General features: G+C 38.3%; 1 protein-coding gene and 1 long non-coding RNA gene across 4 annotated transcripts; one reads left to right on the plus strand and one right to left on the minus strand.

The window, feature by feature from the left end:
• Positions 1–77,655: 77,655 nt before the first annotated feature.
• On the minus strand, positions 77,656–90,786 carry LOC146395059 (uncharacterized). The gene is made up of 2 exons (XR_014834092.1): positions 90,122–90,786; positions 77,656–79,960 (listed from the first exon to the last, which is right to left on the minus strand). It is a non-coding gene; the product is annotated as an uncharacterized LOC146395059 (long non-coding RNA).
• SKAP2 (src kinase associated phosphoprotein 2) lies at positions 90,123–243,158 on the plus strand. Of its 3 annotated transcripts, none has more exons than XM_021078832.2 (13): positions 90,123–90,627; positions 100,242–100,347; positions 100,970–100,995; positions 107,850–107,954; positions 175,679–175,756; positions 176,707–176,790; positions 189,897–190,021; positions 190,892–190,955; positions 191,308–191,445; positions 222,230–222,307; positions 227,756–227,868; positions 240,296–240,397; positions 240,829–243,158. In XM_021078832.2, exons 1-12 carry the CDS (start codon positions 90,480–90,482, stop codon positions 240,386–240,388), a joined length of 1,158 nt encoding a protein of 385 aa, XP_020934491.2. In that variant the 5' UTR covers positions 90,123–90,479; the 3' UTR covers positions 240,389–240,397; positions 240,829–243,158. The 3 variants fall into 3 exon arrangements, with proteins under 3 accessions (XP_020934491.2, XP_084861788.1, XP_020934492.1); XM_085005662.1 differs by having other exon boundaries at positions 90,575–90,802; positions 100,970–101,050; positions 107,795–107,954; XM_021078833.2 differs by having other exon boundaries at positions 90,575–90,802.
• The last annotated feature ends 9,226 nt before the right edge of the window (positions 243,159–252,384 follow it).

Below are 252,384 nucleotides of genomic sequence, written 5' to 3' on the forward strand. Positions count from 1 at the left end.
CTATGAGCTAGACACCTGCTGTGTATTTTAGTTTATCTTATGCCAACCTCCATTAGTTAAGTATCATTCTATCCATTTTACAGATAAGGAAGCTGAAATTTGGAAGTTACCAAATGTCTAAATTACCAAAACCATACAAAACTAACTCATGACTGAGATTCATACCTTAACAATGGGCCCAAAGCCCATGTTCTCACCAGCAGAAACAAAGGTGGCAAAAGGGCTCAAAAGAGAGAAGGATAGAAAAATGAATACGGAGTTCCCGTTGTGGCTCAGTGGAAACGAATCTGACCAGTATCCATGAGGACTCAGGTTTGATCCCTGGTCTCACTCAGTGGGTTAAGGATCCAGTGTTGCTGTGAGCTGTGGATTGGGTCGCAGACGTGGCTCGGATCTGACGTTGCTGTGGCTGTGGTATAGGCTGGCAGTTACAGCTCCGATTCCACCCTTAGTCTGGGAACCTCCATATGCTGCAGGTGCGGCCCTAAAGAGCAAATAAATAAATAAATAAATAAATAAATAAGGAGGAAAGAGCAGTATTTCTTGTCTTCTCGGCTTGTGTTGTGCATCTCCACTTGCAGAATTTTCAATCTTTTCTTTCCTTCCTGTCAGTTGTCAGAAACGTCCCTTTCAGTCACCCAAGAATCCTCACCAATTTGCCTTGTGTCTTCTGTACTGGTTCAGGCTGGAATTTACCTTTGCCAGCATCCCCACATCCTTCTGTGAGCGTGCTGCCTCGGAGGGCTGTGCACATGTCTGCAAGAGAATTCCCCCAGGAAGAGCTGGGGCATGCGTCCAAGCGCAGGAACACACATTCCTGCTGTTTGCACAGCTGTATTTGTTGCTCTTAGTACGAGAGAAGGGAGGCTCAAAAGACTCTTGGTTTTAGAAAACTTGTCATGGTCGAGCTAGAAGAAATTAAAGAAAGGTCCAGAGGTTCCCATTGCTTTTTCTAGAGGCCAAGATTCTTTTCTTTTTGAATTCTCTCTTGTCAGTGACAAAGCATTATAGCAACTCCTACATAAATGTTACCATTTATTTTTGAGACTTGCCTGAAGGAAGTTTCTCCCTAAAGAAATTATTTTTCTCTCTTTCTAAAAAATATTTAAGTTCCCTTTCTAAATGGAGTGTTTGTGACTTTCCCTTGACCAGAACTAGGTCATTGTATTCAGTGACCGCATGGCTCACCAATGCTGAATCCTCTTCCTTCTGCCCCCCTCAACAACTCTGGGTCTGTTTTTCAATTTAAAGCAACTGTTCATGGAAACCCTGCCATGAAGGAAAATATTGTGAGTCAGTCCTCTTTGGGCCAAGTCCAGCCCTCAGATAACAGTCAGTGGTACTTGTATAAGAAGTAATTTGTCCCATGATGGTAGTAAATCTGCTATTTGTATGTTATAAACATCAATGGCTAAATGTATTCCAAGGTCTTGCTTTAAATTAGTTGAATGGATTTCCCTTGCATCCATGACTAATTTAGTGACTATTAATAGAACTATTTTTACCTAGACCGTAGTTACTTGTGAGTAAGCTTTACTTAAAAACTGAACTAGGGAAGAGATATTTATTCGTAGTAAACGCAGAGCCTCCTCAGTATTTCCTCATGCTGCTTGAGCATTTATGCCTTTTGATGCTGAGGTGGTGCTACCTTACTCTAGGTAACTCAAGGAACAGGCTGAGTGATTAATGTTGAAAACATTAGATTATTTAGTAAAGGGATATTAATATTTTGATGACCAGAAAATTGTTGGTGTCGTCATGAAATGTTACTGCAAAGGTTCTTTTGTGGCAGGTGACCTATTTATGTGCTGTCTCTGAACTAAATGGAGCCCAGATCGGAGTCTGTGATGTAGAAACCACATTAAAAATTATATTTGGACGAAAAGTCCCTTCTCCTTTCTAAAGGAATTACAGTTTTGATCCAATCAATGCTGAACAATATTACCTTTCCTTCCCAGCTATGGTGTGTCTAGAAATGGTTTGTGACAGAAAGTCTTTTTATAGCTTTGCTTTCAACATGCATTTACGTTTTAATGATGCATTCTCCGCCAGTAAAAATGCAGTTGTAGCACACAGAAAATCAACACATTTTAAGCTTTCCGAGTATATTTAAACTGTCAACAGTGGGCTGTCTGACATACAGCATTACGCTGCTTCCGCCTTTAATGGCCAGGTTGTTTTCTAAAGAAGTCTAATGACACAAGGCTCCTCCATCCTTTGGACCACGTGAACTAAGAATGACCTGGGTGGATGGGGATGCCCTGGTCATCCGTCACTGATAGCCACCTCGCTCTGGAGCTGGTGGCTGAGGGCGCTGTGTACTGAGTGTATGGCAGTTTGCTGAGGAGATGATAACCATCAGTGGTGCCTTTGTGATGGGCTCGATTTCTTATTGTGTATTCCCGAGCCAGGGGACCCTTGGGCAGGAAGTAACCTGGCTTTAAAAGTGCACTTCTAGGTCAAAAGGGGACGTCAGTCGTCCTTCGTTATTCTCCTAGGTCACCCTTTAGCCATTATAACTAAAATACAAAAAAGAACTTCTCGTTAAGTTTTTACTCTCAAAAATGTTAAAACATACAGGAATTTTTACCTTCTTCTTCGATTCACTAATAGTTACTTTTGCCTTATTGCCTATATCTATTTATCTATATGAACCATTTCAAATAGTTTCAGATGTCATGATGTATTTAGTTCAACCCTAAATACGTTAGCAAATACTTTCTAAAAGTAAAGAAATGCCTACCTATCCGCAATATCATTATTACACCTAAGAAAATTAACAATAAAACCCAAATATCATCTGATAACCTATCCATATTCAAGTTTCCACTTGTTCTTCAAGTGCCTATAGTATTTTTTTCAAACTAGGACCCGTTCATGGTTGATATATTACATTTGATTGTTAAGTCTCTTAAGTCAGAAGAACTTTTTAATGTTCAAAATCTAGCAAAAGTGAAGAAAGAAATACCAATCTGGGATTCTACTATAGACAGTGAAAATGTTTTGTTCACACATACTCTACCACCTAAAGTCTAAAGCAATTTAGATTCTACCTGATGAAATTCCCACCAGATTTAAATGTTGGAGTAAGACCAGTGTTATCATTCTTTAAGGAGAGAATTATTTTCCTTTTTGAAACAAGCCTCCTTTTTTAAAATGTGCATGTGGAGTTCCTGTCATGGCTCAGTGGTAACAAAACCAACTAGTATCCAGGATGCGGGTTCCATCCCTGGCCTCGCTCAATTGGTTAAGGATCGGGTGTTGCCGTGAACTGTGGTGTAGATCACAGACTTGGCTTCGATCCTGTGTTGCTGTGGCTGTGGTGTAGGCCGGCAACTGTGGCTCTCATTTGACCCCTAGCCTGGGAACTTCCATATGCCGCAGGTGTGGCCCTAAAAAGACAAAAAAAAAAAAAAAAAAAAAAAGGCATGGCGACAAGATGTTAAACTCTTTAAAGACTGCCTTACATAGATTTTTAAAATTTTATTTTGATGAGTAGAAATTGTATATATTTAAGGTATACAACACTGTGACATGATTAACATAATCAAACTAACATGTGTGACTCCTAGAGTTAAATTTTTGTGTGTGGCGAGAAGACTTGAGATCTACTCCTTTAGCAAATTTCAAGTATATAATACATTATTATTAGCTGTAGTCACCATGCCGTACCTTAGATCTCCAGACTTTATTCATCTTAGAACTGATGTAGGGATTTATGAACAGTCAGGGAAAACTGAATGACCACATTATGAATGTGGTGAAAAATCGTAGTTCTGAGTGGCAGACCATCTCAAAAGTAGTATTTAGTGGGAGTCCCCATCGTGGCTTAGTGGTAGTGAACCTGGCTAGTATCCAAAAGGATGAAGGTTTGATTCCCTGGCTTCACTCAGTGGGTTAAAGATCCCGCGTTGCTGTGGCTGTGGTATAGGCCAGCGGCTGCAGCTCTGATCGACTCCTAGCCTGGGAACTTCCATATGCCACAGGCACAGCCCTAAAAAAGAGCCAAAAAAAAAATAGTGTTTAGTTCTAAAGGTTGATACATAGTTTATTCAGTGTGTTTTGGTTTTAAGTATAGTGGCAGCAGGCTGGCTTGGATTAATATAGGCAGCAAGTGATAACAAGTATAGTGGAATTAGAACATGTGGTAATAAACACAAATGTGATGAAATATATTTTCTATGTATGGGAACAACTTTTGTTTTCATCTGTGGTCTTCCTGTGGTTTCATGAAGATGTCTTAGTAGATAACAACTCTCTATTGTCTTATGTATTATTACAAAGAGCCCAGTGCAGTGCTGTGCGTTTACATAGTGGGCACTCTGTAAATGTTAATTGTTGCTATACGAGCTTGCTTTCACCTTTTGATGGGCTCTCTAGATCACTAAATAAGGCAATAGATTTTACAAATTATATCATGTATAAAAGAAAACACCACTAACACAGGACGATAATATAATTTTTCAATGGTTACTGTAACCCGCATTGGAATTTGAAAATGTTTCCACTTATTACTTTATTTGGCATATGTTTGTTAAGAATTTTTGGAGTTCCTGCTCTGGCATAATGGTATTGGCAGTGTTTATGGAACCCTGGGATGCAGGTTCAACCCCTGGCCCAGCACAGTGGGTTAAGGATCTGGCTTGCTGTAGCTGTAGGTCACAGCTGCACCTTGGATTTGATCCCTGGCCTGGGAACTCCATATGCCATGGGACTGCCAAAAAAAGAAAAAAAGAATTTTTAATATGCCAAGCACTGTGTAGAGGCATTATATTAAAAAAGCAACCTTTTTATTATGGAAAAACTCGAATATACACCAAGGTAGAGAGGATAGTATAATGGATCCCTAAGTAGCCCTCATTCAGTTTCACTAAATTATAACATTTGGCCAATCTTGTTTCATTTATCCTTCCTATTTTGGAAGGAGTAGTGATGGATTATTTTGAAGCAAGTCCCAGATATCATGACATTCATATATAAATACTTCTTAACGAATTAAACTATGAAGGTTTATGAGTTCCCATTATGGCTCAGCAGTTAAGAACTTGACATAGTCTCTGTGAGGATGTGGGTTCAATCTCTGGCCTTGCTCAGTGGGTTAAGGATCCGGTGTTGCTGCAAGCTGTGGATTGGGTCGCAGACGTGGCTCAGGTCCATCGTTGCTGTGGCTGTGGTGCATGCCTGTAGCTGTAGTTCTGATTTGACCCCTAGCCCCGGAACTTCCACATACTGCAGGTGCTGCCCTAAAAAGAAAAAAAAAACACACTTTGAAGGTTTATGAAGATTATGAACTTTGGATTTCTGAAACATTTTAACTAGAGATAGATTAGCAACTTAAAAAAAGTCAAATCCTATAGTTAGTATTTTACCATTGACCAGTATTCATTTAATAAAAATATTTGTTCCACAGCAAAGTTGAACAGTTTGAAAAAGCATTATATGTTTATCTGAGGTATGAAATGATGAAATGTTAATAATAAGCATTTTCATAGAACTTGGGTCACAAAATAATCATCAACGTATTGATTTAAATAATGTAGGTTATGGTTTTTATGAAGGTGTTTGTGTGTCTGAAGAGAGCATTAAACTTAAGATACACATACACACATACACAATGGGGAAACACACTGTGTTTTAATCGCACACTGTTCTCTGTCAATTCCTATACAATTTGTCACTTTATGACGAACTTATGATCTAGAAAAAAAATCGAGTGGTTTGATCGGAGGCAATTAGAAAAAGTCAAAGAAGCAAAGGCTCAAGCAAGGTTTGGCTCAGTTTGGTGACTTTTAAGGGTAAAGGCAGAAGAGGAGGGCCCTGTTTGCTCATTGTCTGATGTGCTTTCATTGTGTCCTGGGTTAGGCCCCTGGATGGGTCCCTGCTTTTGTCATACGCTTGCATACAAAGCCTCTCTCTGAGTTTGCACTGCTCCTTGAATTCTAGTCCCTCATTTTACAATAGAATCTTATAATATAGAATCCGGCAGAACAGGACCTGAGAAAAGATCTGGTCCAACCAACTCCCTTATTTTAGAGAAAGAATGCTGAGGCCCAAGTTTCAGTGACTTACAAACCTGCAGAATGAGGACTGCCACCCAGGTTTATTTTTTTTAAAAAATATCTATATTTTTTCATTTTTTAAAATTTTAAGTGAGATTTATTATTTTTTTGTTTATTTTGCTTTTTAGGGCCGCACCCACGGCATATGGAGGTTCTCAGGCTAGGGGTTGAATTGGAGCTGCAGCTGCCGGCCTGGACCACAGCCACAGCAACGCAAGATCTGAGCCATGTCTTCGACCTACACCACAGCTCATGGCAACGCCAGATCCTTAACCCACTGAGCGAGGCCAGGGATCAAACCTGCAACCTCATGGCTACTAGTCAGGTTCCTTTCTGCTACACCACGGTAGGAACTCCAATCCAGGTTTCTTGATTATTAAGCTAGTGGTTTTCTGCCTCACCATGTGTCCTCTCCATGTGGTTTCATATTCAGAAGTAGTTTGGTCCTAAGGTAAATGAGACAACCCTCTGTGTCCTCAAATATGTAGATTTTTAAAAATAGCACTTCAGGAGTGCCTGTAGGGGCTCAGGGGAAACAAATCCCACTAGCAATCTGCCTCACTCAGTGAGCTAGTGAGCTGTGGTGTAGGTTGCAGACATGGCTCAGATCCTACGTTGCTGTGGCTTTGGTGTAGGCTGGCGGTAACAGCTCAAATTCATCCCCTAGCCTGGGAACCTCCATATGCCACGGGTACAGCCCTAAAAAGCAATAATAAAGTAAAATAAAATAAAACAAAACAAACAAAATAGCACCTCAAAATGAGTGGAATGAACATTTTCCACGGTCTAATGTGAGGGGCAGAACACTTCCTCATTTCAAGTGAGATGCAGTTCCCTTGTAGTAGTGATGTCTTTACTTTGTAAATGTGCATATAGTTTCACACTTTTTAGACAGCCTGACTTCACTCGAAAGATAGTTACTTACTTTTCTGTTTGTACAACCTGCACTCTTGTGCAACAGTGACAATTGCACGAACCAAACAATTCATAGGTGAATTTAGCTAATCAAAATAATGGGACATGCACACACACACACAGAGACGCAGACACACACAGACAGACACAAACACATAATGTGCTTATGTGTATAACGGATTCACTTTTTTGTACAGCAGGAATTATCACAATATTGTAAATCACCTGTACTTCAATAAATGAAAAAATAAAAGTAATGCAGAAATACAGACACACACACACACGCAGAGTAAGCTCTATAATGGAAGTGCTACCTACCAATAATTTTGTTTCCCTGGGAGTCAGGGAAGGCAGTGTCATGAACCTGACATTTGACAATTCGAGTTGAGTCTTGACATATATATCTTGCCAGGGATATGTGGGGAAGCGTGTTGCAGGGAGAGGAAGCAGCATGTGCAAAGGCATGATGGTGTATTTTGTTCAGAAAAGAGGGAATCCCTTGATCCTAAGGAGCTCAGGTGGTTTGGAGTGCTCTAGGATTTGGGGGCTGTTCTGGGTTAAGCAGTGCAAGGCGGCCATTAAGACTTCTCTTCCTCCCCACAGCATTCTTCTCTGCACTCTCATTTGATTCTCTCAGCGAGCAGGTGGGGGTCCTGGAGTTATTACTAACTTTCCTCATGACATCCCTTAAACCCAGTGTCAGGTAGATTCTATTCACATCCATCTTCACTGTCTAATCCCTTTGTTCTCAGTCTGTTGCAGTGGTTTTCATGTTTCATGCGTAGGGCATAGAAGTAATCTAAATAGAATTTTCTTAATTACTAAGAATTCTCAAGAAATATATCCAATAATATTATTAGAGTTCCTAGTATTCTTACCTTATGGTGTAGTGGTTAAGAGCATTGAAATCAGACTTTGGTTTGAAACCTGCTATGTTACTTGATTTATGATCTTGTTTAGGAAACTTATTTAAGATCTGTGAATGTGCTTTTTTCGAGTAAAACATTCAGTTTCGTGACTGGCATATTGTAAAGTGCCCCGGCCCCTTTCAGAAAATAGATTTTCTGGACTATTCTGATGGGGTCCAAGTGAGATACTGAAGAAAGAGAAAAGCTGCTCGATATGGTATTTGCTTGTACTTATGCTGTTCTGTGAATGTTTCCTGAAGACATTTTCTTATATCTTTTCTGATTTCAGCTGACCTGTGAGCAGTTCAAGGCTAGAGGCTGGTTTTTCTTGCTTGTTTTTCTCTCCCTATAGCAGTTAGGACTGACTGTACAAATGAGTAAGCCATATAAATGATTTTGATTAGTTGATGTCCTGGATTTCTCGGAGCATCCTGGATGTGACTCTGACCTTTCTTCTCCCTCTGGAGCCATCCTGGTACAGATTTAATTCCAGGGCAGCAGGTGCCTTAGAATTCAACCTTGTGTAAGTCCTGAGGCCTTGGAATATGACATCGGATATTTGTGGGCATGTGCGTGTGTGGTATATATACATATACGCATGTCTGTACACACATACATACACATACATACTATCTGACACTTAGAATTTCCTGTGTATGTAAAATTAATACAGCATGGGCGTTAGGTTAGGGAGAAAATGCTGAAAGGTTTGCCTAAGCCGTGGATACAGGGCTTTGTACCAGTTAAAATGACAGTGATTTTTTCTGTTCTGTAAGGTAACTCAAAACTTTCATATTTATGTTTCTTACTCTAATATTAAGTACCCACATAAAACATTTTCTCAAACAATCCCCTTTATTTCTATAGGGCTTTGAAATTTACAGATCTCTTAAATATCCCATTAGCTGGATATTCCATTGACTCCTCAAAACTGACCTATAAGGTAGGCAGAATAAGTGTTAACATTGAATATCATTATTCCCATGTCACACATGAAAACTGAGAGCTATTAAGGAACCATCCTGCTCAGAGTCATGCAACTAATAAATGGCTCATCCAGGACTCAGCTTAGCTCTTCTGATTCCTATATCAGTGCACGTCCTACTACTATCCCTGATTATAGCAAAAACGTTTTTAAAAACTCCAATATTTAGGGAGAGATTATATTACTCCAATTAATTCTCCTGCTTTCACACCAGAAGTATAATTGTATATCTCCTCTGTATGATAACCTTTAGATTAAATTTAGTCTTTACTGTGAAATACTTAATGCGCCAAGAAATATTATAAGAATGGAGCATAGCTATCCATCAAATCCATTGCCTACAAAGCAATACCTTCAGTATGTATTAAATCTATTATCCAGATAGATTAGTATCCATACTATCTTCTTAACTAACATCTGTCTCTCACACTTCACTGAAATTACCAGTGAAACTATGACTAATAAAATTGGTTTAGAACCAAAATTCAATAAAAGCAAAGTTAATTACGTGTTTGTAAGAGAATAAGCATACAGTTAGATCAATATGCAAATTGTGACCTTCAGTGGTCTTTTCTGTCTTCTTTTAAGCCCTAAGTCTTGTAAAGATTAATTTACTACCTAGAACTTCATTTTATGAAGCCACTAGGACTTAGATTACTAGATTTCTAATTGTTTAAATATCAATGATAAGTATGTATTATCTGTGTCTCAATCTCTGTATCTCTGTGGGGGAGCCTTGGTCTAATACAGACATAGTACATGAGACATATAAATATGTTTAGCTTCATGTTAACAAAAGAACAGACCGACTTAGAAATTTAAGTTCACGTAAGCATTTTTGAGGCACCGTTGTTTGACACCATGGTTGCGCAATGGGAAGTTAAATAAGACATTTTCTGGCCCTCCAAGAGTTTACAGTCTGGAGTTCTCTTGTGGCTCAGCAGGCTAAGAATCTGGTGTCACTACAGCAACTCAGGTCACTGCTGTGGTGCAGGTTTGATACCTGGCCTGGGAACTTCCATATTTTACAGGTGCGGCCAAAAAAAAAAAAAGAGTTTACAGTCTGGTGGAAGCGAGAGTCATATTCACAAATAACTAAAACGTAACTTGGTGTTTGTTAGATTAAAATGGAGACATAAACAAAAGCAGTAGAATGGAAAACACGTGGGGAGATTTATTCTACGCTGGGAAGGCTTTATTGAGGAGATGGCATTTGCTTAGCTCTTGTGTCGCATTTTCATTGGAGGAAGTAGGAAGACAAGACTGAGTGGAAGAAATAACAAGAGCAAAGGCACAGAGCACACAATGCAAGCAAATCTGGGGGACAGTGAGTAGGATCCTGCCTCAGACTATCCAAAGACATGGGGGAACAATGTCTGGTCCAGCACCTTCACATCCTGACTTTGGGCTAGTTTGTAAAAGATTGATAGATGGATCCCTGAAAGTCATTCTTAGGTTGGGAACAGCTGGTAATAGCTTCCTTGTACCTGAAAATGACCACAAACCACATAAATATCTTACTGAGCCCGCACTAAATGTACCACAACTTAACTTCCCCTTGGATTTCAAAATGTTTGTGGCCTCTCTGATTCCTCCGTTTGAGAGACAGTGGGATGGGCAGAAAGTCAGAGTGGAAAGATACAGTGGTCTTACCTTACTGAGGATAAGTTACTTGTTTTTGCAATTTTTGCAGAAACGTATGACATTATAATCATATTGCTAGAAGCTTAAGCGTTACTAGTTTTATGGTAAATTAACTTGCCCACGACCCTGTTGCTAACTTCCTTTCTGTAAATCCATAAAGTGCTTTTTCCAGAAGTGCTCCTTAAACATCTGCTAATAGGTTAGAGCAGATTTCCCAAATGTTCCTGAAGCTCTTAACTTGCAAACAAAAGCATCTGAGCCTAGAGGTGATAGGCAGGAATAAAGCAGGCAGTGAACTCTCAGCTCTCTGCACTCAAACTGCTAAAATGTTCAGTTTGAACCAGAATAGAGAACTACTTATTTATATTCTTATTGAGAGGGAATTACAGAAGAGAAAAAAGGGAACTTCTTTCTGCTAGTTCTATTGCATTTTGTTTGTTACTAGGTGGTCTGAAAAGTTCAGATGGTTTAATTCCAAGATAATTTGAAATTCTTTTTCTTGGCTCCCTTCCTCAGCTTTGTTTTCTCCATTATTTTCTTTTCAAACAAAGCAAAACTTCCATTTTTTTAGGTTAAGATTCTAAAGTCATTCTTCTTTCAATGCCAATTATATAATATGGAATAAAGGACTTTTGTCTTTAAGGCTGTCAACTAACTGAGACTCTTTGTGTTGTGGAGAAGTGTTGCATTTTGAAAGAAACAAATTATTTGGTGTACTTCCTGCTCACTGGCCAAGACAGACTTGTCACTAGTGTCCATTTAGGCTGTGTTGGCTTGCAGTGTCATTCTACACGCTTCTGTCTGTGGCCATCAAGTGATGTATGCTGAGTGATCTGGGGCAATTACACTGAAAAGAAATGAAAATGAACTTATTAATTCCGCAGATATTTAGTGAGCTCCCATTTGAGGTAAGTGCTGTGATTAGTTTCTAGAAATATAAATATGGAGAAGACACAGTCCTTGCCACCCTCTGCGTTCAAGAAACTCAGAAATGAATAATCAGACAAACACAGAATGATAGGATAAATCCTACTGAGGAGAAGAGTGCAAAGTGTGTGATAACTCTCCTTGCCTGGTAGCAACAGGGAAGGCTGGTCTGGTGAAGCTCATCAAAGCTGGATCTGCAAGAGTCCATGGCAGTTTGCAAAAAACAGTGCATAAGGCCTTCTGGGTATAAGGAATAACATGTGCTGAGACCCAGTTTTTTGAAACATGCCCCAGAAAGTGAGAAATGTACTATGACAGGGGCATGTGTTGCGTTTGGGATGAGTGGCTGGAGATACAACAGGGATGTTAGATAGAGGCCAATCATGACTAAGAAGGTTTGATTTTATCTGTGTGAAATAATACAGTGTGAAAGGCAGAGACAATATAAACTTGAGGATGATTTTTAAAAATTTATTTGCAGATGCCTCGTTAAGTTCTGATCCACAAAACTCAAATTTGGTAATTTACACAATGTAACTTTTCATGATGCTTTTGGATTAAAGTAAATCATTTTACTGCATGTTTTCAGATTATCTGCGATTATGAGAGAGGGAAACGTTAACTCTAGGCTTTGTAGACATTAGATACAAAACACATCATTGTCTTATTTTCCTTTCAGTTGGGAAAGAATTCTAAATTTGGATTGTTACAGTAACAAGGAGAGAACTAAAGTATTTGAAAAAGTAGTAAGATATTTTTTAAGGCAAAAACCTCACCCTCCTGAGAACCTGAATATACTCAGGTTCTATATTAGATCAGGGGCCATTTATTCATGGATATAGCGAAATTTTACTTAAGCTTAGAAAAGTAAAGGGTGATTAAACCATAGGCAAATACTTATAGAGAACAAAATGAATAAAAAACATTAAAGTAGCTTTTACTAAGTACTGTACATCGTTATTAATATCAGTAAGTGGGAAGGGGACCAACAGCCCTTCTTACTCATGAAAACTCTGGAGGTTGTAAAACAAACAAGTTGATTTTCTCTTATTAAGAGGTGAAAAAATGAAGAGGTGAACAAACTTTTACACAGAATCTCACATTATTCTAAGCCTAGTAAAATAAACTTAAAAAGAATCATAGCTGTCTTTATCATCAGTCCTTTTAGGCCTAAAAATATTTGTCTAAATAGTATTCACCGAGTGCTTATTCTTGGGTGTACTTTGTGCTGGGGGGGGGTTTCCTGAAAGTATACTCAAATGAAGAATTAATAATAGCGTTAAGACTCTAGGAAGCAAGTCCCAAGATGATCCATGCTCCTGTGCCAAAGAAGGGGGCAGACACAGGTGATGGGATCCACAAGATGATCCCCAAATGTTAATGTTACATCAATGACATATTTTACATAAACATAAATGATATCATAAAGTGTATGTCATTCTGTAATTTGTTTTTTGACTCAGCATTATGTCTTAAAGATCTTTTGATTTTAGTGCATAAAAAAACTCTATGGCATTCTAAAATTCCTTAGTACTTCCTGGTTTGTATATACCATGGTCTGTTTAGCTATCCTCTTATGCTAGTTGGCATTTAAATCAATTCTAATAAGGGAAGAGGACTTAAAAAGTTCTGGAGAGTCCAGATGGTTGAAGGAATTTTTATTTTATTTATTTAGTCTTTTGTCTTTTTAGGGTGGCCCCTGTGGCATATGGAGGTTCCCGGGCTAGGGGTTGAATCGGAGCTGTAGCCACCGGCCTATGCCACAGCCACAGCAATGCAGGATCCGAGCTGCATCTGCAACCTACACCACAGCTCATGGCAACACTGGATCCTTAATGCACTGAGCGAGGCCAGGGATTGAACCCATGTCTTCATGGATACTGGCAGGCTTCGTTGACCACTGAGCCATGACAGGAACTCCCCTGTTGTGTGGTTATTTTAGATTGAACTTTCTAATTTATCTCCTTATTCCAAAAAAAAAAAAAATTAAAAGGTAGTTCTTGTTTTTTATAAACTTTAGTTTTCAACATAAATTTCATCTCTGATAGTTTTCATTCAGAAAAATTTGGACTCTAAAATATTTTATCTATTTAGTATAAGTCTATATATAATAGCATACTAAGAAAAGAACACTACTGACACTCTAAATGCTAATTGATAGAGTTGCAATCAAATATTTTGGGTCAGTGTCTTTTCATACCGTATTTTTGAAGTCATCTATTTTCTTGTGAGGTAAAGATATAAAGAAACTTAAAGCAGTCATTTCAGACAAATTAAGCACATATAAATGTGTCTGGGCTTGTCTGAGATTTTTCAGAAAAAAAGCTGTAGGTCTGTTTTAATCCTTGTCAAAAAGGTATCCTTTAATCCTGACTTCACTTTAATAAATTGAGATTAGCTAATAACATTTGGACTATTTGTCCCAACCTAAGAGAAAATGATTGGTCTCTATAAATGTGATTTTATTTTATTTTTTAGGGCCACACTCATGGCATATGGAAGTTCCCAGGCTAGGGCTTGAATCGGAGCTACAGCTCCCCCGCCACAGCCACAGCCACAGGAACCCAGGATCCAAGCTGCACCTGCGACCTACACCACAGCTCACGGCAACGCCAGATTCCTGATCGAACCTGTGTCTTCATGGATAGTGGTCGGAGTCATTTCCACTGCGCCACAACAGGAACTCCTGTAAATGTGATTTTAGAACATGCCACTTAAAATTTGTCTTCAAAGCATTTCTAAAAACTCACTCCTATTTACACAATAAATATTTATGTATTTGAGGTGGAAATTTAGCAGAAAACATTTCAAATTAATTACTTAAGAAAACAATCTCCTCTGTTCTTTGCTGTTTTAAGAGCTGCTTTGGAAATGCCCAAGAGTCAGCACACAGTGATAGAATATCCTACACATGGCTGAAGGTCAAGGCATAGTAATTCTGACAGTTTGCTCCAGAGCTTTGCCTCCAAACATGCTCTTTAAAAACTGGTGTCACCTTCCATAATAAGAGCAGATTGTGAAAGACCTTTGATACTTAAAAAATATCCCTTCCAGTGTATGATTGTGGGAGCTTGCGAGAAATGTGTTTATAACTTTCACATTTCTTAGCCGCATAGATTTCATTCTTTTCCTTCTCATTGCGTGTTTATAGATGAAATAAAGAGGCAGGTAGAAAGGAGGGTACATGCAATAACTAACCTAAATGAGAAATACATGGTCATTGAAATCTAAAAGGCAGGGAGGGTTCGATCTTTGGGCTCACCTATAATTTGTGCACCATAAATGTAGAAGGAGGTCAGCAGGGACTTTTTAATGACAGTGCTGTCTATAACAGTATCATCAAGCAAGACATTGGCATAAATCATTGGCACTTTGCAAAGTGTCACTTCTGTCAACCTTCTAGTGATGTGATCTTTAGTCTTTCAAATCCATAGACTGGCATTTGGATCAGCTAAGCATCTTACATCCTGTCTTGCATATTAAAGCTGTTTTAGCCAATATTGAAATGCTGAAGTCATGCTTGTTCTAAAATATTTGTAAGCAACTGACCTAATAACCAAGCTTTACTCTTGGTAAAGCTTGCAGAGTTTCCTGTTAGCAAATGAAGTTGTTATTCACTTTGGGAAGTTCCCCAGGAAAAAAAAAAAAAGATAATGTAGCAGTGATTTTTATATCGCTTCAAAAGACTTGTATCAATAACGCTTTTATTTTAAGTTCAAAGACAACTTTGCTTTTGGTTTAAGTTTGATCTACAAAATAAACTGCTTGTTAAAGTGACTGATATGCAGTTGGAGGAATTTCATAAGAACAGTAATAACAGCATTGATAAACATAATAAATTATCCTTGCCTAGATGAAATAAAATGAATCCATATCTGTATATAATAAGATGGAAAATCTGTATGCTTTACTTCAATTTAATTTGAACGAGTGCTTGTACTCAGCAGGATTGCTATTTGCATCTATAGAGCTCAAGTCTTTGAGAACTTGCATTGGTGTTTAGTGATTCTGAAATTAAACTGAAGAGCATCTTGAGAAGCATAAAGCCGATTCATACCTCCTTATTAAGTTTTCATCATAATTTTCTCCCTAAACTTTATGTTCTAAGTGCACTGTTTTGAGAAGACTAAATTTGAGGCACTAGAGCTCAGTTGTACTATGTGGGCATTATGGTTTGGGTTGCAGTACTGCAGTTAATTTCATTTAAAGCTCTTTCAGACACAGATATTTGTCATCATAGGAAGAGACCTTTGGAGGTGTAAACAATGCTAGCCTCTCAAAGGTTAAGTTTTTACCACCACTACCACGTCTCCCCCTCACCCCCTGGTATGGCACCTTAGGAATCGTAATAGCCTTTAAAATCTGTGCTGTGAATTTACAGTGTCCCAGTATCCTTGGAACAATCAAATTTCCCTTTGTCCAGCTCCCTATCATCCCAAGGAGAGTAGAGAAGGCTCCTGTGTGAAACCTTTAAGGTGGCTGCAGACAAGAGCAGTTTCAACCCCAAATTAAGGAGCCTCTAGGAGTTCCCGTCGTGGCGCAGTGGTTAACGAATCCGACTAGGAACCATGAGGTTGCGGGTTCGGTCCCTGCCCTTGCTCAGTGGGTTAGGGATCTGGCGTTGCCGTGAGCTGTGGTGTAGGTCGCAGACGCGGCTCGGATCCTGCGTTGCTGTGGCTCTGGCGTAGGCTGGTGGCTACGGCTCCGAATAGACCCCTAGCCTGGGAAACTCCATATGCCACAGGAGCAGCCCAAGAAATGGCAAAAAGACAAAAAAAAAAGCCTCTAAACTTCTCCTGGACTCTCAGAGTATCACTGAGACAGCCAGAATCCAGTTGATCTGGTAACACAAGACATGAGAATGAGAAGCTAAGCATTCCCTGGGGTCCATTCAAGTTCTAGGGCACTTTCGGTTATGGAAATACCCCTTAAGATGCTGCAAGACTCCTAGAAAGACAAGACATAGTCTCAAAATTTGCTAAATACTCCTTTTTTTTTTTTTTTTTTCTACCTGCTTATTTGTGGCATCTTCCCTTTTGAGCCTTGGCTGCCTGCCTCCCAAGTGACTGAACACTGGTAGAAACTACAAAGTACCGGCTCCTCTATTTGAAATTTTCGTTTGTTTTTAGAATGTGTGAAACTTTCACTTTGTTCAGAGCAAATCCTGGCCTTAAAGGAAACAATCGAACCACTCTTTCCCAAAGCGAAGTTTGGCAGAAGAATAGTTTCATTGGACAAGGTACTGTATATACTCCCCATTTTAATTTCAACTCTGCCAATGACCTTGTGCATAATTAAAAGGGAAAAAAGATTAAAAAAAAAAAACACAGAAAATGGTGATACAAATAAAACAGATGCTGTCTTTCCCCAGCCCTGTGACTGAGATCTCATAAAACAGCTCTATTTCAACCTTCCAGTTATAAAACAGGAATGATCATCCATGTTTACTATAGTAGGTGCTTATAAAAAAAGATTTTTTAAATTCCAAGTTAAAAAAACCTCAACAACCTGTTGTTTTTGCCCAGACCTAATTGTGCATCAAACTAGAAATAGTAGAAACTATTTTAGAAACTAGAAATAGCCTCTCTAAAGACAGGGTTTATTGTGCAGAGCTGACCGCCTCAGACTCATCCCCACCCTTTCCTGGCTTGGCCTGTGTTCCAGGAGGGCGGACGTCTGTAGGCTTCGTTTCCCTGCTTCCGAGTAGAAGCCGGAGACTAAAGGGCAGGAGGAGGGAAGACGCCGTCAGGTTTCTCTCTTCCCTCTGCCTCGGGCCCGCGACTCTTTTCAGCTGTGGTTCTAGCTTCTGCGGGGTGACCCCGCTCCCCAGGCTCCAACAGCTGCCTCCTCTCTTGGTCTTCTAGGTTAGGGAGCAGTCATGCTTTGCTCATCTCGGGCTGCCTCACTGTCTCCAGTTTGCATTTTAGCTCTTCTGCACTTGCGTTACCCATTCCGTCTGTTTCAAATACTCCTGTTGGCTTACTGACCTGCTCAAAGTCTGATTAATTCGCATATCTGCAATAGTCATTGATAATTTTACCCTGTCCCTCGCCAAGAGAGGACAAGGAAAGAGACAAGAGGAAGGAAGGAAGAAGCGGGGGAGAGTGGGGGCTTTCAGGCTATTTCTGCTGCTTCATAGCCCTTTCCTCTTGCCGCCTCCCTCTGCCTCTCCTTAAAACCATGGTGTGGCCTGTTGATGAGCAGAGTCCTCTCAGGACAGAGACGGGGACTGAGATATAAGCAGGCTGGGGGTGGGCGTGGAGTGGGGAGGAGTGCAAAAAGCACTTAGCGGAGGGTCCCAGGTAACCCCGGTTGTTCTACAAGGGGGACCCCTATGATTTCCAACCAGATTCAGGCTCCTCCCCGATGGCCCCTTATTTCCATCTTCTTTTCTTTTCTATCCCATTGCCCACTCACCCCTCCAAACTCCTTAGTACCTCCGCTGCATTTTAAAAATAAAGTTTTAATTTCAGAATAATTTTGATAAATAGTTCTGTATAAATAGTACAGAATTGCCGTATGCCCCACAGGTAGCTACCCTGTTATTAGCATCTTACATTAGTTTGGTACACTTGTCACAAATAATGAATGGGTATTCGTAGATTTTTTTAACATACTTTATGCAGATTTCCTTAGTATTTCCATAATATCCTTTTGCCCTCCAGGATCCCATCTAGGAGAGCATGTTGCATTTAGTCATGTCTCCTCCTCAGACTCCTCTGGGCTGTGACAGTTTCTCAGACTTTGTTTTTGATGATCTAATAGTTCTGAGGCGTGCTAGAGAGGTATTTGTAGCCTGTCCCTCAGCTGGGATTAGTCCTTGATGCTTTTCTCTTGCTTAGACTGGGGTTTGTGTTTTGGAAAGGAAGACCGCAGAGGAAGAGTGCCGTTTTCATCACATCACACAAGCTAGCAACACGACTTACCAGTGTGGCTTACAGCCCTCATCACCCGGCTGGTTTCTGTCCTACGGACTTACTCTCTTTATCCCCCTTTCCATACTGTATTCCCTGCGCGGAAGTCATTATGGGACAGCCCACACACAAGGAGTGGGGAGTTATCCTTCTCCGAGGATATTTCAATAAAGTACTGGGATTTTTTTTTTTTTTTTTTTTTTTTTTGCTTTTTAGGGCTGCACCTAGCCATATAGAAGTTCCTAGGCTAGGGGTTGAATTGGAGCCGCAGCTGCTGGCCTACACCATTGTCATAGCAACGCCAGATCTGAACTTCGTCCTTGACCTCCACCTCAGCTCACAGCAACCCTGGGTCCTTAACCAACTGAATGAGGCCAGAGATCAAATCCATATCCTCACAGATCCTAGTTGGGTTCTTAATCTGCTGAGTCCCAACGGGGACTCTGGGAATTCTTTTAATCATGAAATCTATTTTATTTATTTATTTATATATATGAAGAATAACTCATGGATATTTATCTGATGGGGGGGCTATAATTCAATGGTACTTTATTTATTTTGTTGCTTAAATTGTTCTAGCTTTGGCTGTTGGCTCTCTGACCTACCCAGTCATTATAGGTTTTGTTCCTTTTCTCGGAGAGTAGTATGAGAAACCAAAATCTGGGCTCTTGGTGTGCTCCTTGCAACGTCGATGCCCCTGCTCCCCTTAATTCCATCCATGAGCATAGATAAACAGTCATTCTTCAACGCAAGGCTCCAAGTTCCTTTTGCTCTCTTTATTCCTGAAGATAATTTGCATGACAATAAAATTCAGATCTAGGTTGGGTCATTTGGGGAAACATCATAGATTAGAAAATTAGGTAAAACGACCTCGAAAAATCACATCCAGTGCCAAGGTTTTATGATATCTAATTCTAATGGCTTGATGTAAGATGACATTCCATTTATTTTCCATGTTACCCGGAGTTAGTGAGTTGGGCATGTGCATGGGGACATGGAGTATGCTAGTCTGGTTGGAGTAGAGAATTTTATAACCAAGTGTGGAAAGATATGGTTGGAAAAAAGATTGGGACTGTATATATAGGGGGCCTGACTTTGAGTACAAGGCTACATCCATAGAGCACTGGTAGCCATTTTATTTAAGAAACCAGGTTTGTATGTCCATTGTTTTGTAATAGACATAAAAGAGAAATTATTCAGTGCTGGGTTGGCCATGCAGGGGCAGGGAAATATTAATGATTTGCCTTGCCGGTTGTTGACTCTACTAGGGGTTGTGGATGGGGGTGCCAGCTCCCTTCCTGCTCCTTAGTCACTGCTTATTAATCATTTCTCTTTATTGCCTAGTGGACACAGATATTCACGTAAATTATAAGAGCATTTTAAATACACTGTATGAAATTAAGTCTAAAGTGGACTGTACAGACTCATTCTCCTTCATAACATTCTCTTCCTATTAGATTTCAAGCAGTGCTAGGAAGCCCTAGAGGAAGTAGGAAAATGGTATATATAACCCAATTGTCTCACTGGATGATTGTATGTGTACATATAATCTTATTGTCTGAGGCTAGAAGATTATAGGAGAGTGAGAACAATTTTGAAGCCTTGGGCAGGAAATATTAATAGGTCTTTGTCTTTAAACTGACATAATAAATATTGTCTCCCTTGGCTTCTCCTTCTGAGTTTGTGTTATGTAGTAATTCCCCCCTCCCCTTGTACCCTGAACTTTGACATTTTCATATACATTCTTTTTCTTTTCGCACATTTATTTTTTTCCCCTTTGTGATTCATCCTTCTGTATCTGAGTTTGGGTTAGGTGGTTAACCTATTTAATAGTGTAATCACTCTCTGAAAGGACAATAATTCATTTAGAGGCAGTTTACCTTGCCCCAGACCTCCACTGAATTGATAACCTTGAAGAGAGAGCTCTAATCCTCACTTTAAAAATTCTTTAATATTTTACGACCCTCTCTCCTCTTCTTTTTCCTAGCTTGTACTTAACAATTTTCATCTAAGCCTTAATATGGATATTTGTATTGACCATCTTCAAAGTGAGAGTTGTTCAGATAACAGTGAGTCATTATTTTCACTAAGAAGACAAAGTCTTAGGGTTTTTTTGCCACTCTATAATTCTTGATTATTCAGATAAGGTTATTTAGCTGTTTCTCTCAGAATCATTTAGAGGACAAAACATTTTAACAAGGCTAGTCTCATTTATCACATGCTTTTAGCACTTCACAATGGGGTTTAATAAAACAAAACAAAACGCTTCCTTCAGCCTGTATTGTATCTCACATAAAAACAAATCAGATTAAAACCAAGGGAGAGAACCAATGCCCCGGAGGCAAACCGGAGCACAAGGACTATGCTTCCAGGATTGTAGGGAAGTAGAGGTGTCTTCTGAGAGAAGAAAAAAGGATTTTGGGAGAAAGAGAACGAGGGATGGTTGTTTCTTCCTGCCCTTGCTGGAAAAAGTCACAAGGTTTTAAAAAATGAGAGAGTAAGGTCAAAGGTTTTGTGGGGTGCAAAGGGGTAAAGGGAGAAGGAAAAAGTCAAGTCCATCAAGCCAGTGACTACCTTAGCCTGTGTCAGGTCAGGAGAAAAGTGGGGCTCCCAGGGAGATAGCACCCGTTATTTGCTGTGTGTATTAATAAAGGTGCATCTTTTCTGCAGTTTGTATTTGGTAATTATTTTATGCTGTTTTATTTGATAATTTTATTTAATTTTGTTCGATAATCCCCTCCTTTTTACAGACAGGGAATACGGGCCATCTAACCTTTTCCAGGTCAGTTAGTGGGGGAAAAAGGTAAAAAAATAGACAGTTTCTTAGCGTTGCCTGCCGTGGCTGGACTTCTCTTCAGCTGACGGCTTCTTTTTGTGCTTTTCGTTGCCGTATCTACTAGCTCAGCAAACTCTTAGGAAGATGGCCTTTTAAGTGGGTGTATGGTATGAAATCCATAGAAAGGACTGCACATTTTCATCACGTCCCACCTTCCTAAACATCACAGTGGAAGTCTCTGCCAAAAGCTAGTGGGAAGGAAGGAGCCACGCCGACCCCGTCCGGCTGGCCTTGGGCAATGCTGACAGGACACATCAGCCACTCAGCACTTTTCCAAGGAGCAGCTAGTGCCCGGCTATTCAACTTTAACCCGGGAAAAGGAGGTCAACTTAGGAAAGAAAAGCACCTCAGAGCTTGTGCTGGTCGTCTGTGCGGATGGTTGTCTTCGGAGATTTCCTGCTGCTCACTGTCAGCACCCTCTTTGGGTGCAGGGACGCAAGTGCTTATCTGACAAAGAATGCGTTCTAGGTAGATTCATCATTATAAGCTAAGGGACAGAATATAGTTTTAATCTCAGAGTATTGGAAGAAATCATAAAAATTAACATTGCTGAGCATTTACTAAGTAAATGCTTATTTATTTATTTTTGTCTTTTTAGGGCCGCACCTGCGGCACATGGAAGTTCCCAGGCTAGGGGTGGAATCAGCTGCAGCTGCTGACCTGTGCCACAGTCACAGCAGCGTGGGATCTGAGCCACATCTGTGACCTACACATGGCTCATGGCAATGCCAGATCTGTAACCCACTGAGCAAGGCCGGGGATCACATCTGAGACCTCATGGATACTAATTGGGTTGTTCACCTCTGCGCCACCACGGGAACTCCAGAAAATGCTTAAGTTGTACTTATTTAAAATTACACCCTGTTGCGGGTCTATACTCTGCAATAATTGTAGTACATTATAAACATTCTGTTTCTGATCTGAATTTCATTTAAGCTCAAGTATGCCTTGTTTTGCTGCGTAGTGCCTTTTATCCCATTGTTTATTACCGTGAATTATGAGGATAGAAAATGCCTATGCCGGTCTCTGCCCCTTGCAGACTCAGAACCATGTTATGTGTGGTCGAGGGGGCTTTAGAGTCACACATGTGGGAGGGTCCAGCGCACCTCCAGAGCCTCAGCATCAGGACACAACTGCTAGTCTAATGTGGTAGCCGAATAATTGTCCCCATGTACGTCCAGTGCCTTCAGCCTGGGAACCTATGGCTGTACTTCCTTATACGACAAAAGGGACTTTGTAAATGGGATTAAAAGGATTTTGAGATGGGGAGATTATCATGGGCTATCCGTGTGGGCCCAGGGTGATCACAGGAGAGAGAGAAGCAGACGTTGGAGTGGTGCGCTTTGAAGAGGGACGAAGGGGCTACAAGCCATGGCATATAGGTGCCACTGGAAGCTGATAAATCAAGGAAACCTCCCTCAGAGCCTCTGGAAGGAACTGCGGACACTTGGCTTTAGCCCAGTGAGACTGACTTTCAGTTTAAGATATCCAGACTTGGAGTTCCCACTGTGGCTCAGAGGAAATGAATCTGATTCGTATCCATGAAGACGCAGGTTCGATCCCTGCCCTCGCTCAGTGGGTTAAGAATCCAGCATTGCCGTGAGCTGTAGTGTAGGTTGCAGATGCGTCTTGGATTCCAGGTTGCTGTGGCTGTGGTGTAGGCTGGTAGCTGCAGCTCCGATTCAACTCCTAGCCTGGGAACTTGCATATGCCATGGGTGGGGCCCTAAAAACAAACAAAAAAAAACCCAAAACAACCAAAAACCAAAAAACCTCCAGACCTATAAGAGAAGAAATTTGTGTTGTTGTAAGCCACTAAAGTTGTAAAAATTTGTTATAGGAAACGAATATAGTTAGTTTATGAGTTAAGCCTCGTGAGACAACAGTTGTGCAGAGCAGTTGTGCACACAGTGCAAAGCACAGGACATCCCGGTTCTGCGTTCTCAAGCTTAGATGCTGCTGAGCAGCACCCCTGCATGGGACCGCTTGTCCCGGCTCCCCTCAACCCCTGCAGTGCCTCCTCCCCACAGATGCGCACACACGGCGAAGCACACCCAGACTCTCTCTTCGTGAGTGGTCGGTCTTCATTCTCGGAACAAGAACCATTTTACATTTTTTTCAAGGGAGGTCTTAGGAAGACAAAATATCTTTCATTTACCCTCAATGGCTCTTAGAGCCAACTTTGTCTTCACTGGGGTGTGCTGAGAGGGAGCGGGGATACCGAGGGTGACCAGAAAGGAAGATCTAGGAGTTTTGTCCTTTGTTATCTTAGGATGGAAGAGTCATCCATCTGCTCCCCTTTCGGTGCATTTTTATCCGTGAAACTTCAGAGTGCGGGATGTTTGATCCTGTTCGGCATCTTAGCAGTCAGGAGCTGTGTGAAAGGCTGTGGCAAACGCCAGGTTCATCAGAGAAGAATCCCAAGCCTTATGGTGCAGCAAGGGTGATGATCTCAGTTAGAAGCAGCCTCTCAATGAATACATAAAATCATCGAGGAAAAGGAATCTTTGTGGAATATCAGCTACCAACCTTTCAAGGAGCATTTAATTACTAACATCAGCTCTAACAGGCAGTTACGAAATAGAATGGTCTGATCATGAAAGTATTTTGGGGACTAAGAGTAGCTCTCTATCAGCCATGGATTTTCAAAGAATATAATAAAGTTCAGTTAAGGCTGAAGCTAAATTGCATACAATTAATTCAAATTCCTGCGACTCAGATCTTATACAGCATTATGTTCTGCAGCTAAAATATCGCAGAGCTGTTGAGGTGCAGAGAAAAGGGTCTTTACGTTTCTGTCCCCCTCCCCCACCACCAGAAGCAAATTTAATGCCTTAGAAGCTCTGAAGAATCCAAACGGGTGAACAATATTTTCTTATCATCACTGTTATAAATTTAAATCAATGGAGTCGCCTTTCCTGAGAAGAGTATATGTGGGCTATAGTAAATTCCCAGAGGCAAGAGCAATTGAAGTAATATTATTAGCCTTTTCAGAGGCTGAGTCTAACTTCTCCCCTTCTCTCCATCCCCCTCTGTGGGTTAAAATAGTGATGCTGAGCTAAGGAAACACGCTTGTAAGTTCTCGATACCATCTTCCTTTGAAATTGCAGTTTGAGAAGACTAATAATATTCACACTGCTTTTAAGAAATATTCTGTGCCTATAGATACTCAATTACAACTGCTGTATTTAGGCCAACTCACTTCACTGGGGTTGCATTCCTGGAAGTGTTCTCCTTCTCCTGACTGGCATTTCCAGGAATAATGTTACAGCCCTGGCCAATCAGAGAAAAACCAACGGAAATGGTAAAAGTATTTCTACTCATTGCAGTAAACAGTTGAGGAAAACATAAGGAAAGCAAGTGACAAATGTTCGCACAGAAAGTGAGCAGTTAAGTGAGTTCCTTTTGCATAGTTATTCCTCCTAAAAGCACAATTTAGTATCATTCAGTCACCAATCATTTAGTCTTGGAGTGTTGGAAACTGAAAATCTGTAGGCATGAAATTGCAGATTCAGTCTCTTCAGGGAAATGTTAGAATAAGCAGTAGCCCTTATATACAGGAAATATTAGCTAGTAAACTAGGCAAAATTCTCTGTCACTTTTTATTACCTCCTAAATGAAAGTAAATATTTCTGAGCATTCTATCCTAATTGAGACAAAACACCACTTGCATTTTTAAAAACCGCCTTTATGCTTTTCTTCTTTGGTAGTATTAATTTCTTAATTAATTTGATTTGGAGATAAAAAATGGTAGAGCCATCATTATTTTTGGATATTTTAAGGCAGAAGATGGTCAGTTTCCATGAATATCCTGCCAATTTTGAAGGCTGTGTGTTCAGAGAATGGCATCCTTCCTGGGGTATAGACCATACATGAATGCTAACATTAGACCTGTGAAAATGCCGAATATTCTCGAGAGGTGTTCCTGTAACAGTCCTCTATAGTAATTCTCATCTTTTATCATCTGAATGAGGTTTTAAAAAAATAGTTACTTAGAACATTAGTCAATGTGAATTTTGATTCTTTTTGTAAATGACATTCAATTGTATTTTAGAGAAAAACAATACTAATTTATAACATTAATAAACACATACACTATATAATATATTTCAAGTTATGATCTCAAATGCTGAAATAATAGATCTCTTTATTGAGTTGGTTTAGCATTGTCTTTTCAGATGGGATCATTGGTAAATAAGTCATTCTCTGGTAAGATGGGCAGATTTTAAAATGTGATTTATATCTCTGTCTTTCAGCTCATTGGTAATTTTAGGAATAAATATACAGTAGTCTAATTTTACATACTATTTTTCAGCAGTTTTGGGATGATCAGTAACAGCTGTTTCTCTGGGGACTTGATTGATTTAAAATAATGTACCTAAAATACCAGCTTTCCCATGTAGTTTGCCTCAGTTATGAGCCTGCAGGCAGGCTCTACATCCATCTTTCAGAGAGAAGACAAACTGATGTTTTTATATACCCTTTTAGCTTTGACTAACAATGAGACTTATATTTTAAGTGAGCTGATGAGAAAAAATATTGTTCATGTTCACTGTTGAGTTTTAAGAAAACTTAAAATTAACGTCATGTTTTTCCCTCTGTTAAAACAAACCTCTGAGATTTCACCTTCAGGGTTTGACAGTTAACAATTAACAAGAGTTTGAAGAATGCTCTTACCACCATTACCCCAGGAGAACTTTGTAAGCTTTCCATGTAAGTGCAAACAAAAATTTTTAGGCTTTTGATCTTGGGATTTGATGAAATCTCCAAATCTCCAGAGCAAATTTAAGGATTACAGGCTTTAACAAGCACACATATGGACGCATGACAAATTAACGATAAATATCTAATATTGATCCCAAGCAGGAATATGATGGATTTATTTCTTATGACGACTTTCTAGTCTGAGTCACTAAAAAAATAAATGTCACTGGGGTGGGTGGGAGTGGGAGGAAGATGGTGAAAGTCTGTCTATTGGCTGTATTCATATTCATTTATATGCGAAAGAAAGAACACAGCTCTCTCAAAGGCTTTGTGGACTTTAATCCTTTTTCTTCCTTCCTTTCTCTTTTTTCAAGCTTGTTCTAAGCAGAGTGAAATTCAATTCTGATCAGACCTGGGTCACCAGGGAGTTGATATCCCAAAGGTCTTTTTGTTTCCCTTGTGTCAAGATCTGAGTGAGCTGGTATTTAGCTGTGGGAGCATCGGAAGCATCTTGCTTAGCAGGACAATGACGAGGGCTTGTGGAATTACCATAGCTTCGCATGGTAATTGTCATTCTGAGAGGTGATCTATGCATTCTCTCTCCCACTTGGTAGCACTGGTAGCAAGTTGACCTGGTCATTCCAGGTTCAAGTGTCATTGATTGGCTGATGATGGACAAGGCAAGACATGAATCTACTTGACATTTCACTCAGCAAGCATCTTAGATGCATGATCTAAATCAGTCTTTCTTTTTCTGTTGCTTTGCTCACAGTTTAGCAACAGTAGCATGCTGGGACATATCACCTTGTTTGCAGCTGGTAGCGACTCTAGGAAGAAAAAAGGTCTCCCACAATCTTATGTAGACATTTCACATTCCACAACCATTAGAGAAGTTGATTGAATCATGGCAGGTACTAAAATGATCAGAAAAGGATGCAGTTGTCTGTAAAGAAGAAGAACTGAAAATGAACTCTCTCCTGTTTCTTTTATTAACTAAAGGATATTGCTGGATAAATAACAAGGTCCTATGTGTAGCACAGGGTGCTATATCCAGTTTCCTGGGATAGACCATGATAGAAAAGAATATTAAAAAAGAATGTGTCCATATGTATAAGTGAGTCACTTTGCTGTATAGCAGAAATGACACAACATTGTAAATCAGCTATACTTCAATAAAAATAAAGTTTGAAAAAAAAAAAGATACACTGTCCAGCAGCTCTTGCCCTTTTCCCTCTGCCATGAAAATGAGATGACCCAGGTCTTGTACCAGATAGAAGCCTTTGGCTCAACCTAGGCCTTGGAATCACCAGGGCAAAGCCACAGCAAATCTATAGGTCACATAAAAAGTGAGCATGGAACACTCTTTCTTCTTTTAAGTCCTGAGATTTTTTTAGAGTTGTTTTTTTTCAGTCACTGAATAATATAGTAAAAGCTAACTAATATACTTACCAAAAGTAAAATATTTAAAATGTTTAAGTAAACTTCCTTTGTAATCTTCAGTAGTCATTCATTCATAAATTTCATTGAGTACCTTCTGCGTTCCAGGTCCTGGAAATATAATACATCACGAGACTTCTCGTATGGAAGCTTTCAGTGTGGGAGAGACGAGCGATAAGGGAAAAAAGCACACAATTGAAATAACTATGGCTGTAATAATTTCATGAAGGGGATAAGCAGAGTGCTATGAAATAATACCTATAAAGGATGGTAATGATAGGTGTCTTTAGGAAGGTGACTCCTAAACAAAGGCCCGAGAATGAGAAGCTAGCCATCGGAGGAGTTCTAGGTCAGGGAACCACAAATGCAAAGGCTCTGTGTCGTTCGTCAACTTCCACCTCGACTAGTGTCTGAAAGATAATAATCCTAGTCCAAGAGACGATATGCTCTAAGTCACTTCGGGAGCTAGACCTGAGTTTAATCTGTCAGGAAAGCATAGGATTGCACTGCCTTCCTTAACAGAGCAGAATCTTAAAAGCATCTTCACGTGGGGCGATAGCATGCTAGGCAAAGGAACGTAAAAGCCATCACGGTGGCAAGTGCACAAACCAGAGTGGAGAGTAGTTTTCCCTTCTGTCTTAGAGCAGTAGTACCCCAACCCTGCTAGCCATTCCCTAGTCAGTCAGACATTTCTTGTCCTCTCAAGAGTACTCTGGAGCACACTTCTCAGAGTTCAAAATTGTATCAATGAAAAGAACTTGTGAGTGTCAGCTCCCCAGAGGTCCCTTGCCAGGGTGGCCCTACGCTTTTATGGTTGCCTTCTACTTGGTCCGAGAGCTATGGACCCCCACTGCACTGGTGTTCTGCTGGATGTTAATAATTTAACCATGCCACACAAATGCTTCCAGTGAAATCCTGTTCACCCTGCATCTGGACCAAAGCTGGAGAGCTGCCTGCATGTCTAACCTGATTTCAGAATTACAGCTTTCTCTTACGTTAACTGAGTCATGGATCCGTGGGGACACTGAGGAGTCTCGAAGCCATCTCTTCAGGCAGAGATCCACCGTAAAAGCAATTAAGTTCATTTCAATTCAGATGACTTCTCCCAAGGCTACCCCCACCCTTTTCTCTCCCCCAAGGCAAAGGGTGCAGGGAAACAATTCCAGACTGGTGTCTTTAAACTCTAAATTCTGCATTTCTGTGATTCCTAACTCAACAAGTACATTTAAGAATCACAACTCAAAGATGGGTTGGGAAGACAGCCAATTCTTTGCCTATTGCACCTGGTCCCTTAAAAGATAATTTATATGTGGGGCAAAGGAGGCATCGGGAGTGTTTTCTCTAAAAGGAGAAAAATGCTTTTATCTTTTACAGGCATTATCTATAGACAGCAGCAGACAATTTATATGTATAATTCCCCAATTTGATGTAGTAGTTAAACTGTTTTATCTCGCCTTTGCAGTGATAGAAAACACACTCCCGTAGAGCTCACAGGTAACAGCGGCATCAAGCAGAGATGGAATATAGACAGATAAAATTGCATCATGCTCTCATGACGGTGATTTGAGAAGCAATTGCTCCATTTCATTTAGAACAGGGAGAGTGCCTGCCGTCCTTCTAGAGAAAGCCATTCTAGTCTGATGAGGCTGCAGGTAAACCCCTCTAACCATTCTGATTTTTCTTTTTTCTTTTTTTTTTTCCTTTTTGTCTTTTCAGGGCCAAACCCTCAGCATACGGAAGTTCTCAATCTGGGAGTCAAATCGGAGCTACAGCTGCCAGCCTACACCACAGCCACAGCAATACAGTTATCTGAGCCTCGTCTGTGACCTGCACCACAGCTAAGGGCAACACTGAATCTTTAACCCACCGTGTGAGGCCGGGGATTGAACCGGTATCCTCATGGGTACTAGTTGCTGAGCCATGATGGGAATTCCCCATTCTGATTTTTCAAAGTTACTTTCTAAATGAATTCATGGCACAATTTTAAAATACAAGTAGTATCAAACTAAACAGCATTTTCCCCCTTTTAGAAGAGAGTAGTTTGTAAGCCATTTCCCTGGATAAAATGCTAGTTGCTGCAAACTGATCCTTTGGACAAAGTGTTAAAAGTGACTATCAAGGTAGCTGTGTTAGGGAATAAAACTGCAAATTAAGCCAGCTTTAAATCGGTTGTCAGGTATCCACATAAATGCTCAAAAGCCCTATATACAATTCATACAAAATCTAGGACATTAAAAAATGTGTGCCAGGTTTGAGTGACTTTGATACTATGAAAAGAATTTGCGTTTGTTGAGTGTCTAATTACTAGCAATATTTTCATCACTTTATTTATTTATAATAATAACATTAATGTGTCATTTTACATTTGTTTATATTTTTAGCTAGAACCTAGAAGTACTTAGTACATGCCCTTCTTTGGAAAACCTATTTAATAAGATAGCTTATTCTTACATTAACTATCTTACCATAATATCTTTCATAATACAAACATCCTTCCATTAGATCTTTTAAGTAGTTTTATGTGATCAAGTAAAGTGGTTAGTATTTAGATAAGTTCTTCTCAGTAATAATGATCTAAACAGAGTAGAACAGCATAAAGGAAGTTCGAGCTCTTTAAAGATATATCATTTTAAAGGAATCCCTTCATGTTTCCTTACCAACCCTATGTTTTTACTCAAATAAACCATTTTTTTTTTTCTTTCGGCTGCCCCTGTGGCATATAGATGGGCCCAGGCTAGGGATGAAATCAGAGCTGGAGCTGCCACCTTCACCATCGCTGCCTCAGCACTGGATCATCCTTAACTCACTGCTGGGGCCAGGAACAACCGTGGCCTCTACGGAGACAAGCCAGGTCCTTACCCTAATGTGCCACAGTGGGAACTCCCTCAAGGAAACTGTTTGTTTGTTTTCCCTTTGTCCATGCCTGTGGCATGTGAAATTTTCCTGGGCCAGATATCGAACCTGTGCCACAGCAGTGACTTGGGCCACTGCAGTGACAATGCCAGATCCTCAACCCTCTGTGCCATAAGAAAACTCCATCAAGAAAACCATTTTAACCTTGCTGGCTGTTTCTCTTGGTATTACCTCCATGTCACTAAATATTCTTATGCTGATACTTTTTGACTTTTAATTTTTAGGTGCTATCAATTGACATCTTCTTGTGGAAAATAAGAATTTATCTTTCACCCTTCCTGCCACCGGTATTCTCATTCCTGCCTGGTACCTTTCTACTTTCCCCATTTTCCTCCTGTAATTACATTGTCGTTTTGTTTAATGCGGGGCTTACATTATCATGTCTATGTAAATGCTATCCACAGCTGAACCATGTCGTAAACTCTAATAATTTTTCTTCCCATACTATTATTTAAATTTTTTAAAAAGAGTGCTCGTTTATCAATGATTTAGTTTTTTTGTGCTCATAAATCAATTTATCCCGTAATCTTCCCCAAGTTGTGCAAATTTCCTTTTGGTACATTTAAGCACTTCAGCAATTTTACTAATTTTATTTTATTTTTTGATGATCTTCTAATGGCCTTCTAAGTTGTTCTAGTTTGGGCCATTTGCTGTCTGCACTTACTGTTTAGCTATCATTCCATTGTGTTTCTTAACCATCCTCCAGGGCAAATCAACTTTTTTTTTGTAAAGGGCCAGATAATAAATATTTTGGGTTTTTTGAGTTGGATGGCCTTGGGCACATTTACTTTGTCATCATAGTACAAAAACGAACATAACAATACACAAATGAGTGTGACTGTGTTCTAATAACACTTTATGGACAGTAAATTTGAATTTCATATAATCTTCGTGTGTCATAAAATATTCCTTTGATTTTTAAAAACACTTAAAAATGTAAAAACCAATTTTGGCTCATGGGCCACATAAAAACAAGTGTCACAATGGATTCAGCCCATGGGCTATACTTTGCTGACACCTGTTTCTGGAAATTCTCTTTGCTTGTCATTCGTTTTGGGTCTTCTGGTTTCCTGCATTTCATTTTTTTTTTTTTTTTCTATTTCACATTCTTATTTTGATAGATCATATTTTCCAACAGCTTCCTGAAAAATTTTGAGAACTTGAATTACTGAAATCTATTATTCACCTGCACATTTAATTGTCTACAATGTAAAAATTTGAAGGCATTTCTTCATTGTCTGCTAGCTTGCATTATTGTTACTGAGAAGTCTATCATTCCAATTCTTTTTTTTTTTTTTTTTGGTCTTTTTTAGGGCCACTCTCGCAGCATATGGAGGTTCCCAGACTAAGGGTCAAATTGGAGCTATAGCTACTGCCCTATACCACAGCCACAGCAATGCTGGATCCTGTGTCTGCAGCCTACACCACAGCTCATAGCAAAGCCAGATCCTTAAGCCACAGACTGAGCAAGGCCAGGGATGGAACCTGCATCCTTATGGAAACTAGTCGGGTTCATCAACCACTGAGCCATGACAGGAATGCCTATCATTCCAATTCTTAACCTTGTGTATACATATTTTTTTAAAAATCTGAAATCTTTAAAAAATTTTTTCTTTGTGCTAGGGTTCTGGAATCTCATGATACTTTTAACTAAAGGTATGGGTCTATTTTTTAGCCATTGTGCTAGGTAGTTCATGGATCTTTTCATTCTGGAAATTCATGTTTTCCAATGCTGAGAAGTTTCTTTATTTATCCCTTCAATGATTTCCTCCAATCTCTTTTTGGAACTCCTGTGAACAGATTTTGAACTTCCTAAAATAGTGCTCTTCCACTTTTCATCTTTTCTCACTTGAAAAAAATCCATTTGTCTTGTTTCTCTCCTTTCTTGGCGAAGATATCAACTCCTTCATGGATTTTTCAATTTTTAATTCCTGAGATCTCTTTCGTATTCTAATTTTTTTAAAAAAGAACATTCTCTTCTTCTTACCTGTGTGTAATAACTTCTCATATCTGTCTGAGGTTGGATAAGAGAAGATGCCTTGTTTGTATTTGGGAAGTTTTCTTCTCTATGCATAGTCTATTTCTTCCAACTTGCATTTTTCTCCTGATTTGTTTTGATAGTTGACTTTCGTGTTAGAGAGTTTTTTCGTGTCTTGGCTGTCCTTTGTTTATTAAGAATAGTGAGCATCATAAAGGCGGTTGGAAGCTCTGAGCATGTGAGCAGCGGTTGTTGACTTTGAGGTTTATTGTCCCTTGATCTCTGTGGGCTGTTTGTAGAACGCCCAGCGTCACAATCTTTAGGTCTGTCATCGTGGGCTGGTCATACTCTCCCCAAAAGAAACATACAGTTCCTTCTTAGAAGATACCAATTTGGCCGTCAAGTTCTGGGTATCGAATAGGAGAAGAGGGCTGGGGGTTTTAAAGTTCAGAATGTAAACTTTAACTTAATCTCCCTATTTTTAGGATGATACTTGTATCTCACTTGTGCCCGGATCCTTGCGGTCCAGGGTCCCTCTATTTTACCCTCTCCAGGGAATAAATCTTCTGTCTTCTGCTGAGACTGGGGAGTAGAAAGTGTCCACTTGCACGGAATTGAGGAAGGAATGAATTTATGTTCACCCTTCACTTCCGCAGCAGCTGTGATGTCAATTCCTAGGCCTTTGGGGGCTTCTTAGGAGCAATTAGGTTGCTTCTTAGCTAGCCTCCTGTCAGTTTAAGCTTCCACAGAGTTTCAGCATGTTTATCTGCTTTCTATCTTCCAAAATTTTGTAACTGCACCCTTTCTCTCATTGCTGCTCTCCTTGTAGGTTTGCTTGAAAACTCTCTACCTTCATCGGTAGGTTTGGGGGAGGAAGCGGAGAAAATGAAAGTGTTCAATTTGTCATTTCAAACTGGACCAATTTTATGTGAGAATTTATCCCCTTTTGAAAATATATTAACTTCTTTACGTATTTTAGTCAGATATCATTTGGTTTATAAAATATATCTCCATGTGAGGCCCAGGGTGTGAAGAACGAGGTTAATTCTCCAGGGAGTAGTAACTGGTTGCATATATTTCTGACAGGTACCTAGAGTTATGTCCTAATTTTGATGTATTTTAAATGTGCGATAGTGAAAATCTCCAGGAGTTGTTCTAAAGTGTATTGTGTGCTTTGCTGATATAAAGATAGTCTCCATTTATTAGTGCTAGGTTTAGCTGGTTTGACAAAAACCCTCAAATAATGGTGGCTTAAATAATACGCAAATGGTGTTTCTTTGTTATATGCATGAAGTTCAGAGGCAAGAAGGCCAGAGTTTATTAGGAGGCCCAAGAGCAACAAGCAACAGGAACCCAGATCCTTGAATATTGTTGTTCCTTCATCCTCAATATACGGCTTCCTCCTAAAGGTCCTAGACCTTGAACACCAGTCAGCATGTTCTCATTTTAGCCTACAGGTAGAAGGGCACACACCCTCTCTTTAGGGATATGTTCCAGAAATTACACGCATAACTTCTACTTATATCCCATTGGCCAGAAATTAGTCATATGGCTGTGTTTATTTGCAGGGGAGTCTGGAAAATGTTACCCTTATTATAGATAGCCCAGTAAAAAAGGTCCTGGATAGTAGGTCTGGAGACAAGGTGCTACCCTTGGTGCTTTAATTAATTCTGTTCTCTTAGGCAAGTACCTTATCTCTTCATGCTTTGTTTCTTTATCACTATGTTGAGGATAGTGAATGCAAAGATAGGTGTGTCCCAGGAGGTAGGTCCATATTCACAGGCTTACTCTGCAGATTCAAGATCCGTGGCATCCAGCTGAATTTAAGAACATGGGCTAAATTCTCAATATTTTAAAACACAACTTCTTGTTTTAACTTCGCTTATAAGTAGATGTATAATCTTGGAAAAGTTCTTTAACTATTCTTGATCTCACTTTGCTAATTCTTGAAATGGGTTGTTTATCTAGACTTACAGTTCTTTTCTTTTGTCTTTTTGTCTTTTTAGGGCCACACCCGAGACATATGGAGGTTCCCAGGCTGGGGGTCTAATCAGAGTTGTAGCTGCCGGCCTACACCAGAGCCATAGCAATGTCAGATCTGAGCTGAATCTGAGACCTACACCACAGCTCACGACAACGGTGGATCCTTAACCCATTGAGCGAGGCCCGGGGTTGAACCTGCAACTTCATGGTTCCTAGTCAGATTCCTATCCACTGCGCCATGACGGGAACTCCTAGACTTACAGTTCTTAAACTGAGGTGCCTTGGGTTCTGCAGTAAACTCATAGGAGAATTGCAGAATGTCTTAAATTTTTAAGGGAAGTACAGAGATACCCGACATCTTGCAGATAACAGGCAAATGTTAGCTTGAGATCGTTCACACATTAGCTCGTGCTACATTTCTTTCGATGTCATATCTTTGTAAAGCTGGGGTTTTGTACATTGTCATCATAAAAACCAAGTACTATGTGAAAAATCAGTGTAGAACAGGTAAGGAGGGGGTGGTGTCCAGTTCGATTCTAAGGTTTGAGATGTGCAGTGCTGAACAGGTACACACATCTTATTAGGAAGTAACTGTGCTTCAGAATTAAATAAGGATGTGATTTTCTTTTCATTTGTGTATGTAACAAAACAACTGCTAAGTTTCTAGGAAATAAATACTTATTAAGTGTTTGAGCCTAACCGCTTAACAAATGGGGCTGTTATCTTAGGAGAGTACATGCCCTAAAGATTTCCCTTCTCATTTTCAAGCTTTTAAAACACAACTTCCAATTAGGTTACTGGCCCTTAAGAATATCTACCTCTTGCTGCAGGAGCTGCCTTTCTGGGTCATGGGATAGACTCTCAGCCAAAAGGCTGAGCAGAGGTTTGTTTCTGGCAAGCTAAACTGGAATTCAACTTTAGGAGGAACAATGTTATGAATATTTTATGTAATTTAACCAATCCAATTTTTAGCATTTTTCAAATGTACAAGAATATATTTGTAATTTTGACATTCTGTAGATAAAACACCCAAGTGACTGACGAAAATCTTTTCTTGGAAATACTAGGTAAACAGACTCATTGCATCATCAGAGGCTTTCTTACAGCACCTTCCCCCAACTCTACTAACTTTATAAAAGTGGCCAAATCCCTAGAGCAAACAACCAATGAAAACTCTGGGAAAATCAAACAAGCTTTAAAGTGCAGATATGCTGACTGATTAGGAAAAGGAAATTTTGTTTATGTCAAGAAAGCTTTGAATGGTTTCATGAGAATATTAGCAATAATGAGTTGCGAAGTTGCCGCAAGTTCAAAAAGCATTCCTTTGAACTGGTTTCTCAGTCATGCAGGAACTCATCCTGAATATAGAAACTGCTCTCTTGTATACAGCTCTTCAATCAAAGAAGAAAAAAGGAAATTAGGTGTCCTTTTTCAGATTATCCAAATAATGTCCAGCAGATTTGGGTAGTAAACCCTCAGAAGACACTAATGCTGGGCATATGCTTTCAGCGTGACTGTCTTGCTGTTTTGATCCTAGGTTGGAATTTTGGATGTTATAAATGAAGCATCTTTTTTCAGCTGAATCAGTGTGGCAAAGATTAATTTTAATTAGACACTAATAGGATTCAGAAGATGTTTCTCACTTACAACTATTTTAGTTTTTCCTAAGATGTCTGTGTTTTTCTGATGCTTAGAGTAAACCTGGTGTTTTCTTATACCAAAGAAAATGACATGAACGTTTAGTGGATATATCTGCAGATACCTCACTATATGGATGACATGTTTATGTACTCTATATTGAAAAGATAATTTTTTAAGGGGAAATATGTTACAGTGGAAATACAAAGACTAAATTTAGAAGATCAGTTCTTTATGGTCTATTCTGCTATACACTAGCTGTGATCTTTGTCAAGTTATTTAACTTCTCTATGTCTTAGTTTTCTCATCCCAAAAGCATTAAAAACGGGCTGCATATAGTACATATCCCATCGACCAGGTCTCAAAATTTCATGTTCCTAGTACTCAGGGATTCAATATGAAGCCAGATATTCGTATATTTGACTTCTGGGTGTGTACTTTTCTTCTTAATTTATTCTTCTAGAAATTTCTAGCTTAGATTTAGAATGGGATCTGAAGTACTTCCATTTACATAAAGGCCATAACAGACGTGATGGGGTCGAAGAAGGTGAAATGTGTGACTGGGGTAGCAGTCTTTGTGGATCCATCCCCCGTACTGTTTTGCCATGCTCACTCGTCTGACTTTTAATTACAAGATGGAGTTTTTAGAATTGCAGAAGAAACTGTTTGCTCAGCCATCTGCATGGGTAAATGTTCTTGATGCTGTTACCCCTGCCTTACAACCCCCTCCCCCTGTGTTCCTAGATGCCAGTCAATACCGACCTTAGTAATAACCTCACGTCCTTGGCAATTTCGAAAGATGTAAGAATTAATGTTTGGGGAGAAAATCAGTAGATTCCAAAAAGCTGAAAAATCTCCAGACTTCTTACAAGCTGGAACCAGTTGCACAGAGTTATAGTTCCTTGAAAAAGAGAATAAGGGGTGAGAGCTACCATAATCTTGGGATACTGCAGAGCCCGGAGACATATGGGTCTCGGTATCTAACAAAGCAATAAACGTGCATAAGGAAAGAGTTACAAATCTCACCCCAGCATGCCTTACATTAAAGGAAAACACAGAGATGCCTGCTGAAACGAAAAAGTAAATGTTTAAGAAAAGCTCATTCTCTGCAAATATTATGAGTTGGATTCTGCTAGGATCAGTAAAAACTTGGATTATACATCCCAGGAGCCCCAAACGTGAAAGCTTTAGTGATTTTGGGATTAATCAAGATCACACCATCAAATGTACAATCTTTTTTCTGTGTATGTTTTTTCAGTGATTTGCCTTCTTGGCTCACCCACTGGGCTTTGCCTGTTTTTCCTCATTCTCCACGGCGTCTGTAGACAGTGCTGTCACTGACAGCAGGCCGAGTAAATCATCAATTGCATGCTGATGAGCTGGTTTGCCTTCTTTCGCCAGATTAAATCAGGACAGCCTTCAAGTCTGGAAAAGGAGAGGATGGTCTGAGCCATTACTTCTGACCTGTCCTTTCTTCTCTTTCATCTGGGGCTTTTCCACAACCGCACTCTCTTCTGCTACATCCTCAGTTGAGGATACTTCCTTTCCTTCGTTTTTTTTTTCTGCCAGGAACATAACTGTTTCATTGCCCTGACAATTTGTGTTCTTGCTGTTGGACTGATTTTACTTTGGGTTCCTTTTAATTAATAAGTATGCAATTTTACGAAGGTGTTAAGGGTGTTCAAAAGTAAAAGTAAAAAGTCTATTCATTGACATTCTGAACCAATATTTACAAACTCAATTTTCATTTAAGATAGTAATAAGGAAAAAAGAAAACCTAGAATTGCTTCAAGTTGTTTCGAGAAACATATTCCAGAACCTTTGATATGTTAATATGTAACATCTCCAAGAGAAGATTGTAAACTGCATTTTCTGAACTTGTTAAATGATGAATTCTTGTTTCCAGAGATTTTCAATGGAGTGTTTCTAAGAACGCATTCTTAGAACTGTTGTCATATTCCATTTTCCTGCAATTTATTTTATAATTCAGCTTTGTGTGTATTTTGGTAACATTATAATTTCAAAGAACCACAGACTTTGTAACAGTGATCTTTTGTGATCTTTATGTCAATGATCTTTCTGGGGAAAATTTGGCCTGAGAGCAGATATGGATTTATTGTAACTTCTATATGTTAAAAAATTTTAAGATCCTAGGAATCTTTAAATATCTATTTAGACGGCAAATCATCTTGCTTCAGTTTTATTTTCATGTTGTCTTCAAGAAAAAGTGTGGAAAGCGGAATGGCTAGAGTTTATTTTTTTCCCTAATATTATGTATTTACTATTTTAAGTGCAATAGGAAGAAGTAACTGAAGCCATGGATACAAATACTGCATTTTACCTGCCAATATGCGTCTCTGATTTGTCAATATTTCAGGACATTGCTCTGGGGACTCAGCATATCACATTAGCATACAATGAAGCCTCCTTTCTCTTCCAAAATGTGTTCTGTATCATGACTATGCCCCAGTCAAGGCCCCCATCATCAACTTTAAACCCACAAGGTCACTTGGTCATCTTGTGATTACAACAGCAGCTTTACTGCTTGTAATTGTCCTACAGCTGTGGCAGGTCAATGGAAAAATGTTCTTTAAACACCATAAGCATCTGATTGTGCAATACCTAAATGAGTGTCATTGATTATTCACACTGCTGGCTGGTCAAAGCTGGGGAAGTAATTAGGGCTTTTTGTGTGGATTATCCACTGAGAAAAGGTCAAATAACTACAAACAGTGCCAGCAGAGAGGAGCCACCAAGGACGACAGCGTCCGTGATCAGTTAAGAAATGCTAAAGCAAGGCTTAATAATGATGTGCTTCTGCCAGTTTCTACAGAATGTGATCATTCTGTCATAGAAATCCGATGAAGCATGAATGATGGCTACTTTTTCCCGGGAAGCTCTGCGTAGGTCCCTGATGCCCATCAAACAGGTTTGTCAGGGACGTAGAGAGAAGAATTTAAAAAGTAGGGCTTTTTTTCCCCGTTCTCTTTTCTTTAAATCAAGAATAAAGACTTCAGCTAGCAACCATTCTTTTTATGTCCCCTTTTGTGGCCTAACAGCAATGTTGTTTTTCATGTTTTTGATAAAATGTCTCATCAAATGGTCTGTATTATGAGGACTTGAAACCATTCATTTGCTGATTTAAATGAGGCTCCCTTTGAGCCACAATTCTGTTTATAGTAATATAATGCTGAAGACATGTTTCAGTTTGCTGAAGAGTCTTTCATATTTTCCAAACTTAAGATATTTCTTCTAAACCTACTTAGTTGTTCTTGGGACTCGCCTCCATCCTCAATGATACTTGACATTCTAAGGTTAAATTTTCATTGTTTTAGTTTAACTTACTGGTTTCTGTTAAACTGGAGATAGTCTCAGAAAGTCAGCAATTTAGCCATTTTTTTTTAACTTAGTATAAATAAAGCCACCTGAAAGTCAGGTTTGAGAAGGCATTATGGAAAGTAAAGTAAGTGGTTGAAGGTACCCCGCACAAAACATTCTTGGGTTACTTTCTAACTCTGCTTAGAATTGTGTTAATATAGAGGGAAAAATACTGAGTAGAAATTAAGAACAGCAACTTTGCGAGAGTTCAAATTCTGGTTTTACCACTTACTCGTGTAGTATTGGGGAAATCATTTAAACATTCTGAGCCTTAGCAGGGAGTTTTAAAGAAGACAGTGTATTATCAAGAAGTCAGTGAACTAGCAGGTAGGAGATAAGCTACTAGAAGAAAAACAGGGACTCTGAAACCACCTTATCCTTGTAGAATGCAGATCTGCCAGAGTCTTCTAGGAATTAGCTGTGACCAATGATCACACAGTGGCCTGTGTGGATGGCCTTTGGGTCAACATCTTGGATTCAGCATTGGTTTCTCTGGTTTTCCCTGCCTGTCTTTACCCCACTTTTAAGTCTGAGCTCCCAGAATCTATGAGACTGAGGTCATATTTGATTCTGGCTTAAGGAGGATCTACTTTTGATTTTTTAAATTTTGTTGAAGTATAGTTGATTTACAATGCTGTGTTTAATCTCTGCTGTGCCGCAAAGTGACTTAGTTATATAGATATATTTCTTCTTTTATATTCTTTTCTTCTATGGTTTATCACAGGATATTGGATATAGTTCCTGTACTGTACTTGTTGTTTTATCTTGTTGTTTCTTTATCCTGTATATAAGGAGGATCTATTTTCTAAAACCAGACAGAAGAACCTTCAAAACCTAATGGTGGAATTTCAAGCAGTGAAACGAACCAAAAGTAAGATATTTTGGAGCAGGCACCCTTAACCTAATTCCCTAGTTGACTACCCTCTTTTCTACTGTTTATCCTTGTCCCAGGCTAGAAAGTCTCCTGAGGTTACAGAAAGAAGAATTTTAATGAGAATGAAATGAGAAAATATATTGTGAAGTGCCTGCACAGTGCCTGGCATGCACAACGGCTCAGCAGCAGATATATACATGCCAGAAGCCTAGGAGAGGCACAAAACACTTACTTTTAAAAGAATATATTTCAGTTGAACTATTATTTTAAAAATTCTGCAAGTTCTGAATAATAGAGATGTGAGTATTGTCTGCTATTCTGTTTTAATTCCCTCCCATTGATCATTTAAATAAGGGATTATCTTGTTTTCCCCTTTCAGACTGAGGATTAGTTGTTGAAAAGCACAGATGGAGTATATCATAGTGGCTCTGAAAGTTAGAATATGCAAAGAACATTGCAATGACATTTGCATTTTGTAAGAAAGGAATTTTTACTGTTCAGCAATAAGAGGAAGAAAATGGAAGTGATATGGCTTAAATGGTAAGAAAGTAAAAACTCATAATTCAGATTGCCCTTGTCTTTAAGAATGTATTACAGGTCAAGTGAAAAAAAAAAATTTTGTTTTTTTTGTTTTAGTTCATAGACAAGATGAAAAAGTTTTATTTTTTTTTAAATTTTTTTTTGTTTTGCCTTTTGTATTTTTAGGGCCTTACCCATGGCATATGGAGGTTCCCAGGCTAGGGGTCTAATCAGAGCTATAGCTGCCAGCCTACGCCAGAGCCACAGCTATGCCAGATCTGAGCCACGTCAGTGACCTATACCACAGCTCATGGCAACACCAGATCCTTAACCCACCGAGCAAGGCCAGGGATGGAACCTGTAACCTCATTGTTCCTAGTCGGATTTGTTTTTCCCCTATGGGGAAAGAACTCCTGTGTCTTTGTTTTTGTTTTTTTGGTTTTTTTTTTTAAAGTTTTATATTTCCATTTGCATTACTATAATTTATGAGGAGAGTGCTTCCTAGACAGAGTCAAGGCAGAGGCAGCAGTTCTGGGAGCAGGCAGAATTTGTCTCCAGTGGGTATTTGATTTTCTGCTGCCTTTGTGTCTGTTATTTTTTCTGTTGGTTGATGGAGCAGATGAGTGCCTGGGAGCAGCAGTGACAGAGTGCTTGAGGAGTGGGAAGACTTTTGAGGGGGGAAGCAGGAGACCCAAGCAGATGACCCAGCTTCATCTCATAGTAGTCTTCTAGCACTAAAAACTTTATAAAGGGAGGTTTTTGTTTTTAGTTTTGATTTTTTGGCCACACCTGTGGCATATGGAAGTTCCCAGGCCAGGGGTCAAACCCGCACCACAGCAGTAACCAGAGCCACAGCAGTGACAAAGCCAGGTCCTTAACCTTCTGGGCCACCAGGGAACTCAATGGTTTTTTTTGAATTAATGTAACTGCTTTGTTGAGATAAAATTCACATATCATGAAATTCGTCCTTTTAAAAGGTACAGTTAGTGGTGGTCAATATATTTACAGAGTTGTGCAACACTCATCACTATCTAGTTTTAGTACATTTCCATACCCCCCAAATGAACTTTGTACCCATTAGTAGTCATTCGCCATTCCTCCTCCCTCCAGCCCCTGACAACCGATGTTTTCAGCCTCTGTGGATTTGCCTATTCTAGGCATTACATGTGAATGGAATCATAAAAGCTCTGCTTGTTTATGCCTGACATTTTTCATTTAGCATGATCTTTTAGAATTCATCCATGTTGCAGTATAATGTATCAGTACTTTATTTCTTTTTCCCCCCAATTTTTTTTTTTTGTGGTAAAATACACATAAAATTTGCTATCTTAACCATTTTATTCGATGAGATCAGGCATGTTCAGGGTGGTATGGCTGTAGAACACCTTAACCATTTTAAACTATGCACTTCAGTGATATTAAGTATTCCTATGGGTGTGCATCCATTGCCATCACCCATCTCCAGAATTCTTCATCCTCCAAGCTGAAACTTTATACCCATTGACCTGTAACTCCTGTGTCTCTTACATGCAGCATAGAATGAAATCATGTTTGTTTTGTTTTTTAATCTATTCTGCCAGTCTCTGTCTCTTGATTAAAGAGTGTAATCCTTTTACATTTAAAGTCATTCCTAATACAGAGGGATTTTCTGTCATTTTGCTATTTGTTTTTTATAAGCCTTATAGCTTTTTTAGCCTTCATTTTCTGTATTACTATCTTCTTTTGTGTTTAGTTGATTTTTTTTGATAGTGAAATGCTTAAATTACTTTCTAATTTCCATTTATGTATATTCTTTAGCTGTTTTCTCTATGGTTACCACGGAGTGTACATTAATATCCTAAATTTATAACACTCTAATTAGAATTTATAGCAGCTTAACTTCAATAACACAAAACTCTGCTTCCTTAACGTGTTCAACCCCACCTCTTTTGATTGTCGATGTCATAAAATACATCTTTATACACCATGTGACAAGAACCATAAACTAATATTTTTCTAATGCATTAGTCTCCTACATTACGTAGAAAAGAAAATGTGGAGTTACGTAGCATTTCTTGCAGAGGAGGTCTAGTGGTAACACACTCCCTCGGTCTCTGTGTATCCGAGAATGTCCTAATTTCTTCCTCACTTTTGAAGGATAATTTTGCAAATATAGGATTCTTGGTTCCATTTTCTTTTTTCATTTAGCACTTTGAATATATTAGCCCACTCCCTTCTGGCCTCCAGAGTTCCTGATGAGAAATCTTTTTGAGGATCCCTTGTATGTGATGAGTTGCTTCTCATGCTGCCTTTAAAATACCCTCTTTGTCTTTCAGTGGACTGATCCTAATCTGTCTCAGTGTGCGTCTTTTTTTTTTTTTTGCTTATAACCTCTGAGGTATATGGACGTTCCAAGACTAGGGGTTGAATCAGAGCTGTAGCTGACAGCCTGCACCACAACCACAGCAACGCAGGATCTGAGCCACGTCTGAAATCTACACCACAGCTCACAGCAATACCAGATCCTTAACCCACTGAGCGAGGCCAGGGATCGAACCTGAAACCTCATGGTTCCTAGTTGGATTTGTTTCCGCTGTGCCATGATGGGAACTCCTCAGTGTGGGTCTTTTTGAGTTCATTCTAAGGTTTGTTGAGTTTCTTGGATGCTTATATTCATGAATTTCATCAAATTTTGGAAGTCGTGAGCTATTATTTCTCTGCCTCTTTCTCTTTCTGTCTCTTTTCCTTCTTGGAGTCCCACAGTATGTATATTGCTCTGGTTGATGTTCCATAGGTCCTTAGGTTCTGTTCACTTTTCTTCGATTTTTTTTCCTTCTGTTACTTAGATGTTTATAATTCCCATCATCCTATCTTCAAGTTCCCTAATTCTTCTCCTTGCTCAAATCTGCCTTTGAATTCCTCTAGTGAATTTTTCATTTCAGTTATTGTTCTCTTTAGCTTTAAAATTTCTTTTGGTTTCTTTTTGGGTTCTCTCATCTTTATTAATATTTACATTTTGTTTATATATTGTTTTCTTGATTTTTAGCCGTATCTTTTAGTTCTTTGAGCATCTTTAAGACAGTTGTTTTGCTTTAAAATATTTGTCTAGTAGATCCATTGTATTTTTTTCAGGGACAGTTTCTGTTAGTTTATTTTTTCCTCTGAATGGGCCATACTTTCATGTTTCTTTGTATACCTCGTGATTTTTAATTGAAAACTGAACATTTAAACCTAATAATGTGAAGACTCTGGACATCAGATTCTCCTCCATTCCTATTCTAGACATTTCATATGAAATGTTTAATTAAAAAAAAATTGTTGTAGTCTGTCTGTGGATCAGCCTGAGGAGTAAATTTAAAGTCTTTTCAGTTCCTGGAGTTCCCGTCGTGGCGCAGTGGTTAACGAATCCGACTAGGAACCATGAGGTTGCGGGTTCGGTCCCTGCCCTTGCTCAGTGGGTTAACGATCCGGTGTTGCCGTGAGCTGTGGTGTGGGTTGCAGATGCGGCTTGGATCCCGCGTTGCTGTGGCTCTGGCATATGCCGCGTGGCTATGGCTCCGATTCAACCCCTAGCCTGGGAATCTCCATATGCCACGGGAGCAGCCCAAGAAATAGCAAAAAGACAAAAAAAAAAAAAAAAAAGTCTTTTCAGTTCCTTTCTGAGCTTGCGCCTTTCTCTGGGCTTGCATGGTGACTTCCTAGTTTCACCTATATATGCAGTTGCTTCTGAATGTCCTGCTCTTCAAGGTTTGGTTCCCAAAAAGGGAAAAAGAAGAAAACGGAGGGAAACAGGCACTGGCTTTTAAAATCCACCCTCCTTACCCAAAGGAAGTCACTTTATCCAGAGGGGGAGGGCTTATAACAATGGGAGGAACTGCCAAACCATTATCCAAAGTGGTTGCAGCATTTTACACTCCCATCAACAGGGTTTGATGGTTCCAGTTTCTCTACTTCCCCATCAACACTTGTTACTTTCTGTCTTCGTTGTTGTTGTTATAACCATTCTAGTGGGTATGAAGTGTTAGCTCATTGAGGTCCTGATTTGTGTTTCCTCGAGAGCCAATGGTGTGATCATCTTTTCATGCGGGTTACTTCTTGGCCATTTGGAGAAATAAAAGGACATGGTATATTTTTAGTGGTCTTCTATTTTTGGGGCCTTCTACCCTTTTGTGATATAATTATCTCTCCAGAGTCTCATTTATCAAGGTGTGGTTTAGGCAGGAAAGACGGTAGAAACAGGAGGCCAGTGGTGAGCAAGTGTCTAAAAGTCCATACTGTATCACTTAACGAAGTAAGGAAACTATATATCTGGACCTAGCTGGATGTTAGTACCCAAGGAGCCTGATCTCGTTGTCAGGGCACAAGGGCAGAACTCTCTAGTTAGGGACAGTTCTCAGAGTCATTCATTAATTCAAGAAATATTCATTTAGCTGTTGCTGTGAACCAACCAGAATATGTTTTATGTGCTAAGGATAGCTCAATAAAACATCAGTTAAGTTCTTTATATTATTTATGTCCTAATGGAAGGTCAATCCAGGTTAGACTAGAAATTCGGTCTGCAGGCATAAGAGATTAACCAAGGCTGGGCAATGCAATAGCTCAAGAGTTTACGGCACCTCTTGTTCCAACATGGAATTTAGACATCGTGTCAGAAAACTGCAGCAGAGGCTTGATCACAGTGGAGAATTCCCACACTGGGCTAAAGGAGCAGAGGGCCACGTGCAGGCATGGGAATTCTTACTTTGCTGTAGGGAGCAAGACCAATTCCACAACCCAGCAGCTTAGGGAATGGACTTCTTGCTACTGGGTCATGACTGGTTCAGAAGTGAAAGAGTGGTGCCAAGTAGATAGAAGGAGGTCATTTGAGCCTGTAACAGGGCTAGACTTGGAGGGAAAAGAAAATGGGCCCTAAAAAATAAGACACACAAAATAGGACACCTTTCTACGAAAAGGAGGATTCCCTCCCTCAAAGTCTCTGTAGCACTTTTTATGGGGCAATATAGCTGGTGTGGCAGAGCTGATACTTGAGGGAGAGAATTTACGTGAAAGCACCCTGGAATATTGTGGAACAGCATCCATATGTAGGGTATTAGAGTAATACTGATAACTATTGCTTGTAGCTACTGATGTCTGAGAGGGCATCAGGTTAGAGTGGTGGCTGATGATACAGAGAAGAGACTATAGACACAGAAGTGGCTCATCTCACTTCTGTTCAAGAAACCCAAATAGTTACAAAATTTCAGCATACTTTAGGTACCACAGATGTGGTTCTGTCAAAATGATGGAGTGGTATCCCTTTATGTCTCTTCTCAGGGTTGCAGAAGGAGACATGCGAAGAAATAGATAAGAGACTATTTGGTTTTTACCTTTTTGCTTAACTCGTCTTTTCAACTTTTAAACTAGGTGGTTGCAAAATTCTTATTACAGGACATGATTGTTTCCTTTCTGGAGTAACAGAAACTGGTTTCTTCCGGTTGGTTATTAAAATCTTTGTTCAAATGAGGCCAAGTAAGAAAAATGCTTGGGCCTCATCTCTCAAATGGTTCAGGCAGAATTAAGAATGCTGTAAAATTGGGTTGTGGTGATCCTTGTACAACTATAAATATGATACAATTCAGTGAGTTAAAAAAAAAAAAAGAAAGAAAGAAGCAGGAGTTGCCGTTGTGGCTCAGCAGGTTAAGAATCTTACTAGTATCCATGAGGATGCAGGTTTGATCCCTGCCCTCACTCAGTGGGTTAAGGATCTGGCATTGCCACAAGCTGTGGCATAGTTTGCAGATGTGCCTTGGGTCTGGCATTGCTGTGGCTGTGGCATAGGCCGGCAACTGAAGCTCTGATTCAACCCCTAGGCTGGGAACTTCAATACAGCTGCTGTGGCTTTAACCACCACAGCAACGTTTAGAACCAAAAAAAAAAAAAAGGGTGGACGGGTGGAGGCTTTCTCCTGTGAAGTCCCATCTTTTTGTACAGGAGAAGAGTGGATTTATTACACTGTGTCTCATTGACGAGGATTGGATCACGTGTCCACTTTTGGGCCAATCCCTGAAGAAGGGGAAGGAGATTGCTATGACTGACTTGGACAATTTCATCTCATTCCTTGTGGCTGAGGTAGAGGCCTAACATTTCTGAAATCCAGGGATCTCTGCCAACAACCTGAACACAAGTAGTAGTTTTGTTGCCAGAGAAGATATAGCTGTAGCTTAAACAAGGCTCGGGACCTGGCCCGTGCGGCAATGGATTCAAAGTGGCTGCACATCCAGAGAGGTGACAGGGGGACTCCTAGAAACTCAATGCAACAAGATCCACAGAATTTTGCCGCATTCAACGAGAAGGGTGTCCCTGGCCAATCTCTTGCTCTGTTGTGTTCATGGTAGAATCCTGTGTGGTTCTTTTCCTTCTCACTCTCAATTAGAGAGGAAAGATTCTTCAGCCAGTACGCACTCCACTGCCTTGGGTGGTCTCTCACCCCTTTTTCATTCTCTCTCTCTGCTGTCACAGCTTCACAAGCACCTAAGGAAATGTGCCAGGCATGTGCTGAGCACTTTATATTCGTTATCTCATTGCATCCTCCTAAAAGCCCCTTGAAGTAGGTACTGTTAGTATCATCCTTATTTGTAGTTGAGAAATTATGTGTTGCCCTTCCTAGCCCAGAGCCACAAATATCCAGAAACTGTGGACTGCTGCAATTCCACGGTAAGGATCTAGCAGGCTATCGTTTCATTCTTCCATTTCTGAGAAACTTGATTTCTGTGTCTGTCATTTTTATGTTATTTCTCACAGTGTCCCAGAAAAGGCTACTCTGTAAATGTAAACTGACCAGAGTCATGCAACTAGTAAATGGCAAGGCTGAGTTTTGACTCCAGACTCTGTGCTCTGAAGAAATGGGATTATCTATCTAATGTCTCCAAACAGAAGGTAAAATGGAGATTGAGGGGGCTCAGCTAAATATCTGCTCATGGCGTTAATCTTTATCGACGACACACACACACACACACACACACACACACACACACACACACACACACACACACACAATTATCTATATAATCCTTATAGACCACACACACACACACACACATATATTTAACAATATGTCTGAAGACATAGTGCCCCAATTTAACACTAATAGAAGAGTCTTCATATTCTGAGGCATTCTTGGGGGGCAGCTGCCTGGGGGACAAGCTTATTCTTGTGATGTCTTCCCAAAATAGCACATTAGTTCTCCAAGAAATGTTGATATGAGTGAGCATTCCTTTTCTAAATACAGGTATCCCCTGCTGTTGCAAAGTTTGCTTTATGCCACTTCACTTTTATGAAAGACCTACAATTGCACTGTTTTTCCTAATCTAAAGAAATCCAACAGGATTTTTGCTTTAACAAGCAAGGCAAAAAGCACAAATAGCGTTCAGCATGTTTTGGAGTGAGCCATTCCAGAGGCAGTGCCCACCCTGAGCAGTGAGAGTGGCCTTGCCAAGCTTCTTCCTGGGGAGCTACATCTCAGCATCAAGCTGCTCTAGCTTTGAACTGTGTCTGTGAGCATCTGTGCTTGATCTTCATTTATTTTGTGCCTTTGTTAGCAAGATGTATCTTGAAGTAATGGGTTCTTCACTTTACACTCTTTCGGCTTAGGAAAGGTTTCATGGGAACACTCTGTTTTTGGATAGTGGGAGAATCCTGTATCTCCTTTATCTGAAGCCCTTAAACTTATCAGTACAGTGCCTCTAGAGAAGAGTGAAGACCTAGGAATCTCACATTAGATAGAAAACTCTGCCTCTTACAAGTGGCATAAAGTGAAACACACCTATGTGAATGTTACTTTTGCTCTCATTTTGTTTCTTGAATATTTTTGTTGAAGCTGAAAAGCTTTTTCTGAAGCGTAAGTGACCTTGACAAAAACTGGCTTTACTCTGCAGATGTTTTAAAGTTATAGCGGTCAGAGGACATACCTGATTAATATTTTTTTCACACCCAATTTTCTGCTGTTTATTTTAAATTGCATAACATGCTTGTATTAGCTTGTATTGGCTCCAGCTGCCAGTGGAGCATTCTGTATTATTGTTGTTTTTAATGGCAGACTTCATGCAAAAGTAATTCACGGCATGGTTTGAGCCAAGTTACTACACTGAATGAAAACTGAAAGGACTGTTGTTTATTTAAGATTGAACTGAGGGGGAAAAAGATTGAATTGAGGGAAGACTCGAGGGCACTGCCCTTCCAGTGCCAAGCAAGGAGCCAATCTAAACACTCTGTCATCATCGCAGGTAAACATCATTTAATGAGTGCTTCTGTTATACATGAAGGGTATAGAAGAATTCTTTTTTCCTTTTCCTTTTCTTCATAGACTCTAAAAGCATAGGAGGTTTTGCCAGATCAAACATGGTCTTGTTTTTGCTGGCTTATTGATTTAGGAATAAACGAATAACCTCTTCTTTTGGAGGGAATTTCTTAGTATTTCATCTTTTGTTGAAATACCGTTCTTATCACATCATGTTCAAGTACTGTGACAACTTTCTGTTGGTAAGGAGACTGGGACGGGGTGGGGGACAGGACTGAGCTGCCTATCAGAGGGAAGAGTCTTTGCCTTTTCTACGCGATTCCAAATTTAGAGCCCTGCTTACAGATTAATTTTCTTTATGGAGGAAATACGTTTGAATTCCCCACGTATATTTAAACAACTTATGTTCTGTATGCAAAGTATAGCACATAACTTAGAATAAAAATTTCCATTTTGCATGCTTATGCGTTCAAGTATGCAAAGACTGGTTCAGTAGCTGACAGAACGAACAATAAATGCCTTTGTCTAAGGGTTGCCTATTGGAGCTTGGGTATTGAAGGAATTGTGTTATAACTGCCAAGGATCTGAACTGGCCTAGACATGCTACTCTAGTTCTGAGTCATTTTGGTGATAATGATGTACAGAAGAAATTATGTACAAAGGGCTTTAATTTAAAGAATTTTTTCCTTCACATACTCTCAAATGTAATAAATTGGCCTGCAACATAACCAATATTAATAAAGAGTAATAAAAGGGGAGAAGTGATGTCTATGTTTTTTCACAGGAAGTTAGCCTCTCTGAGTAAACTATGCTCAGACACTTGCTGATTGCTGGTAGGATGTTTACTTCTGGAGAGAGGCTTCTGGTAACCTCTGGTATAAGAACAGAGACCCCATTAAGCTGGCAGCGTTTAAATCACAGGTTGAAACTCCTTCATTCTCTGAAACTGTTCTAAAATTGGATTGTGGTGAAGGTGGTTCAGCTCTATGAATATACTAAAAACCATTGAACCGTACATTTTAAATGAGTGAGTTATATGGCATGTTAATTATATCTTAATAACTCTGTCTAAAAACCCTCCTTCATCTTCACAAAATGGAAGTCCCTGTTTTTGTTGGTATCTCCTATTCTCTTTTTCTCCTTGGCTCTCTGATTATTAATCTGGCCACTGTAATTTTGTACTGACTGGTTTCACCTTGGAAGTCGATAATGTGCTCATTGACTATTTGGGGCGTTTTTTTTTTGTTTGTTTTTTGTTTTTTGGTTTTTTTTTCCTCTTCATTATTTCTTTCCTTATGTCTTCGTAACTCATTATTCCTTTGTACTTCAAACAATGTGCTTAATTCTCTTAATTTCCTCAGTTTACATTCATTAATATGGAATTACGTTAAAATAATGTTCTGGGAGTTCCCGTCGTGGTGCAGCAGAAATGAATCCAACTAGGAACCATGAGGTTGCAGGTTCGATCGCAGGCTTTGCTCAGTGGGTTAAGGATCCAGCGTTGCTGTGATCTGTGGTGTAGGTCGCAAAAGCAGCTCAGATCTGGCGTTGCTGTGGTTGTGGTGGAGGCCGGCAGCTGTAGCTCCAATTAGACCCCTCACCTGGGAACCTCCATATGCCATGAGTGCGGCCCTAGAAAGACAAAAAAATAATAATAATAATAATAATAATAAAAGAAGAGAAAATGAAATAAAGTTCTGGTGTAGTAGTTCTCAACTGGAGGGTGGGCCGTGCCTGTAGCTGAAGATACTTTTGACAATTGAAATGTATGTGTGGGGTGCTACCGGCATGGAGTGGGCATATGCCAGGGATCCAGCTAAACATCCTATGATGCACAGGACAGCTTCCCACAACAAAGAATTATCTAGTCCAAATGCCAGTGGTGCTGAGGTTGAGCAACTATGCCGAGAGAAACTAGCTTGTACTGTTTTTGCTGTGGATAAACAGAGGGAGGCCTGATTCTGACCTCTGTCATGAGGTAGCTTGCTTATTCCCAAGACCAAGCTCCCTGTCCTCATTTGACCTTATACTGGGCTCACAGGTGACATTTCCATGCCCACTCATGAGTAAAAATGTTCATGAGCAAATGGATTGATTTTTTTTTTCTATTAACCTGTACTTCTTGCTTGTGGAGAGAGAAGTATCTCTGTCCACCACTGTTTTATTCTCCAGTTTTAGATATTTCCTTACATTTGTAAAATGCTGAAAAAATAGCTATTATCTATCATCTCATCTTACCAACACAGTTATCCGGTGGGGCAAACAGGACAGAAATCCCTCTTTCTAGTATTAGGAAATTGAAAACCAGAAAGATGGTCACTTTCTAAGACTGTTTCAGGTTATTAATAAAATTGGCCCTAGAGCGCAAGCATCCTTAGGCAATATTAGTAATTGAGGGCTTGAGGGTTTTGTTTGCTTGTTTGTTTTTGCTTTTTGCTTTTTTAAGGCCACCCTAGCAGCATATGGAGGGTCCCAGGCTGGGGGTCTAGTCAGAGCTACAGCCAGCCACCTACACGGCAGCCACAGCAATGCCAGATCCTTAACCCAGTGAGCAAGGCCAGGGGTCGAACCTTCGTCTTCATGGATACTAGTCAGATTCGTTTCTGCTGAATCACGATTTGGACTCCTTGAGTTTTAATTTCATACAGACCTGGGGTTTTTATTACTAACAAGCTCTTTTATCTGTGTCACCTAACGTGAGTTAAATAACACCTCTAAGACTCGTATTTCCGTCTCGGCAAAATGGGACCTTTTCTTACCATAGGAATTTCTTACAATAGAACTTTTCTTACAGGGTCGTTGCATGGGAGGAAAGACATGTGAAACAACTAGTGGTTGCCCCATTGTAAATGTTCAGTAACAGTTTGCAATTATCATTGTTCTCTTGTTCTGAATTAAGACAGAAAAGCTATGGCTGTATCTGGCCGTTAAATACTGTCAAGTCAGTAAGTGTTTGAAGGCCTTAGTTTTGTCAACTCTAAAATAAGGGGATCGGATTAAGTTATTTATGTTTCTTTATTGCCCAGTGACCAAAAGAAGGTATATTTCAAAATAACAGCAAAGTGTTTTATGGGGGGGGGGATTTTCACAGTAGCTACTGCTGAGGACTCAGGAGAATTCTTTTAGTTATCTTCCCACTGCTCTTATTAGTAATGTTCTTAGGTCAAGTTCACCTTCAAAACCATATATGGGCTCTATCTTCAACTAATTCCTATCCCATTATGTATAGAAAGAACATTTAAATCACTCATTCAAAAAACGAATGAAAAATAGCAAATATCATAAGATGTAATATGGAGCCATATCTGCCTCAGTTGCATGTCCAATAGTTTCCTTATGAGAATCCAAATGACAGAGAAGAGCATAGGTTTCTACCAAACATCTTCAAAGGTCATTATTAGACTATTTTGCATATTACTTAGTTAAGCTTTATTCATAACATTTTAGGACTTATTTAACAAAAAATAATACTCCCACTTAGCAAAATACGGATCAGACATTTTGGAAAGGTTATCTCTCACCTAGTGCAAGGAAAAGTACAAGATGTGAGATGGCCTGTCCCTCTTCTCTTCTGAAAGCCATTCTCCCCGGTTTTTTCCACTCCAACCCCTGTCCAAGCCCCCTTGTCCCACCTCACCAGCTTCCATGATCTGCCTCTTTTGGAGGCCCACTCCTTTGGGGCCAGTTTCCCCCTGTTCTCAAGATGCAAGAATATCCTCGTCTGCCTTCTACCTTGAACTCTTCACAAGGGGCTCTCTTCCCCATAGCGACGCTTAAGGGCATCTCGCTTGGCAGGCTACAATACCTCTATTTTATTTTTTATCTTTTTTTTTTTTTTTTTTTTTTGGTGTGTGTGTGTGTGTGTGTGTGTGTTATAGGGCCGTACCCATGGCATGTGGAAATTCCCAGGCTAGGGGTTGAATCAGAGCTGCAGCTGCCAGCCTACACCACAGCCACAGCAATGCTGGATCTGAGCTGTGCCTGTGACCTCCACCACAGCTCACGGCAACACTGGATCCTTAACCCACTGAATGGGGCCAGGGATCAAAGCTGCGTCCTCATGGATACTGGTTGGGTTGGTTACTGCTGAGCCACAATGGGAACTCCAATATATCTCTCTTTTATGAGAAGTCACCCAGAAGTTAGGTGTGATTTAAAATTTTCAGACTGCCTTCCAGCTTTGCTCTTTACCATGGATAATATTTTTTTGAATATATACATCAGATTAGTTACCACGACAGCAACCCTAGGAAATGGGTACGAATGGTATTACCATCTTAGCTCTGGGGAAACTGAGATTTAGCCTGATCATATTATTCTCCTAAGGCCTATGACTAAGAAATATTAGAGTTATAGGATCCCAGCCAAAAAGTGTGATAGAGTCCATGTTCCTGTTAGTCTCTGCTGTCTGCTCAGTAATATCATTTATGAAGTCCTTACTAGGGGCCAGCATCATCCTAAGAACTCTTATACAGTTTCTCCCTTAATTGTTACAATGACCCTATACTATTAGTGTTAATACTACTGAACAGTTTTCTTTTCTGTAAAATGAGGCTATGATACCATTTATCTGAGCAACCCCAGTGCTTCGTCATGTCTGCATAATAATGGTAGAATGATCTAAAATGGTTTACATTTTACTCTTCAATTGGAAAGTAAGCTCGTTGAGAATATGCCTTATTTACCTTCGTGTCCTGAGTATAGAGTAAGATGCCTGGCACCTAGTAGTCACTCGTGGAATATTTGGGGAATGAATGAGTACATACTCCATCTCCTCCTCCATATGGCACCTGAGACGGTATATGTGATGGTGTCATGCAGCCTGTTATACCAATATGATATATAGGTAATAAAAATTGCCTGTTGGACTCTGCTTCATAGGAAGTAAGATGTTCTCCTTTTCCTGGTGATGTGTCTTTTTACAGTGGTTTCTTGAATCATTGCCCTTGCTTGTGCTATCCAATCAAAGGCAGACTCTTTTCTGACTATTTCCAGGCAACGAGAAGACTCTTTTTGTCTTGAAAATCTACACCCTATTTAAAAGGCATAGCGACTCTAATGTTTAAAACTCTGGAGCCTCCCAGTTGTAAATGCCCGTAATGCCAGGTCTTTATCTAGAGAGTAAGCAGGATGAATAGAGCGTGAACGTATTTGTAGAGAGCTGGGAGAGCCTCAGATGACAGGCAAGTAGATCAGAACAAAGTGCTGTCAATGATTCCCTCGGATGCCTTAAGAAGCGGGCACGAGATCAATAGGTCTACGGAACACTAGTCCCTCTCGAAAGTGTGAGCATCCTGGATTTTATTTATTTAAGGTTGATACAATTGAGTTATATTTTTGAGAATCTAATGGAAGAGAATCACATCATCTTTCAGGAAAGCAATCCTCTCAGCTGCACAGGCCAGGTTTCATCTGTTAATCCTGTTGACCAATGCAGTAGCTGGTACCTTCTTGTAAACTTCCTGGAGGCAATTTGTCCGTTATTAGGCCTGAACTCGAAATAGTTGAAAAAAGAAAGTCCAACAGCTCATTTTGAATCAAAATAATACAAGTGAGTCTCCTTTTAATAAAACCCTGGAGCACAACATCACCTAGCAAATAACAGGTACTCAATAAATACTCTTTGAATAAATGGATGAAAATCTAAATTGGTAAAAGCGGATCAATAAAGATGTGATCATTTACAATCCCAGAAGATTTATCTGCTTATTTGCTTCAGTGTGCTGACGTTAAGTCCGGATCTTTGACACGAGTATTGAGGAATAAGAAGGTGGGATTTTTCTTTTGAAGTTACTTAGTCCTTTTTTCCTATCTGCAGGGACACAGCTGCCACCTTAGCAGCGTACCACTTTACCTATCATACATGCATGATGAAAGAGAGGGCTTCTAGTCCCTTCATTTTCATAAGTACCAGTATCTAATCTTTGAAAGTAAAAACCTGCTGGACCACCATGATTTATAGATTTAAAATGTACCGTAATGTATCATGACTTAGCATCCATAGCTTTCCCTCCAACATCTGTATCCTGATTTGTAGTCTAATAAACCTTCCTGCCGCAGATGGCATGTGCATGGTTGTTCTGAGGTGTAATACATCAACACAGCATTTCTAAACACAGAGCAATAATGTATTCAATTAAGGGAGGAAATAAAACATTGAGCCGTTTCTTATAATAAATCTTTTACTAAGCTTCCCACATCACATGTTTGCTGAGGAAATAATACATGTCATTCAGACTAGGGGTTATTGTAGACTGCTGAGGGAAACACGAAATTCTGGAGGTTTCAGCAGTCCTGTGAAACCCTGAAACATGGAAAGTGTACAAATTAGAAAAGGATGTAATATGTGACTAATGATACCTCCTGGGATACCTTCGGAACCCATATTTACTGTTATGGTCACTAGTTTCATTTAAGCTACAGGAGTTGAAAAGCAATACCCTAGGAAGTGAAAACACCTCCGAGTTCATTAGATGTGGTTGTAATTTAAGCTCTAAAGGCTTTTTTCCTTGCTGTCATTCTTCATATTTCTGGAAATGTGGTACTTGAGCTCCTAATAAAAGTGGTCTACATCATGACCATATAATCTACAGTTCCTGGAAAGCACATTTACACCTCCACATCTGTAGCTAAAGCCGGGACTGAACAGAAACTTAATTCACCCCAGATGTCACTCAAAAGAGTTCTGGAGAAAGGCTGCCATTCGTAGAATTTTCCAGCCACTGAATATGTCCCAGGCAATGGTATGACTATACAACCCAGTTCTTCCAAGCCCAAATATTGGAAACTCTTCATATTCTCTGCCAAGTGCAAAATTAACTGACTCCTATAAAAGTAAATTTCCAATCCACTCCTCCATTTGTGGAGGTAAACAATGGCTTTTTTTTTTTTTTTTTTTTTGCTTTTTAGGGCCACATTTGCAGCATATGGGAGTTCCCAGGCTATGGGTCGAATTGGAGCTGCAGCTGCCAGCCTACACCACAGCCACAGCTATGCAGGATCCAAGCCGTGTCTGTGACCTACACCACAGCCCCTGGCAACGCTGGATCCTCAACCCACTGAGCCAGGCCAGGAATCAAACCCGCCTCATGGATACTAGCCAGGTTCGTTACCCCTGAGCCACAGTGGGAACTCAAAAAAAGGCTATTTTGATGTTATTTATACAAATGATCCCAGGTCTTTCTGTCCTGAGCATCTTAACAAGAAATTTTGCTCTTCTGAATGTATATTTGGGCTACTAAATCACCAGAATAGCATTTTATGGATCAAAATAATTAGACAATCCATCTGTAGCCAGTGATCTAAAAATACTCTTCCTTCCTAAGCTTTGCAGTTCCTTGATCCGTTCTTCTTCCTCAGTTTTGGATTAGCTGGTATAGATTCAGTTTTTCCCCATTCCCAGGTGATATGTCTGACCAGAACAGCTCTGTGGTTGAAAAGGATCACCACACACACCACAGCATTCTCCGCCCTCTGCGGAAATCAAATCAGGCGAGACTTCAGTCCGAGGCTAATCTATTTATGGTTTTCAGTTCTGCCGCTTGAAGTCATGTATTTCATGGCGCCTTGCTTGGTCACCTTCTTTCCGTATGAGGTCCACCAGGTGGGCGGGTGGGTGAGTCTGCACAGTATCCTAGGAGGCCTCCCTGATGCTGTTGCTTCTCAGCTGTGGTTCAGGGAAGGCCGCTGCAGCCCATTGTGCCTTATGAATACTGACGTTTCCTCTAGAAGAAAATACTTCGCTACTATGTCAGGTCAGGTACCGAAGTCAGATACCTAAGTTCTCCGTTGGTGTCGCTGCTCATAAACATTACTGTTCAATAAGGACATCCTCAGGATCAGTGTGAAAATGGCCGTGTGAAGAATAGATACTGTTCATTGAATATTTAATAATTAGAGAACCATCCACCTGACAGATTCGCTTAAAATGTGTCTCCTGGAGTTCCCGTCGTGGCGCAGTGGTTAACGAATCCGACTAGGAACCATGAGGTCGCGGGTTCGGTCCCTGCCCTTGCTCAGTGGGTTAACGATCCGGCGTTGCCGTGAGCTGTGGTGTAGGTTGCAGACGCGGCTCGGATCCCGCGTTGCTGTGGCTCTGGCGTAGGCCGGTGGCTGCAGCTCCGATTCAGCCCCTAGCCTGGGAACCTCCATATGCCGCAGGAGCGGCCCAAGAAATAGCAAAAAAAAAAAAAAAAAAAAAAAAAAAAAAATGTGTCTCCTGAAAACCTAGTGTATACTTGTCTCTTCAACATTGAGATCTCTATAGCCCATTGAATTCTCTTTCGCTTTGGCTACAAAGAGTAGAGCTAAATTCCATGCTTAGTTGTATTGATAATTTTCTTCTAGTTCCTGAAATACATTTTCTTTCCCCTTCCTGTGTGGTGCTCTGTGAAATGGTATTGGTGATCTCTGAACACCCGAATTTGCATGCAAAATATGTGTTGGGTGTGTATGTATATTTACCTTCATTCTGGGGAAAGAGCCCAAAGTTTTCAGCATATTCTTAAAGGGATGCATTCCTTAGAAAAGTTAAGGACCATAGTACCATTTGGTACTCACCTTTAGCTCTTCTGTTGGTAGAACACATATACTTCAGTTATAAACAATTGAAGTTCTTTTGTGTGTGTGTGTTTTGGGGGGGAGGGAAGGTGAAGCTAGGTGGTAGTAAAAAAAATAGATAAACATAAGTAAAACAGCACATTTTGTTGTCAGGTACTCAGCTTGCGTGTTAGTAGGTATGATTTTGGAGAGAAATCTTTTTTTTTTGTTTGTGTTTTTCAGAAACAGTGTGCTAAAAGAATAACCCTAGGTGGCATACATCTATAGGAAAAGTGTAATCTGGTGTCTTATCTCTTTATTTTTCTCCTCTCTTAAAAATAAACAAGCAACTATCTAGACAGGACTATCTGGAGAACCCCCTGTGGAAAGAATCTCTTATATATTATAGAGAGATAACAGTATATGTAGAAAATTCCTCCACGGTGTGACATTGATGCATATTGACCTTGAGACTAGAAAGGTCCACTGTGTTGTTTATGCCAATGCGGCATTTTTAAGACAACCCCATAGGAGCTACCTTGCTAATTTGGAAACTAGATAAATCCAATAAAATGAAAACTTGTTCAGAGAAAAAGCCTCAATTGAAAAAAGAAATCTCAGGAGATCAAATAGTAGCACCCAACGGTTGGAGAAGCAGATATATTTCCCCCTAGAACAAAATATCTTCCATCTTGCTTTTTCCAAAATAATTTTTTATGAACATACTGTGAATTACACAGGACACCAACCCTGCTGCTTTGGGAACAAAAAGACAGAGCTGACAGATGTAGTTATTTGCCAGGAACAACCATGTGAATTTATAAATATTTTACAAGTGCAGCTTTCAGAAGAGTGACTTTTACTGCCATATTAATGCAACTTGCAAATTTATAGGCTGGGCATTTGTGGGTTATGAATGTCCAGTATTCGAGGCTAGTGCCAAGAACATAGTTTATGTTTTGAAATTCTTTTTTTCTCTGAACACAGACTTCTTGGCTGTTAAGGGCTACATTATAATTCAGCTACACGTGAGGTGCAAGGCTACATAATACATCAGTTCCCACTGCCAATGGCCGGACTCATAAATATACTCATTACAACATACTCTATGTGACAGAATGACACACAAAGCATAAAAATATCTCTAAAGAATAGAGAATTAGTAATAGCAGAAGCAACAGTGGCGTAATTCTATGCCTCAGGCCAGACCCATAATATGTGACCCAAACTTATAATTATGTGCCATAATATAAAGAAAACTGGAATTCTATGTTTTGGAAAATAATATTTTAGTGTCTATTGGATCAGCTCCTCATCAGTGTTGTCATACTTCAAAGGGAACACTACTGAAAAGACTAGTTATTCTACTCATCTTTCAGCAGGTGAATCATGGAGGAAGGAGCATCACTGCCACTCTTCCCCTGTAAACTGATAAACTGCTTTCCCTTGATCACGCCTGACGTGAAATAGTCTTTCTAGTTTTCCAGATCTGGAGAAAGTGGAACAGATTTCTCTGAGCTTGAGCAAGCGAAGCCTGGCATGGAGTCCCGAAGTGGCCAGGCTTTGGTCATATGTCAGAGGGCCCTCTTCTTTCAAGGTGTTGTAACCTAGGCAAAATTGTTGGCCACTGATGAAAGTCTATGCGATTGCCTGACCTTTCTGTCTTCTACTAAGTAGCTCTTTTATCTTCTTTTTGGTCTTTATTAAAATTTTTTTAACTGAAGCATAGTTAATTTATAATGTTGTGTTAGTTTCAGGGGTACAGCAAAGTGATTGTTATACATATATGTATAAATATTCTTTTTTAGATTCTTTTCCATTTTAGGTTATTATAAGATATTGAGCATAGTTCCCTATGCTATACAGTAGGTCCTTGTTGTCTACCTATTTTGTATATAGTGCTGTATATACATTAATCCCAAACTCTTAATTTATCTACCTCCTCCCACCCCTGCTACCCCCTTGGTAACCATGTTTGTTTCTATGTCTATGAGTCTATTTTTTTGTTGTTGTTGTTTTTTGTTTTTTTGTTTTTGTCTTTTTAGGGCCACACCTGTGGCCCATGGAGGTTCCCAGGATAAGGGTTGAATTGGAGCTGTAGGTGCTGGCCTACACCACGGCTATAGCAATGCAGGATCTGAACCATGTCTGCAGCCTACACCACAGCTCATGGCAATGCTGGATCCTTAACCCGCTGAGTGAGGCCAGGGATCCCGTACCTGCATCTTCATATATACCAGTCAGATTCGTTTCTGTTGAACCATGACGGGAACTCCTATTTCTGTTTTGCATGTGAGTTCATTAGTACTATTTTTTAGATTTCAAATACAAGTGATACCATGTAATATTTATCTAACGTCACTTAATATGATCATCTCTAAGTCTATCCATGTTGCTGCAAGTGGCATTATAACATTCTTTTTTATGGCTTAGTAATATTCCATTACATACATACATATATATATGTATATATATATATATACACACATGCACATATAAACCACACTTTCATCTATTCATCTGTCAGTGGACATTTAGTTTGCTTCTGCGTCTTAGCTGTTGTATAGCTCTATTATCTTGAACATGTCACTTCTCCGGTTCTCTTTTTTTTTTTTCTGCAAAATGTTCAAATTGTACCATATGATTGCAAAATCCCTCCTAGCTATGATGATTTTTGTCCTAATGCATGTATGCCAGCATATGTAGATATTGATAAACACATTATAATTTGCAATACTCATTGCTTATCGGTTGAGCAATTTTCATTCCCTAAAAACCACAAGTGGAAGACACACTTTACTATTTCACACCCTTATGTCTACCATTTCTTGTTCTGTATTAAAATTATGTATTAGTTGTGGGTTTGTCATATATGGCTTTTATTATGTTGAGGTAGTTGCCCACTTTCCGGAGAATTATTTATTTATTTTTATCATAAATGGGTCTGCAATGAGGCATCTCCTCACACCAGTCAAAATGGCCATCATCAAAAAGTCTACAAACAATAAATACTGCAGAGGGTGTGGAGAAAAAGAAACCGTCATCCATGTACACTGCTGGTAAGAATTTAAATTGGTACAACCACTATGAAGAACTGTATGGAGGTTCCTTTAAAAAACTAAAAATAGAACTACCTTATGATCCAGCAATCCCACTCTTGGGCATCTATCTGGAGAAAGCCGTAATTTCAAAACATACATGTACCCCAGTGTTCACTGAAGCTCTGTTAACAGTAGTCAAGGCATGGAAGAAATCTAAATGTTCATCAACAGAAGAACGGATAAAAAAGTTATGGTACATACATACAATGGAATATTACTCAGCCATGAAAAAGTATGGAATAATGCCATTTGCAGCAATATAGATGGACACAGAGATTATCATACCAAGTGAAGTTAAAGAAAGATACGATATCACTTATATGTGGAATCTAAGAAAATGCTGAATAGTAGGAAATTGACAGAACACTGTAAACCAGCTATAATGGAAAAAAATAAAAATCATTAATTGAAAAAAGAGTTAAGAAATGATACTAAAGAACTTATTTATAAAACAGAAACAGACTCATAGACTTCAAAATCAAACTTAATGTTACCAAAGGGGAAACACTGGGGAGAGGGATAAATTAGCAGGTTGGGATTAACATATATAAAATAGCTAACAAAAAGGACCTAGTGTATAGCACAGGTAAATAAACTTAATATTCTGTAATAACTTCTATGGGAAAAGAATCTGAAAAAGAGTGTATACATGTATATGTGTAATTGATTCACTTTGTCGTAAACCCGAAACTAACACAACATTGTGAGTCAACTATACTCCAATAAAAATTTTTTTAAAGTGTATATTATCCTTAAAAGTTAATTGTAAGTCTAACCTTAAATAATGGAGCATCTGGTGCTCTTACCAAAATTTGTAACTGGTACAGTGAGTAAAGCTTTTCTGAATGACCAAAGCTAAACAAACAAACAATCGCAATTTATTCCAAGGCTTAATCCTACTGAGGCTTCCAACCTGGTTAATCATGCAGCAGGAAGCAAACTGCCCTTCTTAACTGACCTTACACATTTCAATGAAATGGACTACAGCCTGTGAAAAATGACACATATCCCCAAATCCCATGCAGTAATTATATTAGAAAATACTTTGTTAACAGGTTTTAAAGAACCTTAGCCTTAAGAATAAAATTCTGTCAAGAACAAATCCTTTTTCTTTCATTGGCTTCTAACCTAAGGGATAAAAGTAATCAAATACTTGTTACAGTTGCTCAGGAAACATTCAGCCTTAAAACTGATTGAATCAATTTCCTTTATCTTATTAGCTTAGACTATAGCAATTAAAAAAAGAAGGTAGAATGATAGCAGTCCACAGTCTGGACCTGTCGCCTATATTGTTGGTTTGTTTGTTCTTCCTTTTCCCTTCATCTCTATCCTGGCATTTCCTTTCTATCCTTCCCATGAAGGTAAAAACCTAAAAGGAAAATAATTAGCTGTCCATACTTTCTAATGCAGCCACATGTTCACTTGATAAATGGAACGTGACCATACGAAACGACTAAAATGACATTCTTATTGCAGGCTCAATTTACCTAATTTTGTGTCTTCCAGTTATTAGGACAAGGGTCACCCATTCTGCAAAATTAATGGCTGATATAAATTTAGAATTTAAAAAGTGTAAGGAAAAGAGTTCTTCACCCAATGTATGCCCAACCTGTGGAATTTTCTACCCTGGGAGGTCATAGATTTAGTCAAGGGATGAATTAGAAAGGGCTAGATAATTTTATGGCCATTCATAATACTGTAGTTATGAATGCTAAGATAAAGGGAATGGAATCTCATGCTTCAGGGCACGAGCTGATCATCTTAGGAGCTTTGCAGGAGTTCTTATTTCTTCGGATTCTCTGAGCAAGTAGCTTGATTCATGCTGAAGTTTTACCTCTCTTTGGCAGTATTCACTACCGCTGTGAACAGGATACCACATTTAGGTCACATTTTTTGGTTTGTTTTATGGCAGTGGAAACCACAGGTGTTTATTAATATAATACCAAAGGACAATTAAATAACAGAATAATTTATTCTTCCATGCAACAAATCTTTATTGAGCAGGCCTGCCATGAACCGGTCAACCTTTTTGGGTATTTGGGATACAACAATAAGAAAAACAAGAGAAAAATCCCTGCTTTCATGAAACTTACATTCCAGTAGGGGGAGAGAGGTAATGAGCCAAACAAGTACGTAAATTATATAGTGCATCAGGAAGTTTTAAGTCTGGAGAAAAATAAAGCAGGGAAGGGAAAAGGAAGCAGTTGACAGCTTAAAGACTGGTCAGGAAGGGCATCAGCAAAGGGGACACTTGCAGCAAGGCTGTGAGTAGGGAAGAGTGTTCCAGCATGCGGAAGAGCAAGTGGAAAGGTTCCGAGGCCTGTTGAGAGTAATTTCTTAATTAAAATATATTCTTGATTGGTTGGAAGACTCAGGGATATAAGATAATCTGATTAATTTTGCTGTTGTTTAGAATGCTAAACCCATTTTATTTGTTTCCTTCTTGGTGAAGAAAAATTTTGAGAATTTATGAGATAATCCTCCTGCCTTAGTATTGTAGAACAATGCACACAGCTACTAACAACACACAGATCTACTCACCTTAGACTTAGGATGAAAATTCCAAATTGTCTGTTACAGTAGCATGAAAACTATTGATGCATGAGCTGAATCTGTATGGATTATCAGATGGACTCTAGTTTTTACTTTAAAAGTCAAATTTTGTATGTGACAATTATATCGTCTTTTGTTTTCGTCTCTTTAATTTCCCCTCTGCTTTACTCTTTCCCTTTTCTTTTAGAAACTTTTCCATTAAATCTTGTTCTAGGTTACAGTTTCCTTCATCTCTTCTGCTCTTGCTGCAGTCTTCTTAATGAAGTTTCTTTAGGAAGAACCCCACTCATCCATTGAATTTGGGGAGATAAAAATCATACCCAAACCTACTGGATTGAGCAACAGCTGTTATTTTCGTGGCTCTGTGAACTGTGAGGTTCTTCTGGTCTCGACTGGCTTGGCCAAGCTCCCTGTGATCTAGGGTAGCCTCCGTCACATGACGAGGTATTGCTCTGTGTCCTCTGGGATGAAGCCAGGTATCTCTCATCATCCGGCGGGCATCCCAAGCTCCTTCACAAGGTAGCAGGAAGATCCAAGCAACAGAGAGGGTCACCCCCATGTATCAGCATTTTCGAAGCCTCTATTTATATCATGCGTGCCACTGTGCTGTTTGCTATGGAATATCCATGCAATGAGATCCTGCTCAGCAATTTAAAAAAACGAACATGTACACCATGGCTGACTCTTAAAATGATCATGTAGAGTGAAAGAAGCCAGCCAAAAAAAGAGCATATGCAATATAATGAAACTAGAACATTCTAAACTAATCTATAGCGATAGTGGGTGACTGCTTGGGAGGGAGAGGTTACAGAAGCACAAGTGGAAACTCTTGGAGGTGATAGATACTTTGCCTATTCTGAGTGTAATGATGGTTTCATGTAAAAATTGTACACTTTAAACATGTGCAGTTTATTATAAACTTCATATGTAAATTTTGGTAACTTTTTTTTTTTTTTTTGCCATTTCTAGGGCCGCTCCCATGGCATGTGGAGGTTCCCAGGCTAGGAGTCTAATTGGAACTGTAGCCACTGGCCTATACCAGAGCCACAGCAATGCAGGATCCGAGCTGCATCTGCGACCTACACCACAGCTCATGGCTACACTGGATCCTTAACCCACTGAGCAAGGGCAGGGATCGAACCTGTAACCTCATGGTTCCTAGTTGGATTCGTTAATCACTGAGCCATGATGGGAACTCCTTTAGTAACATTTTTATACGCATATAAAAAAAGACAAAGGAGGAAACCCAGATGAGGATTTGGGGCACAAACACTAGAATATATGGATCTGATCAGGGAAGAAAAAACCTGAAATTCAAATCAGTGAAACTAACGAGATGTATCTGTAATTCAAAGGTTACTAGTTAAAATGGGTAAACTAACATGGTTTCTAATGTGGAAAGTTATCACCTTCCTAAGATCCAAAAAAGAATCTAACTGCTATTTTGGGTCTATTATTTTGTTGTGGTTCTAGCTTCAATCACTAGGGGACAAAGCCCTTGCCCCAAAACACTTTATATACCAGAGCTCTTAAGGAAAATCAAAATAATGAATTTTTTATGACACCTGAGAAAAATTATCCACAGCAGTTCTGAAGTGCAGCCTGGCACATGGTGCAAGATTCCATCTATGCAAGAAGCAGGTAAACTTTCTTGCCAAGGGACAGGTTCTTCCTCTGAGATTTGACTCCCTGGCTTACTGTCCTTTGATATTCTTCACAGAGGAAGGGGGTCTTGCCCTCAGAGTCTTTGCTCCCTCCTTTATTGACAATGAAAGTGTTCAATAAAAAATAGCTCAAGACTGTGGCTGGGCTGCTTTCTCAGCCTGCTTCTTGCATGTAGGAAATTGCATATAGATAAATCTTTCACTCTGAATTAATTCTGTTTTAGTCCAGGCTGGCTGGAATTTTATTATTCTAACTCTCTTAAAAAGTTGTGGGCCTCCTGTGAATCTAACTTGGGCCCATTCTATACCCTAGATACCACATCATCAACTCCCGTAAGAAGGCCACTTTCGGCCTTGGGTGGCATGTGAGGCTGCTGTGATCAAACATCCTCACAGGGGGGTTCCCTCCGTGGCTCAGCAGTTAACGAACCTGACGAGGATCCATGAGGATATGGGTTCGATCCCTGGCCTTGCTCAGTGGGTTAAGGATCCGGTGTTGCTATGAGCTGTGGTGCAGGTCTCAGATGCGGCTCGGATCTGGCGTTGCTGTGGCTGTGGCACAGGCAGGCAGCTGTAGCTATTGACCCCTACCCTGGGAACCTCCATGTGATGGTAACGCAGCCCCCCCCCCCCAAAAGTCCTAACGATTCCAGGCACTACCTTACACTGGTGTTCAGTGGTTTAACAAAGGGTCTTTCAGCCACACCCTGGATTTGAATCTTCATTCTGATGTCAGTTCTTACTTTGAGAATCTTCTAATGGCTGGAGAGGCCAGCAATATGAAAAAGTTTTATTTTCTAAGCTCTCAAGTCCTGGCTCCTTTATATTGCCTATGAAGTCTGTAGGAAAACTGTCTAGTTCTTTCTTTAGGTCCTCTTTCCTTTTTTGACCCTTATCTTATACAATTAAAAAAAAAAAAAAAAAGCCCATCCCTTCAATATTTTGCCTGGGACTCTGCTGTAGCAAGTTGACAATTTCTTTAGGTAAATTTTCTGTCTTTCAAATGATCACAGACAACAGTTTTGCCATCATTTACTGCGCTACAACAGATTGCCATTTTCCCAGGGGGCTGAGGCAGTTTCTTCACTCACTTTCTAGCCTCTGCTAATGATTTATTTACCATTTTCCCAATTTTTGGCTAACATTTTTTTTTTTTTTGCCACTTTTTCAGTCTCTGTCTACCACTCTGTCCTAAAGCGAATGCTTCATGCTTTAAGTTGCTGTTACAGCAGCACTCCAGCCCTAGTACCACTTTCTGTATCAGTGAGCTTTTGCTTCCAACAGACTGTCTAAAACTTTGGATTAAAACAGTAATATCTAAGAGTTCTCTTAAGGATCCAGCATTGTCACTGCAGCGGCTTGTGGCACGGGTTTGATCCCTTGCCCGGGAACTTCTACATGCAGCGGGCACAGCCAAAAAAACCCGAAACAAAACAGTAATGTCTATACTTAACACAGTTTTGTGGCTTGGCTGGGTGTTCTCTTCTCATCAAAACTTGCTCAGCTTGGTTTGGAAGGTCTAGGATGTCTGGTTGCTCCGTGCCTGCTGGAGCGAGAGCCACACTTCTGTCATCATCAGAGGCCAACTCTGGGCTCATCCACATGATACAAAGTCATAGCACACAGGGGCGCACCTACAGGAATGGGAGCAATTTGTGTGTCACCTTTTGCAATCTACACATGCCTTCTCTTTTCACTTCAGTTTCTCTCTCTCTCTCTCTCTCTCTCTCTCTCTTTTTTTTTTGACTGTGGCATACCAAAGTTCCCATGCCAGGGATCGAACTTGGCGCCACAGTAGTGATGATGCTGGAACCTTAACTGCTGGGCCACCAGAGAACTCCTCTTATCTTCTCTGTTCTAGTACTAAGGGGAGTTATTTTTGTTGGCAGCTTGATTGGTTGCCTTATCAAACACTGGCTTTCTTATGCTATCTGATTAAGACGATGTAAGATTTACTACAACCATCCATTTGGCATAATAGAAACTATGTTTCATGGGCTCTTCTTGTCAAATTTAACTCTTCCTAGTTTCTATTAGAGAATGCCATATTTTAAAATGTTCAGTTATTCCTCACTTTGAGATGGAGTTGATTAAAAGTGTCATACTTTGAGGGGCATGGTTTACCATTCGTGAGCTTCTTTCTTTATTGTTAGGGAACTGACATTTTCTTTCTTCTTTTTTTGTCTTTTTAGGGCCGCACCTGTGGCACAGGGAGGTTCCCAGGCTAGGGGTCGAATTGGAATTGTAGCCACTGGCCTACACCACAGCCACAGCAAGGCCAGATGTGAGCTGCATCTGTGACTTACACCACAGCTCATGGCAATGCCGGGTCCTTAACCCACCGATTGAGGCCAGGCTTGGAACCTTCGTCCTCATGGATGCTAGTTGGATTCGTTTCCGCTGAGCCACAATGGGAACTCCCAGAGAACTGACATTTTCCATGAAACTTACTTTGTTCTTAAGAAAATGAATAGGGAATACAATTATGATTTGTTTGAAGAATTAAATTTCAGACTGGTAGGTTATATGAAACTTAAAAAAAAAAATCTGTTTTCTCTGCATCAGGTTTCGTGGTTCCAAAGGAAGAGAGAGTTTGAAAGAGATCAGATTTGGGAGTGGGAAATGGAATTATGTTTTGAGAAAAGCATCTACTTAAGGCTTCTAAATTCTTAAATCCATCAACGAAGTCATTTATTTGTCTCATAAATCTGTAATGATGGCACAGTTGCACATAAGGGTTTGTAATTTCCTTTGGTCAGCAAAGAGAAGAATGAAAGAAGTAAACAAGCACATGAACCTAGTAATATCCACCCAATATTTCTTAATAGCCCCTGAGATGGCAAACCTAAATGATCTTGCTTGCTGAAAATCACGGCAATATTTGAGAGGATGAGTTTCCAGTCATAAATGGAACACAAATAATGAGGTGATTTCTCCTGCCCTGTATAACCTGCAATGTTAGCCACAGTTCCCTGCAATTGGTGGGCCTTCTGCAGTCACCCCAACCTCTGAGAGAATATTCAGTGTGTTCCAATTCGTAGTCCATTTCCCATTCTAATTGCGTAGAACACTTATTAGCATGTTTATAAACTAAAAGCTTAAGCCCAAACCTTGACTTTGTTTCCCTAAACTCTCAAATTCATATCTTGTCCCTTCAAGATAATTTTTTCTATTTCCCTCTCTCAAAGCTGAGGAGTTGGTGTTATAATAAATAGATATACATATTCATGTTATTGAGAATAGTATGTAAAAATATCAACTTATGTACTGAAAAGCATTACTTTATCAAGTGGTTACTGGGACTAATGTATGACAAACACACTGTCATCTGAAGGGTAAACCCTCCTTCCATGAGCAGTTTATAGTCAGTAAGAGATTTTTTTTGACTTCATATCAGGTCCATCAGTACTGTCACTGTTATTTGAATATCCGATGCCTCTGGCATATTTAAATTTCCTCCTAACTGATCATTTTTGCTGCACTCTTTAACGGCCACCAAATCATTTAATTCATTGCTATTAGAGCAATTTTCCTGAAGCAGCCATTCCTAGTTTAGAAACATTAACTATTTCTTCATCCTACAGAATAAAGCCAAATTCCCTACTTGGCATTCAAGACTTTCTGTTGCCAGGAATCACATCTCTTTCCACTTTCATCTTAACACAGTAATCTCAGAAGAAGAGGCTGACTTTTCTTAAGAAAAAACACTTTATAGAACACAAGGAGAAGTGGTCTCTTATTTTTCGTAGACAGAGAGTCTGAGGATTCTGTATCATTTTAATCCGGAAGGCCTAGCACTGCTCCAGGCCGACTCTGTCATTTGGATTCAACAGATTTTTATTAGGAGGCTTTTGTGTGCCATACTTTTGCACATAACATTGTCTTGTGATCCTCAAAACAATCTTGTTGGGCATAACATCAGCCAGTTTTCAGACGAGGAAGGTGAGTTCAGAAAAAAAAAATATGCCCAAAGGTTCGTGACTGATCAGGGTGGAGTCAGAATTTGAATAGCATTCTCCTGAATCCATAATCTGTGTTCTCTCCCCTTTACCACGGCTCTGGCGGATGTTCATCATAATACTGTTTTGGTCCCTCGTGGAACCTTCTGTGGTTCTCTTAGGTGACCTCTACACCAGGATGACTTTGGGAGGTGATAGCACAATAGATGAACTTTTTAGAATTACATTGTTTCAGGGACTTACTTTCATATATGCTAGGCTCTGAACTGTTCTTTCGCATGGGGTCAGAACTGCATATTGCATGATGGCAAATGTGTTTATTTCTTGACACTGTTTTATTCCAAGTATTGTTCATTTGATGCGAATAATACACCTTCACATTACATTCAGTAATACTGAACATAAAGCACTTTACAAGGTCAGAGTCCACATTCTTTAAAGCAGCCAGTGGTGTTGCCCACGATACCAAAAACGGGATAGGCCACGTTTGCACAAGATATTTTCTGGTATTAGGTTTAGCTTAAGTTAAAGTTTTCTAAGACATTTGAGAGATTTTTATTGTGTTTCGGGTCTATAAGAATAATTGAAATAGCTCTTGGAGACTTTGGTTAATTGTAAGGGATTCTTCTTCCTGCTACTTCTTGAATTATCATATCTTAGAGGATAATTATTTTGTGAAGAGCTCTGCAAGCATAAAGAATGCTTGATCATAGAAATACTGAATACTAGCAAGATACACACAGGCACTTTAGGTGCATTGCAAAAATATTTAGCTTGTTGAAGCCAAATTTCAAGTATGTTTAATTTCTAGACTCCTACACTATAGTTGGTCTTGAATTCTATATTCCCAAACTAAAATTTTTTTGAAAGGAAATTCTTTTTAATCCATGTATTCCCCCAAATGTTTCTCTTATATATTTTTGGATATCTCTCTCTCAAGAACTGAAAAGGGTCTGAAAGTTTATCCTACTTAGAAGCCAACAATTTAGCCAGTTTCATGGGTGTTGGCAGAAGTCATGATACTCCCAGGTCAGAAACCAAGGACAGTTTATTGCTCATGGCACTAGCAGTAGCCAGAGTATCAGCATTTGTGTCAGTTCTCTGAGAACTGGGCATTCGACTCTTTCTGGGCATTGTGAAGAGAATCAGGTGATGCCCACACATGCAATGATGAGTATCATAGGTGAGGAACCCTGAGTTTAGTGAACCTAAATTGTTTATAATGCATAGTAGGCATGTCTGACTTTTCCTCCAGGAGACATTATTTCTGTCTTCCGGGAAAGACAGAAAAGCAAACCTGTCCTTGCTCCAGAGCAATATGTTATCTATACATACATCTTGGAAGAGATAGTTGGGAACAAAGACAGTCAGTGCTTCTGCTTATAAGATGTGCAGAAATGTGAGACCCATGAGCACTGTCTTCCAAAACTTAACTTCTGGAATCCCAAGGAACTTTGGGACATTCTACCAGCTTGACACACGGGGTTGAAACAGAAGTTATGCCCTGTGATTTGAGGGATCCTGTCCTTCAAATTAACTACATTATCTTGATTGTTTTACTATTACAACCTCACTCCTTTGACTCAAACTTTCAGTCTACAAATGAGCCCCCTAATTACAAATACCTGGATGTAGCTCCACTTTATCCCTCCACACTTTAACAAGCAGAGACTGGGGATTATAGGGGATGGATATTCCTGGACTTAGAATTAGAAAGATGTGATATTGAGGCCTGGTTTCATGACTGACTACACTGGTCCTCAATTAAATATTAAAACCTGGAAAACAGTGAAGAGATGCTATAAAAATTCTGAGATAAAATGCTTACCAAACAAAAATTCTTTGCCTATCTAAACATGAGGGGAAACATGTTAGCAGGAATGTGAGGTTTCAAAAGAATTACTGCTGCTGTACCCTCTTTCAAAATAACCTGGAAGGACTTGCTCCATGAAAGCGAGTAAGTAAAATAAGAAAGAAGACATGAAATAAAAAAAGATGAGTCTAACACACGAGGGAGGCAAAGGGAATTCTCAGGATGGCAAAGGGAAGCCCCAGAGTGGCTGGTATCCAGCAGCCTCAAGAACAGTTAGTCCAGATAATAATGGAAGCACAAAGGAGCCCATAGGGAAGTCTCCGAGAAACAAATTAACTGATGGCTTATGTGAGGTGTTTGACTACACTGAGAGGAGTTTTCAGTTCAGTTTTGAGTTGATGGGAGTTCCCATCGTGTGCAGCGGAAATGAATCCAGCTAGTATCCATGAGCATGTGGGTTGGATCCCTGGCTTTGCTCGGTGGGTGGGGAATCTGGCATTGCTGTGAGCTGTGGTACAGGTCAGAGATGCGACTTGGATCCTGCGTTGCTGTGGCTGTGGAGTAGTCCAGCAGCTGCAGCTCAATTCCACCCCTAGCCTGGGAACTTCCATATGCTGGGGTGCAGCCCTAAAAAAAAAAAAAATTATGGATTTAACCTAAAAGTATGCAGTAGCTATATTGGGAAGACGGAGAAGAGGAAATATGTGTGTTTCTGGGTGTGTGTGCGGGGGTATGTGTTGATAGGTAATTTCTTCCACAGAAGGAAGCAAGTAATGTTTAAAATTTAAAAATCAAGAAATAACTATATAAGCACATTATTTATACAATTGAAGTAAGTTCCAAAAGAAATGGATAAAAGAACTCAAAGTGGTGACCACAAGGAAACAGAAGTCGGGGCTTCGAAAGGATGGGTTAGAGGACTGCTTTTTGTCATGTTTTACTTTTAAAGTGATGTGTGTGTATTACTTTGATCAAAATTAAACTCTAAAATGTAATGCATTAATTGGCCCACTGCCAGTCAAATATTTAGTAGGATTAGTTGAAATTAGAAATGGGATGGAACCTAGTAGAATAAAGGCAGATACCAGAAAGCAGCAGGTGATGCTATTAGGAGAAGCGAGATTTATATTTCTAGCTCTTTTACATTTCTTTCCCCTACGGCCAGTCTTGGCCACATCTTTGATCTCGTATCATAAATTATGTTAGTTCGAGCATTAATCACATTTAGAAGCCGTGCTGACTTGTACGGGACACTAAGGTCTCTATAAGTAGTCACTCCTCCAGCAAACTAAATGCTATCATCTCAGTCTGGGTAAGTTAATGCATCTTTGCTTAGTGTCTCATGCAGTAGCTGGGGGTACTTTGACTTGCCGGAGGAATACTGCTATATTGCTTACGGAATACATGTAGGGTGGGAGATGTTTCTGTAGGTCTGTAGAATTTAAATTACCAGCCTCCTGGGTAAAGATGACGTCCAATTCAACATTCTGAATTGCATCTACCAATTGTTATTGCCCAATAAATATGAAGTAGTAATGCTTGGAGGGCTGGGATGCTTGCAGCTTAGACAAAAACCATTGCCAGTTGTGTGGAAATTAGCTCAAACTGCGGTCATATTTCCAGCTGACTCTCAAGTGTTGTTCCTGTGTCAGGCGGCTCATCATGTGGTGCTTCTATCGCTTTACTTCTCAGGACAGTTCAGCTAATGGGGGTCTCAGAGCTCTGGGATGGCTGCAGCTTCGCTTAATGCATTATCTGCAGGTTTTTAATCTGTTCTAATAAGCCTGGGGGGGGTGGTAGGAAAGACAGGAGTCGTGTAGGAAAACTATTAAGAGTTGTCAGACGTCCACATCCTCTTTTCTGTTAATTCATTAAAGAAGTTTATTATGCAAAAAACACAGTGCTAGCCGATGAGGACACCCAGCTACAAAGACCAGACCCCACATTTCGGGGAGTGCACAGTTTTGATGGAGAGAGAGAGTTATGAACCTTAATTATATCATCGGGCTCATGCTCAAACAGAGCATGCCTCTGGACCAGAGGCTCTGGATTTCAATTCCCCACTTACTAACGGCATGGCTTTAAACAAGTTAGTCTCGTAGAGGGTCTGTAAGATAGAATAATAGTGATGATGATTAAATGAGTTAATGCTTGCTTAGCCAACTGTCTGGCATATAGTAAGACCTTAATAATAATAATATTTAAAATTTTATTTTAAGCAAGCCAAATATTGTGGGAGCAAGGTGGAAGGAGTTCCTACTGACGGCATGGGGATAGGTAACTGAGGAAGTGGCAGTTGAGCCGAGAACTAGAGGACGGACTGGAAGAAGGAATGGAAGGAAGGGGATTGGGTTTCAGCATTTCTGAGTCAGGGAACAGTACAAACAATGACACGGAGATATGAACGTTTTATTCTCGTTTGGGATTAGATTTACTTGGGGGATTTGTAGTGAGAGGAAATGCTGGAAAGTGAAATGGATCCAAATGGAGACGTACCTGCAATGCCATAGGAAAGGAGTTCAGATTTTATGCTGTTGGTAGAGAGAAACGTGAAGAAGCTCTTAGTTATCACTTAGATGAGAGGAGAAGAAGGAGGCACGTGTGAGCTTCTCTGTGGCCATTGGGAATGTGGGAAAAACAAGAGATACCACCAAGTGCCTGGGGGGATTGTGTTGCCATTAACTAAGGTGGAACCAAGAGGCATATCTGGTTTACAAAGAAAATAATGGCTTTTGTTTTAGAAACTGGTGATCATTTTGGTTCTCAAGTTTATTGAAAATTATTTTCTCCAGAAAAGGTTTCTTAAATCAATGGTCATAGGAAAGCGAAGGTTTTGTGCAGCTTCATAGGCAATATCATGAATAATTTGACTTTCAAGTAGCTGTGTGCCATGCCAGGAAGTCATATAATATGTAATGAATTATGTTATATGCTTTGAGTACAAGAATCCATTAGCAATATTAACATGTCAGACACTCTCTACAACCCCTCAATATCCCCTCACACCTTAGCAAGGAAATGTAGTGTCTAAGGTATGATACTGATAATTTAGCAGGAAACATACCTCTTCACACTTGTTTATTTAGCTTTACACTTGTTAGAATTACCTCCTATGCATGTTGACAGAATTCATGCGTCGAGGTGTTATTAAACATTCACATAATGCTAAATTTGGTTGAAATTAAGCAAATTGAATTTAGAACAAGATCTCCCCTTTGGATGGCAGCCTTTTTTCCCCTCAATCACAGATTCACCCCGGGTGTACCCCTGAACTCAGTGTGTATTGTACATGCCTCAGACTGGAAGAAAGGGATGTAACAATTCAATTCAGTTTTGTTTGTTTGTTTGTTTTTGCTTTTTAGGGCTGCACCTGCAGCATATGGGTTCCCAGGCTAGGGGTTGAATCAGAGCTGCAGCTGCTGGCCTACACCACAGCCACAGCCATGCAGGATCCAAGCCAAGTCTGCGACCTGCATTGCAGCTCACGGCAACGATGGATCCCCAACCCCCTGAGCAAGGCCAGGGATTAAACCTGCATCCTCGTGGATAGTAGTCAGATTCATTTCTGCTGTGCCACAACGGGAACTCCCATTTGCAGTTTTTGACATTCACCATTTCAGTCCCAATTAGGTGATTTCTGTGAACGCCATCAGCTGTAATTCAGAACTCTCGAGGCTCTAAGATGAGCGGGTCAGGTATTTGGATGAAGGGATTTAAGGAAGCTACGTGGTACATCACTCCTGTTGAGAAGCATATGCCTGCACCTTGAATCAGTCCTCCAAGGTTAAATGAGTTCAGATAACAATCAGATATTTTCCCATTGGCTTGTGAAACAGCGTACCTCTCCCCCCTCCCCCCCCAGCCCCTCCCCCTCCTCCCATATTTCTGAGGTCAACAGGAAGACATCAGAGGCCTATATCTGGCAATTGTCAACTATCTTTTATTGTTTCCTTGTTAGACCCTTTCAGCACTAGAGTTACTGCAGGGCTGGTCATTCATTCAGTCAACATTTTTTGTCCTCTTCCCGTGTCAGGTACTGTGCTAGATGCTGTATAGCAGGTGCTGCAGACAGAGTTTAAAAAAGGTCTCTGCTCTCATGGAACTTATATTCTCCTGGGGGAAGGCAAATCATAAAAACAAATATGCACTTTTAGAGACTACAAAAAAAAAAAGTAAGAGAGTGTGTTTGGATGAGAGGCTGCTTTAAGCAGAGAAGTTGAGGAATGGCATTAGCTGAGGAGGCAGGATTTGGGCAGAGACCTGAATAAGAAGGAGCCAATCACATGAGCATCTGGGGAAAACTTAATATGGTGACAAAACCAGTAGTATGTGCTTGGTTAAGAGGTAGCACATCTTTGAACTAGTTACTAGATAAGGCTGCGTGAAGAGCTTGAAGTTAATATGGATTTAAAGGCATAAACAACGTGCAAACAACTGTTCTCATGCTCTTAGGGAAAGTATGGAGTAGGGAGGCAAAAACAACCTTCCTTCTCCCATTCTTAGTGCCAGAATTTCTAGGTGGACACATAGTGTAGAACCACCGTATCAGCTCAGCATGGCTTATCTTCGGACTGTGGTGTGAGAGAGAAATGGTAATTTAATTTGCCAGTATGTTGGATTTGGCTCTGCCTCGGATCTAAATGCTGATCTATGTGCTGACTGATAGGTTAGGATAATGCATGGGCTAATGATAAGATTGAAAGAAATTTTGAGAAAAGGAAAAAAAAAAAAAACAACCCACTAGTCATCCACGTTTTTAAATACAACTATCTTAGAGTTTGTTATTTTCTTCTGAAACTCATCCACACGCACATCGTTACATAATGAATTTACACACCATTTGACATTCTGCTTTAATCTTATATATTTTCTTCTGTTTTAACATAGTTGTCATAGTTATTTTTAGCAGCTTTATACCATTATAAAGTGTTGCTGTATTAAAATTTACCAATCCATTCGAAGGATACATTTTTAAAAATTGGTGTTTGATTTTCTGATGAATCTGGTTTGGTCTATGAGTGTCTCTTAAATGCTCAGCTTGAGCCTGAAATATATATTTGGAAGGAGGTAAGTATAATAAACAGTAAATGTTAGCTGGCATTATTATTATTGTTACTAGGATTGACTCCGTTGTCTATCCCTAGAGATGAGAAAGTTGAGAACAAGATCTGGTTTGAAATGGCATCTGGGGCAAGTTGGAGGACAATGATAAAAACAACCTATGATGAGCCGTAACAGTCAATACTCATGTGCCATTTGCAAGACATCCAGCTGTTAGTTGTGAAGTTTGAAAATTGTGCTTATTTTTCAGATGTTCCGGGCTGGAGTGCCAGCTCAGCCTCCTTTATTCATCTTTAACCACGTCTCCTCTCCCTTTCCTCCGATTGTTCACCCCATCTCAAACATTCAGGGGTTCCCCTGTGTGGTTTCAGGACATTTGTGAGTTTGCTTAATGTTTTGTATGTCCCAATAGAAATGAATCACTAAGAAGAGCACTCCCCAAAAAAGCTTTTAACTTTTTTTGAGGGGGTGGGGATGGGAGCTCATGTCCGTGGCATGTGGAAGTTCCCAGGCCAGGAATTACACCTGAGCTGCTGCAGTGACACTGCTGGATACTTAACCCACTGCACCACAAGGGACCTCCTTAACTTTCTCATTTAGTACTGTTTTAGCTGAAAGTTTAATGTGGCTTTGAGTAGAGATGGTTGGGGTTCTCATGTTGATGGCTTCTTGGTGGTGGAATAATCAATTCGGTTGGGGATACTTCTGGTCAAAAGTATGTTTTAGAGTTTTGAAATTAAATTTATTTTTATTAGAGTGATTTTAATTAATATGTGTTTAGGTGATAGAATCACATTATTTCAAGGAAGAAAGAGTATAAAAAGCATACAGCAATGTCTTCCCTCGGCATCCCCATCTGCCCAGCGCCCCCACTCCCCTTGAAATGAACCATTGCTCATACTGTTCTTCTTTTCAGCTTCCTTATGTATATATAAGCAAAAATAAATGTAGATTCATATCTTTCCTCTTTTTTCCACACTTTTCTATATCTTAAGAACCATCTTTTGAGGAAACGGCTTTCAGCGTATTTTAAACACAAAGTTTAATATATAATAGTTTCTGGTAATAGTATAGGTGTGATTAAATTTCAAGGGCTTGTTCAGAGCTTAGGAATTATTTTCTTCTTTGAAAATTCATTGAGATAACACTATAAGGAAATTTCATGTAATGTACTTTTATGCTGCTGAAAACAAAAGAACGCAGTCAAAGGGTCAGGATACAGCTGGGAAATGTGTCAGATTTCAAAGTCTAGGTTTTTGCAGCTGTGCAGTACTCACAGCCCAAGTGTTTATGTCACTAGGACAAGAATATTGTTGTTGGGTACCCTATACAAGACGTCACATTTCAGGTTTGCTTTTCATCATTTCCGAAGCCTGATATCAAGTTAAGGTCTAAGATCATTTAGGAGCATAAAGGGCTGTTAATATATGACACTCTTTTGCCTGTAACAGAAACTCCAACTCAAAGTGGCTTGAAAAACATGTAAAAGTTCTTGGCTCATATAACCTGAAGTCCGGGGGTAGATTAGGCTTCTGGATTGATTGATATGACAATTCGATTCACCAAGGATCCATGCTCTTCCTGTCTTGGCTCTCTGCTAATGATGGTGTCACAGGTTCATTCTTCTCATATCTGTACTTAGCCTAGGAATTGGGATTATTTATTTTTCTGAGATGGAGTGGTGTAGAATGGGGAAAGACCAGCAAGGAATACTGAACATCAAGGAATTCTGGGGAACTGCCCCTCATCAGAGACTCAGGAAAGAACCACCCCCACGTGTCATTCTGTGAGTTTTACAACGAATGGATAGAGAGCAATGTGAGCAAGTGTGCTTTCTTAGAGACCACAGTATATCTTGTTCAAAGCAGGAGTCTGAGGTCAACTGGTGCTGGAATCACCAGGGAGATTAAAATCGAAAATACTGATACCCAAGTCCAGTTCCAAGAGATTCCCACTCATTTGTCCAGGGGTGGAGCCCAAATATTAGAATTTCAAAAATATTCTTCAGGGGACCCTAATGAGTAGCCAGGACTGAGAACCACCTTCTAGGAATGAAGGAAGTCCAGTGCTCTTAGGAAGAATAAAACAGAGAAGTCAAACATAAGAGAAAGTTTAATTTTAATTCCTAACAAAATAAAAATAAAAAAATCTCACATTTATTAAGCACTTAATTAACACAATGCTGAAAACAGTCCATTATTCTACTTAAAATGAAGGTAGAATCAGACAATAGACATTTTTACAGTGATAACAAAAATAAGAAACCAGAAATACGTACATTACTCTCCTTTCTTTCCTAATTGACAGCATATTGGCTAATCTTTGTACATCTAGTTGTCCCAACTTTTGAACCCATGAATTCCACTGTTCTTACCTTAAATTAGCACATTACAATCTGTCACTGTGGAGTCTCCTAGCTGGATTTGGTATTTCTTCCTTCTACCTCTCTCACAAAGTTTCCAGATAAACTCTCTCTTAGTAAAGCTATTATCCTATCAATCATATTATCCCTTTGCTAAAAAATCTCAAATTCCTTTGCCTGGTCTTCTACTGCCTCTAAAGTGTGGGCCAAACCTACCTTTTTGGTCTTATCTCACACTTTATACTTTCATTCACTCCATGATTTAGTCAAATTGAATCAGTCACTCTATCAGGATCATGAATGCACTTTTCCTATTAACCCATTAACACCTCGCTTAAACTTACTTCGCTTCTGCATATACAGGTGTCCCTTAGTTTTTGAAACTTTGCTTTATGGCACTTTGCTTTTACAAAAGACTTATATCAGGACCTGTTTTGTTCACTAAAAGAAATCCAAAGAGGATTTTCACTTTTTTGCCTTTTTTTTTGTCTTTTTAGGGCTGCACCCTTGGCATATGGAGGTTCCCAGGCTAAAGGTCCAATGGGAGCTATAGCTGATGGCCTACACCAGAGCCATAGCAACACGGGATCCAAGCCACATCTGCGACCTACACCACAGCTCATGGCAATGCCGGATCCTTAACCCACTGATCGAGGCCAGGGATTGAACCAGCAAACTTATGATTCCTAGTCGGATTCGTTAACCACTGCACCACAACGGGAACTCTGGATTTTCACTTTTTATCAAAAAAAGTGAAAAGCAAAAATAATGTGCAGTGTAGATTTTGCACCTAGCCATATAGAGGCAGCACATTCCCCAGGAACTGCTCAGCATCCCAGCATCAGGCTACCATAGCTTTGAACTGTATCTGAACATCTGTGCTTTATCTCAATTTATTTTGTGTCTCCATTAGCAAGATGTGTCCTAAAGTAAATGCTTCTTTGCTTTACATCACTCTGGCTTAGGAAAGGTTTCATAGAACACTCTATTCTTGGATAGTGGAAGAATCCCGTGATATTTTCTCATAATTCAGCTGAAAGAAATACTCTGTTTCTCAAAGCTCCAGAGCACTTTAACTCAATTTGTCTTTTCTACCGCATGCTATGGTGATGTATGTACACAACTTTCCTTAGAAACTGACATCTTTGTATCCTCTTCTTTGCTTACATTTGTTGAGTGGATGGCTGAACTTTCCAATTTCTTCTTCTTATGAATTTTAGACCAGTTCTACATGTTTCTATATTTTCGGACCACTGAAGAGTTTAATAGGAGGGAAGGGTGATAAAAAAAATGTCACCTATCTCAGCTGGCAGCATGATAATGTTTAATTATTTCCTGACCAGTTCCCAGTTACTATTTGCAGGCGTATCTTGGCGCTATTTTGAGTTTGGTTTTAGACCACTGTGATAAACCGCATATTGCAGTAAAGTTGAGTGACACAAATTTTGGTTTCCTAGTGCATATAAAAGTTATGTTTATACTTTACTATAGCCTGTTAAGTGTGCAATATCATTATGTCTAGAAAAACCAATGTACATACATTAATTTAACAATACTTTATTGCTAAAAAATGTTAACAATCATTTGAGCCTTCAGCAAGTAACCTCAGCAGTAGTAACCTCAAAAATCACACATCACCATAACAAATACAATGAAAAGTTTTGAAATATTGTGAGAATTATCACAATGTGACACAGAGACACAAAATTAGCAAGTGCTGTTGGAAAAATGGTGCCGACGTTTTTCCATTCCCAGACTTGCTCATCGAAGGGTCACCACAGACCTTCAATCTGTCAAAAACACTTGTGAAGCATAATAGAGCAAAGCACAATCAAATGAGGTGTACCTGTCCTGAAGACCTGCTGTGTGCCTGACACACACATCTTCTCTGGAATCCCCACAACAATCATCTCCTTCTGGTCTCTCAGAAGAGTAAACTGGGACTCAGGACAAGGAACTTGCACGAGTTCCTCCATAAACTGATAGAATTGATACTCCAGACGTGCTCTGCTTCTATCCAAAACCGTACAGGGCAGGCTTTAGGCTGAAAAGAGAGATGGAGGCTAGATATCGGGGTACCGAGTTTCCCCCCCAGCTCATCTGGACAAGGTCACGTTCCCATCTGCTCGTTCCCACATCAGTCTATCCTGACTTAATGTCCAGTTCTACTAGGAAAGCTACTTCTCATCCAAGTGTATAACTGAACAACAACAAAACCCCAAATCTGCATCAGATACCTGGAATCTGGCCCAATCCAGTCCTGCATAAACTATTAGGATTCAATAATAGGGACTGGGCGGCATCACCATGAGAGAATACAGAACTGTTAATGAGATAGGAAATTTCATAGGGTAAACAAAATTGGTCTGAGAGCTCAGCCTCTGTATTCAGTCTTTTTCTTGCTTCGTGCATATTCACAGGATGTAGAGGTTGTGCCTATATGACCTCAAACTTTCGGTTTCAAAGTGAATTTGAATTGTTACCTGAATAGTAACAAATTTATTTTTAGCCTTTAAGATGTTTACCTAACATTTTCACTTCTCCCTTGCAGAAAACTAGGAACATCAGTTAAATAAAGACAATTCCAGTCCTGTAGGTTTAGACCTAGAGATTTAAATTTAATGGGAATCTGACAACCTAGTTCTAAAGCTGTTACTAGAACAGGGTTATTATTTAGTTCAACAAAGAGGGCATCCATTTTTCTCACTCGAAGGTGTCCCTGTACTATAAATTCCTATCCTAAGTCATTCCCGTGAAGGCCGAATGTGAACAGAGAGGTAACAGCAGTAGGGAAAAAGCCTCTTTTAAAACCTTTGAGTGAGAAATATGGGTCAAATTTGATTTGACAGCCTAAGGGACATTAGGAGAGACAGTTTTGGCCATCCGATTTTTATGGTAGAACAGAGAAGGAACTTTAATTCTCATAGAAGCTTCAGCTAGCTTTTGGATACTCTACAGAGTGACTGTCACACGAGTTCAGGACTGAGATTTCCAGGGTCAGAAATGCTCTATGCTACAGTTGCTTTTTGGTCTCTCAAGTAATAATACACAACTAGACAAAGTGGCTACCCAGGTACCACAGAGATTTTGTAACGAGATGTGAAACTAAAGATGAAGCATTTTCCTAGAATCTCTGAAATACAGGAACTGCATCGCTTCCCGGGTGATATGCCTTTTATTAGTGAACACCTTTACTCATCTTCAGAACTGTAGGCTGATAAATCCCAGTCGACACATCCATAGAGAGGATACCCAGTTGGTCATAAATATGACTTTAAGTCAGAGAAAAAATTAGGTGACCAGAATAGTTAGCTAATATTTGATGCTTACCAGGTTCTCGAATTCAAACTTTCAAAAATAATTTTCTATAGGCTTTACTTGTTTTCTTTCCCAATTAACTTGAGAGTCAGTAGCTTGATAATGTTACCACAAGGTAGGAAGTTTAAGTTCAGTTCCTAGCACACCATGGAGTTACTGTTGAGCAAATTAAAGTCTCTTTATTTTTTGATTTATAAAGTTGGGAGATTAATGTCTTGATCTCACATAAGACTGTGAAACTAAGATTAATAACCAATAAATGTGGAAAGGCTCTGAACAAATGAATAAAGAGTTATTAAGTATATTTGTTTATAACTATGCTTAAGGAATACTGGAATATAAATTAGTACAAACCTTTTAGAAGGCATTTTGGAAATCCCTATTAAAATTCAGAGTAATGGTACTGGGGAAAGGTAAAAACACTTTTCACTTAGTACCAGTTTTTTTGTTTTTTTTAATTTGGCTTGAGAATGTGTTACATTATCATTTAAATTATTTAAAATAAAAAATACTGTGCTATTTTTAAATAAGGAATGCTTAAAGGGAAGTGAATCATTAATGTTTATGTTTATTCCTTAGAGCCGTCAGAGACCAATCAGTTACATATTACAGTCTTAATTTTTATTTTAGAATGGTAACATATTAATGGCCCAGTGCCCCATGATAACAGTTTTAACACAGACTACCACATTCTGTATTCTGAGCATAGGACATAAAAGCTCAAATAAAAATGCTTCTGGGTAGCCTAAAAGCACTTTCGAGAAACCCTCAAATATTTGGGTATTTCCATCTCAGGTTTCTTCAAGCTGCACTCTAACTGCTAATGCCAGGGAGAGCAATAAGAAGAACCAGAGCAAAAACTGCTTCCAAATCTTCATTAGTGCAGTGATAAATAGCCTTCTGAAAATATCTATTACAGGAATTTTGGAAAATCCTTAGGGGAGAGAAAAAGAAAAGAAAAAATTAAAACCAACTTAAAAATGGACCAGCCTTAGCAATATAGCAATAATAAAATGTTTTAAATCTCTGCTTCAATTTTGTTCTCTAGAAATACTTTGTGCTGGAAAATTCTGCTTTAACTTTTAGTATGCTGGAGTTCCCGTCGTGGCTCAGTGGTTAACAAATCCGACTAGGAACCATGAAGTTGCGTGTTCGATCCCTGGCCTCACTCAGTGGGTTAAGGATCAGCGCTGCTGTGAGCTTTGCTATAGTTGCAGACGCGGCTCGGATCCTGTGCTGCTGTGACTCCTGTGTAGGCCGGTGGCTGCAGCAATGATTAGACCCATAGCCTGGGAACCTCCATATGCCGCAGCTGTGGCCCTGAAAAGACAAAAAAAAAAAAAGAGAGAGAGAGAGAGAGAGAGAGAGAGAGAAAATATGAAGGTTCAATTCAATTGCAGTTAAGTTTATTATTAATACACTTTCTTTGGCCAGTCAGTTGATCAGTTAATGCTCTGCCTTCAGCTAACAGAGAGTGGACTCTACACCTAAGCCCCTCTAAGAAAATGCAATAGTAACAATTACTGTTTGCTTTTTAAATATTGCAAAACCATTTCTGAGCCTTCTGGCAAATATGAAAAAAAAAAAGATGTAGATTAACTTTCCCATTATCTGGAGTTTGAAACAGATTGCTTATCTTTCAAGTTAAGAAAATGCCACAATTACATTTGTGAAGAAAAGTTTTATGAAATCAAAATGGAGAAACAAGGTACTAGACTTTAACACACAAGAGCATTCAACCAGGAGAGATGAGCAAAGGTGCTAGCAGCATGTGACTAACAGAAGGTAGAGCTATTCTCTATAAAAGTTAAAAAAAAAGTTCTCTGTACAGTAGAAAATTGACAGAACACTGTAAACCAGCTATAAAGGAAAAAACAAAAATCATTAATAAAAAACACAAATTCTCTAGAATTTCAGAGTTTAGTGCTGGTATAGATTTTGTTCTGCTATTATTCAGCACGAAGATATAGGCAACATCTGTGGCAGACTGCCAGTCATTCCCTAATGTCTGTTCTCTTCTTCCAGATTAGCAGGATATTCAGTTGACTGTGACATCACCCTGAACAAATACTTCCCAGACCCCTTTACATTAGTGCTGCCATGTAACTAAGTTCTGGGCTTTTTGAGGCATGAGCCCTCCATGTCCTTGCGTGGCCCTGCAATAAACCTTTCTCTGCTCTAAACTCCAACGTTTTGGTATTGTTTGGCCTCACTATGCATCGGGCATGTGGACTTGCATTCAGTAACAGTTCTATTGATTATGTAGAATCTCTTATTCAGATAATAGATTTTGTATGTGTGTATTAGTTTCCAGTTGCTGCTGTAACAAATTACCACAAACTTAGAGGCTTGAAATAACACAAATGTATTATCTTACAGGTCTAGAAGTCAGAAGTATGAAATGGCTTTCACTAAGCTAAAATGAAGCCCTTCAGCAGGGCTGTGTTCCTTCTAGAGGCTCCAGGAGAGAATCCTTTTCCTTACCTTTTCTAGCTGCTAGAGGCCACCTGCATTCCTTGTTCATGGCCCGTCCTCTTCAAAGCATCTTCAAATCTCTTTGCTTTTGTCATCACATTTTTTTTTTTTACTCTGACCCTCATGCATCCCTCTTCTAAGGACTCCTGAGATTATATTGGGTCTACCTGGATAATCCAAGATATTCTCCCTATTTCAAGATCCTTAATTTATTCACCTCTACAAAGTCCCTTTTGCCATGTAAGGTAACACTCACAGATTCTGAGGATTAGGATGTGGACTAATTTGGGGGAATGGCCATTATTCTGCCTACTGGAGTGTAGAAGACTGTATTACTGTTCCAACTCTTCATTCCCTTCCCAGAAACAGGACTATACATCCACATCCTTTGCAGTCATTTTGCAGTGTCCTCTCGCTATAGTTAAGGTGTATTTCCCTATTCCTTGGCTCTGGGATTGACCATGTGCCTTGCTTTGGCCAGTGAGATTTTTAGCAGTTGTGATGCAGTCAAAGGCTTGAAAAGCGCTTAAGTGATTGAACATGCTCTCTTGCACCCCTGCCACTGCCATGGGAAGAACATGCCCAAGACAGAGTCAAATGGAGTAGAGCTGAATGGAGTTCTTGGATTTTCTTCTTTCCTGTTTTTATTCTCTACTTCTGGGTATTTTACTTCTAGATAACTGAATAAATGCTTGTTGGCTAGATCATTAGGAAGCACATGCCTCAATGTGTTAACTAACCTTGTTATAGTAAATATTTTGCATTATATACAGATATCAAATCATAACATTGTATATTTTAAAACTACACAATGTTATATGTCAATTATATCTCATTAAAGCTGGAAAAATTAAAACAAGAACAACAGTAAACCCCACAACCTTTACCTGCGCACAGGAGAATGAAGACATATGTACTTAATTGTTTGGTCACTACAGCTAAGGTCATTTATACTCATGTGGACCTACCCAGTAGTTTTCCAGTTCAGTTTTTTTTTTTTTTTGTCTTTTGTCTTTTGTTGTTGTTGTTGTTGTTGTTGTTGTTGCTATTTCTTGGGCCGCTCCCGCGGCATATGGAGGTTCCCAGGCTAGGGGTTGAATCGGAGCTGTAGCCACCGGCCTACGCCAGAGCCACAGCAACGCGGGATCCGAGCCGCGTCTGCAACCTATACCACAGCTCACCGCAACGCCGGATCGTTAACCCACTGAGCGAGGCCAGGGACTGAACCCGCAACCTCATGGTTCCTAGTCGGATTCGTTAACCACTGCGCCACGACGGGAACTCCCTCCAGTTCAGTTTTTTTAAAAAAAGCTGATATATGTGAAAAAAAGGACAAAAAAAAACAAAAACAAAAACAAAAACAAATGGGGGCGGATGGGTGAGGTGGGGAAGGAATGGGAGAATAGCTGAGTATAGTAATATACAATGCAAATTCTTGGCAAATATATAAGGCAGTGCTTAAAGTTCTATAAAAAATTTTCTTTGCTAGTAGTGGGACACTATAGAAAAAGGGGATAATTTGTTTGAGCCTTTTACATTTTATTTAATTTTACTCTTATTGGACTTAAAGTAGTCATTTGTAAAACACTCATGTTTAATATTGACAACTTTGAAAGTCACTGAAAAAAATTAAATGGCAATTTAATGTTAACAGCTGCTTATGGTTATCAAATCCATCAAAGCCCTTCATGAATATATTAGGCACAAAACCACTGAATTACTGTTGCTGAAGACAGCTTGGTATTTTAAAATTGCCTAGTGAGAATAGATGTATTGTAACAGGAGGAAGGATGCTGATCACAGTGTAATATTTTGTCTTTACATATAGAAGGAAACTTAGATCTGTTTCAGATTATTTAGTGTTCTAAAATATCTGCCAATTTAGCTATATAAAATGATCTCTAGAAGTGTATTAGAAAAGTATGCTTCATCTAAATTCGTGTCTTTAATAGCTACAATAACATAGCGAAAATAAAATAAAATTCCAGTAACAAAAACAATTATTGTGGGTTGGGGCAGAGAAAATTAATAGTTCATATGAAGCCAATAACTGAAGTCTGATGAGTTCAATCAGAACCTAAATGTGAGTCCATCAAAGTTTAATGAAGAAGGCAGTCATGCTCTTCAGTTGCATTCTTCTAGAAGACTATCCTCTCATTAAATATTGGTAGGGATGTTGTGAAGACCAGAACTATTCTAAAGAAAGAGGAGGGTAGTGCATACAACATAAAATATGCTCATGAATATCTTGCTTGCTTTATATGGCTACTCCTGAAACCATTCCTTGGTTGGTCCATTTGGTCTGCCCTCTCTCAGGATGTTTTGAATTCTAAAATACTGTCTTGGTTATTGTTCATCCCAAATCAGGGTGTGCTTAATCCAGGTATTATAAGACCTGACTTCTCAAGCCAACTTAGATGACGTGCAAAGGCAGAGAGTCATCTGTCCACTCTCCTAAGTCTCAAATTAGTAGAATTTCAGGGAGAGCAGGTCAGGATCAGCCTTGGACTGGACACAAATTATACCGGTGACTTTGCATACTACCTCTCAGGTTAAGCCTAAGGAGAACTCTCCCTAAGTCTATTATGAGCCAAGAATAAAGTAGAATTTTCAAGATCAGTCGGTTGGACCTCTGAGGCGGAAAACAGATTCTGATGACAAGAATTAAGGGGGAGAATCAAAAGTTCTTGTGTTTTTATGCACTTGCTCACTGCTCAGGTAACCTTACCAAACTACAGAGGAGTACAATGGTTTACATGGAGGGGAGAAGGTCTGCTTTCAATTTTATATAGGAGAGAAGAATGACATTTCCTTGGCATGTTCCTAGTGCCCATACTCTGGGGACCAAGCCTGATTGGTAGAGGGCAAGACAGGCATTTGGGTCCATCTCTTCTCTGGAGACCCACCTAGAATATAATACCAGCCTATAAATCAACACAACAAGAGTAAGGCAGAGCCGTAGTCCTCGAGGTCTAGAAGGAATCAAAACAAATATGTCCCTTTGCTAAAAGCAGGCAAGGTAAAAGGCTTGGTCTCAGAACTTAGGCAGGAGAAATTCGGTTACCAGAAGTAGAAAATAAGATCAGAGCCAGATTAGTAGGACTGACCTTAGAATGGTAAAGTCTCGGTGTATTGAGAGTCCGAGTGGGGAAACCAATTCCAGTTAAAGGGAGAAGAGGGCTGTTACCTGCGCAGAGGATCAGCTAGCCTCTGACAAGCCTGAAATGGAACGGACAGTTCTCTCACCTTATTCCTAATTTGTAGAACTTGAAAGATATACAGCATTTTGTTAGGAATTCAAATCCAGTCTACATTAAATTGCTTATTATTCTTATATTGAAATGATTGACGGAAATAGCAAAATGCCCATGTTTGTGTATGTGCAAATGAGATGGAAAGCAAAAGGGAATGAGTTTCCATATCTTACTAAATTCATATATTATACTAACAAGATTAGTAACTGTGACCTAAAAACTCAAAAGACAGGTTAGTGAGCCACAAATATCAGAAGCTGCTGGTTCAGGTCAGATTCTGCATCACATCTTTGAAGGGCAAATGACTTCATGTTCCAGAATTCCAGTGAAAATATAAATTTTTTTTCCTGCTGACTGCCACACAATGATAAACTCACACCTACCAGCCCTAGAATATTCAATTGAAGAGAGGGATACAAATTTAGAAAGTGAAAACAACTCTTCATTTCTAAAATCTTTTAAAAGAGCTCTTACTAAATGACTTAAAAGACATAATGGGTTTTAAAAGTTCTAAAAATGTATTAGGCTGCAAAATAAATGCAAGGTTTCAATTGTTTTTATCTAATACACTCTTCTGATAACACCAGCGACATGGATCATTTGCCCTGGGGGAAGCCAGTTGCCATGTTAAGGGGATACTCAAGCAGCCCTGTGGCGAAGTCCATGTAGTGAGCAACTGAGGCCTTTTGCCAACAGCAAAGGGGAATGGAGGGCTCCAGCCAACAGTACTGTGGGTGAACTTTCTTCAAAGCTGATCCTCTAGCAATATTGAAGTCTTTAGATGATTGCAGTCCAACCCATAGCCCGACTGTAGCTTCATGAGGGACACTGAACCAGAACCATCCAGCTAAACCGATTGTGGATTCCTGACCACCAGAAACTACATGAGATACTAAATGTTCGTTTTAAGCCAAGTTTGTTATGTAGCAACAGATAACTAATACAATGCCTAAGTATAAATATAATCTTCCTTTCACATGCCTATGAAAGCCAAATAAAGATGAGGCAGAGAAAATACACTGTTTTAGTATACTGTTCGTTTTTCTTCAATGCTCATTTAGATTCTTTAAAAACAAAGCCTGTGGGCAAACACATATTTAGCTAAGCTAAATTTGAAAGATGTGAGGAAGGTGGTTGGGTTATATTTAGTTGTAAGAAAAAATATATGTACACACACACACACACACCCCTCCTTTGAACTGAAGGATTTACTTTTGAGAAGACAAATCATGAGATTCTTCCAGAATCGAGTCTCTTCTTTGCAGAACGGTAGGGAAGCTGCTTTCTCTCAGGCTTAGATTTGAAGTTTCATTTATTATTCCTTTTTACCTAATATGACTGGTTTAAAAAATAGAAAGTATGTTTTGATTTCCTTCCTACTTTTTGTCATGGAAACATTTAGAAACAAGAAATAAGAACATATTTCTTCTAGCGCCTCTTTGTGTTTTATAATCAATTTTAGTAACTTTGACAATAAACAGGAAAAATGATAGAGTATACAAAGCATTGCCCACGTGAATCCATCATGAACCTGTGTCCGAGAATGGTTTCCTAAATAGGGGGAATGTGTTTCATACAAAGAGTCCATTTTCTGTTATTACTTTTTTATTTGGACTATGCTATATATTAGATGCTATATATTTTAAGGCAATTTTAATAGTGTCCTGTCTTTCACTAACAAGAATGACTTGTCATGATGAGCAGAGCAGACAGTGTCCATTTGATCCAATCCAAAAAACTGTCTATTCGATACAGTAGTAAATCACCTCAATTCCTTTGTGGAATGAGTGGAGTGTAAATAAATAAATGAGACACGAGAAAAAAATTCTGGTCAATTGTATCAGAAAGAAATAAAAGATAGGAACATTTGGAGGCCTGGTTTAATAAAAAATATGACAAGGAATTGTATGTGATAGCTGTAAAGAGAGGAAGAATCCTTACTAATATAGTATGTCCATAAAGCAGTTTCTCCCTTCTCTAGGAAGGAAGACGATTTTGTCATTTAAGAATAATTATCAATTCTTTGAAGTTGGAGGATCTATGTTGTAAGATGACTCTTACTCACTTTTACCTCCAGCAAAAAGAATTCAGATTTTCAGCACTTCTTCTAATATTTCTAAAACTGAGTAGGAAGTTCAGATTCCATTTTAGGCAATAGGTATGTTTGGGGATGTATTTTTTGTTGTTACTTTTCATTTTTTTACTTCAGTGGTGGTAAAATTGTCTTTTATTTTATTTTGAGAGAACTCCAAAATGTTCTAATTCTTCCTTTTGCAATTAGTGTTTGGTGTGGTTCTTAGAGAATTATACTAAAATGACTTGCATGCGACTACTTAATTTTTTTACTATTTTACTGTCTGACATTTTCGGTATGAAATATTAATAGAGCCATTACTCTGTGTCAGGTTTTGGGTTCCAGGAGGGGACGAAAGGTAAGTTATAACAAATTTTGTGTTCTGTAGGAGCTGGAAAGTAGTAAAGTGATTCTCAACATCAAATTCCAGGATGTCTAGCATCAGAGTCACATTCAGGGCTTGTTTAAAACGCAATCAAGTCTCAGGCTAAACAGCTAGAAAGCAGAATTTCTAGAAGTGGGGCTTTGGAATCTGCACTGTAATAGTTTCCTTCTGAATTTAATGAAAACTAAAATTTAGTGAGGGTTGAAGGATAGAAGAATAAACAATTTACGTTGCGACTGGCGCTACAATACAATCTTCAAAGCACAATAGTAGCATCTAGGAAGGACCATTGCCATGGCAGTTTTTACCTAAAGAAAAAAAAATTTCCTTCACACACACACACACACAAACACACACACACGGCACCGTGATGTGACTTTCTGGGGTTTTTAGAAAAAGCCGGTAAGAAGATTTAGAGAGGAGACAATAAGTATTTGTTGATTAAACGATCAGCTTGGAGGGAACAGATACTGTAATTCTGTTCTAATTTTCTTTTTGATGCTTATAGGTGGACAGTGGTACCTATCTCTGTTCAGCTTTTTGTCCTGAGAGCTCTCTCCTGCTCGTAGCGAGGGCAATCGGTCCTCCCAAGCGTCTGAACCAGGTAGGAAAGAGTGTAAGAGCCAATCGGAGCGCTCTCCGGCGCCGCTCCCGGCCGGCTTCCTCCGGGAGGACTGGCGGAAGAAGGGACTCTCTTACCGTCATTCAGTCAGACAAAGACGACCACAGGGGTTTAGGGAGGTCGAAAACTTCAGGTGGGGCACTATGCGGGGTTTTAAACCTCGGCGGAGCTGATGAAAGGCCAGCAAGTCTCTTAACCGGGAAACCCGGAGGCCCTTTCGGCACCTTATTTTCCGGGATCGTGGAGAAACGGCCCGCAGTCGTGGCGGTTCCAGGGACCAAAATGGCGGCGCGGCGCTTCAGCCCCCGGGTCAGGTGACGCAGCCCCAGGCCGCTCGCTTCCCACCAGCCGCTGCTCCTCCCTCGTCCCCACGTAGGGGCGGGTGTGGCCTGACCACGGACTCTTTTCGGAGGCGAGGCGCACCGAGGGACACACATGCGCAGTCAGGGTCCCTTCGGGCCACCGCCCCGCCCATCGCCCCGCCCCGAAGTGCCGGGCGGGGCTGGGCCAAGAGTCCAGCCGCTGTGGCCAGGACTTCAGCGACTTCCTTGTTGTGAGCCTTCGCCCGGCAGTGTCCGGACTGGTAGGCACGCCGTCCTTACCGGGATCGCTAGCCCGAGTCTAGGTCGCAGCCACAACCCCAGCCCGTTTCAGCACAGGTCCTTCCCCCGCCCGCTCCGCGCTCCCTGACATGCCCAACCCCAGCAGCACCTCCTCTCCCTACCCCCTCCCCGAGGAAATTAGGAACCTGTTGGCAGGTAAAAAGCGGGAAGGGGGCGGGTAACGCGGCGGGGGCGGGGGGACGGCGAGCCGATGGGGACAGAAGCGTTCAGCGTCTCTCCTCTTCCCTGCCCGCGCTCACCTCTTCTGGCCATTGGGAGCGGGACTGGGAGGGGGCAAGTGGGGTCTGAGAAGGAGAGTGGGCGTGCGTGTTGAAATTTGGTTCGAGGATGGTGGCGAAGCCCTGCTTGGTGGGCTACACTAAGGCGATCAGGGCAGTTCTTTGTGTGTGTGTGTGTGAGTGTGAGTGTGTGTGAGAGAGAGGGAGAGAGAGAGAGGAGGGAGGTGAGAGATCAAAGAACTAATTCTTTGGTCGCTGGACCGATGAGGAGAAAGAGATTTCTGAGCTACAGGCGTTAGGAGTTAGGGGTTATGGGACCACAGGGTTTGTCATTTCTAAAACTCCCATCTTTCTTAAACATTCAGTCTACTCATATTTGAGCTTTTCAAAGAGGGCCTGACTCTCAAATAGCCACTTGTCTTCAGCCTGAGTAACATGTTAAAACAAAAAAGGAAGGATGTGTTAAAGTCCAACTTCCTGTGTCACACGACGAAAGTACAGTACTTCATCTTTGCACCCTCATCTTCCCCTTTTCAGTTTTAAATGAACGTTTATGGGAACTTAGGAATTAAAGATGCATTTTCAAGGCTGTTATGAATACACTACTAGTTCTTTAATGTACTAGGTATGGAGATGTGTATTTTCAGTAAGGGGCAATAAAAATTTGTATTTCTGCATGAGGTAGAAAAATACATCTTTATTTAGAGTAGCACAGATGTTACCTATTCTGATGCTCTGGAATTCTTCCCATTATTCACTTTGTCGTGCTTACATCAGAATTATGACTACTGAATTTGGATCGTTTTACTCTTGCTTAGTTGTCTTAAGTATCTTTCAGTATTGGTCCTGAACAACTGGATTAAAAGAGTTTCTCTTAGATGCCTTTGTTACAAGTTGCTTATTTTAACTCTTAAAGGAGTATTTAAAATGTGACATTTTAAGTGGTGAGTTACTATTATAGCACTGTGAGACCAAATCTCCTAAAATGCTGGTGGTTAATGTCATGAATATGATAGAGAAAATAAAACTGATAATGTACGAATGCAAACTTAATGTTTGTGTGAGCATGACTGCAGTGTCATGAATGCATTTGTAGTGGGATAGTGTTTTACTCCGAGAAATGCTTGTTGTCATTAATGGGTCCCACTAAGGGAAATATTGAAAGACTGTGAAGACTGAGTTAAGGCAGTTTTTATTCCATTCTATGAGAGTTTCAAATGAATGCTGATTTTGTCTTACTACAGTTAACATTTGTGTTGTTACAATGCTGGAGGCTCCTTGCTTAGAATATTATTTCAGTTGCTGGTCAGAGAACTGTTTATCATACCTCCAAAAATAGATGTCACCATTTTCAGGATATTCTAGGTCTGAATTTTTGCGTTTAAGAAGTATAGATCTCTGGGTGCATGCTTTTAAAGCATGATAGCTCCACAGTAGACAGCTTGCTATCTGGGTCCACAGTCATACATTTGCAGATACCATGATATATAGGTTATGAGACTCTTTATTCTCTCCTCACCATAGATTACAAGTATTTCATGTAGCCCTTATTTGTATAATGTAATTGAGAGCTCAGAATACATACTATTTAAATTATCTGCCATTGCTAACGTCCTGTATACTTTAGCCATTATGTCTCTCTTTAGCCAGATAATATTCTTCATGATATCTGAAATCAGTGTTTTAAAGATCTTACTGACATTTTCAATATTTCACATTGTTGACGTGAATCACATATTAAAACATTAAGTATTAAAAACAAATATTAAAATGCTAAAAATTTGATGATTATCCATTTGGCTTATACTTTATTTTCAGAGGATATTTTCAAGAAGTATGGCTCTGAGGAAATATAAATATACACGAGGTATATTTTAAAGAAATGAAACAAGTGAGCCAATGTTTTGGAGTTTGCCTTTTAAACAAATTATTCAAAGAAGTTGTTAACATTTTTTGGTTGACTGTAATTAAAGTTTTTGTTGAGGTAGGGAGGGTTTCAAGAATAAATGCTCTCATCAGGTTTTTTTTTCCCCACTTTTTTTTTTTAATCCAATAAGTTCTGCTGGTTTGTGCATGATCACTTGCATTGCTCTAGTGCTTGAGTAATAGGACATGTTTAGGTTTAAAATTACTAAAACCACAGAGGAACAATTGGTATTGGGTTGAACTTTAGAGAGATTGCTGACTTACCTAGTTCTTTCTTTGCAACTAGGAAGGAGATACTGGCAATGGTTTTTTTTTTTTTTTTTGAACATATAAGACTTTACAATTATATTGTTTGTTAGTTGCAAATATAAAAAGATTGTAAACACCCCCAATTAACGGTTTTTCTTGTGGGAAAAAGTGGAGACTTTATAAGAGTAAATGGCTACAGTTGTCTTCTTTATCCTTGGCAGTTGGCAGTGGTGGTTGTAGCTACCAGTTGAGCGCTCCTAGAATGCACGCATGGCACTCTGCTGGAATCCCAAGGCAGAGAAGATAAGGAACTAAACTTTTCAGGCGTTTAAAATCCCTTTGCCTTCAGAAAAGAAAAACAAAGTCAAAAGATAATGCCTATCAAAGATATGTTGTTTGCATGTTTTCCCTTCGTGTTCTATGAGCCCCTTATCCAAGTCATTATGTCATATGTGTTAAATGTTTTGACATTTCAACTGCTTTGATAGAGGTAGGTGCTCAAAAGTATTCTTATCAATTTGTTATTTTCTTTCTCATTTTTCCTTCTGATTATAGCAATTTTAGGCTTTCTATTCAATATCTGTTCTTCCCTCCTCTGATTCCTTCCCTTTCAAAAACATTCTGTGGACACGCAGAAACCCATAGTTATCATTCTTAACTCCCATTTAATGATGCTCTTGAAAAAGTAGCTGTATAACTTGGAGGTTAGTTATTTATATTTCTGTGGAAGCAGTATATTAAATCTTGAAAGCCTATACTTTTTATTAAAAGTGTTGATTTTTTTTGTTCCATGAATAGAAAAAAGTTTATAGATTTGTTATTAAAAGCAAATTGGGACTTTACATATGACTTACAGGCAACCTTTAATTTTTTTTTCATAACAATGGAAGAACAGGTTTGGCTTGGATAATTCGAATCAAAGCGTAATCCCAAATCTTGTCCATTTAATCTTCTCCACATCCAAATATTTTGACTAGGATTAACAGCAAGAATAGTCTTGATTTATGTTTTTCCTTTAGGCAGGCAAGAAAGTGAAAGGAATTACAACCCCCCCCATTTGTTTAATCTCCCTTTGAGTACTGGAGTGTTTGTGGTTTGCAGTCAGATATTCTCATTCACTTGTTTTAGGACAACATATTTAAAAAGGAAAACTGTAAGAAGATGTTAGTTTCTTTTTATTATGCTAGAAAATGAAACCAATGTTGAAAGAAAAAAAATGGTGGTTGTCAGTATGTACTCTGAGAAATCAAAACCAAACCAAACAAACAATTAACAGAGTGGCTGTATGGTTTCTGCAGAGTGACCCTGAGAGTTTATTCACGTGGTGGTCTTGATTAGAAACGTTGCATTTCCCCCTATTGGGGATTTCTAGGACATTTTTTAAAACCTTCACACATAATTGATAATCTCTTTAAGGACACTAGGTGAAGAATAGAGCTCATTTGAGATAGAGGGAGAATTTTTTCAATGCTAAGAATAGTATGGTTTGATTTCCACCTTTCCAAAGTTATATTTATAAGTTGGTCAACATTTTGGTCTTATTTTTCTTATGAGAATCATTTGTGATATCTCTAGTGTCCCATAACTTCTTTCTTGGGCATTGGTTGAGTATGTAAAGGGAAGAGTGCCACCTACTGAGTCACCAATAGTCACCTAATTCTTTAGCACCTGGATTTTCCTATACAGCAAGAATGAGCAGTCCCATTTTGGCAGGAGTAACTAATGAATTTAATGCTGATATGAGAACACTTGATCTTGTAATGAAATCAGTTCATGACACCTCTAAGATTTTTCTCTTTCAGAACTAGGAATACATGTTTGTAAGTCAAGGGACCAGAAATTTATAGCTTCTTGTTTATGGGCAGATAACACAGATGAATTAAGATGCAGTTGTAGGGAAAGTATTTGTCTGTGTTAAGCATATAGTATCCTTTTTCTTGGGAGGGGAGCTTTGGTCCACCTGTTTTTTTCATGGCTTTCCTTTGAAAGTATTTTCATCTCAGATTGCTAAATAAGGCTCTTGATAATATGCTAGTGTACACAATTTTATAGTTAATCCAAATTATCACTAGTCTTTTAAAAAAGAAATCTAAATAAAAGAGAAAAATACAAAAAAATTCTAAATGAGTTTAGCTCTATGTTATCAGCACTAAAGTATTACTAGAAAGAAGAGAGAAACAACTGAATAGGAAAAACCTCTGGTGATTTGAAACAGTTCAATTGTGTCTCATAAATTCAAGATTAAGTGTCATATATGGGTGATAAAAGTGGCACAGGCTAGTTTTTATATACTCATTATTCACTTAGTTTGTCTTTTTCAATTAAAGCCAAGTCTATCTTTTTCATTCCACTGAGTTTACATTTCTTTTTCAATCACATAGTGAGCATATTGCAATAGATGCTACCTAACAGGGAATGTAGTGTAAATCTTAGACTGAGGTTTTATTCACTGTGGCTCCTTTGAAAATGTGTGGTAAAAAGATTTTGATTATTAGAAGGTGCCATTTATCAAGAGTCATCTTTTAGAGGTGAAAAATGTTCATCTCTATCCTTAGACAGTCCAGTTTTCTATCAAAATAAATCATTTAGCTTCCAAAGCCAATTTTGAAAATGTTGTCAGATGATTAGATTGTAAGATTCAGGTATGTTTTACCTGTCATGTTGTGAGAACTTCCTGTGCTTATTCATGTCTCTTCTTCCATGTTCGAAAAGTTCACAGTTGAGCCATAATCTGTAAAAGTGCTAGGTAATCAAGAGAAAGACATTCATTAGGGCAATCAATAACTTCTCAATTGGCCATTTTCCGACTTGGGCATTTGGCTTAATTGGTCATGTGCCCAGTTTAACTGGTTTTGATGTTTTCACCAGTGGGTCAGAACATACCCTCCTTTAACAGAGAGGGGGAAAAAAAAAGGTATCTTTTTGTTCTCATGCCAACTTAAATTCCAGGCTGTGACCCTTATCATATGAAGTTTAATGACAGCACCTCAGTGAATACAAAGTGAAACCTGGCTCAATTCATAAAGTAGAGGAAGATGTGGAATTAAGTAGTAAAGCCATTTGGGGTGTGGTCTGATTGGTTTTTATACTTATTTTATTGATCTGAGGCTGAGCACATGGTAGTGGATTCAGTCTAATTCTTGTCCCTCTCTCCTGTACAATTCAGACCATCCCAGAGGGTGTGTGTGTGTGTGTGTGTGTGTGCGTGCGCGCACGCGCGCACACCTGCCCTCTGCTTGCATGCCTGTCCAGGAAGGTAGTGGGGGGGGGGGAGGTTGAGGAACTAGGCAGGAGATACCAGGCGTTATTTTTGTGACTTGTTTACATCCTCCAGCCTGGCAGTCATATTCCGGACTGTCTGCTAGTGGAGGATGGTGAGGGCAAGTGGTCAGACCTCAGCTTTTTTGAAGAGTAGGAACCTGTGCTATGTATTCAGCTTGGAGAAGCCACAGTTTATTTTATCCTTTGCAAGAGTTTAAGAGTTTAAAAACTGTTCTAACCTTGTGTGGTTTCACCTTTTCACTGTGTGATCAGTCTGGAAATTGATAGAAAGCTGTTAGCTTCTCTGTGTGTGTGTGTGTGTGTGTTAGATACCTGTCCTAGCCTCTTTGGCTCTCTAGGGGGAGGTGGGTGGAAGTTTTTCTAGAGGGTCCATAGTACAGGAAAAAAAAAAAAAAAAAAAACCAGGGAAGTTGGAGTACAATTTGGTGATTTGGGTGCACTAATATTTTGCCTCTTAGGGCTTTTGCAGTAGCTGTTGAGAGGTTTCTAACTTAAACTGCCTGTGCATTGCTGAGCCGAGACGCGGCGGTCGTCTTTCAAGTTTGCTTTCAGACTTTAGCGTGTATCTACAGAGCGGCTATAAATCAGATCGTTTCAGCGGCCTTCTCCCCCAGATCTTTCCAGTTGTACCAGGAGATGAGGTTTAGTTCTGACAGCGTTCAGGTGTAACAGGAGCAAAAATCACCACCACCTTTGTATCTGCTGGGTAACTTTTTCCTTGGTGACGACTTGGGGGCAGAGGCGGACCGATACGGGCCAATGCGGCCAGTGCTGGCGGCGCTGACCTGCGGTCTGCGGGACGAGGGCGGAGCTGGGTCGGGTTAGACCTGGGGCTCAGGGGTGGGTCCCTAAGCCCCTCTCCCGCGGAGCCAAGGTTCCTCTTTTGCGTAACTCACCAGGCCAAGAGGCCAGCGAGGAGGCAGGCAGCCCTTTTCTTGTAATCGAATTACGGGCTGTTCCTCGAATTACGGCTGTTGTCCGATTTACAGGGGGTCCGAGGTAGTGAAATCTGCATATTAACAGAGGGCCGCGACCCCTAAAAGACATGGAAGAGGGCTAAGGCGCTGGCCACTTGGCCGTTTGCAGGGCTATTCAGAGCGCAATAAAAAGCTTCAAATCTTTTTTCTAACCGGCCAGAGTGCTGATTCGCCCAGGACTTTTATTACTCGCTTTTGAAATATTACCCTCGCTCTGAGCTACAAAGCCGCAGACCCAGTCCCATTTGTGCGGCGAGGGAGCTGCTCCAAACCAGCGCTCCCTGCTCCCAGCTCCGATGACGCGAACCCTGGAGCTTCAGGCTCCGAGTGTGGGTGGCGGAGCCCAGGCATCTCCCCCGGAAGCCCCGGCAACTTCTCAGCACCGGTGCTACGTCTTTGCGCCGAGAGAGCGGGTCGGTGCTCTGCGCAGGGCTCGGCCAAGGCCGCGGGCACATCCGTAAGGTCTCCTGTGCCTGGGAGAGGATGATTTCGTTCGATTCCAAAATAAATGGGCACAGTGTGGATTTTGAGAAATAACCCGGATTTCAAAAGCTTGAAAACCCACCGATTCTGTGGGCACCAACAAACTAAGGTTATTGCAGGGGCGGAAAAACCCCAGCAAAAATAGATTCTAGGCTTCCCTCATCTCCTTTGTGAAATAATTTTTAAAAGTCAGTGTTTATTAAATCTTTTTGTTGGCTTAAACTCCTTTTCTGGAGTAAGCTTAGAAATAGATACTGAAGACTACTCTAAAAATACAGGATTTCTCTCTTACTAAATCTCTGAATCTCCTCCCTCTCAGAAAACACAACACAGATTCTTCCTGCAGTCTCACGCTCTTTCAACAAGTATTTCCTCATAAAATAGCATAGTGCAATAATTTAAACAATTGGGGGGGAGGACTGTTAAGAAACACCGTATAGAGCATTATAGCTTTTTGCTTTCTGATTTTTTTTAAAAAAAAATAGACCTGAAAAGACCTTTTAAGGAAATAACTCTTGGGCTGTAATTCGTTCTGTTATTGCTTCCGGAGATAGAAAATAGATCCTGTTTGTTTAAACTTAGATTGTGTAATGAAAATGTAAAATAGGCAATTAAATACTCATGTGGACGAGGGAATTAAAGACGAACACTGAGGAAAGTAACATTAAGCAAACTGTGTACCAGTCATTATTGCCAGTGATTCTCCCAAGCATTGAGTCGGTTGCAAGAAGAAAGCAGCCGCAGAGGTGCTACTCCTCTTAGCCTACTTTCTTCCCGGATGTGTTGGAGCCTTCTCAGAGAAGCCAGTGATCTTTCCATTTCAGCTAATATCTGAATGTCCAGAGGTTGCTTACTCCTCTGGGTACAAAATTTAGAGTTTAGACAAGCGCGCTTTTGAAGATGTTTCGTTATTTTGAGCTCATTTTGGAAGTCTGGGTCCAGTTTGCACTGGTGCTGGACTATTATGTCTCTGTGTCCCTCTCTTCAAACTATGGACTGCTCAAGGAAAGAGAAGCTGTGACATCTTGCTTTTGCTTCATTTTGACACTTACTTTAAACATTAGTCATTAATGGACTTCAAACCAGAAAGATGCTTTAAAAAGTTATTCCAAGACTAAATTTTAATTCTTTTACTTGTCATATTGATTTAGTGAAAAGTCACCTTTACACATTTATTATGAATGTATAGAATAACAGCTTAATCAACTTTGCTCATTGGATCAAGGTACTTTTGTAATCAAGAACTTAAAGTCTATTACAACATTCTATCTCAATTATTAGGTTTTAAATTGCTAATTATGAATACAGTTGAAAGGCTATTTGTTATATTGCTTTGAATTAATTAAATGTGATATTATTATATGTTTTGATACCATATTTTTATCGGTGTGAGTTAGGAGACAAATTAGTTAAAGTGAAACATATACACATCTCTTCAGTATGAAATATAGATAGTTTATAGTCATACCTACTGAAAAAATTAACTGTGTCCTCTATATTAGATATCCTAAAGTGAGGTATGAAATTCTGAATATAAAGTCATGTGGTATTTCATGAACAATAACAGTGGGGCTATTATAAAAATCAAACCGGTAAGGATTTGGTGGAATTGTATGCTAGAGAGAATTAGAAAGCACAATAATTTAGAATTTTACTGGATTAACAAAAAAAGAGGCTATATGAAAATGTTATGTAAGGCCATAGACATCTTATCTCTTGCTTCCTATATTTTAAAGTGGTGGATAAATCTGTTTTCCTTTACTTAAAGAAATATTTCCAGGTAGTAATGCTGAGGCAGAAAGCAAGGACACACAAAAACCACACAACTGATTGTCTTTTTTATTTGAGAACAGCTGGCCAGAGTAGATGGGGCAGATAGGAAAGAAGAGGGCTTGATTTGGGAATCTTGGCTAGAAAAAGGGATTTAGTTTTTCCCTTTAAAGCATTAAACACTGCATGTACCTGAAAATTGATTACACTGGGAAAAACATGCCTTTGCCAGAGACGTTAACTTATATTTATATAATATTGTGAATGATTCGTTCATATAGAAACTTACAGAATACTATAAAATGATAGTAACACATGCATGAAAGCTCCGTGCTTGCTTTTATGTGGGAGAATTTGTTTATGGGGCACCATAGTTTATTAAAACTTGTGTGCTTCTTCCTGGTTTAATGATGCCAAACATCCAAATAGCATTTGCTGTGCTAAGCATAAGTAGAGCATACAAATTTTATTAGTTAAGTGGTGAACAGATTTGTCCAACTTAGTATTTGAAGCATACTTCAACTGTGATGCTTTGGATTGATAAATAACTGTAACAAATTGTACAGATATTAACACTTATGGGTAGAAACAATCATTATCCTATTTGTCTTCACAAAAAATGATTCTTTCCTATAATTTGTATCATTTTTCTTCTATTTCATGGTTTAGATGTTGAAACATTTGTGGCAGATATCCTGAAAGGGGAAAATTTATCCAAGAAAGCAAAGGAAAAGAGAGACTCCCTTATTAAGAAGCTAAAAGATGTGAAGTCTATGTAAGTCACTTACTTGCCTTTTATTTCTAATTTCTTACTTAGAAGAATTTTTGTAATTAACATTTTAATGAAGGATTGATTATCATAGAATTAAAAATTTTATATTCTAATTTAACTGGCGTGATATATTTTAAAGGACAACCTATATTTCTATTATAATAGTTTTTAAAAACAGGCATGCTTATCATAATACCTTTTTTTTGGTGAAGGCTCTTGATTATGTATTTTTCTAAGCATTCTAGCAAAATCCAACTGTGATTTTGATTATTTGAGGATGTATTTGGTTTAAATGATAAGACATTGCTAGGTTGAGAATGTTAACGCAACTATGGAAAATACCTTCAGATACCGAAATGAATAAATGAATGAATAATGAATGTCGTATGTTGTAGGTATTAAAAGAGATATTCTGATTTACCGCTGTAACTTAGGTCTTTAAAAATGTCTTTATTATAAATCCATAAGCCTTTTGAAATCATCATTTCAGGATAGGAAGTAGTTTTTTCTCTAAATGTATATTTGTAATATAGATTTTAAAATACATCTGAATTATTGCACTAATTAGATCTTGTTTTGCTTTGTCAACTCTTTTAAAATATAACATTCTTGTTTTATGTTGCAGCTACCTTCAGGAATTTCAAGACAAAGGTAAATTTTCAAGTTTCATTAAACTTGACATTTTTTTCTCTTCCAGAGATTTTCAGTAGGAAAATCTAACGCATCCAGAAATTTGATAGTTTGAATCAAAATTTAAATTTCCATGTTGGATACTTACTTTCAAGATGAGAGTGCTAGCTCCCCCTGCTGAGAATAAAATTAAAAAGCATATCCAGAAAGCCATAGGAAGTTTCTACTACTGCATCTTCAGTTCTGTAAGGGCAACTCAGTATGGCCCTTACTTCCATGATGCTAATTCATAGGTCATGACCTGAAGCCTGTGGATGCTGGTATGAGGGTCACAACATGAGGTCAGCTAACCTATGTGGAGCGAGGCTCTGGCTTTGGATGAAACAGTATGGCATCTTCTAACGGGTTAGCAGAGACCACAGAGTAATTCCTATCTCTGCCAACTGATAAGTGAGAGAGTAATGACAGTTTCAATAAACCAAGTACTTAACCAGATAAACCTAAAATCAAACAGTTAACAGGAAACCACAGTTTCTTTTCACATTAAGTCATCAAGATCGTTGTGATTGGAGGAAATGAGAAGAGATTTTTTTCCGTATTAAGTTTTTTAGCACTGAATTAAAGGGAAGAGCAGGAAACTCCTCCTCTCCACAGATACTCACTTCTTTCTATTCTACAAAGAATCCTAAACTGTGAGTTTAATCATGTTGTATTTTGCTTAGTCAAATATAGAAATAATGAATGTATGCATTTTAATTATGTTAACTTGTATACGGTGCAGTCTTTATAGGGAATATTAGATATCAAATTCTGCCTCTTTTCTTAAAAGGCATATTTTATTCGAGTGCTTATTTATTAGATTCTCATTGTGGCTTAATTATTTGTACATTAAATGTTTTTAAGCTAAGAAAATATGATAGTATAAAGTCATTGTAGAATTGCGTATGCTTCAGTAATAGGGTAGGAGGTTTCCCTTTGGTATTCTGGTTTAGGACTTGTTCAGGTGTGTGGATATTAAAATTACATTACTGAGAGACATTCTTTGTCTCTAAAGAGAATGAAGGTTTATATAGTATTCGATAGAAATTGAAAAATGAGCCTAGAATAGGAGTTCAAATAACACAGAATTCAGAGATTTCCCATAATCATTTTCCTCTGAATAAGTCATTTGTAGTTCAATACTGCTGTATTGAGTTAAGTAATCACCAAGAGTGCCTGCTCAAAAGTAAGCCTGTGGATAAATTAGATGTATACCTTGGAGAAATATGAGAAGCTGAGTAATTTTATGCCATTCTCCCCTCAAAGTATAATTCAGCTTTGTTCCAAAAAGGCTATTTCTATCGTTTGTTAGAAATAGTAAAGGGAAGTTGGTACAGGCTTCATAGTTGAATAAGAAGAGGTTCAAGATACATCTTTTTTAAAAAGAGGAGTTTGTTAACAGTCAGATCTCTACATTGAATCACTTCATTTCCTCTAAGTAATATTTTGAGAGTACTGCTTTTCTTTTTTTCTTACGTTTTCTTCTTGGGGTTTTTGGATTGTCTTCATCTAAGGAGACCTGGGCAGAATCCCTTAGGGCTGTTTCCTCTCTCTGTCTCTCTCAGATCCATATGGGATCGCAGTGAAATGAACAGAGGCTAGTTTCCTTCTTTTTACCTTTATGCTGCTATTTGTTTCACATACTTTTTTTTACATGATGGTTAAGTACCACTTTAGTATCATTATTGGGAGAAAAGAGGACCAGTAAGAGAGTTCTTAAATAAAATGAATTAGTCTGTGTTAATTCATTCCTAATAAGCGAGTTATTAGTTTCTCTAATGTCCACAGATGTCTATCATGCTTCCTTACTGTCCTCTCATGTCTCCTGCTATAGCCTTTACATACTGGACATACAGAATAACCATCTAACCTTAGTTTTTTTTATACTTAGTTGCAATATAGCCTAGTACTGGAAAGTATACTCCTAAATATAGGCTTCATGCACTAGAATTATTCTCATTTTGGAATTGAGTAGTTATGATTATTTTAGAATTTGTTCTCTGTCACATAAGAAGGCCATAGCTCTTTTCAGTGTGACTTGAAGTAAGTATTTTTTGTGATGAAAATCTATTACTACTTGAGTAAAGACTGTTATCAACTGAGTATAGAATAGAATTTTCTAATGTATATTAGGCAATATGATATAGAAGTTTTACTTGCATTAGTATCTTGCCCTTATATTAGGCTTGTGTTACTCCAGCGGTGATTTACATATTACTATTTTCTTTATAGAATAATTAAGATAACGCGAACCTACCTATGGATGACACGTAATCAGTGATCAGTAAATACTATGTTATATATAGTCTCAGATTCAACTTCATTTATCAAGAGGATTTAGTAAATCTTGATTTGTAATTCAGTTTTCAAATAATTTTGAAGAAATCAGCAGTTATTAAAAGAAGGCATGTACATTAACATTAAACAAATATTTCGAGAGAATATTTTTCAACCTTGTAAAATATTGGTGTCTACAGCTTTAAAAATGTGAATATATTGCTTTCAATTCCCTTTAGATATCATCACTAGAAAACTCTTATTCTCTCCTTTAAAATATTTTACCTCTAAATGAAAAATATTTAATAGCTTTTATCCTTAAGACTCCATTGCTATTGTTAAATGTGAGTCGTTTTACTTAGAAAGCAATTTCCTTTGACCTCATTGGTGTTATTCAGTTTATTAATGGACTAAACTCCTTTTTTGAATGTCATGGCTGTTCGGTAAGAAGGGACCCATTTTAGTTTGTTCTGATAGAAACCTTGAGAACAGCAGAAAAGTCAGACGTCTGGATGATGTTTAATTTCCTTTCCTGTCCCCTTCCTAACACAGTATATGTTCTGTTGAAAGTTAGCTCCCCAGTGAAATCTGAGCAAATAACTTGCAGCTCTCCCACCCCCACCCTCCATCTCTGGCCTTGTACAAATGTGCTAAGCCTGTTTGAGATTATGGGGCCTATGGTAGTAGAAATATATATATCAAAGGTAGTGCTTGAGAAATAGTATCTTTCCTTTAAAACTCTGCCTCATATTTGCACGCTATAAATTAGCCCTTCTATGGCAGAAGAGTTATGTGGAGAATCTTATTTATGGTGACCCAAATCTCTTAAAGTCTTAAGAATTAAACTACAGATTCCCTTAAGAAATGGCAAGTTAAATGCTTAATTCTGTCTATTTAGCTGTATTTTACTGCTTGAAAAGCTCATTTGGACAAATGAACTGAGTAGAATATTAGAAATTAATATTTTTTCACTCAAGTAATTTCCCCACTAAGTTTGTCTTTCATGCTCTATAAAGAGGGAATGGTTATCATCTAAATTTTGAGGTGTATTATTTAGTTTAATGTTTACCTGATTGCACTTAAAGTAGGACTGTATTTGCTAAAACAAGCAGTCGATTGGTTAAATCACCTTCAGTGGTGATAGAGATCACGACTATTCAGTTGCCTTTGGGCTTTATCTCTGGTGTTTAGGAAGATGTTAATTGACCATGAGCCATATACAGAAGAAGAGATAATAGTGATTCGAACCCAACTACTATAAATTTAAAAATATTCTTCAAAGAAATATGCTGCTGTGGTACGATTAAGCCTTGAATTTGCTGTTATTTAAGTTGCCGGTGAAATTATAGGAAGAGAAGTCTTGGATCATTGTCTTTTAGACTGTTAACTTTGTATCGTTAATTAAACTTTCGAAAGTTGTGGGATAAATCAAATGCTTTTCTAGGGAAACGAGAAACAGTATTAATGAGCAACAACCCCATAATTATCCTTGTGAGTACATAACAGGGACACATTCATGTCTTTTCTTTGCGCAATAACTTTTACAAAGAAGTATTTTTAAACTGATCATTAATTTTATGACCATAGAAATGAGATGCAAAATTTATGCTGTTGTCATTGGCACAGGCTCAAGGCACCACTGACATTATGTGTGATTGTAATAGAATGGCTGCCAACTAATGATTCTGTAGACGTTTCATTTGAGCATGCTTTTCTTTGAGATGTCTGATTAGGCTGTAATGCTTTCAATTATGTCTGTAAATTGTATTGGATACATTTACCTGATGCCCATTGTTGCTTTGGAGTTCAGTTTTCTATTACATAAACACAAGTTGAACATTTTCCTTTTAATTTATCAAAGTCTTTGCAGGTATAGCTACAAATACTCAGCCCCTGGGGAGAAAAAATGCTTTGCACTTCTCAACAGCGACCCCTGTGTTCAATTAAAGCTCCTTATACTATCGCAGCTCTTTAAGGCATGGCAAAAAGAATAAAAGGGGGGGGGGGGAGGGATGGATCATCACTTGAACAACAGTAAAATGAAGAAAACCCTTTTGAAAAATGATGTATTTTTTTCAAATTAATGCAAGTTAAAAGGAAATAACCCTCTACGGATACCACAGAAATTCTTATTCTTTACTTTCTGAGATTATTCAAGAGAAGCTTAAAAAGAGGAGGGGGGGGGGCAGTAAGAAATGAGACCAGTAGCAGGACTTAATTTATTTTGTCTTAGGTAAATAGTAATATCACGGTAATTAAAAAAAAAACAATGTTTGAAATGAACTGTAGTTCTTAGAATGGGTAAATTGAAGACAATTTCACTTTACTCTCTAATCCAGAAAGTATTTTTTTTCAACCTATTTTTCCCCAAACCCCAGTGTCTCCCCAAATGTCAGTGACTAATTTGTATAGAATACCCCATCTCATATTTAATATTATTGAATTTGTAGCTATAGTAATGATCTTTTTGCTGTGTGTGTATATATATGCATATATACATGGATATATACACAAAAATGTATATTGGGTAGTATCAAAGAATAATAAATTAATTCTGATTTTCAAATCTTTAAAACAATTAACATTTTTTATTAATCTGTGTTTATTTCCACATAGTTTAATAGATATAAGCCTGAGCATCTGATTTTTTTTTCAAAATCCTTTCCTTAGAGTCATTAACTTTATTGTATTTTTATATTCTTAAGAGTGTAATATGCTAAGTGCTAAGTTATGGTGATGCAGTTGAAGCATCCTAATACTTTTTTTTTTCACAGCAGATTTATTTTATGGTTCATGGTTGAAAGATCCTTAGACAATTCATAACAAAAATTCTTACGTTATTAAGAATGTAAAGATACTTCTAGTCGTTAAGAGCAGTTTTTTGTGATTTTTATTGTCATTTCATGTCGAAACATATTTTTACTAGCACTTTATGAGGTTCTCTCTTACTTCATTTTTTTTGGGCTGCATCCAGGGCATGCAGAAGTTCCTAGGTCAGGGATCGAAGGAAGCCACACCGCAGCGGCAACCCTAGCTGCTGCAGTGGCAAGCTGGGTCCTTGACCCACTGCGCCACCAGGGAACTCCTTACCTCATATTTTAAATCAGACCACTCTTCTTTCCGTTAGAGAAATATTACAAGGGCTCACTGAGTGTTCCAAGGAGTACTTTGAACACCTCCAAAGACAGGGAAGTTGAAATCCAAAGAATGAGTAGTATTTGCAGCTGTTTCTTGGAATTTTCCTTGGGGAAGAAACATCACCATTCCATCATTATGTGCATGCGTGGTGCACATAATGATGGAATCACCAAGGATTATAAGATGGTCATCTCTATGTTCCAGTTTTATTGTCTTGATGGGAGATGGTCCTGTCTTAACTTTCAGAGTTGGGATGACAAATGCTGGTGGAATATCAAAATTATAAGAAAATAGATATGAACTTTGATTCTTATTACTTTGACAGTGTTGTCTTAAAAGAGGTTAATTAGGGGTGCTACCCATCAGATGGATGACTGAGGGTACAGTTTCCTTTTGGAGAGCTCAGTAGTTGTAAGCTGGATCTATCCAGCAGCTCGGATCTAAAAGTAATACTGTAAGCACTCTAGGGCTTTTCACCATGTTTTTTGGGTAATACTTGAGGTCACTGGTTTTCTTTTGAATTTTAAAGAAGTAACTTGAATTGTTAACAGTTAGATCAATGATATGGTATTATGCATACATTTTTCTTTCTTGAATATGGGTGAAGAATGAGGGCTTCTACATAACCAGGATATAGCAGATGTGTGATTCATTCTTTTAAAAAGTTATTCTAAATGAGTATGTGGAAAAAACCCAAACCACAAGATTTTATCATGGGGATTAAATGACTTCAAACTAACCAATCAACCTAAGGTTTGGGAATCATGTAGAAAACTGGCTAGACTTTTATTTTTAAAAGATGACATTATCACTGAATGAAAAGTTGGAAGTATCTAGTTTGTAAATCACCTTCTTTGAATTTAAAATGTTTATATAAGTTTTAAAGCAGTTTTTCACACAAAGGATTCCTGCTTTTGAAAATGCTACCGAGTATTTTTAATCTGTTCTAATACAATCCTATGATTTTTAATGAAAACATAATATGTTTGTATGGCTTTGAATTATCAATTTCTCATCATCATTTTCCCAATTACTGAGTAGGTAAATGGAATTAACTTGAATTATTTTCTCTGTTGTGCTTTTCATGCTTTTTTGTTGCTGTTATTTTGGTTTTGTTTGTTTTGGATACATAGTATCATTTAACCTGCTTCTACTTCTTTGTATTCATAATTTTGGAACTTATATCCTTTTGTAACAGGAAGAAGTGGTTGTATACTGATGTTCAAAAACCTTTACTGTATCTAAATTTCAGTGGCCATACACTGAAATTAAAATAGCATCTATTTTTACCTAAAAAAGTTTTTTTTTTTCTGATTTTCCATGAAGGTGACTGACTTTAATAGTAAAATTTACCTCTTTGGCAAAGTAACACTTTGAAAGATGGCTAAATTATAGAGGCCTTTTCTCTGACTCTTTTATAGGTGATGCAGAAGATGGAGAAGAATATGATGACCCTTTTGCTGGGCCTCCAGACACTGTTTCATTAGCCTCAGAAAGATATGATAAAGATGATGAAGCCTCTGATGGTATGTGACATTTTCCCATAGTATATACCTCTTGATACTCTTAACTCAAAACAATGTAAAGGTCTTGTCCGAAAGCAGATAAACACAGAGGCTTCCGTTAACTTACCTTTACCAGAACCTTTTAAGGAACAGAAGAGCTCTCTCTAGTGGTTTTCCTAAGTATGTAGTTCCTTCTTTTCCTAGGAAATTTCCTTTACTAGAATTTTTAGGAGAGTGTTTGCATCACTATATGAATATTATTAGTAAGTTTGTTGGTTAATTTAATATTATCATATTCTTGCTTAATTTTATTGTGCTGCTTAATGGCTTATTGTATTATTTAGTTTATAAATAATGAAAATGGTTTTTGATCTCTTTTTTTCCCGAAAACTTCATGCAAAATGAGTTCATAAAATATTAAATTAATTATTCCTACATTACCTTCTCTCATTGAGACAGGTTTTCCTCAAATGCTTCTTTTAATACACATTTTCATTTTTCTGATTGTCACCTGAGATATCCCACATTATAAATAATGTTATAGTTTTTTGTATTAATTGAAATAGTAATAAAGTTGATTATTTATCCCTTAGTAATTTTTAAAACTTGCCAAAGTTATGAAACTTGTGTGCTTTCTCTGTTGTAACTACCCAGTTGAGTGCATCTGAATTATAGAGACCTATAAAGGTGATATATCGTTACAAATTAAGAATGTGTATTGATAAATTAGCCATGCATATTAATTTGTGGCACTCAAAGTTTCCCATAGACGTAGCAATGAATAATGCCTTCTGCCACTCTATGATGATCAAACTGTGCAGTTCCATCTCTAAATACAATTGCTGAATGAAAATATGCTTCCTGCAACAGAGCACTCCACATTTTATGTTATCCAGATTATTCCCTTTGGAAACATAAATTGCTTTTATGAGGTATAAAATTATGTCTATTGCAGAACAGGGATAAGTCGAGTACATGCATAAGTGATAAACATTCTAACCACTGATTCAGAACAGCACAATCTTTTTTTTATATTCAGAACTTTGTACAATGTGTAGCAATAATCATCATATTCACTTCATGTTGAATTTTACATTTTGGCAAACATTTAATTTCTACTTTTAAAAAAGAACGAGTTGCTCTTATAGTCCCTATTTTTTTAAAAGATGCACATTTCTCTTCAGTCACACTGATTATCTGAAACAGAGCATTGCCCATTCTAACCTGAACCTCAAAAGCATTTCTACTAGAAAATGTTTTATAATTGATGAAATAATATTTTCAGGCAAAGCAATGAATTATTATTCGAATTGAACTATCTTCCAGACACATTACAATGATTTGTTTTGCTTCTCTGTAAAATGTTGGTAGATAGAAATGAGTATATTTCTGTGTATACATATACAGAATATTTATACTCCCGAGAATATGTATATATGTATACATTCACAGAGAATATATATTCATGGAATATATATACTCAGGGTTTCTCAAAATAGCATAAATGTTTTGATGTTCAAGGGACCGTATCATGTGCATTCTTAAATTACAACCTAAGAAATCCAACAATTAAGTAGCTGTGTGAGCCAGTGATTTGTTAGGAAAGGTGAATTATTTTTATATAGTGCATTTACATGATTATTGTGTTTTCTTTCTTATGAGGAAATAATTTATCACATGTTTGTTTTCTTAACCCAATATACAGGAAAATATTAATAACATGAAAGAGATTTATTGTTAAAATACTATCAATATTTGAATATTATTTAATAGGTTATATAAGTTATATTTATGTGTAACAATACATTTTTGTTAAATATTATTGCATTTTCATTAGTGTTTATGTAAGCAATTCTTAAGCTGATTGAAAATTTAATTTGTAGTATTATTCATTTTTGGTATATAAGTAATACTGTTTTTGATAATTTTACATTTTCTTCTAAGAAAATTTAATTTCTTCATTTAAATTGATTTTGAAACTACCACTTGGACTTTTAATTTCCACTCTAAAATATCATCTAGTCACATCAGTTTTTCTTCCTGCAACTTATTTACACATGTTCTCTTTCCTTTGCTGAATAAATTTTCCTTCATTGTGTGACCTTAGTCTAGTGATGTATTAATTATAGAATGATAATGCATTTAACAGTAAGTATAACTAACTTAGTACAGGTCACTAAAAGGCCTTTTATGAAATCAGATTGTTGTTTTGTCCTTTTGACTTTTACCTTATGGTAGGCACTAACAAAGTATCTGAGCTTTGATGGATTATAAACTCTAAACATGATATGTATTTTTCATAATGCTAATGTAATTTTCAAGGTACTGAAAAGGTCAAACCTGCACATCTCTGTGTGCATTCTAAGTCTGTCTTTTCCTTTAATATTTCTTTTTCTCTGTTCCTCCGGTTCAAAAGTTCACTCAGTTCCCAAATGGCTACCTAATTTTCCAGTTATTCCCTCAAGCCATATGTGTTTTGGTTTCTTTATGGTTTATTAGGTACTGTAGGAAAGTAGCATAAGTTATATCTTCTAATGAAATTCAAGCACACTTCAGTGATGCTTCGACTTGATTGCTGGTAGCAATTAAATCACAGCCAAGGAGGATAATACATAATCTCACAAGGTCCAGACACCCTATAGAAATTGAAAGAGGATGAAAACAGAAAACAAAAACAAAGTCTCCAAGCCCTGCCAGACACAGTTTCCAGCCTGCCCCCCCCTTTTTCTTCTTTTTTTTTTATTGGCGAACTGCCTGATTGATAGCAAAATCATAACTTGCTGCATGCTAACAGGCAGAGTTCACTTGTAGGTTATTGTGAGCTGATAAGGGGTTAGACGGAGTTGTGATGTTCGCATTGGACCTTGGCACCCCAGATTAATGGGATTTCAATGAGCGACTAGAGTAGCCACAGCTTCGTCAGAGAAACAGATGGAGATTCTATAGTCATGTCTGCTCATTAATACTAGTTGCCTGAAAGGTGTGCTGCTTCTCTATACAAAAGAGTTGATATAATTGATTTTTGAATGGCGCATTGAAGAAAAGTGCCTTATTGATGACTGGAATTGTAACATAGATGGTGACAGATTTTTGTAAACTTGTGGCTTAAAAACACTGCACTTTGTAATATTCTCTTCTCTCTCTTTAGAAATGTTTGTTATTTTTAAGAGAAAATATTTATAAAATTTATATTTATTATACATATTTATAAATGATCACAGGACTGCTGTTTCATTTTGATGTGGTAATATTTATAAAAAAATTATATTTACTAGAAATTTCACTTTATTAGCTTTGAGCTCTTTTTTCTGGAAAACTTAAAAACAAATCGTAATGGTTTCTAGACAGTTGTAGATCACTGGTAGAACTTTCATGCTCTTGTATGGCTGGATATATTAAAGTGTTAATAGGGATGGTGCATGTCGGTAATCAGATAAAATGAGAGGTAATGAAATTCAAAAGTTAAAGAAGAGTATCTTTTTCATACATGTTAGGATGTTTGTTTAAGCACTCAGGTGGTAGATGCAGGGTAGCTTTTAGATAATATGACTTGGGTTTCCATTTTTTCTATTCTGAAATCATTTTTCATTCATTTTCGCTGTTTGTGAAAGGAAGCTTCTAACCTTATAGCATTGTGAAAAGTCCCTAAGGTAAGGTGAAAGGATTCAGTGAGCTAGAAGACATATATTGGCTCTGCCCGTCGATGGTAGGTCAAAGGATCCCAGCGGACATTTGTTACAAATCTGATTCAGTCCTAGGCCATAATCACTTTGTGGATAAGGATCTGGAACCTCCAGGGTGTGAATATAGGAAAACTGAAGTGAAGCTAAAGATATAAAATAGTCATTTATTGTCCTGATATCTTCCTACCTAAAAATCCCAAGTAACATAGGTTACTGAAAACTGTGGGCATTACAGGGACATAGGTTTATATGAAAAAATACTGGTTTAGGTATAGAACTGTTTTTAAAGTTTAGGATTAAGAAAAAAGGCTGAGCTGTTTGGATCATAATTTAGAATAGTAAATAATATTTTTTCTTTTTGAATGTACTTTTTCTTTAAGAAAATGCAGTACATGAAAATTTGGGTTTATAAAACATATAAATCACTCATTTCAAAGGATTGTTTTAAGAAGAATTATCTCCAGGATACCTATACATAATGAACTCTCTCATAATCCATCTACAGCAAGCTTGGATATAAACCCGCTCATGTACACACACACTGATTTAGAGGAAGTGTGTAGAATTTTATACATTACACACCAAACTTTTGAGGAAGATATTTTTTGTGTAAAGTTAGGTATAACACTAAATTAGTTATTGTAAAAGCCAACCAATAGATGGCTTATTTTTCTCTGGGTTCTAGCAGAATATGAAACAGTGTTTAAAACCAGGAAGAACAAGCTTCTTTCAATAACTTACTATTTAGGGTAAATGTTTTCCAACTTTAATATCATGTAGTTTTCGACAATGCAAATCATATTTTTGTATTTTATGCTGAGAATTTAGCTTAGTTTGCAACTTACACATATCTTTGTCTATATATGTTATTGTTGAACTTGTGGGTTTTTTTTAAACTTCTTTTGGTTAATATACCAATTGCTAACTTGTGTTATAGCAGTACAAGAGAAATGATTATTTTAGTCAGAAAGTAATGTGTATAGCGTAGCTTCAAGTACTTTGGTAGAAGCAAGGGATTATAGTTAGGGGAAATGATAAAAAGTGAAAAGCATGTTTTAAAAAATTTTATTGGAGTATTACTGATTCACTTTGCCGTACACCTGAAACTAATACAACATTGCAAGTCAACAATACTCCAATAAAGTGAAAAAAAAAAAGAAAACAGGTTTTTAACACTCAAGATACATATTGTGGATTAGAGATATCAAGTACACAAATGTAAAATATTTTTATGATACGAAAGTATATATGAGTAAAGTAAAAACACATAGCCATTGAGAATCATCTTTCTAAGTTTTGTGCCATTGAATGGGAAGATGCATTAGTATAAAACAAAATGGGCAAATAAGGCAATAACAAAGTGGGCTAGATGAGAAAGATGGCAAAGATAATAAAACTCAATGTCATAAAAATAATGCATCTTTCACACAGTAAATTAGCAGTTATTTTCACAATTCATGAAGAAAGGAGCAAGATACCTTGACAGTGCAATGGGGAATTCAAAAATGAATAGAACAAAGTTCCTGTTTTTCAGGAGAATTGTTATCTAGTTGAAAAGAGAAGATAGCCACCTACACCAAGATAATTAGCAATCCAAGTTCTAATAAGGCATATTCTAGTAACTAATATGTGTTATAGTATTTAATTGATTTGGTCTATACCAAGGCAAATAATTGATTTCATTGATTTCCTCCCTTATTTGTTGACCGAGTCAGTCATATGTTTTGGCATTGTGTTGAATAAACCAAAACATAACCTTTATGCCTACATTCTGAGAGGTTATGGAGTAAATAAATTGTAGATGGGGGGGGGGCTATTTATTTAAGTGAGTTTTACAGGGTTCCTAAATTTTCCTGGGGAAAAAGTAGGAAAAGATGCCAAGAAGAACGACTAGAGCAGAAGTCCAAAAACCAGGTTTTGTACTGGTTGATAATATTTTTTTTTTTGTCAAGGCTAAGTCTGTTAGCATTTCTGGATTCTCGTTTCTGACTTGTGAAGTGAAGAGGTTGGCCTTAGAAATTCCCCTAATCTCCAAATGCTTGTGTCCACATTTCAGAATTAGTCCACTTAATGGTTGCATAGAGGTGATTTGCTGAAAGGTAATAGCCAGAGTGATGTTGAGGAAGAGGGAGTGGAGGGGGTCTTGGAGGGAAGCAGATGGCTGACAGTAAGATCTGAGTACCAAGTTCAGTTGGGGAGGTTACCTTTGATTTAGTAGTCATTAAGAGATCCCTGAAGCAGTAGACTGATGTGATGAATGGGTATTTGAGGGAGATTATCTTGGCAGTTAATTGTTGGATGAATTAAGGCAAAGAGACCATCCAGTGGTGGCAGCAAGCTCAGTGCCTTTTACTAGATTATTTTTAATCCTGCCAGCCTCTCTGTGAGGTAGATATTATCACTATTTGACAATGGAGGAAGCTCCAGGGGAGAGAGGTTAAATGATTTGCCCAAGGGCACATAAGCGGCTGAAATGAAATTTGAATGCAGGTCTGTCTGACTCTAAGGACCATTCTTTGCTCTCAAATGCACTATATTTTGCCTCTTCCCCAGCTAAGATACTGTTGCTTTTGGTTCAGGGGGTGTTGATGAGACGAGGTTGCATTGCATTGAAAAGGAAGAGATTCTTAGCCCCTTCCTATCCAAAGTATGGACTGCAGATCAGCCACAACAGTGTCACCTGGGAGCTTATTTAAAATGCTGGATCTCTGTCCCCACCCATATCTACTGAATCTGAATTCGCATTTAAACAAGACCCCCAGGGAGTTCCTGTTGTGGCTCTGAGGTTGTGGATTCGATCCCTGGCCTCGCTAAGTGGGTTAAGGATCCTGCATTGCTGTGAGCTGTGGTGTAGGCTGGCAGCTACAGCTCTGATTTGACCCCTAGCCTGGGAAACTCCATATGCTGCGGGAGCAGCCCAAGAAATGGTAAAAAAGGCAAAAAAAAAAAAAAAGAAAGAAAGAAAGAAAGAAAGAAAAGAACACCCCCAGGCACAGTGTGAGAAACTGAGTTCTCGTGGCATTTATCTTAGTAGTCTCTGTGACTGAAAAGAAGGGTTGAGCTCTTGCCCTTTGCTGCCTGTGCCATTGTGTACCAGGCCTGGCATTAGGCAGTCCTTTACTTGCTGTACTCCTCTGTGGCCCCTCAGCACACTCACCAGGGCCCTTCCTGAGACTGTTGTCTAAGGGTATTTGTCCCATTTTTGAATCTATTTTCCCGTCAAATCAGGCTCCCAGTTAAGGACATCGAAAGGCTCTGAGAATTTACCCCAGGGATGTTTGCATGTTGAAGGGGCACACCTGAACACTAGGGAGTTCAAGCCCCACTCTCAGATCTTTACATACCAGCACTGGGCCAGTGGTAAAGGTGTTTCTGGCTATGGCAGAACATCAGATCTTATAAGACATGGGCACACAGCAGACTTATCTTTCTTGCTATGTGTATATTTGAACTTGGCCTTTAGTCTTTGTTTGGAAGAGTTACAATGTGTAGCTTTCCTATTTTCAGTTGTGTCTCCTGTTTGCAACCTGGGCCAAAGTGTGAGATTAGAGTTTAAACATTGAGAAGCAAAGGTTAAGACCGTAGACTGACCTACTTAATTTTAGAGGAAGACATGCTAGCCTGGCCCAGGATTCCAAAGAGAGCTCCCTTTCTCTGAGAAGAATACCTTCGATGTGCCGGTGGTTGGGGGAGCATCTCTAGGAAGGAGAGGGGATTAAACCATCTTTAATTAATATTTATTGAGAAATACATCTGGCACTGGGCCAGATTCTTTTATGTACATTTGTCCTTTAATCGGCTCAGAATTACTCCATGAGGGAGACATTTTCCCTGTTGTGCGGTTGTGGAAACTGAAACTCAAAAAATTTAGGTCTTTTGACCGTCATATCCAGCTTATACGTAGCAAACTTCAGCTCCTTTTGCTTGTTTATGCCATGCTACTTAAAAAATAAGGCTAGTTTTTTTCTAATTACAAGAGACATGCATATGGTTGAAAGTAAAAATGAACAGAAGGGTGCACCTTGTAAGAAGTAGGAGCCTGTTCCAGCTCACCCTACCCCAGAGCAGCCCTCTTGCTAACAGGTTTTCTCTAACTGCCATGGTGACCTCGGGCACAGTACTTGTAGTTCTTGTCTCATCAACCTTGAACAGTACACAGACTCTCTCTATGCCTTCTCTCACCTCTTCTCCCACATCTACCTCCCGGTTTTTTGTTTTTTTGTTTTTTTTTTGCTTTTTAGGGCCTTACCTGCAGAATATGGAAGTTCCCAGCCTAGGGGTCAAATTGGAGCTACAGCTGCTGGCCTACACCATAGCCACAGCAATGCAGGATCTGAGCCGCATCTGTGACCTACACCACAGCTCACAGCAACGCCAGATCCTTTAACTCACAGAGTGAGGCCAGGGATTGAACCCACATCCTCATGGATACTAGTTGGGCTCATTACCATTGAGCCACAATGGGAATTTCCCCAATTTTTTTATTGTTTTATTTTTAGTTCTTTTTGCATTTGCTTTTGATTTAAATAGTGTCCTCATTTTGTAATGTACCAAACTCAGAAAGTGCCTAAGGACTCTCTGTTATTAAGTATGTGGAAATTAGTGCACCCAGTCTTCCTGCCAACTCTATCCCCACTCTTCTGTTCCAAATTTGTTACTTAAATTATTTTGGCGTTGTTAAGGTCTATAACATTTATGTTTGATCCTCTAACTCTAAGCTGTCTGTGCTTTGTCTTAAAGTTGGATTTTATGCATTGGTTCTTTTCCTTCATGTTTTCAATTTCTTCAAATGTCCGAAGAGCCTTGGGTATTTGATTCATGTTTATGCGTGAGCTGCTGGGCCAAGTAGCACAGGTAGTTTGTGTGGGGTTCCTTTGCTTCTGCATGTCTGTTATCCTCAAACCCCTTGCCTTTGACTGGGAGGTCTGTTGGGGGTTATGAATGAAGAGGACAAGCTCTCCTGGTGGCAGCGCGCCTCCGTCTGAGTGAGGAGCAGAGAGGCAGACTGAGACCCCCACAGGTGGCAGAATAAATAGGAGACTGCCGAGGTAGCAGTTGAAGGCTTGTGTTTCGTTTCTAGTTACAGCTTTGAAACTCCTTTTCTCCTTTTTTGTTGTTAGGGTGGCGGCAGTTCGGAACCATCCAAAGCTCTGCTCAGCTTCTTCTCAGTTTCGTTATCCTCACGGGAGCCCTCCTCAGGGAGCTGGTGCACATTGTTTAGAGAGTATAATTTAAGCTTTAGTCCACACCAAAAACGCCTCTGCTACCGGCTGCTTTGATTACAGTGGTTTAGTGAGTGTCTCTCCGCTCCATCCCGTAACTCTGCTCATAGCATTCCTGAGGCTCCTTTGGGAACACTGGCACTTGCTCTCTTTGGTGGCCTCCTGGGCTTTGGTGTCCTCTGCTATGACTTCATCACTCCGGTCTTATCTGCCTTCCAGTTGCTAGGAATTACTCAAAATTTTTGATCCATTGAAGATACTTTTTCTGGATTACCAATGTTGTTAAGGGCTCATTCTTTCAAAACAAAGCAAATGAATTTCAAGGGGAATTTTAGGAGTAAAGGTTGATGCTCAGCCTATGTTCTTATTTTAATGACAAGAGAGACTGCTTTACCCTAAAACATCTTCACAGCGATTTCACAACTCTTCCAGTGACCTGTTGGAATCATTGCTGGGGGGAGAAGTATGCTCCCTGGCTACAAGCCAAAGGTAGTCCAGATAAGTATGTCAGTCAAGCCTCAGATGTAATCAGAGTGAGTGCTAGCTTTCTGAAAGAACTCTGATGCTGTAAGCGATAGAAAATGACTATCTTTTATTCTAAAAGAGTTGAAATCTTATTGTGGGTACAAGATACGCATACCTAATAGAAACCATATCAACTTTGTTCAAAACAGAAATGTGTCCCAATGACACTAATACTTTAGGAGGTCATGAAAGGAAGAAGCTGTTGGGAACTCGTGTCAGCGAATGTGTTATGGGAGAAACTGGAGTTGGAAGTAGAGTTTAACAGGGATGGGTTGAATTTTGATAGTAGAGAATGGAGAGGAGAATGCTTTTCAGATGAGCTGAGGGATGGAGACCAAACGAAATGGAACTGGAAATAGCGTGGTTTAAGGAACTGGGAAAAGACTGAGGAAGACTGCAGAACATTGGGAGATGGAGATTGACAAGAGTGACATGTGAAAAGCATTAGCCCTGGCTTCACGTCTTGATTTGGCCCCTAAGCAAGTTTCTCTGGCCAAGGTGCTACCTCTGTGGATGGGTTTCGGTTTCTTTAAATAGAACTCCATTATTATTTTAGGGAAAATAGAATCTAAGCTTTGAATACTTTAAATGACATAAGGAATTGATTTAGTAAGCAAAGTGAGTATCTATCTTAGACTTTTGAGCAAAAGAGTGCTATGATGAAAAGTATTTTAGAAATGTTTGTTTAGAATGGATAGCAATGAGGTCCTGCTGTATAGCACAGGAAACTGTAGCCAATCTCATGATGAAAGAAAGCACAAGAAAAAGAGTGTATATGTACATATATATATATATGTATGACTGGGTCACTTTGCTCTACAGCAAAAATTGACACAATATTGTAAATCTATATACTTTAATAAAAATTAAAAAAATAAAAAAGTATTTAATTAGTTGTAGGTTATGGGTGGGTTGAAGGGTGGAAAACCTTTAGTCTGTGAGATAAGGAACTGTTGTATTAATCCAGATATGAAGTGATCAGAGATGAGACCAGGATAGGGATAGTGAAACTGGACAGGAAAAGATACATTTGAGGAAGAATGGGCAGAACTGGGTAAGTGGATAGGTGTGAATTGAAAAAAGAAAGAAGCCAAAAAAGATGATTACAGAACTCTAAATTTGAATGACTTGGAGAATTGACTAAAATGTGAAAATTGGAAGGAGAACAGATTCAGAGGAAGATAAAAATGATTGAGTTTAAGTTTGAACAATTGGGTTTGAGATAACAGTAGCCATCCAGACTGCCTAGTAATTATCTAGAAATATGGGAATAGAGTGTCAGTGAGCTGTAGCTTGCCCTTCTTTTTCTGGTTTCATTCCTTTGGGGGAAGATATGGCATGAGACCTGTCTCAATCACCCTAAAAATGAACCTGGTTGAGAACAGGTTCTATGATCATACTGCCTGGCCTTTCCATTACTTATCTCTGTGACCTCCAGTAGGTTGCTTAATCTATTTGCGTTTCCTCATCTGTCAAATGAAGGTAATAACACTATCCATATCCTATGATGATTATGAGGATTAAGGATAAAGCATAAAGGGCTTCGAATACTTCCTGGCCCATAGCAAGAATATATTAAATGCAAAGTGTTACTGTTATCTAGCATGTTTTGGAGACTGTCTTAGAGAAATGTCCTTTCTATGATGGACACAGCTATGTGCCCGAGGCGATGTCTGTCTTCTGTACCATGTAGCTCTTATATTTCACCGGTGAAGTTGGATTTTGTAGAATTTGTAGTGGAAGTTTTAGAGATTCAAAATATGTGGTCATTTTAAAAAAGTGAGTGCTCTGTATTGAAAAATGTTGGTGGTTGCATTTTCTATAGCAAATTTATGATGTCTTTGCTCAGAACCATTCTCCCTTTCTGTGCCTTAACTTATTCTTTATTGAGTAAATGAGAGTATGATAATGGAGAGATGTTAAACGTAGAAAAAATTTGCGGTTTGGCATCATGAGCCCATGGAAGGAGTTCATTTTACACATGAACTCAATAGCCAGGGACTAAAAATTTTGCAAACTCTTGAGAATATCTGAATGAATTTAAACTATGTTAGAAGATTCATAAAGCCGTATATGGAAAAATGGAGGGAAAGTGGCCTCAAATTATAAGGAAACGTGGATACCAATTATTGTCTTGTTATTCTCATTCAAGAACCAAATTGGATGATGTTAAAGACAATAACAGGTCCAAATGCAGGACTGGAAAGTCAATAGTAGCAAACAGATGCTCTGCTAATCAATAAACCCAGAGTGAATTAAGGCAAAAAATGTTTTTATTTTTACAAAGATTTGACAAGAAATGCAGTCTTTGACATTGCTTACCACAGTCTTTTTTTCAGAACTGATGGTTGATATCAGGGTCCTTGCTTCAGTACTTGAGAGAAAATTGGATACAGTATGCTGTAGATTTTAAACTGTTATTAAGTCCTATTGAAGAAAGGTGTAAAAGTCAACTTGAGTAAATTGTTTTCTTGAGCATTTTCTCTACACATAATAACTTGCAGCAGAGAATTGGGGTAAGAGTAAAGCAATTTCTTTATTAAACCTTCTAAAATTATGGCTCTTGAAAACACATGCTCTTATGAATTAAAGGGGATGACTGATTTTACAGAGTCTATCAAGAGTTTTTTTTGTGGGGGGAGGTCCTGTTGTGGCTCAGTGGGTTAAGAATCTGACTAGTGTCCATAAGGATGCAGGTTTGATGCCTGGCCTTGCTCAGTGGATTTTTTATCTGACATTGCTGTGAGCTGTGGTGTAGGTCGCAGATGAGGCTTGGATCTGGCATTGCTGTGGCTATGGTGCCACAGATGCAGCCCTAAAAAGAAAAAAAAAAAAGAGTTTAGGGGGGTTGAGTATAGGATTCTTCTTCTTCTTTTTTTTAAAATAGCTTCATTGAGATACAGTTAACATGAACCATAAAATTTACCCATTTAAAGCATACAATTCAATAGGTTTTTAATATATTCACAGAGTTGTGCAAGTAACAGCCAGTTAGTTTTAGACCATTGTCATTGCTACAAAAAAGAAACCCTGTACCATGAACCGTCACTCCCCATTTTCCGTGGATCTGCCCTTTCCCCCCTTATGGGCCTCAGCAACCCCAGAGCTGCTTTCTGTTTCTATAGATTTGCTTATTCTGGACAGTTCATATAAGTGAAATCACACAGTATGTGGCCTTTTGTGCCTGGCTTCTCTACTTAGCACAGTATTTTCAAGGTTCATCCATGTCGTGCACATATCAGCCCTTCATTCTCTTTTGCGGCCCAGAGATGCTTCACTTGTATGGATAGACCCCATTTTGTTTGTCATCGTTTGATGGATTTTTGAGTTGTTTCTTCTTCTTAGCTCTTATTAGTAGTGCCCAGTGAACATGCGTGTCTAAGTTTTTGTGTGAATATGTTTTAATTTCTTCTCACTATATCTACCAACGGTGTTGCTGGATCGTATGGTAACTCTAAGTTTATCTCTTTGAGAAGTTGTCACACTATTTTCCAAAGCCATATACTGTTTTATGACCCTACCAGCAATATGTGAAGGTTTCCGTTTCTCCACACCCTATTCAGTGCTTGTCATTGTCTGTCTGTATTTTAGCCATCCTGGGGGGTGTTCAGTGGTATCTCCTTGTGGTTTTGACTTACATTTCTCTAGTGACTAATGATATTATCTTTTCATGTGCTTCTTGGTCATTTGTATTTCTTTTTTGGAGAAGACCTACTCAAATCCTTTTTCTATATTTCAATTGGGCTGTCTTTTTATTATCAAGTTCTAAGAGAATGCTAGCTACCAATCTCTTATCAGATATATGATTTGTAAATATTTTCTCCAGTTCTGTGGGTTGTCATTTCACTTTCTTGATGGTGTCCTTTGAAGCAAGAAGATTTCTTTCTTTCTTTTTTTTTTCCTTTTTCTTTTTCGGGCCGCACCCATGGCATATGGAAGTTCCCAGACTAGGGGTCAAATCAGGGTTAGTTGCTGGCCTAACCCACAGCCAGTTGGGATCTGAGCCACTTCTGAGACCTATACTGCAACTCGCGGCAACTCCAGATTCTTAACCCACTGAACAAGGCCAGGGATCAAACCCACGTCTTCATGAATACTAGTCGGGTTCGTTACTACTGAGCCACGACAGAAGCTCCAAAAGATTTCATTTTTGATGAAATCTGGTTTGTTTCTTTCTTTTGTTGCATGTGCTTTTGGTGTTTAAGAAATCTTTACCTAACTAAAGATTCTTAAGGTGTTCTGAATTCAAAGCTAAGTAATTTCTCAAAATATTGAGTTGTTTTACTCTAAAGAATCATGAGCTCAATATACAAAATAAAACAGGGATATATTCCAGCCTATCTTTAATGCTGTTGTTGCTGAGCAGATATTTGAAAAATTGTGCAAATGGCAAAAAGTAATTTTCAGTGACCTCTTGAATTCTGTAGCCTGTAACATCACTTAAAAAGAATTTTGCTTTGTGTTACTGATAAGATATCACTCCTCTCATTTCTAGCAATATCATCCATGTCTTTTGAAATGTAAATTGAGTAAGGTTTGTTGCATTACAAATGGAAATGTATAATCACGTGACTCTTCTTTCATATCAGTTTAACACATTATTTCAGAGAGCATATGGTCTAAGTAGTTTATTTTGTTGACTTTCTGGCTTTCTTGGGCTAGTCTTTGTTAGTGTGTAGTTATGGTGGTGGGATCTAAAGGATCCTGGGGTGATCGTCTTAGAAAAATGGTCACTCTTTTTTAGCTTTCAAAAAAACGGTTGGCTTGTTTCTTTGAATTTGCTTCTCCTATTTTGTAGGGACATGTTTGTGTGTGTGTGTGTGTGTGTGTGTGTGTGTGTGTGTGTGTGTTCCCCGTGTATCAGTCACCAGACTTAGCAGTCTTGTCAGGTAAGGAAACTGGGACATAAGGAAACCACGTGAATTATCTGTACAGTGCTATTCAGCGTGTAGTTGGCAGACCGGTCTGAGTCTGTCACCCATTTGTTACCGGTCTGCAACAATGTAAGTACAGAAATTGAGATTAAGCACTTAGAAATGTTTATAACATTTGACGTTCCTGCATTATCCAAATATGTGATCATTACTTTTTTCTAGTAATTTCTATTATATATATGTATTTATACATATGCAAATTTTTAACCAAAGCATTAATTTGTGATGTGATGTCTTGGGGGGAAAACTGGACCTTTTTCACAGAACCATTGAGCTAAGGTCAGAGAGAGAATTATAGTGGTCTTAGAACTCTACTGGTTTGGGGGTTTTTTGGGGGGGAGTGAGGAGTCACATCTTTGTCTTCATCCATAGTCACAGTCCTGTTTTAATGTAAATGTTAGGTTTCTTTTCACTATGGGGAAATTTTAGGGATTCTAATTACACTTTTCTTGTCAGTTATACTTTCAAGTTCCAATGTCATAATTAGATATTAATTAGATTTTCATATGAAGGTTCTGAGAGCAGTCTCCAAGTTTGGCTGTCATGAAGCAAAGGGGCTGCCTCAGAGCTTTTAACTCGGATCATCTAGAGAAGACGTTAATGTAATTTGGGTACCATCTAGTTCTTTTCCATGCCTAAAAAGCAGAAACAAATAGTGTAATACTTAAAGAATCTCAGAAAACTAATTTCATCTCAGAGATGTGCTTTTGTGTCACGTTGTTTTAATGTCTTCAGAAGTTCTCCCCTCATTTCCAGTACCTCCTGCATGCTGTCAGTACCACCTGCATGCTGTGCTGTTTTGAATGTGCCCATCACTTTCTTTAATACCAAAGGAGGTTAATTAAATTAATTTTTTTAGGTCTTTTTGTCCTTTTAAGGGCCGCACCTGTGGCCTGTGGAGATTCCCAGGCTAGGGGTCCAACCGGAGCTATAGCTGCCGACCTATACCAGAACCACAGCAGTGCTGGATCCAAGCCGAGTCTGTGACCTACACCATAGCTCACAGCAATGCCGGATCCTTAACCCACTGAGTGAGGCCAGGGATGGAACCTGCATCGTCATCGATGTTAGTTGCGTTCGTTAAGCCCTCATCTACAACGGGAACTCCTAAAAATAATATTTTAATATCAAAAAGTTATAAAATGTATAGAAAGAAATTCATGTGTATTTCTTTTATTGAATAAGACTTCTTTTGGCATTGGTGTCCTGGGATTTGTGTCCTGGGATGTATGTACGCTGTAAACCTCTAATATGCTTAGAATAGGATTTCTTTGCTAAAAGAAAATGTGTCTTTTCAGAGGTGAAGAATTGAGTTTTTAAAATAGAAGTAGTGAGAGAGGGTAACAATGGTGTATGTTTTAGGCAGAGTGCGACATGGATGAAAGCTTAGTGCAACAGATTTTACTGTTTATTTTGTTAGAATGGGGGATTAATAAGACATACCACTGCTTTTAAGATCGGCAGAGGAAAGAGATGTGAATATCAATTTTGATTTGAGGCATGTTGGTGTCATCTCACTGCCGTAGACATATACCGGGAGAAAGAAGATAATAATTACGATTGGAATGAAGACAGCCTTGATAGTGGAGGTGGCATTTGAACAAGATCTGAGAGAATATGAAGGCTTCTGACATGTGAAACATGGAGGTAGTAGCAGTTCAGATTGTGAACTAGCCTGGTGAAAGGATGTATTGGCTAGGACTCTCTCGGTGCGTGAGAGAGAAGAAACCCAGCTCAAACTGGTTTAAGCAAAAAGCAGAAAGGGGAATTTATTGGTTTGCCTATGAGAGATAGACAGAGTCTTGTTTTGTGCCCACCTGGATTCAGGTAAGTGTTCAAACTGTGTTGAGTATTCTTACTCACATCCTGCTTTCCTATGTGTAGCTCTCTTAAAATTGTCCAGCCACTAACAGGGTCTTAGGTGTTTTCTACCAGTTTAGCAAGCCCAGTGGAAAGCTCTCTCTATGGTTGTAACAAAAGTCCTTGACTTGGGTCATGTGCTTATTCTGAACCAATCACTTCGGTCTAGGCAGGGAAGGGGGTGAGGGGTGGGGTGAAGGTGTGGTGTTCCGTTTGGCTAGGACTGGGTCATATGCCTAAAAAGGAGTGCAGGAGGGGTGAGGTCAGCCCCATGCAAACCACATGGAGATTACAACAGGTGCCGTTTTCTAAAGGAAATTTGAGGTCCTTTTACCGAAAGCAAGATGCAGGTCAGGTTAGGCAAAAACAAATATCTGCAACAAAGTAGGAGGTAATGCAAGTATGACTAAGGTTAGATGTTATAAAAGCATAAGGAGACAGGAAAATAAAGGGTGAGGGTAGACAGTATTCTTAGATATATAGTCAGCAGTGGGTATTTCAGCTGGTTAGAGGAGAGTAATATCATTAAAGCAGTAGATTAGAATCATTTAGCTTGCTAAAGTTTGAATTGATTTGTAGGGAGAAGAGCTGGAGGCAAAAAAAAAATGCTGTTAGGAAGGCTGACTCTCTAGACTGTTTAATACTTTTTTAAAAAATTTCTAAATCTTTCTTAAAGACTGACATTAGTAAAGTGTTTTTTTTTTAACCTGTTTACTGTTCAGCTATCCTATTTTCTCTTTTTTAGCAGTATATGTGTATAAAGTATTAAATAGATGAAATGACTATTCAAAATAGAAAATATTATGAATATGAGGGTTAGATAGATTAAAAAATCACCTTATAGCATCAATATACAAAGGTAGAGTTATATAGATTATAGCTAAACAAAAATTAGAATTTTATTTATTTGTTTATTTATCTTTTTGTCTTTTTAGAGCCGTACTTGTGGCATATGGAGGTTCCCAGGCTAGGGGTCAAATCAGAGCTGTAGCTGCCGGCCTACACAATAGCCATAGCAACATGGGATCCGAGCTTTGTCTGCAACGTACACCACAGCTCACAGCAGCGTCGGATCCTTAACCCACTGAGTGAGGCCAGGGAATGAACCCACATCCTCATGGATACTAGTCGGGTTTGTTAACCACTGAGCCACGACAGGAACTCCAAAAATGTTAGAATTTTAGATTATTTGAATTTATTTTTTCCTAATTTCTATTGTTACACAAAAAAATTGAAGCAGTTAAGGATAAATATATTACACTAAGGTTTAAAATGAATGAGTTAGGAAGTTAAGGATGGGGAGAAGGAAGGCAGAAAGGAAAACTATAGTGAAAACTGGGATTAATGTTTGTATCTCAGATGCATACTGTAAGTACTCTAGAGTTTTGCTGGAGCTCAACCACTTTTTTGGCCCTGAGCTTTGTATCAGCCAATGCAAAGAGGAAAACTGCTTAGGTGCATGATTTATAGCATCTTTGATATAAAAATAATTAAGGTACTCAAGAGAAGTATATCTCTGAGTAGTAGTAGAACCTAGTGAAATTTCTTTCAAGGAGGTTCAGAAAAAGAATACCAAGTCATGTGATAAAGAAAATTCTCAAGTAATGCTCTGGAGTTCTTCCTTAAATGATCCTTCAACTTAAGTTTATAGCATAATGCCAAAACACAGTTTGGGACAAGTCATTCCACATGGCGCTAAAATAACAATTTAGATCAAGAATTGGCAATCTGGAGTTCCCGTCGTGGCGCAGTGGTTAACGAATCCGACTAGGAACCATGAGGTTGTGGGTTCGATCCCTGCCCTTGCTCAGTGGGTTAACGATCCGGCGTTGCTGTGAGCTGTGGTGTAGGTTGCAGACACGGCTTGTGGCTCTGGCATAGACCGGAGGCTACATCTCCGATTTGACCCCTAGCCTGGGAACCTCCATATGCCAAGGGAGCGGACCAAGAAACAGCAAAAAGACCAAAAAAAAAAAAAAAAAAAAAAAAAAGAATTGGCAATCTGTGGTACATAAACCAAATTTGACGTGCTGCTATTTTTTTCTTTTTTAGGGCCACAGGTGCAGCATATGAAAGTTCCCAGGCTGGGGTTGAATCGGAGCTATAGTTGCCAGCTTACACCACAGCCACAGCAATGTCAGATCCAAGCCGCTTGGGGCAACGCCAATCGTTAACCCACTGAGGGAGGCCATGGATCAACCCTGCATCCTCATGCATCCTAGTCGGGTTCATTTCCAGTGAGCCACAACAGGAACTCCCATGCTGCTATTTTTAGAAATAATTTTTTATTGGAACACAGTCACGCTTGTGTGTTTACACATTGTCTCTGGCTATTGTGTGCTGCAATAGCAGCAGTGAGCAGTTATGACAGAGACTGAATGTCTCACAAAGCCTAGAATATTTCCTATCCGACCCTTTACTGAAAAAATTTGTGAACCCTGAGAGTTGTGTACTTACAGGCTGTACCTGAAAGCGGGCTAACGCATTTGGCTTGGAGGCACACTAGGTTCTCCTCAGAAAATAGTTCTAGTTCTAAGACAGTTGGTAGTTGAGGACCAAATGATGTATCTCATATTTACTACTTTGTTGTTGTTTTTTTTGTTTTTTTTTTTTGTTGTTGTTTTTTTGGTCTTTTTGCCATTTCTTGGGCCGCTCCTGTGGTATATGGAGGTTACCAGGCTAGGGGTCCAATCGGAGCTGTAGCTGCCAGCCTACGCCAGAGCCACAGCAACGCGGGATCTGAGCTGCGTCTGCGACCTACACCACAGCTCACGGCAACGCCGGATCCTTAACCCACTGAGCGAGGCCAGGGACTGAACCCGCAACCTCATGGTTCCTAGTCGGATTCGTTAACCACTGCGCCACGACGGGAACTCCTATATTTACTACTTTGGGTCATCAATTGTCATATTTAACACAGGTAATAATGAGTGAAGCAAGGAGATAATGGATTAATAAGCCAATAGACATAAAGGTTGAGGAATGTGTCATAAGACAAAACTTTGGTTTGTGGCGGGAGAGGAGCTGGAAGTGGAGAAGAGAGACAGGGGTGGGTGCACATCTGGGTGCACACCTGGCCTGAGCAGGACCTGACTCGAAGCTTGTTGGTCGCCTTGACGGTGGAAACAAGGGGCAAGGGAGAGTCAGCACCCAGAGGGAATGTGGAGAAGAACCAATGACAGACTTCACGATTAGACTTAAGGTGAATCCTGACACGGAGATTCTTTTCTCAAGGAAGTGATACCGTCTATAAAGAAAATGGTAAAGTGGCTAAGGTCGATGGCGCCCATTGAAACTGAAGGAGTATTGAGAAATTCAAAGAAATTTAAGAGGGAGTCTGAATTATGGGATATACGGAGAATCATTGATTTATTTGCCCAAACATGTTGCATGTCATTAAGAAAGATAAAACATGCCAGAGATTGTAGGAAAAGATGGATTAGGAGGTTCAGAACAGAAACATCTGCCCCAGCTTTCCTCATAGGTAAACCAGGAGAATTGTTGCTTTTGCTTCTGAACATCTGATATTAATTTATAGAATTTTAAAAGCTGTTAATGACTTTCACTCCTTAGTATGATTTTACAGACATGGGCATTCATTTTATCTTGATAGTTTGGCATTCGTTTGAGTCCTGGCATGTTCTTTGGATTTTCTTTTCTCTTTGTTTTTATTGTCTGATCATATTTCTCCTTGTAATTAAGGAATCATATTTATAAACTATGTTTTGCCCTAACATCTTAAACATTATTAAGCGTTATTCAGGGCAGACCATATATACTTCTAGTATCTGAAAACTGAATTTTGAAAGGCTTTAAAGAGGATAAAACTTGTGCTTTATCATATCAAGGATCAAATTATATTGTGGTTGGAGTTCCCATTGTGACTCAGCAGTAACGAACCCAACTAGTATCCGTGAGGATGCAGTTTGACCCCTGGCCTTGCTCAGTGGGTTAAGGATCCGGCATTGCTGTGAGCTGTGGTGCAGGTCAAAGATGCTATAGCTGTGACTGTGTCTGTGGTGTAGGCTGGCAGCTGCAGCTCCGATTCAACCCCTAGCCTGGGAAATTCCATATACTGCAAGTGCAGCTCAAAAAAAAAAAAAAAAAAAAAAAAAGTAATATTGTGGTTGAGCGCCCAGATTACGGTATCAAATATACTTGGGTTCAATCCAAGTTTGACAGTTTGATTTTGGGAAAATTATTTTCTAAGCCTTAGTTTCTTAATTTATAAAATAGGGATAATCGCAGTATCCCATAGGATTGTTGTAAGGATAAGTACCTGACGCATAGGACTTGACCACTCTTATTAGCTCTTAATGTCACAAGATGACCAAGTGATTAGATGATTAACTTTGCTTTGGTATATGTTTTCTCTGAAATTTTTCATAATTGAGGTGTGATTGACATACAACCTTATATTAGTTTCAGGTGTACAACGTAATAGTTTAATGTTTGTGTATATTGTGAAATTCTCTGAAATTTTAACTCACACTTAAGCTTTGGTAGCTTAAGTTGTGTTAGATGATAATTTCATTTAATCATTTCATATTATTGAATAACTAAAATGAGTTGATAACTCTAAGACTGTTTTTACAATTTAATGCTCAATTTTATACTGTAAATATGGCAGACACTTCAGTGTTGTGGTTCACACATGACACAACCTATGTTAAATTTCAGTGATCCATGTATTTTTTATTTAAGTGAAATTGCATTAGCTTCCTTTGTCAGTATATGAATTTGATCAAAATGAGCCCTAACCCTAGGAACCATTTACTGGATTATTTTGTCGGAAAGATGCCAGAGCAATCAAACTTGGCAGTTTTGAAATTCCAAATGGCTTCTTCTTTGGTTGGATATTTGCATACTTGATGACCCAAAAACCCAAGATGTATGGTTATGGTTAAGGTAAAATTAAGACAAAATTTTATAAATAAAGTTACATTTTAAATGTGCTAGGAAGTAGCTTTTAACAGTACTTGTTAGTGGGTCCTATTTTCTTTGTAAATAGGTAAATTCTTTCTTGTGACAGTCATTCTCTATTTTTAAAATCACATTTTAAAATATTTTTTTTCTAATGAAATCTCTAAAGAAATAAACCTGTATCATGTGTCTACATGTTTCATAATTAAATAAAATTAAAATCTAAATATTGTTGTCTTGAATTTTATCACCTGGAATTCTGATACTGTTATTTGCCAAGTCGTTCTTTGGAAAATGCAATATATGAAATAAAAGTTAGTGTTTTTATTAAATGTAAAATACTTGGGTTTTATTTACTAATAGCTTCTTTAGTTTAAAAAAATTTCTCCAATATATTTTTTCCAACTTTGTTTTACTAACCATTGAGCTTTTTATAAGGTGTTTCTCATCTTGAGCTATTTTTCTCTGTTGACGTTTTTAGACTAACATTGAGGTACATAATAATGTATTTTTATGAATCTTTATGGATATAGGAACCTATTGACCTGTGTAAATACAAACACTTCTGTGAACTAGCTGTATTCCTCTGAGGCTATAAAAACATTGCTAGTATGTTATTTAGTCCAGAAATATGAAGCTGTTTATCCCAAAATTACAGTGAGGAAATGTGTCCTAAAAAGTTGAAATGCTGATGTTCATTTTAAGTTTTATAACAGTGTTTCAAACAAGCTCTTGGAAGTATACATATACGATTTTGGTTAGATAAGGAAAAACGATTTAGGTTTAGTTTAGGTAGAGCATATCCTTTGAGATTAATTTTTCCATCACTGTGGCTGTCAGTGCCCACAACAGGGACTCACAGAGTGCGTTGAGCAACTCCTGTTAGCAATTCATTTCCTATCATTCTGCAGTTACTAGAAGATGTGTTAGAAAAGGTTTCAGTGAACGTCCATCAAATTAGTATGTACCTGTGATTTGACTAATGCTTTTCTAGAAGTCTCGCAAATTCAGTCCTTGCTTTTATGCTTACAAACTAATTAACCAAAAAACTTCTTTTGCCTTATCAGATTTGTTTATTAATGAAATCTAATTGATCTGTCATTGATTGGGTTTTGAGACTAAATTCAAAGGCTGTTAGTCAGTGTAACTGCTAATAAATCAATACATGATTATATTGTAAAATTGTATATTCTTAGTATTTAAAAATATAATACTCTTGGTTTTTATCTTTAATATCTTAATATTCTTCATTTTATTGTTTTCTGACCTACTTAAACTAGAGTAATACAAAGCAGCTGTATATACTCACAGGTGATAATAGGCCAAGGAAAGGTATTAAATAAAGAAAAAAGTCCCCTCAGCATAGCTTTGCCAGACATTGCTGAGTGTATAACTGTCTTACATTTCAAAAGTGTCACTTAACTGATATTACATTTCTCATAATTGCATAAATTAACAATGTAAATTATCGTTTCCCGACTTTTTGACTTTGAACATGTCTCGAGGTATTATTAGTTTCTTTAGCATTCTTTAGATATCACAAAATGGGAAAATTTTTTTTGCATGTGCACAAAAATGAAGTGAAATGATTTTTTTATAAAACATGTAGATCAGTTATTTACTCATGAAACCATCATATGTAACCATATCTATCCATAATTCTTTTTGGAAAATATATGGAATTTAAGGAAATGTCATTATTGAATGTAATGCAAAAGAAAAAAATAGATGATTAATGAGAACCTATTGTATAGCACAGGAAGATCTACTCAATAATTTGTAATAACCTATATGGGAAAAAAGAATGGTTATATTTATATATAAGACTCATTCACTTTGGTGTACACCTGAAACTAATACAACATTGTAAATCAACTATACGCCAATAAAATTAAACTAAAAAGTTTTTTTCTATTTTTTCTTTTTTATTTTTCACAACAAAGTTGTAACAAAAACAATTCAATATTTGTTGTGGGTGGATCAGGTTATCAGTGTTCTTTGCTAGAGCCTATGATGAAAGGCTGAGATTATCTTTTACTTTTTACTATAAATAAGTTTATCATTTCCAACTAATATTGGGACTATTTAGACCTTTGACAATTCATTGCTGTGGTATTTAGAATCAGTTATTAGGGTATGTTAGGAAGGATGTGGTGAGTTGGTGGTAATTGATTTATCCCTATCATACTGAACCTCCCGCTCCTCTTCCACTTTGTCCTCCCTTGGGCAATAATCACAGGGTCGAGCTGCCAATCTGTAGACTTAATTTTTTCCAGCAGTACCATCTGGCTCCTTGGCACCAGAAGTTATATTGGTTCTTTGTGATTGCTGCTGAATTTGTCATATTGTTAGACAGCTGATGGGATGTTTCTTGCTATTTAATCCTAATTTTCTTTTAACTAATTATTGATTTTTATTTAGAGAATTTTCTTTTTGCCATTTCTTGGAGTATGGCAGAATTTTATTGGGAAAAGAATAGAATGCACCTAAACAAATACTATGTGTCAGCCCTGAGCTTCTCTCTGTATTTGTAGTCTATCTAGTTCTTCAGTGGCCCTCCCTTTCAAGAGAGATTAATTTAAAGTTAATTGTGGAGGTTTTCTGTTTCACTCCAAGCCTTGTATCTTTGTTTAAAAATTATTTGAATGTGTATTTAAAATCCTATTATGACCGCCATCATTTCCCAATAATGAATAGTTAGAAATCCCTATGAGTGGCACAGATAACATTCTAACACCCAGTAATACTTTAGCCCCCCCCTTTTAAAAAATGGCCATTTGTGTATATCTTGTGTTTTATTTTGGTTTTACTTTCATCCCCCATAACATCCATAATAGTTTCTAAAAACAGTTATACAAAGCACATCTAAGTTTCAGTAATTAAAAAAATTTGCCTAAGCACACATTCCTATATACTTGAGAATTTTTTTTCATATTACATAGTAAATGAGACATTTTTGATGAAGGCAAAGAATTGTATGACCTATTTGTTTCTGAAGTACAGATCGTAAACAAAAATGTTATTGCTGAAACTCAAAGAATCTGCATATAAAGCAGTTCATTTTGACAAGTATTTACTATATCATATTAGATTGCATTCATTTTTAATGAAACAAGATACATCTTTTAGAAAATTTTTAGAGGTGTTCATTCATTTAAAAGTGTTTCTTATGGAGTTTAAACTTTTAGTTAGATGTTACATAATTTGTGTTGGTTGTAACAATTACCGGATACTGATATATCAAAATATTTACTTCAGATTCTTATTGTTGGTATGTAAGTGTTTAAAGTTCTTCATTAGTGATTCAGTTGGGATTATTTTAATACCACTATAGTGGAAGCCTACTAACTGCAAACTGGACTTAGCAGAACATTTGCATTTTATGTTAGATAAAATATACAGCTAAATTGCTGTAATTTGGTCAGGTTGTGATGTTAAATCCAGTTGTTTATAATTGTTTTAGTTTAAAGTATATAGAGAAAAGGAGCAATAAATGTCACTCTCTAAGAAGAGCTAAATCAGATGTCAGTGGAATGATTCATGTGCTAACTGGGATGGTTAACATGCATTTTATTCTACCGTCTAGCAGGAGGAGGTGGGCTATAGAAAAATGAATTCTTCACTAAATAATTTACAACAATTATATCAAATTTTAATAACTTCAGCTAAGAAGGCATACATATGATTCATGTTCTCCTGATCACCTGCATTATAGATTAATTGTGCTTTCTTTAAACAAAAATGTGCATTTATAAATGTTTTTAATTGGTAAATCATGATCAGTTTTATCTTTAGAGTGTAGCTTTGTTTGATCAGTTTTTAGCTCTAACTTAATGTGAAGCTAAAATATTACAGCTCATCTGTTTGTCGCAAATGCCAGCTCATTAGAATTTGCCCCTAATATCAAAAAAAAAAAAAATGCCCTGAATTGTTTGTTGGCTTTATCTTAACTCAAATATGTAAAGGGGACAGTAGAGCATTTTTCTTTGGAATCACAGGGAGTTCAGTGACCTTTCTGTGGCAAATTATGTAGAAAGAAAATATTTATATTCATTTAAAATAACCTCCGTGAAGAAATAGTCTCATTACCCTGTTTGATCAATTTCTTGTAGCCTGAGCTGTAGCATGCTGCTCTTGCCATTGGTTGATGGAATACACTGAGTAGTGGCTAATGGTGATGGTGCTCATCAGGAAGGGTTCAGCCAGCGGTCAGCAACAAATAATTCAAGACTGTTTCTAAGTTTGTGGCTGGTGGAATTTGCTTCTTGCCCCAAGCCAGCAGCATTGCTGAGCTGGGCTATTTGATTAGAAGAGAGGCATATTTGCTTCTTAGCAACTGCACATTTGCACAACCCATAGTCCTCTACTGCCTCCAAAGGTTTTCCTTTTGTGATGGTAGAATAATACTTTATTGTTGATTGACGGACAAAAGAGGTTCTAATACAAGGCAAGCTTATAACCATTTTTGTAGTTGTTAGTGGTTTTGAAGTGGTTTTGAAGTTTTTCACGCACACATGCCATTTTCGGAAAAGTATAGAATAAATGTGTGCATAGTGTAAATAAGCGTGGAAAACCCCAATGTGTTAGAATTTTAATATGCATATTAGCAAAGAGATTTGCACAGCATGAATACAATTGCATACTGTTACTTCTTTGCTTAGCAGGTTCAGTGATAGGAAATCAATTCTGACCCTCGTGTATGTATTACAGATACCCACACTCTGGGTCTTTGAGTCTCCCAACTAGAATTAATGCTAGAGAAAAAGCTGACAAATAATGCTGAAAGGAAAATTGTTAGTAGAGTTTTAAATGGCTGTGTCACATTTAAAAACTAGTCTTTATATAAGGTTAGCATTCTAATGCAATGTGGGTAGAGAATTTGGAACATATTTCTCACAGGAATGAATCTGAGGAAGAACACATGTCTTTAGTAGTAGACAAAGGTATTTATAACGTAGCAGTTGAGAAACAAGTGAGAAAAGATAAATTCGGGAAGGACAGTCTGAGTTTTATGATCCTGGGAAACCAGAATCAGAAAATCCTTCTTTTTTTTTTTTTTTTTTTTTTTAATGGGTTTTCTACTCAAACTGTGTGGGTAGGACTTGAGTTTCAAGATTTTAAGGAAGGTTCTATAAAAGGTTATGATATGACGTAGGTGATGTTAATTTTACTCTTGCATCCTTTTTTGGTAACTGAAAAAAATACCTACTGTATCTTAAAGGAATAATGCAAAAAGTAATTGAATGTGTATATTTTGATGTATATAATTTAAATCCCTTGTTTTGTGCAATTGACTTAATTCATGGTAAAATGAAAATGCATATGTCAGAGGAATATAAGTTTAAATTTTTAAGATTAAGGTTACATTCTATGATGTTATATTTAGAACATATTACTTTTTTTTTTTTCCAACTTAAGGAGTGTTTTTTCTACTTTTGTCTCCTAAGGTTCATGACAGATATGAATCTCTATAATTTAAAATGAACAACAAAAAAGTGCATTGGTGTGAAATTTTCTGGTTAACACATCTTGAGACCTGTTTTGGGATTTAGGGAAAGTTAAAGCAAGTGCAGAAATTAACATAGACATTAAGTGTATTTGGGCAAATACTCTCATGTCCCAATAAAAGGACCTTGAGGCATATCGATATGCATAACATGACTATCACTGTATTTACTTACTAATAAATAGCCACTTTAGTGGCAGTGTAGAGCCCCCCAAATGGAAAGGGAGTGAAGCTGAGTGATTTGATATTGCAAAGCCATAATATGCCCCATCAAAGCAAGCAGCTGTCCTTTTGCTATTTCAGTTAACAATTTCTTTGAAACAATTTCTTTAAAAACAAATTAGAGCTCTTGGAGGAAATGGAAAATACTTTTAAGAATGGTTTTAAATTGTTTAAAAATTAACATGCCTACAAGTAAATTGCCAAAGTTAGGATGTGAGTTTGATGTTATATAAATTAAGATTATAGCTTTTACGAACATTTTATTTATAAGGTAAATTATGGGACCTTGATGTAATAAGGAAAATGTTCTTTAAATTACTAAATTTCTTGCAAATACTAGTTGCAAAAATGGGGTGTTAAAACTCTAATCTACTACATTAAAATTACTTGTATTTGTTCTTCTGTATCTTTAGGTGGCATTTATTGCCAAGTGTCCTTTGCCCTTATTAGCAATTTCTTATTTTGGAGCACATAGTAAAAGTCAGTTTTCTTAGTGGGACTTTATAATACTTGTCACCTGCAGATAGGGCCATTTATTATTAACTAGATTCTTCCCTCCATCTCTGATTACAAATGTAAGAAGTACAAAATATCTCTTTGGATTTCAGTTTTTACACATTGGTTCATGTGTTGGGGAAGAAGATAAGTAGGGAAAAATAGTGGTTTCTGGTGCTCTTCTTTTGGGAGTAGGAAAGGAGGAAAGTCAGTGGAATTGAGGAAAATGATGGGATTGTATTATCTGTTCCTCAGAAATTGTAGTGCTCAGGTGGCTTCCTTAGATCTTTACGGTAAAATCTCTAGAAAACTATATCAGAGTAAATCTTAGCGGCATGCATGGTGAGTTATTATTTTATTATTGATGAAGCTATGGCCCAGAGAAATTAAGTGACTTGTCCAATGCCACTCAGCAAGTAATGGTGGGGCCGAGAAGGAAATTTAGGTCTTTTTTTCCCAGCAAGGTGTGTGCTCTTTCTCTTGTGGGGAGCTAATACCAGTCCTGCAGGCTTTAGTGTTTAGGAACATGTGCTTTGGATGCTGACAGACAGAAGATGAATCTGGTACTAGCTTTGTGACCTGACCAAACCACTTGGCTTCTTTAAAGTTCATTTTCTAGTTAGATTGATGTAAGGACAATAATATCTTGGGGTTATTTGGGCCCATGGAGCTATTTAAGGCCCAAATGAAATAATCCATACAAACTTTCTTCGTGAATCTGAAAATACTTTATGGTAAGGAATTATTGTTTTCCTAATTAAATGATGCATCTAAGGTCCTGATGGTTTGAAAAAAGCTGAATTCATGTTTGTTTGATTTTTTAACTGTGGGAACTATATAGGCTTTTAAGTTCTGTTAGGGACGTAGCCATTTAGTGTGCTACTTCCTCATCTTATGGGTGAAGGCTGAAGACTTAGAATGGTTAGTTGGCTTTCAAGGTCACATATCTCCTTGATGGCATCACTACTACCAGCACTGTTTTTTGGACTCTTATGTACCAGGCACTGTGCTTAGTATTTCTCATGCATTATTTCGAATCCTCATAAACTCCTTATGTAGAGAGTATTAGACCCAGTCGCTGATAAGGAAACTGAGCTTTAGGATAATCACATGGTGAGGAAGTGGGAAAATCAGAATTCACACCAGTATCTGTCTGACTCCAGTGTCTGTGTTCCTAGGACACCATCATCTGCCTCCCTAACACCAGATCCCATACTTCAGCCTCCTGACTCTAATTAATGAAACGTGGTCTCTTCACACCACATCTGTATTTTCTGTAAAGAGTCTGTTAGTATTAGCAAATGCAAAAATATAAGAACCTTTTATTCATCTGCTTTAGAAAAAAAAATTTTTTTTTCAGTTATGTGAGAGAATTTTAAGGTGATAAGAATCTTGTGTTGGTTTTTTTTTTTTATGGAATCCTTTTGGAAGGATAGGTATGAAAACATATTCACTGACAGAGACATTAGTAAAATAAGTTTCATTTTAAAACCATAATCACCTGTTTATTATTTTTCTTCAAGAAGGGAATAATAGCCGTCTGTCCAATGGACTGTCCCAGAACTAGTAGGATGAAGTAGATGATTTTTCTTTTCTCCATGGGAGATTTCTCTTCTTAATATGATTTTGCTTAGGTTAGTAGTGAAACCAGTTTGTATAAGCAAAGTACAAAATGCCTGGGGAATAGGTGGTGGCAACTTTATAATATTCAGGGCACTGGGAGAAACTGGTAAGTGTGAAATATTTTTAAAATGGCTAAAACAATAAACACTTGTTGATTTATTTTCTAAAATGGCATTATAATTTCTCTTTCAAAAATAGTAAAATGGTATCATGTGATAATTCATCTTTAGGGGTCTGTACAGTGGGGCTGCCTTAGAGCGAGACTACTTTATAAGGATGTCCTTCTGTTACTTCAGTAACTAAATCTCCTTTTCTGATGTCTAACATCATCTACCTTTTAATGAATGAATTTAATTTTATAGCTAATAGTGTTTAAGGGTAGTGTATTATATAATTAATATGTAACATTGCGCTTTTATTACTTTATAGTATAATTTTTAACTAACAAAACTTTGAGATAAATCAAAAATTAAGGAAAACCTAGAATATGTGAATATTTAAAGGAAGATACTCACAGAATACATAAAGGTACTATAGGAACTCATGTTTATCCTGTTCGGGAAATACAAAGTAAGACAAGACCCCTGCCTGCGGGTCGTATACATTAAAAACTGTAGAACAAAAGCTGATGGTGTTGTTATATAAACTCTAACAGCTATGGTTAGCCTTTGTTTAACCAAAAGTAATTAACCAGTTTCTCTTTTCAATATCACTTTCAGATGAAAAAGCAAATTCATATAAGTATGTTTTTTTACAAAAGCTCTTTGTTGGATCTAGCCTGGAATTTGTGTGTACTAAGTTCAGTAGCTGAGACCGGAGTTCCCATGTGGCTCAGCGGTTAGCGAATCTGACTAGGATCCATGAGGATGCAGGTTGGATCCCTGGCCTCGCTCAGTGGGTTAAGGATCTGGTGTTGCCGTGAGTTGTGGTGTAGGTCGCAGACACAACTTGGATCCCAAGTTGCTGTGGCTGTGGTGTAGGCCGGTGGTTACAGTTCTGATTGGACCCCTAGCCTGGGAACCTCCATATGCCGTGGGTGTGGCCCTAAAAGACAAAAAAAAAAAAAAAAGCTGAGACTGTTTATTGTAAAAGCATAATTTAATACAATAGTTGTATTCATAATCAGGACTCAGAAGTACTATAAGATCTAGAAATATAAAAAACACAGCATATTGGTTGACTGTGTATGGAGATGCAGCAGCATGAGCTAGGAGTTATTCGTCAGTATTATGAGACTGCAATGAAGGGGTTCAGTAAAGCTTGAGATATAACGTGCTACCCATGTGAATTAGCCGTGAAGTCATCAATGGATAACTTCAAATCCTAGACCCTGTTTAGATTCATGCAGAGGAGAGGATAAAAATCAGTGTGAGAAGAGTATCTGGTATTTTTATGAAAAGTGGACTGTTCACGAGCAGTAAAATTAAAAATAAACAAATGGGACTACTTTAAGCTACAAGACTTCTGCACAGCAAAGGTAACTATCCACAAAATGAAAAGGCAACGTACCAAATGGGTGAAAACATTTGCAAATCATAGGGGTTAATATCCAAAATATATAAAGAACTTATATAACTCAATGGCAAAAAACTCAAATATCCAATTTAAAAATGGCAATGGACTTGAATTAACATTTTTTCAAACAAATTCTCATGGCCAACAGGCAGGTGAAAGGTGCCCACCATTGCTAATCATTAGGGAGGTGCAGATCAAAGCCACAGTAAGCTATCAACTCATACCTGTTGGAATGGCTATCATAAAAAACCAAAATAAAAGAAAAACATCCCAAGAGATAACAAATACTGCTAAGGATGTGGAGCAGAGGAAACTTTTGTGCATTGTTGGTGGGAATGGAAAACAGTATGGAGGTTTCTCAAACATTTAAAAATAGAACTGCCATATGATCCAGCAGTTTCACTTGTGGGTATGTATCTGAAGGAAATGAAGTCACCATGTCTAAGAGATAACTGTGTCCTTATGTTCATTTGCAGCATTATTTACAATAGCTGAGATAGGGAAACAACCTCAATGTCTGTTGATAAATGAATGCATTAAAATCTGTGCACTCAGTCTTGGGACAAAATGTACAACCTGATGACTGTGGTTAAGAGTGCCATAGGACATATTTGAAAGGTGCTAAGAGAGTAGATCCCAATAACTATCACAAGGACAACACTTTTTTTTTTCCTAACTATATGAGGTGGTGGACCTTTAAACTTATTGTGGTAATCATTTCACAGTTATGCCCAATCTTTATACTGTATACCTTAAATTTACCTAGTGCCGTGTGTCAATTATTTCTCAATAAACTGAAAAAAAAAAAAAAGGAAAGAAAAATGGACTATTGTAGGAAAAACATAAAAGTGGTCTGGTCATCATTTGGGAAGCTATTGAAGTAAGAACCAAGATGAAAAAGGTCTGAGTTTCGCATTTTAGTTTCAGAGGGCTGAGTATCAGATGTTAGAAATGGGATTGAAGTAGATAAATGGACTAGGCAACTGACACAGGAAAAAAGAGGGATCAGAGAGAATTCAACTTGTAAATACAATGACAAGGAAATTCTGGCATTTATTCTTTCAACAAATATTTCTCTTTTAACTGCTGGATACGCAACTTGGAAAGGATAAATAGTTGTTGAAAGTAATGGGGATCTTATAGGAAGAATGGGAAAGGTAGTAAAATGTTAGCAGTGTTTGCATGTAAAGGTGTCTTCTGTTAGATCTTGAAACTAACCTTGTATGAGGTTATGGAGAAGATGAGAAGACAGAAGTAGAGATATAAAATATGAAGCCATCTATATAAAATTTAAGGCTACATTGTAAACTCATTGAAAAAATGGAAATGGAAACTGTCTTTGTTAAATGAGAGAGGGAAATAGAAAGCTACAAAAGAATAAGGCTGGGAGTCTCATCATGGCTCAGTGGTTAACGAATCCGACTAGGAACCATGAGGTTGTGTGGTCGATCCCTGGCCTCGCTCAGTGGGTTAAGGATCCGGCGTTGCTGTGAGTTGTGGTAGGATGGTGGCTACAGCTCTGATTCGACCCCTAGACTGGGAACCTCCATATGCCGTGGGAGTAGCCCTAGAAAAGGCAAAAAGACAAAAAAAAAAAAAAAAAAGAGAGAGAGAGAAAAGAAAAGAAAAAAAGGATGGTTAGAGGGAGAAGTAGGATGGCATAGTGTCATGGAGAAAAGGACAGATTCAGTTTAGAGAATAACAGAAGCAACAGAGAGGTCACTGAATATGAGAACTTAAAAAATTTGTTAGATTCGTCAAGGAGGACATTAAGGCAATTTAATTTTTAATATGTTATTTATCTTAAGGCAATTAAAATTTTTGAGGCATTATTATTATTAGCCAAAGTCTATACTTAATTCAGATTTCCTTAGTTTTTACCTAATGTCCTCTTCTGTTCCAGGACCCCATCCTGAATACCATATCATATCAAGTCAATATATATCTTCTTAGAGGTCTAATTGGAGCTGCAGGTGCTGGCCTATGCCACAGCCACAGCAATGCCAGATCTGAGCTGTGTCTATGACCTACACCGCAGCTCACGATAAAGCCAGATCCTTAACCTACTGAGTGGGGCCAGAGATGTAACCCACATCCTCATGGATACTAGTTGGGTTCGTTACTCCTGAGCCACAAGGGGAACTCCCATGTTTTTAATGGCTTTGACATTTATGAGGAATACAAGTCAGCTGTTTTGCAGAATGTTTCTCGATTGGGATTGTCTGATGTTTTCCTTGTGATTATACTGGGGTTGTGGTTTTTTGGTGAGAAAGACCACAGAAGTGAAGTGCCATTTTTACCACTCATATCATTATGATTTATCACTGTTGATGTTAACCTTTTTTTTAAAAAAAATTGAAGTATAGTTGCTGTATATACTATATAGGTTACAGGTGTATGCTGTTATTCACAATTTTAAAGGTTTTGTTCCATTTATAGTTATTGTGAAATATGGGCTATATTCCCCATGTGGTTTAACATATCCTTGCAGCTTATTTTATACCCAATAGTTTGCACCTTTTACTCCTCCACCCCTACATTGCCCCTCTTCCCTTCCCTCTTCTCACTGGCACTAATTTGTTCTCTATATCTGTGAGATTGCTTCTTTTTTTCTTGTTGTATTCACTAGTTTGTTGTATTTTTTAGATTTCACATATAAGTGATATCATACAGTATTTGTCTTTCTCTAAGTGACTTATTTCACTTAGCATAATGCCCTCCAAATTCATTCACATTGCAGCAAATAGCAACATTTCATTCTTTTTCAGGGTTGAGGAATATGTTGATGTAAACCTTGCTGGCCCGTTTGAGGTCGTGTGTGTCAGGTTTCTGCCCTGTAAAGTTACTCTTTTCTCTCCTATTTTAATTATTTTTTAACCTTTACAATTTTGATATAATTACATTTACAGAAAAGTTGAAATAATAGTACAAGGGATTTTTGTATACCCTATATTCAGATTCGCCAAGTATTTAGCTCTCCAGGTATATGCACATATTTTTATTTTATTCTGAACTATCTGAAAGCAAGTTGGAGACATTGTGACCTGTTACTCATAAATAGTTAAGTATGTATTTCCTAAGAACAAGAACATTCTCTTGCACAGTTAGTGTGCAATGATCAACATTGGAAAATTTCACCTTATTATTATATTATCTACCTACAATCCTTAATCAAACTTTATTGTTTATCCTAATAATGTCCTTTATAGCTATTGACCTTGACAGAGTATAGGCCAGTTATTTTATTGAATGTGTCTTGATTTGAGTTTGTCCGATGTTCCCTTATGATAAGATTTGGATTGTGCATTTTTGGTGTGCCTTCCGCAAATGTGATGTTCTTTTTTTTTTTTTTTTTTTTCTTCTTTTTGTCTTTTCCAGGGCTGCGCCCGTGGCACATGGAGGTTCCCAGTCTAGAGATCTAATTGGAGCCGTAGCCACCAGCCTACACCACAGCCACAGCAATATGGGATCCAAGCTGCGTCTGCGACCTACACTACAGCTCACAGCAACGCCGGACCCTTAACCCACTGATTGAGGCCAGGGATCGAACCCGAAACTTCATGGTTCCTAGTTGGGTTGTTAACCACTGCGCCACAATGGGAACTCCAGATGTGATGTTCTTTTTGGTATGTTACATCAGGAAGCAGATGGTATCTGTTTTTTCCAATATTGGTGATGTTGATTTTGTTCACTTGGCTAAGTGGGTGTTTTCCAGGTTTCTCTACTCTAAACTTACTGATTTTTTTTCCTTTGTAGTAAGTAATTAAGAGGATACCATAAGACTAAGTAGCCTGTTCCTCATTGAATTTTCACATGCTTGTTTCAGCATCTATTAATAATTTTCTAATTATATGTTTATTAGTTGGCATTCCACTAAGAAAAAAGTTTCCCTTCTCCTTTTATTTATTTATGTTAGTATAGACTTATAGATTCTTATTTTATTCAGTGTGTTCATATCTATTACTATTCTTTACTATTATTATTTTGATGCTGAAATTGACCTAGATCTAGCCAGTGGGAACCCTGTCAAGTTGATTCCTGTGTTTTTATAGTATGTTCCTATTTTTTTTTTTTGTCTTTTAAGGGCTGCACCCATGGCATATGGGGGTTCCCAGGCTGGGGGTTGAATCAGACCTCTAGCTACTGGCCTACACCACAGCCACAGCAATGCCAGATCCGATCTGCGTTTGCGATCTCCACCACAGCTCACAGCAACACTGGATCCTTAACCCACTGATCAAAGCCAGGGATCAAACATGAGTCCTCATGGATACTAGTCGGATTTGTTTCCGCTGAGCCATGTTATTTTTTGAGCACTTCATATAACAAGGTGTTCCAAGCTTACTTGTATGCAGGTCTGAATCAGCCTTTTCTTTAAGGAGTCTTGGTTCCTTTTAGTGGAGAATGGTATTTAGAAACCAAGATCTAGGTGTTCAGTGTGCTCATGATACTGGTGTATCATTGCTTCTACACTCTTATAGTGGATAGAGCTGGGAAATAATGTGTATACATAACAAATATAAATATTTAAACATATTTTCACATATCTATATTTGTCTCTGTATCTGTGTGTAACTAGTCTCCAGGATGACCCTCAGATGAGCCACACCTCTTAATGTTCACACCTTGTGTAGTCCTCTTCTCTTGAATCTGGGTTGGCCCTGTGACTTGCTTCTGACCAGTGGTGTGTGATGCTGTGTGACTTCTAAGGCTAGATCATAAGAAGCCTTGCATTTTTTTTTTCTGGGCCTCTTAGGATGCTTACTCTTGGGGTGCTTTCTCTTAGAGCCCAGCTACTGTTCTGTGAGAAGGCCAAGCCACGTGCATGTGCTCTGGTTGGCAGCCCCAGATGAGCTTCCAGCTTGTAGTCAGTATCAACTGCTAGCTATGTGAATAAGCCATCTTGGATATTCTAGCCCAAGTGAGTCTGCAGATGACTGTAACTTAGCCAGCATCACATGAAAGAGAAGCCCAGCCAGTCAATTCACTACCTTATTTTTAAATGTAGGTTTTGTTATTATTCAGTTATGGTGTGGCATGTAGACCAGGAGATGACTGCCATTGAAAAGATAGCACAGTTTCCAACAGGAGGAGGCATGCCAAACTACACAGGACCATGTGGGGAAGCCCCATCCTGGTCCAGGGCAGAGGAAAAGAGGGGACAGTATGGGTCTTAATTGTGGTTTCTGTGAGAAATGCAAGGCAATAGGCAGGTTTACGATTGGCTAGTTTAAATAATTTGAGCAGGCTCAGGGGCATAAGGGTTGTCCCGGTTTGTCTCGTAGCCCTGGAGTGATTACAGTGAATCACTAGTGCCCTGTATGGAGTGTCTGAGCTAGATAAAGGAGGTGGTGTGAGGAGGTTGGATTGCTTGGTTTGCATATGGAAGACACTGTTGCGGGAGAGTTGTTTATTATCTCTAGGAATTGAGTATCCCTGAGGGAGCCTCTTTCTGGGATCAGCAAAGCCCCAGATATTAAAGCATCAGAAAATACAGAAAATAAAATGATATGATTAACACAATTATGATAATAATGAAATGGTGGTTGTTTTAAGCTACTAAGTTTTGGGATAGTTTGTTGTGCACAGTAAGGGCCTGAAACATGCATTTATCTATTCTTCCACCCATCCACCTACCTGCTTACCCACCAGTAACCATTAATTCACTCTGGTAACCCCAATTCCCATCCAGCACCACAGGCAACATTCTGGTCTTCTTCCTTTCCATCTTTGTAACCCCTTCTGTAGTAGTGAAAAACTAAGCTTCCATCATACTCAGTGAATTCACTCATTTGCCCAAGCCTATAACTCAGAGAAAGTAGTTTCAGAAAAACTAATTTATAACTAGAGCTTGATATTTGTTTATAGTTTTTTGAGATAAATATTGCATACAATGAAATATATAAATCCCAAATGTGTAATTCAATGAGTTTTGAAAAATGCATACATCCATGTAACCTATACCCCTATCAAAATACAGTATATTTCTATTGCCCCAGAAGACTTCATGCTTTTTCCACTCAGTGCACAGCCCTTGCCCCATCACACCCAAAAAGGAGCTTACCACTTTTCTGATTTTTTCTTTGCTATATGTTAGTTTTACCTTTTTTGTATATTCTTAATACTTTTTAACCTCCTCCCTATTCTAAGATACTATCATTTTCCATGCAAGACACAGCAAAACATAAAAAAAAAAAAGACCTACAGAATAGGAGAAAGTATTTGCAAACAGTGCATCTAACAAGGGATTAATCTCCAAGATATACAAACAGCTCATACAGCTCAATATAAAGAATCAAACAACCCAATTGAAAAAATTGGCAGAAGATCTAAGTAGATATTTCTCTAGAGAAGACGTACACATGGCCAAAAGGCGTATGAAAAGATGCTTAACATCACTAATTATTATAGAAATGCAAATCAAAAGTACAACAAGATATCAGCTTATACCAGTCAGAATGGCCATCATCAAAAAGTCTATAAACAATAAATGCTGGAGAAGGTATGGAGAAGGGGGTAATGTAAATTGGTGCAGGCACTGTGAAGAACAGTAGAGAGGTTCCTTTAAAAACTAAAAATCACTGTCACTTGATCCTACAATCCCATTTCTGGGCATATATCTGGAGAAAACCATAATTTGACAAGATATATGCACCCCAATGTTCATAGCAGCATGATTTATAGAAGCCAAGTTTTGGAAACAACCTAAATGTCCATCAACAGATGAATGGATAAAGAAGTTGTGGTGCCTATATACAATGGAATATTACTCAGCCATAAAAAGAATGAAGTAATGCCATTTGCAGCAGCATGAAAGGACCTAGAGATTATCATATTAAATGAAGAAAGCCAAAGACAAATATCATATGATGTTACTTATATGTGGAATCTAAGAAAATGATACAAAAGAATTTACTTACAAAACAGAGACTCATAGACATAGAAGACAAACTATGTTAACCAAAAGAGAAAGGTAGGGGGAAGGAATAAATTAGGAGTTTGTGGTTAACATATACACACTACTATATATAAAATAGATATCTATTTTAGGTAATAGATAAGTACCTGCTATATAGCACAGGGAACTGTACTCAGTATTTTGTATATCCTATATAGGAAAAGAATCTGAAAAATTCAGATATATACATTTCTATATCTGAATCACTTTGCTGTACACCTGAAACTAATACAACACTGTAAATCAACTACATTTCAACAAAAAAAAAATTAAAAAATAAAGTGATACAATATTAGCTCAAGATATACCGTGATGAATTCAGGATGTATGTTGTAATCTCCAAAACAGGCACTAAAGAAAGGAGGAAGGGAGGGAAGCAGGGGATAAAACTAAAAAAAAAAAAAAAATCCAAGCCCAAAAAAACTTGATTAAAGGAAGACAGAAAGGAGAAACAAACTAACTAAACCCAATTTTATCAATAAATATGTTGAGTTATACAACTTCCTAGGTTTCTGTAATGTTACCCTATAGGTCACTGCTTCCTCTGTCTTTTTATGAGATAATATCTTGATCATCTGGTTGTTTTTCAGCACATCTAAACAGAACATGGGGCTTAAATGACACACTATTGTTTATACATTATTTCTTTCCAAAATGGATTTGAGGTGACTAGAAATTTATTTCACTTACAGTACTGAGAATTATATCTTGCTGATAAATGTGATTGAATCACACTGCTTCTAAAGTTTACAAAATGAGGAGTTCCTTGGTGGTGCAGTGGGTTAAGGATCCAGTGTTGTCACTGCTGTGGCTCAGATTGCTGCTGTGATGCAGGTTTGATCTCTGGCCCGGGGAACTTCTGCATGCTGTGGGTGTGGCCAAAAAGAAGAAAAAAGTTATCAAAAGGAGGTACTTATAATAATAAGAAAAATTCAAAAAATCTGCTTATGAGTTTATCCATGCTGTAACCTAAGATAAGATTAAAATATTTAATGCTTAGATAATTTAATCTTATTAAAAAGCTTAGTGCTTCCCGGTGGGGGAAAAAATGATGTGACTTACTATTAGCATATTTATCAAAAGGAATAAATTATTTACTGGAAAGGACCTACATCTGAATCTTCTACATTCTTTCTCGTTGGCAATATGTAATTATTGAAGTGTATCTATCACAAGTGATAAGGAACTTGACCCGGGTTTCAAAGATGGGGAAATTTGATTGCAAGTGCTGTGTAGCAAGAATAACATTGAATTTCTGTGACTCTCCTCTAATAAACCTTTAGGACTTTTTCTATTTATGTGGTAAAATATCTTTAATTTGGACACAAACACTGATTTACTTATGACCAACTTCTTTTGTCTACTCTTTTTTTTTTTTTTTTTTTTTTTGAGTTTCTTCGCCTTTTCTAGGGCCGCTCCCTCGGCATATGGAGGTTCCCAGGCTAGAGGTCCAATCGGAGCTGTAGCCGCTGGCCTACGCCAGAGCCACAGCAATGCGGGATCCAAGCTGCATCTGCAGCCTACACCACAGCTCATGGCAACGCTGGATCCTTAACCCACTGAGCAAGGCCAGGGATCGAACCCTCAACCTCATGGTTCCTAGTCAGATTCATTAACCACTGCGCCATGATGGGAACTCCTGTTTTGTCTACTCTTTTACCTATTTCTCTCTGCACCTAGGATTGTGTGAGGCAAATTAGCATAGATGATAAAAATTGGCTTTGTAGTTTCTGCAAATGGAAATGCAGATTTTACTAATTCCCTATACTAAAAAATAGAAAAGAATATTAATTATATGCCATTTCTAAAAAGAAAAAGAAAGGAAAGGTCAACTTTAAAAAATTGGGCTTCTCTGAGGATAGCAGCTCAATTGATTATAGAACTAGATAACTTTAGGAAATTTTCTTCTTTGCTTTTAATTTATTATGATCATGTCTAAATAGAAGAATTGGATGAAGTAGCTTCAGCCAATGTATCAAATTTCTTCTTAGATACTTAACCAATCTCTTACTCTGTTTTTGGTTTCTTTTGAGCTCCAATTTCCTAGGGCAGTCATATTTCCTGACAGCCAGGAAAAGTAATTGTTTTTAAAGCCTGGATCTTGCTGCTTTAAAAAGTCTCTCAATATTAGCAAGTGTAAAATTTGGCTCATTTCATAGTAGCTCTATATTTCATTCATCTGCTTTAAAAAGTGAATCGTTTTTGTTCTGATAATGTGAGAGAATTATCAACAGTGAGAGTTGAAAGTGGTCTCGGATTTTTAGAGATGAACAAACTGAATGAGTGTTAATGGCTCATCCAAGGTCACATAGCTGTTAGTGGCAGAAACACTTCTATAACCTAGAGAGGATTCTCATTTAGGGTTAAGTCTTTCTATCTCTTGCCCTTAATTGTCTACTTGCTTGCCAAGTCTCACGATAGTAGTCACTGTTACACTGTTGCATAAGTGAAAAATAATTTTAAAATAAAGAGTTAGGAAAAAGGAAGTCTTCCTAGAAAATTTGGTTGATTTCATCTACTGTATGAGTTAAGTGATCTGTCTTCTTCCCCAGGCTGTGGTAGCGAAATGCTTTCTCTTATCTGGATCCTGAGCTGTGAGGAATTTTTATGTAAGAATAGTCCACTTAAGCCTTTCAGTTTCTCTGGAGTTCCCATTGTGGTGCAGCAGAAATGAATAAATGAATCTGACTAGTATCCATGAGGATGCGGGTTTGATCCCTGGCTTCGCTCAGTGGGTCTGGGATCCAGCGTTGCCGTGAGCTGTGGTGTAGGTCACAGACGTGGCTCGGATCCTGCGTTGTTGTGGCTGTGGGCTAGGCTGGCAGCTGCAGCTCTGATTCAACCCGCAGCCTGAGAACTTCCATATGCTGTGGGTGCGGCCCCAAAAAGCAAAAAAAAAAAAAAGAAAAAAAGAAAGAAAGAAAGACAGACAGACTTTCAATTTCTGAGTCTAGGGCACAGGGTTAAGGAAAGAGCCCTCTGGAGGATTCCTAACACTTTTTCTCATCTTGGAGAATTAACAGTTTAATTTCTTGTCAGCCTCATTTAAGGATAGTTGGCAATTGTGCTTCTGCCTGTTTCACATGCAGAAGTTTAAAGTCAGGTATAAGTAAGCCTATAGGACCTGGGGAGGGTTATCCTATAAACAGCAAGTAGGTAAAGAAGTTTAGCATTTCCAAAATAAGGTCCTAATTTCTAGAAACTCCGTGTCACTTCTAGTCTGGAGCAGCCTAATTGCCATTAGAAAAGAATTGGTTTCTTAAAAGGGAAAAATAATGGGGAAAACTTCTTAAGAGCCTTATTACATTCTTTTTCATGAAATTATTTCTGCACTGTATTGATTAATATCTAACTTTAAGAATTTTATGTAGACATTTCACCATTATGATTTTGAAATATGGAAAGTCCTTGCAAATATTCTTAGATTGCCTTCTGTCTGTCTGCCTTGTAAAGGATCCTTTTAGTTAAATGGACCATCCTCCTTAAATGATGTCATTAGCTCAGATTGAAAAGACATTGCCTGCAGGGAAATCATTTAATTGAACTAAAGTGCCTTATTTCTGTAGATCTTGGAGCAGCTCGCTCACTCTTATCTTCAGATTATGTAATTTATATCAGATAATTTTTTTCAACTCTATGAATGGTAAAAATGTTAAAAGTAATCTCCCTTTTAAGGTATTTTGGTGTTTCATAGTTTTCCATTTTTATCAGAGTTAGAATTGATGGTTCTTAAAATGTAGACTCAAGTCTTATTTTCAGATAAAAAAGGTTTTAGTTCACCAGACTAAATTATTAAGTCATTTGGGTTATACAGGTCAGTGGTTCCAAAATAACTATTTGTGACTTCAATAGAAATGAGTCACCTAATTTGCTCCTAGGATCTTTCCCCACTTTCACTCTTTTGTTTTAAAGTCGTATTTATTGAGACATAATTTACATAAAATAAATTTCATTTTTAAGGTGTTTGAGAAGTTTTGACAGGTGTATGCGGCTGGGGCAACCACTGCCACAGTCACAATTGAGATAAAATATAGAACATTTCTATCACTGCAAAGAGTTCCCTCACCCCCCTTTTAAAGTCAGTCCCTGGCCTATATTTTTCAACTCCTGGCAACCACTGATCCAATTTCTGCTCCTGTGGTTTTGTCTTTTCCAGAAGGTCATATAAATGGAACAATACGATACGAAGTCAGGGAAGTTTGGCTTCTTACACTTATCATAATGCTTTTATGATTTATCTATATTGCTACATGTATTTGTAGTTCGTTCTTTTTTATTGTTGAGTAGTCTTCCATTGTATGAATGTACTACGGCTTGCTTATCCATTCACTAAGGATAAATATTTTGATTCTTTTCAGTTTTGACTAATATGAATAAAACTACTATAAGTGTTTGCAATGAGTCTTTGTGATATATTTTCATTTCTCTTAGGAGCAGGATTGTTGAGTCCTATGGTAGGGGTATGTTTAATTTTACGGGAAACTCCCAAATTGTTTTACGTTGTTGCAGCACCATTTTGCGTTCGTACCAGCAGTGAAAGTAGCACTTGCTTTGCATCCTTACCAACACTTGGTATTGTCTCTCTTTTCATTGTAGCCCTTCAAGTAGATATGTTAATGATCATACTACCTTTTAATTCTACCACCTGCTTATTTCTATTTTAATCTTAGAATCCTCAGAATTTAAAATTGGAAACGAAAACATGGCATCTTCCTGCTTATTGTACAAATCTGTTTTAGAGATACTAAATTGGTTTGGTTATGATCCTAAAATCAATTATAATCATCCCAGTTTTAAAAAATCTTGTATTGATCTGAGTGCAATTCTAATTACTTTTGTTACTATAGGAATAAAGCCCCTGGAATCAAGTATATTGGGCATGTTCCTAAACATGTGGCATGGATGATGCTGGTGGAAGCAACAGTGGCTCTTTATCTCTTGCAGTTTGCCTTGTTAAGAAATGTTTTATTGAATTTCCTTGGCAGCTGTATATATGCTGAAATTTTTTAAAAAGGCAATGATTTTTAAAGTTTCAAGAATTATACCATTCTGCTGCTTCAATGTATTTCTTTAAGGAAGATTTTTATCATATTTGATTATTAAAATCTTGATAGTTCTCAACCTGCTGCACGATGGTGAGAACTCCTCAAGGTTTTTTATATGGCATCACTATTTAGTGATAATTTTAAGGTCCTGCTGATAGCAGTTCCTGTTTCTCTACTTGGATTGGCACTGTTTTGAAAGGGAAAAAATTATTTGCATAAAAATTAAGGGTGCATGAATGCTGTTCTAGATTTCTTTACAATCTCCATACCATTGATTGTTTTATCCTGGATGTTAAAAAAAAACAGAGAAATGCTAAGATATTATCAAAGACAAATGTGAAACACAAAATGTTTTATTAAGATAACTGATATCTGAAGCCTCTTATTGAGGTAGAATATGTATCAAATAGAGCAATGTGTTAAATCACATCAGTGACTGAATTACAACTGGTGAAGTCCTTTCTTAGTATTTCTTCTGAAAACTGGTTTGCTCTAAAATAACTGTACCTCATAATTAACTGTATCAAAATGTTTTGTAACTCATGTTGTAAAATTCACATCTGAGATTTCTGAAAGTTCACCTTATTAAATTTAGATGATTTCATGTTCTGTAGCCCTTCTATCAGTCATTTGATGAGAACCTCACCAAAATCAGTCTCAATAACATCCAATTTTCTCTTGGTCTCTAGTTCACTGCTAGGTCAGCAAAGTTATAGAGAAGAGAATGAAAGGGCAAATGGGTCTGAAACAGGTAATAGGTGGCTTTTTGTATCCAGGTGAGAGGGTTCTTCACTTCCAGACCTAAGTAATTGGGGGGTAAGAATCCTCCGATAATACAGCCAATAAAGGTGTTTAATGATAGAATGAACAGTTAGAGGTGATGATTAATTAGCCTGGGCACTTCGGGCTGGCCAGTGTGCATGCAGTAGTACATACTGGCCATCAGCTGGTAAGCATGCAGTCTTGTAAAGGGCTTTCTACTCTGACACCGGTCATATATCATTGCAGCTGTGCCCTTTGATTACTGGGAGGGCTTGCAGAGTGATTAATAGCCAGGATCAATGTTTCTGCCCAGCACATGACATTTGGTCACAGAGCAACCATATACTTATTCCCCTTTGGCACAACGCTTAGGAGGAATGAAGGATGAGACCTGCCAATTTATAGCTGAGGAGCTTCCAGTTTATAAAATGAGTCAACTTTGACTGTACAAAATTATTCCCCATTGAAATAATTAGTGCAGCATTAAACACAATTAGAACTAAAACTACAGGAGCATGCTTGCTGAATTCAAGCCAGTTGACAGATGGTTAAGGCCTGATATTTGGCTGCCTATGATGACCAAGAGTTATTATTTTGCTGAGAAAATGAAAAAGCTTGAAAGTGAACAGTGGCTACTTAAAAAAAAAAAGAGATTAGGTAATATGATGTAAAATGCACATTTAAAATACACCAGTCTGTTAGATTATTCAGTGTGACAACTCTACAAATGTCTAGAACACGAACATTTGAATATAACACAAACATCTTTGTGTGAATGATGCTTATTACTAATACAAGATATGTTGATTTAAAGCAGATCCTGTCTAAAACAAGCTTGGTTACATGAAGGCTACTGTATTGTAGCGTGTTTTTATTTTATGATATATATCGGGCCTCAGTTTACTTTTAGTGCCGTGTATAAACCCTGCTAGAACAGAAGGTTTGGCAGACATCAACTATTACTAAGAATTTAACTGTAGAGAAAAAATGTTTGCATTAAAAATTTTTTAATACAAAACCTTTACCTTGAAATTTTAGGTAGGTAAATCAGGCTCCCTTATGTTAATTATGTCAGCATAGTAGGAAAAAGATCATTTCCCAACTTTCTAGCTCTTTCATAAATTAAAGTCTGTGTATTCTAATAGAGTAAAAATATGTATTGCTGTCTTTGGTTTTCATACTACTACTTAATTAATAGTGGTTGATATTGCATTTGAAGTACTGGCAGTTGGTTCCCAGTGTGCGTGTTTTGCAGTTGCTACAGCATTGTCATCTGTGCTGAGTCATTTTACATTCTGTTCATAATTACTCCAAAGAGGCTATATTCAGAAAGTTGTCCAGGTCTTTGAGTATACCCTACAACTTCATAATTAATTCCAAATTACCCACATATGAGTGTGTGTGTGTATGTATGGCATTAAACATATGCTTTGAGGAGTGTGAGAATTTAAGATTTGGGAGAAAATCCAAGAAATTTATATGAATAGGATTTCGGTTCTCCAACTTAACGTACTTGGTTAGAAGTAGAGGTGCATTTCATACTCATAGTAACAAAAAGTCAGTTTTCCTACCTGATGTTTCTTCTAAATCTTTAAAAAGGGATCCAAGACTAATATGCACTTTGGTGTTTCTGCGCCCCTTTAGTTACAGAGAGAAACAGATAGGGCCAGTTTAAATGCTGGAAGTTGTGGGTTAATCACTTAATTTATGACACGTCTATATTTCTTTTCTTAATTTGTAGTGTAAGAAAGATATGCTAATAATTACCTGGATTTATGTACTAGCTTTTTTTTCTTAAGAATTCTAAGTGCTTTCTGAACTCTCCCGTAATTTCCTTTTCTTTTTTCTCTTAACCCCTGGGAAGACTGAGGGATACAAAGGTTCTGTACCTTATTCAAGAGCACAGCCAGTAACACAGCTGTTGTAAGAAAGCAGGACTTGCTTCTAATTATCTATCTGCTCTTCTGTTATTATAACCTATTAACAATATAAAGGGGTCACGGTTGGCTTTCATGAAATCTAATGCATGTTTACTAGTATTTTACAAATATTCAGACCTATTTTCTTTTTTCATTCCTTGAAGCTATGATGATTCTGTTTTTATTTATCTACACATAATAATCTCTCCCGACTAATGCAAATTTCTGAGTTGGTAGGACTTTGAAAGAGGTAGTCAAAAGTCACTTATGGTCATAAATTAGAGCAAAATTCTGAGCTCAAACCAAAAAACTTAGCTTCATTCTAATCCATGTGCTAATCTGAGATAGCTGGATATTGAGTACATGACAACTAAAAATGAGTTTAATTGATTACTTGAAGGTCTTGGATTTCTACTTTTACTTCATTTCCTGTCCCATGTGAATATATAGGAAGTGTTCACATGATTAAAAATTAATTAGTTGTGGAGAAAAGAGATACAAAGTCTTGTGTTAATTACAGATTAGATAATGGCTCTCTAAAAAAGAATGATCTGCAGAAGAAAGAGAGAGCTTTTCTTAACCTTAAAAAACGAGAAATCCCTAGGAAGAGTAAAGTCAAAGAATAAAGTCAAAATCAGGGAAGCAAGAGGTTCTAGAACTCTAGGGAGAAAATTTCTCCTGTCGTGATTACTAAATAGTTCAAATGGTATCGTCAGTAGCGCCTCTAGACCCAGGCACGAGAGGACTCCGCTTTGGGTCCTGTGCTTGGGAGGACTGTGATTCGGCCCTTCTCTGGTTGTACCTGTCCCCACAGGTCTAGTCACTGGGCTCAGGGGGAGGTGTCCAACACTTGTATACATCTCATTTCATCCCAACTTAGCCTCTAAACCATGCCCTCGGTACCCAGGGTCCCTGAAATCCCTGCCTACATGGCCCCAAGCTTGCTCCCAGGAGCTGTGTGGGCTCCTTCCCTGGGCCTATCGTGTGATAGGTGGACCATATTACCAGTGTGGACACCCCACAGGCACAGGGAGTAGCCGTGGGTTTTGTGCAGGGAGTGTGGACAGAGCATGGGAAAGTGGGTATGTGCACAGGGCTTGTGCAAGTGTGGGCTGGAGCCAGGGGTGGGAAGAAAAGAGATACAGAGCTCTTAGGAATTAGGTTCTAAATTCAACCCTGGTCTTCCACATTATCGTGGTGATGTGTATTTGTCAAGCTTGAGGGACAGACCATGTTTTAGTCCATAGTTTTATTAGCTTGATAGATAACTTCTTAATATTTAGACATATGCTGTGTGGACCTCCATTCGTACTCTTGTTGCAGGCCCACAGATGTATGGGGCAGGTTTGATGAAGTGAACAAAGTTGCATGTATCTTTATTAAATTTGAGTATCATCAGGCTTCAGATTTTTCTGGTCTGTGGCACATAGAGAACTGTGTATAAAACTAATGCGGAGTTCCTGTTGTGGCTCAGCGGTTAACCAACCTGACTAGCATCCATGAGGACGTGGGTTCGATCCCTGGCCTTGCTCAGTGGATTAAGGATCCGGTGTTGCTGTGAGCTGTGGTGTAGATCACAGACATGGCTCAGATCCTGCATTTCTGTGGCTCTGATATAGGCCAGCAGCTACAGCTCTGATTGGACCCCTGGCCTGGGAACCTCCATATGCCATGGGTGAGGCCCTAAAAAGACAAAAAGACTAAAATAAAATAAAATAAAATGGCATTCCATTCCATTAATTTAGAGTTCATTTGGTCATACAGGCAGGAGGTTGTATTCTAGCTCTGTAAGGAAAAGTGCGTTTATTCATTATGTAAAAAATATTGTAGAGAAAATTATTATTAAAATTGTAACATTTATTTATATAGTGTAATTTTTCTATTTTATTATTAGATTCGTTCTTGTATTTTATAAACAATTTTTTAATGACAACAATTATAAGTAATCCTGAATAACTCTTTAAAAGCAGGATGCCCCCATCAGAACCTTACTTGGAATTAATGATAAATTCAAACTTCTAGTGACAATAAAATTAAGAATACCTAACATCATTGTGATTCATAAAAATTAAAAAAAATTCAATTTTATTGCCCATTCAAATTTATTGCCTCCTAATTCATTTCAGTGGATTTAACTTTCTGAGTTTTTTTGAAATTCTAGGCTTAAGTGTAGAATGTCTCAGCTATTAAGTAGATATACATGGTCTGAAAAAATTATCTGTTTAGCGGCTTTTGACTTTGACAAGGCAAAGCACTAATTTCCTTAATAATAATTAATGATTACGTACTTTTCTTGTATCAAAAATTTGAAGGAGAGAAAATAAATTTCTTTTTGCTTTAAATTCGTTTTATATATTGTAGTATATATACAATGCTTGAATTATTTTCATATTACTTAAGCACAAAATATATTCCTCTTAGAGCCATTAAGAAATATATATGTTTGGTATAAAGTATTACCTACTTTCACAGTAAAGTAACTTGCCTGAGGTCATCCAGCTATTGAATGGAAGAACTTGAACTGGGAAACGCAGCCGTCTCTGGTTCCTGAGCCCATGACAGTCTACTATGCTCTTCACAGCCATACAGATGATCACAGTGCAAATTGATGAATGCAGTGATAGAAATCTCCCCATTGACTCAAAGTTACTGTTCTTATTGTCCTTTTTCTGAACCTAAAAATCTGAGTATGTGTATAGCACTGATTGTTAGCAGAATCATAGACTGTGGAACCAGAAGGGCCTGGAAAACTGTCAAATAGTTTTCTAAGTGCTTTACATAAATTATTTCATCTAGTCTTCAAAACAGTTCTGTGAGGTCTGTGCTCTTTATTATTTACTTCTGCAGCTTAGGAAAGTGAGGCTCACTGGAGGTTAAGTAACTGTGTGCCCAAGGGAGCCTACGCTAAACCAGCCTTGTACTTGTCTTACAAGCACTTATGAGTTCTGCCTCCCTGAAATGTTTTTCCCAGCACTTAAAAATAAGGGCTTTCTCATTCACCAGTAGTGATTTTCCCATAACAAACAACTTTGCACTTGTCACTACAATTCTTGGAGCATGGCAGTGTTCAGACTTTAGTCTCAGTGATCAGAGATCAATTCAGGGTCATCAAAAGGATTCTTTGCTGCCTTTTGTTATTGTAGAATTAATGTAAGAGGTCATTAATGGGGTTGCCATGTCAGAGTTTACAGCTCATGCTGTTATGTATTTCCAGGATTTTATTAGCTTAAATACATACAGATTGGTTCATTTATAGATGTGGAGTCGGAAAGCAATGGGTATGTAATATTTTACTGGGAACTTAGTGTATTTTCCAGTTTCTACCTCAAAGTACCATTCATGTGTCTCTTTAACATCTTTATTCCTCCTCCCTGCTGGTACGTATTTTGTTGTTGTTGCTTAGTCTTGACACCACACTCTGGACTTTAGTGACAGCCTGTTCCCGTCATTATTGAGTGTTCTTATGTTGGTGTGTGTACAAAAAGTAACTGCTTTCTGCAGGCATGTTGAGTACTTATTTATATTCCAGCAGTGGTGACCTTCTTTTGAAACACACTGCTACCCTGTGGATAAGCAGAAGAATACACTGTCTGGGGGTGTGGATCGATCAGTCTGTTATCAGTGCTTAAAGGTGTCACAAGACTAGGAAAGAAGATTAAATCATTGGGAGTCCTGCAGCTGAGGAAATGTCAGATATTCAAAGAACTGTTAATGTGTACAATTTAATATTTAGCAAGTTTCATTAGAAGATAATTTTATTTCCTTTTTTTTTCTGTTATTTAGGTTCTTTGGAGAGCAAAATATCTCATATCTCTGAAAAATCTATAATTTAGATTTTATTTTGTGTTATATTCAAGTGTCTAGAAAGATTTTATCAACCACCTCACTTCTTTTTCTGGCCTGTTTGAGTGTATTTGAATTTCATCCTTTGGCGTTAAAGGAACCAAAGACTACTATCTCCAGAAAAGATATTGTACGTTAAATATTTGAAATATTTGTCCTTTCTTTCAAATGCAGAATGTTTTTAGACATTAAACTTTCTTTTCCTCTAAATATGAATCAATTAGTGATTTCAACCCTTTTGTCTTCCTGGAAGTACCATTTTGGTTCTCCCATAGAGTGTCCCAGGTTCCTTGGAGACCCGTGTCACTGGTTTGTGAGGTAGAACGTTTGGGAATTGCAAGTAGGTTGGAACAGTGACAGCACAGGATGCAGATGTATGAAAGAAGATGGAGAGGTAGGCAAGGGATGGATTTTGAAGGGCCTTGTGTATTGTGCTAAGAAGTTGGGCTTTAATCATATGGACATCAGGGAGCCAATGCAAGATCTTAATGCAGGATGACACACCAGCTTTGTTTCCAGGTATGAGCCCTTAGCAGAAGTTTAGAGTAGCCTGGAAAGATCAGAAGTAGGGAGAAGCTGTTGTGATGATGCAAGTGAGAAATAAGAGCTTAAACTGAAGAAATGGTATGGAGAGTAAGAGGAGGGAATAAATTCAAGAAATATTTCAAGGATGGAGTTGATAAGATTTAGCGATGTGAAAGTGAAGGAAAAGAAGTTGAAATGAGCCTGAAGTTTTGTGGTGATTGAATGGACATGGTACCATTCACTGAAATAGGGGTAAAAGGAAGGAAAGGGAATGGTTAGAATTAGGTCACTCAGAGAGACCAGAAAGCGAGTAATGCGTTAGTTCTGTTTTGGACATTTTAAATTTATTTATTTCTTTCTTTTTGCTTTTTAGGGCCACATCTGCAGCATATGGAGGTTCCCAGGCTAGGGGTCTAATTGGAGCTGTAGCCTCTGTCCTATACCAGAGCCACAGCAATGCCAGATCCGAGCCATGTCTGCGACCTACACCACAGCTCGCGGCAATGCTGGATCCCTAACCCACTGAGCGAGGCCAGGGATCCTGTACTTGCATCTTCATATATACCAGTCAGATTCGTTTCTGTTGAACCATGACGGGAACTCCCATATTAAATTTGGAAGGTAAAACATTGTCAGCTGAAAGTATGGATTTGGAATTTAGGAGGAAAATTTTAGCTAGAGCCTTCAACATATAGGGAGCAATGGAAGTTATGTGTGTGGGTGAAATTACACTGGGAGAATGTGTAGAATTTTAGAAGTGAGGACACTGAGAATGGAATTCTGGGAGGATATTGACATTAAGGACTGTGGTGAGGAGGCCAAGAGTCCACAGGAATGGACTGAAAATGACCAGTGTGAGAGGGACTAAGTGACTAGAAGCCAAGGGAAAAGGGATTTTTTTTTTCCAAGGGGAGGGATGACTGATCAGTAGTGTTAGTTGCTTCAGAAAAACCAAGAAATATAAATGCTGAAAATTGCCTATTGACTATAGAAATAAGGGGTTTGTGGTGATTTTATGGGACAAAGTGGGCAGGAGTCAAATTGTGGTAGATGGAAGAATGAGAAGTGAGAATTAGAGAAGCAAACTGTTTAAAAAGCTAGGTAGTGACAGACTGTGGTAAAGACATGCCCTGGAGTAGGACCCAGCCGTACAAAGGAATGAACTGTTGTACACATGGCCACTTAGGTGAATCTCCAGGCAATTACACTGAATGAGAAAAGCCACCTCCTAAAGGCTACATACTCTATGATTCCATTTATATAACATTTTCAAAAAGACAGAATAATAGAAATGGAGGACAGAGTAGTGGCTACCAGAATTTAGGGGAGTGGGAGGTTGTAGTTATATACAAGGTGACATGAGGGATCCCTGTTCAGTACTGTTGTGTGGGTGTGCGTGTGTGGGTGTGTGTGTGTGTGTGTATTAACCTACACAGTGATAAAATTGTGTATCACACACACGCATACAAATGAACACAAGTAAAACTAGCAATATCTGAATAAGATTGGTGAGTTGTATCAACATCAATAGGTTGTGATCTTATACTAATTTTGTAAAATGTTACCATTGGAGAAAACTGGGCAAAGTGAACGAGGGTTTCTGTGTTATTTCTTATGACTGCATGTGAATCCGTAATTATCTTGATAATTTTTTTAAATGTTCAAGTAGCAAAGGGGAAGCAAGGGCACAATAGCTAGAGGGCGATGCAAAGTTAATGGAGGGACTTGATTATGTTTATATATTACAGAGGAGGCAAGAGTGGAGAGGGACAGATTTAAGATTCAAGGGACATAAACCACAGCAGTATCTTCTCAGATCCACCTCCTAGAGTAAGGACAATAAAACCAAAAATAAACAAATTGGACTTAATTAAACTTAAAAATTTCTGCACAGCAAAGGAAACCCTAAACAAAACGAAAAGACAGCCCACAGAATGGGAGAAAATCGTTGCAAATGAAGTGACTGGCAAGGGATTAATCTCCAATTTATAAACACCTTCTGCAGCTCCATACCAAAAAAACAAACAGCCCCATCAAAAAATGGGCGGAAGATCTAAACAAACAGTTCTCCAAAGAAGACATACAGGTGGCCAAAAAACACATGAAAAGATGTTCAGCATCACTCATTATTAGAGAAATGCAAATCAAAACCATGATGAGGTTCCACCTTACACCAGCCAGGATGGGCATCCTCAAAAAATCTACAAACAATAAATGCTGGAGAGGGTGTGGAGAAAAAGGAACCTTATTACACTGTTGGTGGGATTGTAAATTGGTGCAACCACTGTGGAAAACAGTATGGAGATTCTGCAGAAAACTAAAAATAGAACTACCATTTGATCCAGCAATCCCATTCCTGGGCATCCATCCAGAGAAAACCATGACTAGAAAAGATACATGTACTCCAGTGTCCACTGCAGCACTAGATACAATAGCCATGACATGGAAGCAACCTAAGTGTCCATAGACAGAGGAGTGGATAAAGAAGATATACATTTACATATACATCTACATCTACATATACATTTAAATCTACATATACATACACACAGTGGAATCTTACTCAGCCATTCAAAGGAAAGAAATAACGGCATTTGCAGCAACATGGATGAACCTATAAATTATCATGCTAAGTGAAGTCAGTCCGACAGTGAGACACCAACATCAAATGCTATCACATGTGGAATCTAAAGAGGACACAATGAACTTCTTTGCAGAGCAGATACTGACTCACAGACTTTGAAAAACTTAAGGAGACAAGTTGGGAGGGTGGAGGGAGCACTGGGGGTTTGGGCTGGAAATGCTACAAAATTTGGTTGTGATGATCGTTGTACAACTATAAATGTAATTGAGTAATAAAAATGCTGTAAGATGAGATTTTAAGAATGATTCAAAGGAGAGAGAACTTCCTCTGAGTCAGGAGGAAAAGTGTAAGGACAGGTGTGAATGTAAGTGTGTGTGTGTTTGTACGTGTAAAGCTGAGAGAGTTCCCTCTGGATGGTGTCTGTCTCTCTTCTCTCTCTGTGATTCATAAAAAATGACTCTAATCATTGCACATTAATTTTTCCCTTAGGCTTGGGCTGAATGGCTGTGACTTTCAAAAGGTTCCTTTAAAATAATGTTTAGTAACTCCTTATTCCAAATCAACATGTGTGATGTGATGCCACTTATCCACTAGAGGCAGTAATAAATAAGGTGTTTGTTAGTTTATGTTAGTAGCACCCTGCTGTTTTTTAAAAAACTGCTGTTGCCGTTTAATCTAACTCAAAATATTTTCAATAATGCTAAAAATTCTGCCCAGTTTCTTAGTGTTATCCCTCTTCTTTTTGTGCTGGAATTTGAATCAGCACCACCATGCATGGTTTACTTTTTATAGCATATCTGAAATCCAGAGTTTTAGAATGGTATTGCTTGCTTATTCGGCTTCGGCAGAACAAGCAGTGGCATGATGCACATTCATTCGGAGAAAGAGGGAATCGGGATGGTCACCCTGAACTAAGAGGGCTTTGAGCTGTTAAGGGACTGGCTGGCTCCTCACCGGGAAAGAGCATCCTGACAGGTAGCGGATATAGGCACCTATACCTACAACTCAGCCTTGTCCTTTTCTCTGCCAACATGCGTTTCAGCGAGGCAGAGAAGCAGCAATTATTTCTCCTCTCCTTTCTGCCTTTTGATATGCATATTGCTCTTTTGGAAGACTTACTTTCTTCAGAGATTCCCCTTGATAGGCTTTTAGAATTTTTTACCTGTAAAAAAAAAAAAAAATGGTTTGTGGGAGAAAGAGGAGAGGTGCACGGTGATCATTCTCCAACTCTGCCTTTTTCACTGGCACTGGGTTTGGCATGCCATGCCTGAAAGCAGCCTTACCTCAGGTACTGCTACTTCAGTTGCATTTAATTTGGCTCGTTTTAAGTTTATATAATGACTTATAGTTATTATTTGATCACGTTGCTTTTCAGGTGCAGTACAGGAGCCTTTTAAAGGCAGAACCTGTATTGTCTTTACACCTCAAGGTAGATAGCATGGTTCTTGACCTATGCCGGATTCATAATAAATGTTTGTTCACCGAATAATGACTATCATACGTTGTCAAGAGAGGATATATACTATGTAAAAAATATTTCATTCTGAAATAAACTCCATGATTGAAGTTACGAAGTTTAGAAGGAGAAGGAAAGGAAGGGAATTGTTGGGAGATGCCCAGGTCTTACTTTATCCTGTTGTCCAACTGCAGAATCACTGTATCAAACCGGTGTTTGTTTATGGTTTTATGGAAATGTATTAGCTTGAAGAGACAGAGTAAATGGAACTGGAAAGCATGCCAAGAAATATCTAAGGAGACTGCAAACTTAATACAAATTATCTTTGGAAGGGCAACAAATCTCAATTCATATAACCTGAAGTAGAGAAGAAGGAAGATGTTTGCCTTTATATCCCAGTGGGGAGACCAGAAGAGAGAGACAGAAAATGGCACTCGTTCCATTCTTCCAGTGCCTTCAGCCAGACTTTAAGTCACAACCACATTAGGGGCAGGAGAGAGATGTCAGTGGCTCCTAGCTGGGGGCCTGCATAATTACATACCTGAATTAGCTCCTTGTTTGGGAGACTTTAAAGTGAGGCTTATCTTCAAATCACACAAAGTATATTTCTGGAAAATATCATTCTTAACCAACAGCGGTGTGTTTGAGAGGTGACAGACAGTCACCAAGACCATCAGTGGATTTATCTCATAAAACTATGTACAGGCTGGGTAGAACAGGCGAAGCATTATCATTGGAACCAGCATTATCATAAGAAAGTAAAATTTCCCATTAGTGTTTAAGTTTATTAATCAACTAGTCTAGATTCTTTGCATAACTGAATGAATATGTAGTGTAACTGTAAAGCGAGATTTTATATCTGCCACAATTAAAGTTACATACCCTAAAAATAATCGGCTCCCACAAAACAAACACACACATGGATTTAGTTTCACTTGGAATTTCCTCTGGCTGGCTGAATGTTTGCCAACTGCTCTGTAAAATACTGCATACAAAAAATTCAATAGGCCTTGGTGTTTCTTATTTAAGTAGTGCTTACTGACTTAAATGAGAGTTTTATTTCCTTTGGAGGGCATAATTTGACTTTATAGCCCACCATGCTTATCAAATTTCAACATAAAAAGTAAAGTTAATCTTTGGCTACAAAGGATGATCCCATAATGTACATCTTTACTTAATGACCTTATTTATTGAACCTACTTTGATTCAATGATTATGTTTCAGACATTGTGCAGTGGGAATAAGAAGATGAATAAAACTTGAGTGGTCCAGCCCTCAAGTAGCTTACACCCCAAACTGCATCTCCCCAAACCTGTTTGTGTTCAAACATAACTTTCTCTTTGCTGGTTTTCTGGTGTCATTTTTTTAGCCACATATTGAAAGTATGACCTGCATAAGGGTGATTCACTTTTACTTTGATCATTTAAATTGTTTTAATAAACATATTGATTTTTGCTTTATATACATTACTTAAGCATTGTTTTCAGAATGTACCAAATCTATGATACTTTTGTCAGATTTTGTTTTCTCTTTACAGCTGCACCTGCAGTATATGAAAGTTCTCAGGCTAGGGGTTGAATCAGAGTTGCAGCTGCTGGCCTACACCACAGGCACAGCAACACTGGATCCCAGCTGCAGTCCACAACCTATGCCACAGCTTGTGACAATGTCAGACCCTTAACTCGCTGAGCGAGGCCAGGGATCGAACCTGCATCCTCACGGACACTATGTCAGGTTCTTAACCTGCTTAGCCACAGTGGGAACTCTGGATTTGTGCATTTATTGACAGCCACCTTGTTATTTCCCATTTTATAGCTGAGGAAGGTAAATATTAACTCACAGATATAAAGCCAGCTACATGAGGTCCCATTTTAGTAAATAAATATTGTATAAATAGCTATATGTTTTTCTACTAGTTACACAGACAAGCATGCATATTCCTGTAATTCTGTGTAAAATATCCATATGCACGTCCAACTCCAGCCTAGATTCTGTATCTTGCACTGATATTACAAGTTCACTGTAACTGTGAATGTCAGTTATATCACCTACTTATCATTAGATGTACTAGAGGTCTGTTTTATTCTTAAACCCTATTTGCTGATTTCCTTTCTCTTTAAACCATCAAAGCAGGTTTGGACAAGAGTTCAGATTTGTTTTCTCTGTTGAGTCTGAGAGAGGAGACTCAGAAACCAGGCTCTTTGATTAGGATAGGTATATCTTTTACATGTATTTATATGTTTGCATGAGAGAGAACATTGCAATAAACACATGCACAAAGTCTTAAGGAATTTCATTGGGACTTTTAAAGACAACTAACAGTAGACCTAAAAGATTTCAATATGAATAAATTATAGTTTGCACAATAGATGTTTTTTAAAAAGTTATGCATAAACTTAGCTCTGCATTATTATAATTTAAATGTACCAGAGAACTATCACTATTTCAATATGGTATGAATTGGCATTGGTGACTGTGGCCTTTAAGTAATTTTTATTATTCAAAAGAGTCTTGACCTTTTATTTATTTATTTAGCTGTTGGCAAACTTCTTTAGTTATCTAATGTGCCATATTCTTGATGTGGACAGATCACCTATAGTATTGAACTGGTATTGCTGTCTTTTTATTCTCTCTTTGTGTCAGCTTCTTTCAGTAGGGCTAATTAGAAACAGTTGTCTTGTAAGATTTGGTGGTGTGTGTAATTCCTCTTATAGTGAATGCAACTAACTAGCAAGTGATTTTGCTATCTAAAAAGCTGTTAGGTTTTAATATTACATTCTTAAAATATACAACATACCATACATTTTTGCATTGTATTATAGACACCAACCCTAAATTTTCCAATGCTAGTTATCATTTAAGCTATTATCATTCATTTTTTAACATTACATATGAATGTATTATTATTTTAATTAAAGTTAAAAGTATCAGATTTAAAGTTGTGGTAATTCACCTCACACTGGTCAGAATGGCCATTATTGGCAAGTCAACAAATAGCAAATGCTGGAGAGGGTGTGAAGAACGGGGTGCCCTCCTACACTGTTGGTGGGAATGTAAATTGGTACAACCACTATGGAAAACAGTATGGTGATACCTCAGAAAACTAAATATAGAACTACCATATGGAATTCCTATTGTGGCTCAGTGGATTAAGAACCTGACATCGTGTCTGTGGGGATGTGGGTTTGATCCCTGGCCTTAGGTTAAAGGATCTGGTGTTGCCGCAAGCTGCAGCTCTGATTCAACCCCTAGTCCGGGAACTTCCATATGCCACAGGTGCGGCAGCTATAAAAAGAAAGAAAAAAAAAAAAAAAAAAGAACTACCATATGACCCAGCAATACCACTCTTGGGCATATATCCAGACAAAACTTTCCTTGAAAAAGATACATGCACCTGTATGTTCACTGACGCACTATTCACAATAGCCAAGACATGGAAACAACCTATATGTCCATTGACAGGTGAAGGGATTAAGAAGATGTATATGGGGTTTCCGTCATGGCACAGCAGAAACGAATCCAACCAGGATCCATGAGGTGGCGGGTTCGATCCCTGGCCTGGCTCAGTGGGTTAAGGATCTGGCATTGCCATGAGCTGTAGTGTAGGTCACAGACACAGCTCAGATCTGGTGTTGCTGTGGCTGTGGCATAGACCGGCAGCTCTAACTCCGATTAGACCCCTAGCCTGGGAACCTCCATATGCTGCAGGTGCGGCCCTAAAAAGCAAAAAAAAAAAAAAAAAAAAAAAAAAGATGTGGTATATATACAAAATGGAATACTCCTCAGCCATAACAAGAACAAAATAATGCCATTTGCAGCAGCATGGATGGAACTAGAGACACTCATACTAAGTGAAGTAAGTTAGAAAGAGAAAGACATATTCCATGTGATACCACTTATATCTGGAATCTAATATATGGCACAAATGAGCCTTTCTACAGAAAAGAAATTCATGAACTTGGAGAACAGACTTGTGGTTGCCAAGGGGGAGAGGGAGGGAGTGGGATGAACTGGGAGTTTAGGGTTATTAGATACAAACTTTTACATTTGGAGTGGCTAAGCAATGAAATCTAGTCACGTGATGGAACATGATAGAGGATAATGTGAGAAAGAGTCATATATAGGTATGACTGGGTCACTTTGCTATATAGCAGAAGTTATAGAATATTGTATATCAACTCTAACGGAAAAAATAAAAATCTTAAAAAAAATTCTGGTAACTAATATTTTGAAAATTAAATGTTGCATTCAAGTGGAATTTGATATTGAAAAGGGAATATTTCTACAAATATTAAATTAGAAAGTAAATTGGAAATCCATTTCTTCCTGGCTCTTCTTCCCTCTCATCTCCCCGTTCACCACTGAGGTTTTTTTTAAAGACCAATTATCTTTTCCTGGGTTCCTTTTCTCTCGTTTTATTCCTTAATTACTCCTGGCTCCTGCCCACCATACCTCTTCCCTGATATTTCAGCAAAATCATTGCAGCCTCCTAATTTCCATATTCAGTGAACAGTTTTTAGCATTTCTCCTTCTTGGCATTTCTGAAACAACTGATGCTACTGATCATTCATTTATTCCTCTCTTAAAATTCTATCCTCTTTTGGCTTCTGCTTAGACCGTTCTGTCCTAGTCTTCTTGTGCTGTTTCTTCTCAGCCTTTCTAGGAGGAATGAAAAGTGTAAGACTCAGTAGTTTGGTTGATATTCCTTTTTATATACAACAAACCAGAGGTTGTACATGTACAGGAGTTGTTCATGTTCTCGTAAAAACTGGTTTCATTCAGTATATTGGGCTAGGAAAGAATTTCTTTCCATGCCTATTCTTTACTGTTAATTTGACGTGAAAATTTGCATTTCTTTTTCTTCAAATAGTCTCAATTAAGGGTGCATAGACTACCTGAATTGCAGTAATTTTGTTAAGGAAATTTATGTTGGGTCTTTAAATAAAATTTAATATATTCCTGAAGAGGAAATATGTCATCTAATTGTTGAGGATGATTAAATTTTTAAATTTTATAATTGTATAGTATCTGTTTCTTTTAGCACAGAGCACTTTATGATATTGTCAATCATTTTTCAGTATGAAAATGCATCTTTCCTTCTGTCCAAAGCCTTAAGCATTAAAATGCTTTTCTGAGATTTCCTTCAAGTGTAAAACTTTGAAGTACCATTAGTTGAGAACAGGGACTTTGACTTCATAGAATTCTCCAAGTGGTTTCGTACATATGAGCCTCTTTTCTTGGCCAGAAAATTTTTGCTTACCTTGACTTAAATGAATAACAAAACATACTTTATAAATAAGCATTCTATGATCAGCCAGAAGCCTTTTAAAACCAAAAATAAGATGTATCTCCTAAGGTGTGTGAGTTCAATAAATCAGGGGCCTGGAGTTGGGAAGGGATGGTGGTGAGGCTATTTGTAAACTTTGGGTTTCTGAATGTTAATTTTAAGCTTCCTTTGCAAAAGGCCAGTGTTTGTAGAGCTTACCCTGTCAGCAATATCCTGTGTCAGTTGTCAGGTCATGTTTAATATGTGGAGATGTATTAATCTGCCATAGCCAGCACTGGAAGAGGCTGGGATAAATAGAGGGCTCAAGCAGATGAAGAGGGATTAACTGTGTGGATTGAGCAAACTCTTCAATCACTGAACCAGTGATTTTACAAAGGATTAGCTGCTGCTTTTACAAATATTGATTACTGATTTGCCACTCAGAATGGAGATGACATACTCGTGCAGTTGCTGTGTGGTGTGCTGTGTGAAGCGAACATCATTCATATTAATGGATTTGTCATAGGCATTATAGAAACTGACAGATTTATTATAGCAGCAGTTGCTGGAACTGTTATGGTTAAGGTTGTGTCAGCATATCTATTAAAACTTCAGGATTTTAGAAGTTTATAGTATAGCCATAAAATTTATTTCCCAGTTGGAATTCAGAATACCAGTTATAGCCTGGCACAATTATTTTCGTGCATATTTTTACATGAATCAGTTTGAAAGCATTTAAGTTGACAGAGAACAAAAAATAGTTGTTAGTTTTGTAATGTGCAACTATAGATGTATTGCATTTTGAAAAAAATTCACCTAATCATAAATGCTTATTTTCCAACCAAGAGCATGTCTAATCCATGTGGATTTCTAAAAATTCATCAGCGTTTTCCCCAGAATATGATTTCTCTTGAGGCCTTTGGTTGTTTCTGTAATCAGGTGGAGAGTTTTTTAGAAAATGGAGAAATATCTGGATAAATAAAAATCAATGACTTTTGTTTCACTTAAGTGACTTTTTAAAAACATTGAATAATCAGTAGTAAAAAGTTAGAACTATCTATATCAGAGTAAATAGCTTCCTTTAATCTTTCTAAGAAATTAGTTTTCTTTCTTACAGATGTTTGTAGGAACGTAAAACATAAAATGCCTTCATGGTGGGAAGGCATTTCAAAGGGCTGAGTTGCGTCTTGAAGGATGAGCTGGAAGCTTTCTAGGCAGTGAGGATAGAGGGGGTGGTGAAGTGAGGGAAAGTGAAGGACAGCACATTCCAGGCAGAGGGAAAGCTTGTGTTGGATCCACGAGCCCTGGCCTCTTTGAAAATCACCAGGTGAACATTTTCAAGGTTATATCTTCATATTAATTGAGGAGATTGTTTTCAAGTTGTATGGATTAAATTAAATCTTCTAGCTCAGTGGTTGAAGTTTTTCTGGCTATGATTTAAATAATATAAATTGACTTAATTACTTAAAAACCTATAGACATTCTTTATTGTTTTTCATTTAAAAATTTCTTTTATGTCAAATTTTAAATGTATATATGTTTATGACAAAGCAAAAGTTGTTTACCCCCAAAAAAATCTCCCTAAAAGTAAGAATGGCTAAAAGTGCTGAATGTATCCTTATAGACATTTTCCCCTGAATTATACAATTGTGTTTGTGTTAGAATAAATATGGACTCAGATTTTTTTAGTTAAAAAATGGGGTATCACCCTGCGTATTATTCTGTAACTTAAGTTTTTCACGTAAGTATGATGAACATCTTTCTACATTAGTACATGTCTTTCCACATAGATCTACACATGCATATTTAAATAATACATATGATTTGATTTGATTGTCTTTTTAGGGCCACACCCACGGCATATGGAGGTTCCCAGGCTTGGGGTTGAATTGGAGCAGTAGCTGTGGGGTTACACCACAGCCATAGCAACTCGGGATCCCAGCTGTGTCTGCAACCTACACACAGCTCACAGCAATGCCAGATCCTTAACCCACTGAGAGAGTCCAGGGATCAAACCTGTCTTCTCATGGATACTAGTCAGATTCATTTCCACTGAGTCATGATGGGAACTCCATACATATGATTTTGAAGGGTTTCATAACCCCTCTTGCTGGACATTTTTCTGCTGTCACAAGTAGTGTTTCAGTGACTCTTATGGCACACACACCACTATGAACCTGTGCTTTATTTCTGTAGGATGATTTTTAGGAGCTATTTCGTAAAGTATTGTCCAGTTCTACTACAGAGCTGTAGGAAATGACACTCCCAAAAGCAATTTAGGACAATGCCATCTCTTCCCGCCCTCCTGCTATTTGGTATTTTTTATTAATCTTTTTAGTCTTTGCCAGTCTCATAAGTTAAAAAGTAGTATCCTATTTTAGTCTGTTATCTTGGTTTGTAGTGAGGTTTGTTTATTTCTTCAGCGTAATGTAATGAGTACTTACTGTGTGTCCTAGGTGCTAATCTAGGTACTTGGGATACACAGAGGGTGAGACAAAGTGGTCTCTGAGCTTCTGGCACTTCCATTCTAGTGAAAGTAAAGAGGGCTGGGGAAAGACAATAAATCAATAAACATTCATCTTTTCTCATGTTTATTGGCCTTTGTACTTATTTCATATATTGCCTGGTTCATATCTTTTACCTGTTATTTTTTTTTCTTATTGATTTGCAAGAGTTCATTGTCTTTTGGGACATCCATAAAGATATTTTTTCCCATTCACCCCTTGAAAAAGTCATCCTTTGACAAGTTAATGATTTTACTAATTCATTAGGGATTTGTAATTCATGTATGGATTTGTAATATCATACCTGACTTCTTTGACTAGTAAGAGCTCATTGGACCAGGTGTTAAATTTCCATGATTTTCCACCCTCTAAGGAATTTCTGAGTTGTTTCTTTTCTCTAATTTAATGTATTTTGATAGTTTTTAAAAGTAAGTTAGAACTTTGAGTCTTGAATGAGATCAGGCTATCCAAAAGAAGGGAACTTCATTGACTTAATTTAATTATTTACTATAATTTTATTCTTAGGGAGATACAATATTTATATGTAAAATTTTCAGTGACAATATACGTCATGATCTATTCGGATGTGATTTAATTACAGACCAAATTTATAGAAGAACATGTAGTATCTTATCATAAGAGCTTACCATATCTGGATTGATTTGAATAAGTTCTGTTTTATCATTTATTCATGTGGAGTTTGAATAGCATGTATATCTTTTGGATTTTGTCTTTTCTATGTCTTTAAGAGGTCATTGCGTATTTCGGATATTCATGAGCAAACTATAGATTCAGAGTTCAGACTGTTTTACTGCCTTAAACTTCCCTGAGGTAACTGCCAGCATCTTACCTTGCAATGACAGAATACAACTCAACTGTCTTGGTATGATGTTTGCATGTGGCTAAAAAGCACTTGTCACATGAAGTTGCATCCATTGTTGTATGTTGCTAACAAACATTTTATTCTATTTAATATTCCATGAGTTTCTTTTTTGAAGTTTTAATTTTGATTATTATTTTTTTTTTTTTGGTCTTTTTAGGGCCATACCTGAGGCATATCACAGTTCCCAGGCCAGGGGTCAGAGCAGAGTTGTAGCTGCTGGCCTACACTACAGCCATAGCAATGTGGGATCCGAGCTGCGTCTGTGACCTACTCCACAGCTCCTGGCAATGCCGCATCCTTAACCCACTGAGAGAGGTCAGGGATCAAACCCACATCCTCATGGGTACTAGTCAGGTTTGTTACTGCTGAGCCACAGGGGAAATGCCTTTGGTTTTGATTTTTAATTTGAATCAAAAATTCAACTTTAGTAGTGGAATTGTTCAGTAATGACAACTCTCAATCAGGAGAAAAGGAGCCCGTGGACAATTGAACTGTGTCAGGTCTGTGAACCTGGGGCTGAGTAGTCCACACAGTGAACAAATTACTGGATTGCCTTGTGATGGCTAAGTCATTGAAAATATCATATTCTGTATTTGGCAGTTGATTTTTTTGTATCATGGATACAAATTTTTGAAAAATGTGCTAAAATCGCATGGTTAAAAGTGGGCATTTTTAATACTGTATGTTCAGTCACAGTTTCTTTTTTTTTCTTTGCATTGTATTTCTTTTTTTTTTTTTTTAATTTTTATTTTTTGTCTTTTTGCCTTTTCTAGGGCCGCTCCCGTGGCATATGGAGGTTCCCAGGCTAGGGGTCGAATTGGAGCTGTAGCCCCTGGCCTATACCACAGCTCACGGCAACGCCAGATCCTCAACCCACTAAGCAAGGCCAGGGATCGAACCCTCAACTTCTTGGTTCCTAGTCGGATTTGTTAACTGCTGAGCCACAATGGGAACTCCTGCATTGTATTTCTTACTCTGTGTTGTTATGAAGTTTAGAACTGAGTTAGAGTGCTATTAACTGTGAAAGTGGGTATTAAGATGGAAGAAATTCCAGAAGGACGCCCTCTTTGCTCTTACTCATGGTAACCCTTTCCGGCTCTCTTGCCTCTCACTCTGTGTTTCCATTACTTACCTTTTCCCCTACTCTTCATCGGTGGGGGGGCTTCACCAGCTGTGGTTAACATGTATGAAATTTTTATAAAACTATTTTAATGACTCAAAAGTTAGATTCTCTATAAATAAAAATCATCCTCATGATCATTTATATGCCTGACATTTCCATCTGTTCTCAGTGTTGTGGTGATTGCAGGAAGTGTATTTTATCTATTTATTGAAGTTCTTTTGATTTTTATTAAACATTATCTCTAGAGCATTTACAATAAATACTCAAGGAACCTCTCTAAGTAGGAAAGGCCACAGCTAGAAAACAGTTTTCAAAATGGGAGAGCTCATCAGTAAAGGCAAACATACAGTAAAGGCAGGAAATTATACCAACAAAAATACAGTATCAAAACCAATAATCATGAGAGGAGGAGAATACAAATGTAGGATATTTAAAATGCATTTGAAATTAAGAGTTCAGCAACTTAAAACAATCATGTATATGTATGTAGTAAATATATATAACTGCTATACCAAAACCTCATGATAACCACAAACCAAAAATCTACAATAAATATACACACAAAAAAGGAAAAAGAATCCAACCATATTAAAAATCGTCATCAACTCACAAGAGAACAAAAAAGGAAAGGGAAAAAAAAAGACCTACCAAAACAAATCCAAAACAGTTAACAAAATGGCAGTAAGAACACACATATTGGAGCTTCCCATGTGGCCCAGTGGGTTAAGGACCTGATGTTGTCTCTGTGAGGATGTGGGTTCAATCCCCGGCTTCGCTCAGTGAGTTAAGGATTTGGTGTTGTGGTAAGCTGCTGCATAGGTTGCAGATGTGCCTCAGATTCGCTATTCCTGTGACTATGGCACAGACCAGCAGCTGCAGCTCGGACTTAACCCCTGGCCTGGGAACTTCCATATATGCCATAAGTGCAGTCATAAAAAGACAAAAAAAAAAAAAAAACCAAAACCCAAAAACCCAAAAACATACATACTGATAAACATGAACAGATTAACTGCCCCAACCAAAAGACAGACTGGAAATTGTCTTCTTAAACAGAAACAGGTAATAAAAACTAAAGCATGAAGAATGTTTGGGGATGTATTTGCTTCCTTTCCTTTTATTTTTATTTTTTTGTCTCTTTTTTTATTTCTTTTTGTCTCTTTTTTTTCAGGGCCACACCCATGGCATATGGAGGTTCCCAGGCTAGGGGTGGAATCAGAGCTATAGTTGCCAGCCTACGCCACAGCCACAGCAACGCCAGATCCTTAACCCACTGAGTGAGGCCAGGGATCGAACCTGCAACCTCATGGTTCCTATTCGGGTTTGTTTCCACTGCTCCATGACGGGAACTCCTGTATTTGTTTTATTAATCAAGTCCAACTTAGTAATCAAGTAATCAGAGTAGGACTGTAAGTAGAGAATCTTAATTCAGAAATGTATACTTTTTATTAAGTTATAAAATAATTTTATATTTGATAGTTTTCATACTAAATATTTTTCACCTATTTTAACTACCCCTCAATAATAAGATTCTTTTAGGAGATGGGAATAGAATGACAATTGTTTATGTACCTGTTCTCTTCTTCAAGACAAAAACAAAAGTATACACTTTATTGTGTTATAAAATATAGATGACATTCTAACTCTGTAGATTCTTGTTTCAGATAAGATCTTATGTTATTAATGGCTCTAAACTTTTTGTATGCAGAATAGGAAAAATAATACAAATGCACTTAAAGGATATCATAAACTAGAAAAATATTCTAAATATAATTGTAAAAATTTATAGCTTAAAACTTACACTATGAAACAGTTACAAAAGATTAAAAAAATAAAAGATTGCTCTATGGCCTTTGTGAAGATAAAGCATAGTTGAGTGAAAAGAAGTTAAAGAAATCAGTCTAAATTATATTTCTTTTTTATTTAGAGCAGTTTGCTAGAGGAGTCTGCGTATAAAAAGCACCTCCTTTTCCTTCCATAGTTATCAGTTTTCTCATTACTAATTTATCCCATGTTTGTGTGAATGTGTTTTTAAACCAAAATGGAAATTTTTGTTTTGTTTTGTTTTGTTTTTTGTCTTTTTGCTATTTCTTTGGGCCGCTCCCGCGGTATATGGAGGTTCCCAGGCTAGGGGTCGAATCGGAGCTATAGCCACTGGCCTACGCCAGAGCCACAGCAACGCGGGATCTGAGCCGCGTCTGCAACCTACACCACAGCTCACGGCAACGCCGGATCGTTAACCCACTGAGCGAGGGCAGGGCTCGAACCCGCAACCTCATGGTTCCTGGTCGGATTCGTTAACCACTGCGCCACGACGGGAACTCCCTTTTTTTTGTTTGTTTTTTTTTGCAAAATGGAAATATTTTTAAATGACATTTTTGGAGGCAAAATTGGTTTCTCTAAAATCATGTAGAAAATGAAAACGAATCTTCTAGAATTTTAAATGTATAATTGTGATTAATGCCATAGGAGAATAATTCAATGATGTCATCTTGTAGAATTTCTATAGATGCCATTCACTTATTTCATCAGCAGTAGAATGTAGCATTTCAGAAAATGCTTTGTTGGACAGACCTGGGGCCCTGGCCCCACTACTTACCTGTGACCGTACTTCTCCATTGGTATCATGGAGCTAATAATGTGTGAGAATAAAATGAGATGATGACTGTTTCATGCTTAATTCGTGGTAAAGGCTTAAAGGCTTAATGTTATTAGCTGTTGCGATTATTATTACCTTGTGGAACCATGCTGATATTTGTCTATATATCTTTGTTATTTATATTTGATGATGCTTTTTTAAAAAAGACACTTAAAACTTAAGAGTCTGGTTGTATGGAAAAGGTTTTTATTTGATGTAGAGGAGATCCTATTATGGCACAGCGGAAATGAATTGGACTAGTAAGCATGAGATTGTGGGTTCAATTCCTGGCCTCGCTCAGTGGGTTAAAGATCTGGCGTTGCTGTGGCTGCTGTGTAGGCTGGCAGCTGTGGCTCCGATTTGACCCCTAGCCTGGGAACCTCCATGTGCCATGGGTGTGACCCTAAAAAGCAAAAAAATGAAATAAAATAAAAATTGATGTAGAGGTAGTATAAGTAAGGAAGGAGTAAGACCAATTATTAATTATTCTTTAAATTTTATACATAAAATTTCGTTTTAAATAGTTTCAACAAATTTTCTGTGAGGTTGAGTTTATTTTTCCTAGTTTCCAACGTTAGGTAATATTTAGAAAAAAGCCCCAGCACCTAATATAAACCGGTAAATATTCATTTAATAAATGTATCTTTTGGATCATATTCATGAAGCATTTTCTATGAGCGTATAGCTATAGCATTAAGGGCTGTTGTCTTCTTTGGTTTCACATAGACCTATTGAAGACTCTCATGAGGCTATTGGAATTTCCATATCAAGAAGCAGAGTTAATAAAGGCAAATGTGAATTACCCTAATAGATATTCAGTTTTTGTTAGGTAGCTTTCAAAATGACTTGCCACTTTACAGAGGGGGTGGAGAGACTAACAGATGGCAAACCTGTGAGTTGCAACCTCTGCTTTTGCCCCCGGTGTTGTCACATGGGCTACTATATCAGTCTTTAAAGCCTCATACCCAAGGCTTAGCTCCCCTGGGAATTCTTTGGCCCCACTAATTGGAAGTTGGCCATCTTTGTTTCTATGCATAACGTGAGTTTTTTTTTTTTTTTTTTTTTTTTTTTAAGTATCATGATAGCCTTAGAGATCACCAGTACTGGTATATTCATTGGCTAATCCTTTCTGAAAAGAATAATAGTGGTAAGTGAGAAAATAAGCTCTGTGAAAGGACTAAAGAAACATAGGCAGTAGTCTTTTACTTACTGTAGTAGTTATTTTTTTGAAAGTTATTGCTGTTTGATGTGCCCATTGAATACCAAATTTTCTTTTTGCCAATTAAAAAAAACTGATAGAAAGATTTGAAATTCCACATTTTCTATGTAGATGAGAAAGTTATTAGAGTATGAAAAAATACTTGTTTTCTTTCACAGATATTCAGGATTCTAGCTGGAAATTAAATCTTTGAAATAACCTAAAACAATTCTAAGCTAGATCTAAAGGGAGTTACAAGTTGCTCTACAAAAAATATGTTGTGAACAATTGCCGCATTTGATATCCTTCTTGAACCTTGACCATTTGTTACTGAAAGTGCAAGAAAAATATCAGTGTGAATATAGTTCATGAAATCTTAGAATTGGGGTAAGGCGGGGGCTTAGCGATGATGTAATCTAATTTATCCATGTTTTAATTAATTTGGGTAATTAAAAGTACACTGAATCTAATGAAATCTGATCGGTGATTTTTCTAACATGGATTCATCACTGCTTTTTCTCTCCTCCTTTTCATAGGAAACCAGTTTCCTCCAATTGCAGCACAAGACCTTCCTTTTGTTTTAAAGTCTGGCTACCTTGAAAAACGCAGAAAAGGTAAATTGTGTGAGTCCAATGAAAAATCTAAAAATCTAAGGCAATAGGAAATCTGGACAATATTATCCAAACCATAAAGTATAGCTTTTATCTCTAAATAATTTTTAATAACAAAACATTTGGTCATGTGCTTTGTTGTCAACCTTGGTTATTTGTAAATGACTCAGGAGCTGTTTCCTGCCTCTTAGAGGAAAGCTGTGGGCCATGACTGTGTCTTAAGGATGGGATTTCTCACCATTATCCTACCCGGCTGAGCAGCAGGCAGTCCTGTACCTGACCTGGCGTACACCATGTTTGCTGTGGTTCAGATCAAGCTGGGCATATCGTCTGCCACTTTCCGTTATTCATTCAGTGTTTGTCTCCATTGGCTGTGATAAGTGGGAGGTGACCCTGTGGTCTCACTCTTTCAGCACCAGTGTATGATGGAAATGAAATATGGAGGCGGTGTTATGATATGGGAAGTGAAAAGCAGAAAGTCTCTTCATTACCATTCTGCCTGTCTCTCAGGTAGTTCCTTTGGGCCTTTCTATTTCTATTCCATTTGCTTTTCTTAGCTTTTTTAGCTGAAAGAGATAATAGAAATAATCCAGGTCAACTCCCCCTCCCTCCTTTTTATGACGGATGAGAAAATGAGACCCAGACGAATCAGTTATCTTAAGGCTTTGTAGTCAAATGCCTGTCAGGAAAGTCTGTTGGTCGTGGAGCTGATCCCATAAATATAGCGGCCCCATCTCTGTTTCAGCGTATTCCTTTTAGCTTTGTTTTATGTTTTGTTTTTTTGTCTGTCTTTTGGACAAGAAGACACAAATTAATTAATCGTAGAATTCCACAGGTAAAAGGAACCTTAGAAATAATATTTATTAACTTTTCCTTTTACGATAAGGAACTCACGTGATCTGTTATACGTAATGTGTATTAGCTAAACTGTTTGTCTTCCCCCTTTATTGCAGATCACAGCTTTCTGGGATTTGAATGGCAGAAACGGTGGTGTGCTCTCAGTAAAACAGTGTTCTATTACTATGGGAGTGATAAAGGTAGTATTGGTGTTCAATTATATCCACTTTTATTGCATGAGGGTCTCGGGGCGGGGTTTAGTCTACCTCTCTTTTTGTACAGAATATCCTGAAGGCAAACGGAGAAAGAATAACCAATAATTGTAATATTATAGCTTAAGACTAATTTATAGTTCTGTTACTTGACCAGTGCTCCACATTCCCGAAGCCCTGAAAGTTAGTACATTTGTGTTTTATTGAATTAGGAAAGAGAGTAAAATTATTACTGCTGTAGTTGTAGAATTCCTGGAAAATGTAAGACCATTAGGGTTGTGAGAGTTTTGAAGGGAAGAAAAGATGTTTTTTCTTTCAAATATTTTATTTATTTTTTTTTAATTTTTTAATTTTCCCACTGTACAGCAAGGGGGTCAGGTTATCCTTACATGTATACATTACAATTACATTTTTTCCCCCACTCTTTGTTTCAAATATTTTAAAGGAAAAATTTAGATGAAATGAAACACATGCAACACCTTTCTAGGTTTCTTGTCTGAATTTAAGTAATAGCAAAATAGAGGTTGCTGTTCTAAGCACTTTAGCTATATTAACGTGTTTAACTACAGCTCTGAGGTAGGTACTATTATCCGTCCCATTTATTTTACTGTCTAGAAAACTGAAGACAGAGGTTGAGTAACTTGTTCGAGGTCACAGAGCTGGTAAATGGCAACTTTAGGATTTGAACTTGGGCGTAATGGATAGAATCCATGCTCTTAACCACTGTTATCACCGTATTAATTTAGAAACAATAAGATAATTTCATTTGCCAATTAATAAACATTTTAGTCATAGTTCACATAATTTTAAGTTCATTATTTGAGCAAATAAAGCCATAAAATAATGAAATTTAAAAAATATAAGCTTTCTTAGTTTTGCTTTCGTCTAGGAAAAGCAGGTCAAAAAGTTGCGTATTCTAAAGTGAGGGTTATATAGACATAACTAACATTCATTTACAGAAAGGACACTTAAGGAGAAAAAAAGACGTAATATTATGTCCCATGTCTCTGAACATAAACTTTCCCATGAAATTGTTACTTATTAATATTGTTTGGAAGTTTATGTTTCATTTGACATTATTTTCCATTTTTAGGGTTTTCTTCCTCTTACTATAAAATTGGACAGATGTGATTATTGTATTTTAGATAAATTTGAAACACATGCATGATGCTTGTATCTGTAAGTTGGTCTTACCTTATGGCTAATGGCAGTATCAAATTGAGAATAATTCAGTGGCTGGCTTTCATTCTCTTTTCTAATTTACAGGATGTTCATGTGTAATCATGTCATCAATGAAGTATAAATGATGAACAACTGTCAGTAGGCAACTTTCTTTCTTCTGCTAAGTCTTAATTAATTAGGTGATTTTGTCTGAAAATTTAGAGTCCGAGTTCAATTATGATTATCATAGGTTATAAATATGTTATTATAGAAATATAATTTTCTACAGCATTATGAATTGAGATCAGGCCTTTTCTTTTCCTTGAAGACATGTCTTCTGTTTTGTAAGATCAGGGGAGAAAGGTTTCAAATCCTTTTGACTTTGGTTCAGTTAAGCTTCTCATTTCTAATTTCTTTAAAAAATCAGTGAATACTAGGAGTTCCCACTGGGTGCACTGGGTTAGGGATCTGCATTGTCTCTGCAGTGGTGCAGGTTTGAGCCTCAGGCCAGTGCGGTAGGTTGGGGACCCTCTATGGCTCAGATTCAATCCCTGGCCCAGGAACTTAAATATGCCACAGCTGCAGCAAAAAAAAAAAAAAATATATATATATATATATATATATATATCAGTACTAATGTCTGTTTTCTTCACTCCTAGTCCTTACTGGTATATACCAACTGTTAGGTCAGAGATTAGCAAGAGTTTTCCCAAAATCTAAGGAATGTTTATATTTCTTTCAAAGACTAATATTCTATAAATAAATTCTGGTTATTTGGAGGGTATTAAATTCCCATTTCTATTCTTATTTGATGAGACCTTGTATTAATAACATTCATCGTAATTTGTATTTTAAGTATTTTGTGATCAATTTAGCCACTCTGCCACCACAGCTTTTTAAAAATTGCTATTCTAGCATTCCCATTTTGTGTGGATTTTTGAAGATCTGGTTTATATTTCCTTAAATGCCTCCCTATCTGTCACTATGAAGCCTCCTGTGTGCATTGACATTTCAGATCTGTTTTTGGTGGTTTTTTTGGAATTCGCGGCCAGTTCTTCTTTTAGGGATGCTGGGAAAAAAAAATCTATCTTTAGGTGGTTTTTAATTGCTTGTTTGGCATGATCCTAATTTCCTTCCTTTGCATCTTTTTCTTTCCGCAAAAATGTATACGTCACATGAAATTTTTATTTTCTTTTGTGAAATCAGTTAATTTGTACAACATTGTTAACTGTGTGTGTGAGCCATTTACCTAAAGTTGGAAGGGCTCTTTAGATATATGAGAACTGTCATTCTCCAACCAAGTAGGATTTAGATAAATGGATTAGAGAGGCACAGAAGGAGTTGATACCACTTATTAGGTTAAACTGTACTTTGTTGCTGTTTGACAGATACCTAGTTCACGTTTTCTAACTCTTTGTGTGTGCCAAAAAAGCATTTTGACCCCTCAAGATAATAATGGCTTAGAAAGAGTGGTTCCAGCCTTTAGGGTAAAGAATGGACCTTCTTTCATACCCATAAATAGTATCTGTATTTATTATTCATGGCCATTGGGGGCCTTTAAGTGATATTTTAAATATATATATATATATATATATGTATATATATGTATAATATATATGTCAACACATAGAATATACTTTATCACTTTATAAAATCATATCCTTCCTTTCCTCTTTTTCCTCTTGATTGACATGAATCTCATTTATTAAATTTCTTAGGTCCCAGGTGCTCAGACTGCCATCAGGGTAGCCCTTCACTCATAATAAAAGAATTTATTCATTTTTTAAATTTCATAAACATTTTTGGATACTTGGTAGATCCTAGGCACTGGGGATCCAAAGATAATCCTGCCTTAGAGGTAAGGTATGCACAGTTGAAGTTGGTGAGTATCAATAAGAGATGAGAGGAAGTCATGGGATTGGTCGGGCTGGGCATGTAATTTCAATACAGTACAGTAAGTGATTTAAATAAAGTATCTTTGGATCACAAAAGCAGGATGGCTAATTACCTAGGGGAGTTAGGGAATATTTCCTAGTGGAGGGGACCCTTCATTGGGCCTTAAAACATGAGTAGGAGTTTGTGGGATGAAAAAGAGTAAAATGGGCCTTCCAGGCAGTGGAAGAAAGAGATTCTGAGTTCTGAGAGGTTTTGGATGAGATCAGAGTTGGACTCAAGGCAGAGCACACACCGTGAGTGAGGGAAGGGGATACAAAAGGCTGAAAAAGTGGCTTAGGATCAGATTGACAAGAGCCTGATGAGAGTAAGGGCCTTCCTAGGTTTTATCTTGAATATAGCTTTTAAACATAGGGCTCTATGACCAGAATTGGTTTACAATTACAAGAAGTAATTGTAATAATATTATGGCGGATGGATTGGAATGGATAGAGAGTCAACAGGATCGTTTAGGAGGAGGCTGAATTAGTCTCAGCAAGAGAGGTTATCACAGGGCTTCTGAGGAGCACGTTGAGGGGTTAAGTGCAGGCCCCTCTGGATCCAAAGCCCTGCTCTTCCCGCAGCTTGGTTATTATCAGCCCTTCCAATATGCCTGTAAATGATGGCCCATTTAGGAATCTGTTCCAGACTCATGTTTTGTTTGTTTTTTTGCACTTTTCTGTTTAACCTTCATATGATCTTGATAAAGCATTATGAACCTTATCTCCTTCCACTTTTACGGGGAGAATACTTAGTTTGTAGTACTTCTTTTCTTCCCACTTAAGGGATTTTTGCTGCCCCTAATCCTACTCCTTAATTAAAGAAAACCCTAGCGCCATCTAGTTTGTGGCAGCTGCCAGTAGCCTTGGTCCTACCAGGTTATTCTAAATGTATATCAAAAGTTATTTATTATGTCATATAGTTGTAACTTTTTCATCGTATCTTTTCAATGTATAATAAGTCATTAGAAAATGGACTTAATACAGATAATTTATTTTATTTTTTATTTTATTTTTTAAAATTTTACTGTTTTTATTTTCTTTCTTTGTATTCTTTTCCAGTTATTTTTTTATTATTTATTTATTTATTTTTTCTACTATACAGCATGGTGACCCAGTCACACATAACATGTATACATTCTTTTTTCTCACATTATCATGCTCCATCATAAGGGACTAGATATAGTTCCCAGTGCTACACAGCAGGATCTCATTTCCAATCCATTCCAAAGGCAGTAGTCTGCATCTATTAACCCCAAACTCCCAAACCATCCCACTCCCTCCCCCCCCTCCCCCTTGGCAACCACAAGTCTATTCTCCAAGTCCATGATTTTCTTTTCTGTGGAAAGGTTCATTTGTTCTGTATATTAGAGTCCAGATATAAGTGATATCATATAGTATTTGTCTCTCTTTCTGACTTACTTCACTCAGTATGAGAGTCTCTAGTTCCATCCATGTTGCTGCAAATGGCATTATTTTGTTCTTTTTTATGGCTGAGTAGTATTCCATTGTGTATATATACCACATCTTCCTAACCCAATCATCTATAATAATTAAAATAACAAAACTTTTAAGTTGGTGGGGAAATAAAATTTTTCTTTGAAATTGAAAAATCTGCTCTCTCACTTCTCCCACAATTTTACCATTGATAGGAAGACTAGGACTTATTTGTTCAGTTTGGATGATGATTATAAAATGTTTTGATATTGAAATATATTTTAATATTTAAAAAATATTGTTAAAATGGAAGTGTTTGAGTAATTAGAAGTTCTCCTGTTTATAACAACTTTTAGTAACAGCTGTAAAAGCTTACCTTTTTCCCTGGTTCATTTGAAAGAGGCAAATTCCTTGGTCAGGGCGTCAGCATTTTATAGTTATATTATGAGTATATATAAAATGTATAAATGAACTCTGATATTTTAAAAATTCATATTATGATTTCGTTAATTAAAGAAGGACAATATCTTTAGTAATAGTAGAAATGCTTTTTATATGCCAGAAATTAAATAAATTTGATATGCAAATACTGACTTTAAAGTCTGTCAAAATAAATGTTAAATAAAAGACCTTTATTACCCTATAGCAGTATAGAGAAGTTAAAATGTACTTTATCACTGTGAAGAAATATTCATGTACAAACTAAGATAAATTATTAAACTAAGTGATTAAAGGTCTGATGACAATGAACCATGTCAGTTTGCAATAAAAAGGACATAGTTTGATTTAGAACATATCAGAGTTCCTGTTGTGGCTCAGAGGAAATGAATCCGACTAGTATCCATGAGGATGCAGGTTCAGTCCCTGGGCTTGCTCAGTGGGTTAAGGATCCGGCATTGCTGTGAGCTGTGGTGTAGGTCGCAGATGCAGTTCAGATTCTGTGTTGCTGTGGCTGTAGTTTAGGCCAGCAGCTACAGCCCCTATTTGACCCCTAGCCTGGGAACCTCCATATACCACGGGCGCAGCCCTAAAAAGCCAAAAAAGAAAAAAAAAAAAACACATGATTTAAATTATATCTATACATTTTATATAGATTGAAGATATATCTGTATATATGTATAGAAACATCTGTATATAGATTGATATATATGTGTATATATGTATAGAAGGTCAATATATATACATCTGTGTATAGATTGAAGATGTATCTGATTATGTACAGGGGTCAATATATTTTAAATAAAACTATGCACTTCTATTAAGATGTAGATAGTAGATGTTACTGTATCTTTCTGTGTGTAATAGATATAGTAACATCTATACCAGTAGATACTCTTTGAACATCTATGTGCCAGGCGTTATTAACACGAAGTGGTATGATACATTGGCTCAGAGGAACCTGCACGAAGACTCATAGAACAGTATGATGTGCAGGAGCTGGCTTATTAGGCCAGCAGATGAGTGGGGGCTGGTGAGCCAGGATGGGGCCAGGTTGGTAAATTCCCTCGTCAGGAGTTTGGCCTTTCTTGTCTAAGGGACATTTAATGTTTCCAAGCATTGAAGGTAAGTAGATGGCATGACAGCCTTCAGCTGGATGTTGGGAAGATCGCATTGACAGCTGTCAGAAGAAGGTGAGACTGGAGGCAAGATGTGCTCTGAAGCTGAGAGTGGCTGAGAATCCAGAGTTGTTTACCACCTTACATGCGCGAAGGAGCCGTGGGTTCTCTTAGGTGTTTTCAGCCATTCTCATGTTGCATGGGTAGCAGCAGTGTCATTTATTCTCTCATTATCATAAGAGGCTCTATGAGGGTAGCATGTATAGGATATTAAGATATATCTGTGTCATGTTTATGTTAATCGCTGTATTATGTTACAGTAGTCTGACAGACCATTTCAGTTGTGGAGGAAAACAGCAGATAGAGCCAGGAAAGTAGAAACAGGGTTTTCCTTTTTTTTTTTTAAGACCACACCCAAGGCATATGTAAGTTCCCAGGCTAAGGGTCCAATTGGAGCTGCAGCTGCCAGCCTACGCCACAGTCACAGCAATGCCAGACCCAAGCGGCATCTGTGACCTACGCCACGGCTCATGGCAACACCAGATCCTTAACAGCACTGACCAGGGCCAGGGATCAAACCCATATCCTCATGGATACTAGTCAGGTTCATTTCTGCTGAGCCACAAAGAGAACTCTGAAACAAGGTTTTAAATTCCTGTTCTGCAAAAATGCCTGTAATTTATTTATTCTCCATTCACAGCTGTCTCACAGTACACTGTTTTTTTTAATCAAATTTATTCCTCTGGTTGAAAGTATGTGACTATATACCGAACCACTTGATTTTTATGCCAGAAGTATACTTTTATTTAATAATAAAAAAAAAAGGCTTTAGAAATACCTAAAATTTCCTGCCACAAGACCGTAAGAACCAAACTTTTAATTTTAACTAAAATTCTTCCCTTTGGATCCATACCTGTTTTATTATTTCAGAGCTCTTTGGGGCCCTTAAGTAATAAATACAAATGGGATACAGTATTTTCCTCTTAAAACAGTAATAATTTGATATTTCTGTTAACCCAAAGCACCAGAAGTGTATTTCTAGTCCCTGAATTCGCGTTGGCAGCTGTACTTCTGTGAGCTATATAAACACAGAAAATGTTCATGTGTCTCTAACTGAGGACCAAGAACAACTTACTCATCAGATGAATGAAGTTTAGTGGAAGGGTTTAGTATTAAGGGCCATGTTTCCCTCTTTCCTGCTAATAAGCATTAATACTTAATGGAAATATCACGAGTTATTCACTAAGAAGAAAAGGACTTGTGAAACATAGAAGCAGACAGATGATTCTAAGATAGGTGGTTCTTAAGACACACTTTGAGAAACACTCTTCTAGGAGACAGTGTGAAATTGTTGAAAAAGCCAGGTTTTGGAATCAGACTTATGTGAGGGTCCTGGCCTTTACCAATTTGGTTGTGCAGATGTGAACAAATTGGTTATTTTACGTTTTTTTTCCCTCATCCGTACTGGGGATATGATAAATACCCCCTCTTTCTTAGAATTTATATATATGAGACATGCTATATTAAATTTCTGACATATGGAAGGAGCTCAGCAAATGTGATTTGTCTTTTTGGCACGTAAAAACCCCCGAACACAGCTGTAAACGTGAAAGCCAATGAAGAAGTAGGAGGAAATAGCTAGCATTAACCTCATGCATTTTGTTTTGTAAGAGATCAGAGCCAACTGCTTTTTACCTTGAACCTACTGAATTAGAATTGTGTAAAATTAAGTTACTGATTTAATAGATTTCATTATCTAGTTTCTCCTGGCAGCCTTCAGTTCTGTAGACATTGAATTCAAACAGCATGATATAGGCAAGGTTAAAGAGTAGCTGAGGGATATTTAATAGAGGGACAGACTCCTTAAAAATCCTAAGGGCATCGATGCCCTTATAATGGACTATATTTGATAACATACTATAAAAACTAATACTCAAATTAATACTACTAGGTCATCAAGAAAATGCTAAATTATGTTCAACAGAGTTATTTGAAAAGTCAGGGCAGTGTATATTTCAAAACAATTTCCACTATAAAAACCAACATTTTAAACAGTATTGGCACTTAGAAGGAATAAACTTCTCCTATTTGGGAAGTTCACTTGGATAAAATATTTTATTAGTCCTTTACAGTTCTGGATATATGAACTTATGTGACCTTATTTCCCATTTGATTGGCATGTCAGTATTTTTAACAATCTGTCTCAAGTCAACAGGCATCTTTGAAACTATCCCAGAAAACACTGTGGAACTAACCTATATGTAAATTGCTATGGATTGCCATGTGATGCTAAGGTTTTCCCTTTTTTTCCTCTGCCTTGAAGAGATGCCAACTTGAAGGGAAAAGAGTGGAGTCTTAACATAGTCGTCTCTGCCCATTTTATGCTTTGAACTTCCTATCTCACATTGGATAATTGGAAATATGGCTACTTTATGGTTGTGGATTTGCGAAAGCTACTGAGAAAGTTAGGAATTTCTCTCCATTCTCTTCAGTCTTCTTTTACCAGACACCCACCCCCTACTTGAATAATTATATAATTATTTATCCTCGAATACTCAACAGCCAGCAGAATAGGTCTAGGTATTATTTTCTTATTATTTTTACTTGGTTAAACAGCACCTTTTGTTCTGCAGACTTAGATCTTTCTTTGGTGGAGTGAGGTTTTCTTCTGTTCTGTCTTTGATTATTGGCACTGTTTTACATGTTTTCCAGAATACCCATTTTGTCTGATTTCATATTCTTGTCAGTCTTCCATAGTCATCATATTCCTTTTGTCCATCTTCCCCCTTATTCTTTTTTCCCTACCTACTGAGGGAGTTTGACAAAGGTATGTCTGATCTGAGTTTTCACACTGTTCAAAATTTTCAACTTTTTATCACCTTAATACATTATTTGTTTTGCTGCTGCATTTTCTATTCCCTTGCACGGTATTTTCCTCTAATTTTACCAGCTCCATTCCAACTGCTTATTTGCCTCAGCCTTTTCCCTTTTTATCTTATATTACCTTGTTTCATCTTTCAAATTTTCGTGAATATTTTTTAACTTTATAAAAGGTGCAAAGCAACTGTTTAAAGTTTATTAATGTTCCTTGTAATTTGGTCTTGCTTTCTACATCTTGAATGCTATGTTACGTTTCTGTATTGCATGACATTTTTATGACGCCTGCCTTCATTTGTTGGCTTTCCCTCCTTTACTTATTCTTGGACAAAACTATACTAGGCATCCTTTGTAAATTGGTGCAACCACTGTGGAAAGCAGTATGGAGATTCCTCAGAAAACTCAAACTAGAACTACCATTTGATCCAGCAATCCCACTCCTGGGCATCTATCCAGAGAAAACCACGACTCGCAAAGACACATGTACTTCGATGTTTATTGCAGCACTATTTACAATAGCCAAGACATAGAAATAACCTAAATGTCCATCGACAGAGGGGTGGATCAAGAACATGTGGTACATATACACAATGGAATATTACTCAGCCATTAAAAAGAACGAAATACTGGCATTTTTAGCAACATGGATGGACCTAGAAATTATCATGCTGAGTGAAGTCAGCCATACAATGAGACACCAACATCATATGCTATCACTTACAGGTGGAATCTGAAAAAAAGGACAGACTGAACTTCTTTGCAGAACAGATGCTGACTCACAGACATTGAAAAACTTGTGATCTCCTGAGGAGACAGTTTGGGGGGTGGGGGGATGTGCTTGGGCTGTAGGATGGAAATCTTGTGAAATCAGATTGTTATGATCATTATACAACTGCAGATGTGATAAATTCATTTGAGTAATAAAAAAATTTTTTTTAAATATTATACTGCAAAAACTTCATAGTACTTTACTGTTATAAATGTAGGTTGCTTCATATTCAAACACTAAAAACATGCATCTTATTGCAAATAAAATTTTATTTTTATTTCCTTGAAAAAAAACTATGCTATACATCCTAGTCTATAATCTAGAATGCTTACCTCTAGATTGAGTTAGTGGCTTCTCTCTGGTTCATCTGACTAGGAGCTGCTCATGTCCTCCTCTTAGACTCTTAACAGAACATCTGATACATGACCCATAGCATATTTCTGGGAGTTTTTTTTTTTTTTTGGTCTTTTTGCTATTTCTTGGGCTGCTCCTGCGGCATATGGAGGTTCCCAGGCTAGGGGTCTAATGGGAGCTGCAGCTGCCGGCCTACACCAGAGCCACAGCAACTCGGGATCCGAGCCGCGTCTGCAACCTACACCACAACTCACAGCAACGCCGGGTCGTTAACCCACTGAGCAAGGGCAGGGATCGAACCCTCAACCTCATGGTTCCTAGTCGGATTCGTTAACCACTGCGCCACGATGGGAACTCCTGGGAGTTTTGTTTAAAGTGGATCTGCTGCCTAGTTGTCTTATTTCTAGATAATCTAGCACGAGAAGGTATCCTGCTCCCCACAGCTCTTCCAAACTTAGTCTTTGTAGTGCTGATTTTACAGCTCCAGATGTGAACTCCCACTCCTTATGTTTTCCCATCCCCATTCGTGTTATATTGCTAAGAATTCTGGATCCAGATTGGACGTAGAAATCTTGGGCTTTAGATTGGATGGACCAAGTGAATAGAGTGATTGAGCCTTTGTTACAATATGGAAGCCACTTTCCTCCATCTGGTCCTTGAAAAAGCCTGAGTTTTTTTAAGTTTAAGGAAGGCTCTCAGAATTGTCCTGTATGGGTTTAATATTTTGTTTCCAACTACTTCTACTTTTTTATAGTGAAAATTAAATCCTTTTGCAGTGTAGTGGATCATTGACTAATATTCCTGGAACATTTACGTTTCTGTGGGGTGTGTGGGAACCAGGGGCTGTTGTTTCAGTGGGAAGGTGGGAAAGGTCTGATACAGTGTTACTAGCTTTTGTCTGGCCATACCTATAATGCCCCTTTGCTTGTTTTAAGTGCTCAGAATAAATTTGTTGAATGAGTGAATGAATGATTTCGTTTTCCTTGAGAATTTTAGAAGAACCAACTGTGCTTAACCATTAATATTTTAGTACCTTTTCTCCAATATTGTTTTTCTAGTTAGGCATTTTGTAAAATATGTTTTGGGAATACCAGTTCCATAAAATATTCCATGTAAAAAGGGTTTCATGGACAAATAATTTTGGGAAATGCTAAAATCTTTCTTATAGAAATTAAATCAATGTATAAATATATTAGGGCCTCAAGAAGGCCTGGACTAACAAAACCTGTTTAACTTTGTTTAATTCAGCATTTCTCGAACTTACTTGATTGTAGAAACCTATTAATACCCTGTAAAACACACTTTGGGAAATGTGACCCTTATTTTTTATGGTTTCTCACTTCATAGAGTTTACTGCAGACTTTTTCCACAAAGCAACATTCAAAATTTTGAATTCGAATTGTTTTTCAGTTATCCAAAGAGGTGTGAATTATGGCTAACTATGATTAGAATGTCCAAATTTAAGTCAGGAATTACTAACTTAGATTTTTTTCCTTTGATATTTTGAACAAGATATGATCTTGATGACATTTTTAAAAATGTTTGTTACTTCTGGCATGAAATTGTATGTAAGAAAAGGAGTTACTGATGCACTAAGCTGAGAGAGCCCTGAACCTCATGATATAGAAGCATTTCTGTATTTCCCCTGAGCTCAGTAAGACAGAGCTTGTCCTTACTCATGATTTTAATATTGTGTGTTAATCTAGGAAATAAACCTATAGCAGTGCCTCTTTTCTGTCAAAATGATATAACTGGGTGAAGTAGGAATAAGATGACTAATTTTATTTTCAGTTTCAGAGTATTAAATCCTTTCTTGTATTCTTACTTTGCATTTAAAGTAATATCTGACTAAAACGGAACTCACCTTTTGACTCTTCATCATATGGGGTTCAGATGTGCTTTTTACTAGTTTAACTGTTCACTGATTAAGAACTACTTTTGTTTTGCTCTGGTAACAAATGTTTCTGTACTCACTTTACCATTCTTCTCCATCCAAATACTTTGTTTTCCCCTCACATTTTTTTTTATAATTAGTAGTTTTAATTTGATTTTTAAATTTAGATGTGTACCAATTTAGAAGGGGTTTTTTTTTTTTTAAAAAGTTGTGTTTTAGAGGCTTTTGGGGGGCTACAGGGTGGTGATGAAAGGAGATAGTAGTAAATAAAAGCCCAGCAAGTTTTCAACTAACTAGACAAGTTTTCCCACTGGCTTCCTAAATCTGAAAGAGCCATGGATTTGTAGTGGGTTTGTCTCGTAAGTTTTAAGTTCCAGTTCTTGGGTTTTCCCGATTTGAAATTTGTCATCTTTCCATATTTCCTTCTCAATAAGACCACTATCTGCAGACCCCCTTCTTCTGGTTCCCTAAGATATTCTTTTTAAACCCAGTGATTCCAAATGCTTCTGTAACTTTAGAATTAAAAGTGTTACCTGGGGAGTTCCAATTGTGGCTCAGTGGTAACGAATCCAATTAGTATCCAGGAGAATGCGGGTTTGATCCCTGGCCTCCCACAGTGGGTTAAGGATCTGGTGTTGCATGAGCTGTGGTGTAGATCGCAGACAAGGCTTGGATTTGGCGTTGCTGTGGCTTTAGCATAGGCCGGTGGCTACAGTTCCAATTGGACCCCTAGCCTGGAAACTTTCATATGCCTTGGTTGCGACCCTAAAAAGCAAAAAAAAAAAAAAAAAAAAAAAAAAAAGGATTTTTACCTAGGGAGCTCTCTTGTGTGGCACAGCACGTTAAAGATCTGGTGTTGTCACTGAAGTGGCTTGGGTTGCTACTGTGGTGCAAGTTTGATTCCTGGCCCAGGAATTTCCACATGCCACATGCATGGCCAAAAAAAAAAAAGGAGTGTACCTAGAAATGTTCCTTAAACATTATATTACAAAAGCAATATAACAAAAAAAATACTCTTTCCAAGAACTGACAAAAAACCAAATAAAAGATAATTGTCTGGGCATTTATGTTCACTATAGTGCATGAAATTCTAACTTTTGTTTTATCTTCAACAGACAAACAACAGAAAGGTGAATTTGCAATGGATGGCTACAGTGTCAGAATGAATAATACTCTTAGGAAGGACGGAAAGAAAGATTGCTGTTTTGAGATCTCTGCTCCAGATAAACGTATCTATCAGGTTAGAATTTTCATGTTGCCTTGAAATCGAGTTGATAAAAGATCCTGATTTCATTTTTAAAGACATTAACATTTTGTTAAAACAACTCTTCCTGACATGTTAATAATAATAAAAAATACTGGTTTTTATATATTACACATTCATATAAGAGGAAGTAGATTTTTTAAAATTTCAGATAAATTCAAGTGATATCTTCTCGAAAGAACAAGTGAATATGTAATTTATCTATTACTTCACATATTGCATTTTATATCTATTTTAATAGAACTGTGTGATTTCTCAAAAGGATTACATAGCAGAAAGAGTAAAGTTATCAAAAGAAAAATATCAGAGTGTTAATGTATATTGTATTGCTCAGAGTTGAGGGAGAAAATGAAGGTAAAGGCATGTATCAGCTCTGCAATTCCAGAGCTATCAGCTAGCATCAATATGGAATGTATGTTTAATAAGTTTTAAATATCTGAGATTGCAGTTGAAAGCCAGTTAATTAAGTTGTCAGGTAGTGTGTTGGAATCTGACAAGAACATTTTTAAGAAAACTGTACCCAGCAGTCTAAAGAAATTCATGGGTGTCTTCTAATTGTCAAGGGCAAATTTTGTTCATCAGTTCTGTCTTTGACATTGATGAAGAGAAGCAGCTTTTTTTCCTGCACAGCTGCCAGCTGCTGATCAGAGTTTCAAATCCATCATCCTCTGCTTCAATTACGTAAATTTGTCAAAATTAACTGTACATTATAAGAAGCATCCTTGCAAGAAAAGTAGTACTAGACATGAAAAGAATTCCTAATGGTCTTAAAGAAATGAAAAGAATGCACCATACCTTTCATTTCTGCTGTGGTGATCCGTGTTGCTATTGTTTGTTTTTTATTAGTTCACGGCAGCTTCTCCCAAAGATGCCGAAGAATGGGTACAGCAGCTGCAATTTGTATTACAAGGTAAGAGCAATCAATTGAACGAGTTATTGCAGTCTTTAAATACTGAATAACTGAATAATTTGGAGTTTCATATGCAAAAGCTTATTAACTTCTATGAACAAGGACCAAAGGAACATGACTGGTATTAATACAGCCCATTCACTTCAGACGAATACAAGCGTCTTTTCTTTTACCATTTGGCCACTTGGACACTGGCCTCACTTATGGAACAGGGTTTTTTTAATGTTTAGATTAAGGAGATGCCATACCACAATCCTGTGACTTTGTAGGGCTACATCAATTTGGGAAATAGAGTGTTGAAAAGCCTCTTGTGTGTTCCTGAAAGTTTTACTTCCCGAAGCATATTTTGTAGATATGGGGTCCGACGTTATTCCTGAGGAGGAGGATGAAAGAGGAGAATTATATGATGACGTTGATCATCCTCTGCCCGTCGGCAGCTCCCCGCCACGCGGCCAGCCAGCCGATGACGAAATTTATGAAGAGCTGCCAGGTACTTATTTTCCGGTGATTCATTTAAGGATTTTAGGTCTTTCTAACAAGTGTCCTATCCCATCAGACTGACAACTTGAGAAGAAAATGGTGAGCTCTTCAAAACAAGGACAAAGAAAAATTTCAAAACTTTACTTTGCAAAAGGGGTTCTGCTTGACGTATTTCAAGTGAGTGGATGTAGACTTATGGAAAGTGAATAGAAAGTTAAAATGAAGCAGATACAGTCCTTATCTCTTGGGACTTTTGGCTCATTAGCATTGTTTATGGTACATAATTTTTTAATTAAAAAATTGACTGGCCTTACAGTTTTTTCCACCAACTCACACATCATTTTTTATTTATACGTCTTGGAACTTCCATTAACCAGAAGTTCCATGCACACCCCATATGTCAACAACTTCTGCCTCATATATTCCTCCTTGCTACAGTGTATTACATTGTCTTGGAGGAATATTGTTGAGCTACAAACAAAGGCCTTTTGAGGCTTAAAGTTTTCTTACTTGACATATTGATGAATAAATTTTCTTATTCTACATTTTAAAACATGGTTTACTGTTTATATGCCCCAGTATCTGTCCTGTAAAATAAATTTAATTGTAAATTAGCTCTTGACTTGTAGTTTTGAGGGCCAACCTAAAGCAGAAAGATAGGCATCTGGAACTTAAAACACTTAGAATATGAAAACATTCAGGAATTTATTATACTACCATCACTCTAGGTTGAAGTGACACTTTTTCTGGCTATTAAAAATCAGGCATTAGAGACGAAAAGGAATTATAAGCAATATAGATGATATTTGACTAACATCTCATGTATAGATACTATTTTTCTCTGAATAGAACAATTTAATGACAGTATAAACCTTTAAAATTGACATTAAAATACGTAAAATGTTCAAAATTAATGTACATACGTGATTTTTCAGTGAAGTCAATAGAGCATAATAACTAGCACACTGCCTTGAGAGTTAAAAAGTTTAAATTCTGGCTGTACTATTTACTAGCTCAGTGACCTTAAAAGTTAATTTTTTCATCTGTAAAATAAGGATAATTTCATGGAGGGTGGTTGTAAGTGAAGTCATGCCTCTAAATCTCAAAGCACAGAGCTTGAATCACAGCAAAGCCCCAAGAAGTTGTGACATCGTCATTATTGTTTTCATCATTATATCTGGTCACCTCTTACAAGTGCTTTTATTGAATTAAAATCATAGTTCTCTGACCGAGTAAGAATGAATGATTGTAATGAAATTATAAATTCCAGATATTACAAAAATTACTCAAAACCTGCATCTACGTATTGTCTTTTGCTCCCGTAGAAGAGATGATGAGAGTAAGAGCATAACTGGGTGGGCATATGGTAGTCTGTTTATTTCTGTTACTTTAATAGAACTATGTGTTTATAGCACCTTCCTTTCTGATTTATCCAAAGGCAGTGGCATCTGTGGTGGTATCGGTTATTCCCAAGTAGCGAGGACTGTCCTCTGACTGGTTTTTCAGTCACACCCTATCATGAATAAAATCATTTTGGTCTTTAAAATGCTCAGAAGAGCTTGCGAGAATGTATACTGGTGAATATCACTGAATATCATTGAAACATGATGTTACTGTCGTATATACATCATTCCTATAAAACTCTGCAGTGAAGGGTTACATTACAGTTGTTGAATTGGCTGTTAATTAAGTTCTGTGTTTTCCTCCCAATAAAAAATTGGTCAGGAATAAAGAACACATATTTATAGCATTTTTAGAATAAAGATCCAAGGAATATCTCCTGTAGGTAGCTTGACATCTTGAAAAGGTGAAACATCTATTACTATCTCTCACTACGGATGTTCTTCTTCATCACTTTTTTTTTTTTAAAGCCTGGGGCCACATAATCGTTGGAAATAACTGGTTACTTTTGAAATAGTCCTACTTCTTACTCTGGTCCTGGAAGAAATCTAAGCTGCTCTGGGATTCCTTGCCCCTGCCTGGGATCCCAGTGGCTGTACGTAGTGATTGAGTTTGCTAGAACCTGCAGCTGTGCCCCTGGGAAGGAAGCTGGTGTAGGCAGCTGTGGAATGTCTACTTCTTTCTTCCCCAGTGTAACAGAGAGCCGCTTTAATGTCCGCACAGTTTGGGAGTTTGAGCCAGCCACTACAGAGGGGATTTTTCTTAGTGAAAGCCCTGAAGTCGGCTCTTAGAGTCAGAGGTTTTGTTTGATTAAATATCTAAAGCTGGAAAGGTAACTTTTTTTTCTTTCAAAAATGATCTCTTTTCCAGGAGAAGCGTTAAGCTAATTGCTTTCATTTCTGTGAAGTATGAATATAATTTTGAGAGGCGGTGAAAATGGTGGAAAAGCAGTGAACATATTTACAAGCTGTTGCTATTTTTCCAAGTCTATACAAAGACTGTGTATATGTGAAATATAACTGTTTAAATTCCCAGAATTAATACTACCATTTCAACACAATTTTTTTGTCAGACTCTCACACTAAGTGAAGTAAGTCAGAGAGATAGACAAATACCATATGATATCACTTATATCTGAAATCTAATATATGGCACAAATGAACCTTTCCACAGAAAAGAAACTCATGGACTTGGAGAAGAGACTTGTGGTTGCCGAGAGGGAGGGAGTGGGATGGACTGGGAATCTGGGGTTAATAGATGGAAACTTGCATTTGGAGTGGATAAGCAATGAGGTCCTGCTGAACAGCACAGGAAACTTTATCCAGTCGCTTGTGATGGAGCATTATGGAGGCTAATGATGGAACATGATGGAGGATAATGCATATATATATATATATATATATATATATATATATATGCATGCCTGGGGTCATTTTGCTGTACAGTAGCAATTGACAGAACGCAATAAATCAACTAAAATAAAAAAATAAAAATCATTAAAAAAGAAAACTATCCTCTTAGTTGAAAGATAAGCATAAAATTGAAGAAAAAAAATCTAAGGATTCAACATGTTACTTTAAAATCACAAAGTTGGAGTTCCCGTTGTGGCTCAGCAGAAATGAACCCGACTAGAATCCATGAGAATGTGGGTTCGATCCCTGGCTCAGTGGGTTAAGGATCCAGCATTGCCGTGAGCTGTGGTATAGGTTGCAGATGTGACTCAGATCTGGTGTTGCTGTGGCTGTGGCGTAGGCTGGCAGCCGTAGCTCTGATTCACCCCCTAGCCTGGGAACTTCCATATGCCACACCTGTGGCCCTAAAAATAAAAAAAAATTTTTTTTTAATCGCAAAATTTTTGTTCTGAGAAAGTAAAGCTCTTACTTGAATAAATGTAATTTTGAACGTGAATAAACATGCAATGTTCATGTTTCAAGACAAAGAAGAAAACATTGTTTAAAAAGTTGTATTGCAGGAGTTCCCGCTGTGGTGCAGTGGGTTAAAAATCCAACTGTAGCAACTTGGGTTGCTGCACAGGCACAGGTTCTATCCCCGGCCAGGCACAAAGGATCTGGCATTGCTGTAACGTATGTTGCAGGTGTGGCTGGGACTCAGTCCCTGGCCCGGGAACTTCCATATGCTGTGGGTGTGGCCATAATAAAGAAAAAAAAAATGTATTGCAAAATGTCCTTTGAAAAATGTTTATAATTCTATGGGAGTGTAAATAGTTTCATTGTAATTGTTTTTCAGTTGGGATATTCTAACTGTATTACAGCAGCTTCACTTTAATTTCTTGTTCATTAATTTTTAACTAACTTTACAAAGAATAAGAATAAATTTTTAAGATTTCTTTGCATTTAGGGTATTCATACATATGTACAGAAGAGTTGAGACAATGCTATTTCTGGGGAATATTAAAGGCATTTGGCTTTTCTTCAGCTTTCTTAATACTTGGATATCTTTTACGTCTTAGCATCTATGAGCATAGGCCAGTCAGGTTTGCTTACATTGTGGTATTACTATAGCATATTTATGTTTGTACAGCTAATATTTTGATCAGAGTGTGTTAAGCTGTTTCATAACACAGTAATGAGTTCATTTGGCTTAACACAAATTTCAAAGTTATTGTTCATTTTTTCATTAGAAATGCAGAAGAACGTTTTTGTTTAAATTTGAATCTCGAAAGGAGAAAACAGTATTTGGGAAATTGCTACAGAAATCAACCCAGCTTGCTCTTCTCTTCTAATTACAATGCTACTTGACTTTTTTTCCTATAATGTCAGGAAATTGTGCAGAAACGACACAACAAAAAGATTTTTTAATATATAGACTCAATAGAATCAGCCTAGTTCACAACAATGGTAAGTGCCTGTTAGCCTATTAAATCTGTAGATGTCAGGGGAGTTGCATTTGAAATTCTTCTGGCAAGTGGTGGAAGAAAGAGGGTAGCATAAAATAGGAAGACAAATTTCTAATCCCATTAACCTATTTTTTAAGTGTTAATTCATTCTATTTTTTATCTTGTAATGATAGATTGAACTATTCTGAGCCAGAAAAAAATGTTTTTATCCTTTGGTCATTCAATTACATTTTAAATGTATTCAGTTCAACTATCTGCATCTAAAATCTAAATGCAGCTATAAATTTTTCCCGTGAAACTATTACATATACATAAAAAAGAACAGTGAGCACTTAAATTTGAAACAATCTCCAGCAAGTGTACATGCAAGCCAACTCAATCAATAACTGGTTACAACCCCCCCCAATACATTTTAACTTTTATTTTCTTGCTGAGTAATTATCACTCATATTAGCAAAACCATAGAGGACCCTGAAGTCTGTGGTATTAACATTATTCCCGACTTCACCCAACAATTTTGTCTCATTCCTTATTTGGACTGCAGTGGAAGGATGCCAGCTGACTTTCACAGAATCACATATATTCAGCATTTTAATATTTTTAGTCCAGGCAGCTTGCTGGCACTCTTGTGTCTTAAACTCAGGCACTGAATTATCAGCTGTGGTGGTTTGGTGCCCTGTCACATAGTATGAGAGAGGACTATTTTCAGAGTCAATTTTTTGGATAGTTTCAGCTCTGAACTCTGCTAAGAGGGTTATTTGAAATTATAAAATACAAGGAAAACATCCATAAATTAGGGTCACTGCACGCATCTAACTGTTTATATTTTACCTTTCTGAATACAAATGTGATTTTAGTGTTCTTCATGTGGCCTATTTCATCATACGGCATGAAGCTTTGTCATATAATTTTGCCTGTCATGTTGCTTTTCTTTCTTTTGCCGTTGGCACTGCAAACAAATTATTTTCACTACAAGAGATACTTTAACACATATTAAGACCAAAAATACCTGAGAGCATGAAAAAACATGTATTTCTATTTGTCGAGAAATAAACTAACCTATTTTTGCTACTTAGCGCTACATCAGTGATTCCCAACAAAGGGGGATATTTTGGCCCCCAGGGTATATTTAATGATTGAATGCCTGGAGGCATTTTTTTGTTGCTGGGGTGTGTGTGTGTGTGTGTGTGTGTGTGTGTGTGTGTTTTATAGGCATCTAGTGGGTAGAGGCCAGGGATGCTGCTGAACATCCTACAAAGCACAGGACAGTCCCCACCAACAAAGAATTATCTGACTCAAAATGTGCATAGTGCCAAGGTTGATGGCACAGGGATGTAATAGAGAGCTTTTGGCTTATCACCTTTTTATCCGTCTCTTGACTGTAAAAACCCATAACCCACATTCCATGTGAGTTTATTTTTATGGACAAAGCACAGGTTTTCTTACACAAGTTAAACAAGATTATGTAGACTGGTTCTGTGTCATAAGGGACCAGCTGGACTTGTCTGTCATAGTTTCTCTCAAGGGACTGAACTTCTGTCTTAGAGAAATGAGAAAACCATGAGAGACTGGAAAAAAAAAAAGAGGGAAGCATTGTCTCTAATCTCATGAGCTGCAGTCTGTGAAAGGGGAGAGTCGTTTTTGATATTGTAACTACGTGTCTTTCTTGCATAGACGTTTGGCTTATACTGTTATGATGGGGCTGTTCATTTGAGGATGAAGTGAAAGACCTGTGTGTGAGGAACTTGATCTTTTTTTTTAAGTTTTAGTGAAATACAATTGACTTAAGATGTTGTGTTAGTTTCAGGTGTACAGCAAAATGAATCAGTTATACATACACATATTCCATTCTTTTTTTCCCTTTTGGTTACTGGAGAATATTGAGTAGATTTCCCTGTACAATACAGTAGGTCCGGAGTTCCCGTCTTGGCTCAGTGGTTAACGAATCCGATTAGGAACCATGAGGTTGCGGGTTCGGTCCCTGCCCTTGCTCAGTGGGTTAACCATCCGGCGTTGCCGTGAGCTGTGGTGTAGGTCGCAGATGCGGCTCGGATCCCGCGTTGCTGTGGCTCTGGCGTAGGCCAGTGGCTACAGCTCTGATTGGACCCCTAGCCTGGGAACCTCCATATGCCGCCGGAGCAGCCCAAGAAACAGCAAAAAGACCAAAAAAAAAAAAAAAAAATGCAGTAGGTCCTTGTTAGTTATCTATTTTATATACAGTAGTGTGTATAGGTTATTCCCATCCTCCTAATTTATTCCTCCCTCCCATGGTTTCCCCTTTGGGAACCAAAAGTTTGATTTCAAAATCTGTGAATTTGTTTTTGTTTTATAAATAAGTTATTACATATCATCTTTTATTAGATTCCACGTATAAGTGATATCATATGATACTTGTCTTTCTCTATCTGACTTCACTTAGTATGATAATCACTAGGTCTGGAACTGGATCTTCATAAAGGGAGTCAGGACTCCCAGAAGAATGGAGGGCCAGGCAATTCCAGAACCACCTGGAGTTTGGCAGGTGGCCCCCTTTTTTTTTGTTTTAGTCTTTTGTCTTTTTAGGACCGCACCCATGGCATTTTGGAGGTTCCCAGGCTAGGGGTTGAATCAGAGATAAAGCTGCAGGGCTACGCCACAGCCACAGCAACGTGGGATCTGAGCCACATCTGTGGCTTACACCACAGCTCATGGCAACACTGGATCCTTAACCCACTAAGCAAGGCTAGGGATCAAACCCATGTCCTCATGGATCTTAGTCGGGTTCCTCGACCACTGAGCCACAACGGGAACTCCGTGACAGGTGGCTTTAAGAGGAAAGGAAATCCGGTGATGGGATTTCTCTCCCCTCTTGGACCTCAACTTTGAGGAGATTAATGGGCTTGAGATGGCAGGAAGAATGGTCTCTGCTCCTGGAGGTCAACAGGGAGTCCCGGAGGCAGCCGTGCTGGGGAAGTCAGTGAAGCTGAGCTCACGGAGAGGGCTTCACAACAAGCCACGTCAGGTGGTTGTTATTCTCTGCCCATTTCCCTTTTGCTATTGTTGAGTCTTCAGTTTTAGATCTTTACTTCCAAACAGTATACGCTCACTAGAAAACCCTGAACTATTGCTGATGGGCATAAAATTAAAAACTGGAAGTCATTCACCTTCTATCCTAAGTAACCATTGTTAACAGTTTGATATAAATCTTTTGCATTTTTTAAGCCCATTTGCAAATATACAATGCATGTAAAACTTAGAAAGAGAGCTTTCTTTTCATTTGCTATTCTTCTGCCTTTCCTTTTAAATTCCTTTCCTTTCATTTTCTTCCTACTTCCTCATTACCTTCTCCCTTTTCTCATTCTTTCATTGTCCTCCCTTCCCTTTTCATCCTTTCTTTTCTTCCTTGTTTCTATTTCTTTCACTCCACAGATATTCTTGAGCACCTATTATGTGGCAGGCACTGTACGTAGGTGCTAGGAATCCCTCTGCCATTCTTACACAGGCCTTAAATGGGTGCAGCTACACTGTCCCTTTTTCTCACAAGCCCCATGACTTACGACTGCACCCTTAATTCCTGATGTTTATGTCATATATACTATCTCATATCCTACCATATTCATGTCTCGTGAGTTTGTCGTTTTGTTTTTCTGATAGATGAGTCCTGTCTTCCAGCAGACAGTGTCACACGATCGTGACACCTTCTCACTTCCCTCTTCCTCTCCATCTGCCTCTTATCTGCTGGCTCCACTCCTTGCCCATTACACACAGAAGACCTTTCTCTGTATCTGTGACCAGTAAATTATTGTTATTGAGCAAGGACTTTGGGGGCAAACACACTTTGCTCTGAATCCTGGCTCTGCTCCTCACTGTGTACTTTAGCCAGAAGAAAAGTGAACTCAGAGGTAAGGTGGAGAATCTAAGAAACAATAGTGAACGTAGAAATTGGTAAAATAATGTCGGTAACTTTAATTAACTATTGATTATTTTTAAATGAGCTTTTTTTAATTTGAAGAAGAGGTAAAACTAAGTTTAGCTCACGATTTAACAAATTAGCTGGGGCAAGATGGAGATGGGGTGTAGTGGAAGCATGCCTAGTGTTGCCTTCTTCAGGAGGAAGGCAGAGAGAAATACTGAGTAACTGTAGTCTTTGTTAGGAAATGCATGCTAAAATTTCAGTGTAAGTGCTAAATAAACAAGAATGCAATCTTGGGGTTCCCAAAGCAGCAGAAGAGAAATAAAATGTGATCATAGAGACATTTTAAATCCAAAAGGAGGCCGGAGAAAAGAAAAAGGAACAAAGAGAAAATATGGTAAAAATAAGCCCAAATATAAAAATAATTACAATAAATGTAACTTGATTAAAATAATCAATTAAAAGAGAAATTATCACATTGATTTTTTTTTTTAAATCTAGCAACATTCTAAGAGAAGGTATTCCTGGAACAAAGCCATTTAGAAATTTTCAGAGTAAAGAAATGAAAATAAATATGCCAGACAACCCTATTCAAAGGAAGCTACTATAGCAGGGTTAACGTCAGATAACATAGAATGTAAAGCATAAAGGAATAATAGGACTACAGAGTGACAGTATATAATAAGAATAGAAGAAGATAAAGTTTACATGCATCTAACTACATAACTTTGGAATCTATAAAGCAAAAACTTATACGACAAATTTGACAAATCCTCAGTCACTATGAGAGATTTTAAAATACTGCTTTTGGAAACTGGTAGACCAAGGAGGCAAAAAATATTAGTAACTATATGGAAGATCGGGACCAAAAAATTAATAAACTTGATTTAATCTATCTAAAAAGATGTTATGTTCTTTTCAGGACACATAGAATATTCATGGGAATTGTCAATAGTGTGTAAGTTTCCTTTCAACTGAAATCTCAACAGATTTCAATGACTCTGTTTCATGGAGACTGTTTTTTTAACTACAGTTAAATTTAATTGGAAAGTAGCACTAAAAAGATATTTTTAAATGCCTAAGTCCCTGTGTTTGGAAGCTAAAAAAATAAACTTCTGAAGTGCTCATGAATTAAAAGAGGAAATCACAAAGGAAATGACAAAAAAAAAAAGTAGGTCCGAAAGACAATGAAAATAGTAGATTAAAACTAGTGGCACGGTGCCTTAAAGCACAGTTAGAGGGATATGGTGATGAAGAAGACAAATGAGAGAATTAATCCCCAGTGAACTGGAGATGAGAGGACAATATGAAAAAAGACCGTAAGATAAAATATGTTTGCAATGACTAACGAGATAAAGGAAGGAATAGAAATTTTAACAAGAGAAAAGGACCTTGTGTAAAAAGATCAGATGTCTCTTTCCAAGAACCAAAACATAGAATCACTAGAAATTATTGATGGTTTGGAGAATTTAACCACCAAATTCTAAATTTTCAAACTCACCTTTTTATCTTTATGTGGCCTAGGGACTCATAAGAATACATATTAAAAATTACAAACCAGAAGGTAAGCAAATGTCAGCCACTCTAGTTAAGACTAAAATGCTAACATTTATAAAGCAAGAAGAAAAATCACACTGCTGGGGCTGGACTATTAAGATTTTTCTGTGCACCTTAGATGAAGAATCCTAAAAGCGAGCCAGAAGGTCAAGTATTCACACTGTAGGTTTTGAATCTACACAAAACGGAGTGCTTTCTCTTTTAGCACTGAGAGATCTCAACAGTTAGTTTCAAGACATAGCTTCTCATCACCTTCGTATCAGACTTTTTAACTGGAGTCTTCATTCTGGTGATATGATTCGCCTCCTATGTAGAATATAAACAGATCAGAGTCTGCTTTTGGTTTTAATTCCTCTGTGCTTTCGTAAGATAGAGTATGACAAAGTTGTTGTAGCGTCACAAAAAGTTATTTTCTTCTTTAGGTCCCTGAAAAAAATATGCGCGCACGCGCAGACACACACACATGTCTGTAGAGACAGACTGCAGCAGGAGAGCATCAGGCTTCACTATTTTTGCAGATAGGTCAGCTGGGAATATCAACTTCCTAAGAGTCCTCAACTGCTTACTTGAAAGCAGTGATTAATAAGAATGGACAGGTTCAGCAAAATGTCAGTGATAAATATAAGCACTCTTCATATCTGGCCTCAGCAAGTGTTGCCGTTGAGCCTTCACCAGAGTGGGGGAAAAAAAATCCATTCAGCTTAATTAAGCCCAAGTGAAATTTGACCTTGATTTAATTGCAAATAAAACATTCTTCCATAGATTTGTTCCTCTTTATTTTCAGAACATCATTAGAATTTTTACAAAGAAACGACAACTCCTTATACCTGCTTATCCATTAGCCCCTTGGTTCCCTGTTCCCTGTCACAGGAGTTGAGATGGGGCAGAAAATTTGTCTCATTGATGAGTAAGAGGCTTCATTTGCAGAATGGCATTTTGGAGCTCTCTTTGGAACCAGATCCCAAATCTCCTGCCTCTTTATCTGGGCCTCTTTCCACATTCTTGATCACAGTTCAGGGAGCTACAACCTAGCTTTTCGTCTTTTTCTGGAGCATAAAAATTCTGGTGAGAGCTGTCTTTGGCCCGTCTCCACTGTGTCTTCGCCAGCTCACTCCTTAACCCGTGGCAATTTGATTTTCTCTCCCAATCCCTTACCTAAACCAGCTCCCTTGGAGTCCCCAGTCTCTTCCAGTCATCAGTCTGTCGTGAAATTCATTACTGGAAATTCGTTTTACTGGACAGCTCTTTCTTTTGGAAACTGTCTCCTCCTTTGGCCTTTCCCATTTTGTTTTCTTGTGATACGTACTGTTTATAAATAAGCATGTCAGCCTGTTTTAGACTTCCTCATTTCCTGATCTTACTAATTGTTTCAAATCGTTTTCCTCTTTACCTTTCATTTCTCTAATAGTGGAGCTTTTTGTTTCTACCTTATCATCCTATGTTCTTACTGTGTAATTAATTGTTTGAACAAGTATTTCTTGAAAGCCCATCACAGTTAGATTCTGTTGTAGCTGTTGGGAGTTTAATTATAAAAAGGCAGACGTGGTCTCTAGTAAGATAATTGTACAGCCTAGTAAGTGCTACGAAGGTAAGTGGATCATGTGAAAGGAGCAGCTATTTTATACTCTATGGTCAAGGAAGAGGTGACATTGAAACGGAAACCTCTCAGATAACACTGGTAAATGCAAAAACGCCAAACAAAGCACTTTCTAGGCACAGGGAATACCAAGTGCAAAGGCCCTGAGGCTGGAGAATGCTGAGATATTCAGGAACCAGGAACGAGGGCCGGGGTAGCCATGCAGAGAGGGTAGAATGAAATGGAGAGCTAGGCAAGAGCCAGGTCAAGCAGGAGCTCTGTAGGCCAGAACTGATCTTTAATGCAATCTTCTGTGCCTAAATGACACCCCAAAAATGTATGTTGAGTCACTAAAGTAAGGTTGACATGTATAATTATGGGAGGTTTCCCATGTACATCAAATACCATTTAATGATCCTATATGATGAAAAATTTGAATTTGAAAGCTCTTTCTCTCTTTACACTTTCTCCCTGGGCAGCCTTCCAAGTATGATTACATGGACATGCATATGGTTAGAGCAAAGTAAAGCATCTTCACTCAGTAGCTGGTGGTTCTGCCTCGAAAGCCTCACCCATCCCCAGCTGTCCACACTCTCAGGCTCTAATGGAACATCACGAGAGCTAAGTGCCCTCCCTACTTCCTATATGTGCGACTCTCGTCTATCAACCAACCCAATAATCTATTCTACACCCTGCCAGCAGATTGATCTTCCTAAAACACAACATAGTCAAATCAATCCCTTGCTCAATACCCTTTCTGGGTCTCTACTGCTTAGTTTAGTCAGTCCCAACCCTCTCCCGTGGCCTGACTCACATCTGCATTTCCAGTCTCATTCCCTTATGGTCCAGACAGAGTGAATTTTTAACCAGTCCTTACTCCTGCTCTGTGCTTTGTCTCAGTGCCTTTATCACCTGTGTAGCACTAGGTACCTTGTGCTAAATCAGTATGTTGAGATAATGAAGTAATTAAAGCACAAAATTTCAGTGAAATAACATGTAAATGAAACTTTTGGTTGAGAAAGTTTTTCATTTTTCTATCCGTATAATCCACAATCAGCTCTACCATATTTTCTTTCTTTTTCTTTTGAGCCATAGCAGTGACAATTCTAAATCCTTAACTGCTAGACTATCAGGGAACTCCCATATTTTCTAATATATTTCACTTTACAATGCAGAGTAGATACTAAGATGATGAATAAATATCTGCTTGTCCTCAAATATGCTATAATTTAATCAGATAAATGGGTATATAAATAGCTAACTATAGAAAAAATGACAAAACTAAACACATATAGATAGGAGGATGTGTCAACGTATCTTTATGTCTCTCTCTGTCAGTCTGTCTGTCTGTCTGTCTGTCCATCCATCTACCTACCTATTCCACATTCTTACCAATCCCAGAGTCCAATAGTATTACCATATGCCCTGGACATACTTTCCCTACCCACACTTATGAAGTTACCCTTGTTGATTTGTATATTCTTTACATCACTGTATAAATACAGTATTTCCTCTGAACCCATTTAGGTGAAACATTTGTGGTCATTCCATTAGAAACAATTAAAATACACGTGAAGGTTATGTGTATTTACTGGGCACAGTACACTGTTTTATAGGTGTAGAATGGTATAATGCTAAACCCGGAACAGGATTTTATCATGTCTTCCACTATTCGGGGCATTAACACTTTTATCGGGAATATCTGATGTGAAGAGCCAATGAATATAAAAGAATCCAGAACCTCCTTTATAAGCTGATTAACACTATTTTCATTTAATGGGGGAAATAATTTGAAGGAAAACGGAATTCAGACCACTGCTTCGAGATGCTGCCTAGCTCTCCACCAGCCACCTGTAGGGTCAAGGCCAGCCTCCTTACTTTGACATCCAGGGGTCGTCCACAGGCTGACGGAGACCTTGCAGCTCAGTCTCTCTCCACTGCCTCCACTCTCCAATTTCAAGAAACTTCGTTCTCTCCAAACATCCCATACTTTTCCAGCCTCACCGTTTTGTTCTTAGACCCCATCTTTATGGAATGCTCTCCCCTTAGTCCAGTCTCTGGCCAGCTCCTCCCCCTCCTCCAGGCCCAGATCAAATCCCATCTCCCCAGAAAGCCTCTCCTGCCCGTCCCAGCTCGAAGTGATCTCTGCTTCTCTGAACTTACATAGCACCATATGTTTGTGATTTAATGTCACACAGCACTGTGACACCTTTTATATTGTTATCTTCTGTTCTGTAAATCTTAGGTTACTGTTTTGCTTTTCATGGGATTATTTATTTGGCAAACAAGCAACTGGATGGATCTTTATAGCTCATTTTTATTATATTTACAAGCGTCTGGAGGACAGGGATGGAACCTTGCATTTCTTGGCATCCCCAGGGTATTTAAACAAATGCCTTCCTCATATGAAGTCAGTAAGTAGTACATGGATAATGTAGTCTTTTTTATTTTGTTATTATTATTATTTGCTTTTTAGGGGCACTTGTGACATATGTAAGTTCCCAGGCTAGAGGTCGAATTGGAGATACAGCTGCAGGGCTACACCACAGACACAGCAATGCGGGTTCTGAGCCACGTCTGCAACCTGCACCACAGCTCATGGCAACGCCGGATCCTTAACCCACTGAGCGAGGCCAGGGATCAAATTCGCATCCTCATAGATCCTAGTCGGGTTCATTAACCGCTGAGCCACTAAGGGGGCTCCCTGGATAATACAGTCTTTAGTCAGAGGGGCCTGTTAGTTAAATTAAGAGAAACTCTTTGTCTGTGATGATTCTTTTCCTAATAACACCAATTGCTGCAGAATCCTAAAAGAATGATTGTATTAAGCGGAATACTATCAGTGGAATATTGAAATATGGCTGATCTTCCACAACTTCATTAAAATCTAACATTACCTTTCCAGCGAGCATAGTCTCAAATAAATAAAATTGTGAAATGTAATACACTGAGTGATGAAAAGCTCTAACGTCATCAGTCTTTTGCGCCATTAAAGATAGATCATCTCCTGTGAGCAATAGGACCATCGTGAGTTACCAGCTCCCTGTGGTGGGTTAGTCATCTCAAGCAAGGCATTTCCCAGGAAATGACATTCTCCTTTGCTTCCACTCTCTCATTAAAGGCCACAGGTAAAGTAGGTCTAAAAAGCACAGGATCATAACTATGATTTTTTAAAAACTGACATCTGCAAGGACAAAAACCAGAGGACTTAATGTAACTTTAAAGAAAATGATGAACTTCGTATGTAAAAACAAAGATCCGGACGGTTGCACAAGCAGCTTGAAAAAATAGTAAACAAAGGTGAAGAGTGAATGATTAGATAGATGCTTGGGGAAAGTGTGTTTTTACAAATTATCTTTCGAGCCACTACTTTGATTCAGTGGGCATCGAGGAGCCACGGGAGGGTTAAGAAAAGAGGCTGTGGCCAGGATTCCGTTTGCTCGCTCCTGGTCCCAGCTGCGGCTTCCATCATCCCTTTGTTTCCTTCTCCACGCCACACCCTTTCCTTCAATTAAGCCAGCTCCTTCTCTTAGCCCACTGTTTACACGTCCTGCTCCCGATTTCACATCGCCTTTTACGCTCGCAGACAACAGATAACCTCATTTCATTGCCCTGGTCAGCCTATGTTTTCTTTCACAAATTTCCTTACATCTCAGTTCTTCCTGGAAACCTAGCCTGATTAGGTAGGTCAAGGTGAAGTTCATCTATACTCATGATAAAATATAATCTCTCCCTGTATTGCTTAAACCAAACTGTAAGAGACAGTCACCCCCAAACATGTAGATATTCATGTCTAGACACTTGAAAATATGTGTGTGTTAAGCCTAGTTGTTTATTTAATATTTCCTGAGAGCCCAGCATTCATTTGAAGGTATTCTAAAGCAGTCATTTACATTTTTAATAAATGCCCTGAAAAGGAAGGGTGAAGAAGATGAAATGAGAAAAGGAAAAAAGTCCCAGCTTTTATGGAAGCATTCTTTGTCTATGCAACAAATACTTATTAATTATTCATGCAAGCAGATATTTATTAAGCAGCTGTGAGATGTCAGGCACTGTGCTAGGCACTGGGGAATCAGTGTCAACCAGTACAATTCAGAGTTTGTTAAATAGGAAATATAAAACTTAACAAATACTCAATAAGAAACAGTTTTGAAAAGTAATCAGAGACTAGAGACTGCTGAGAAACAAAGATCAGAGCCAAGCCTGTGCCAGTAGATGAGACATCTGAAAGGACCTTTCCATTCATTGCTCCCCAGACCCAATGAGCAAAATGTGGTTTTGAACACCACCTAAAGAGCACTCTAAGGTGAAAGTTAAACAACTAAAGCCAGAAGTTTGGTTTTTTATTTATTTATTTATATTTATTATTATTATTTTGTTTTGTTTTTAGGGCTGCACCTGCAGTATAGGGAAGTTCCCAGGCTAGGGGTCCAATCAGAGCTGCAGCTGCCAGCCTACACCACAGCCACAGCAACACCAGATCCAAGCCACATCTGCAACCTACATCACAGCTCACGGCAACCCTGGATCCTTAACCCACTGAGTGGGGCCAGGGATTAAACCCATATCCTTATGGATACTAGTCTGGTTTGTCACTGCTAGGTGAGGATAAGCACACCCAAGGCCAGGAGTTCATTAAATGAAGATCTTAAAAAAAAAAAAATATTTAGATGGGGTAACTTGGTATGTTTGGAAGAGGCCCAATAATAGCATATTCATGTGGTAGGGAAAGAAGGCAATTTTTATTCACGAAAAGATTTAAGAAAGAGTTAATAAGAAAGAAAAAGATTTTTAACGACAACTGCCAAGTTCCCTCAGCATTTAAGCCTTTTTTTTTTCTTTTTGCCCCAATAACAACAAAAGAAGACTTTCCAAAGGAAGTAGTGGAAGAAACCCCATTGCTTGAGACTTTAAAAACCAGATGGTCCAAAGCCGCAGAAAATATTCACGCGGGATCAATCCTTCATTGGGTGAAAGCAAAGGGACCAGACCAGTGCAGTTTGGGTCTTGAACATTAGCTTAGCGGTGCTTGGGAAATATTCACTTTTCCTTAGACCTCTGAATTTCTTGGCTCTCCCCTGCGCTCCCGCAGCACTCTGTGTTGACTTGTTTAGGGCTGCTCACACCGAGGCTGCCTGTTTACTTGGGCACCTCTTCTGCCAGCTCCAAGTATTGCCAGCTTATCAGGTTTTCTTCCTGCCCCTGCAGGAGTGCTGTGTGCCCTGGGTTCTGGAAATGCTCCTGCAAGATGATTTTGCATTGGCTCTCTCAGAGCCCCAGGAGTTTTGCAATTTTTATGCTAAATTTCTTGGTTTGGAAATACCACACTTGAGGATAGTATATGTTTGGATCTCACATTGTACAGTCGTGGGGCTGTGATTTCTCACAGGAAACCGTTTCCCTCCTCCGTTGACCACCACCATCCAGATGCCTGGAGAGACAGAAAGCTTCCTTGTGTCTTCCCTGGGCTGGCGGGGGTCTCGCTTCCAGCTCCTTGCTTCTCCTGGGCCTGAGGCCACGTCTGCTGTACCCAGGAAGATGTTAAAACTCCAGCCTTAACCCCACCCTGTAAATGGTCCGTGTTCCCCTTTAAGCAGGTGGGGAGAGACAGGTCTGTTTCAGCCTGTGGACCACATTGCTGGAGGTTGAATTCCTAGTTACAAGTAACCAATTATTGCATTAACACTACAGTAGAGACTTGGCTTAATTATAAGTGTTTTCTAAACTAATCCAAGTCAAATAAACAAAAATTTGAGTGTATACTATAGGCAGGGCCCATGCTGGGTGTCTGATTAATCAATAACTCAGTATTAATTACTTCTTGACAAGAAATCTTGTGTCGAATTTATGATAGAAGAGGTCTTAAATGGCTGCTGAATTTATGAAGTAAGTGATCCTAAATGGCTAGATCCTATTCCTATTTAGGGGAAAAATGACATTTGTGTATATAATTCCTCAAAGTAGAGATCCCCAAATGTATGTTCGGTTCTATAAATTAGCAGTATTACATATCTGCATTTGAGGTCATGTCGAATGAGGTTAATATGGTTCTTGAGAGTATGTCTTAAAAATGGGGTTGGTCGTGGCTCATCGGAAACGAATCTGGCTAGTAGCCATCAGGACGCAGGTTTGATTCCTGGCCTTGCTCAGTGGGTTAAGGATCTGGCATTGCTGTGAGCTGTGGTATCGTTCACAGATGTGGCTCAAATCTGACCTTGCTGTGGCCGTGGCGTAGGCCAGCAGCTACAGCTCTGATTCGACCCCTAGCCTAGGGATCTCCATATGCCGTGGGTGTGGCCCTAAAAAAAAAAAAAAAAAAAATGAGGTTGGCTTTCCAATTAAATGAAGTCCTTCTGATTTAAACTATCTATTTTATTCCCTATGCTGACCAATCACTTTCTCTCCTAGAAAGTCAAACTAGTTCTTGCACTATTGATTTGCAAAATTTACATGACATAAACATTATGCGACAGAAGTTGTTTGTTATTAAGAGAGAGGATATCACCTCAAGGAAACTTGTTGTCTGGAAATAGGGAAAATCAAAGTAATTTTATTTGTATCACGGATTTTTCACTGTTGGCTACATTGGTGACAGCTGCTTTCACATTAAATATTAACAGTATTTTGTTTACACTTGGATGTGCTGCAGTAGGATGTAGATTTTACTCAGAGTCTTCCTGGTTAGAAAGTATATCATTCCAGTCAATGACACACTAGTTATAAAAAGCCTTAGATGTTATGATGTTTCTAAGAAAATTAGGCTACCACTTCAGTGTCAAAATTTTGAAGTTTTATTTTATCCTTGAACCTTATGAAGTTATTGTTTCTGGAGGTCGGAAATGATAAATTATTAGGAATTTCATTTGGTACAGACTAATACAAACAGTTGTTATCCACAGGTATGGCTTTAGGAAATCATGGATATTAATATAAATTGTGTGATTGTAATGAATGAGATCTGGAAACAGTTAATTGATTGCTGGAAAGAGTTGTTGGACTTTGGATTACAAAGCAAATTAGGGTTTATATTTCTCATTTTCAAGACTAGTAATACAATAAAAGAGCACATTAATATATTTGTTTGAACTTTTTGCAGTGGTATAACAAGTCTCACTTGTAAATTTTAATGTCGTTTCGGTGACATGTATTTTTTAAAAGCCTAACTGAATTGAGTTTAATCTTTCTTGTTTGCGAAGTATGTCTATGATTTGTTTTGTTTTGATGTCACTTTTCAATATATGAATATACCCATGAGATAGGCTCCTGCTGAATTTTTGGTCACTGTGTCATCAGTGCTATGAGTGCACACTGTCCATTGTTTAAACAATGTTGAATCCACTGTGGGCTGGCAAGAAGCATCTGGGAGCCAGACTTTTCCTGTGGACACATGCCAAGTGGTGTATTCTATTTCCTCACTAAAGTGAACTATATTGAGATAATTTTTCTTCTTGAGTTTTTTCAATCCACAAATTATTTTCCAAGCTAAGGGAGGATCATATGATAAAATTGTTTATAACGACCTGAATTCTGTAATAGCTGGCGGAGAATTACTTAGAGTAGGTGTAAATAAGTCATGCAATTAAACTACCTTCAGATAGTTAACGTTATTCTCCTAATGAGACTATTCCAGAAAGTTCATATGTCATTTCATGTGTTCCCTTTAAATCAACAATTTACTCTAAGGAAGGACCCTTTAGTACTATAGTTGGGCATGCCCTTAAATTTACGTGTTTGATTGCATTATTTAATTAGAAATAAGGCTTAAATTGCATTTTAATATATATAATGATAACATTAATCTTAACTAAAAATACCAGGAAGAGTTTGTAAAATGTCGTTATTTAACTTTTAAAAAATCTGAATAGTTGTGGTTTGGGGATGAGAAAACAAAAATGCTTTGTGCTGCTGGAAGATAGACTAGGAGTTAGTCTTGGAGCAACTCTTCCTGCCTAGACTGTAGGCCCCTAAGGTGACAGGGATTGGTCTTTCCAGAGTTCATGGTTATTCCATCCGCTGCTCTGGAACACTGTTGAGTGAGGCTGTAAGATCTGGTTTGCCTGCCACGTACCTTAAAAACACCCTGGCGCTTGTACATGAGAGCAGACGTTTTATTTGTATTGGCCTTATGTCTGCAGTCTAAGTAAGAGATACTTTGCAAGTGAGCGTTCATCCGTACCTTTGGAGGGGCCCAAATTGAACCAAGGTGGTTTTTTAAGCTCGGTTTTTTTCTTCTTATGTCCGTTGACGAACATCAAACCCTGTTTTGCAGGAATGAACATCAAGATCTCCATCAAAAGGACTTTGTGTGCCTGAGCTCCCCTTCTTCCCCCCAGGTTCCACCTTGCTGCTTTTGGCAAGTCCTCCCTATGGAAATGTCCTAGTTCTAGAAGATCTCTCATTTTCTAGGCACTGTAACATATTTTATCATAAATTTTTGTGTCCAAAAATACTTTTCGCCTTAGAGTTGAAAATGCTTTAAAAACATAATTCTGAAAGTCCATGCACAGCCCCTCATAGGTGCATGGAAATTTGTATTTTGACAGTGCCATTCTTTTGTACTATGTAAAGTGCTTTAATTTGCTGCATTTTTCATGTCTTACCACAGTCAAATGTGGTGAGGAACTAGAGCTATCTTACTCAGGATTAATCAATCTTCTTGGGCTCCTGGCTAGGACAGAAGCTACTTTCAGCTCTGCTTGCTTCAGGGCTTGGCCTTCTTCTGTTTTTTCATCATATTCAGTCTCTGAGAGGGAGGTGATAGGAGATGATTTTTTCCATTTGTGAGCTGCCTTCCAATGGAAAGAAAAATGAAGGGGGCAAAAGCCGAGCTGTTCACTCTTTGTAGCCATTACAAACATGACTCTTCTGCTTTTCAGCAGTATACACTATTTTTCAGGGGAACCCTTTTTTTTTTTTTTTTTTTTTTTTTTTTAGACTCTCAGAGTTAGGTAAGTTATTTTGTCATTGAAGAGTGTTAAAAATAAGAATATATGTCAGTATGAAATCATGAATATTAACTTTCTCATAAGTTGCATGTTATGGCATTAGGTTTAAGTGCTGTTTAATTAAATACAGATACAAGTGATGTGTGCGAGGTCTTACATTGAAAGAGAAGAAGAAGCACAATGTTTTTGAACTCGGGCTTTGGAGGCAGACTGCTGTGGTTCAGATCCTGACACTATTTCTTACAGCTGTGTTATGCTGAGCAAGTTACTTACGTGTTTCTGTGCCTCTGTTTCTTCATCTGAAAACGGAAATGACAGCAGTACCCTCCTCATAGGGTTTTGAGGGTTGAATGAGATTTTTATGTGTAGTTTAGCAGCCAGCATGGTACTTGGTACGCAGTAAATCCTTAGATTATTGCTGTAATCACTGTTGTTATAAATTGTCTATGCACTGGGCATTGTACTGGCCGCTTCCGCTTATTTTATCCTCACAACAGTTCTCTAAGGTAGAGTTCATATTTCGTTTTCCAGATTGAAAACTGAGGTTCAGAGATTTAAATTAGCTTGTCTAGTTTATACTGATGGTCAAAGAAGGTAATATGACCTTGTGCAACGTGAATTTTATTTGCTTTACCAGTTCTATTATAATTAATTTTATATTAGTATTACTTAGTGAAGTATACCTCTATTTAGAAGTTTAAAAGGCAAGTGACATTTCAAGATGCAATGTTCTATTTATACATTTAAAAAATGATAGGGCATAAACCACTTGTGGGATGGAAATACTATACAACTGGATTGTGATGATCATGGTACAGCTATAAATGTAATAAATCCATTGAGTAATTAAAAAAATAAAAATAAAAGATAGCACCTTAAACTTGTGTGGATAAAGACAACATCTTAGGGAAGACAAAGAGTGGATTTAGTGATTATTAAATTCAGCACTCTCCAGAGTACTTCTATTCAGTGAAAAAAAAAAAAAGAACATAAACCCCTTGAAACTTTCTGTGAAAGGAAGCCTCAGAAGATATGGCTCTAGGCCAGTGGTTCTCAAAGTGTGGTCCATATACTGGGAAATTTTTAGAAATGCACATTCTTGGGCACCACATCTACTGAAACAGACCCTGTGCGTGAGACCCAGCAGCCTGGGTTTTCACAAGCCCTCCAGGTAATCCCGACGGCTGCCCAAATTTGAAAACCACTTGTCTAGGTCAATAACACATCACAGTGATACCCCAGAGATGTTGATGTAGCTCCTACCATCTATTCCCAAAGTAAAGGTTACATATCGCAGAGGGAGCATGTAGTGATAATAGAAAAATGCAATTTATTTGATAATTGCTCTATAAATATTAAATACTCAATACTATGTATCTGATCACTTCCATTCCTTGGCTTCTAATCAGCTGGTAGGTGTTACTTTCAGGCACAGCCAGTTGAGCACAAAGGCAGGGGGTTGGGGGGCAGGAGGAGGGATCAAGGGTGACTCTCTTCCCACCCTCCAGGCTTCTTATGTCTGAGGCACACGGAGCCAGGTGTCAGGATGGTTAGTTTCTGTAGTATTGAGCAACAAGCAATCCTCAACCAAGAGGAACTGACCCTAGAGTACGGAGGGGGAGGAAAAGCGATGAACAATCATGTTCATTGCATCTTTTTCTTTCTTCAGATATAGTTTAAATGTGAAAGTAGCACATTTAAAAATGAGGCAGGCTGAAGGATATAGGAAATAAATAGGGAAACTGCTGCTATACCCAGATTTAATTATGGGAAAAATTAGACAAAAGCAGTCCTCTTAGAATCCATCATAGCTGGGGGCGGGGGGGACTGGCCTCCACCAGACGTATTTGCTAGACTTTAGGAAGGAAACTCAGGGAAAAATAGGCACACATGTGTGATATTTAAGACAAATGTTTTAAAATCGAATAGAAATTAATCAATTAGTCTCAGAGGATCCCAATGAGAAAAAAAAGGGAGAAAAACTGAAATATATTATGTCTTTAAGCTAGAATCTATCAATGAATGTGACTTTTAAAGTGACATATATGAACTGTGAAATGGCCAAAAAACTAAACAAAATATGAAAATAGCTAAAATGTGTAAATTACACTAAAGATAACAAAGAAGTGTATAATTGGTTTTGTTTGTTTCTGAAAGTTATTAGGGGAAATAATTCAAAGAAAACAATTTTGTTTCTATTTTATTTGTTCCCTTTCTGTCAAGAATTATCCTCTACCTGATAAAATTGATGAGGTAAGAGAAGCCCAGGATGAGCAAAGAGGTTATAATAGAATACCTACCTAATCAAAATCCATTTAGTTTTCATTCAACAAATATTCATGGAAAACATATTTTGTTCCAGCCCCTGTGTTAGGCTGTGGTAATATAAATCTGCCTTTGGGGAGTTCGCACTTGCAAGAAAGTAGACCAGTAGACAAATATTTATAATACTCTGTGAGGGAACAAGAGTGGAGGCCGGTACTATAACTAAGGCTGTGCGAGCACCAAGGGAGAGTGGCCAGCGCCTGGAGGGGTTTGGGAAAAACACCCTGATTCAGGGGACATTTGAGCCCTGACCTGAAGATGAGTAGCAATTTCGTTTATCCTCTGGTCCCGGTGAGACAACATCACAAGACAACTTGTGAAGGAAATCACTGAATGACGGGCACTGCTTTTGAGGGAAGCACACAGGTGACGGAGAGGTTCGACGTGAGCCATGTAGCAATTAAACTGTGAACTCTTCAAAAAGAGTGAGAAGTTGTAGCATCTGAAGAGTTCGCTGAGGTTAGACGTAGATTTATCGTGAGGATCATGGGAGCTACCCTAGTATGAGAGTGAGGAAGGCAGAGCTGGGGAGGAGAACCTGACCCATGGCACAGCCCTGGCTAAGTACAGTCTGAATATGAAGAAAATCCAGCCTCGTAAAGATGGGTACTAGTAAGAAAGCATTTTCATAGTCCTTGCAGGTCATCCCAGGTATTCTTTGATCCTGTACCCAAACTTGACAGCTGATAGTTAAAGGCTGATTGCAGTGTGGAATCCTAAACCATATCAATGAGGTTTTTGCACACTGTTCTAGCAAAATTCAGGAGACTCTCTTGTACTTTGAAGGGATCTTTTACCCATCATGCAGTGGTCAGTTGGAAAATATTGGTTCATTTACATTATACAGAAATATTGACACAATTATGACCGAGTTAAAACACCACATTCATTAATATCAGCACCAATCTCATTCGAAACATCTTTAAATACTGAGAAGCTGTCAAACTCACATTCCGAGATATAAGTTTATAAAATTCTAATTTTGCTTGAAAGTTCAGATTTTATCATTGGCAATAAATGTCAGTTGTTTTCATTGAAATATCAAACTCAGTTTGTTTTTGAGGAAATGCCTGCCAGATTCTTAAGTCTGAGGAACCATCGTTTGTCTGTCAGTCATTCTTTCAAGTAAATACGATGTTCTATGAAAAGAGCAGCTGGTTCAGCCTGCCGCTTAATCCCTTCCACATCTGGAGATGCAACAGCCGTGCTTTATGCCTTCTTCTGATTTTGTCTCATAGAATATTAGAGAGACCTGTATTCAAGGTTGATATTAAATGAAAATAATAATTTGTCATTAAGGAAATTCTCAGGTGAAATTGGCTTGCTTGTTTTTAATGCTGGTAGAGGGCAGTGAAGAAAACAGTGACAGTTTGGTGCCGCTGTGTTGATTTATGCTGAGGTGTCAGCAGTTTACCCATCATTGCTCTGCAGCATCAGGGCTAATGTTAACACAATGAAAAAGGCAACTACCTTAATTTTATTATGAAAATGGTTTTGACCTCATAGACCCTCTACCCCTCAAAAGGGTTTTGGAAACCACTTCTGGTGCACGGGATATGGAACCAGACGTCAAATGGGTGATGGTTCCTCTCTGGGCCTGCGATTTTTCTTTCTTGGATGCTTGAAAATGAGGTTAAGGTGCAGTGCACACGAAGAAAGTGAGTGTATTTGCATAAGCAGGCAGAGGAAACAGAGCCAAAGCCTGTAACAGATGAGTTCTCCATTCATAGATCTGCCTTTTTCCTAAGGTTATGGCAGACAGTTCCTTATAAAACAGCCATGTTACAATTAAACGAACAGCTTATTTATTATTAGATAGCATTTTTTACAGAATAAAATTTAAAACAAACCAAAATCTATATCGGGATGAAACATTTTACTCTCTGAAAAGGAATGGAATCAAAGCAGTTTACAATGAAATACATATGTAGTTCATCAAGAAATGTCTGGGGATAATGAGATACATATACATTTGGGATGTTCATATTAAAAATGAGAATTTAAAAGACCCCAGAAGCTGAATAAAGGGTTCTGGAAGGAGATGTGCATGGTGTTAATAACGGTTATGCTTAAATCTTTGATGACTTAAAATTTTTTTTTCCTTTTTGCTTATCACTATTTTTTTTTACCTCCAGCAATGAACAGATAGGTTTTGTAACAAGAATAATTAGGAAAAAAATGTTAATTTAAATTTTAAAAAAGAACTCATATGTAGCAAACTGTAATTGTACAGAGCCAGATAGAGGTTACTATGACTGAGAAGTACTTTAATTTGGACCTTCTTGGGTTAAAAGAATTTTAATATTGTAGAATTTATTGTAAACTTTACTTCAGAAGCTAAAAGTGTGAGCTTTGTGGAATGGTTCGAAGAATTTCACATTATCGCATGCAGTGACTGCAATACAGTGAGACAGGAGGAGTCACATTTCATAATTTCCCCATGTCTAGTACTCTGTAGGAATAGGATCATTTTCTGACTCCCAGTAGCTTCTGGCAGATGGAATCTGGCCTAGTAAAAACCTTTTTTTTAACCTATGTACTTTCTTTGCCTGCATAGTTGCCTGTAGAGTCTGTGTAAGTGTGTGTAGTGTGCTCCTGCTCCTGAACAGAGAGGTGCAGCTAGCGTGGAAGACTCTTTCAGAAGTGTCTGCAGTGCACGTTGCATAGAAGGCAGTGCAAGGAGAAAAGAGCAGGGAGCAAGTGCCATGACCTTGGTCCAGTCATTTAACACCCCAGTTTGGTTCCCTTTAATGAAAGAAGGAAGTTGAACTGGATTATAGCTAAGGTGTCTTTCCTTCTAAGATTTCCCCCAGGTCTGTCAAATGAGCTCCTTGCTTGAAATTGAGGTTTTTTCCCCCAACATCCCAACCACGATGTTAACAAGTTTAATAGCTGTGAAAAATCATTGTTTTTGTGTTTTCAGATTTGTGTATGTTATGAATTTTAGTATTATATTACAGAAATTTACTATACTCCGATGGGCATTTCTTTTTGCTTTTTAAGTGCAGTGATAACTTTCCACAGTAAACCTTATAAGAATACAATGTCAGGGTTGAAAATTAGATTGTGTGATTGAACAGGTATTATTTATTTTATTGCCGTTTATCATATTAATCTTCTTGGTTGCTAAATTAATAAATGGTTGCAAAACACCTAGCTCCTTAGGTAATGAACTTAATATTGCATGCTAATTGTGGATTTTTTTCCCCCTCTGAGAAGTCTGATTATCTCACTGTCCTCCCCAAATCCTGTTCAAAATGCTCCAGATTAGCCATCATTCTTTCTACTTTACAGAGAAGACACTGAGGATTAGGAAGAATTTCAAGGTTACATGACTTTTAACAACAGGCCCCGGTTGCCTAATTTCCAGGAGAGTAAACATGACTCTGCCCTTTCAGGCATCTTTATCTTTCTTTTCATTTTGAACTTAGTATAACACTAAGAGGCACATGCTTAAATCTTTATAGAAGTATGTCTCATCGCTATAAACTACATGTCAGTTTGTTAACTAAGAGAGCCCTTTAAAAGTGTCATATTTTAAGTTCCCATTAATCCAGGGCTTATGGGCCCTTAAGGAACTCACTTTTCCTCATTGTTATAATTTTAAATTCCCTTGCGCATATCCCAGACTCTACTCTTTCACTTCTCTAGCACCTCTTCCACCAGTGTGCCCCAGGTCTTAGCATGTCTGGGGCATGGCAACTGGAAATTCTGTTTCTAAATCATCACTGAAAGGATTGCTTAACCTAAGATGAACTTCAAAACAGTGCTATGGTTGGACAGAATATAACCGCATATGTGAAAATGTTTTCCAGGTCCACAAACAGCCAATATTCAAATAAAATATTAGCAAAAATAAAAAAGTATCTATAAACTGGAGATTTTAATAAAGATCAAGGAAATAGCACCATGGTTTAGAGCTGGGGCATCAGTGGCAGATGTGAAAGTTTAAATCCCAGCTCTTGTTCTAACTGGATGAATGAACCTAAACAAGTTATTCAGCTTTGTAAGTTATATTTTTTTGCATCCATAAGATAAAAGTACCTATTATTACCTCATAGAATTATTATGAAGATTTAGTGTTATAATGGATATAAACACATAGAATGTGAACATTTAAGCAATAAATATTAACTTTTCTTGAGATAAATACATAGTTACATAATCAGATGAAGCCTAGGCAGGCAGAGATCTAAACCCAGCTTCTATTTCAGAGCCTTACTTTGGGTCTGTGTTTTATGTCTTTAAAATACATTGTCGTTCAGTTGAGCTGTTTTCTGAAGGTGTTTAGTGAGAAAGGTAGTCATTGTGTGAGTCAAAGATTTTCTTGTGTTGTCCTCCTCTTCTCCCTGGAAGACAGGATGAAATCCATCTTCAGCCCTGATGCGAACATCATACACGCTGGTTTGGTGCTAACAAATTGTCTTTAGCCTTTTTCAAGCCATGTCAGCTGTACATGTCATTTGCTTATCACTTTTCTTTTTTTGGCTATTTATCCTTAGGAAAAGACATTAGTAAGCCCGAAATAGCCATTTTGTAAAAACTGCATAGCTAGACAGATCTGTGGTCCTTATTAGGGTAATAATCCATCTGTTATGGAACTGGATCAATTTGTAAATTAAATTGATTAATCTAGCAGGGAAAAAAAAGGTCTTGACTTTTCCCACAGTAAGCATTTCCTTAAATGGTAGTCATCCTAAAAAGATTTGGGAAGACTCAATTTTCTGGTCTATTTTTTTCTCTTTGTTCATCTCAGAAAGAAGGCTAAGTATCCATTAAAAAGAAGAGTGAGAGTAGAGTTCAAGCTTTTGCATTCTCTAGGGTCCGATTGCTCTTAGAGGGTTTATGTTTTTGATGGGGTTTAATGTTAAAACCTTTCAATGACTCAGAACCTTTTTAATACTCGTTGGTTAGTTTAGTAAATGTAAAACTGTGCCTGAATTATCTTCTGCAGTTAGTTCACTTTATTGTTATTTTCATCTTATCTGATCCAAAAAAATCTCCTGATGATTCTTCTAACAATGTGTGATTGGAATAATAACTTCACATGTTGAAGAGTTTTGTGCTGCAGCTGAGAGGCATGTAAATACAAGCTGCTTATTTGCAAGAAGCTTCCAGATTTGCAATATGATTGCTATGGTAACCACATAATGAAAACCTTATAACCATCTGTGTGGTTTGATGGATTTTACTGCATAGCTGAGCTGTTTTTGTTTACTGTTATTAAAATGTTGAATGGAATATATTAACCTACAAACACTGACTATTTGAGGTATTAATTAGTACTTTATAATGACATCGTACCTCAACCCCAAATAAAATACGTTTAATAATAAACCTAAATGAAACAGTATGTGTGTATATTTCTAATTTATCGTGAAGGTGATTATTGCCTAGAATTTTTGTCACTTGTCCTTATGTATTTTTTGAGTGGTGTGGAGTGATTTGCTCTGTTAATAAATGAATATAGTTGTAGGGTTTATTTTCATCATTTTTGAATCCATTTGTTCACTTAGTATTTCTTGAATATCTCCCTTAAACCAAATTCTATTCAACGTTCAGTATGAGGTTTTTTTTCCCCTAGACTAAAAAAGAATACACATACCAAATTTGATTTTGTTGTCTTCTATATGGAAGCTGTTTGTACTGTTAGCCTAAGATAAAATGAGTTGTTTGACTGTTGTTAAGAAAACTTGATGTAAAAATAGAGACAGCTTTGACCTAAAAATATCAGTACTAGGTTTGAAAAGGAGAAAGAGAGTGGGTTTTTTGGGGGGGTTGTTTTTTTGTTTGATTGGTGTTTTGTTTGTTTTTTGACCCTCGTATCATCCTGAGGTTGGTGGGTGCTTAATTTACCTGGGCACAAGAGCTTTTTCTTTTTGGGGCCAAACCTGTGGCATATGGAAGTTCCCTGGCTAGGGGTCACACTAGCTTCAGCTCCGTTTGTGATAACTAGTCCTTCAAGTTTGGCATAAGTGAGATAATTGTTGAAAAGAAAAGAGACGGGATTAAGTATGAGACTTTTTACTAGGTCTTCTGTGTATTAATTACTATCTCAACCATATTAAATTGCTAATATTAGTTTCGACTTAATAAGTATAAACTGCCAATGATTTCCAGCTGTTCCTTACATTGGAGCTTTCATTCTTTTATTTGCCTCAAGTTACCAAAAAAATAGAACAGTTATAATTGTCTTCTAAGTACAGTCACTCTCAACCTTGATGTCAATGCTGGTTTTTATTAATCACCACTTTAAACTTTGCATGAGACTTCTAAATTTACATCTGCTGTCCTGACCCCTGACCTCTCTGCCAGATTTTCCCATTGCCTCTGGACATCTCTTGGTTGCCCCACCAGCATGTTAAAGCTCTCGTGTCAGAAACCCAACTCCTTGTGTTCCCCCAGCAAAATAGCTTATCTTGGCTATTCTCTTTTTCGTAACGGCATTGCCCTTTCTCAGTTAACTAAGCTCAAAGCTGGAGTCATCCTTGATTGCTGTTCTTTTCCCTTAGCCCTCCACGTCCAGTCAGACAGTTTATCTTTTCCGGTTCCTTTCCCTCGCAGAACCATCTCCTTTCATTTCCTCGGCCCCTTCTGTCCAGGACTAACTTCCCCTGTAGCCAGACTGGGAGTGGTCTCTCCCCGCACCCCTCCTCCAGGCTGTCTGGGACGATGGGATCCGGCAGCCACTCCTCGAGCAACCTCGGTCCTCGGCTCATACATCTTCTGGGGCTCTTCCTCCTCCCCAAAGGTGTAACAGCCTGAAGGCCATGGCAGGATGTTCACGGATCTTCAATGCTTTGCCCAAATGACCAGCACGGTCCTCCGTCTGCTCTCTCCCCACGGGAGAGCCACCTTCTTCAGCTGAAACGAATATGCTCATACCTTGTTCTTTTGTCCATGCCTCTCCCTCTGTCTGGAAACTTCCTCCTTCGCATCTCTCCTTGTTCAGAGTCTCTCCGTCCCTCGGAGCCTTTGCACGTCTCCATGTAACGTGGCTGGTTTCTCCTCTGCCCTCCTTCAGGACCTTGGGCCTCGCAGGTCAGGTCTTATGCCCTTTATCCCATTTTCCTTTGGGTCTAGAACAGTCATTCTGTCCCCTCGCGCTGGCAGCTTCCTGAGACAGAAGCTTCCTGCTCTCCTCGCCTTTCTGGTAGAACCTCTCTCTTCCAGGTAGTTAATAGTCAATGAATTAGTCACAAAGACTGTCTCTGTATTTGTCAGTATATGTTTCTTTAAAGCGTAAGTTTTTTTTTGAAGTTATGACTCTTTTTGAACCCAGTTGTCCTTTTATATGCTGTTTTGTTCAAATGTTCTGCCTTAAATATTTCTAAATGGTGTGTAAATCCTTAGATGGGGAGGTGGTCATGTAATTAATATTTCTTTCATGTAGAAGGCACTGTCTATTGACTCTTTAAAATTCCTCCCATTTCGTCTTATGATTTTTCTTCCTATGACTTGGGGAGGGAGTGTGGTGGGAGTGAAATAATACAAGGATATGTATGAATACATGCAGGATAAAAAAAAAATGGGACTTTGTAATCACAAAACTGAGTTTGAATAACAAACATTGGAGATTACTTTTTTGAGTCTCAATTTGTTTTTGTGTAAAATGAGGATTTGAAAACGTTTACCTATGCAGTCTTAGCATCTGCTGCGATGTATGACACAGTGGGTCCTCAGTGTGATTTGGGAGGCATCACCTTGAAGGGTGAGGATCCTTCTAGCATCCTCCTGTGATGATCGAGGGAGACAGCATGAAGAACCTGATACCTAATTAAGGACGTACAGGCTAACTGCCTTTTATATCACACATTTCCTCTTTGCTGTGCAGATGTCGAAGGACCAGGATTTTACCTGTAGCCCTCGTGCCAGCTAATGATGTGGTCCATCCATAGAATGCTGGGTGTCATTTTTATTGGATTTGCAGGGCTTTTCTGGACTTAAGATTGTTCCGGATGAGTTGCTGTAAGCATTTAAACAAAGATGCGAAACATTAGTACATATCTTCAAGTTTCTCAAGCCAGCCAGTCCGATTGCTATTTGGAAAGACCTCAAGGTTTATTTGTTCCGCTTCAGATTATTGAGGCCGGGCTGTGAACGTGGAGGGGTTTCATTCTCTGACGGGGAATATTTGTGTGTTAGAACCTTTTCCATTAGCTCTTCGGTTGGGGTGAGTCCTGTGTTGTTCTCCCCGAGGAAACCCCGCGATGTACCATTTACGTTGCCATTTGTTTACAGAGGAGGAAGAGGAAGGTGATCCGGAGAAGGAGGAGGGACAGAGGAAGATGAGTCAGGACAGCGTTCATCACACCACAGGTAAGGAGTGGTGCGTATTTGGGTTTCTGGGTTTCGCTCATTTTCCTCTCACGCACGTTCTTACTGCTCTAAAGCCGTGTACTCGCCCCCTCAAGTCGGCTCCTTGGGTCTGGATATCTTATGGCCGATAAGCCGCTTAGTCCCATTTAGGATGCATGAAAACCACTTGAGAAGGATTTATAAAGTAAGCCAATTTATACAAGGTATTCCTTCCTGAATTACTTTGTAATGACTCAATTAGCTTTCATTTCTGCACAAAGGAGATTTAGTTGCATAAATTAGCTTATCATCATTGAGGAAGTGTCACTGCTAAAGGACAGTTTATAGATACAACATGCAGTTGCTGTCAAACCTCTAAGAATGTAATATAGACATCTGTGTATACTTTGTGCTTGAGCAGAACAGACTTCTGCCATTCAGAGACTAACAGGGGACAACAAGTTGCCCAGGGGACTGGCAATGTAGACATCTCTGAAAAGGTCAACTTGACACAGGCTCTGACAATCGACCCACAGCTCTGTCTTCTTTGATAAAAATCAGATAAACTTAAGACTGCTAATTGATCTGCAGCCTGTTTAAATGTTGGCCATGCATATCTTCATTGCATATGATTAACGCAGAAAGCAAATGAATTGGGTAAGAAATGCCAGCGTCCAGTGACAGCAGCTTAAAAATTGGAAAAGGACACTGGTGGCCTCGAAGCCTAGGAAGGATATTCCCCTTATCCATTTCCACTTGGCACATGGCCCCAAGTACTAATTATGACTGAGCCTGGAAAAATAGCTCCACATGCTGTGTACAAAATCACATGATATGGGCAACTTTCCTGGCTGGTTGTTATTTCCAAATAGCAAGAGATAAACCGTATCTGTAGTGCAAGCATGAGGTTAGTTTTGATAAACCAGCAATTATTTTACACGGAAAGAAGAGAAGGGCTGCCTACTTATCAGGACTTTACACCTCTTCATAGCCACATGTCAGCTGGGGCAAGGTCTGCCATATCGTCCCATGTCCTGCCAAGAGCTCCAGTTGGGGGTCACCTCCCCTCTCTGATATGTGCACACATCACTCTTCCGAGCTGTCAGGGGCAGGGTGGACAAGAAGTGTGTGGTCAGGAAGTAGCTTTCCAGAGACCTTCCTACTGTGACATGTGGCAAGGAAACAGAGGCCCAATTTCCGGACCTGGACAGGAAAGCAGGAGCAAGTTGCTGCAAAAGGTTTTGGTTTGCTCTTTGCAGAGAGGAAGCGAGACCGAACCCCCTCGACGTGAGTACTCTGGTCCTGCAGAATGCAGCTGCAAACAGCCAGGCTCAGGGAGACCTGGAGGACGATGCTCCAGAGCAGTTTAAGTGTGTACGTGTTGTTATGTGCATTGTGAGGCTGCTGCCAGAAGCATGTCGTTCTCTTTTTTTAAAATTTCCATGCAGGTGTGGGAGGTCGACCCACACAGATATTTCTTTCCCCAAATATAAGTAATTTGGCTTAAAGCAAATTGTGTTTTTCAAAAACCCTTTTAAGGTAACCATCTCTCAAAATTTTGCCTTCGAGGGAAGGAAGAAAGAAATCCGTTTTCCCTCAAAGGAACGCAATAAGGAGATCTAGCTTTTCATGCCATAGCTGTAAAGCACTGCAATAATTCTTATCTTTAGTGACATGAAATTCTTTTCAAGCAACAGTTTTAATGCTTTTGCATAGCAGTGACCTTTGCTCTCCCCAGGCTGTCAAAGACGTAACACTAGAAGTTTGTTTGCCGGGCAGGGCAGTGAGTTGACAAGGGTATTACTATCTTGCTGAGCATCACATGATGTGAACTTCTAACCTTACTCAAGAATGTTCTTTATTTTTCACATCGGATTTTGCTAAAAAAATTGTTTTCAGACTCTTCTAATGTAAAACATGTAAGCAAAACCAAAATTAATCTAGTATTTCTTACAACTTCTTTCATGTTCAAGCTTATATAACCTGCATATATTTTATATATATATATAAATAAAGATTCCATTTTCTATTTTGGAACATTGTGCACCATGCATACCTTTCTAAAATCGTTCTTAAACCTATAACGCGACCCAAGGAGAGATTCCCTATTATCTTATTTCTGCATGTGTCATCCACTGCCTTCATGTTTTAAAAATCTTTTCATTTTGGCAAAAGTAAGTACTCCAGTGCTTAGCTTATACTTTCATAACAGTTCTGTTATCAGTGCCCAATGATCTGGTTTTGCACGTTTAACTTACAGGAGCAATTACATTGTTTGTATCCTTCACAATATTTTTTTCCTTTTTTACCTTTTTTAACCACATGTGCCTCTCAGGACAAGAAACGTAATGAAAAAGGTTGGGGGGGGGTAATTTTGAAAACATAGATCATGATGTGGACAGAATAGGAAAATCAGTTCATGCAGTAAAGACAATGAAACATTTAAACCCAGATTGTAATCTTATCTGTGGTTTATGACATTATAGCCCATCCTATTTTTTTGCCATTGTTGTTTTTAAAAAACACAGCTCACAGGGATTAGTTTTCAGTTTTAGCGTTAACTTTTGTGACCCCTCTGTGCTTCTAAGGCTGTAACGATTCAATTTTTTGTGTATTTTAGGCACACTTGAAATTTAGAAAGGTAAACCAGAGGAGCTTGCTGCTCTCTAAGGAACAAGATAATTCTTAATTTTTTTTGTCTAGAAATTCATATGAAGAATTTTGACATCGCTTTCCTGAGACCAAGGCCAATAAACATACACGGCGAGGTTTTCTCCCCAGCTGCTTCTTCTGCATCATAACTTACATTGCACGCTGAAGTAGATAGAATAGTAAATTGTGTTTACAGGTAACCATGTGATCTGAACAACCTATTTTTTTAACAGAGCTCACATGGGGGACACAGAAATGAGGCTGGTCTTTGGGTAACATCATCATCAAGATTGCAGAAATCACAGTAGAAAATGCATCTTTTTCCCAGGATTGCCAGATCGCTGGCTCTGTTGCCTCTTTGCAGCCATGAGATTTAATGAAATGCCCGTGATGCCCATCTAGGGAGAGATGCATCTTGCACACGGTGGGGGTCTCCCTTCCCCTCCTGTGCTCCTATAACTCCCATTAGTGTTAATGGGAGTTTCACCAAGCGAATCGAGGGGGAGAGAGACCCCAAAGTGCTGCGATTATGTGTTAGAATCACCATTTACTTTTCTTTTCCTTCCTTCTTCCCCACACCTCTTAAAAAAAATCTACTGAATGAAAAACCATTGTGAGAGAATCTGAAAAAGGAAAGAGCAGGTGAACAGCTGAAGAACCCGCTGGGATGCTCGAGCTAAGCCAAAACTTCTCTAGGTTTTAGCCCAAGTTGTGTTTCTTCAACCTTTTGGGATCAAGCCTGAGGCTGAGCAGCATGGGGAGCACACAGGAGCCTCGACTGGGGAGCCCAGCCGTTTAGATCCTTTTACCTCCTGGCCAGTGACTGAGGCGGGGAGGGCCTCGCATGTGAAATGATGTCATCCTCTCTTTGCTCTAATTCCTTGACTTTTAAACTGACACTGACAGACTGCATGGGGCGCAACATTTGACCCAGTTAGCAGTTGATTTAATCTGACTAGAATGTTTCAACTTCTAAATCTCTATTTGTCTAAATAAGTGGTTTTTAAAGGAAATCAGTCACTTTATTATTAAGTAATTTTTTTCTAAAAAAGAATTGACAATGTTTGGCATGATCCGTCCAGCCAGAGCGCCCTCTAGTGTCCATTCATAGAATTTACATAATAGATGCTTGGAGGGGGTGGGGAAATGTAATGTACGATGGCCACGGGCATTCTCAGCTCTTGGTTGGATTCCCAGGCTTGTGTAGGTCCCTGCTGGCTTCTGTGATGAGCGCTCAGATGCTAGAGTGGAGAAGTCAATAAGGTGTCTGTCTCTCTCTGCCCCCTTCCTTCCCTCTCCTCCCTGTCTCTGAAAATAAGAGAAAAAAATTAATAGAAAATATTCTGTTAATTCTTCGAAAATAAGAGAAAAAAATTAATAGAAGGATTTCACTCAATTGAGTATTCTGGTCCTTGTTTATTTTCTTAAAAATATAATTGAAAATCAGCGTCTTATTTCTTAAACAAACAGACCCTGCATTGTTCAGATTTTCTTTTCAGCTTTAAAGAATGTTTCAGATACTAAAGAGAATTTTTGAAATTTCTAATAAACTTAACACGTTGAGTAATTCACAAACCATGTGTAATAAGACAAACGTCCTCAGGACCCGCTAGTGTGACTGGTTGTGTGGGACTTGCCAAGGAGCCTGCTGTTTGAGAGCCATAGAACAGAACTAAGATGACAACCCCAATCCAGCATGTGTCTCCGCAGCTATCCCCTCAGAATTCAAAGATGACATTCCAGTGACGGAAGTTGTCAGCACGTGTATGTTCTGCCTGGTTAGTGAATACACGGACATCTTATTGATGTTACTTGCATTCTTTTTGTGTTAACTCATCAAAACTCAATTATCATGAAATTAAAAACAGGAAACGGTTCTCAGTGTAACAAAAGCATCCAGTGTATTTAACTCTATGCTGTGTTTCAGGAGACCCACATTGTATAAGTGACAAAGCATTTATTACCCAGTTTATTGTGGTATTACAGAGCGAGAGCGCTAAATAATCAATCAGTTAATGGTCTGTATGGCAGTTTGAGCACATCACATCCATTGTGCTTATGCTGTTAGAAGGATGAGCTGATAACTCCAGTGTATGTTGCATGTTTATTCAGAGCCTAATGTCCTAAACTGGGGCTGACAGAAATCATGAAAAATGCAGCTTTGGCACTGGCGATTTCAAAGTTCCTAAAATATTTTAGAAATCACTTGGAGAGGCTTTGGGTACACAAGTCCCTAAAGACAAGAGCTGGAATTGTCCCTCGGATTACTTTCACTTTATTCTCTTCCTTTAGCCAGTTTTATGTTTTAGAATTTAAAAAAAAAATAAGCTTTTTTGTTACCTTGTTTGGTTGTGTTTGTACCTCAGGTCCTTTGTTATTATTTTATGACGTGTCCCAGATTCTGTAAGCTGCTTCTTTCACAACAAGTTTATCACATCTCATGGCTGCTGCTCATTATGCAGGATGGCTGACTCTTCCCAGAGCAAGCAAGTGGGCTTAGGTCTGTTATGTAAAATAAATGGGAAGGAACTTTTAGGTGCGGGTTTGAAGAAACATGTTGCAGTTACAAGTGTTAGGTAAAAACAAGAAAGGGAGAGAGGAAAAAAAGAGACATTCGAAATCAGATCTTTTTGAAAATGGTCCTGAATTAGCTGGTAGCCCAAAGTAGGGTTCTCGTGTGGATGTCATGGACTGTTCTTTGAAGGAGACCATTTTGGTGATTTGGGGTGGCCCTTTACTTGCTGTTGGTTCAGTTTTAAATGAGGGCCCATTACAGGAAAGCTCTAATTTTTGTTTTCTCCTTCTTCTTCTTCCTAGGAGATAAAAGCACAGACTATGCTAATTTTTACCAGGGTTTGTGGGACTGCACAGGAGATCTTTCCGATGAACTGTCATTTAAACGTGGTGATGTGATTTACATTCTAAGCAAGGTAAGCAGTTCTCCCAAAATGACACCTGTAAAGGGTGACTGCAAAGCTGGATTTTCATGCATTTGGATTTGCAGCACTGGGGAAAATGCCAGTTGGAATTCTTCTAGGTCCTTGGTAACAATTGGGAGTTCACAATAATTAATTATTTTGTCAAGTGAAATGTAATCAAATTTTGAACACAATCAGATAACAGGATTCAACTTAACAGTGTGTTTACCTATCACTTCAGCCTTTGGCTCCCATCCACACACTGCCTTCTCCAGAAACAATGTACTTATGTGAAAGTTAACATTGTAAGGTATTAGGTTATTTGTTATGTTTTTCTTTCCTCTTCCTTTTTATTCTTCTGTGTGCTTATTCTGATTTTGTCTGCCATTCACTACTGGAAACACTGTGTTTATAGAACAAGTTTTTCATCTTTATGTAAATACATTGGGTGTTCCGACAATTTAAGAGCAGTACTTTTCAGACAGGTTTCTGTCATTTTTTAAAAAGTTTAACATAATTGTAATTGTAAACATAATAGAAAAGTATGTTGCTGTGAACTCATCCTCACCTATAAAAAAATCATTGTCCCTGCCTCTTAAGATTCTGGATTATTCAAAATCTTTCTGTCCTTAGATCTAAAAGTCAAGTTTCTTAATTGAATATACTTCTAATGACATGTGTGGGCTCCTTTAATTTTCCTGTCATAACTGTGCCTACTATAATATGAGGATTAAAAAATACCTGCCCCAATCTATTTCATGAGGCTGCTTTAGAAACAAATGATGTATGGAAACTGTTTAAATCTAAGTAGAGAAATGTTACATAAATCATGAGTCTGGGAGTTTAATGTGCTTTGTTGGTTAGAGAAATATCTTGGACTTTTCGGGAAGATAATATGACTTGTTAGATACAAAAGGGAATTTGGAAATAAGGTCACTTATTGATTTAAACACTAGTTGACTGGTGCGTAAAACATACACAGAGAATCTTCGAACATTCCAGTGAGAGATCTTAGGGGTCATGTATCTATCCTTGGTTTTACAGATGAGGGAACTTGGGTCAAAAAAGCACCAGAGCCAGTACTTAACCAGGCATCTTGACTCCCAGACCAGGGCTTTCCACTCTTTTTTTTTTTTTTTTTTTTTAGCTTGTATCTATCTTCCTTCCTTTTTTCCCCCTCCCTTCTTTCCTTCCTTCCTTCCTTGTGTTTAATTTAAACTATTATAAAGTACCTATAATGTTCGGGGGCCCCTTGTAGGCACCAGGAATCCAAAGAAAATGAGATATAAGGACTTGTAGATTATCAAAGGGAAAATAGTAAATACAGCCAAGTGCGATAACTGCTAGTTGAGATGCCCAAAGCTAAGACCTGTCTCATTTCTCTCAGTCCTTTGCTCACTCGTATGGGGTTTTTTTCTGTTTTGTTTTGTTTTAAGAAAGATGCTTTCAGTTCTTGGAAGCTATAAATAGCCATATTAACAACTCTTGGATTAAGCCTATTACAGAGCATTCAGTAGTCAGCTTTTTGAGTTGGTTCCCTAATATAGAAAGCAAACTGATTAGTTTCAGTTCTGGACAAGAAACTTTCTTGGAATCATTGCTGAAATTTACTTAGCTCACAGTTTCTTTTACCAATTTGGCAGTATAAAATTAAATTGTGTGTAAAATTGCATATAAAATTAATTCTATTCATTCATAAGTGATTGGTTTCCACTTGGAATTTCAGACTACGGGGATAAAAGGCAGGTAGCTATTCTGTTCCTCTGGTAAAAAAGGAACCTTCCAAAGCCCATGTGGGTCTGCCCTCGAAGTCTGCTTGATGACTCAAGCTGCCTTTGTTGCCGAAAGCCTCAGAGAACCAGGCTCTGGGACAGGCTGGCAGGCAAGCCCCTTTCACTTGGCTTGTGTTATTTCTACCATCGCCTCAGAAAATCATTTTCAGTGGATGTGAAATTGAAAGTACAATCGTCGGTGTGTATCAGGTTTCTAGGATTCCGGGGACAGCTATTCCTGTTCCCCCAAACCTGTTTTGTGGAGATTATAATTTTATATGTTCAGCCTGTCGTAGGGCGAAGGCCAGTGTGTGATCCACTCGTAGGAAGAATATACTCTCATCTAAAATTTCTAACGGCTATTATTTGGGTGTGGGCTGACCAAAAATACTGCCTTTATCAGCCTTTCACAAGGCTTAAAGTTCCGCCGTTGGCATTTCATGAGAGGCCTTCTAGCGAGGGCCATTTTATCTGGAGCTCATTGTGGTTTTTGAAAGAGGACTTGGTGCTGTGCAACGCCAGCATAGCACCGCGTTGGCTGGATGATCAAATACCCACATCTACCCAGCTGCGGTCCTTATACAATTGGGCAGGTTGGTCTTGGTGAGGGTGAAAGAGAGGAGACTTGGTTTTCCTCTGTGGAATTTGGACAAATTGTGGGCCATGGATGGGCATCTTGGCTGTTGTTTGTCAGGTTGCTTTGGGAGTCAGGATGTGTTTGGAAAGACTCTTCCCTACGCGGCTTTGGGCAAGTTCGGATAGGAACCTCTGGAGACTCTAATTTTATATTTGCTTGGTCTTCCAGTATTTAATCAAAACTTTGGCAAAAAATGGCCACAAAATGATATCATAAATTTATTTAATATGTGCATGACCATGGCAGTTTGAATGCTGGGTGTTATTATAAATTCAGAACTCAAGGCTCTGAGAACAAGAGAGCCAACGATTGCTTTAAAGGGCCTGTTTTTAGATCAAAGTAGGGCTGATGCTATATATCAGTAGGTTTTTTTTTAAAGTTCAGTAAGTATAGAAATCACTAGCATTGTTAGGTGCCTAGAAATTTGTTTAATCGTTTGTAGAGTTAGATTTTGTGATGAAGGAATGCAATTTTGCCATTTGAATTTATTTTTTACACCATCTAGTGGCTCAGAATGAGTGGTGCAGGTAATTGCAGCTAATGCGCACAATCAAAATGATGTCATAAATCCAACTTTAAATCTAGCTATGGGTTATTACTTTCCTATCTCATGTCAATAAAGTATAAGCATTAATCATGGAAATTCTTTTCATCATTCTGAATTAAATGTAAAAATTGTATACTTAAGGAAGAATGCATTTTAAGGAGTCTAACAGTATTTAGAGAGATGTTAAAAATGTGTATTTAGTAAAAAAAAAAAAAAAAAAAAAAAAAATTAGTGCCATGTCCTTTCTAATGAAAAACACCATTTAAAAGATTTCGAAGAAATACAACTTGCCTTTTTCAAATGGACTGATCTAGAGTTTGTGGTATTTAATTATCCATTGATTTGACTCACCTTCTGGGAAGTTGTTAGTTCTGAAAATAATCTTTTTGAAAAAGACAACACAAGATAGGTTAAGAAAAGATGTGTTCTTTCAGTACAAATATTTAGATAAATCAGGAAACAAAATGGCATGCATTATAATAAAGAGTATTTTAACTTTATAACTGTAAGGACAAACATACTTAGCTAGTTTGATGATTAGGCTCTGTTTATTAAAATTCACTGTAGAAATACTTGATTTGAAAATTTGGTGTTCTGTTTCTGTTGTTGCAAAGGAAGCCTTGATGGAGTGTCAGCTGTGCTCAGTCAGCCTGGGGCTGATTTGTTTATTTTAAGTCTCTTTTGAGTTTATGCAAATACCAGCTTTCCTTTTCTATCTTTTAGTGAAAATCAAATGTTACAATAAAGGAGGAAGAGAAGCAGGTACCTGCCCTTCCCTCCTCCCTTTCTAACATCTTCCAATTAGCAGCTGTCATGTGACCCCAGCTGAGCAAGCTCCTCCTTCAAAGTGTCCAGCATTTTCTTGGTTTTAACCTTTGAACCTCACTAATAATAAATCTAAATACTGCTTTCCTAAAAACACAAGCCCATAACTTTTTGCTTATAGGTCTTTTCATAAAGCATTGCTGCTGTTTTTTTTCATGTGTTTAAACACTTCGCCTACTTTAATAGTTTAGTGGAGATTTGGAAACCTGTTTCTTCCCCTAAGGGGAAAAAAAAAAGGACTTTTGTAGGGATGAATGAAAGTGGAATATATAATTTTTATGACCACTATGTTGTTAGTGAAGTTACTCTGAGATACAAGCCCTAGTTTCAGATTTATTTGATGGGGAGGAAATCATATTTGAGGTTGAAAATATTTTATTATTTATTTACTTATTTATTTGGAATCGGGTTGTTTAAAATCATGCTAAATTCTCTTAACAGGTTTGCATTTCAATTTTATTATCACCTTAGAGATGGACATAATATCTTAGTTAATAGTATTGTGTTTATGAAATGTTATCATTTTAATGGCAGAATCCAGGTTATATAGCTATAGGCATATTCCATAGTCCCGCATATCTCCTTGGTTATATTATTCCATTTGCTGTACTGGATTTACATCATCTATTAGTGTATCTTTCAATCTGTACTTGTCAGTAAATTGCTAACCACATTCCTGTCCTTACTTTTAAGGCAATAAATTATTTTTAGAGAATTAATGACAGGAGAGCTATGCTTCAGCAGGAAAGAGGCATGCTGCTTTGTCTGCTATTAACAGAAAAATAAGAGAGTTAAGAATCCTGGAATATTTCATCTAGTCTAGGACATATCTGACTTGGACTTGGCAGCTTTTGGCGACATTTCATGAAGTCAAAAACAGGAAATGTAGCTTGACAGTATTCACTAGTACACAATAAAAAGGGCATTTTTTTAGAGTGTGCTCTTTGGAGTTTCAAGCATGGCCTCCCCTTATGTCTGTTTGTGACTTTTTCCCAGTGATTGGTGAATTAAAACTGTCCTTGATCATCTACTTCTCATTGTGAAAATGTAAAGATTCTGCTACCAGGGCTTTTTTGGCTTCAGACCCACCAGAAAAATAAAATACAATGAAAGTCTTGCTGACCTCTATTGGCAGAGGGAAATACAGAGTTACTTTTTAGCTCTTGTGGTTTTTTCCTTTGTGACCATCTGACCCTGTGCCCCAAATACCAAAACCACTGCCGAAGAGCAACTGGGACATCTTGATATAGGACACACGCTGGTGATGCGAAGCTGCTTCCCAGGGCACCATCGTATCTTAGAGTCTTCCGGGAAGGAGGAGGAGTGTTTCTGCTCGAAACGGCGCTGGACAGGGTCTGATGGCTTTCAGTCTGTACGGGGGCCTTGGGGCCTGAGGGAGGTGAAGCACAGGAGGCAGACCTGACATTGCACCCCCTCTCCCCGGTGGTGCCAGGCAGTTGGTGGAAACAGCGCTACACACCGAATTACGTCAGTTGTTCAGGTTCCGCTCGGGGGTCTCCTCTTGTTACCTACTTGCAAAAAACATGCTCAAGAACTTCCCTAGTTTCTCTTAACGCAACCTGGAGGGAGCTTTGCAGGAAAACGTCGGCAGGTGAAAGGGGAGGCCGGCTCTCAGGAGTGGTCTGCGAGGAAGAGGGGAAACCAGACGGCAGTGCGGGGCGGCGGAGGGGCTGCTGTGGCCGCAGAGCCTGCACGGTTCGATTCTGCATGGAACAGGCGAAGATTTTCCAGGCGCAAAACAAAAGAACCTCAATGAAAAGGACCATGTTGGTAATTTAAAAAAAAACTTAAATTGAAAAAAATCTATGATTTTTTTTTTTAATGCCCTTCTGCTCTCCCCCAACTGAAAAAGTCAAGAGCCTCCCTCTGCCTGGCACACTCTCACTCTTTTGAGATGTCTCCCTCCTTATCTCTTTAAAAGTCATATTCCCTTTGGAACAGCGCGTAATAATCAGGTTGCCTTACAGCGCACTCCAAAGTACTCCTTTTGTTGTGGTTGTTGCCCTGGCATTTGGCTACACCGCATAGTGGGAAAGCAGGAGGAGGGAATGAAAAAATATTTGTTGAAGTTCCTGTCGTGGCTCAGCAGAAACGAATCTGACTAGCATCCATGAGGACGCAGGTTCGATCCCTGGCCTCGCTCAGTGGGTTAAGGATCTGGCATTGCCGTGAGCTGTGTTGAAGGTCACAGATGCGGCTCGGATCTGGCGTTGCTGTGGCTCTGGCGTAGGCCAGCAGCTGCAGCTCAGATTAGACCCCTAGCCTGGGAACCTCCATATGCCACGGGAGTGGCCCTAAAAAGGACAAAAAAAAAAAAAAAAAAGAATTTAGAATAATAGAATCATAAAGGAGGTAGGAGAACCTTAGTGCTAGCCCTTCACTTTATAGATGAGAAAATTTTGAGTCTCCATATAATTGGGAAAAAGAATAAATAAAGGGATAATTGAAAAAAGGATTTAGGGCCACGGGTGCGGCCCTAAAAAAAGGACAAGAGACAAAAAAAAAAAAAAAAAAAGGAGTAACAGTGGCAGATGTTACCCTCAACAGCAAAAAATTATAGTAAATATAACAACAGATTTCATAAAGCTAATTCTGTGAGGGTCCAAATATATAATAACTAGATCTATTGATTTATGTTAGGTATGTAACTGGATTATTGGGGAAGCTCAAAGAATGATATAAATCTAAACCAAAAAAATCATCCCTAAAGAACTTGGGGATTGCCCAAGGGCTCATGTCAAGTTCGTAGTGAGCTGGGATAAGACTCTAGATCTTGTGAGAAAATAATCGCAAGAAGCAGCAACTGAAAACCCAGAAGATTTTCTTGTCGACCTGCCCCACCGTTTCTACCTTTGCAGGTTCTGTCTTAACCTCTTCAGTACTTACAATAAATTCAACCGAAGTCATTTTTTCACAGAACTTGGAGTTATTTGGTCCCGGTTCTGCAAGGGTAGGTATCTTTCTTTCTGCAAGTGGAATTTAGGCTTTTTGGACATAACACATTGGAAAGCTTGATGGGCAACAGCCAGCCACGAGTAAGAGCAACACACTTCAGACTGTGAAGCTAAACATACATCCGAACCAAATGTTTATCATTGCTAAAATTCTTCAAGTGTGTCTAATGTATACAAAGAAGAGGTATTCCTGTTGGAAATTACACCTTTTAAGAAAACATGTAGGATAGTCAGCTGGTGCATCTTCCAGGATGAAGAGAGAGCCTGTTCCATCATCCGGTACCCATTTAATGAACATCTCACACACATCCTGGAGTGTGGGGCATGCGGATTAAGTGTATGACATTGCTATGATCCCAGTGAATTTGTACTTTATTTATTGATTGAAGAGACAAAACTAAAGTGCTTAAAATCTACTGAGGAATAAATGCTCAGCTTGAGATGTAAGTATGGATTAGACAGTTTGGAGGCAACTTCATGAAAGCTGGGTAGCTTGAGTTGTGTCTTCGTCGCTGGTTAGGATTCGGATGAGGAAGGGGAGACAGCCCCAGGGAAGGGAGCACCTGTGTACAGAGGCAGGAACGTGAGCAGCATGGAAGGTTGGACTGTGGACCAGAGCAGTGAGAGAAGTGGCTAGCAGGGTGGGAAGAGGCCAAGCAGAGGCGTTTGTCATTAATACATTGGGGAGCTGGTGTAAGTTCTTAAGAAGCCAGTTTCTAAGAAGGAGAGAAAGGCTGAGTCGATGATGCCCCCGTCCACAGTGAGGCAGTGAAGGCCTGAACTAGAGCAGTGGCAGCTGGAAGAGTTAACAGAGTCATGTACTGGTTGGTGAAATACACCAAGTGCCGGGACCACCCTCTACTAAGCATGAGTTGATTTTCTTTGCCTGAGACTACCTGCGAATCATCAATCTGAGTAAGAGTTTTTACTTTATGGTATCGTGAATGTTGACTGTGTAGAAATTTGGATTAAATGTGTCTTGACTCTGGAAGATAGAATTTGTTATAGGAATTAAGTCCTTACTGTCACCTTCCTTACTTGTCCTTTGTCTCCCTGTCTTTAAAAACGGAGTACACAGTGCATGGAGAAAAAAATGTGATTCTTTGAGTTAGAGTAACTCAGAATCAAACCTGTCTAGTAAATTATAAAGTAATGAGGCCGATTTCCATAAGCTGGTAAGAGACTCAGGGCTTAAAGCAGGTTCATGAATGGTGGTATTCAAACATTAGGGAGGGCTTTAGAAATAATTAGTGTCCATTTCCTCATTTAACAGGTTAAGAGACTAAGAGTCAAGCAGTTAATGTGTAGATAATAATAGTAAAACACCAAAGTTGTCAAGTTCCTGTGGGGCATATTAAGAGAACCTTTGAAATGATGGATGTATAAGAAATGATTCTTATAAAGCTTCTAATTGGAGATAATAAAAAGTAAGAGATCGAAGAGGCAGCCTTGAAGAAAGTATTTCCGTATTTTAAATAGTTACGTAGTTTTCGTGCTACTACAATGTTTGTGAACAATTTGAAAAAAAAATTTTTGAAAATGTCACAATGAACAGTTGGAAGACAGTGATAAAGTCCACTGGTTCTGAATCTCAGTGTAGTTTCTGTTTGGTGAGTAAAATTACCTTTTTTTCCATACCAGGCTTTGTATGTTTCGAAGCACAGATACATGTTTGAAGAAAGGAATGTTGTCTTTTAACCTTTCTAACACCTATTTCTTTCAGACAGATTGGTATCCACTTTCTGAAAGGGGTGGTACATCACAAAATCTATTAATGTTTCAAGTTTCTGTTAAGGCAGAATTCTTTTCCCATATGGTTTGTAGAAAGTGGATTCACATACTTAAGAAATGAGAATCATGGTGCTGAAAAGGATTTAAGTAAGTGTTGGGGCTTTATTTAAGGGTAAAATAATACACTGCCAGAGAGAGAAGGTTTAGTTAATGAGCAAACATGGACATATGTCTGCTCTTGTGTTGGATAAAGTCTGTTTCACTCTATCAAAACTAGTCCTTTTTTTCCTGCCTTATTACATAATCACTTTATTACTTAATGATTGAGGCCTAAAATTTTAATCACAAAACAAAACAAATAAAAACTATTTCAATGGTATGAAAATAGAAAACAGAGTTAGATCAGAGCTGTTCAGTACTGCTTTATGATTATTGTCTCGAATTACTGGGCAAGTTTGGCTTTTTTGCTTCTTTGACTGCCATATTACATTTTGCCTTGAAGCCATCCATTTTGCAGATATTGAATTTCTTTTGAGTACTATTTTTATACAGTAAGCATCACTACACCTCTGGATCTTGATAGCATACCATGGGAGGAGAAAGAAGCTTTGTGTTAGTAATTACCTAACATTGTCAGAAGCTGACTGCAGGCCTCTTTCTAGTGATAACAGAATAACCGCATAATGTAGCTTTATAGCACATGATTAATAGAAAATAATTACACGTCCTACAAAGGGATGCAATATTTCTTATAAATTGACTAGAATGGTTTCCTGTAGATTAAAGGACTCTTCATTATTTTATCAGTCCTCCTGAAGTACAGCCACTTGCCTGTGTTAGCATTTCAGCTGATGTTAAGAGCCGCGTAGGGTGAAGGATACCAGATGGCAGACCTTCTTGTACCTGAGATCTCATGTGCCATCAGGATGACGTGATGCTTCCTAACCTTCCCCAGATTTAGATGGCAGCCTGGTATGGTTTTGTCTCTTTATTTTTTGTTTATTAACAAGATAAGGTTTGAGGGTTGTCTTTTCTTAATGACCCCCTGTGACTTTTAAGACCCATGCTACACTTAGTATGTGGACAGCGAGACAGCATTGTATGGATTGCATTCTTTTCCGCTGTAAGTAATCTATCATCCATAATCACATTTGTTTGGGGGCAGCAAACAGGGAAGGCAAAGGCAGGTTTTCTTCCTCCAAAGGAAACCGTGGGTGCTCTTGGATCTTCAGGCTGAAGTTGAGAGCGCTGTACTCCGAGAAGCATCTTCCGTCCAACGTATAGGCTGCAAATGGTTTAATTGGGATTCATGTTGCTCAGGAGGCTCATATAGAGGGCGGTGATGGCAAAAGTAAAAGCTTCTGTGTTTGCAGTCTTGCCGACAGACTCTAATGGCTGCAGTGTAAATCCATCAATTTGCCTACTAGATTTTTATCTCACTGTATTTTATCTTCCCTCTTAATTCCACACAGGAGTGCTATCTGGAATTCTTTATGAATGTAAAGTAATAAACATTCTGGTTTTTTATTTTTACCCTTTTCTGATTTAAACCTGTGATATTTTAGTGGACTTGTATGAGGTGTGTATTTCATATGCTTTTCAACTCTTTTAAATTAATTAAGGGAAGCATTTAAGATTATTTTAGTCTAAAACTTAATTTTTTCCTGAAGTGTTCCTTTTCAGGGATTTGTTTACAGCTGAATCCTGTAGTTTCTATTTAATGACTCTTATCAGCTACCACCATACGAAAGTCTCTCATGTATGAAGTATGTCACTGGTCCTTTGTTGAAGTGATTTGCTGGATATCAATTTCTTAAGTTTGGATGGGAGTGAGCTTTTTGAGAACAATAATATGCCCTTAATTGAGAGTGTAGATTGTCATCAAAGCAGAATATTAAAAAGTAATGTGAACTTTGTGGTTTGTAATTTGAATCGAAACATTGAAACCCAGATTGCAGGCCGTTCTCTGAAAGCAGGCTTGGGTCTGCTCTCACTCAAGGTGTTCTTTCTCTTTCTGTTTCTACCCTTTAGGGGACTGGTTCCTTTCCTCGTTCTTGATAATCCATTGAAAAACTCTTAGATTGACACTGCGTAAGAGCTTTCACCCTTCGACTTACTCTGTTAACTATCCATTTTGAAATCTTACACTGTAAGCCTTTAGCGTCTGCAAGGTGAAATACATTTGTTTTGTTAAGCATTCGGCTCTAATTATATTCATTGCCTCAAAAATTGAAAGGGGCAGTTTTATTAGGTACCTATTAGAATATAATGGTTGCTAATCACAGCCCTCAGTAAGTTGGTATTTTCTTCTGATAAACTTATTCTGCACAGATGATGGGCTTCTTCATTGAGTTCTGGGCATCAGGCTGTTTTCATTGCTTGGAGAGTTTTGTCCACCAAGTCGACCCTCTCAGTGAACTTTTCAACTTCCAGTCTTGAGTCTACGCCTCATAAGCCAAAGCTGTGCCTTTATTAAAATCAGGCCTGTCCCCTCTTTTCCTTCCATCTTATTCTTACAATAAATCTGATATATCTCATTGTTTAAAAGGCACTTATAGATTTGAATCCTATAATCTATTGACAGGCTGCATATCCGTACACACATGGGAATGTTGCTACATTTGTATGGAAGAATTGTATGCGTTTCCTGTCTGATGGCCAATAGCATAGCTAGTAATCAATACAGATGTTAAGTCTGTACTGATATTAACATTCCCTCCCCGCATGTAACTCAATATGCATATGCACATTTATCTATGACTCTGATGTTGGAAATCATAGCCTATTGAATTACTTTGGGGATTGATTTTAAAAATTTATCTTATATGAAAAATTAAATTTGGGCCCTACAATGCTTTTTCAGAGTATTGCTTTTTGGAAGATATTATTCTTGAAACTTGTAATTCATTTTACTTTGTTTGTATCCCACTAAACATAAATAAATTTGAGCTAAAAATACATTAGTCAATCTGGCAGACAAATGAGACCAGTTACAGTGTTCGTGATGCCTGGAGCAGCAGTGTGTCTGTCAGTGGAGGCAAAGGGAAGCAGAGGAGGCACAGGTTTAGCTCATGCTGCAAAACAAACGCAAAAATGACTCATCCATCACTCTTTTTTACAGCCAGATTAATATTTTGCCTTTATAACTTGCGATACTTTTATTTCTTATTGAGCTTCCCTCTAAGGATGACTCTAATACCACCCTTACATCTCCTCTATTCGTCCTTTACCTGATGTAGTTTGTTGTCAATAAGAGCAACAATGAATGCGTTCAGGAATCTTTTTAAAAGGAGCCCTTTTGTGAATTATTTTGGAAAGCCACTGTGGGGACAGCTTATTCGTGTTTTTCGTATTCTCTAGCTTCTCTGTTGAAAATGCCTACTCTCATGTGTTAGATTTTCCTAAAAAGGGACATGTCTCCTACATGCTAAATCATTTTTGGTCATATGAGTTTAGAAATTAAGCAGTTTATTTAAAAAAATATATATAATTCTATCTTGCTAGATGATAAGCTCCTTGAAGGCAAAGATAGTATCATAAGGATCCTCGGCTGTGACCTTGTAGCCTCTAGCAGGGGTGTTTACATGGTCAAAGGTGTCCCCCAGGTTGTGGGGGGCGGGGGGGGGGGTGGGAGAGAGAAGGAAAAGGGCCCCAGGGAACCGACTTCCTCATGCAGTTTCGTTTGCTAGGTTCCTGTCCTAGGTGACTGTTTCTGTGTTTGCGCGCTGGACTCAACAGGCTAAACAGGCTTTGTCTTAAACGTTCATTTAAATCTTTGTCTAACAGCATTTTTAAAGTGTCCAGAAACAAACAAAAAGATGAAAATGTTTCAATTTGCAGCTCAAGCTCCTATAACTTTATAAAAAGAAATAACATTTCTAAGAAGTTGCACACAAACGACATTGTACTTACACCAGTCTAAAGGTTAATATTGCATATTGTTTTCAATTAGGAATACAATAGATATGGCTGGTGGGTAGGAGAAATGAAGGGAGCCATTGGCTTGGTGCCGAAAGCCTACATAATGGAGATGTATGATATTTGAGAGTCCTGGGTAAGTACATTTTAATCCAATATTCTGTAATAGCTCATATGTTCTCTTGGTCTCTGCATTATGAGTCTTTGCCTTTTAAAAAGTCTTTATAGTTTTCTGATAACACGAAGATCATGCTCCCAAATCATCTTCTTTTTTTAAAGAAAAATCTGATTTTATTCTAAAAATAACTTCAGAGAGTTTACTTTGGGAATAAATAGATTATTTAGAGAAAATTCCTTTGAGAATAACCAGCTGTTTTCCCAAACCTCCTCCTCTTTAGTAAAATACCACTTTTATGGCCTTTCTGAGGAGCCGAATTGACAAAATATTGAACACACATTCATTTTTTTTTCCCCTGGGCTAAAAGTGTAATTTTTTCTCTAAGCAGGGAAAATCAACATTTTGACTGAAAAAAAAATTAAAATGCAACTTTCCCTTTCTGTCTGCAGAAAAGGAAGATTCTTCTGCTCATCTGCAAATGCTTGGGATGGGGAGTCATCGTGAAAACACGAGTGACAGCTCATAACCTTTCTTTGTTTTGTTAAACATCATTGTCTTTGTTATTTTATGCATTCCTTATAAAGTGCTTCTGATGTGAAATTAAAGGAAGGATATTAATGTAAATTAAATGCAGGCAGTAAAATTATACCTGTTGCTATCTTGCAAAGAAATAATCATAGTTTTTATTTACTCATTTGATGTGTGTGAAGACTTCAGCACTATTTCATATGTATCACATAGCATTGCTACTTTTAGGATGAGTTGTAATTTCTCTTAATACTGGATATCAATTATTTTTTAGGGTATAATGTATAATTTCATAGACATTTCAACTGAATATATCATGCACGTTTTGGGTAGCTGCTAGCTGAAGAATGTAGTTTTGTTAAAACATCGTAGATGAGTTATCTTAGTATTTATTTTTCATACAGTAGTAGCATGTCTTCATGAAAGAATTTTTACTGATTGGCAAATACAGCCACAAGAGAGAAATGGTGGAATTGCAAATGAGAGGAGCTGGCCCCTTCTGCAACACATGTGCAGACCAGAACTGTGGTTTGTGCAAAGCCCTTTACCAGTAACAAATACTCTGGTTGCATGATGGCTTTGCCGACATTTTCTACTGTAGTTCTCTTTAAATTTAATGAAATAAAAAATTTGTGAGCGGTCCCATTCTGCCACTCGTATGATATAATGATGGCGTGGAGAGTCTCAGTGTCTTCTCAAAGTGAGAAGGCACAGCCGAGCAGCCTCTTACCCTGCCTGATCGGTACTGTGCCGTCAGAGTCCAGCGCTGCAGCTCTCAGCCTCCGCTGTGCTTCTCAAAGCAATGAGAGGACACGACGGCTCGGAGAGGGGAGTGTCGAAGTCATGATGGGAGCATATGGCAACAGGTGAGTGGGAGGGTAACCTTAGCCCGACGCGGAGGGTAGCCGGACTTCCAGAGGGAGGTTTGTGGCGTTCGATCGTTATTTTTTTCATGTACATTTGAAATCAAAGGTATTTTAAAGGCCTGCAAGGGTCCAGTATGGCCTTAATATATATCAGAATATGCTGCTGACTGGACAGTTATTTGGAGTAGATATAATCTGCTAATCTTGAATCATTGATTAGAAGGTCCTGCCTTTATTGAACTTTTCAGATCTTTGCTTTAAAGATAAGGATTCGAGCCATGCAAATGAGCTGACCATATTGAAAAACCTCTATTATTTATAAGCATATTTCCCAGTTTATATTTTACTTTTATCCCCTCCATACTGTGGTCACCTGATTTCACATGTAAAAAAAAAATCTTAATTTTAGGGATTGTGGGTGAAGTCTGGTTTATATAAATTGGGCATTGTCAAGTGAAAGCGTTCAGAGAGTCATCTGTGCACTTGTTAATCTTTTCCTAATAGAGAGCCACTGGAATAGATCGAAATCATCGTGGCAAAAGCGAGGCAACCAGAGATGAATTAAGTAGGTTGGTTTTCAAAGCCTGAGAGATTGAAAAGCCAAAGCAATTGTTGGCTCTGCTGCAAATGTCGATAGACTTTCTTGCGGCTGCGGGTTTGCTGCTTCTGGTCTAAGGGAAGATTTTAGTCCTGGGCCAGTAGATGGCAGCAGCTTTTCGTCGCAAAGGAGCCCACTTGGAACCCTCCCCCCTCAGGCACAAACTCCCTCGACACGAAAGCGTTTCGAAGGCTTTTGCCTCTCCTTTTACAGTCAATCCAGGAGAGGGAGTCCTTTGCCAGCGGATGCCAGAGAGCCGCTCTGAATGGTGATGGCACAGAAAAAAGTGCTACTTCTGTCCAGAGCTCCTCTGGCCTTTGTTCTTTTCAAACTTGAATGTAGGTGGGAGGGGAGAAGGGAAATAAAACATTTTTAATTGATATGACAGGAAAAGCAGCCAATCCTTTCCGCTCATGACTACTTTATGTTCATGTGGTGAAATCATTCGTGTAGGAGGAGGAAGAAAGTTTTCTTTACACCCTTGACAGTATATCAGCCTCTCTTCAAGATCGTAATAATATCATTAATGAGAATTTAAACAACAGGGCTTGTTAGAAAATATGCTAATTGCTGTGTTCTCATTATGTTTGCTTAGCTTTTATTTGTTTTTCTATGAACAGTCAGAGAGCTCATTTTTTTCCAAAGGTGATTGTAAGTCATATTTTACATAGCATTTTGCTTGATTATTTGCTCTGTACTGAATTTGTCCTCTATTGCCATTAGATCTTACAATAATGTTCCACTCTGCAAATTTTTAAGGTTCAAATAAAGTTTAATTGTTTGCAAACTGTTATGATGCTAATAATTCAACAGCCTGCTGTGTTACTAATGAAATTACTTTGTTATGATTAATTTGGAAAATAGTGTGTTGATTGTAGTAATTAAGCACAACAAGGTGAAGTAAATGATTCTAATGCCATCTGGCCTCCAAACTGAATGAAGAAATGAAATAGGGATGTCATCTGAATTTATTCAAAGAAGTAAGGATAATACAAATTACTTTCATTGCTGTAGGATTTACACTTAACCACGGCTCGCTCCATTCTGTTTTTGCCACTTTGTGGTATATGACAGTTTCTGTTATGAAAAAGAATGTTGTTTAGCGTAGCAATTGTTTTGAATACTTTATATTGTTTTAAGTAGGTGATTTTTATCTTGTGCTAATTTAATTACAGATAATTATATAAGGTATTACGGGATCATAGAAAATCACTTTTCAACCATCTGTAGGTGAACTCTCTGTATGTGGAGGCGTTTTTGCCATTAGCGTTGGATATAGGCTTTTTCGCAAAGAGGAGAGGTTCCATTCAGTTGTTTCTAAAGTATTTCCAGTCGAGACTCTCTCGTAGCTCTTGTGATTCCTACTTTTCCTATAATTTCTTCAGTCTAACTTATTGCTGCTCATTTCAGAGCCTGCTGCCTCCCAGGGTCATGATTCAAAACCAGAACCCAGAGCTGAGCTGTACACTAGAAATCCAGGTTTTTGCAGTTCAGCCTCCACGAGAACACTTACCCTGACACACACGTGGTGGAAAATCTTAAACTTCATCAGGAAGACTGAGTGCAGCATTGTGAGAATTTTCAAATCCAAGTACTTGCACGTTTCAGATAAATCACTTGTTCCCATTTCAGTTGTTGAATGGAATTATAGACATAGATTGTACAGAGGTTACTTTTACTTCTCTTGAGTTCAGTAGACTGGAGAATATTGAAAAGCAATCCATATGGCAAAGAAGGAAGTGGTGGGGATTAAAACGTAATCATACCGTAGAAAACACAGATTCACTCAGAGCCTAAAGGAATGTAGTTCATATACACAATATAAAAGCATTTGTTAAAATGGCCTGGTTTGTAAGTAAAATCCTGAGTATTCTGAAATCCAGAGAAACAAATAAATAGTATATTATTAAAGTATCTTTCTACAAATTTAACCTGCAATCAAACGTGTAACTCACACACTTGATCCTCTGGATTGGCAACAGGGGGTTTCTGGACATTCTCACCTTCAGCCATATTACCGTCCTCGGCCTTGTAGTTGAATTCTTCTAGAATGTTTGTTAGGACCTCGAATAGTGTAACATTCTGCTTCTGATGCAGTAAAAACTTACAAACGTATTTGTAATTTTGTACATGGAATGACATTTCGTTAACGCTGTGTTCCAGGGGCTTTTTCTTGTTTTCCATGGTAGAATCTGCTCTGTCGCTACTTGACCAGAAACATGATTTATTGCCAGCATGATACTTCAGAGTATATGGTGTGTATCCAGTAAATGTTTATTAATTAACTGATCCCCCCCCCCCAGAATCTAAGATTTAAGAAGAAAAGAGCTTGACTTCTCTAAATCTGGGAGAGAAAATGCCTTTATCAGTTAGTTCATTGGCTTTCTGACTGACAGTGTTCTCTTAGTCAAAAAAGTCAGTCCCCTGTATTGAGTCTTTAAAAGCAGCTTCATTATCCTCATAATACCGTCAGCAAGTAGATTGGATTGGCTTTGCTGGTAGCAGAATTGAGTGAGATTGTGACGAGCAGCAAAGTTGAATGTGGCAGCCAGTCTTTGGATGTTTCCTCTCTCCCTTTCCTGGGTCTAGTGTTGTCACTCTTGCAGAGAAGGCACGGGTGACGCAGGCGACGTGGGGCAAGTAATGTCCTTACACTTCCCGGAACACCCCACATCCCTGCTGCCCTGCGTTCCCCCGGAGCAATAACTGATCCAAGCTTCTGATCTTGGAAGCAGTCTAGCTGAAGCCTTGGATGGATCAAAAAGGAATTTCTGAAAGTGGGAAGTTTCACAGTAGTTGCCCAATCCAACCATAATTCAGTTTTTTTTGTCTTAAAAAAAAAGTTCATATCCTATTTCTTTAAAGCTGTATTGTTCTTTTAACTTGAGTGCTTTGAGTCCCAAGATGAAAGGAACATAAACGAAGAAAGTAGGTGTGGGCCTCCCAGTGCTCAGCTGGGGTCTGTAAGGCTGGGAGAAGGGCTGGAAATTGAGCAGTTAAAATCCTTATGCATGTGTGCAAAGACGTGAAACGAGAAATTGCCCCCAAAGCCCATCTTATAAGTGTTTCTCCTCATGTTGGGACCTTGAAAAATGTTTCCTTAGGTTTCTCTCTTCTCCATTCTCACTGTTTTCTTCTCTTAGCTATTACTCAGGTAGTACACAACAGACTTGTCTGTTTATTGTTTATTATGTAAAAATATCACTCTTGCTAGACTAAGAGCAGATGCCACTCTGTGGCTTGAGCAGCCGTTTAACTCTTGTTTGAGGAGAGTGTCGCATAGGTACTCTCAAGGGAGAAACTTCATGCCACCAGCGTAGGCACGTTAAAAATGACTGCTTTAATGAGGATGCGGGTTCGATCCCTGACCTTGCTCAGTGGGTCCGGGATCTGGCGTTGCCGTGAGCTGTGGTGTAGATTTGCACACGCAGCTCGGATCCCACGTTGCTGTGGCTGTAGCGTAGGCTGGCAGCTAAAGCTCTGATTTGACCTCTAGCCTGGGAACCTCCATATGCCACGGATGCAGCCCTAAAAATTTTTTTTTTATAAAAGGGGAAAAAAAAAGTGACTGCTTTAGAAGAGGAGAAAATCCCAGTAAATAAGGAGCTTCCCACACACTGTCTCCCCTTCCAGCTTTCAGGAGAGTCCATTTAGAAAACCGTGCATTCTTTACTGTCATGTCAAAATGATGATAGCAGTTTAACTAAGATCCTAATAGCAACAGCTAATATTAACTGAGTGTTGACTGCTTGTCGTGCTGTGTGCTTTTCAGTCAGTCCTTCTAACAACCCTTCTGTTGTTTCTTCCCATTTTCCTGGTTAGGAAACTGAGGTTACATAATTTGTCCCGAGGTCCAGGAGGAGTAAGTTACCAGATCTCCCTCCCTCCAATTCATTCTGCCTCCCGGTACTGTAACAAATTCAGACCAAATACTTAATTCTAGTCTTTGCCTGTTGTAGGTGCTCTAGAAGGCTTACTGACTGCTGATGATGCCATCACTCTTATAGAGTCTGGATCGTGGGAAAAGAGCCGTTCGGGAATTGACACTTGGTCAGCTGCATTTGCCACATGTAGTCTTAAAGCAGACCGTGGTGGCTGTGTCATGCAGAGCAGCTAATGCGCAATGGAGAAGAAACGTTAATGCTAGAGCGTTTCTAGCCGTGAGCTTCCAGTCTGGCTGAAAATAGAAAGTCAAGGCACCATAGTCAAGAGAGGACACGATGCCAAAGGGAGCCCTTTTTCTCTTCTTTTTACAGCCCCACCCACAGCACGTGGAAGTTCCCAGGCTAGAGGTCCAATTGGACCTGCAGTTGCCAGCCTACGCCACAGCCACAGCAATGTGGGATCTGAGCCGCATCTGCAGCCTACAACTGCAGCTCACGGCAATGACAGATCCTTAACCCACTGAGTGAGGCCAAGGATCAAACCCACATCCTCATGGATGCTAGTCAGGTCTTAATCCCCTGGGCAAAGGGACCATTTTGGAGCCTTTTCTATTCTTCCCATCTCCTCAGGTCAAGCCCAAGGACACTGACCAGGCAAGGCAACTTTGGAGAGGACTTTAAAGCTGACTGCTTCTGCCTCAAATAGCTTCCAATTAGTTGTTTTTGGGGAATGGTGTTTAAATGGACAGTTTTGGTTTAGGTTTTGTTTTCTTTCTTTCTTTTTTTTTTTTTTTAGAAAAAAAGCAGTTTAGGAGTTTCCTGTCATGGCGCAGTGGTTAACGAATCCGACTAGGAACCATGAGGTTGCGGGTTCCGTCCCTGCCCTTGCTCAGTGGGTTGACGATCCGGCGTTGCCGTGAGCTGTGGTGTAGGTCGCAGACGAGGCTCGGATCCCGCGTTGCTGTGGCTGTGGCGTAGGCCGGTGGCTACAGCTCCAATTCAACCCCTAGCCTGGGAACCTCCATATGCCTCGGGAGCGGCCCAAAGAAATAGCAAAAAGACAAAAAAAAAAAAAAAAAAAAAAAAAAAAGGCAGTTTAAAAGATTATCATTAAACTGTTCAGGAGCTCCCTTTGTAGCTCAGTGGAAATGAACTTGACTGGTGTCCATGAGGATGTGGGTTTGATCCCTGGCCTTGCTCAGTGGGTTAAGGATACGGCATTGCCGTGAGCTATGGTTGCAGGCGAGGCTTGGATCCAGCATTGCCGTAGCTGTGGTGTGAGCCAGTGGCTGCAGCTCCCATTCGACCCCTAGCCTGGGAACTTCCGTGTGCCCACAGGTGCAATCCTAAAAAGGCAAAGAAATAAAATTGTTCAGCCCTTTACAGTCAGTGTATAAACGTCATTATAAAACTTGTGTGATTTTGTAACTGAGTGATGTCTGACGTAAGACGTTTTCTACTTGTTGAGATGTGAATTCTCTTAAGAAAATATCTGGCACTTAAGTACAAGGTCTTATTCCTTGGGCATCTACATAATGCCTTGTACAGGGCATAACATGAAAGTCGTCTCTGTTTTCTAAATAAAAAAATATTTTAGATCTTTCTGTATCTCAGCGGTTGGAGACTGGTTGGGGTTTGGGGAACAGAAGATAAGAACAAACATGGATTAGAGGGCTCTGGAATTTAGCCTGGGGAGGGGTGAGACTGGCCCCCCAATGGTCCCAAGTGCAGCCTGGAGCACTGGCCATCTCATAGCCCAAAACAAGGGGGTTCAGTTGCCCAGGAGTCTCTGGTTCTCTGAAAGGCTTCCATGCCTGGCACCCAGAATGTCATGCTCCTCAAGGACAGGGAGCGAATGACCTCACATTGTCCCGGTCTCCAGCTGCCCACCAAGTAGATTTCATTGGTGTAAAATAACCTGTTCCATCCAGATGGACACACGACTCATTCCCAATTCCTGGTTCGCACACTCACGCTCTGTGGAGTCGCCATCCTTCCCTGCTTCCATGGCTTTCTACCACTTTCTCCCTCCGCCAGCTTTCCCAAGGAGCTAAGTCACAGGAGGCATGAGACAGAGAATTCCTAGTCCTCAGCGGAGCTATCGACATCACCCGTGCTCTCTGTTTTCTGTGAACCCAGCAAAAGCAAGGTATATAAAACTGTGTGTTTATCCCGTCACGTGCACCCTGAACTGAAAACCTGAAATGTAGCATCTTGCAAGTGCGCTTTGGTCTCTATCTGTTGCTTTGCTTCAGTCGGTCAGCATATTTGCTGTATTCTTTATTATCGTCTCAGGGCTTCTATTTCTCTTCCTAGCTAATTAAATGATTCCATTTTGAATAATTATATTTAAGTGCCAACTGTGTGCTAGGGGCATTTCAAACATAGAATTCGGCCGCAGTCTTTCCCAAGCAGACTCATGGTCTAAGGAAAACAGGACGTAAACTCAGGGAAGGAACAGCCCCAGGTAGCCTGAGGCTCGTGCAGTGCTCAGCAGGTTTGGTCACCAGCAGTGCCCCGAGACATAAAAGGTCCTCTGACTGTGTTATGGCTGAACCCAGGCGATTACCTGGGAGCCAACCAGGGGTCCTTTCTCCTGTGTGTGTCTTCTAACATGAGGAGGGAAACGGAGGGGCAGGGGTTCATTCAATGTTGGTTCAGAGAAGATGGCTTTTTAGAAAATTTCTGAAATGCTTGTAGCTGTTGAATTGTAAGGGAAACCAGAGGGCTGTGTGCGAGTGAACATCCTTTATAGAGTGACTGCCAATTTTGGTAAAATATCATTCTGGAAGCCAAAGTGACCCCGACCCCTTTAGGAAAAAGGACTCTTTTCCTTCAGCTGGGGACAGAGCCGTCCCAGGGATGTGCAGTTCGGAGCAGGTCGTAAGGGGAATTGGAGTCAAGCAAAATTCTGTTTTCGGTTCTCGAATGCATTGGGTCCTAAAATAAGTTTCCTCGTCTGCAAAATACCAGCAGCCTTGGTCTGTCGCCCTCACAGGATGTAATTATGCTCAAGTGAAATTATACTGGGAGGTGCCTTCAAAACCCAACAGCAGTGTAAATCCGGCTTTCCTGCACTGGAGGGTGTGAAAACTGAAATGAAACGATGGGTCAAAATAAAAATGTCTTCACACCAAAAGTGAGCAAGGGACAATTTTTTTAACACTCAGCACTAGCTATAATATTGCTCAGAATGCTGTTCATGAGCTGTTGGTTTTGTTATTTGCTAATGAGAATTGATGTCCGTCATCTTTGAGGAGTTTGAGCTTAAATTCCTCTCTAATCTTAAATACATTTTTGAATCCAGCCCTTGGTTTGCAAGCTCTGGTCATTTTCTAGTAATGGAGATTTCAATGACAGAGATGTTGCTTCTGTCTGTAAAATGTCAAAACAAACTTTCGATATTTAAGACTATCCATCTGAATAATAGGCTGCTTTAGGTACATGTTATTTGTAGCTGGTTGGACTTGGCAGAGAATTTTTTTTTTTTTTTAACAGACACTTTAGGGAAAATTTTTGTACAGGTTCCCTCTGATCAGTGTCCACTCCGTGATCTTTTTTTTTTTTTTTTCCAGATGGGTACCTGTGATTGTTTGTATGTGAATATACACTGTGTAGTTAAACATTTTCTTCAGCTGCATATCTAAGAATGAGACGATTTTATTTGATAGAATTAGCTTTGTAATTTAGCACTCATCTCCATTTGTAGTTTGTGAAAATATGGAACGTAGAAATGAGGGCAAACCAGAACCTCATTACACGTAACCTTAATGCTTTAATGTTATAACTTTAGGCAAAGCTAATAAAAAATGCAAAGGACTCTTAAATAATTGAAATTATCTAAAAAAATTGAGCATATTCCTTCAAATAATAATGGCTTTCGTGATCTGGTTTTTTAAAAAATTCATTTCTCATGTCTTGAATTACTTAAAAGCGTGGATATCGAAGTAAGTTTGAGTTTATTTAAGATTATTAACTATATTTGTTGTCATACAATGTCTTGCAAGTTTCCATTATTTAGCCCAGCAATTATAATCGATAATGTTATGATGTCTATAATTGCAGTAACGTGTTTGATAATGTCACTATGGTATAGAGCTAATGTGTAGCACTTCTCTTTAAAAGAATGTTCAGTGCTGTGAGTCCTTGATTATTTTAAGCCATAAATCAATTCCATTAACTTTATTAGAAACATAATCATATAGTGTACCTGTTGTTATTCATTTTCTAAAACGAGAGCTTCTCTTATTATCTTAAACTTTACTGGAAAACCATGACTTTCATAATGTATTTTCATCACTAAACTCCTTAGGAAGAGGAAGACAGCAGCTGAGAAAACAGTGCATGTAGTAACTGCGATTAAAGCTCGGCCCTAAAACTTTTTCCCCTCTTCCTAAATTTTGAGAATTTTGAGTTCCAAGTATACCATGCTTTGCTTCCTCTGGTGCTGTGGTTAATAGCAATAAATACTCTGTACTGATTTCTACTTAATTCAAATGGAAGTATAAACCAAGGCTGGAAATACAGCATAGCTTAGCATTTAGTGCCTTAATTTTTAAACAGTTTTTGAATTTTAAAAATTGATATAATTACCCCAAATATGCTTCTATGATTGGATCCATGTTATACTATAAAAATAATCTCATTTCATATCTTCTTTTCTAAAGATTATTTTATTCACAATGTACGTTTCCTAGCACTTCATTGCTATTTTTGCCTAACGGAAAATCTGTCATTTCCATTTTAGCTCAGTTTGGAGATTTGAAAACCATATCAGAGGAGCACATTGAAGATTAGTACAGAAGCACCAAAAAAAAAAAAAAAAATGAATAGGAGAGAGCCAGGTAGAGATTTTTAAATTTAGTCAGATTATTCAAGTGTGCAATTTTAATCCATTAGTCTGGTTTGAGACTGCTTAAAAGAAATATTTCTCTCTAAAGAGGTTTTTCTCTTTCAAAACGTACTGAGAAGAAAAGCCTCTCATCCAAACCAAATACTAATTTTTTGGCTTTGTTTTTTTGGGGGGGTTTGTTTGTTTGTTTGTTTGTTGGAGAAAAGCAGGAAGCCAGAGCTTCCCTAATGCTCTGCTATAATTTATTCTTAGTCAAAAGCAGATTTCCATTTCCACACTAGATATTAAAAGCTAGTTACGGTCATTAAAGGTGGTCTCTCTAAGGCTGTTTAGGAAGATATTCAATACAAGATTTATTTTCAAGCTCTTTCGGGGCCGCGAGGGAAGTCATTTTCCTTATGAAGGGATTTCTGGCTTTGACTTCATGATTTGCAGGGGGTTTTTTGGGTAAATATAAAGCAGAGGAGGGCAGAATGGGAGCTGGTTGTTTCTTTGGAGTCCTAATACAGTACGTCTTCTTAATGAACCTGCTGCAGTGCCCAGAAAACAGCTCCCTGCAAATAAACATGCTAAAAGTGATTTAGCCACAATGTCCACACTGTGTAAACATCTAATTATTACAATAAAATTGTCAATAAATTTACATTACTGCTCCCTTTTCAAACGTTAACCAACTTTTTCTTCGCTTGATAAAAGAGCATAAATTGTATTTTTATGTGTTGGTGTTTTTGTTTTCATTACACTTCGTGCCGCACTCTAGACAAAAGACCTCGAGCCTTAATGCCCTGAGTTATTCCTGGATGAAGAAAACTCCTACAGTTGTTTATTAATGTAATGTGCTGCGTTTCCTTTCACAGGGAGATGGCCTCGGAGCCTTCAGCATCTGATCTTTAGTCACGGCATTTTAAAAAAAGCCATAAAGCCAGTATGGTAGGCACTGCAGCTTTAAGAGAGACACAAAGAATTAAGGCCTCTTATAACCCACTATTAGAACGGGGATTTAAGTTGCATTAGAAGCCAAAGATAAAATGGTAAAATGCAGTAATTCCCTTTAACAAAGATTACGTCCAGTTTTCAGAATTATGATATCATGTTGAACATAATTGTGGAATCACGCCCCCCACCCCGTATTTCTTATATAACTGGTACATTAACATTAGAAAAGCAGAGTGATATTGAATTCTAATGAGGTCTGGCCTATATGCTCTGCTAGGAAAAGAATGAGGATAATTCATTTGTATTCTACAAAGCGCTCGGAAATCCACGCGCATCCCTGT

The sequence above is a fragment of the Sus scrofa genome, chromosome 18 (genome assembly GCF_054392235.1).
Source record: "Sus scrofa isolate SSC_HxYL_T2T_F1_AM1 chromosome 18, Sscrofa_HxYL_maternal_Yorkshire_Landrace_v2.0, whole genome shotgun sequence".
In the NCBI taxonomy this organism is placed as follows: Eukaryota; Metazoa; Chordata; class Mammalia; order Artiodactyla; family Suidae; genus Sus; species Sus scrofa.

Excerpts from the sequence above, each read along its gene's own strand:
- SKAP2 (XM_021078832.2), top strand. The coding sequence starts at position 90,480 with ATGCGCAGTCAGGGTCCCTTCGGGCCACCGCCCCGCCCATCGCCCCGC. Across the intron at positions 90,628-100,241 it reads GCCCGGCAGTGTCCGGACTG|ATGTTGAAACATTTGTGGCA; the intron begins GTAGGCACGCCG and ends TTCATGGTTTAG. Across the intron at positions 227,869-240,295 it reads TGATTTACATTCTAAGCAAG|GAATACAATAGATATGGCTG; the intron begins GTAAGCAGTTCT and ends GTTTTCAATTAG.